The sequence below is a fragment of the Lagenorhynchus albirostris genome, chromosome 16 (genome assembly GCF_949774975.1).
Source record: "Lagenorhynchus albirostris chromosome 16, mLagAlb1.1, whole genome shotgun sequence".
Classification (NCBI taxonomy): Eukaryota; Metazoa; Chordata; class Mammalia; order Artiodactyla; family Delphinidae; genus Lagenorhynchus; species Lagenorhynchus albirostris.
In genome coordinates, this window is record NC_083110.1 from 53,698,825 (window position 1) to 53,981,244 (window position 282,420).

At 47.6% G+C, this 282,420-nt stretch overlaps 3 protein-coding genes across 6 annotated transcripts; all 3 read right to left on the reverse strand.

Moving 5' to 3' along the window:
• Positions 1–14,017: 14,017 nt before the first annotated feature.
• SLIT1 (slit guidance ligand 1) lies at positions 14,018–180,014 on the reverse strand. The gene is made up of 37 exons (XM_060125355.1): positions 179,803–180,014; positions 161,995–162,066; positions 159,698–159,769; positions 153,427–153,498; positions 69,747–69,818; positions 68,229–68,300; positions 67,535–67,606; positions 66,811–66,974; positions 64,290–64,437; positions 63,616–63,687; positions 63,029–63,100; positions 60,679–60,750; positions 59,813–59,956; positions 52,913–53,076; positions 52,216–52,239; positions 51,941–52,085; positions 51,250–51,324; positions 50,951–51,094; positions 48,350–48,493; positions 47,893–48,059; positions 45,391–45,523; positions 43,175–43,243; positions 40,106–40,177; positions 38,069–38,140; positions 37,187–37,258; positions 28,842–29,005; positions 27,034–27,158; positions 26,664–26,761; positions 23,325–23,464; positions 23,044–23,137; positions 20,349–20,486; positions 19,268–19,505; positions 17,570–17,700; positions 16,931–17,085; positions 15,522–15,810; positions 14,962–15,173; positions 14,018–14,269 (listed from the first exon to the last, which is right to left on the reverse strand). Exons 1-37 carry the CDS (start codon positions 179,997–179,999, stop codon positions 14,031–14,033), a joined length of 4,605 nt encoding a protein of 1,534 aa, XP_059981338.1. The 5' UTR covers positions 180,000–180,014; the 3' UTR covers positions 14,018–14,030.
• A 36,627-nt stretch (positions 180,015–216,641) lies between these two features.
• Positions 216,642–276,945, reverse strand: ARHGAP19 (Rho GTPase activating protein 19). Of its 4 annotated transcripts, none has more exons than XM_060125358.1 (13): positions 276,881–276,945; positions 255,693–255,958; positions 254,301–254,381; positions 252,298–252,507; positions 249,860–250,086; positions 248,059–248,145; positions 236,949–237,014; positions 235,499–235,690; positions 232,046–232,144; positions 227,904–228,014; positions 227,288–227,366; positions 226,219–226,237; positions 216,642–216,743 (listed from the first exon to the last, which is right to left on the reverse strand). In XM_060125358.1, the coding sequence occupies exons 1-12, from the start codon at positions 276,934–276,936 to the stop codon at positions 226,224–226,226; spliced, it is 1,488 nt and encodes a 495-aa protein (XP_059981341.1). In that variant the 5' UTR covers positions 276,937–276,945; the 3' UTR covers positions 216,642–216,743; positions 226,219–226,223. The 4 variants fall into 4 exon arrangements, with proteins under 4 accessions (XP_059981341.1, XP_059981339.1, XP_059981340.1 ...); XM_060125357.1 differs by lacking the exon at positions 216,642–216,743 and adding an exon at positions 222,929–223,064; XM_060125359.1 differs by lacking the exons at positions 216,642–216,743; positions 226,219–226,237 and adding an exon at positions 222,969–223,064.
• Positions 230,426–230,878, reverse strand: LOC132507186 (large ribosomal subunit protein eL33-like). The gene has a single exon (XM_060126291.1). The coding sequence runs from the start codon at positions 230,829–230,831 to the stop codon at positions 230,490–230,492; it is 342 nt and encodes a 113-aa protein (XP_059982274.1). The 5' UTR covers positions 230,832–230,878; the 3' UTR covers positions 230,426–230,489.
• Positions 276,946–282,420: the final 5,475 nt, after the last annotated feature.

The following is a 282,420-nucleotide window of genomic DNA, read 5'->3' on the forward strand; positions in this document are numbered from 1 at the left end:
CTCCCCAGAATAGGCTTGTATGAATAGCTGCTACTCTCTCCTTTTTATTAAAAATGTTTCCATTCATACTGCTTCAGATCTGTTTGGATTAACCCAGATGTACCTTTATTCATGCATTAGTTCATTCAAATCACGATAAAACAGGTTTTCTACCCATTCTGTTAAAGTTTTGCTGTATATAATGAAAACTTCTGATTGGATAGGACTGGAGAAAAGCATTTGATTCATGGGAAATTGAAAATTGTGTTGAATTTTATAGGTAGTGAAGTTTACTATCTTCCATGAAGCCTTGATTTTTTTTTCGTGGTGTCTCCTCTATCCCATGAGTCTTTTTTTTTCTTTTTAATATCTTTGACTTTGGCCATTCAGGAGCTACCTATATTAATGAAACTGCTGAGTGTGTATGTTGGCAACCTTTCTCAGCATTAAGTTGCACAGAAGCATTAACCTGTTTTAAGTAGGTTCGTTTAATCTATAAAAGTGATTTTAAAGTTTTTAAAAATCTTTTCATATAGTCGTCACTGGATATTGTTTTTGCGGTGACTTAAACGGTGGAGGTTTGCCCATGTCAGGTGTGCTGATCCCTGTACATACGTTCAAGGTGCCCCCTTAGCTGCATATAGACTACCTTGTAAGGGTGCTTGGATTAGGTTAGGGATGTGAGGCTGTAAGTGGGTGGTACTTTTCCAGTTGCTGATTTATAATTCATTCCATTACTTTTCTAAGTTCTTTTTCATTTTTAAAAGCTTACTTCAAGATAATAGCCTTCTCTCCCATTCTAGGCAGCATTTGAGATAAGGTATCAATGTTTATGTATTTATTTTATACACCTAACAATGCAATGGATCATCTTTAAAATCAACTTACACTTTATAGTAGACCACATTTAAATAGACTGGGATTCTACATAATTAAGACACTTAAAAGTTTAGAATTATTTTTATATTTGTTGAATCTCATTTTTGCTTATTCAGTTAACTTTACTAATAGAAGAAAGAAAAAAAGCAAACTTGAGGGCCGACTCTGGAAGCCCTTTTACACTTACAACAGATGCTGGCAAACCTGTCTCCCAGACACCTCCAAGCCTTGGTTTCATCTCGAGTCTCCCCTTGTTTTCCTTCTCTTGCAAAGATCTCCTTCCTATAGCCATTGTCACAGTGTGGCTTGCCACTCGATGCAAAGGCAGTCTGTCCCACCTTCTGGATTCCAAATTTGAAAGGAATTCTCCTCCTGGGCCTGTGCTCAGTGAAGTGACGTTGGAGCTGATGTTGATGACCAGAGAACATTGGTATTTCCTCTAAGCTTCTGGAGGAGCTGGAAGACGCCTGGGAAGCAATCACTGAAGCTCTACCATAGCTCCCCAGAGATGAGCCCTCTTCAGGAGACCCATTTCTAGCTCCCATTTTCTATCCCCTGAGGCTCCCTGGGTTTGGGAGGACAGCATGGAGACTGTACCCTCAGTTGGGGTCCAGAGCCTCACCCCTAGCACTTCCTCAGACGCGTAGCAATCTTGCAGCGCAGCAGGAAGGCCACGAACCTTTGTTGTGCTCTTGAGGCTTCTTATATACGAATGTTATTAATGTCTGTTAACCTGCAGTTGCTAGTCCCTTGGCTCCCTTAGGTAGGCCAATTCTGTTGTGTCTGTACTTCATTAAAGACTTCTACACCAGCCTTATTTAAAAAATAATCTTAGGCTGTGGGTTTCGTGCCTCATTGTTCCTGCATAGTATAGATAGGTGTTAGTCATCCTTTCACAAAGGTGGTGCTTTTAATAGGATCCTCTGCGCATCACATACTGTGCAGGTGAATTTCTCACTGTTCAGATAGGTTATCAGTAAAACATCTCTTCAAGACGGTCATTTTGAATTGAAGTTTGGACTCTTTTCTCCCTTGTGATGAATTCTGTAGTGATGACTGAAGCTGTCACCATCATTTGTGGGCAGTTTGCCTGTTGATCAATGGACCTAAGAGCCAAGTAGGAAAGGGCAACATGCTATGTGAGGCAAGCTGGAGATGCCGTAGTGTCACCCTCAGTGAGTCTGGGTCTTGTCACTGCCCCTGGGACGTGGCTGGAGTTTCCCAAGGTACTGGCCCAAGTTGCCACACCCACTCCTTTTGGTTTTAGGTCAGCCCATGCAGGGTCTCATTTGGCCGACAGATGATCTTTCACAGGTCTGCAAACTGTGGGCTGGTCATTCTTTTGTAAATAAAAGGTTTCTGGAACACAGCCACTCCCATTTGTTTATGTATTGTCTCTGGCTGCTTTCCAGCAGAGTTGGGCATCTGCAACAGAGACCACATGACCCACAAAAGCCTAAAATATTTACTACCTGGACCTTTAAGAAAAAGTTTGCTGACCCATGCCTGAGAAAAGAAGCTTTTTTTCGGGATAAAAAAGCTTCCCTGGTTTATCTTCTCCTTTCTTCTGCCTCTTCGCCTGTCTTCTTCTTTTCTTCTCCTTCCTCCTTATCTTACCTCAATTTTGTTCTTTTTACATGTCTTTATTTTTTCTTGCTACAAAAAAGACACATTATATTGCCACAGCACATCAGATACCATCTCCTGAAACCTTAGCTACCTTAGCCTCACATCCTGTTAGCATCACCCCTCACAGTGGCCAAATCGAGGCCACCTTAACCTCTGGAGTCAGAATCCATGAGCAGCTAGGAATGCAGAGTTCTAACATGATGTGGCCTGGGCCTCTCCTTTCATTCAGTTTTTATCATAGACCTGACTCTGGCTTCACTCTTGTCTATTACTAAAGTAAGCCAAATTTTGTTTCTTTCAAAATTAGTTGAGACAACTTTAGGTGGACGTTCAGTTTTCTGAACCTTACATTTAGATATGGAAAAGCCTTTTCACAGAGAGGAAACAAAGTCCAATCATAAACCCAAGGTATTGTTTATTATGTAATATTTTTGGCCAGCTTCTAGGAAAATAAAAAATATATTGGCACTGATAACATTTTTCAGTCACCTACTCTTCTTTCAAAATAATTTTATTAAAGGCACGCCAGCAACTGAAAGATAGAGGCTTGAAGTGCTTTAGAAAGACTGATAGAAAATTGGAGCCTATTAGAACCTGAGTGTGACTGAGAAGTTATGGATGATTAGATTAAATCCTGTCAACTGCCAAGGTTTTGTCTTCCCCCTCCCCCAAAACTCAAGGATCTGTGTCTCAGTGGCTCTAAAACAGTGACTGTTCCTTTTGTTTTGAAACATAATTATCATTTTGAATTCTTAACTATGAATTTTTATCTTCTTATGGCTCGGTATCCACTGAAATATTGGAAATTTTTCTGAGTATGAAATCATGTCTATGTAAGGCATCAGCAAGGCAATCCTCACATCCCAGCAGTAAATACTCTACCCCAGGCTTGCTCCCAAGTCCTTTTCAGGGAGAAGGAGAAAATAAAAAGATGATTGTATTTAATACGAGCAGAATTATGGGAAGCCTTTTGAGACAGCCTTCGATATAGTTCATGCCTTGAAATGTCAGAACAAACTGCTGTATTCTACAGTGGACAGATTGGAAGGCATGAAAGTCTGACCTCCTTCACTTAAAGATACTTTCATGCTCAGGCAGAAACCCAGAGCTCTCTGATGCTGCTTGCCATGCTATACTGGGGACCCAGGGAACCACCTGAGTCACCTTGCAGGCATCCTTGCTCATGCTTCTGCCCTTGGAATTGAGCCACAGCTGGCCAGTTCCTTGCATTACCTTCCCTTTGTCTGATCATTTTCCCAGGGCCCTGGTGGTTTATGTTAGTGCTCAGAGGGGCAGGTGTGCGGTTATGCTCGCCAGTGAGCAAAGTGACACAGAGGCTCTCTCGCCTGCCTAGGACCATTCCATTTAACATGAGGTGCCCAGTAGGCAGGCCACATGGAAGTAGATTGCTTATTAAAAAAAGAACCACTTGCCCATGGTTTTATAATATACCAGGATTGGAGGAGTGCATTGTACCTTGTTTTTTTAAGGGTTATGTTAAAAAAAAAAGAGTAAAGAGACCCCATGTGGCCCACACAGCCTAAAATATAAGCTATTTACTACCTGACCCTTTAAAGAAAAGGTTTACTGGCCCTTGCAATATGTCATTCAAGATCAGATTGTGTGGCCAGTTAAGCACAAACTTATTTTTTTATGTAGTGCAGCATTGCAACATCTCTTTCCTTTTAGATTTCACGGTTTCTGCCTGTTCGATCTTAGCACACAGCTGCTGTTCCACATTATTCCTGACTAATGCTTGTGTATTAGAGAAAAAAATGTATCTCCCTTTGTGGATTGAGTATTTGTTGAATCGTGGACATTCAATCTGATCTACTAGGATAACTAGTTAAAGCTAAAAGTACAAAGTCTTTTAAACTAAAAGTACTACAGTTGTCTTCATGTTTATGAGTCAGGGTGAACTTGACTCTCATGGAGAGATATTCCCCTACAGCAGTGCTCAACACAAACGGATTTCCTCATGAACTTAAAGCCTAGAATAGTGCCTCTCCCAGCAGGCAGAGAGCATGTTAGTTTCACCCCCAGAAGCTATACAGTATATTCATGTACAGTATATTTGCAAGTTTATCACTCCCCAAGCTTCGGTCATTACTTGTGAATATAAATGGCTGGTCTTTTTACCTGTCTGAACCTCTAATCCAGATTACCCATCCTCAGCTCTCTTAAAAATACCAGCATGTCAATGGCACCTTGTCAGCCCACCAGCAGCTTTAGACCGAAGTTCAGAGCTCTCTGGCCTGGCCAGTGAAGCCCGCTCCTGGTCAGGCCTAACTCACCTCATTTTGAGGACCCACCTTTGGCACCTTGCCTCTTCCCTCTTCTGCTTATGCCCCAAGCCCCCTTCCAGGAGGCCTCTGGGAAGTCTCCTACCTTTCAAGTGCTTCACTGAACATATATATGTTGTATTAGAAGCATTTCTTTTCATAACTATTTTTCTTCCCATAGTTAGCCATTGGGTCCAAATGTAGTCACCTTACCAACTTTCTCACTCAAATCGTTTTCTGTAATCTACACTTCATGTCGTCTTGTAGCTAAATCTGTAGAATTTGGGAGCTAGTTTGTGTAAGAGATGCTATACAAACAAGATTTTCATAATTTTGTATATTTATACCACAGGTAGGGATTAGTTTTAGAGCCACTATAGCTTAAGGTTATAAGTTTCACCAGTGATTTCTGCATTCTTAATAGTTCTAGGAGACTATGTGACTATGATTTCAAATACATATATATAATACGTATTTATACACACCACTGTGAAATTTATTTCACTGTGTAAATAGTGGTATTTTCCTGTTCAAATGCTTCTATAGAAAGTATTTATTTTAACAAACAAAAAAAATTAATGTCAAAAGGGCTTTCCAAAAAAGTTTTCTTTCTAGAGAACCCATCCTCCCCAGCTACGATGCTCGGCCACTGAACCCCCAAACAACATAGTGAAGGCAGAAGGGTGAGCCTTGAAGCCCTCGCTGTATTGGGGCAGATGCAACTGGATTGGGAACCTGAGCACAATCCCCACTGTCACCCCATCCCAGAACAAAGTGGGTCTCCCACAATCGGTGTGGCTGCACCAGGTATGGCATCGGGGCTTGCCTCTAGCAGCCCACTTTTTGCATACACAGTTGGTACATTCAGCTGTAGATTTCAACATCCTGTGCAGGGAGATGAGCCTTAGTTGTAACCCCAAGGAAATCCAAACCTATACCTGTGGGATATGGAGAAACCACTGGTTGCCTAAAGAAAGCATTAAGATGTATTTTAGTCTTTCTCACCTTCGTGAAAGACACCTGTTCCCACTCTCGTTAACCACGGGAGATAAGCACGTTTCCTCCTGCACCTTGACTGAGTACTGAGCGCCTCAGCTCGCTGCCTCCTCCCTCTCTCAGCATCTGTGCAGATATGGGCCAGCCCACCTATAACTGATGGTACACAGTGAGGTCATCTGCTCTAAGATGTGTGCAGCTTTACTTCTCAGGAGTCCTGGTCTGCAATTCAGCACCTGTAAATGTAACGGAACTAATGCTTTCCCATCAGGTTCCTCTTCCCTGTGCCCCGTTCCTGGGCACCCCTGTCTGAGTCACGATTCTCATTCTGCCCGGCTGGCTGGACTGAGAACTGCAGCTCCAGGACTGCGGTGAGCTTGGGACTGGACACACAGGGGTTTGTGTCATCCATTTGAACCATAATTAGCATATTTACTTATGGCCTCCCTTTGTCTTTTCTAAACAAATGAGGAAGACACTTGAACAGTAATGCTGGAGAATGTTTTTTTCAGATGCTATTTGTAAGCAAATCTGATTTTAAGATGAAATGTGAAAGGGTAACTAGGTGCCAGGGAATTTAGCACTGAACTAGACAGTCAGAACTTTTTTGACCTTTGCAGGAAGAAATAAACTTTGCTCTCATCTAAATATTCATGAGAAATAATGTTGTAAATAGTTTTAAAAAAATATTTATTACATGTGCTGTGTACAGATTCATGTTCTGAGTGATGTTGGTTTGCATTGTAGTATTGTAGAAGAATATATTTTGAGCAGTGGACTTCCTTTCATAACACAGTTCACACATGGAGAAAGAACAAAAACCAGCAGGTTGAGAGCTGTTTGGGGCATTTGATCTGTAATGTTACATCAAATCCAAGCTTTAATCGTTCCCTCTTCTCATCTGGTTATGTTATATATTGTATATTATATATATATATAATATATATATAATATATTTTATACACACACACACACACACACACACACACACACACACACGTATGATAAACCGGTCAGTGGTCAGCCCCCAGACCTGCAGAGCAGATTTCCAGGTTTTCTTTCTGATGTGTTGCCTGTAAGCAATAAGATTCTAGGTAATAGCATTTATTCCGGGCTCTGCGTTAGCCCTTGTCTCAGAGGATAGGGTGGGGGTAGAACAGCTCTTGCTAAGACCTCTTGCCTTTGCTGGAGAGGTTGCTGTACTTGAATTTTTGCTTCTGTTTGTCTGCACGCTCCTTCACATCATACGACACTAGCGATGGATGAGAAATCTGCCAGCACCAGACACATCAAAAATTGGGCATAGAGACTGAAAAATTATCAATTTTCCATGAATTTGTAGGGTTTACAGAATCTAGCTGAGGCAAAACGCATTTGGCTGTAGCGTAAGTGTAAGAACCTTTCACATTAAAAATGTAAATGGCCAATAAAAAGTCCTTTGACTGTATCTGAGCTACCTTTAAGAGCTAGCCCATTTCCTGTACTCCTCCTCTGTGCCTGAGTTTGAAATATCTGAAGCCCCCTCCGTGTCTGGGGTTAAATCATTTAGGTTCATGCAAAGAGGGCAGTTGCCTCTCCAAGCGTCCCAGCGTGTTCAGCCCAACAGATTTCTAAGCTGTTTAGCAGCCTCTCCTTGTGACCGTCCTGAACTTTATGAAAAATACCCCACACCCAGATAACCATTAATAGAATAATGTAGTTTTTTAGGCTTTTGGAATATGTCTTCTCTTTTGTATTTATGATGGTGTTTGGAATTTTTCACTAGTGTTTTTTTAGATTGAAGTGGGTGCATTAGGATAAAACTTTCCATTGCTGAGCCTGAAGCAAGCAAGGGGAAAGAAGCGGACCTATGTTGTGTCTTGGGGAAGGTGACTACTTCTTGTGGTGGGGGGAGGGCGGGGGTGCGTTATAGATTATGTGGGGTAAAATAGAATTCCGCCCTGAGGCTCCCGAGTCTTACGGCCTTGTAATAAAAATCCCTTTATTAGCCTCACGTAATCTCAATAGAAGCCTGCTGTTTACCCTCAGGGAACAAGTAGTTTTCAAAATTGAGCTCCTCCCAGGTCATTGGCCAGTGCCTGTGTGCAGGCACTGGTCATCTTTGTGAACTCATGGCATTATTTTCCCATACGTATTATGATATTAAGAAATTCAACCCCAACCTGTATGAAAAGCACAGCCCAGGGTCCTACTTTTAGGCTAGAGTTAATGCCTTTGAGAGGCCAGGGGGTCATAGGAGGCCCATGCAATTTAATTGAAGCTCAGGTGCCGTGTTGGGTTTTTATTGGTTTCAGGCCACAGCCTTCAGAATGAGTTTAGGGCAGGGCTGCTGATCCGGCTGTGGATCCAGGGAGCTCTAAGATGAATCTCTACCGTTCCTGTAAAGGTCTTTCTGGTTCTTCCCAGTGTTGTCATTGCCGAGGTCAATCTCGTAGTTGTTCAGACGTGCTCCTTTTTGCTGTCTTGTGAGTCTTAGCCAGCGATCCAGATGCCCAAGGACAGAGTCTTCAGAGGGCCTAGCTCCTTCCTGGTACCAAGTGTGTGATCCTGACCCGTGTGAAGGCGGTCTTGTCAAAAGTAGTGAAATGAGGATTTCTGCAAACGGTAATCCGGATGGTCAGCATGTATCCCTTGGGCCTGGACTTCCACTATGTTAGTGAGTGTAGGAAAATACTGTGTCTTTTATGGAAGAAAATTCAATGTATGCTGTGAATTTGTTGGTTTGAAACATTGAAAATTTTTCATTAGACAATGTTTACATACCTCACCTGAAGAACCTTTGAGAGTGTATATATGAGATTTAAAATATATTAAGTTGCTTTAAAACAATATGTATAGCTATAAAAGTTGGAGTTATTTTAACTTTGAATATGTACCAAGTCTCTTAAATATTGAAATCTTGTGGACTTTTTGTGCTTCTGTGTTTTACTTTCCTATTAGACCATGTAGGAAACTGTGTTCTTGTTATTGGTAAAAGGGCCCTCACTGAAATCCAAGCTTGGAAGGATTTCCTTTGTTGTTTCAGATTTTCTAGTTTGGTTTTGAGGGTTGGGTTATGGAGCTAGAGGATGTGTGGGTGGGATTTCTCTAACGTTGACATCTATTCCATGAGCTTTTCCTAGGCGCTTATTTTATTGCAGCGTATTAAACTTCTTTGATATTAAAGTGTGTTTGTGTAGTTACTGGAGAGGGTGCAGAACGCGTTGAAGCCCAGCATTCAACTTGTAGCCTACGGCAAAGTTGGTAAGTTGCCGGAAGGAACCGAAAAGCAATACTTCTTACTACTTTTGCCTCGGCCACTGGTGTTGGGACTTAAAGGAACATCGTTTGGTAGATCTGTGGCCATTTTGTGAGTTATGCCTGACTTCAGGGACTAGAAAACACAACGGATGATCCTTGGGAATTCCCACGGCAGAATTGGGAAGGTGCCGGTGCTTCATCCTGAGGTGCAAGGAGCAACTGGATCCGCGCTTCTGACCTCAGGTATGCCACTGCTAGATGAGGGGGGATGTGCACAGCACCCCAGCTTTCTGGAGCCCATGTTGGGGTATGGCAGGAAATCCTTCCACTTACTCGATCCATGACCCGTTTCGTTATATTCTTTCAACTCTCCTGGAGATGAGTCTATGTAGGGATCCAGTGAGCCAGTGATTCCTGTGGAATCGGCCACAATTTCATTAACAAGTTCATCTGACAGTGGCCATTGACATGCAGAACTCCACCCGATGGAAATAACCCTGCAGCTGGCAGTCAGGCCGCCCTTCTTAATTTGAATTTGGAGAACTGTCTTGTTCCAGATGAGGACTTTTCGTTGTTGAGATAGACCTCTTTTCCTCCAATATTCATCCTGTGGTAGAATAACTGGAATCTGACATGAGAGATGCAGACTGGCTTGGGGTGAGGGAACATCTCTAAAATGAACTCTCAGGGCTCAGGACAGAGGGGTGATAGAGATGCAGGGAAGTGTGGCAACTCTAGTTGGAAGCCTGGGCATCCCTTCGACTCCCTCCACGCCCCAGCCAAGCCCTGCTATGCCCATTCCCTTGGCTAGATATTTCCTTGTAACTGAAATGTGCCACTTACTTTACTGTAACTCAGGTTGCAGACTGGTGGCTGACAGTTGTGTTTTATTTAGCCAGTGTTTAAAAAACGATATTTTAAAACTGAGTGTTTACATAAAAATTGATTTCTAGCTTCTCTTTTAAAAAAAGATAATGAAGATCTGACAAAATTAGTGCGTGGTAAGAATCAGGTGAAGCTGGGTAGCTTGGAAAGCTCACCCTTCAGGTCATCACAGTCTGCCTCATTTACCATTTGTCCCTTGCTCTTTACAGTAGGGAACCAGGTCTCTGTCCCTGCTGCTTTATCAGAAGTGGCAGTACAAATGGTGGGCTGAAGGGCATGCGCCAACGTGATTCATTTAGGTAAGTAACCTACTGGCCTCTCCAGACTCTTGAGCTTACAACCCTATTTTAACCTGTTTTCTGTCCTCTACCTGGTTCATTACATTTGCTCCCAAATCCCTCATTGCTTTGAAGGCACTGCAGTTACCATCACTGCCCACTTTCAAGGTGACCATGTGCTGTTAAGGTGTGGCATATGTGACCGTCACCACGAGCGGGAAATCAGTTTATGGTCCTGCATCAGAGGAGGGCCAGCAGGGTCCCCTTGGTGTCAGGGGGCTTGCCCAGCCTCACTGCCAGGGCCTGGCCTCACCAAGACACTGAGGTCACTCATCCTACAAAGCTCAATTTGAGTGCAATTCTGTGGTCTGAAGTCATAGTAGAACCATGTTAAATATGGGCATGGCTCTGTACACAAACTTACAAAACATGGGTGTGACCCTTGGAGAGAAGTGAGGATGGACAGCCTCCCCAGATCCGTGTGTGCTGTGCCGTGTCAGGCTCTGTTCTCACACTGACATCCCCAGGGAGCTATGACTAAGCCACCCCCCCAGACCTCCCCTTCCTTCTTCAGGAGGAACAAGCCTCCTTTGCCACTTCAGGAAGGCTAGAGAGTTCCAAGGGCAGATACCCTACATGTGCTGTGTCTGGGCTCCATGCCTGGATTGTGGCTGGTTTATGGGCAGCGCAGAAACTCTCGCCCGTGCGAGGTTGTGTGTCAGCAGCCCTGGGCTCATCCTTGATGCAGAAAAAGAGATCAACAAAGGCAGAACCTGAGTGAATCAATTTCATGTTCACAGGGAGACAACAGACAATATCCAACATGTTCTAAAATAACACGTCTCAGGACAGGGCAGGTGTGGCTCCCCCAGGGGCTTGTTCTAAACCAGTCTCTTTAAAAGAGTGATCCAAACAAGACTACAGAACCCCCCCCACCCCAAACCAAACCAAATGTCACAACTACATAGCATCTGAAAAGCGAAGCAAGACACTGGATGTTGACTTTAACATATAAAAATACTATAACAAAATGAAATACAAATATATATTAGAATCTGTTAAGTATTCTGTGTAAAGAGATACTTTCATGGTTAGGCTAACAGCAGGCAAAGAAGAGACAAAGTCCAGGCTTTTCCGTTTCCTGACACCCGCACAGGGAGCCGGGGCCACTGTCGCCTGCAGTGCTGCCAAAGCAGCAGCAGCTTTGGGACTTGCCCTGCTTGTGTCTCTTCAGTAGAACCAGCCGAGGACGACGTCCAAGTGAGCTGGAGTCTTTACCAAAGGGGTGGCAAGGCTTGGAAATGGTTTCTCAGATGATTTCGCGGCAGCCTTCTTCTGGGACTCGGCAGGCCCAGACGTGAACAGGCAAGGTGTGTGGTGATCCAGTTCCTTAGCAACTTTCGGGTTGGTGGTTCAGTTGAGGAAAACTTGATCCTGGGGCGCATGGGTCTCTCGGCCCCTTGCTGCCCTCACCCTTGTGGTGTATCCCAGTCTTCTGGCTCGACCAAGGGTGAGTATGGAGCTGGGCTGGGGCGTGGGGTGCTGTGGAGGGGTGGACAGGGGTGGCAGCAAGCTCGCAGGGTGCTCCCTACAAACAAACACTCCATCCTCTGCCCTCCCAAACCCATGGCACTGGGAGTGCAGGACTCCTGGCAGCCAGTACCTGTCTGCAGGTGCCCGTTCCACTTCTGCAGAGTGAAGAGGTCCTGCCAGACATCGCCCCTCAAGCCCGGGGAACGGTTTCTGCAGGTCAGTGAGGAATGGTGGTGGCCAGGGGAAGGTATGTGTCTCAGGGTTGGTGGGTTCCGTGGAAGGGGCAGGCTAGCTACACTTGAGCTTTCCTTCCTACCCAGCCTGGTGCTGGCTGCTGTCCAGGGGCCCGCAGGGGCCCAGAAAGTCTAGGTAAGAGACGGGTGCTGTGCAGCCCTAGGAGAAGCCCCTCGAGGCCCAGGCTGCTGCCCATGAGTGTGAGGGGTGCTGTGGCCTTGCTCAGAGTTCCAAGAAAATAGAGCCTGGCCCCTGATGAGGGGCAGATCCAGCCTTCAAGACACCTCCCCAGGTGGACAGGGCAGGGTCCTCTTCCCGTTACAGGGGGCCCAGGACTCAAACTCACTGGCCTGAGTCCCAGGGTAGTGGAGCACACCAGGCGCGCTCAGTTGTAGGAGGCTCCAGGATACTTGGTATCAAGGGCTTCGCCTGCTGCCCCCAAGCACAAGGCCACCTCAGCCCCAACACAACACTCTCCCCTGACCCTGCCTTCTGTTTGCAGATGGAAGGAGCCAGGATAGGGACATGCTCACCCTCCTTGCCCCCCAGGATCCCCCAGGGGCACACACTCTTGGGGAGACACTGGGACAGGAGAGCGTGACCTATCTTCCTTCCAGCCAGCTCGCTATTTAGGCACAAAGGTCATCTTTCTGCGTTTTCATTCCGCATGGAAGAGAAGCATTTGTAGTCACACGGCCACATGTTCGATGACTCTTCAGACACTGAGTCCTTCCTTGCAAACACTTGGAGTGAGCGGCCCTGGCCTGGGCCGGTGTCTGTGGTTGGAGCCCTCACTCGCCTCAGATCCCTTCCCAGGCACCCTTCCCAGGCATCACAGGTCGCGCCTGTGATGTTCTGTAGTCAGTCCCATCTGTCCGTGAGGGGAGAACACCCGCGGTACCCAGCCCCGGTTAGGCACATGAATACTTGTTGACGTGATTAATGAAAGTAGATCTTCTAACTCTTCCAGCTTCCCTCCTGGAGCCACAGTGGGAGGGTCTACATTGCTCGCCCCCGTCATCTCCCCATTTGATAGCTGAGGAGACTGAGGCCCATGAGGAAGAAGTTTGCCCAGAGTGACAGAGCCAGCGGAGGTTTCCTGATGTCTGGACCACGGCTCCCTGCTGGTCTGCGGCATGAGGTGATCTGAACCCCGTCTACATGGGAGGAGACCCCTCCTTGGCCTAGCAGCCTAGCCCAAGCCCCCTACACCCCAAGTCCCCCTGCTAGCTAGAAGCTAATGGCTGGCTGATGGCTGGGGAAGCCCAGGACCAATGCCCCCTTGGTGGCTAGTGTCTGGAGGTGGTGATGTTTATTCAGTTGGAACCAGAAGCCCTCTGTCCTTTTTGCTGGTGGCGTCCCCCCGCTAAGCAGTCCCAGCGGTGGTTTCCTCCGCATGAGCACCCTCCTTGATATTACAATGCTCATCCCATAACTTTGGGATTCAGAGGTCTGGTCCTAAAACCACCTCCACCCCCTGGCCCGTTCCCAAGCAAGCAATGGCTGCAGCACTGCCAGGCAGCCCAGGGGGCAGGGCTTGGTCCCTTCCTGGCCAGCAGGAGGGGGCCCTTCCCCTTCGCAGCCTGGCCTACTGCCAGCAGACGCTGCAGCAGCAGAAGCTGAGAGCCAGGCCGGCTGCCCCAGCGCAGGCTGAGAGTACGTCAAGGTTATCTGCAGGGGGGCAAGGGGCTTCTGGGACCCGCACAGGCCACAGGTGAGAGGGCAAGGCTGGTTTGGGAAGGGGCAGTCCGATCTTCAGGCCCAGGTAGCAGGCAAGGAGGAGGTGTCACTATTCTGCATTTCTTGGCCTGACCTCACGCACACATTCATTCAACAAATATTTATTAAGCGCCTATTTGTGCAAGGCACTTCCGGAGAGGGGGGCTGCGGCCCGGGCCACGCCCACCCGCCCCGCCCCAAGCTGCGGCGCCGTTTGCTTTAGAAAGGTGGTTCTGGCCGCCCCCCCACGGGAGGGCCGGTAGCCCAGGCGTCGCCGTGGTGATGGCCCGCACCCCAGCCCAGCTGCCGGCCATTCGGTCTCCGCTGCGGCCGCGCCCCCTCGCCCGCCCTCTCCCCTCCCCATACACGCCGGGCGCTAAGCGCAGAAGGCACAGCCACACTTGGTGGGCTTCTCCACCTCCTCGGCAAAAGAGGTCCCGTCGCTGCACTCAAAGGTGAACTTCCTCCGCTTCAGCCGCAGGCCCTGGCAGCAGCCCTGGCCGGGGCATGAGCCCCGGCACTCCACCCACGACAGCGGGCGCGTGGTCTGGCAGATGGCATAGCCCCTCTGGACCTGGTGAAAGTCCCGGACAGGGTCCCCCCGGCACTCGGACTCTGGATGGGACAGACACCAAGAGAAAGCCTCAGGGCACACCCATGGGCCAGCGCTGCCCCTGGGGAGGCAGGAGGAGGAGAAAAAGGAGGAGGAGGAGGGTGGGGCAGCATCCTTGGACCCCACCTCCATCCCCACCTCCTCCCTGCCAGACATGCACATGCACACTCGTCCTCCTGGGCCCACAGTGAGGTCAGTGAAAGGGAAGAACTTTCTAGCTGCCAAGGCCCCCCAGGACAGATTGGGCTGTCAGGGTACAGTGGCCTCCAGAGGAGTGCAAGAGGTGGCTGGAAGCCTGGGAGGCGATGACATCAGAGAAGAAATTGAAGCCAGGAGGACCTGGGAAGGGTCCCCAACTCTCAGACTTCCTGCTGCTCTCCAGGTCCCTAAGTGATGTGGCCAAGATGCTGTTACTCTGGTGGTCTCTTCTGTAAGGAGAGACCCCAGCCAGAAGGGGCACTTAGCCCAGATAAAGGGGCTACAGGGCAAGCCGGGCCAGGGAGGGATGGGCATCTGTCCGGGGTTGGGGCTCAGAGCCCAGAGGATTGGGGGCGCTACAGCCCAATAGCAGCCCAAGGTGCAGGAGGGGACAGGGGGCACGGAGGGGTTGCTGAGGTTGGGAAAAAGAAAAGTCACTAAAGCACGTTGTGGGGAAGGACCCTGGAGAGGGCATGTCAGGAGGGGGGCCCCTGACCTTGCTCGCACAGCTCGCCCGAAAAGCCGGGGTGACACACACAGTGTGCCCCCTTGGTGGCTGAGGCCTGGCAGTGGCCGTGCAGGCAGCTCAGGCCCCCACAGGGGTCTGCAGGTGCCCCAGCCTGGTTGCACAGGGCCCCCGAGTACCCATCCTGGCACTGGCAGCTGTAGGAAAGAGCATCTAGAGGCATGCACTTCCCGTGGACACACCTGCAGGGGACAAAGAAAAGGCGCTGTGAGGACAGGCCACAGCCAATCCGAGCCCCCCCGAGGGCACCCACACCCCCAGCCTCGGGCTTCACAGGGTCTTATTCTGTTCCCAGAATTGAAACAAAGGGAGCAAAATGTGATTCTCTGTTTGTCCCTAGGGTCCTTTTCCTGTTAATAAAAACTGAAAGCCAGAAAAAATTAATAAAACTCTGTGTTAGGCCACATGTTCCAATTTTGGAGTTTAAAGACAGTCTTTCCTCACCATGGGGAAGTGGAACGTGCAGGGAAGGGAAGGGAACCTGCAGGTGGGCAGTGGGGGAGGGTTCCCTGAGCCCAGCCCAGGCTCACTTGTGGCCATGGCAGGGGCCGTCGGCTGGCTGGTCGCAGTGCAGGCCCTCCCAGCCGGCCTCGCAGTGGCACACAGGCCCTGGTGTGGCATTGGGCTGGCAGATACCATGCAGGCAGAAGAGCTTCCGGCAGGGCTCGCAGCCTGGCACCACCCCTGGCTTCATCCTCGTCTTGGTGAAGTCCTGCAACTCGTTGTTGATGTACAGGTTTCGGATGCAACCGTGGAAGCTCGTGCCATTGAGGATCTGCCACAGGCGGAAGGCGGCCGAATTCACGTCCACTGGCATCCCTGGAGTGGAGGGGAGGGGGCAGAGCTGGGCTGAGTTAGGCTCAAACCCTGCCTGGCACCCACCTCTGAGGTCCACTGGGCATCTCTACAGTGTTCCCTCTTGCCCTCGGCATCTGTCCTTCAGTCTCTGCAACTCTGGGCCAATGTCTTTTGCCACCTTGGAGGGTCCAGACTCCTTTCCCAGAAGAAACAGAAAAGCTGCTTCCTCTGTGATCAGAGCCTGGGGGTGCCAGGCCTGGCAGCAGCCAGCTGACAAGTGATGCTCTGGGTGCCTGAGTCTGGCCGCCCTCACCCAGGGCTCCTGCCCAGAACACCAGCTTTTACCTCCCAGAGACCCCAAAAGCAGCAAAGAACCTGGGCCCAGAACTCATGTGTACAGCATTTTGTCCCCCACTTTTGTGGTCATCCCTTCACAGCAGCCCTCTGACGTCGGAGTTGCTGAAACCCCTTCGATTTCAGTGCTCAGGGACCTGCGCAAAGTTGCACAACTAGTAAACAGCAGAGCTGGGGTTAGAATCCAGGGCTCCATCTCTCACACCCTCCTGGCCGAAGTCTCGGCAAGGCCCTCTGCGGCACTGAGGCGGCCCCGCTGCATCTAGAAACCTGTCTCATCGAGACCTAGAAATGTTCTCGGGTGCTGGATGGGGTCATCTAGCCACAAAGCCTGTAAGTCCAGCTGGGAGGTACCCAGTTGAAGCAGGGAGTCCGTGCCTGGGCCTCTGAGGGACCCGAGAATGGACCCTGAACAACTGACAAGCCCCTTCTGGCCCTAAGCCAAGAGGAAAGGTGCCTTCCGTGCAAAAGATGGCTGGGAAAGCCCAGGCCCCCTCCCAGCCAGGCCTCAAGCCCAACCCACATTCCCATCCTTCTTTGTCAGTCTGGGCTGGGCAGAGAGCAGTGCGGGCTCTAGGCAAGGTGGACAACCCGCCAGCAGCTTGGCCATTCACTAGCATCCTCCCCCACTGCCACCTTGGAATGTCCCCCACAGGGCAGTTCTCCTGAGCCTGGCAAGGCTCAGGCCAGAGAGCAACAGAGGCCCCACCTGGAATGTCTGTTGCTACCACCTGATGGAGTGGCCCGGGGAAGGCCAGCTGCAGCTCCACCCAGGCCAGGTCCTCACCTCCCACATAGAGGGGCGCCTCGCTGTTTAGCGTATAGTGTTTGCCGAAGTTGTCCATGGTCATGGGGCTGCCGCCATCGATGGAGAGATTCACCATCTGGTCAAAGGTGACCAGCTCAACGGTGTGGAACTGCCCATCATTGATCGTCTCGGCACTGGAAGAAGATGGGGTGCCCCCGCCCCAGGGAATGGCCTTCAGCTGGACCCATCCCCGCCTAGGCACTTCCCCAGAAAGGCCACTGGTCCAGCAGCTGATTCCCAAGAAACCAAATATCTAACAGAGGGGACTGTGGGGACTTGATGGCCTCTGACCTGGTCCCTCCTGCTCCCCTTTGGGCATTCTCTCAGGAAAGCCGAGAAGTTTGGGGCAGGGGTTTCCAACTAATCAGCCTCCCCTCCCCACTGAGGAGCTCCCTGTGTGGCGGCTGTGGGACGGGGAAGGATGGGGCCACTGCTCAGGCCCCAGGGAGCCTCGGACCCAGCATGGGGCTGGACTCGGTGGTCTGAATGCCCTTTCTGCTCGGGCAGCCCAGGTCTCTGGTAGTGCCGATAACCACCTGCTCTTGGCTCAGGAGACCCCTCCCTGGCAGCCCCCCAGCCCTTGAGGGCAGCTGGGGGGCCTGAAGAAGGCCTCCGTACCTGTAGATGGCAGAGCTGGGGTAGCTGCCCGGGTCACAGCTGACACGCACATGGCCCTGGTAGAGCTCCACCGCGATGTGGTCGCTGTCCCCATTGTACAGCAGGATCCCATTGTCCTCTGCTGTGGAGACCTATGGCAATGGCACTTTCTCTCCCACCCCGCCCCACGCAGCAGCAGCACAGGCTGGCGGGCGGGGCAGACGGAGGACCCACAATTAAAAGAGAAATGTGTGCAGAACAGTCCTCCCCTGCCTCCCCAAGGGAAACATCCTCCAGGGGGCGCTGTCCCAGGCTGGCAGCCCCACCCCACCCCACCCCCACCCCCACCCCACTCAAATTCCATCCACAGCCGGTCTGGCCAAGGCCAGGCAGGGGAGGGCAGATGGGCCAGCTGAGGCCTGGAAACTCCGTGCCAGGAGGTAAGACAGCTTGGGACCACCTGCCCAGAGAGGACGGTTAGACAGGATGTGGGGTATCCTGTTCTGTGGGCCTCAGGGAGCTGCCTTGGGGCCAGGACCGGACCTACAGAGGACAGATTCAGGAAGACTCTCCAACAGCCAGAGCCACCCAAACCTGGAAGGTAGCACCTGTCACTGGAGCCACGGGAGCAAAAGCTGGAGCTGTGCCTTGGGAGGGAGATGCCTCTATGCTGCTGTAGGAGCCATGACCTTCGTTTCCTGCCTTGTTCCTCTCCTGGTAGAGACCCTGACCCCCTGGTCTGTAGAGCTGGCACATGGCCCAGTCTGGACCACGGCACCCCATCTCCCTGGACTCGGTAGTTGGTCCAGGGATGGGCATGTGACCTGAGGCAGGCCAATCGGAGATCTTCTCCGATCCGAGCTTGTTGACTGTTGTCCAACTAGAGCTATCGGGAAGAGCCTGCGGTGGGGATAGTGGGATAAACTGAGCCTCTCCAAGGATGTGCCTGAGGCAATGGCTGGGCAGGGTTTTGGTGAGTTTTATTCTGTTGAGCAGTTAGGCTAGCTGTGGTCTTGCTGTGTGGACAGTGTAGTGGATAGAATTTATGAGAGGTGATCAAGGGAAGGAGAGCAGAGTGGGCATGTTTGAGAGGCTGAAAGGTTCTGAGAGAAAAGAAGGAGAAGAGGACAAATAAAGGAGAGAAGAAAGATGTGGCAGTTGGGATAAGGAATGGAATTTGGGGAACAGGGATGACTAAAGAGGAGTTTAATTTCTTTTCCTGTGAAGTGCAATGCAATCCGCTGTCCCTCCCCAAGAAACATTTAGCAAACAATGCTGCTGAAGTAGAACTTGCTTCTTTTTCCCTCAACATAACAATGTTCCCAGATGGAATTCAAGACATAAATGGAAAATAAGGGCTCCCAGCGCTAGCTGTGGCCGTGTTCCAGCTACATAGAGAAAGCCAGTCTGCAGCATTGGAGGCTGAAGCTGAGGGGAGTCTTTGAGACAAGGGATGGTGGGAGAGGATCCTGGTAAATTTGGTTTTCCGGATCCAGTCACCCATGAGACCACCTCCACCCCTGCCCTTCCCTGAGACTCGTTTTGTGACCCAATAACCTTTCCGACTGTGCTTAAACTAGCTCAAGCTGAGATCCTGATACCCACATCCAAAGAGTTTTGATTAACACAGGGTGCTCCCAGCTGTCCCGATACTCTGACCTGAGGCCAGGGTCCCCTGCTGCCGGACCACCCTCCGTGACACACACCCTGGGCACGCACCTGCAGTGTGATGTTGGCCCGTGGCCAGTTCTGCAGGTCGGTGAACTGTAGGTAAGTGTCCCGATCCACGAAGTTGACACTGAGCAACTTCTCACACTCGGGGCCGCCAAAGCCCGGGAGGCAGTGGCACACGGGCTGGCTGCCCTGGTCCACACAGTCGGCCCCGTTCTGGCACTCAGCCCCCTCACAGGGGCTCCTGGGGGCAGGCGGGCGGGGAGGGGTCTCGCAGAGCTGCCCACTGAGCGGGAAAAGACGCGGGTCAGAGAAGGCAGGGCCAAGGAGCAAGGGGTCATCTTCCTCTCCCACAGTCCTGGAGAGAAACTCACTAAACATCTTGGGACCACTGTTGCTTTACAGTAACAGAAGATGCTCCTAATGAACACTTTCCCTAAGAGAATTAAGAGCCAGAAAGATGCTGAGGAACAAGGTGAGAAACAAGTGTGGTCCCTGCACCAGCAGCACCAACATCACCTGAGCACTTGTCAGAAATGGAAAGCCTGGGCTTCCCCGGTGGTGCAGTGGTTGAGAGTCCGCCTGCCGATGCAGGGGACATGGGTTCATGCCCCGGTCCAGGAGGATCCCACATGCCGCGGAGCGGCTGGGCCCGTGAGCCATGGCCGCTGAGCCTGTGCGTCCGGAGCCTGTGCTCCGCAACGGGAGAGGCCACAACAGTGAGAGGCCCGCGTACCGCAAAAAAAAAAAAAAAAAAAAAAAAAAAAGACACAAGCAGAGCATGGGAGGTGGGTGACCGGAAGGAGGGCAGGTGCCCTCCCCTCACAGCCTCCCAGAGAGACCAAGATGCAAAAGTAAATGACCTTTAATGCAGGGCATGTCTTCAGGGGTTCACTGGGCAGGTAAGTGATGGGGTGCTGCCCAGTAATCTGTACTCACCTCCCGCTCCCTCCGCCAGTCAGGGTAGGGACCCTTTGCCTGTGCTCTGAGCTGCTGATGAACTTTCCCCAGACCACACATACGGTGACTGGCATAGCCACGGTGAAAGCTCCCAGGGTGGCCCCTGCCAGTCCCAGAGCTGACAGCTAAGAGGAGTCAGTCACTCATGGTGCCTCCCGGGGCCGCTCACCTGTAACCCTCAGCACAGAGGCAGGAGTAGCCATTGACTCCATCCACGCACTGGGCCCCATTCTGGCAGCGGTGGTCCTCGCAGTCATCCCGGTTCTCCGTGCAGTTGTCACCCACATAACCAGGTGCACACTCACACCTGGGGTGGGCGGGGGGCGGGGTTGGGTCAACAGCCCCACACACAGCCCAGAGCTCGGCCAGGAGCCTGTGCGGCCCCAGGGCTGTGTGTGTGGCAGAGAGCCTCATGGCCCTGGGGGTCTGTGGGGTCCCCCAGGAGGTCACACGGAGCCCTAGATGTCAAGATGCCCCCACCCGTCCTGAGACCGTCCAGGAAGAGAGTTTATGTGGGCTGCAGGCGGGGGAGGGGGCTGCTCTGGGCCGGGAAGGTGGACACCCAGGAGGAGGAGGAGACGGGCGCTTGTGGTGGAGGACCACCCTTAGCACCAACAGCACATCCAAGGTCAACCTTCAGCCCCTTCTCAACGTGCCCCGCTGCCCCCACCCCCCTCCCCAACCCCAGCCAATGCATGGCTCTGAGTCACATGGGGCTCACCCATCCCTCTTCCCCAGCCTCCCAGCTGCACCGGCCCAGCCTCCCAGACCTCAGACGCTAGTGCCCGCCTCTCCACAACGTCCTGACTCCAGGCCAGGTCCCAGCTTCCCGGCTCACACTGTGGCCCACTGCTCGCCTGAGTCAGTCCATTTCTGCCAATTATTTGCCCATCAAATAAAGAGCACACTCCTCCACCCCTGTTCAGTCGCAGCCCTGCCAGATGCTCCCTGTCCGGCTGCCCCCATAACAAGCCACCCCGTAGTCAGACCTGCTTCCACAGGCAGCAACCCGCACCTCGCTACACTTCTCTGCCTTCACACCTGTTGATTCTGGACTACCCTCTTCTCTCTCCCTGCCTCGGTCCAGCCAGGCCAGTACCTCATCTCCTCCAGGAAGCCTCCGGTGAACACCCCTTGCAGGAAACCCTTCCAGACTACAAACTGCCAACTCCACGGCTCAACCACACAACCTGGCAGGTAGGTGCTCCTGCCTGATTTTTTAACTCATTCCCAGTGTTTTTCAAGAGGTAAGAAATACCTTTGTACCCAGTAAACACACACACACACACACACACACACACAGCCCGCTGCAATCAGTTTCATGCCAAAATACTTATCCTTACTATATAAAAGGGCATGATGCTCTCTGATATTTTGTTTAATTTTTTTAACGTTAACCTTGACCCACCCAACTGATCACAATCTATTACTGGGTCTTCAGCTGCAGTCTGAAAAATGTTACAGTAGCTGAGCACCCACAGACTCGTTCACTGTCATTCCCTTATCCATTCATCCAGTGAGTGTGTACTGAATACTTGCTGGGTTCCAGGTACAACCCAGGCACAGCTGAGTGTCTGTCAGTTCAGTCCTTCCTCCAAGACAGGAAGTTGAGTGAAGGTGAACTATACACCCACCGAGTGCCCCTTCTCTGTGGTGTGAAGGACTATCTGAGCAGTATCCACCCGGACCATGTGCAGCCCTGCTTTATTCCACCCTCTGAGGTCCAGCCCCTCTAAGAAGCGTGCACGCCACTTGCTCTGCCACCGCTCCTTGGTCTGCTGTGCCCACCCCACCCGGCAGCTCAGCCAGCAGCGCGGCGTCTGTCCACCATTTGGATGGAGGCTCCTGTGCGGCCCCTTGACCTAGCATCTGGGCCTCAGTGTCCCCCGGCTCTCACTTCCTGCCCAGGAGGCTCTGGCAGCTCCTGCTGGACTGAGTCCCTGGGGGACTCCATCCCCTACCTCTGCCCGAGCAGCTGGGGTTGGGTCCCTCAGCCACAGACCTGAAGAAGACCTGACCATTGTGCTGCCCTGACTGCTGGAACAGGGTCCCAGAAATGAGACTATGTTTGCACAACTGCAGATGGGAGCAACATCTTAAAAACCCCGTGACCTTCACATCCCAGTCTTCCAGTGGCAAAGCACTTCCACATATGCCAGTAACAACGATGGTGACAACAGTCAAGGACCCCTTATCCAACCCTCCTGAAGCCAGACAGGTTTTGAAATTCAGAACTTTCTGGATTTGGGAAAGTAATACAACACCTATAACTGTACATTATGTAACGTGCCAGTTGGATCTGGGGCAGCGCCTTAACATGTTCACATTCTGCTGCAAAATCTACACATACTCCCACTACACGGGATGAATGGTGACTGTAAGTAGCTTCGTATCAGCGCAGGTCAGCTTTTAATACCAAATACATTGATCGGATCAGATTTTGCTAGCAGATGGCTTTTGGTTTTCAGAGTTTTGTGCATTTTGTAATTGGCAATGAGAAATTGTGGACCTGCAATAGTTCTTTATTGAGCACTTTTCAAATGTCAGACGTGGAAGTAAGTGCTTTTCACGCATTTGCTTATCTATTCCTTACAACCACCCCAGGAGGAAGCTACTGGTGCACCCAGTTTGCAGATGAGAAAACTGAGGCTCAGAGTGGTCAAGCCACCCATTCTGGGTCATGATGTAAACCCAGGTCTGTCCAACTAAAACTACCACCACCCTGCCCCTGACACTGACTGGCAGGAACTGAACAGCCAAGACCAAACCCACCTGACAGGTGAGGAAACAGGCTGGGGAGGGCAGAGGAAAGGTGACGTGGGGGCCCATGCCCTTCCCTGGCTTTAGAAATGGGCAACACTGACCTGGGCCCGTCTGGGGTGCCCACACACTGGGCCTCGTGCTGACACGGGTTCAAATCCGACGAGCAGAAGTCCACCAGCTGCTCACAGGCCGTTCCTGGGCGAAGAATGGGGGAGAGGCAGGAGAGAAGCTGCCCCCTGTGCTCCGCCAGGCAGCCGGCCCAGCAGAAACTTCCTGCAGACACTGAGGCAGGGTCCCAGCCCTTCCGCCCATGGGACAGGGGCTCAGGGCACGTGCACTGGCCTCCACCTCCCTGCAGACGCTCAAATCCCGCCACGCTTACCCGAGTACTGCAGGGGACACTGGCAGGTGTAGCTGCCCATGCCGTCCACACAGGTGCCCCCGTTGGCACATGAGTGTTCCACACAGTCGTCCGTGTTTACCCCACACGTCGGTCCTTCAAAGCCGGAGGGGCAGGAGCACCTGTAGGGAGCAGGGGAGGAGGAAGAGGCATGTGGGCCCACTGCCAGGGCAGCAGCCGTCCTGAGGCACTGATGGAGGCCTGTGGCCAACGGTCAATAGCATCATCCTGGAGTTTTGGTCCCTACTCTGGGTCAAGCCCTGTTAGATGCTGGGGGTTAGACGTGACCAAGACCAGCCCTGTGCTCCTGTGCTCATGAGATCACTCACAGTCTAGCGGGGGAGACGACGAGGAGACTGGCAACCAAAGGAGAGACAGTGAGTATCAGAACGGTGCACAACTGAGGCTGGGGAGGGTGGACAACGGGGCAGAGGACACCTAGCTCCCCCTTGGAGAGAGTGGTCAGGGCAGGCTTCCTGGAGGAGGTGATGAGTTAGCCAAGGACTCTGACAGGGGAGAAGAGGAAGGGGAGGGAAGACAGTGGGAGTAAAAGCCTGGGGGAGAGAGAGCCTTACAGTCCATCCTTCAGGAGGGTACCTGCTCATCTAAATAGTTCAGGGCTTGGGGAGCACATACTTCAGGAATGGGGTGAGAACAGGACTGGGGGTAAGCAGGAGTCAGGTCTCGGAGAGCCCTGGAGATCAGCGATCTTCAAACCGGGGTACACTTCCCTCTGGGACAACTGTGGTTTTCCAAGGGGTTTGTGGGTCAGAGAGGTCTGAGAAATTAATTTCCACATCTTCATGTTATGCATGGAATTCCCCCCTTAACTGACCTGCCCCAGAGCTCCAGAAAGGCTCATGCGCACCTCTTCCAGCACGAGGCCAAGGTGGGCTGTGCCTGGGGCCTAAGATCCTTGGGTGCCAAATGAAGGGACAATTAGGGATATTGATGTTTCCAAAGTGAATGAACAAACCCTTTTGCAAGTCACGAGATTTCCCATTCTGTGCATTAAAAAATAATTGAAGGAAGACCTCATGGAACTGTCAGCTGATAGAGCATTAAAAATAATTTTTGATGACAGATCACTTGGGATTTTTAGCATATAAACTTGACAGGGTTTCAAGTAATTGAGTGATGTGGCTATAATAAAACTCCTAATCTCATTGGTTTATTTATGTGAACAAACTTTCTCAGCATTTATAGCTACACATACATACACACACACACACACACACACACATTTTTTTTAAGGGAATAGATTGGCTGCTAAGCCCTCTCACATTCTATAATATTCACCTCTGGACACATAAACCAATTAGGAGAAGAAAAGAAAACACACACACACACACACACACACACAAACAAAAGCTCCATGTATCTCATTAAGAGATACAGTCTAATAAAATTTACCTTTTATGTGTAATAATTATCAAATTTTGGAATAGTTATGTTGTTCTGATCAATTGTATATTATTGATCACTGTAATGATAACTCAATGCAAAAGAAACTTTTAATCAGAGGTTTATGGTGACAAAAAATAGTAAAAAACTTTAAATTTAAACTTATATACCCATTTGGTGGTAGGAAAGTATGGCAGGGTGCTAAGAAAAGCCTCTAGTATGAAAACAGATTACATTAGAAGGAAAATGGGGGGCAGGTGATGGGAGTAAAACAAATACTAGTTTGAGTAGAAACGAGAATGATGCAAGATGTTGCAGCTGTTCAAGAGTTCCTTCACGTGATTTTAAAATGATTTTTCCCTGGAGGATAAAAGAGTGATTTAAAGAGTCATAGCTTTCATTTTAAATGTTAATAATATGTACAGCGTTCTGGAAATGACCTTCTTTGCAATGAAAAATTAAACTTACCATGAAGAGTTTTAGCTGTCACTTAAGAATGTGTCAGGCAGTTTGTAGTTTTAAAAATTCGTTTGCGGCGGGGTGGGGGTGTGAACAAGAAGGTGTGACGCCTGCTGTTGCAGGCTGTGTCCTGGAGTTTAATTCCCCCTGCAAGGTGGTGGCGGATCTCAGCTAAGTTCCTTCTGGCGGGGTTCGGGGAACAACTGCGGAGTCCCTTGTAAGCCTTAGGTTTGAGGGGTTACTCAGGGAGGCACCCCTTTCGACCAACAGGGTCCTTCCCACAGCGCCCCCGCCAATCTGCAGGCATGCCAAGTGTGAGGGGCTACTCCCAGCTGCACCCCTCCCGGCCCAGCAGGGAGAGCTCCTAGTTGCGTCCTCTCAGCAGCCCCCTCTCCGTAGACACGCCCCCTAGCAGTCTAGCCAATGAGGAGGGGGCTTTGATGGAGCTGCTGCGGAAGCCCAGAGGAGCACAGAGCCTATTATAAGGACGCCGTTTCCAAGGCGACACCTGCGGAGAGGCCGTTTAGTGTTTTCTTTTTACAGCTGGTAATCTGGGTTTGCAGAGACTGGTCTGGCCATTTCTGCCAGTAGATTCAACATCATTTTCTGAAGAGTCAATCTGCTCAGCTGGCAATTTTTCTTCAGCAGCTAAATACTATGTGCTCCTCAGAAAAGCTCTGGGTGCAGGAGAGCTCTGGGAAGCTGGGGGGCTCGCTGAGAGGCTCTGGGGGGAGCAGGGTGAGTGGGGGGTTTGAGCGGCGATGTCAGCACTGGGAGGACTTGCGAGATGTGGAGGACAGTGGGAAACCGATGCCCGGGGTGCGACCAGAGTGACCGATGAGCTGGTGGGGGAGGCCCACGGAGGGCGTGACCAGGACTTGCTCCACCTCCGGGCAGGACTCCCCTCCCCTCTCCTGGGGGCTCCGGGTGGACGCCTGATCCGGAGCAGCTGGCTGAGGGCCCTGCCTTCAGGCAACACTGGCCCAACAAGCAGGTGGATGGCTTCAATTGGAGGCCTTGGGGGTTAATGGCGATTACAGGAGTTGAAAACACCCCCAAGCTGCCTCTTGGCACTGCCGCTGCATATGCCCTAGGCTGTGGACTCCCAGTGCCCCAGAAAGACTCTCCTGGCACCTGGCAAGAGCAGGCGGAAGCCTGGAGCAGGGGCTCCAAGCCCCAGCCCCACTGCTGCCTGCTGTGTGACCTGGGCAGCCCCTAGTCTCTGTGCTTTCACTGCCTCTGGGCAGCGGAGGCGTGGCCTGGGTGGACACGGAGAGGCCTCTGGCTGCCATTTGGAGTGAGTGGCTATTCCCGCTGGGCCTGTCCCTCATCTCCCAGAGCTCAAAGGGCCTGGGCCATCCCATTCGGAGGAGGAAGGCTCCGAGGCTTGGGTGCCGGATCCCATTAGCACTCACCCACCACGTTCCAGCACCCACCGCCCCACTCCCAGCAACTCACGTGAAGCCGGCATCCTCGCCCTCCTGCGAGTGGCAGGTCCCGCCATTTCCACAGGGGCTGCTGGAACAGCTGTCCAGGGACACCTCGCAGTCTCGGCCCTGGCGAAGAAGTCAGCGATGGGGACCCCAGGGAGCCCCAGGGGCCAGTGAGCCAACAGGGACAGCCGGCCCCTCAGCAGCTCGGCCTGCCGGTCCCGGGGGTTCCTTGTTCTCTCATCCACATGTTAGGTCATGGATGAAATGCTCGCTTGGGCCCCCCCACTCTGAGCTCACCCTGGGCCCTGAGGGCTGAGTGGCCAACGAGACAGCCCCAGCCCTGCTCTACCGCGCCCTCGAGCAGCCCTCCGCCTCCAGCCACAGCCTGCACTCACCTTATAGCCGCTGGGGCAGGCACACCTGTATGCCCCAAGGGGGTCGTTATGGCAGGTGCCCCGGTTCTGGCATGGGCTGGACAAGCAGGGATCGCACTTGGCCTGGACAGCCAGGCTGGGCGGACCTGAGGCAAGGTGGGAGTGGTGTTAGTGCAGGGAGGGGGTTGGGGGACAGGACTGGGCATAGAGCCCCGTGGCCCCTGGCCCGGAATCCTGGCACTGCAGGGACGGGTTTACGAAACCCTCTCCCCAAGGAGATGTTTTCCCGCCCCCCCCCCCCACCGCCGGTATTCCCTCTGGATCGCGCTAACCCCGCCTTTCACAGTACACTTCTCCAGCCTCTGGACCCTCCTCTGTGAAATGGAGCTAAAAACAGCCCCTGCCTCATGGGGCTGGAAGGACTAAATGAGATAATCCGAAAAAGGGGCTTCAGGGGAGCCCCCATGTGGCGGTCAGGGCAGGACCATCGGTGTGACAGCACCATGGTCACCATTACTGAAACCGGCTGATGTTTTCTCCATCCCCTCACACCCTTCTGAGGCAACCACCCCCAGCCCTGTCACCTGCTGGCCTGGACAGCAAGGGTGGCCACCCCAGCAGGGAGGAGACTTGGCTCTGAGAGGAGGCCACGCTTAGGAGAAAAAAGGCCCATGGCCTTGAACTTGTTTCTCTCCAAGCCTGAGCAGGGAAGGACCCTTTCCCGTCACCTCTCTGGCTACAGGCATGACCTTCTCCAGCCCCTTCAGGACTCACTGGTGGCCCTTCCTTGAACTTGGAGGTGGGGGACGAGCTGGCAGCCAGGCTGCCTGGGGTGCTGCCTAGGAGGAGCATTAGGGCCTCACAGGAATAAAGAGTAACGCCAGCCAGTTCAATGTGTGAAAATTCAGCGAGCCATTCATTTACGATCTGTACTTTCCTGTTATGCATGTTATATTCCAATAAAAATTTTAAAAAACACACAGACAAAAACCTTTCACCAGTACCAATCCCACCCCAGTAAATAAATACTTAGCAAACGTTTCAACCTACATTGGCCTGCTCCCAGCAGCCAGCAGCCAAGCTACAGATCGGGCCCCTCTGAAGGGTCACTCCTGTGACAGCATCCTGCACACAGGGCAGCCTGGGGCCACCTCATTAACCCCTGGCTGTCAGCTTCATTTTCGCTGGTGGTCTGTGAGCTTGCAGAGGGCAGGAGTCGTGCCTCACGGCCTCCCGTGCCCTCCCACAGCTGCCCCCCTGCTGGGGGGGACACAAAGCTAGGCCTGGGCCCACCACTCGGCCGCCACCTCCTGCTCAGCAGGGGTCCCAGGGCTTGGGCTGTCAGTCAGTCAGTCAATCCCTGAACGACTATTTACAGATGCCCAGGGTGGGGCCTCCAATCACACTCAGGCCTTGCATTTCCGCAAATGTCAGGAGAGCGGCAGCTGGGTCCAGTGGCTCAGGCGTTTAAGCTAATTGCTGAGCACAATTCCGACCAAAGGGAGGCCTGAGTGCTTGTACTGCTGAGAGGCTTGGAGCTTCCAGAAACACTGCTATTTTTATTTTCCTTACATAACCCCAGGGAGGGATTAGAGCCCTTATGGCCTGAGATTTTCCGCCTGGCTTTCTTTTGTTCGTTGTGTGGCAGGACAAGAGGGCGGCAATGCTAACAAGCAGCAGGGGCCTCATTCCTGCCACCTGTTCCCCACCCAGCCGGTCACCTCGGGGACACAGGAGTGTCTGGAAGGCTCTGCCAGGGTTGCAGGGGGAAGCAGGAGGTGGGGGGAAGCAACCCGGTACCCACCATCCCCTCGTGCTCCTGGGCTCACCTAGGCATTCAAACTTCTTGGCAGGCGTGGTGAGGAGCAGCTTGCCCTCCATATCCGGGGGCCCGGCACAGCGGGCAATGCCAGGTTCCTTGTAGCCTGTCTTCACCCAGCTGGACAACCAGCGCAGGTGGCAGTCACAGTACAGGGGGTTGGCACCAATGGCCCTGGGTCAGAGAGTAGAGAGAAGTAGGCATTATGGCTTCATGGGGTCCTTCGCCCACTGGGTACCTAGGGTGCCAGGCATTATGCCAGGAGCTGGCACAACCCTAGCAGCCCCCATTAATGAGCACTTACTGTAGGCAGTAGAGTCTTAAGCACTCCTCATCTGTTATCTTGATTGGTCCTCATCACACCCTACTATCCCCATTTTACATGTTGAAACTGACACTCATAAAGGTGGAGGCACCTGCCCCAAATGCACAGAGAAAGTGGGGAAGTACGATCTGAACTCGTGCTGTTGAGGCCAGAGCCTCTGACTGCACTGCCTCCAGAGTGCACTGGGGAGAAAGCAACCGAGATTTACTGCTGTGGTGAACCAGCTGCTTCTCCCGCCAGTGCATCTAATCCTCTCATCAGCCCCACAGCGTAAGTTTTCTCTTCTCCATCTCAAAGATGTGGGAACTGAGCCTCATGTGGAATAAGTAATTTCCTGGGGTCACACAACCAGTGAAGGGAAGCCCCCAGATCCAGAACCCAGCTGAAGCCTATATTCTTTAATTTTTCTTTTCATTTTCAGTTAAACAAGAGACACATGAATGCATTCTCACTGTAAACCATTTTCAGACCCGGCACACAATAGTCTCCACCTTACACAACACTGTAAATGTACTCAATGCCACTGAAGTATACCCATTAAAATGGTTAATTTTATATTCCGTGAATGTCACCTCAATTTTTTTTTAAAGGCACATTCCTATGTTACTGATGGGAATGCAAGATGGTGTAACTCCTACGGAGGGGGATTTTATGATATCTATCTGAGCAATGCAGTTGCCTTTTGACCCAGCAGTTCTGTTTCTGGGAGTTTATCTCACAGATGTACCTGCACAAGTGTGTAAAGGCATCTGTGCAATGGTATTGATCGCAGCACTGTTTGTAACAGAAAGACTGGAAACCTCCCGTGCTCATCAGTGGGGGAGTGGTTAAGTAAACTACGGTCCATCCACATTACATGGAAGTCTACACCGCTGTCCCTGCGAACCACAGGACCCATGATCACATGGTCACCAGACTCAGTGCGTAGCCTTCCAATCCTTTCCCATATGTACACACACAGTTCTTCGTGAGGAAGAGATTACATCCCTCCAGTACACATCGTTTCTGGGCAGCCTGCTTCTTGTCACTAAACAGCACGTCTTAGAGACTTTTCCAGGTCAGCAATACGGATCCACCTCATTTTATCAAACTGCTTCATAGCATCCCAAAGAATGGACGCTTCATAGCTTTTGCTGCCAGACATTCTGGATGTTTCCAAGGTCAGTGAACACTCTGTTCATGCCTCTTTGTGAGGAGCGAGCATTTCTCTAGAACAGATGCCTAGAAGGAGGATTCGAGTCGCAGAGGAAGCGCATGTAAAATGTTAACAGCTGCCCTCCAAAAAAGGCTGTATGGACTTAACACTCGCCTGCGGTGTAAGGCTGCGCCTTCTCCCTCACATCCCCGCCCCACACTGACACTGTGCACCGCCAACCACTTAGGCTTTGACCAGTCCCGTGGGAAAGCTCATAATCTTCTCACTAAACCACAGTGAGAGATTCAGAGACGAACTAGGCATGGATTTGGGGGAACGAAGGGGCCAGCGGTCTCTGAGCCAGCAAACAGAAAAACCAGAGCCTCGTGCCTGAAGTTCACTTCTATCAACATTATGGTGAAAACAGAAGGCTGTATATTGCTCACGAGAAAGGGCACATTTATTAAGTACCAAATGGATGCGCTGCCATTTTCCACCTGTGTCTGGGCAATACAGAGGAAGTGGTTCCCCTGGAGACGCGTTGGGTCTGATGACAGCAGCAGCAACTCTGAGCAGGAATTCCCCCAGATAGCACAGCTGATGACGGCCGATCTTATAAAGCAGGCTCAACAATCTTGGACTCCGGCCCCCAGCGCAGCTGCTCACTGCCCGGGTGACCTTGAGCGGCTCACTTAACATCTCTGGGGCTCACTTTATGATTCGATAAAGAGCCTGCAATCTGGAAGGGGAAGAAAGACAAGCACATATAACCTGAAATGGGCGCCGAGGGAATAATGCAGCTTGGAAAAGAAAGCCGGTTCAACCTCCACGTGTATTTCATTTTTTCTGTCCTGATTTGCTGACAGCATCCATCCTGGTTAATGGGACAGGGAATACACCTTCCTCTTTTCCCTGAACATTACCAGGGCTTCTCAGAGGTAGAGGAAGCGCAGACGCTTTGATTTTTTGAAGATTCATTGTGTTAAAAAAAAAAACCAAAGACTTTAAAAAAATAACAGGAATACAAAACAGTGGTATGTTTAAAACGTCTACATTCACCAGACTAATATTTTTAACATAAAAAGTATGAGGTAATGTAATTATGTTATCCAAAAGATAAATACAGAATTTATTTGAAAGAAGGTTTTTGTAGCACACTGCAGGGGTGTGGTCTGCTAACGAGCCACAAGTTGAGAGTTTATCACGAAGGGTTTCTTCTCTCCATCTTGTAGCTCATTTAGAGAAAATGCCAAAAAGACTAAATCTGAAGCCACTGTGAACGTGGAGGCCCTTGACCGTTTTAGGATATCACAATTCCCAATTCCTGCATAAATTCCCCCCATAAATGGCAACAAAGTTGCACCTCAAATGTAAGTGTCCCTTTCTGACTCAATATAAAAAATAATAATAGAGAATAATAAAAACTACCAAAGTCACATACAAAGCTAATCAAAATTATGCCTTCTGGCTTGACCAACACACGCTTTACTTGTCGCTGTACAGAGCAGATGGCGAGCGACTCCTGAATTCAACATTTCAAGCTTTAATTTCTCCAAAGGCAGGGTTTTTGTGGCTACTTCATTAGTTCAAGTAGTTCACTTTCACCTGGAGTTCATTTTTCCCAACAAAAACCGCTGTGAACTCAGTGGGGAGTGGAGAGCCACAGGCCCTGCTGAGACCAGTGGTGAGGACAGCAGCCAGGCTGCTCATCAATCCAAAAGGACTGTGGAGTCAGGTTCATCCCCCAGCAAAAGTATAAATAACCCTGTGTTGTTGCTCTTTGGTATAACTTGGAAATAGTTGAAACAGTAGCTATTCGGTCTGTTCCTGCCAAGGACCGGCTGAGCTTCCTCTATTAACGTAACCAGGACAAAAATAGATCTCCTGTGGCTGTTTCAGAGGTGCCAACTAAACAGTTTAGCATACACTAAAACTTCAAAATCTCTTCACCTGAGCTATTCCTCCTCTACCCATCCTCCTCCCAGGCAATTTATTTGTGTGCATCACTGTCCTCTACTGGAATGAAGCTTCTTGAGAGCAGGAATCATGAATTCCCTCACTGTGCCTGACACCAGCAGGCGTCCTGATTTCTGAATGAATGCCTGCCTAAAAGCACGAGAAATGCACAAATCTCAGTATGAAAGCAAAAGAACTTCAAAAAGAAAAGAATCATCTATCATCCTATAAATGTAACTAATTTTCATTTATTCCCTTCTAGTTCTTGTGCTCATATATATACATCACTGAAATCAGAGTACACTGTCTTCTTTATTCTACGTTTTTTTTTTAAATTAATTTATTTATTTATTGGCTGCGTTGGGTCTTCGTTGCTGCGCGCGGGCTTTTTCTAGTTGCGGCGAGCGGGGGCTACTCTTCATTGCAGTGCCCGGGCTTCTCCTTGCGGTGGCTTCTCTTGTTGCAAAGCATGGGCTCTAGGCACGTGGGCTTCAATAGTTGTGGCTCGTGGGCTCTAGAGCACAGGGTCAGTAGTTGTGGCGCACGGACTTAGTTGCTCCGCGGGATGTGGGATCTTCCTGGACCAGGGCTTGAACCCGTGTCCCCTGCATCGGCAGGCGGATTCTTAACTACTGCACCACCAGGGAAGCCCCTATTCCACGTTTTCATCAAATAATAAAGTACAGTGGCATAACTATTATAATTAACTACTTGCTATTCTGTCATATGGGCATACCATGATTTACCTAATCATTCCATATTACTTTTCACACCGAATTCTTAATGATTTCAGAAATCTAGTTTTCCAACATGCAGCAGATTAGGGGCAACAAGATGTCAGATTATAGACATGAAGAATGATACTGGGGAGCCTTGGCACAGGACCTGGCACATAGTAAATATTTGCTGACGGATGGATGGATGGATGGATGAGTAGACAAATGGACGAAAGATGAGCTAACTGGAAAAGTAAATATTAAACAGCAGCAGAGATGTGCAGGGTATTGAAGCCCTAGGCAGTGACAAGTGCTCACAATCATTATGGCATGTTAGAACTACAGCAGACCTTAGAAATAACGTGTGTACAGGTGAGGAAAGAACCTAAAGAGATGAATGAATTGTCTGAGATCCCACTGCAAGTTGATGGCAGGACAAAGACTTAACGCCACATGTCCTGATTCCTAGTCTAAAGTTCAAGGGGTTTAAATACGGTGGACCTCACCCCCTCAGCACGCATGCTTGGCCCACCCCCCCCATCCTGTGTACTGCCGGTGAACAGGAGAGGCCCAGGTCAGAGTCACAGTAGGAAGAGAGGGCACCTCTGGGAGCCAGGAACACTGGATGCTAACTCTTGGGCAAACCCTGACTTGTTATACAGCCATGGGCGCCTACTTCCCTTCAGACTGCATGTGGCCTTTGTGAAGCCCAGAGTGAATGTGGTGAGTCTATGCTATCCTTGTCCCATTCCTTGACTCCTTGTAAGTGCTCACGGAATCCTTATGGAATAATTGCAACTCTTCATGCAGAGGAAATAATGGCTACATGTGTGCACATGCACACATATTCCATCAGTATTACATGTGCACACGCCTAAATACAAGCACATGTACATTTCCCAGGCTGCTGCCTAGTTCCATTTGAAACCCTGGGTATAAAGGGAAGAATGTATTCACGAGGTTGCTTCATAATAATGGAAGATTTCTTATACATAGATGCTATTTTATAGAGAAATAGGGCTTAGATGCGATTAACGAACACCTCTAATCAGTAATGCTGATGCCCTGTTTTGCACTTACCACTTAACTGATCTCTACTTATTGTTTTTTTCTTTTTTCTGACAAGTTGGATCTGGCTTCTGGCCTGATGTTACTGTTCTCCTAAAGAAAGTCTGAATTTATAGACAGACATGGGCTCAAAATCTGGTTTTGCAGCTTCAGGTTTTTGTTGACACAAAACATATGCTCACTTCCCATTTGAAAAGCAAAGCCTCTAGATGTTGAGCTAGAGACAAGATCAGAATGTCCTTGAGTCTTATTCAGTTTTCACAGGGAAGGAGAAAAGGTAAAGCCCAATGATAAGAGATACAATACACCAAGGGGGGCCCCAAAGGAGGGAAAGGTGGACCAGATGCTTGAAAAGGCCTTTCCTGGCAGTGGGGGAGCTGAAGCGGACACTTGGCACAGCCCAGGGGTAAGCAAAGGAGCTGAGAACAGTGTGGGCCCAGAGCAGCAGCAGACCCTGGCCCAGCAAAGACACGCACAAAACTCTCTGGAGAGAATTATCTCCACTACAGGTCCTCAAAATTCCCAGCATCAGCAAACAATGAGCTCACAACCGAAAATGACTAAACACAGATAGAAACAAGCCCCTGTGAATGGGAGTCACTGAAACAATGAACAATACCATCCTTGCCTGGCCTTTGTCCAGAGCCACAGTCTCCAGCCAGGCTCCCTCCTGCCTCATCCCATCCCATCCCAACCAGCCTCCACAGGTCACCACGGCTTTCCAGGAGTTTTCACAATTTAATTCTTCCACGATTCCCTTCTATCTACAGAACAAAGCCCAGTCTCCACAGCATGGCACAAAGGCCCTTCACAGTGGAATTCCAACGTCCCTTTCCAGGTTCCTCTCTTCCCACCCCACACTCCTCACCTAACCAAACCCCCTATATCCTATGCTGGACAACACAGCATCCCTGAATATGTCATTCACTTTCTTGCCTCCATGCCTTTGCACATGCTATTCCCTCTTCCTGGAACGTCCAAATGGCAAATTCCTAGTGCCTTTTCAACGGCAGCAAAGAGGCACCTCCTCTCTGAATGTCGTCAGACTTCCCCAGAGTTAGTCACTGCTGCCTTTGAGCTTGTTTTATAATATCCCAGATGGTCACAGAAGGCAGAAACCTTGTGTTAGTAAATTCTTCAGCATTTGACTCACTGTGGTTACTCAGGACATATTTATTGAGGCAATAAATAATAAATAAAGAGCTTTGGAATCAGACACACCTAAGTTCAAATCCTGTTTCTGTCATTTCCCAGCTTTATGACCTAGGGAATCTGCTTAACTGAACCTGGGACTGTAAAATGGATATAATAAATCCTGCCACCTAGGACAGAGCCCCCTTACCCATTCCACTCCCAAGCAGACATGACTAATCAATCACTGCACTCTGCCTGCTGAGTCCTGGAATCTTCAGTGTGGGCTCAAGACAGTCCCTGTCTTATTTGTGAAGCTGGCTCACAGCACAATAGCTACTTCCCATTTTGGTTATGGAGTAAACAAGACATCACAGATAGTAAAGTACTTGTCCCAGGCAAACCCTCAATGAGTGGCACTTATTACTATTTTAATTCCTCAAGTCTAAGATTGTTAGATGCCCACTAATTTCGCATGTTCTGGGAGGGGTGGAGAAATGTTACCTTATTAAGTACCTACAGATCATTTGTAAGATATCCTCTGATCTCAGAGATTAAAATGTGGAAAAGATGAGCCTTAGAGCTAAGAAAATCCAGTGAGATTGTTGAGTGAATGAACTTCAGGTAGAGATGCTGGGGACCCCAAAAGACTCCCTGATCTGGGTTTGCCTGTCCACTCGGGCCCTGGGCATTTGGCTGTGAGGCAGAGAGCAGGAGGACACGGTAACACCCCGGGTCCCGGCTGCAGTCCATCTGGCCTGAACATGACCTGGACCTACAGCTGAGATGCTAGGAGAGAACGTGTTCACTCTGTGCCTGGCCCCACCTCCAGAATTAGGATGACTCTGCCATGGCCCATTGCTTTTATATTCCTTCATTTTTTAAACTGTGGTAAAAAATATATATAATTTGCCATTTTGACCATTTTAAGTGTACAACTCAGTGGCATCGATTACATTCACAATGTCGTGCAACCATCACCACCACTATCTGGTTCCAAAGCTCTTTTTATCACCTTAAACAGAAACGCTGGACCCATTAAACAAAAGTCCCCCTTTCCTCCTCCTCCCAGCACCTGGCAACCACCCTTCTCCTTTCTGTAGGTGTGAATCTGACTATTCTGGGTACCTCATTTCAGTGGAATCGTACAATATTGTCCTTTTATGTCTGGGTTATTCCACTTAGCATGCTTTAAAGATTCGTTCATGTGGTAGCACGTGTCAGAACCTCATTCCTTTTTATGGCTGAACGATATCCCACTGTACCATATTTTGTTTATCCATTCATCTGTCAATGGACACTTGGGTTGTTTCTGCTTTATAGCTATTGTGTGAACCATGCTGCTATGAACATGGGTGTACAAGTATCTGTTTGAGTCCCTGCTTTCAATTCTTTGGGGTATATACTTAGGAGTGGAATTGCTGGGTCATATGGTAATTCTACATTCAGCCTTTTGAGGAATCGAGCATACTGCTTTTTAAGAATCCTCTTGGCGCTGCCAGGTAAACAGTTTTGGAAACAAGAGTACATCCAATTATGCCAATTATACTTCTTTTGCGTAGTAAATTTCTGGAGCTTATCCCCCACCATATGAAGTCAGAGGCACAGTACTGGCATCGTGCTTCAGAGCATGGGCTTTTGAGATGGAAGACTCTAGCCTCTACCGGCTACACAACTTTGGGTGAGCTTGTCACATTTTCTGGACCTGTTTCCTCATGTGGAAAATGGGAATAACAGTACCTATATTGTAGGAGAGCTGTGAGGATTGAATTAGCCGATGCACATGCAGTGCTTGGCAATCAATATATGGTCATTACTACTTTTATTACTGCTTGTGAAGAACTATTCTCAAAGTCCATTGCTGTGACTGATGGTACACTGAATGTGTAAGAGTCTGAAACGGGGAGCATTTGAAGTTCACAAGCTAAATTAAAAGTAATACTCTCAGGAGGAGGGGTCTTTCTTGGAATCCAAGTTCCATTTAAATCCAGAGAGGTGCCGAGAATTGGGCCAGAGTTACTTACAGGTGAGAAAGGGAGGTCACATCTGTGAAGATGCCCTCTTGGAGGGTGGAGACATCATTACCATGCAGGGACCTGAAGAGAGAAGAGGCTGTCAGGACTCATCCCAAGACAGAAAACTCAGGAACTGATGGAGGGACGCCCTCTGCTGAGAGGGGCGTGTCATGAGGGAGAGGGTCCCTGCATCAGAGACCCTGCGCTGCTGGCCACAGGCAAGGAGAGGGAGCCCCTAATTGTCACAGACCATGCTGCCCCTCAGCCCTTCCGGAAGACCCTGCTCGGGCCATCACAACCAACTCAACATACCATGTCTGCTCACAGGACAAATGGACGTGTGCAGGTATGCAGTGTGTGCCCTCCCTAGCTTGGCTAGGGAGCCTGAGGGGGCAGGCTTCTTCCTGGTAAGGAAGCTACTGGGTGAGCCCTAGGTTGGGGGTGAAGAATGTCTCCCTGCCCTAGGCGGGCTGCCAGAGGACTCAGTGCAAGGATATTCCAGAGGCCGTCATAACAGGCATGGCAGAGGGCTGTGAGCACAGGGCAAACCTCACAGTGGGAGTTCTTAGTGAAGGTGCTACATTCACCATTTGACAGGAGACTCACATGCAAACAAGGGGCCACCTTATCTTGGATGCCCCCGGACCCTGCCTCAGCACACACATGGCAAACACAACTTGGGGCAGACAGCAACCCCTTTTTCTCGGATGGTTTCCCATTCATTCCTTGGCCTCCGTTAGGCCTCCAATGAGAGTGGACTGGCCTCGCACTTTGGACACAGTTGGCCCTGCTGGGGCCCCGGACCTGGGGACATTCCTGCCCACCAGGTGGGTGAGAAGGGCCCTTGGTGGGGCAGATTTGCCTGGAGGAATGAAGAGCAGGAAGACTCACAGCAGGCGCAGGGAGCGGAGCCCCTGGAAGGCCAAAGGAGGGATGCACTGCAGGGCATTGTAGCTGAGGATCCTGCAGGAAGAAGAGAGAGGGTCGGAGGAAATGTGGGAGGGATTATTAAGGGGTACCACTTCCGGTGGTGATGCAGGTGGTCACCACCTTGATTGTGGTGGTGGTTTCATGGGCGTGAACATATATTAAAATGTATCAAATTTTACACATTAAGGATGTGCAGTTTATTATATATTAATTATACCTCACTAAAGCTATTTTTTAAATAATAACAAGAGAAATGAGACATTTTTTATCACAGGAAAAGGCTGTTTCCCCTTATAGCTCCCAGGATCACGTAGCCCAGGATTTCTCAGCCTCAGCACTATCGACAGTTCCTTGCTGGGGGCCTGTCCTGTCCCTTGTAGGATTCTGAGCAGCGTCCCTGGCCTCTGCCCACAGAGATGCAGTAGCTCCCCCTGCCCTCCTCCAGCTGCGACAACCAAAAATGTTTCAAACATTGCCAAATGTTTCCTGGAGAGCAGAATTGCCCCTGGTTGAGAACCGCTGCCCTAGACCATGGCAGCTTCACACACACGCTTGTAAAGAAAAAAATGTTGCCTGCCATTCCAGTTCTCCAAGGATCAAGCCATTAGCCACTTCAGTTGCCCACAGTGTGCCCTGAGGGGAACCCAGGATGGAGAAAGACAGGGTGCATTCTGTGCTTTGAATATACTAGCCTTTAGATAGCTTAGATGCATATCTAAGGAAAAATTTCAAATGACCCCAGACTCTTACATCTTCCCATACGTAGAAAAGCACTAAAATCATTAACTTGAGATATCTGTTCTTTGTGATTAACAGTAACCTTTTGATGCTTGACCACATGTTTTTCTCAGAAAAAAAAGTTCGTATGTATCCTGGCTCGTCCCTTCCCTCTTCAGAGCAGTTCCTCAGAGCTATCTGGGAGACTGTCTCCAGGCTATAGTCCTCTGGAAGGTCCCCGAATAAAACTTAACTCACAACTTGTGCATTTTTCTTTCAGTCAACAGGCTCATGAAGACTTTGAAATGGAAACCAGTTGACTAACACACCTGAGGCAGGTAAGTGCAGCACTTCGTGGCCTTGGGACCACATTCTGCTCCTGGGGGCCTGACTGAGTCAGGACCCTGTCTTTTAGGGTACTGGCTCTATTATTTGACCACAGTAGAACCAAACGGAAAGTTCTTAAGTCCTGGGCACATCATCTGTAAAGTGAGGTATTGGGAAGGTGAACGAAATACATTCTTAAGCTCCAGGCAAATATAAATGATGCTTGTTAATACTTTCCAATCAATTGCTTGGAATATAATTAAAGCAATCATTAAAATATCTTAGAATATGGGCACCAAAATGTTCAGAGGGTAACTGTTCACAATAGTCCAAACTGGAAACAGTGCAAATATCCATCAGTGGTAGAATGGATAACGAAAGTATGGTATATTCCTACAAAGGAATACTATACAGCAGTGAAAATGAAGAGACCACAGCTTCACACAAACATAATGGTAAATAAAAGAAGCCAGACATAAAAGACTACATCCTGTATGATTCAATTTATATAAGATTCAAAAGTGGGCAACATTAAACTTCATTGTGTAGAAATGCATATGTAGATGGTACTATAAAGACCAAAGAAGTGATCATTATAAAACTCCAGGTAGGGACTGCCTCGGGTGTGGGGGGAGAGAGGAAGAATGATCAGGAAGAGATGAGGGGACTTTTGGCGTGCTAGCTGTGTTCTATTTTTTGCCTTAGGTATTTACACATGTTCTAGCTTTATGATTATTTGTTAAATTGTACATTTATGTTTTTTGCACTTTTCCATATACACGCTGTGTTTCATAATAAAAAAAAAATTTTTTTTCAAGTCTTTTCAGTGGGCAGGCCCCGTCACCCTCCCTGGAGGGTAAGGGAGGCTACGTGGGGGTACCTGCCAGTGACCAAGGCCTGGGGAGGGTCTCAGTAGCCACAAGCCCTCCCTCCACCTCCCGCCACGGGACTCACAGAGTGGTCAGCTGGCTCATGTTGGTGAAGGAGGAGTTGCTTAAGGAACTGATCTTGTTGTTACTCAGGTCCCTGGAAAAGACAAAAGCATCATCATTTAGGAAGAAAGAACTCCTCCCCTCTCCCACTCTGGCCATGGCCATCCCTCAGCCAAGTTGTTCTGACCGGCACTCTGCGGGGTGGGAGGTGGTGGAGGGGCGCTTGGTTCACAATTATTTACAGCCCTCCGTTCTGCTGCCTGAACTCGCTCTGTGTCTCCAGGGTTTCAGGTCTCCATTTCCTCATCCCCCACCCCATGCAAGTATAGCCTGGCTCCCACCCTCCACCCACCATGGAAATGCTCCCACCAAGGGCATCAGCTGCCTCCCAACTGCCAGGTCTAGGGGGCTCTCTATCCTTTCTCTCTCGCTAGTACTTTACGTGGGTTTGTTCACTCACCCTCCCTATAATCCTATGAGGGAGATAGTAAACCCATTTTATAAAAGAAGGTGCAGGGTCTCAGAGCAATGAAGTGACCCACCCAGGGTCACACAGCTGGGAGGAAGTACAGATAGAGTCAAACCCCAGTCTGTTGGCCCCCAAGCCCCAGGTCACGGCAATGTGCTCTCCAAGTGACCCTGTGGCACTGGCCCAACTGACCACCCTCTTCTCAAATCTCCTCAGATCACTGTCTTCCCACATTCCCCCTACCTCTCTGGTGAATGCTTCTTTCTCACCCACCCCTTAGGAACGGGGATCACTAAGCCCTGTCCTCGCTCTTCCTCTTCCTTTAGTCCCTCAGTCCTCGGGGACGCTCCTGACTCCCGCACCGTCGTGCACAAATGGTGCTCTCCTCTGTGGCCCCAGCCAGACCTCTCTCACGAAGTCCCCTGCAGAGACCTGATGTCCCACAGACACTCCAATTCTTGTGCTTCCTCCCACCCGCGTGCCCCGTGCTGTGCTCTCCATCCCGGTCAGCAGCTCCAACCACCCAGAAACACTGCCCTACCCCCACGTCCTCCCTCCCAGACCCTCACCTAACTGGCTTGTGCCTCTGTTCCATCTGCCCCCTCCTCCCAAGTTTCTGCTACATCAAGACACCGTCATCTCTCTTCTGGTTCCTGCCTCATCTCTCACCCACAGCTTTGCCCCCTTTCGATCCATCTTCCACACGGTGGGCGCCACGCAATCTTTCTAAGACACAAATCTGATGAGGTCACTTCTCTACCAACAAACCCGCAGTGGCTCCCATTTACTTAAAGTGCAACCTCCAGACCCTTTAGCTTCACCACCTGCCAGGTACTCCAGGGCATGGCCCCCCTCCCTCACGGGTCCCCACATGACTTGCATGAATTTGTTACCCTTCTTGAAATTCTCTTGCCCCTGGAGATCCTGTTCCCTCTGCACCTGGTGAACTCTGACCTCTCCCAGCCCTTACCCGGAGCCCACCACTCCTTCTTTTGAGCCACAGCCCTAACATGTGCATTTACCTCTGTTGGAACACTCATCACTCCACACGACATACGTGCTCCTATTTCTCACCCTTGCATGCCCCCAGACCGTGACATTTAGGGGGAAGGCCCATGACTTAGATGGCTTCATATCTGCTCACTTCATGCAGTTCTTGACTCAGCAAATAAAACCATGTGCCCTGCCTTCATTTTCTTTTAGTAAATGTTCCTCTAATTAATTTCATTCAAAACCACTCCATTGTTCCTAGAGACACATTTAAATACATCACCAAACTTCAAGTACACTTTGTGGTGGTCCTTCCCCATGATAAGGAGGTGCTGGTATTTCAGCCCCCAACAGGCAGCTTCACAGTAAGAACTGCCTTCACATTAGTCCCCTCTCCCTCCCTTTCTCCTCAAGCATATCCGCACCACTAGTGGGGCTGCCTCAAATTAGACCAAAGAAAGGCTGTCTCTCTCTTTGTCACTCTATCACCAGCCACAAATCACTCTAACTACCACTCCTCACCTCCACCGTTGGAACAGTCAGTCAAAACACCATGGCTAGGTCATTAGCAAAGACAGATAAACTGGAGTTTCGAAATTCTGTAAGCCAGTGCTACTCAAAGTAGCTAGTCCTCAAACTGAATGTCCCCAAACAAGGGACTTGTGCCAAAATGTAATCACCTATGACACTAAACACACAACTTAGTTTAGCTAACATTTTTTCATAGCAATACTTTCCCAATGAAGGAAGAAGCAATGTGTTGATTAAAATTCTGGTGCGAGTTCCTTATCTAGTTTCAGGCACATTGCAAAGAGTTCTCAGGCTGCCATTGTCCCATAGACCGCACTTTGAGCAGCACTGCTCCAAGGCACTTCAGAAGAAATGTTCTCTGGACTGCTTTTTGGTGGGATCTGGCCAATAGGCAGATAAAGACAATTGAAGTGAGGTGTTAATTAAGCTGGAAGGCTAAGAGGAGCTGAACTTATTCTGAGGCTTACTTTGTATGTTTTCATGAAGCAGAAAGGTCAAAAGTGGAAATAACAGAAAAGTAGATGTTAGCCTAAAGAAAGAGTTAGTTACAGATGTGTATTTGAGGCTGCCATATTTCATATTTGGTTTAGGAGCCAAGGTTGGATCAAGAAGTTTTCCATAACTCTCTTCTTCTGCTCTGGCTCCTACCTTTGCAAGGATAACCCTCTTTAATAATAATTACCAGCCTAGAGGCTTGGGGAGACGGTGTGGGCAAAAGCACACAGGTTCCAACCCAAGAGAGCCCGGAACAATGCAATTCCCAAAATGGGCCACTAGATGGCAAAACAGTTCTGTGCACAGATGTTCTCAAAGGGATGGGGTGAAATTAAAAAACGGATCAGTACCATACAGGGAATATAGCCAATATTGTATAATAACTATAAATGGAGTATAACCTTTAAAAGTTGTGAGTCACTATATTGTACACTTGTAACTTATATAATATTGTTCAATTATACTGCAATTAAAAAACCAAACCAAACCAAAACCAAAAAATGGATCGGCCAGAGTGGCATCTGTAGGGAATTCCAGGAACGTTGGAGCCACAACGGCTAGATTCCAATGGCCCTCCTGCCCTCTGAGACAGGCCTGGATACTCACACAAGCTGCAGGTACTTGAAGGTGGACAGCTGTCTCGGAACCAGCGTGAACTGATTCCCATCCAGGTAGCTACAGGAGAGAACACAGCAGTTAGTGCAGCCGTCTCGGCCTTGGGCAGAGCCCGGTGCAGGGAGAACCTTCCCCTGCAGCCAGGGCCTTCTCACTCATTTCCTCTCCTACATGTACACTACACAGCTGGTCCTGAATCGCTAATTGGAGGAGAAAACACGGACATTTCTTAGGCCATTTGGGAAGATGCCACTGAAACACTTGGTAAAAGCCACTGAGACATGAAGCCTCCTGTGGCTTCCTTCCCGAGCCCCTGCCTGGCCCTCTCAGCACCCTCCCTGGCGGTGGGCACCACAGGCTCAATCCTGGACCCCCTGGTCTTCCCTCTCTTCTCTCCAGCCTTCTTGGCCAAATAGGTAATTTGTAATAGGCTCATACCCACCTGCCAGGCCCTCAGCAGCACCCAGGGCCCCCCTGTACCTGCTGGCAAGGTGCCTGAGGCTGGCCCCAAACCCAAACATGCCCAAACCTAAGCTCTGTGTTTTCACACCCACACAGGCTTCCCCTGACTGCATCAGCACTACACTCCATGTTCCCAACCACCCAGGCTCAGGACCCCGAAGGTGACTCTCCAACTCTCTCTGCAGTCAGTTCTGTGACCGACCCGGCTTCTCCCACCCACTGGTCTCTCATCATTCGCAGAGCTTGGGATTCCAAATGCTGTGACCTGCCCTCCCTCCCCCATGGCCACCAGCCATCCTACCTAAGCTGACGGGAGCACCGGGAGCTGCAGCCCCACTGAAGGCAGCCTTCAGGATGCCTTGTCCACCTCCCAGAGGTCCACAGAGCACAAATCAGGGCTTTACTCCCCCAACCCATCACCCTGCATCCTACAGAATGACTCCCGGCCCATCTCCTTCGATCCTCTCAGCCTCCATGTCAACAAACCCAGCAGCCACATTTTACAGCTGAGGAAACTGAGGCTTAAAGTCTCTGAACTTCAGCATCCTCAGTCAAGGGAGCCAGGCTGTCCTGCCTGTCCCATTACTCCCAGGGCTGCTAGGAGGCACCAAGGAGAGGACGGGACATAAGACGTTTACAGAAAGCTGGGTGGGGGACGCAGCAGGAGAGTCACAGGACAAGGACTGCAGTGGCTGGTGTGCTTGTGAAGAAATACCAGTCTTGCAGGTAATGAAAGAAATACAAATGAAAACCTCACGTGCTCCGCTCAGGGAAAAGAAAAGCTCAGGGCTTCCCTGGTGGCGCAGTGGTTGAGAGTCCGCCTGCTGAGGCAGGGGACATGGGTTCGTGCCCCGGTCCAGGAGGATCCCACATGTCGCGGAGCAGCTGGGCCCGTGAGCCCAGGCCTGCGCGTCTGGAGCCTGTGCTCCGCAACAGGAGAGGCCGCAACTATGAGAGGCCCGCGTACCACAAAAAAAAAAAAAAAAAAAAAAAGAGCTCGGCTACGGAGGCCTGAAGGGACCAATCCCAGGAGCAGGAAGAGTCAGGGCCTGAGCCAGGCCTTCCCTTTGGAGGGGTCTGTCAAAGAAGCCTGCTCTCCATCCCTCTGTCTGCCATACACATTTATACCCACGTCCCCACGTGGGCTCGGATACCAAATCCAGATCAACAAAGAGTTAGCACCACAACGCCAGTGTTGATGGGGCATGGGAGGGGGAGGGGGAGCAAGAAGGCTCTTTCCACACACGGCGGGCGGGAGTGCAGAGGAGACAGCTTTTCTGGAAGGTCGTCAAGAGTCCCAACAATGCACCGCTCTCCGACTAGCAGTTTCGCTGAAGGGATGCTCACCTCAGTGCTATTTATGAGAGTAAACAAATTGGAAGCTTAAATACCAGCAAAGGGGGATTTGTTGTATAGATCACAGTAGAGTCACGTGATGGAATATTATGTGGACAACAAAAACAACTTTTGTGAGCGTTCTCATGAAGGGAATGCTCATGAGATGATGTGAAGTGGGAAAAGCAATGTAATTTCTTATTTTAAAGGCAGAGCTTAGTTTAACGGGATGAAGCACTTGCCGCGGGGGACCCCTGCCGTCAGGTGACTGCAGAGTGGGGGGCGGTCACAGAGAAGCTCAAACCTCCTTGGAACCAGTGTCTCCTGCAAAGCCCTAACTCCAAGCGCCTGTCAGCGAACATCTGCTTTCGGTCGCCCTCTCTTCCTGTCACCAGACAGGGGTTACTCACAGCTCTGTGGCATTCTTGGGGATGCCCTTGGGCAAGGCCTGCAGGTGCTTGTTGCTGCATCGGACCACGGTGTCCAGGCAGGCGCACTCCTGGGGGCACTGCGGGCGGGGCAGGCAGCCCCCCTCCTCCTGGCCTGGGGAGGAAGGCGTGAAGCCACGTCAGCGAGGGGACAGGCCTCCTCAGGGCCTCCTGCAGCCAGGGCCCAGCTCCAGGGCACCTGCGGACAGTGGCCCCGCGCTGACACCACCTTGTGCACCAGTAAATCTCCTCTCAGCTGCACCCTTCCCCCACCAGGGGCAAAGCCCCTTGGACCTGTTTTGAGCTTAAAATAGGTCTTGGATCCATCTCTTCCACCTCAGCTCTGAGGCGGACCCAGGCACTGCAGAGGAGGAGGATGGCACCCACACCATTTCTTGAGCACCTACTATGTGCCGGACACTGTATCAAACGTAATCTCCTTAACGTATGTAAGGGGAGCAGCCATTACCCCTAGAGTGTGAGCATCATGGGGACAGAGACCTGCACCTCCTTCTCTGTTCAGTGAAGGAGCTCAGCACGGAGAGCAGGGCCTGGCACACAGCAGCCTCCAAATTAGGTCAGTTGAATGAAGAAATGAAGGAACTTCGGTCTTACTGAGATCTGGAGCGTTTAAACAGCTTGCTCGGGTCAGAAGGCTGATCAGAGGCAATTCAGGGTCTGTACCCAGGTCTGGCTGGCACGCAGTCTGAGCCCCTTCTGTCCCACCATCTTTCACAGATTCAATAAATAGTACTGAGCGCCCTCTGCGTGCCTTCCTTCCTTCTGATTGGGTGTAGGAGGGGCGATAAGGACACCACCGTCGGAGTTGCTAGGAAGCAGGTGACAGGGACTGTCGGTTACGGAAGGCGTCTGTGTGGAGGTGCCACGTGAGAAGGATGAACTCACCGAATCCTCACAACATCTCTCTGTGGATGTGCTACTATCAGCCCATTTTAGAGAAAAGGAAACTACGGACAGAGTGATGAAGTAACTTGCCCAAGGTCCGCCAGCCTGGAAGAGGTCCCGCAGCCTGGAATCCAAGCCAGCTGCCTCCAGAGCCTGTTCTCTTGACCACTACATCCTACTGCCTCTCGGCAGCAACACCTCAAAAATATTCCCATCCTTTCACTCCTAGGAAGTTATTCTAAGGGGGAAAACTGAGTATATGTACAGAGAGTTATCTATAAGGATGTTCCTGGCAGCACGAGGCATAACAACAGAAGTTTGGAAGCACGTAAATGCCACGCGATGCCTCCAGACAAGGGACTGTCATGTTGAGAAGGTACACGGGCAGTACTGCAAGACCCTACGTGTGTCATACGTGGGCACACGAACACTCAGCAAAGATCCAGGGGGCCACACACGGGGTGCTGACAGGAGTCATCTGGGGTGGGGAAGTAGAAAGAGGGACTCATCAATGAGCTTTTTATTCTCCTTCTGGATTGTCCGTTATTTGGGGTTTTGTTTTTAAGGAAATAAAGATGCCTCACTTTGTAAGAAGAAAAATAAAAAGAAACTGTTTCTTGGAAAAAAATAATGCTTTCAAAAAAAATACTTGATGGCATCAGAAAATGTCCAAAATACATAGTTCAGGTTTTTTTTTTTTAAAAAAGAAACTATGATATAAAATATATATGTGAGAAGTATGGAGTTTTGTTTTGTTTATTTTAGAAGTTCGAAGCCAAACTGCTCTTAGAGAATCCATTGATTTTGTTTAGAAAAATACCCTGTCATTCTTGGCGTGAAAGCTGAAGCTCCCCACCCAGCACCCCCCTCACTGGCTTGGACGGGCCAGCCTGAGAGCTGAACTGCCCCGTGGAAGCAGACTGCAGAGAGGACAGGAGGGGCTGAAGAAGGGGGGCCCGGGGCTGGGCAAGATGCAACCTTGTTCTGTCACTTTCGGTAAAAACCTGCTTCCCACAGCTGCCTGTGTGAATGATGCTCTGGGGGCTGGGGTGGAGAATGGAGGGACAGGCTAGATTCTGCATGGGTAGGGAAAGAAAGAAGTGGCCACAGGAGAGAGATGGAGGATTCAGGGGAAAGAGGACATTGGCACAAGAAGTGACCCGCGTGTGGAGGAAGGGGTGCCCCCTTGACAGTGTCCTGTTGCACATTACAGACAGGCTGAATCCACTGTCTGGAGTGCTTAGGAATAACCAGGAGGTAGGTCTCTGGGTTAAACGTACTTACATAAAGAAATTACACTAAAATGTTAACTGTGATTTTCTCTGAGTGATGGGCTAATAGGTAACGTTTATTCCTGTCTTTTATCCATATTTTCCCATTTTTTAAACAATAAGCACATTATTGCTCTTATAATCACATGAAGAAGACCCCACCAGGCAGAGGCAGGCACAGGACTGAGTAGGTCTCCCTGCTCCTCGCCCCTCCCCCTCCACAGAGCCTCCCCTCCCCAGGGGACCCCTCCTCTCTGGGGCATGACCTCTCCCCATCCCCCTGCCGCCCAGGGGGCCCATGAGTTACCTTCCTCACACCTGAAGTCGGGGACAGCCACGTCCTGCAGGGGAATCTGCCGCAAGAAATCCGGGTTCTGGCATCGCGGGTTCCCCGTCACGATCTTCCTCCGGCGCAGCCAGTCGCCCAGCCAAGCCAGCTGGCAGTTGCAGTTGAAAGGGTTGGCCAGAAGGTTTCTGGAAGAGGCGGGTGGTATGACCACGAAGACACCCACCAGACTCAGCTGTCCCAGCAAAGCCGGCTCCTGCTCACCACGTGCTGGCCACACGGCCACCCAACGCTCCCGGACAACCAACCCGCCAAGAGGCAACATTCTAACGTGCAAGGACCCAAACACCCTGAGTCTCTTAAAGTGACCGCCGGAGAAGGCCGTGTCCTAAGGTGGTGGATGGGCAGGGCTCCGGGGTTCAGTTCGGATGGCTAGTGCCCAAGCCCCAGGCCCGCCTGCCCTCTGGGGTGCACTTACAGCGTGGAGAGGGCCTGCAGGGTGTCGAAGGCCCCAGGGGAGATGGTGGCGATCTGGTTGTCATAGAGCGAGAGGAGGCGGACGCTGCGCAGCCCCGTGAAGCTGTCATTGTGGATGCAGCTGATGCGGTTGTTCCTCAGCATCCTGGGAGCCGGGAGAGGAGGGGAGAGCCCGTGCCGTGCCCTGCGGCCATCTGCCTGCCCTGTGCTTTGGCCGCCAGCGGCCAGTTCACAAGTTCTCCTCTGGGGGCACTGAGCCACGGAGAGGGGAGCCACAGCGCCAGGATTCTACACACCAGAGGCTTTCCCTGCCTCTGAATTGACGGCCTCTCCATCCTGCCCACACGGCCCCCATGCCGAAGACCATCACCCTCACCCCCTGGGTGCCCAGAGCCTCCCCAACCTCGGGCCACACTCCATATCAACACCTGAGACTTTCGTTAAACTTAAACCCGGCCATGTCGCTCTCCAGCCTAAAGCCCGTAGCAGCCTCTAAACTGTCCACAAAATCATGTTTAAACTCTTAACTGTGACATGTGAGCGCCTGCCCAACCCAGCCCCAGAGCAGCACCTGCCCGACTCCCCAGGGATGGACACACCCTCCACTCCTCTGTCCTTCAGGCCTGCTGCCCAGGCCTACATCCCCACACCTTTCCCCGGCTGGATCTCCTTCTAGAATGACCTTCTTCCTCATTTATAGCCACCAAAGTTTCTGTTCATCCTCAAACATCTGGCTCAATTCCTTTCCCCAAGCAAAAACGAAAACGAAGCCTGACACAGAATAGGCAATTCACAAAAGAAATTAAAATGAGTGAACTAGGTGAGGGAGATTAAAAGGTACAAACTTCCATTACAGGATAAATGAGTCAGCATGAGATGCACAGAAATAAATAAACAAATAGCTTATGAACATTCACTGAAAAATGTTCAAATCAAGGACATTTAAGTGATAGGGAATCTTTGCCTGCCAAATTACAAAATAATTAAAAATAAAATAATAACAGTAAAGCCCAGGGTTGGCAGGAGGGTGGGAGGACGGGCACTTTCATGCACAGCTGGCAGGAAAACGACTTGGGATCTGCCCAGAGTGCACCTGGTGAGATGTGCCAAAACCCCTGAAAGGGCCCTTCGTGCTTTGACCCCGCAGGTCTACCCTTAGGGATTTATCTGTAAGGTAATAACCCCAGATGAGCACAGAATTTCATAACAAAGATATTAATCACAGCATTGCTTGTAATAAAATTAGAAACAGCCTAAATCTCTAATAATTATCTAATATATAATCTTTCAAAATGATGTTGTAAAAGGAATCGTAAGGATACGTAAAGACACTCACATTCTGTTTAAAGAAAAAACAGATTACTAAATAAAATGTATTCTAGGATTCCATTAAAATATATCTGTGTGTTTGCATGCATGTGTGTGTGTGTGCGTGTGTGTGTGCGTGTGTGTGTAACTGGAAGGATAGTTGTCTATATCAACAATTAACTGTGGTCAGTGGAGGGGTTACAGGCATTCCTTTTCCTGTGTCCTCACCAGCCTTCACGTGCTCCTGCAGGCCCACGGCACCCTCTTTCAAAGAATACTAGGCATGTATAAAAAAGAATGAGGCAGCCCTCTATGAAGAACCGGCCACACTATCTTTACAAGTGAAAAAAAAGCAAGCTGCAAAACACAGTGCATAATAAATCCCCTTGTGTAAAACAGACAAACAAAAACCCACAGGGAATGCCTCCATGCATTCATTTCCCTTACACAAATGCCATGGCACGTGTTCAGAAAATACATCTATAGCCTTACTGCGGGCTGGGATTTAAATCCAGGCTGGTGGCTTCTAGAGGTGACGTCCACAGTGTAGCCACTAGCCACACGTGGCTGTTTATACTTAATTAAAATGAAACGAAATTCAAAAGTCAGTGCCTCTGTAGCACTGGCCACATTTCAAGTGCTCCATGGCCGCATGTGGCTACCAGATTGGTCAGTGAGGATGTGGGATGTTTCTGTCCCTGTGGTGAGTCTGACGGGACAGCACTGTCTATCGGATGCTCTAAAGGTCTACATGATCATCTGAAGAGCTAGTGCTGCCTGGACAGAGACAGGGGCTCCCTGCAGCGTTCACAGAGGGGTGGATGACCCCAGGATCCCACTCAGTCCTGACGTCTGGAGAGCTCTGCCTGGGCTCTGAGTCATGGGGTCTCAGAATCCCAGGGATGGTGGGAATCCCTCCTCCCCTGCCTACACCCACTTGAGTCACGTCTGCGAGGTCCCTGCCACTGTAGCACCAGCCACTCCTGAACTGAAAACACGTGCTATGCTCTTGCAGCCTGACCACGGGGCGATGAGAGGGGACCTCCGGAAGGGCCCACCTCCCCATCCCTTCACCCGCCATCGACCCCCCACCCTGGGGAACCAGAAGGCAGCCCTCGTCACAGTGACCAACATCTGATGACTGCCGCCAGGGTCCTCAGCCGCGGCCCCCTCAACTCCTGCAAGCTGGGGCCAGGGAAGGAGACTCCCACCCTCGCTCTTCCCTTCCCTTTAACGCAGATGCCCACGCTCTGGCTTGGCTTCTGCCCACCCTGCTCCCCGGCCACACACTCACAGCGTCCTCAGGCCGTCCAGGCCCCGGAACATGCCGCTCCGGATGGACTCCAGCTGGTTGGCGGTCAGGTGCAGCTCGCTCACTGAGGCTGCGCCCTCGAAGGCCCCGTCTTCAATCTCTGACACCTTGTTGTTGCTCAGATTGCTGGGAGAGGATTATGGAGCTCAGGACCCTTTTCCTGCACCCAGCTCCCATGCACGGGAGCCCTGTCCCCGACAGGAGCTACCCCACACCCAGAATTTCCCCTTCCCATCCTGACCGGCGTCCTGACTGCACCTTCCCGCCGACGGGGAACTCACATTTTCTTCAGATGGGTGAGTTTTTTAAACATCCCGGTGGCCTCCAGGATGGAAATCTCATTGTTGTTTAATCGTCTGTAAGAAGCAATGAAGGGAACTTTTACATCCATAAATGACAGACGTTGAAGTATCTTCCAAACTGAGACTATTTGGGACTCAAACAAAGGGGACTCCCAGAAGAATTTCTCTGGTAAGATGAATTGATCCTATTTCAGAAAAGGCTGGACCAAGAGCTGGGGGGTGACTGGGGATATTTTAACATGAAAAATGCCATGAACTTTACATACATAAATGACAGGCATGTGTAGGTATCTGTGCACATGCATATATATACGTGCACAAATTCATATTTTTAGAGAAAGAAGAAAAATAAAAGAATGGCTTAGGCTACAACTTTAGCTGATGGAATCAGGTCCCCACAAAGAAAGCAAAAGCATGATTGAGAGAATCCGCCCTGGTTCAGGCTGGCGACCTGCCCGCGGGCCAGAGACTGCCTCAGCAGGGCGTGTGGGACTGGGAGTGAGAAGCAGGGGGACCACTTCCTGCTGGACCCAGCAGCTGGCATGCTCCCGGGGTGGGGTCTCCAGTGGTCCCCAAATAGGGCTGCGACAGAGGAAAACACGGAGGAGGGGCGGGAGGGTCCGTGGGAGCTGGGGGCAGGTGAGGGTGTGGTGCGGCTGGGGGCTCTCACAGCTCGGCCGTGGCCTGGGGGATGCGCTCAGGGATCTTGGTGAGCTTCAGGCCGGAGCACTCCACCATGCTGGCCTCGCAGCGGCACTTGTGGGGACAGACCACGTCGCTGTTGCACTCACTGTTCAGCTGGTAATCCTCTGTGCCTGTGGTGAGAGGGTGGGGGCCAGGGGCGGAGGAGTTCCAAGCAGCCCTGCCCAGCCCAGGGTCTCCCGGGCCCCCCTGGCCTCCCACTGCCACCGTCCCACCCAGGCCGGCCTTGGTCCCCCCTCTTACCTGGAATGAAGTACTGTTCTTTGGCTGAGGAGAGAAGCAGAAACACTACAATGCTGGGATTGTCCAGACCATGCAGGAACAGCCCAGGCCTCGGCCCCGCTGCCCAGCGGAAGCCGCCCCAGGAACCAGGCTCGGGTCACAAACCAGGGCCCCGGCGCCCACCCACCCAGCCCCCGTGTGAAGGTCTTGCTACGAACACAGATATTCCTTGCCCAGGCTGATGCCGGGGACAGCACCACACCCAAGGAAACCTCCTCCAGGGAGCACCAAAACCACGGGAACGTTCACACACAACGGCACAGGTGAGGATGGACCAGGAGCCGGGCTCAGAAGCCGACCCACACTCTCCCCAGCCAGTTGCCGCTTCTGCTGCCCCAGAGCCTGGAGGAGGCAACCATCTCTCTGAGGAGGGTTCCCAGGCCTCCTGAGTGTCTTAAAAAGCTTGAGAGAGAACTGTCCTGGGAGGAGAGGGACCTGGGTCCTTGCCCGTCCTCTCCGGGGTATCTTCGGCAAGCTCTACCACCTTCCCAGGCCTCAGTAAAACAAGGGGTGGGAAACTGTAGATGCAAGTCTACACTGGGGGCCCGCACCCTCCAGCGTGGGTCCCGAGTGGTCCAGCGCACGCTTGTTGGGACCATCCAGGAACATCACAGCGTCCCTGAGCAGACTGAAGGCGGGCGGGCAGGCGGGCAGCTACCTGAGCACCGGAACTTCTTGCTCTTGATCTGCCCGATGCGCTTGTTGGCGAGGCGCCGGGGGCTGGCGCAGCGGGCCCCGCTGGTCTCGATGGGGTTGGTGCGCAGGAAGTCTGCCAGCCACTTGAGGTTGCAGTCGCAGATGAAAGGGTTCTGGGCCAGATGCCTGTCCAAAGGGGGCGGATGGGAGATCAGAGACAAAGCTGCACCGTTGTGCTCACCACCACCTGGACGGGGCCTCACTGCTTGCTCGAGGCCAGAGCCCACCGGGCCCTGGGGAGAAATGCGCCACCTGGGGACAGCACCTGGGGGTGCCCACCACCTGTGGAGAAGTCTTACCAGAGCCTGGCAGTGGGGATGGAACTCCACAGCCTGGAGCTTCCAGCTGTCCCTTCAAGCCTCACTCTGTCCCGTCTCCTTCTACTCACCTGTCCCTCCCTCTGCCCTGTGACAAACAGGAATGGAGGCAGAAGCAACCCAGAGACCGGCCAGGGCACCCCCGTCCTTCCAAGGGCGAGGTGATGGAATGGACATTAGAGCCCAAGACCTCAGCATCCAGCGGCCCTTGGCCCCGCCGGTGCCATAAGTCCTGGACTGTCCCCTCCCTGTGGCTTTGGGAGGCAGCAGCCTCTTTCCCACGGCCTCTGTCACGAAGGGGCTGGGGCCAGGGTGGCAAGGCTGGGCCTGCAGCTGGGGTAGGAGGTCTCAAAGTGCCTGCTGCAGCCCCTCAGCTTTCCATGGCATCTCCGTTCCTACCCCAGGCCATAGGGGCTGCCCCCTCTTGCCATTTTACAGGCCGTCTCTTGACACAGGGAAACTCAGAAAGCATTACTGATTAGCTGCTTATCGGGGAACCACTCATATCTTCTTGCTGGCTCCCTGTGTTACCCGCAGGGTAAGTGTGGGGCAGGGGCAGCTGACAGGTGATACTAGCTGAGGGAACCCGGGTCACTGTAAGTGACCACAGGGCTGTCTTTCCCATTGGCCCTGACTGCCCTGCAGGCTCAGACCAGCCACATCTGAACCACCTAGCAGCCGGCTTGCCCACCTGTGTCTGGGCCAATGCGGCACTGAGTGCCCTGCTTTCTACACCGAGAGCGCCAGGGAAAAGAATCCAGCACCTGTCCTGACTACTGTTCCCAAAAGCCAGTGCTTCTGCATGGGGCCAGCTCAGAGGACTCGCCACGCCACGGCTACTCTTCCTCCATCTAATGCCATTAATTCAAGTCATCTACATATTGGCCGCAGCCCAGGCTCCTGCTAGGGCCACACGGCTCTCTCCAAGCAGAGGCACGAGCCCTTGCCCAGAGTCTGTGCTCAGCTCAGCTCAGACCTTGGCCACTCTCTCTCCATCCATCCCCTCCTGGGCTCCGCCCTCTGGCCACTGGTCAGTATGCTTGGTGACAGCTTTCCCTGCCCAGCTGTCCTTGCCACTCCCCTTTGCAGCGCCCGCCCCACTTTCCTGCCTGAGTCCTGGCTCCTCTCAGCTCCACCAGGTGGGCCAGGCCCCTCCCACCCCTTCTGCATCCCGTTGGATGGTTTGTTTCCCCGATTTAAACTGCCAATTTGCACAGCGACGATGTGCGTGCTGACTCCCCAGGGCAGAGTTCGTAGCTAATCTAAAGTAACCCAGGATTCACGGATTGCTCTGGGATCCTTCCACCCGCCCCATCCACATCTATTTGTGCCTTAGGACACAGCCTCTGCCTGAACGAAGTGCTTCCCTCTATCACAATCTTCGCAGAAAACTCTGTTTAAAATCAACTCAATTATGTTGTTAAGGCACGTATTAAAATGTCCAAGGGGTGCAGAGTAGAATACATCCTTTTTAAGAACAGGCTATTTTTGTCAAAAGCAACCTACAAAACTTGAATCACCCACCGAGGCAACTGGCTTCTGTATAAACTTAAGTATCTGACATAAAGTAGAATTTTTAGAAGGTGTAAAGAGTAGGGAACTGGGGAGAGAAAATGTTCAGGAGGAAGAAAAAAATCTGCTTGGGAAAAGATAATTATGTTAAAGGCACACCCAGAAAGAGGCTGCACACGTGGCCAGACAATTATCTCCATGCACATTTCTGATAGTGGAAGGTAGAAGGGGAGACCGATTCCCAGTCTCTTTCTTGGATTAAGCATTAAGAAGTCACAACTAAAAATCTTTTGGGCAGATACTCAACATCATTAGTCAAATTAAACCCACAATGAGCTACCACTTCAAACCCACTAGGATGGCTGTAATCATAAAGAAAACCGATACCAAGTGTGGGCAAGGACGTAGAGAAATTGGAACCTTCATAACATTGCTGGCGGGGATGTAAAATGTAGAGCCACTTTGGAAAACAGTGGCGGTTTCTTAAAAGGTTAAACATAAATTTCCCTTGTGCCCCAGAAATTCCAAGAGAAATGAAACCCTTTGTCCTCACAAAGATGTGTAAGAAAATGTTCACAGCAGCATTATTCATAATGGTCCCAAAGTGGGAATGATCCAAATGTCCAACAGTGAGGAGGGATAAACAAAATGTGCATGCAATGGAAAACTGTTTGGCAATAAAAAGGAACAAATACTGTTATTGGGTTGGCCAAAAAGTGCCTTCGGTTTTTAAGTAAAAATAAAAGACACATTTTTCATTTTCACCAAGAACTTTATTAAACAATGTATTCACCCTTTTGTTCCACTACCTCCTGCCATTTTTCAGGCAACTTCATAATTCCATCTTCCCAAAAGTTTTTATCTTTTTGAGCAAAAAACTGTTCCAGGTGCTTTTTACAATCTTCCAGGGAATTGAAATTTTCTCCATTAAGAGAATTTTGTAAAGACTGAAATAAATGAAAATCCAAAGGCGGATGAATCAGAACTACCCAGCCAAGCTGTAATAGTTTTTGCCTGGTCATCAAAGAAACATGCGTTCTTGTGTTATCCTGATGAAAGACTATGCGTTTTCTGTTGACTAATTCTGGACGCTTTTTGTCGAGTACCACTTTCACTTGGTCTAAGTGGGAGCAGTACTTGTTGGAATTAATCGTTTGGTTTTCCGGAAGGAGCTCATAATAGAGGACTCCCTTCCAATCCCACCATATACACAACATCACCTTCTTTGGATGAAGACCAGCCTTTGGTGTGGTAGGTGGTGGTTCATTTCGCTTGCCCCATGATATCTTCTGTTCCATATTGTTGTACGGTATCCACTTTTCATTGCCCGTCACAATTTGTTTTAAAAACAGAACGTTTTCATTACGTTTCAGTAGAGAATCGCATGCGGAAATATGGTCAAGAAGTTTTTTTTCTCTTAACTTATGTGGAACCCAAACATCAAAGCAATTAACATAACCAAGCTGGTGCAAATGATTTTCAACGCTTGATTTGGACATTTTGAGTATGTTGGCTATCTTCCTAGCGGTATAACGTTGATTGTTCTCAATTATTGTTTCAATTTGATCGCTATAAACTTCAACCGGTCTACCCAACCGTGGAGCATTGTCCAGCAAGAAATCTCCAGCACAAAATTCCGCAAACCACTTTTGACACATTCGATCAGTCACAGCACCTTCTCCATACACTGCACAAATCTTTTTGTGCGTTTCAGTTGCTTTTTTTACTTTCTTGAAATAATGAAGCACAGTATGCCAAAAATGTTGTTTTTGTTCTTCCATCTTCAATATTGCAATGGCTACACAAAAATTCACCAATTTTGATAAGTTTTTTAAAAAATGCACGCTGATATGACAGCTGTCACAATACAGTCTAACAAAATTGTTTCGAATGAAGTTAAAGACAACTAAGTGCTACTAGAGCCATCTTACGGAAAACACCGAACGCACCTTTCGGTCAACCCAATACATACTTGCAATATGAAGGAATCTCGAGAACATTATGCTAAGCAAAAGAAGTCAGTCACAAAAGATATATCACGTAAGTCCATTTTTATGGAATATCTAGAAAAGGCAAATCTATAGAGACAGAAATTAGATTAGTGCTTGCCTGGGGTTAGGCTGGAAATAGGAACTGATTGCAAATGGGCACAAGGGATTTTGGGGGGTAATGGAAAACGTTCTAAAATTGAATTGTAGTGATAGTTGAACAACTGTAAATTTACTAAAAATCACTGAATTGTACACTCAGAACAGGTGAATTTTATGGTATGTAAGTTATACCTCATTCAAGCTTTAAAAAAAAATTTTTTTTAATCTCTTGGGGCAAGTAAAACTACAAAATCAATACTGTGACACACGGCACTCAGCCACAGATCTTGGAGCTATAAACAAATCAAGCAAGATTTTGTAAGTTGAAATCCGCTTGGTTCTGACATAAGACTCGGCCAAGGGTTTAACTATCTGAGGCTGTAATAACAATGTCTGATTGTACCTTGGATTTGCTTTTTTTTTTTTTTTTGCGGTACGTGGGCCTCTCACTGTTGTGGCCTCTCCCGTTGCAGAGCACAGGCTCTGGACACGCAGGCTCAGCAGCCATGGCTCATGGGCCCAGCCGCTCCACGGCATGTGGGATCTTCCCGGACCGGGGCACGAAACCATGTCCCCTGCATCGGCAGGCGGACTCTCAACCACTGCGCTACCAGGGAAGCCCGGATTTGCATTTTTTAAAATTCTTGTTCTAAATTGTACTTCAGTTGTCAATATGTAAGAGTTGTTCACGAAGTTCAGTTTTGCTTTACAGCCTTAACAATGAGGTCAATTCTTAGGGTAAAAGCACAATTTAGGGGCAAGTTAACTAATTTCTCAGCGCCAGTGAAGAGAGGCCTGAGACCAAATCCCTGCTCTACTAGATGTTATGTGACCTAGGGCGAGTCTGCCTCTGCCTCAGTTTCCTTATAAGTAAGGCAAGGATGAGAGAACCTTCATTCATAGGTCATTGTAAGTATTAAGTAAGATAATACACGCAAAGAACAGTGTCCTGGCCTTCAGTAATAAACAGCGGTGACTATCGCTATTATCAGTATTACTACTATTACCATCTCTCCTATGGGAAACCTTCCTGTTCTAACACTCTGCTCCAGCTTTGTGCCCTACTATTGCCTTGGTGGAAGTGGCCAAGATCTCAGGGATGGTACCTAGGAGGGCAGAAGCACTCCTGAAATCCAGCCAGGTAAATGGACACAGACAGAGGCCGCCCCTGGTGAGCACAACCCATTTGATGTACTAGCTCCCCTTCCACCCTGAAAGCAAGACAGCTCCTCACATGAGACGCTCAGCCCCATTCCCCATCCCCAAGGCTTTCCTGCGTGTGTGTCCCCGGCCCTGAAATCTCCTTAGTGCATTTCTCTCAGATGTTCTGCCAGCTTCGTGAAATAATCCACCTTTCCAAAGTCTCCCTGTGACATCTCATTTCACATACTTGGCAAGATCTCCCCGTGGTGCTCCCTCCCCCTCTCCCTGGCTATAAGTAAATTAATTAGCAGTAGTGGGCTGCCGGCGGGTATGTGGGCTCTAATGAGTTTGTCTTCATGGCTGACATCCCTGCTGACGTGCAGGGTCCCAAGGGAGCAGGAGCTGTGCCTTCTACTCGATCTGTTTCACACTCATCCCAGCACTCGTGCAGATCTTAGCTGACAGAGGGCACTGCACAGTGGGTAAACAGTGGCAGGGCTGGCAACGACAACAATGGCCACGGTAATATTAATAATAAATGCCCATCAGGCACGCACCACAGGACCCACGGGTCAGCACGCTGAGTCAAACTGCAGGCTCAGAACTAAAGATGTGGAATGTAGTGCCTGAGTTTAACCAAATAGTAGAAGAGAAGTTTCCCTATACAGAAGCCTTCCAGCTAAAAAATAAGGACTCCTTTAAAGAGTAACCGTAACAGCATTATCAAATGACGAAGGAATGTTAGAATTCACGTATCACCATTTCAGGATCCCTAATGAACAAGTGGGTCTAGGCATTGAAATCAATGACTGTGTTATTACAAAAAAAAAAACAACAACAGGTATCTTGAGCCTCCTGTTGAAAGTACACAATACTATGAAGTCATCTTGCCAGAAAAAGAAAAAATACCTGAACCTGACCCAAGCTCCTAGATGAAATTTTCTATCTGCAGGACCTAGAGAGAACAGAGGAACATGTGAAACTACACCACAGGGGATGCAATAAGCAAATCCAGACTGTGGGGAGCTCTATGGATCCAGTAAAGCAGTGTCTTCAACAAATAACGTGCAAGGAAAATGGAAATGGAGACCACACCCACAGACTAAAAACTTAAGTAACACATCAACCAGTATCTGCCAATTGTACTGCATAGGCATTTACTTATTTCTTCGTTTATCTATCTATTTATTTATGAGGGAGGGGATTTTAAAATGCTTTTAATTTTTTAAAAAATTTTAATGCACAGAAATCTCTTGCATTCCTATACACTAACGATGAAAAGTCTGAAAGAGAAATTAAGGAAACAATCCCATTTACCATTGCAACAGAAAGAATAAAATGCCTAGGAATAAACCTTCCTGGAATTGTTGCTCTTCTAATTTTTAATTTATAATCAGCATTGCTGTCACTGTATTTCATTTAAGACATTATCAACTGCCAGATGCACTATTATTTTATGTATTATCAAGAAAGAACAACATGCTGCCCATTAAACATGCCATCAATTGTCATATGTATCCCAGTTCCAGATTCCTATGAAGAAGATGATATCCACATTTTATGAATGAGTAAACTGAGCCCCAGAGAAGCTAATTAACTTGCCCAGGGCCACACAGCCAATAAGGAGCATAGCTGGAATCTGAACCCAGGTTTGTCTAACCCAGAATCTGTCCTCTACCAGAGGCCATACCTGGTGAGCCAAAGGCACAGGCCAAGACCGCTGCCTGTACCTGGAGGCTGTTACCTCCCCTAGGTCCACCTGCTGGGGTGGGCGGAGGGGGAGGGCAAGAGGGCACTCACAAGGTCTGGATGGCCCGCAGGGAGGTGAAGGTGCCCTTGGCGAGACTCTGGATCTTGTTGTCATACAGGGAGAGCAGGGAGAGGTTCTGCAGGTCCTGGAAGGTGTTGGGCCGGATGCAGTTGATCTTGTTGGCATTCAGGAGCCTGTGGGCAGAGCCAGGGCCAGGTGGTGAGGGGAGAGGCACAGAATTGGACTCATCATGTCCTGGGCACCTTCCTAGGTGCCAAGCACGCGTTATGTCAGGGAGGAGTCCATGGAAGCAGGTGCAGGGGATCTGGCCCTCTGGGTGTCCACTCCACGCAGAGGAGCTCCGGCTGCCTTCTCTGTGCACAGGGACCATTTAGTCCCCCATGCTTCCCTCTTTCAAGGAACTGCTAGAGGTGCCCAATGGGATTCTGAGACAGCAGAGAGCACAGTGGTCAAGTCACCTCCCAAAGGCATTTGGGGGTATCCTCCTCCCCTTCTGCTGGGTTTCCCAGGAGCTGAGAGGGAGCATTTGGCTTCTGTGCTTCTTGGGTCCTGGGAGAGAATCCTTGCCTGAACGCTCAGCGCTCAAGGAGGCTGACCTGGGCCTGGGTGTCCTCCTGCAGGAGACAGCTCTGTCCCCAACCACACCGAGCTCAGCAGGAACACAGTTCGCATCTCAGCGGCCTCTCAGCTCGGGCGTCCTGCAATCAGCTCTGCATCCACCTCTGCCTCCCTCTCTGGCCTCTGCAGAGCCCCCTAGACCCTCACAGCCTTGCCAAACCTGCCATCCCCCAAGGTCCTTGCCTCCCACACCCCCAAGAGGCCGAAAGAGAGGCCGGAGGAATACTGCCCCCCCTCCATGGGTGCCCCCCAAGGTCACTCGCATTTGGGTCCTTACAGGAGCTGTAGGGTGAACAGGCCTCCAAACACTCCCCGGGGGAGGTCTGTGATCTTGTTCCCATAGAGGACCCTGGAGAGAAGGCAGCAGAAAGGAGAGTTAGAGGACAGCCCGGCAGGCCGGGGCACAGCTCTGCAAGTCCTGCCCACACAATGGTGCCACCCCTATGCCTTTCACACGCCAGGTCCCAGCAGTGTAGGCTTGTTATAACAGTGGCCAGCAGATGGCAGTAAAGTGCGACAGGAAGGCGTCGCCGGTCCCTACTCTGCACAAAGGTACCCTGTGGGCTAGAGGCAGCATGATCCCCATCACTGCGGGAGCACCCCTCCCTCACTCTGCCCTCACACACGGATCCCACAGAAGCCTGCAAGGGCCCCTCCGGGGAACCTCATGGGAAATTAACCTGGTTGGGGATCCAAAAGGAGATTGTTCAAAGAGAAGAAAATCCCTAGGGCAGGAAAAATTAACATATTTTCAGGGAATTACAAGCAAAAACTGGAATGCCAGAAGGCACGTGCGGTATGAGCTCCAGCACGTCAAGCGAGTCTTTCCAGCACAGACAAAACACCAGAAGGAAACAGACCAAAGTGTTAGCTGCGCTGAGATCTGGCGGCAGGACTGCGAGCGGGTTGTTTCATGCTTTAGAATTTTCAAAGTTTTCTACATGGAGCATGAATTCCATATATAATCAGAAAAAATGCAAAGGTTCAAAAAAGACAGGCAGGCAGAAATGGGTTCAGACAGATGGTGAAAGCATCATGGGGCCTGGGGAGGGGGGTGCATTACGTTCCAATCTCACAAGCGGCGCCCCCAGCCACCCCCGGAAACATTCTGTCTGAGTAAAAGCAGAGTGTGCCATCTCTGAGATGGTTCTTGGAGGACGGCGTAGCAGGAGCTAAGTAGGATCCGGGCTGGCCCATGTGGAGAGCTCCAGTGTGGCTCAAGTGGAGGAGACAAATGGGACCGTAGCTTGGATTTTACGCAGCCAGCACCAGGAAGCCTGAGACATCATCAGACTCCCACTGGAAAGATCCCCCTGTCTGCTGTGTGGAGTAATGCAGGGGGCAGGAATTGAGGCAGGGGTACCAGGTCAGGGCCTGACCAGGCGGACACTGTCAATGTCCACTTTTTGCATGACCTCGGCATGAAAGTTCCTATATGGTGAGGGGGCGGCTGCGACCAGATACCCATGAGCAACAGGAACCCATTTAGATGGGCTACTGTCATGTTCCAATTTAGGAGGAGATTCACTCACTTTTCAGAGGAAGACCCTGCATTTTGGCAGCCACCTTCAGGATCTCTCAGCCAAGGACAGTGACCCATCCCAGCCTGTCGTGTACAGCTGTGTAGGTTGCACACTGCACAGTTTTAGGGGTGCCATTCCCAACGGCCCCACGCACTACCCTGCACTCTAGTCCAAGAGAAGAGGGTGCACACAGAAGACACTGAGCTAGCTGCCTCCTGCACTGCCCCAGGGGGAGTTCCATTCTGTTCCACTTCCTAGGCCCCGAATCAACGCCCAGCCCATGTCCAGCGCTGCCGAGGGACGGGTGAAAATACTCATTCCTAAGACAAATGAATGGCCTCCATCAACAGGGAGCCAGCCTGACTATAGGACACCCTGAGTTCACTCTGTATGGAGACAAAGTACCATGGGACCTCAGAGAGTGAGGGGCTTAGTGACCCTGGGAGAGCGAGCAAGGGTTCTTGGAAAAAGGGATGAAGTAACATTTCCGAGATTCATTTTCAATGACGCACAACGTTTTGTAGATTGATGGATCCCCAGCAAACTGTTGAGGGAAAGGAAATACTGGACAGGGTGGGGGAGGCAGGGGAGGCAGGAAACACTCTTCACAATCACTCATTACAACTTGAGATCAGAGCACATTTGGGACAAAAGATGTAAGCTGTGGCAGATTTCACAACTGGAGCTGGTGGTTGCCACCATTATAGGACCCAGGCAAGGCTCAGGAGAACGGAGCGCTGGGCCTCTGTGGGGAGGCGGGGCCAACATGAAGGCTGGGCTGAGTCAGATGACTGCCACAAAGAAGGCTGGGAAAATCCCCACCGCAGAAGGGAGAGCATCACAGTCGTCAGGGGCAACAGCTCTGCCTAGCTTTTCCATGCACTCAGCCCTTGACTCCCTCCTCCCCCTCCCAGCTGCAGAGGGTCCACAAAGAGGAAGGGAAAGCTGGGTACAGCCACCCTGGTCACTGCAGCCAGAGGGAGACCCACTGAGGCTGTCTGTGCTCCTTCTCTAGCGCCCACCAGAGGGGCCCTGAGCCCTGGGCCCTGCCAGCCTCCTTGGGGGTGCCCTGGACCACTACAGAGCCTTGGCACTGCTACTCACAGCGAGTTCAGAGACCGGAGGCCCTGGAAGGCGTCGGGTGCAATCTCCGAGATCTGGTTGTTGCTCAAGTCTCTGCAAGGTGAGCAGAGGAGGGACGGTGGCTGAATCTCTCAGTGGCCACCAAGTCCTGCCTGTCCCCCCTACCTCCCAGACACCACAGGAGGGCAGGGGTTTCTTTGAAATTAGGAAAGAGAAGGGCCAGTTCCCCATCCACCCGAAAAACCCACGACTGGCCACTACTTCCCTGTGCAATCCAAGGGTCATGCACGGGTGGGTACCCTAGCTTTCCCCTACACACACCCCTCACAGCCTCAACTGCTTCTGTGGGTGCCCAAGCTGAAATGGTCAGCTCTGGTCACGTGCCAGACTCGGACTCAGCATCCTGTTTAGGCCGCAAGACAGCCCTTCGAGGAGGTCGCACCACCGCCATCCCCAGGTCACAGGTGAGCCTGGTAGGAAGGCCAGATGATGGCTTTGCCGGGGGCTCAGCCACGGCAGGCAGAGTCAGGACCTGCCCCGGGGCTGTGGCCTGCCTGCTCCAGGCTCAGCCCCATGCTGACCCCCAGGAAACAGCAGGAGGCACTCACATCCTCCGAAGCTTTCTGTAGGGAGAGAAGGCTCCGGGGGGGATGGACTTGATCCCATTGAGCTCCAGGCGGCTGCAGAGAGAGAACACAGAGGAAGGACAAGGGCACGTCACCCCACCCCCACCGTTGCCCAAACCAGGCCCTTTGCCCGCCAGCCCCTGCTCCCACCCTCCATCTGGAGGTAGGGGGTCTGTTACAGGTAGAGAAAAGGGACAGGTTTTCGAGCTCCATTATCCCAGGCTGCCATGGCTGAAAGGGGCTCACCAATGATGCTAATACTAAGAAACCAATTCTTTTTATTTTTTTTGGCCGCACCACGGGGCTTGCAGGATCTTAGTTCCCCGACCAGGGATCGAACCCGTGCCCCCTGCAGTGGAAGCAAGGCGTCTTAACCACTGGACCGCCAGGGAAGTCCCTAAGAAACCAATTCTAGCAGACTCACCCAGCTGGGCTGGACAGATGGACCACAGAGGGATATGCCTCTCCAACCCTCCAGAGTTGCCAGCCTTGGGCAGACAACTCGGCCCAGCTGAGGCAAAGCATGTCTTCTCCGTTTGCACTGAGGGGCCTCAGGGCAAGCCTTGGGGTAGCGCCTGCACTGGCTCTTCACTGGCCCACCACAGCCTGGCCTGGCCGGAGGGGTGCATCCCAGCGCCTGCCCTGCCTGTACTCACATCTCCGTCATGGTCTCGGGCAGGTTGGCGGGGATGGCGGTGAGGCCTTTGCCACGACAATCCACAATGCCGTTGCTACAGGTGCACATGGCTGGGCAGGAGCCGGAGGAGAGGGTGCAGGAGGGCACGTGCCCCGCCTCCCCCTGGCCTGTGGAAACAGTGGGCTGTGACCTCAGGGAGCCCTGGGCCAGGACCTCCCTTCCCAGATACGGACTGATGGATGGGGACAAGGTGCTTCTCTAAATGAGGATGAACCAGAGGAGATCACCAAGGACCATGATGTAACTCTGCACGTGCCTGGTACATAGCAGGTACTTGTTTGCTGAACTTGAATCCGAACATAACTGTGCTACATGAGCATGTGATTTGCACGCTAGGAAATCCTACCCTCAGTTCTGAGGCTCCAGGCTCTAGTCCAAGTCACTCAACACTTCTGGCCTGAGTATGACAAGGACCATGTTTATTGAGCGCTTACTCTGTGCCACATGCCATAATAAGAGTCGTACATGCAGTATCTCATTGAATCCTACTGCAAAGAGCATGACATCATTGTGGCCACTTCACAGGTGAGAAAACTGAGTCCTCAACATTAATTAATTAGCACATGAAATTCACACATCCTCCACGTTAATTAATAGCACATGGAATCTCACCACATAGGTGGTGAGATCAGGGTGAAGCCCAGTGTCTGATGTTAAGGACCCACACTTTTTAAAACCGAGGTATCATCGGTTATAACAAGTGCACCATCGTAAGTGTATAGCTGGCTGCATTTCCACATGTGGGTACGGCCACAGAACCGCCCCCCCCGACATGGAATATTTCTATCACCCAAGAAGGTTCCCTCACGCTCCTTCCCTGAGGTAGCCGCTATTCTGAGACCTGTCACCAAAGATCTGCTCTGCTCGTCTGTGGGCTGCACATAAAGGAAAGCAGACGGCAGGCTCTCTTGCATCTGGCCTCTTGCACTCAACGTAAAATCTCCGAGATTTGCCCATGTTGCTGTGTAGTTTGTTCTTTTCTATTGCTGACTCATAGTCTATTGTACGGATATGCCATCATTGGCTAATCCAGTCTCCTGTTGGTGGACATTTGGGCAATCTCCAAGCCTGGGATATTATGAAAAACACTGCTTGGATGTTCTTGGACATGTGTTTGGCAGAACATGTGCACGTACCTAGCAGTGGAGCTGCAGAATCACGTCTCACACACGCCGCAGCCCTGAGCACGGCGGTGTTTGAGCGCAGTCTCGGGGGGCTGCCGGTGCTGAGGAGGAGGGGACAGCCCCCCCACCCCCGAGCCTCACCCTGAGGAGAGGAGGCCGAGCTCCTCACCCTGAGGAGAGGAGGCCGAGCTGGCGGGCTCAGATCCACAGGCTTGGGAGGAGCGGGCAGCCCCTAATCCTCTGTCACGGATCTGTGAGCCGGTCATTCACTCAGCAAACATCCCTTGAGCATCTATCTCTCTGTGTCAAGTGTGAGCACAGTACTAAGAAATGGCCAGAGAACACAGCACACGTACCCATGTTTTCATGGACTTTGCGATCAGTCTATGCGGGACTCCCTCTGGGGCCAGGGAAGGCTCCCTGGGCCCTGCAGGTTGAGAAGGGAGCAGCAAGGCGGGGAGGATGTAACCAGCAGGGAAACAGCCTGCCAGGAGGCCAGGGTGGGAGGCACCTGCTCCCGGGAGGGGCAGAGGCAGGCACGACTGAGATGCAACAGTGAGGAAGCCACTAGGCAGAGGAGGCACAGATGACCTCGTCCAGCCTCGCAGAGCTGGAGGGCAGTTTGGACTCTCCTAGGAGCACTGAAAGACCAGGTAAGGACAAAGCAACAGTGAGCAGCCCAAACCTGTGGCTCTCTTTAGGTCTTTCTGGCTGCAGTATGCAGATTGGAGGGGCCAGAAAGGAAGTGGGGCGGCCAGGCAGGAGGCTCTCCCAGGACCCCAGGTGGAAGATGGAGGTGCAGACTCTGGGGTCCATTTCACTTCGAACCAAGGCTAGAAGGCCCAGTTTAATGACTTTTCAAGATAGCAGGGGTGAGACAATGGGGGATGGGAGAGGGGGTAATAGGAGGGGGCAAGGAGGGGGTGGAGTGAGGGATGGGAGGCGAGGGCAGGAGTGCTGGGTAGAAGCAAAGAAGCAAAAGGGAGACATTGGGTAGAAGGGATGGGACAGAAGGGGACAATGGGTGGGGACAGGAAAGAAGTGATGGGTAGGAGACAGGAGGGGAAATGCAGTGGAGGCAAGAGGTGATGTGGAGACAAAGGTGATGGGTGAGACAACGGATGGGGAAGGAGAAGGAGAGCAGTGAGGACAGGACACAATGAGTAGGGACAGGAGAGAACACGAGCGAGGGTAGGAGACGGTGAGATGTCCTCACCCCATCCATGGATGAGGACCGGAGGTCATGGGTGGGCCAGATGTTAATGCGTGCTGACAGGAGGTTAGTGGGCGGGAACAGGAGGCGGGGCGGGGGGCAGGCGAAGGGCAGCCGAGAGCCCCGGCAGGGCCTGCACCCACCTGGGCAGCTGAACTCACTCTTCTGGACCTCGGCCACGTTGAGGCCGCGCAGGCTGGCAGGGCCCGAGCACTGGGTGAAGAGCCCGATGGTTGGCCGCTGCCTCAGCCACTGGGAGAGCCAGGCCAGGTGGCAGTCGCAGAACAGGTGGTTGGAGTGCAGGCGGCTGCGGGGGGGGGGGGGGGTGAGGGAGGAGACAGGGTGGCTCACGACCCACCTGGGCCCCCAGCCCCTGGCCGCACAGTGGGAGCCCCTTCGCCCACGGGGCAGGGGGCTGAGCCCCTGGCGCTCCACTGGGTCGGGCCCGGCCTACACCCTGTCAGCTTCGCGGCTCAGCCCCGACTTCGGGATTATCTGCAGCAGCGGGAAACTTCCCGGCAGCTGCCCCTTCCCTCCCAGCGGGCTCGGCGGGTGCGAGGGGCACCCCTTCGGCTGGAGTGTGCCCAGTGAAGATGCATCTCACTGAGCTCACGTAGACCCACTGCCCAAATCACCTGACTCATCTTCAAACACAAAAACAAATCATTGGTTGTCCAACGAAAACATCAACTATAAATGACATTCGACGTCCTTCAGTTGTAGATCACCTCCCCCTCCCCCAACTCCACTCAGCCCCCGCCCTGAGGTGGCCTCCGGGGGCGCAGAGGAGGCTGAGCTCCTTCCCCTCTGCCCCCCAGCACCTCCCCTGCTCGGCACTGTGCTCCCGGCCGCCCCAGACTGACTCACAAGGTCCGCAGCTTGGGCATGTGGTTGAAGCTGGACACGGGGATGGTGGTGATGCTGTTGTTGTTCAGAGTCCTGAAAGAGGGAAGCCAGAGTCACTGAGCGTCCGCCCAGCAGTAAGCCGCGTGGGAAGGACGGACACAGCTTCTCCCTCACACTGTGCCTCACAGTCTGCCCTCGAGGTGACCAGCCCTGGCCTGGACCCGGGGGCTATGCCGGAGAGCCACCCTCAGGGAGACCCCTGAGCTGGGACAGTGATGAAGAGGCAGCTGCACCACAGACCCCAGGCTGGTAGGATGGGGGTGGGGGGGGGCCACAGAAGGTGAGGATGGGTGCAGGCTCGGGCTGGCCTGGAAGAAAGCGTGGGGTTTGGACAGACGGAGGGAGAAAGGTGAGGCACTGCAGCCTTGAGTGTTAGAGACTCCAGAGAGACACAGCCACTTGCCCTGGGCTTCATCACGAGCAATTTAAGCCTGGGTCACACTGCCACAGGCATGACCCCAGGAGTACACGCCCTTCCGTCCTTGGCAACAAGTCTAGGAGAGCAGAGAGCAGGCCTCTGCCCTGGGCCTGGCACCCACCTCCCAGGCCTCCCGCCTCCTGTGGGGCTTCCCAGCCCAAACGCCAGCTGCTTGGGCCTCAGCGCCCGTGAGAGCCAGCTCTCCTGCCTCTGTTTCCCTTCCTATGTTTCACTCACAGCACTTCCAGCCCCCGCAGAGCCCGGAAAGCTCCTTCCTCAATGCAGCTGATCTGGTTCTTGTCCAGCTGTCTGTGGAACAAAGGAAGGTTATAGAGAGGATGGCTTGTTGCCTACTGCGGGGATGTCCAGACATTCTGAGCAACCACTCCATTAGTTTAAAAAAAAAAAAAGACCTGACCCCAATCATTTGTCCAGTACATACGTGTTGATCCAAATAGTAAATGTTAATAAAAGCTTAAATTCTTTCTCATTTTTAGTTAAAACAGTAAGTATAAATAAGTTATATTATACTCCTCTCCCCAACCTTGCATATTTCCTGGGGAGCAGGCACCGCCCCCACTTTGAAGACCACCTAGAGGGTGCTTGCTGGTGGCTGTACAATCAGAGTCTGTCACAGGAGCCATGGCAGCCACAGCTGGCAAACAGAGTTCAGCCTGAGTGCCAAGTGAGACCGACTCACAGTGGCTACCTGGACTGCTGCTCCCAGAATAAACTGAAGCTGTGATCGCGCTCCTTGGGAAAGAATGCGGTGATCAATTACCAATGTCTACTACAGGCACGAGGGTCAGGGAGTGACAAGCGTGCCAGGCATTTGCCAGCACCATGGCAGTCAGACCTGGGTTGGGGTGGAGTGTAAGCCTGGACCAGAATAAATTTGAGTCATAGAAATAAACCATTATATTTAAATAGCATTCGGCTTCCCTGGTGGCACAGTGGTTAAGAGTCTGCCTGCCAATGCAGGGTACATGGGTTCAAGCCCTGGTCTGGGAAGATCCCACATGCTTAGCTGCGGTCAACTAAGCCCGTGCGCCACAACTACTGAGCCTGCGCTCTAGAGCCTGTAAGCCACAACTACCGAGCCCATGTGCCACAACTACTGAAGCCTGTACGCCTAGAGCCTGTGTTCCGCAACAACAGAAGCCACCGCAGCAAGAGGCCCGCGCACCACAACGAAGAGTAGCCCCTGGTCACCGCGACTAGAGAAAAGCCCGCGTGCAGTAACAAAGACCCAACGCAGCCAAAAATAAAATAAAATAAATAAATTTTAAAAAATAGCATTCAACAAAGTGTATTTATTTCCATATCTCATTTAAACCTCAGAGCAAGCTTGTGAGATAAATATGATGTCCCCATTTTGCAAAACAATATATAGAGGCTCAGTGAAGTTAACTGACTTGCAGCAGCTTATACAATATGGACCTGCAAGAAAACATTCAGACCCAGCTCTCCCCACCCACTGGAGGGTAAGGGCACAGAGACTGTCCATTGCAGTGGAACAAGGACATCACCCAAGCACCCCACAGTTCATGACACTCCCTTCCACCTGGCCCCCAAAGGATGCCTGTTTCCTCCAGCCCCAGACTGTTCCAGAAGACCATGCTGGCACGAGCCATCTCAGAGCCCAGACCAGCTCCTCGGCTGCCTGGACCACAGGGCCTGGGGAGACCCATAAGGATGCTGACAGGGGTGGCCCGACAGTCCCCAAGCCCCTCTCCCTCCCAGGCCCATACTCACAAATTTTTGAGGTCTGTGGCTCCACGAAAAGCCTTTCTGGGGATGGCCTGGATGGCGTTCTCACTCAGGTCCCTGCGAGGACAAAGCCAGAGGGAGAACACTGTCAGAAAAGATTTCTCCAGAGTGCCCTGATGAGTCAGGGAGGTCAAGCAGGCCAGACAGTGCCCAGACCAGACACAGCTGTATCCCAGCACCTGGGACAGTGCTTGGCATGCAAAGATCACTGGGTAAACATTTGTCGCACGAATGAATGAGTGAACAAATGAACTGGAACTCGGGCCCCAGCCACCTCCCCTTCTCTGGGCAGAGGGGTTGCAGCTGAGGGGTGCAGCATGGGGCAGCAGGGATCAGCTCTGCCAGCCCCCAAGCCTGCCCACCAGACCCACCAGGGTCAGCTCAGCCCCCAAGGCATCGTCCAGGGCTGCAAAGGAGCAAGCAAAGAAGGAGCTTTTCGACGGGGCCCACAGCTGCCCTGAGACCTATGGCGGGTCTACCTACCGTTCCTGATCTGTTTTACTGACCAGGAATGGAGGCTTCAGAAGAAGGCACAGCTGGACCCCAGATAACCCAGCCAGTAGGTGGCCCACCAGGTTGTGAACTCCAGGCTGGGTCTGACTGCAGACCCCACGGTCTCAGGGACTGCAGGGGGCAGGGCTGCCACTAAGCCTGGATCCACACGGGGCACTGGGCGTGCTGGCCTAGAGACTGCCGTGCTGCATCCCTGCCCTGGGGCTTGGAGGGCAGGGACCTCTGAGGACTCCATCACCTCCCCATTATTAAAGTCCTGAAGTGAGGGAGGAGGCGTTGCAGGGACTCAGCAACTCAGCTTCCGCTCCCCAGCAGGATTGGGCCTCAGGCACCTGTCCACCTGCCTCTCCTCCCTCTCTCAATCCTCATTGCGGAACGCCCCTTTGCTTCCCACCGTGCTGATAACAACCGCCCCCCAACGCCTGCACCGCCAGGCATGTCACAAGCGTGAGTGCGCCTGAGCCTCGCACTGACCGTGGGGCAGATACTACTGCCATCCCCCTTTCGCAAGGACCAGAGGGAGCTCAGGGAAGTTACACGGCTCTTTGAGGGAGCACTGGCGGGTTGGCGGGTGGCGGCTCCAGAGTCTGAAACAGGCAGTCGGGTTGCAGAGCCTCCCCTCGCACAGCAGCCCTGGGAGGAACTGCGACCTCAGACAGTCAGGGCTGCCTGTCCCCACGTGGGACGGGCAGTTCTGCAGACCCCGGACCCTCCTCCTGGGCCAGGCCCGTGGGGCTTTGACCGTCTCCATCCCTTCAACCACTCACCCCACGGGCCTCAGGGTTCACCTCAAACCTGAGAACACAGCCCACGGGGCCACTCAGTGCACTGTCCCCTGAGCTGCGGGAACCGCTCCCCTCTGCCTGGGTTTTTCTGCCGAGACAACAAAACAGAAGCATCGCAGCAGAGCGCGTGGGGCCCTGACCTCAGAAAGGCAGTTTCGAATCCCGGTTCCCCACCTCCTGTGCATCTGCGGCTCAGCCTTCCCCTCCTGAGCCCCAGTTTCCTTGTGTGCAAAGTGGGGGAATACAAGCCTTGCAAGGCCTGCCCCACAAACCGCCCAAAACCCTGCCCCCTGCACAGAGTGTGAGCTAACCTCTGCGAGCTCCCTCCCCTCCAAACCCCGACCCCTCCTGTCCCCCAGCTGCCTAACCGGCCCCAAGCACCTGTTGTCCAAAAGGGCTCTGTCACCATCACACCCCCTGTTCCCTGCTCGGTCTCTCCTTGAAGGAAGGCGTCTCAAGCCTGCCTCTCCTCTCTCTCCTCCAAAACTACATTCCCGCTGAGTCTGGCTTCACTATAACAGGCCTGTGCCTGTCCCTTAATGTGACAGCAGCTTCTCTCCCCTCTCCCCCCGGCCTCCCAGGTTTCAGAAAGATGGAGGGTGCCCAGGAGTGGGGACCTCTGGTAGCACCCTCATCTCAGCCCTAGCTAGCAGTTCACCCTTCAGCCAAGCTTGGGGGGAAACTCTGGGCTGACAGCTCGCAACCATTATTCCGTTTAATCCTCACTACAATCCTGCAAGAAGGTTTCTCCCTTGTATCGACTAGTCTATTGATTTAGGCCAACCTTGTTCCAGAAAGGCTTTAAGGTGACTTACAGGGATTTATAAAACAGCAAGAGATCAGGAGTAAAAAGCAGGGCAAAGAAAAGACAAATCAATATCGGACAGCAAGCATGCAGCACCACGTGATCCACACAGCTGCCTGGTCGGGGCAGGGGGTAGGTTCTAAGCTTTCTGAGAGCTGATGTGAAAAGGGAAAACCGGTCAGTTAACTGCATCCCCGATATATGTATAAATTCAAAAGAACCAGTTTCTCGGGAGTAGAGGTGTTTTGGGCACTAAGATGAGACAAGAATTTCTCCAGGGGTCTTTATAAAAAATGACTGTGTGTCCTAATCAATAACACTAGATCCTTATAATAAATGGGTTTCAAGTGTCTGTTTCTTATAATAACATCACATCAAAGTATGATTCAGGCAGAGCAATTCTCTAAGGATACACACCGGGAGCTAAGTGGGGAAGGGAGGGGCAGGAACGGTCTGTCAAAGGCAGGACGCATCGAGCCTGGCATGATCCAGGAGTAGCTGAGAGCAGGAGGTGCTGGGAAGAGAGTGTTGGCAGGAAAAAGCCTTGCAGACCAGAGAAGGCGACAGGTTAGACCAGAGAGGAGTGTGATCTGATAGCCTTTTAGACATGGCTCTGGGTCACCAAAGCTAATAGAGAAAAGACGCTGCCCCCAGTGGACACCAAGTGCCAATTATTGAGGTGAGGGTCCAGGGGTGGGTGTGGATCCACCAGGGCCAGGCCACAGTAGTGAGCCGGTGCTCACACTGTTAAAATGAGTAAAGGAAACTGAATTTGAGACCTTAAAGAGGCCAGCCTCTAGACCAGAGGGAAACAGGCGAGCCTTGAAAGGCGGAGGAAAATGCAAAGTGCTGACAGCAGAGAGGGTGGTGGAGAGAACCCGAACTCTGCAACGGAAGGATCTAAGTTCAGTTCCTGCTTCTGCCATTTACATTAGAAGTTACATGCCCGAGAGCTTCAATTTCCATATTTGTAATATGGGGATTAAAATATCTACCACGCAGGACTTTGAAGAAGATTAAGAGAGTTCATGTAAATATTTATGCTTCTGTTCTAGTACCTCCATTTGGCAATATTTAAGAAATGCTGGGGACTTCTTTGGTGGTCCAATGGTTAAGACTTTGCCTTCAAATGCAGCGGGTGCAGGTTCGATCCCTGGTCGGGGGGGCTAAGATCCCACATGACTCGGGGCCAAAACATAAAACAGAAGCAGTATTGTAACAAATTCAATAAAGGCTTTAAAAATGGCCCACATTTTAAAAACTCTTAAAATAAATAAATAAATAAAACTCTTAAGGAAAAAAAAAAAAGAAAGAAAAAAGAGAAATGTGGGCTTTTGACCAGCCTTAATTAAGCACAGTCCGCCTATCCCTTCGCTAAGGTTCTGACTGTTGTCTCCAGTTATCTCACTAGGGGGCGCCAGAAGCCTTCCCCAGACTTGGATGCTTGCTCAGCCATTTGGCAAACCCAAACAAAGCTATTCTTTTTTTTGCCCCGTTGATCCCCTACCTGGTGAACAACCGTTTTGTCTTTCCCAAACCTCTTTGAAATAAAGTTTCTTATATCCATTTTCACCAGGTTGGCATGCAAACTTCAAATGTACCACCTACAACTTTTCTCATCATATTTTCCCAGGCCCTGAGCCTCCTTTTTCTCCCTGAAACTTGATCAACGTTGCCCTATTCTTCTCCCTCGGTGACCTTGTCAGAGACCCTGAAGTGAGGTGCGTGGCCTGGGGTATGTCGGGGCAGAATGAGATACACTGAGAGAGGCCATCCTGGGAGAGGGTGGGCTGTGGAGCTGGAAGGACAAACCAAAACCCGGAGCAGCTGGTGGCCCGATCCTGGCCAGGGGGAAGCACAGGGCACAGAGCCACAGGGCGGACAGCAGTTCAGAAGGACACCTCAGGCAGGACAGCGAGAAGCAGATTCAAGAGCAAGGATGCAGCAACCAGACAAGGGACTGGCTGGGGACAGATTCTACGGGAAAGGATAAGGTCCTAGATTTCTGACAAGCTCCCAGGGGATACAGAGGCTGCTGGTCCAGGAAGCACACACTGAGAGGCCAGGGCATAGAGGAGAATGCCCACAGCTGAGTGTCACCCTGGAGATTTGGGTTCAACGAGCCCTATCTCAGCCACTTAAATCATGTGGTCTTGGGTGAGTCACTAACCTCTCTGGCCTCAGTTTTCTCATCTGCAAAATGGGGGTGAGAAGTGGTACCTACCTTGCAGACTCTGATGTGGTAGGCACTGGGTGCTCTCACCCCTGCCCATGACTCCACATGTGCTGCCGTTCCTTCATTGCCTCGAATCCCTCCTGCCACAGGACCTCTGCACTTCTGTTCCCTCTGCCAAGACTATGCTTCCTCCACTCTTGTGGAGGAATGGTAACTTCTACTCATCCTTCACATCTCAGTCTACAGACACCTCCTCTGACAGCTCCCTCTGCTGCAGGCTCCCAGGGCCCCGACGCCTTCTCTTATCAGCACTAATCCAGGTTTATAATGAAATATTTGTGCACTGGATATAATAAAATACTGATTTTTGGTTAACACCCCTCTCTGCCTCCAGACAGTCCCTGGACACCTGGTGCGTTGCAGAGGCTCAGTAATTTTTAGCTGAACTGAACTGAAGTGGATCCTTCCATGATTCTCTTGCTCCAATCCCTCTGCATTTTCCGGATTAAAGCAAAGAGTTAGGACAGGCCATGTGACTGAGAGGGAAAAGCAGGGGCTTGGGGCAGGATGGCTGGTTCTGTATGAACTTTGTGAGAACAGACCTCTTCCCCGTGCACTGGGTATGGTTGTACTTGCTCTGTCTAACACTCACCCAACGAGTGAGGGCTCTACAGGGGGCTGGGGGAAGAAGCGCTTGTTGCCAACGGTGTTATAATCAACCCTGCCCTTCCCTTCACCCATCTTTATGGAACTTCAATAATCACCCTCCATGGCTCTGAGGTGGTCCAGCAGCATGAGCAGAGAGGTGGGGGAGCCTCTGAGGAAGGTAAGTGACTCTCCCAGGACCCACAGGAGGACAGGGAGCTGGAGCCCCTGGGGTCCACCCGGGGGACTCGAGGTAAGGGTGCTGCAGGCAAAGATCCCCCTGCCTGAATCCCACCACCCAAGATCAAGGGCCCTGAGACACAAGCTGCTGCCAGTACCTCCACCCCCGGGGTCTGGGACATCCCCAATGACCCCAGCTGGGTCCCCCTTCCCTGAAGAGAAGGGGGTAGCAAGCCCACAGCCTGGCTTGGGCACCGCCCCTCCTCCTGCACACTGCCAATCCCTCCAGCCTCTGCCAGGGCCGGGAGGGGCAGGGGCTAGAAAGCCGAGGTCAGGACCCCATGTTCTCTCTGCTAATCCCCCTTCACGCTCTAACCAGATTGGGTCCTGCTGGCAGACCGGCCTGAGGGGATCAGCACAGGAGGCGTTTCCAGCCAGAGAGCTGGGCAATAGCCAGAGCCACCTCCCTGCCGGCCCTACTGCAGAGCTGGGGGCCTGCTCTGTCTGCCTTTCAAGCCACACGGAGGCTCTGGGCAACCTGGCCTGTTCCCTCGCCCGCTGGTTACCCTGTGCTCGCCCAGTATGGGGATGGAGGAAACCAGGGCAGCCCGGCTGTTCCAGGCCACCTCCCCCAGGGCTCCCTTAGCGGATTAAGGACTTGGGCCTTGGGCCTTGAAGCCGGCCATGTACCTCCCCACCGAGGGACCTCCTGGCAGTTTCCTAACGCCTTGAGCCTCAGTCTCCTCCTCAGTAAAGTGGGAATGACTGTGGGGTCATGGGGCCTAACTGAGGCTGTGTGCGGTGCTCTTGGCCGGGACTGGCAGAGTCAGCTGCCACTGCTAATCGTCTTCATGGGCCTCAGGGCTGGGGGGCCAGGGAGGGTCAGGGTTGAAAAATCCAGGTCTTGCTAGAGTCTGTCATACAGAGTGAAGTAAGTCAGAAAGAGAAAAACAAATACTGTATGCTAACACATATATATGGAATTTAAGAAAAAAAAAATGTCATGAAGAACCTAGGGGTAAGACAGGAATAAAGACGCAGACCTACTAGAGAATGGACTTGAGGATATGGGGAGGGGGAAGGGGAAGCTGTGACAAAGCGAGAGAGAGGCATGGACATATATACACTACCAAACATAAGGTAGATAGCTAGTGGGAAGCAGCCGCATAGCACAGGGAGATCAGCTCGGTGCTTTGTGACCGCCTGGAGGGGTGGGATAGGGAGGGTAGGAGGGAGGGAGACGCAAGAGGGAAGAGATATGGGAACATATGTATGTGTATAGCTGATTCACTTTGTTACAAATCAGAAACTAATATACCATTGTAAAGCAATTATACTCTAATAAAGATGTAAAAAAAAAGAAAAACTCCAGGTCTTGGAATCAGGGGGATGAGGCTGGAGGCTGGCTCTGCCACCAGTCCACTGTGTGATCTCGGGCAAGACCAGCAGTTAGTTCCTAGCCCCTGGGTCTCCCCTTCCAACAGCACTACCTCCCAGTGAGGTCGGGAGGATTAAATCACACACGGGTGAGCCCAGCTCCGGGCAGCCTCCCTCATGCTGCTGCGGCTGCTAAGTGCCGCCCAAGGACCCTCAGCTGGTGACTCAGCACCCACATCTCTGGCACCTGAACCAGCAGCAGCGGAGCCACCTGGGAGTTTTAGAAATATGAACTTTCTAGCCCCGCCTACTGAATCAGAATCTGCATTTTAGTAAGATCCCCCCAGGTGATTCATATGCATATTAAAGTCTGAAAAGTGCTGGGACTTCCCTGGTGGCGCAGTGGTTAAGAAACCGCCTGTCAATGCAGGGGACACAGGTTCGAGCCCTGGTCCAGGAAGATCCCACATGCCACGGAGCAACTAAGCCCGTGCGCCACAACTACTGAGCCTGCGCTCTAGAGCCCGCGAGCCACAACTACTGAGCCCGTGTGCCACAACTACTGAAGCCTGCGCGCCTAGAGCCCATGCTCCGCAACAAGAGAAGCCACCGCAAAGAAAAGCCCACGCACCGCAACGAAGATTAGCCCCCGCTTGCCGCAACTAGAGAAAAGCCCGCGCGCAGTAAAACAAATAAATAAAATTTTTTTTTAAAAAGAACAGTGCTGCATCTGACAGAGGGAAGCTTAAAACTCTTCCTGTCCTCAGCTAGGGCTAAAGCAAAGGGGTTGTTGCCCCTGTACCCGCCAGCTTTTCAAAGCCAGGGGCAGGGGAGACAACTCCCACTCCTTAGGGGGCGGGATGGGAAGAGACTTGGACACAGACACCCCCACTGAGTGGAGAGAGGGAAGAGCAGCCTCTGACCTGTCACCTGTAGCATGCCACTGCCCACCTTCATGGGGAACAGAGGAGGTGCTCACCAGAGGCAGGGCAGTGACAGCCACGACATTAGTACCACCGCCCTCCCTACATTCCTGCTGGGGTTGGGGCAGGGGGACGCTGCCTGAGAGGCACTCAGCTCCTCCATGCCAACAGGAACCACTGCTCCAGCTCAGGGCCCCAGCCAGGGGCTGGAAGACAGAGCCCCAGAGGGCTGCTCTGTACCCCAGGTCCCTGCTGCAGGATGCACCCCAGGGCTGGGATGCCAGGTGCACACCCGCATCTAAGGTGCTCCTGGGATCTGGCAGGACCATCCCTCCTTTGTCTCTGCTTATCCTTCGAGCCTCCCCTCAAATCCTACCCTTTCTACCCAGGAGGGAAATTAGTTCTGCAATTACCCCTCCCCGCCCAGGCTCCCCAGCCCACGGACAATATTCAGGGGCCCCAGATCTACCCTCCGTGGATACGTGGCATGTGCGTGCACCTGTCTCCAAGTGACCTTCAAGGCGGGTTCCTGAGAGACATTTGGTGATAAGGACCTGAACCCTTTCTGCCTGGGCTCCAACCTCAAGGTAACGACTGGGACTTTGTCATTCATAAATCTCAGGTGCTCCCAGGAGAGCAAACTGAAAGCTTATCAGGGGCTGACTCTCAGTGTGGATGAGTTTGTTTCATCAACTCCAGAAGTCAAGTTTGGGTCGGGGGAAGGGAGAGAGTGCAGAAGAGACCAGGGAGTAGTATCAAAGGACAGGCTGGTGGTGGGGTGAAGGGGGAACTGGTCCCACCATCCACAGCCTAGTTTCCTTTGATCTTGGGCCCCGCTCCCCTGCTGTTGTCAAAACAAAGGAAAGACACCCGCACCCCACCTGGGAGCTGCCTCTGTCTTCTCCTAAGGCTGCACTAAGTAGCCAGTTCCCCTTGCTAATCCTTGGACTCCCCGATCCCCTCTCCTCTCCTCCCGAGGACCAGAGTCAGGCCAGCTAGGATAAATGGCGGGGGCCATCAGATAAGCCTGTGTCCCCCAAAGGAGCCTCAGTGAGGGGAGGGTGAGGCGCTGGCCAGGCAGTAGCTGGTCTGGGAGGGGAGTCAGGCCACCTGGGTTCAAAAGCAAGCTCAGAATCAACTGGCTGCCTCTTTGCACCTCAGTTTCCTCATCTGTAACAAGCTTATGAGGGGCAAACAGACAAAGGTATGTGAATGTATCCCAAAGACTGTCTGGCACACAGTAGGTGGCAATCATGTTGCCGCCAAGGCTTTAAACCACCCCTACTAATTGCTGAGTGGTCCAGGTCTGACCCCCCTCCTTCTCCACCCCTCTCCTCCTAAGGTGGTTACGATATTCATGGAATTAAAGCTCACGCATGCTCTGTGAGGCCTTGAGATTTTAAAAAGTGTTAAACACACAATATTTTCCCAAGGAACTCCTGACGTCCAAATTCCCGTAGGTAATTTTGGAGGCTCACACCATAGATGGTGGGGTTGGAGCTTTGCAGGAAAAATGGGCTGCTCCAAGCTACCAGTGCACGCCAGGCACCGTCAGCAGGAGAGATGGCCTTCCTCTCCTGTCCACCACACCACCCCGAAGCCACACACCCTCCTGTGGCCAGCCCCCCCTCCCTCTAGACCCACGGAGTTAATGTTGCAGAAACCTCATTAGGAAGAGACATTAAGCAGCCCTGGATCGCGGCGCCATAAAACCAGCCTGGGTAACATTTCCGTGAATTGGGCTGCTTGTCATGCAGCTACCGATCACTGCAATCAATTCCCACAATAGAGATATCAGAGGAGATGCACGTACCCCACAAAGCAACCACAGAGCCCTGCCAAGGAAAGCTGCTCAGAGGCTGGAGTCCCATTCAGGAGTGAGTGGCTCAAGGACAAACAGGAAACAGACCAGAAGGCACAGGTCCCAGCCACCATGGCAAGAACATGATAACGGCAATTGGGCAAATGAAGGAGGCGGGGGAATGCAAGCCCCTCTTAATGTGAGTGCCGGGTAAGGCCTTCCCTGTAATCAACCACCATGCACTGAGCCCCCAAGAAGCTCCAGGCATTCTGCTGAGTCCTGAGCAGGGATGCACTGGGGGAGACAAGGCTCTTGTCCCAGACACATTTGAGTCGTTAGGACCAATAACTTCAGAGATTCCCAGCCCAGGCACACAGTGGGGAAGGGGCAGGGGGGTTCAGCAGGAGAAAGAATCAAGATACAGAGGAAAGAACATGAGCTTTGGAGCCAAACAACCCTGGCTTTGATTCCAAGCTCCACCATTTACTGCCTGTGTGACCTTGGGAAGTTACTCAACCTCTCTGAATCTGGTTGCTCACGTGTAAAGGAGAGTTCACCACAGCTCCCTCTTGCTGGGTTATATAGTGAGGATTAGATACCACATGTGCCACTTAAATAAAGCACAAAGATAGGCAAAAGGCATCTATGCTGTTAGGAATCAGGACCGTGGTTACTGGTGTGAGGGGATTAATGACTGGAAGGAGGAACAAGAGGCTTCTGGGTGCTCGTGATGTTTTCATTCTTGATCTCTTGCTGGTTATATGGGTGTGATCACTTTGTGAAAATTCAGCGAGTTATATATACGAAAATACATAACACATGTACAGAAATTTGCACTTTCCTGAATATATGTTATACTTCAATGAAAAGTTTTTAAAAACGACATATAAAGCACTGATTCCAGCGCGTGGTGCTTTGAAGGCATTCAACAAATGCTAATGTCCTGCCTCCCTGATCCTCCCCAGAGGAGACAAAGGTGGAAAAAATCTTTGAGGTGACCAACACCCAAAGAATTGGGGCTCACAATTCTAAGCAGTGGGGAAATCCCCAGGCTGAGAGGACACCGCACAGAGGGCGGCAGAAACAGTGCCCACCCCAAAGTGATGAAGGACTGGGAATCAACATTAAAGAGACAAGGAGGCGGGAAAGCAAGCCCTGTGGGCACGTGAGCATTTTGACTGTGCCGGGTGAGATGCTGTATCCCAGGGTAGGACGGCATCTGTCTCCGTTGCAGCAGTTCACGTCTGCTTACACATCTCCCTGAAGAGCAGGTACAGTGCCCTGCTCCAGGATGAGACCTCAGGGTCCAGTGGGATGGGCTGAGATGCTGATGTTGGAGGAGCGAGGACCTTGGGGCCCCGCAGGGCAGGCCTGGGGCCTAGGCCAACAGAACAGCCTTCAGAGCTGGTCTGGATTCCTTCTTTGCCTGGTTTCAGGAAGGAATTAAGGCAGTTTTAGGGATACATTATAAAATGGAGTAAGATAACAGGAACCAGAGGAAGAGTTAAAAAAAAAAAGAAGACAAAAATGAGTAGACATATCAAACAAGAGGGAGAAGTACACCCTACAAAAGCCTCTGCATCTGCTACATGTGGGCCTGGGCTTCTCCCAGCCTAGGAGGACGTGGAGACTGCTGTGCATACAACTCACCAAGTCCACAGATGAAAACAAGCTTGGGGGAGAGACATGGCCTTTCCTGGTTCTAAAACCAAGCACGGGGGACTTCCCTGGTGGCGCAGTGGCTAAGAATCCACCTGCCAATGCAGGGACACGGGTTCGAGCCCTGGTCCAGGAGGATCCCACATGCCGTGGAGCAGCTAAGCCCATGCGCCACAACTACTGAAGCCCGCGTGCCTAGAGCCCACGCTCCGCAACAAGAGAAGCCACCGCAATGAGAAGCCCGCGCACCGTAACAAGGAGTAGCCCCTGCTTGCCGCAACTAGAGAAAGCCCGCATGCAGCAACGAAGACCCAACGTAGCCAATAAATAAATAAATAAACTTTTAAAATAAATAAAACCAAGCATGGAGGCTTCGTACGGGTCCCATAAAGAGGCAGCAGCAGAACAGGAAAGCAGGACATTTACCAGCATCCCCAAAGGAGGCTCAAGGATATTAGGTTTCCTGTTTCTGAGTCACTTCCCCAGAAGCCAAGTCACAGACCAGCCAGTTCTCCAAAGGGCCCATTTGCTAAATTTCTTTTCTTTCCTTTACCAGTTTGGTTTTAGTTGGGTTTTTTCCCATTTGTCTTCATAAAGGCCTTTTAGGGGCTGTTGGGTTTCCCTGCCCCAGCTCCTTGTGGTCACAGGGAGAGACTGGGGCTGGGCTCATCATGGTTCAAACACCAGGAGCGGGGCCAGAGACAAATGGACCAGTCCTGAAAATACTATCATAAAGGCGAAACGCAAACCAGTTGACTCACACAAAGTAGTTACAGAAAGTAAGTCAGGTTTCCCTGGTGGCGCAGCGGTTGAGAGTCTGCCTGCCGATGCAGGGGACACGGGTTCGTGCCCCAGTCTGGGAGGATCCCACGTGCCGCGGAGCAGCTGGGCCCATGAGCCGTGGCCGCTGGGCCTGTGCGTGTAGAGCCTGTGCTCCGCAACGGGAGAGGCCACAACAGTGAGAGGCCCGCGTACCGCAAAAAAAAAAAAAAAAGAAAGTAAGTCAATTTGATGAATTGGTCATTTGACAAACCGGCCATTCAGTGAATTGACTTTTGGCAAATTGGCTTTTAGCAAAATGACATTTGGTAAATTGGTCTGCTTCTGACACAGCAGTGTGTTTCACAGGGCAATTACTTATACACTGCCAGTCCAGGCTAATGGCCTGGGATCAGAGCTCAGGAGAAGTCGTTCTGCAGACAAGTCAACCTCACCCCATGCGCTGCTCTCCACTGGCCTGCCTTGAGCCAAGGTGGATTTTAGAATATTTTGAGGGATGCATGCACGCAGACCATCCTTCATTCGTATCATTTTTCTCAGTTAAGTTTATCTAGCTCTGAGGGCAGACTCTGGGTTGTCCCTCATAAGGACCTGGGAGTGGTATGGGCAGGATTCAATGTGGTTTGGGAAGAGAAAGACCCAGGCACAGGGGCAACAGGACTGGGCAAGTAGAATCCAAGCTGTGCGCGGGGAGGGGGCTCCACTCAGGACAAGTGACCAAGTTGTTAGTTTGAGTTTCCCCAGGGAGAACTTGGGGGCCCTGGCCGATGCGGCATGGCACCTAACGCCAGAACAGACGTCTGACTGAAGCCCATGGCAGGAGTGGTCCACCAAGGAGGCCAACAGAGGATCACTGAGCCCCTGAGGCATTCCCAATCCTCTCCTCCCTGGCCCGTAAGGGGAAAATGGGGTCCATTTCTTTTACCAAAGACCTCGCCCACTGTCCCCCCATCCCCTTCAGAGCAGTCCAGGCCCTGTCTGAGTCTTGGCCTTAGGAGTTTCTCAGAAGAAAAGGGGAGCTTGGGGGACTGGAATGGCACGAGGTCAGCCTCCCCAGAATATTTGCAGCCCCTCACGTCCCCTCCATATACACTCACAGGGATGCCTAAAGGGTATAAGACCCTTAAGTACCTCCCAGACAGGCAGAAAGACAGAGCCTTGTCATGTTACAAGGTAAGGAAGGTGTCTAGTTGGCTGAGTGTGTTCTGCAGGTGGCAACAGCAGCAAGAAAGCCCAGAAAAGCCGGGCAGAGGGCTGGGCGCGGAGCTGTCCGTGGTGCTGAAGCCTCTCAGCAGCTCTTCTTCTGGTCAAGGCTAAAGACCAGAATCCAAAGACCTTGGGTTCTAGCCACCTTCCACCTTACCCAGGTGGCCCACACGCCAAACCTTGTATCACCAGCTTTTTTTTTTTTATAAGCCCACAGAGAGTCTGGCTCACAGTATATACACAGAGGGTCAGGAGAGCCCCACATGAGCATCAAGGGACCCATTCGTAGACTCAGGAGGGGCATGTGCTGAGCACAATCCACGTCACTAAGCTACTTGTAGACAGAGGTGAAGCTCGATACCGCCCCATTTCTCCAGACATAGAGCAAAGCACAGAGAAGTGCTCAGAAATCACCTGGCCACGTCAGATCCTTGCACAAAAGCCGCTCATTTCAATCCTTAGGACCTTAATGATCATCACTGATGCTTGTATAACACACAGTTACTATTATTGATGATGATAGCTACATATATTAAGGATTTATTATGAGCCTGGCACTGTGCTAGGTATTTTATATGTTTTAGATGCATTATCTCATTTAATCCTTAAAACAGCTTTCTGAAATAAATTACTCCCACCTCTCTGGTGTGGATGTTGACAGTGGGAGAGGTTAGGGCATGGGGCGGGGGTGGGTAGAGAGTATATTGGAACAGTCCATGCTTTCCACTCAATTTTGCCCTGAACCTAAAACTGCTCTAAAAAATAAAGTCTATTAAAAAAAAAACCTCTCACCATACCTGTTTTCCAGGTAGCATAACTGAGGTGTCGTAACTTTCCCAGGCTGTCTGACTGCAGAGCCCACAAGCTAACCCACTATGCTACATTGGCTAAGCACATTAGAACCATCAAAGCGATGGACAGGTGGGTGGGGAGGCGTCTAGAAGCGTACACATGTCAGCAGTGACATCTGATAGATGAACTGGGAGGGAGGAGGTGAAAGTCTAGAAAGCAGAGTATGATAACGAACATTGGCAATGTCAACAGCGAGTCATCAAGAAAAGGTTAAACTATGTGCAGGACCCTCTGTTTTAGAACTTAGATAATAGTGTAATAAATTTCAGATGCATCTCATCAAAAATGGTGGGAGGTTAGCATGTTTTCCCTGAGCAGCCAGGCCATGGGGAGAGCAGAATGCCAGCCCCTGCTGGGGTGTGCACTGCCCATGGACTTCTCCTTGCACCTGGATTCCTACAAGTATCTCAGAAACTGTCACTTCTTTCAAACCCCCGTAGGTTTGAAAGACAGAGGCAAGCTTTGGAATCCTGTGGCGAGGGGCTTCAATCAAAAGTCAGTACAGACAGGCAGCATCCCCTGGGCCTCTGAGAATGCAGGGGTTCTGGTGCAGGGGAGCACCTGCCACCTGAAGGGGAGGATCCAAGGCCACCAGCCACTGGCTTCTCACAGAGTCTCTGGCGCACCCTCTGGGCCACCACCCAAGAGCCCCCAGCAAAATAAATGATCACCAGGGCTCCTGTCCCCAGTCTCACACAAAGTAGTTAAAGAAAGTAAGTCGGGCTTCCCTGGAGGCGCATCTAGGTGTAGCAATGAGGCTAACCCTGCACAATCTGGAACACAGAGGGCACCCAGACCTCCTGGTGTGGTGGTGGTGACCAGCTTCCGGGAGAGACAGACAGAGGGCTGGGGCGGGGGGGCTCTGACCACCAATGTGAACACCAAAAACTGATGTTCGGACTCAGGAAATTTCATCTCAGCATCCCAGTTTGCCCAATTCCCGATTCTCTAGGAGGGATGCAAACACCTCCAACTTCTAGGAGGCCAGGTCCAGCAGCCCTGCCCTCCCCCAGGGAATGGTTGGTGCAGTCAGGTACCCTGCTGTCCTGCCTCATCTCCTTCACAGCCAGACCAGGAGTCCCCACCTGTGGGGCTACAGAGTCTCAAGGACCATGCAGTTGTTGCAAAATCTGGGCATCCTCACGCAGCCCTAGCAACACCTGCAGACTGAATGAGAGTTACGTAGGACCTTGGGCTCCACCTCTCTGAGCCTTATTTTCCGTGTCAAAATGGGGACAGTGAGAGTCCTTATCTCAGAGAAGTTCCATGAGGATTTGGTAGGTGGGTTCGCAGCTTAAAACCAATAAATGGGAGCTATTGTTATTGCTCTTCTTATTCTTCTCACATGGGTTGTGATAAATAAGATATAGATTCAATTAAAAGCACTACTGGAAAAAAAAAAAAAGCACTACTGGATTCATAAGGTCCTCTTCAAAGACATGATGTGTTTTCTCAGTCATCATGGGAACCTCATATGGGTACCTCATAACTGTACCCATGCTTTTTTCTTCTTAGCACTTACCATAGTTTTAATCAATTGATTATTCATGGTATGATTTAGTTAATGTTTATCTCCTCAATTAAATTATGCATTCCATGAGGCAAGGGCCATGTCTGTTTACTGCATGTCTAGCAAAGAGGTGGCATTCAGTAAATAATCTGATGAGGATTTTGGCTATTCAAAATGTCAGATTAGCATTTGGGAGGAGGTCTATGGTGTTTTGACATTAAAAACAGGTCCCCTCCAGGACTAACAGGATAAGGGCATAAGGCCCCCTGCTGTGATCCCACACATGGCTGTTGTTCCTTTGAGGGGCCTGTTGTCCAGCAAAGGGCAAAGGCTCTGAACTGGATCCACACTGACTCTGTGATAGTTTCCGGCAGGAAGGGCCACAGCCCCCAGGGAGAAAAGCTAAACAGCCTCTCCAGCCCCGCCCTGCTTCTGGTCCACCTCTCTGTTCTGTCCTCCACCATCTACTCACTCCTCCGTGTCTCATAACACCCTCCGCTGTTTCCATCATTGCAACTGTCACATTTCATGTCTGTCACATTTCATGTCTGCGAGTCTCTCACATCCTGATAATAATAATGACAGCACAGATGTCGAGAAGGATACATCTGCCCTTTGCCTGCCTGCTGGAGGAAAGCTCGCTCACTAATGCAAGGGGACAGGCTATCATCTGGGCCACATCTACAGCCACACCACGACAGAGTAGGTGCACAGAGGCACCCCCCTCGCTCCCCGCACGCCTGCCTGAGTTCACTGCTTACTGCTTTCACCTCCTGCACCAAGGGTCCAGCTGGAAGGGGGTGACATTCCAGGTCTGATTCCAGCTTGGGGAGCCCAAGGCCTCGGGTCTAACCTTGTGCTCCAGCTCAGGATTACCAGAGCTCTGCACTGGGGTGGCGGGGTGCGTGTTAGTCAACCTGGCCAATATTTCCCACTTTTCATCTTTCATTGAGAACAAAGCCAGTTTGGAGAAAGAACAGGGGAAACTAGAGCCTTGCTTTTCAAAGTGTGATCAGAAGAGGTGCAGGATGGGCATTGATAGAAATACAGAACCTCAGGCCCCAACCCCTACCTGCGGAAAAAGATCCTACAGTTAATAAGGTGATTTGTTTGCACGTTCAAGTTGCAAAGCACTGGATAGAGTAGTGGTTCTCAAACTTGGCTGCACACCAGAACCACCTGGGGAGGTTTACAAAATACTGATGCCTGGGCTCCACCCCAGAGATTCTGATTTCATTAGTTGGGGGCAGAGCCTGGGCATTGGGATTTTACAAAGCTCCCTAGGAGATTCTTAGGTGCGGCCAAGATGGAGAATCCTTTCTACACATGTGGCCACCCCTCAGGCCCCTCACCTTGTCCTCCCCCACCTAGGACCCCCCTTACAGTGCTACGTCCTTCTCCAATCCTTTCTCTCTCAGTATTTCCAATCCCACTGGATGACTGGTGCTAATCAATGTTGAGGAAAGTGAGCCTGGAAGAGTAGTTCATGCTAGGTGGTAAATGACTGACAGCCCCAACTTCCATGAAGTATGTGCATTTTAAAAAGAGGATTCCTGGGCTTCCCTGGTGGTGCAGTGGTTAAGAATCCGCCTGCCAATGCAGGGGACACGTGTTCAAGCCCTGGTCCCAGAAGAACCCACATGCCGCGGAGCAACTAAGCCCGTGTGCCACAACTACTGAGCCTGAGCTCTAGAGCTTGCGAGCCACAACTACTGAAGCCCGTGCACCTAGAGCCTGTGCTCCACAACAAGAGAAGCCACCACAATAAGGGGCCCACGCACCTCAATGAAGAGTAGCCCCTGCTCGCCGCAACTAGAGGAAACCCATGCACAGCAACAAAGATCCAATGCAGCCTAAAATAAATAAATTTTAAAAAAAAAACAACGGATTCTTGACTCAGCCTTCATCAGTGGTGACATCCTATCGGTTTAAGGAACGTAAAGGAAACACGGAGCAGAGAGGACCTTCCTGGTCACCCTAAAATTAGCCTTTTCTATTCAGCCAAAGTTACTATTCAGAAAAAGAGCTATTTATAGCCTGGATGAAAGTTCGCTACTTAAGTCAGATGGCTGAGGAAAGATACCTGCGTATTTATCTGTGTGTGTAGGCCCAATTTTCTATCTCTTACTGATGCTGGACTGTCCATCATCATTCTGGGGTTGGAAGAAGAAAGAAGAAAAGCAGGGAGAAGAAGAGGGCACCTTAGAAGCCAGGAGCACGTGCTGGGGGCAATGCTGGGGGTGGGAGCACCCGAAGGTGACCACCTCCATGAAAGGAAGGAAGCACCACATCTCACACCAGAGGTGGCTCTGGCTTAATGTCCCTGCACAAATGCACTCCCCGCATCCTCATGGGTGGCCCTGGGAAGGGTCCAGAGACCAAGGGAGGGAAAGGCTGGACCAAGTTTATTTATCAGATGAGCAGTAGAGGCCAGACTAGAAGCTGGAACCCCACAGGCTCCCAGCCTGCCAGCGCATCTTGGGCTGTACTCTGGAGGGAGAAAGTGCAGGAAAGCAATGGGCTGTGGTCCTGGGAAGGCAGCAGCCAACTCCCAGGCTCAGGTTACATGGCAAAGCCATCTGTGGAAAAGCAAGGGAACCAGAGACAGAGGGGTGGAGACGAGAGTTCAATAGAGAGAAATGGGCAAGAAGAGAGAAGCTAGATGAGAGAAAAAGACAAAGAAAGAGAGAGGCCAAGACCCCCATGATTGGGGACGAGGCTCTGAGGCGGGAGACGCACGGGGTGCTCGGCTTTTCACAGCAGCGAGAGGTGGCACTGAGTCCAGGCTATGCCTGACAACCAGCTAAGGTGCAAATGAAAAGAGCTCAGCGTGAGAGCTGCTGGGGCTCCTCTCGGGTGCTGGACTCTGCCACCCCGGCCTCTCTCAGGCAGACTGGCGGCCAGGGGATAATTGGCCCATGGCTGGAGGTATCAGGATTGGATGATGAGTGTGAAGCCTGCAGGTGACCTGCCCATGGAGACACGTCCTATGTCACTAATCACCAGGCAGAGGTGAGAATGGAGCTCTGGCCACTGCAAGCCCTTCCTGGTAGAATCAGATCTTGGGTGGGGTAAGGGCTGTCCTTACTCGTAGCTGGGAAGGGAAGGGTTTTGGAGTGAGAAGGACCTTCAGCTTGGATGGCTGCGGGCTAGGGGACAAGACATAGTAGGCACAGGCTGCCATCATGGAGGCACAGGGTCACAGGGAATGGTGGCGTGCAGGGTGCATGGTTCACGTTCTCTCGTGCACACCGCAAATCCAACAAACTCTACATGTGAGTTAAGAGAAGAAACTCTGCAGCCAGACTGTCTGGGTTTGAATCCTGGCTCTGCCTCTTACTAGCTGGGTGACTCTGAGCTTGCTACCGAACCCCTCTGTGCCTCGCTTTCTTCTTCTGTGGAGCAGAATAATAAATAATAATTCTAGCTAGCTCATAGGCTGTTGTGAGGATTCGACGAGTGAGTATGTGTAAAGTGTCTGATCAGTCCCTGCTGGCACGTGGTAAGTGCCGGGTGAGTTGGCATCATCCTCGCCGCTGAGGCTCAGGCAGCCTCCGTGGATGCTGGGCACTGGGCACGGGTCTCAGGCCACAGCGACCAAGACAAAAGAGGTCCATGTTCCCGTGGGTTTCCATGCTGGTGGGGGAGAGAGAGACAATGAGTAGTACAACCCCAAACCCCCCAAGCTGATTTCAGAGATGGACGAGTGCTTTGAAGGAAACAGAACAAGGCATCACGCTGGAGAGTGACTGGGAAGGGAGGGGGCGTCTGTGGCCAGGGTGGTCGGCGGGGGCTGCCCTGTCTGTCCAAGGAGAAGCCAAATGGTGAGAAGGAGGGAGCCATGCAGAGTGCTGGGGAAGAGCATTCCAGGCAGAGGAAGCAGAAGGGGAAAGACTGTCCCTGTGGGCAGGGGTGCGTCAGGGAACAGAAGCAAGGCCAGCACGGCCAGCGTGCCCAGCAGGAGGGAGGAGACGTGGCTGGGAACGAACGTAGGCAGGGACCAGCGAGGAGGGCTTCGTGGGCGTGGCTGGGCAGTGGGCTGGACTCTGCATGAGGTAGAGGGTGTTAAACAGCTGCTAGGCAAGATCTGATTAGTATTTTTCTAAGAGAACTGGCTGCTGGGAGGTGACTGAATTACAGAGGAGCTGGCGGAGGCAGTGAAAGCAAGCACTGAGCCCTCCTGACAACCTGGGAGGTAGAATTTTTACGATGAGGAAACTGAGGCTGAAACAGCTGTTGCAGGATAAAAGGGGCACAAAGAGGGACCAGAGCAGCAGCTACTATTTATTGAGCACTTGCATCTCCCAGGCTCTGTGCCTTGGTACTTTCCCCTGTTGCCATTTACAGAAGAGGTTAAACTGGGAACCCGAGGCCACCCAGATGGTAACAGAGCAGAGTTAGGCCCTCAGGTCAGGCTGACACCAAAGCCCATGCCCTTGACCAGTGAGGCCGCCCTCTTCTGGTGTTGGGGGATGGGAGAAGACCTCTGAGGGGGCCTCTGGTTCAGAACATATCTGCGGGGCTCTGTCCTGCTCCAATCCTAGGACACCTACCTACTTCACAGATGGAAACTCCCCACTGTGAGAGGAGGAGGGTCATCATTCAATCTCAGAGGTGGGGCTGGAGGCAGAAAACCTTTATAATGTGTTTGAGATCATTTACCTAAGTCGAGAAAATACCTATTTGTCCTACCAAATTTTGTTCCTACCGAAAGGTCACTCTGGTTTGATATAATTCTATCACCAAGCCCCAGAGCTCAGAATCTGTCTCTTGCAGAAGGCAAGCACTATAGATTCAAAGCACAATTTATTTTGATTTTTTTCTACTTAACACTAACTTTGCAGCTGCATCAGAAAACCCATCACTGTAGACCTGTTCAGACACGTTCCCTGCATCATTTCTATCATCTTCTACCTGGAAGGGAGCCTCTCCTGATGTCTCTCCATGAAGTTGGCCAGGTTCCTTAGAAAATTTACCTTGGTTTGTGGCACTACTACTGATTAGGGCCTATACACTGTGAAGCTACCTGTGAACTTGTAAACTTGTGTGTTTTAGAGTAGCAAATTATTGCTGTCTGGTAGAAAAGATAACTTCAAGGGTTAGTTATTGCCTGTAGGGCATTAACTAGCTTTATATCTAACTTTTAAATTTTATTTCAATGTTCTCTGTCTTTCGTTGATTATAAGCTCTCAGCACCTCAAATTCTCCTTGGAACAACTTTACTCTCCTTCTGGTTTTCTCATCAATGAGTTAAATAAACACAATCACCTTATATTTGTATGACAGTCAGGTTTCTAACTTTTTTACAATCATGCTTTGGCAGTCGTTTTATCTCCGTCTTGCAGATGAGACCACTGGGGCTAAGAGAAGCCCGTGAACTAGCTGGATGCACACGGCCAGCAGGTGTGGAGGCAGAATTTCGGTCTGATGACAAAGCCCCTGCAGGTCTCACAGGTCATCTGAGTTGACAGGGGCCTTAGAATGATATGATCAAACCCCTATACTTTACAGGAGACCCTGAGACCAAGAGGAGAAAGAAGGCTTGCTCACAATCACACACTACTAAGCACAAAGGGCATCTTCAGCTGAAAAGATGTTTCTCCTTTTTTAACGACTGCCTCATCTTGCGTTTGCTCAATCCTTGCCACCCACAGGGAATAAGAAAGAGTGCCTGCCACACAGTGGACTCACCTGCCTGCAGGACCAGTGAGGCACCTCCAGAACAGAGTCACTCCTCAGAGTGCCAGGCAGGGCTCTGACCCGAGTCCATGGAGGCCCTGAGGCCCAAAGAGGGGCTGCCAAAGTCTGTGCATCCCTGGAATTTTGTACAAATTTTGCCTATGTGCACAGGGCATAAGATTCTCAAAGGGACAGGACTCCAAAAAGATTATGCATCCTGCTTTGAGACTGTCTGTAGAAGGGCCCTGTTAGAAGAAAAGGAGCTGAGGCTTCCCTGGTGGCGTGGTGGTTAAGAATCTGCCTGCTAATGCAGGGGACACGGGTTCAAGACCTGGTCCGGGAAGATCCCACATGCCGTGGAGCAACTGGGCCCGTGCGCCACAACTACTGAAGTCCGCGTGCCTAGAGCCCATGCTCCGCAACAAGAGAAGCCACCGCAATGAGAAGCCTGCGCACCGTAACAAAGAGTAGCCCCCGCTCGCCACAACTAGAGAAAGCCCGCATGCAGCAACGAAGACCCAACGTAGCCACAAAATAAAATAAAAATTTGTAATAACTAAAATTTAAAAAAGAAGAAGTAAAGGAGCTGCCCGAGAAGGAAAACACATTAGTGTCTAAGCACATGCATAGTGAGCCTGCTGAAACGGGTCTGGTGGCCATGAGAACAATGCAATTCTAAAGTCATTTTCGAATTGGGGCATTTCATTGGTCAAGCATCTAAAAGGCTCAGAATCTCTAAGATTGTATGTGAGAGTCTCAGGCCTAGAGACACATGAATGCCACTTCTGGTGGCACAAGAGCAGCCAAGGGCCAGAGGGTCTCACCCAGCCCAATGAGACATCAGATCCCTGAGATAGGGATTCTGGTCTGTTTTGTTGGCCAATTATCCTGGCATCAAGAAGAGAGGACTTCCCTGGTGGCGCAGTGGTTAAGAATCCGCCTGTCAATGCAGGGGACACGGGTTCGAGCCCTGGTCCGGGAAGATCCCACATGCCGGAGAGCAACTGAACCCGTGCACCACAACTACTGAGCCTGCGCTCTAGAGCCCGTGAGCCACAGCTACTGAGCCTGCGTGCCACAACTACTGAATCCCATGCGCCTAGAGCCCATGCTCCGCAACAAGAGAAGCCACCACAATGAGAAGCCCGTGCACCTCAACGAAGAGCAGCCCTTGCTTGCCACAACTAGAAAAAGCCCGTGCGCAGCAACGAAGACCCAACGCAGCCAAAAATAAATTAATTAATTAAAAAAAAAAAAGAAAAGAAAAGAAAAGAGCCTTGTATATTGTGGATGCTCAATACATATTTGCTGACTGAATGAGAATTGTCCAGGAGGAAGGAGACATGGCACTGACTGATGATGCCTATAAAAGTCAGGCCAAGTGCAAGACCCCAAAATAAGATTAAGAGCAACTAACACTTACTGAGCCCTTTACTATATGCCAGGCTTTACCTGCCCCCCTCATTCATTCCTCACAATGACTCCCCAAGGACATCGTCCTATTGGGAGCTCCATTTCACATATGAGGAACGTGAGGTTCAAAGAGGTTCAGTGGTTTGCCCAAGGCCACATAACTGGGGAGCCCAATCCACAACCTGGACCAGGTCTGTCTTAATCCAGATCTTAACCCACAAACACTGCCCTTCCTGGGTTCATGGGAGAAGTGGTGAAGGAAAGAGCCAGAGCAGAGAGAAAGAAAACTGTTAGGTGGAGTGAGGAGAGGGCAGTGCAGTGGTCAGAAGACATGACCTATGTTGCAAAGCTCTGCTGGGAGTGTCTACAAGACCCTGGAAGGGTAGCAGTAGAAAGGGAAAGGGGAGAAGCAGTAAGATGTGGCAGAGGCTGCCATTGTCCCCAGCCAAAATCCATTCTCCCCCCTTTTTCTTCTGTTAAAACTGTTTTTTTTGGGGGGGGTTGGCATCAATGGGACAAGAATAAAATATACATTTCCTGCTTCCCTTGCAGGCAGGGGTGGCCAAGAAGAGGTAAGCAGAAGTTGCTTATTGAAAAAGTTTCCATAAAAATCTCTGTAAAGAAGGCTGACTCAGTTGGTAGAGGTGCCTTTTTAGGGGACTTCCCGGGCAGTCCAGTGGTTAAGACTCTGCCTTTCAATGCAGGGGGTGCGGGTTCTATCCCTGGTCGGGGAGCTAAGATCCCACATGCCTCAGGGCCCAAAAACCAAAAAACATAAAACAGAAGCAATATTGTAACAAATTCAATAAAGACTCTTAAAATGGTGCACATCAAAAAAGAAGAGGTACCTTTTTATATTTCCCTCCCCTCTTTCCTCCTTTTCCCTGCCTAAAACCCATAAGAGATGACTGGAGCTCCAGCAGCCATCTTGAACCATGAGGTGGCCTTAAGGATGGAAGACGAAGCCCAAGAATGTTGGAGCAAAAGATAGAAGGATCCTAGGACCTTGATTCCTAACTGACTCTGTGCAGATATACTTTTTTTTTTTTTTTTGTGGTACGCGGGCCTCTCACTGTTGTGGCCTCTCCCATTGCGGAGCACAGGCTCCGGACACACAGGCTCAGCGGCCATGGCTCACGGGCGCAGCCACTCCGCAGCATGTGGGATCTTCCCACACTGGGGTGCGAACCCGTGTCGCCTGCATCGGCAGGCAGACTCTCAACCACTGCGCCACTAGGGAAGCCCTGTGCAGACACACTTTTATGTGAGAAACTCCTATATCTAATTTAATCCATTTTTTCTTTTCTTTCTCTTTTGTTTCTTTTCTTTTTTTTTTTTTTTAAATTTTTCTGTTCTGATGAGCCAAACCCAATCCTTCCAACTGGCACAGAAATCCACTTTGAGGAGAAGACCAGCAGAGTTGTGCAATACCCAGCACTACATCTGCAGAAACATCAGATGGAGGATCTGCAGAGATGACCACAGTAGAGAAGCAGAGTCCTGAGATGAGAGGGAGATGCCTCCTTCCCACCCCAGACTCTCTCTTAGGCAGGAAACAAGGGAGGGTGGGAGGACACAAAAAAAAGGTGATGTTAAAACGAGAGTGAATGCCAGACACTGCAAAGATGAAGATTTTCAGGTGAGAAAAACCACCTGGGAGAAGACTGTTCCAGAGCTGAGACTGTCGGTCACTTGCTTCTGCACAAGTGGCAGCTGGGGTACAATGCCCCAGAGGGTCCTCTTCACCCCAGCTAAAAGAAAGACCAAGGCCCCAAAGCACATTGATCCGTGGGAATATTTCTAGGCAGCAAGTTCCAGGGCTAGTGCTGGAGCCAGGCCATAGGGGACCCTTATGGGAATTAGAAAAAGATGCCCCTTCTTCAAGACACTTCCATTTACTTGGAAATTGTCAAAATAAATATACAAATTTACATCTATGATGTGAATGTGTCGCTTAGAGATGGTGCCCTTGGACAATGCACAGGCTGCACAACTGTACACAATGACCGTACATACATATCTATCTGGTCCCACCACACCTGTATCAACCGGCTGAATGTCATGCCTAAGGATGTCCCAGCCTTATTGAGTGGTGATTACATAAGGCCATGTTAAGAAGGCAGGAGAGACTTCCACCCTACAAAAAGACATAATGCCAAGTCTGGGCACCTGTGTTAAATGCCATTCATAAGAAAAATGCAGCTATGTGGAGCAGGTAACAGCTACGCTAAGATCAGACGTCACCATATTTCTTGTCCGTGATTGTGATAAAGACCAAGCACAGTGCCTAGGCAGAAATCATAGTCTAATAAGAATTTGTGGGCTGCATCAATGTATTATAAAATTGAATAGGTGCGTGAATATCTCAGAATTTTATTATAATTAATTAAAGCTACTTTGTGTCATCTTATTGGTTTATTTTTTCCCTTGGACGGAAGGAAGAACTTTTACAATTTATGGAAATATTTTACATAAATAAATGTAAATGAGTATATCTCAATAAATAAATTATTTGAATCTTAATTCCCTGCCCCAACTGCCAAAAAAAAAAATCCTAGTTAAACTGCAACCGTGCTTTCCAGCCAGGATCCAGCTGCTGACGTCACCACATTTTACCGCTGTTCTCACACAACCACAATTTCCCACGGAATGTCCCTCTGCTTGAGCCCCCTTGTTCCTCCATACCCCGATGTCCCAGTCATCTCATATCTTTGGATGCCAACTCTGGGACCAGAGAGGGGAAGTCACCATGTCCCAGATGAAGGAGGGGTGGGACTGAATCAAGTGTCACTGAGATTCTTAATGAGCAGCAGAGTTCCCCTAACCAGTGGCAATCGGCTCCTGACACGGGCACCCAGGGCAGAGGCAAGCCACCGCCCTGTGGCAGGAAGAGAAGTCACAGCCGTACTTGTTGAACTTGCATTTGTTCCACGCACTATACTGGACATGAAGTGGACAGGGAAGAATGCCCTGGACCCTGATTTGGAGGCCTTTGTTAATGCAGAGGCCCACATTAGCTGTGTGACCTTGGGTGAGTCCCTCTGCCACTCTGGACCTCAGTGTCCCCACCTGCAAAATGAGGGTCCTGACTAACATCTCTAGGCAGTGCTTCTCCAGCTGTAATGTGCACACACAGAGTCTTGTGCACATGCAGATTCTGACCCGGTGGGTCTGGGGTGGGCCTGAGAGTCTGCATTCATGACACGCTCAGAGGTCTCTCCTGGACCTGGCCTGGTGCTTTGCCTCATTCCCAGGGGCCAAGCTAAGAATCCCTCACCCTGAATGAGGCTGGCAGCTGAGCCCTCTCCTTCCTCTACCCCGGTGCCCATTAGATTTCAGCCCAGCAGACAAAACAGCCAGCTGTGGACAGAGCCCAGGGACCCGGCCAGCTGTCTTCTGCTTTTCCCTTTCCAAACAAAATTTGATCTGTCAGTTTTTTTAAATCACAGAACAGCTGAGAAAGAGAAGCATCTCCTCCATACCCATCTCTGCTTCCCACCCCCACTCACCACTTGCCAGAAACGAGCCTTGATGTTTTCCTGTCATCTTCCCCCAGGCCCCGCACATGTCAACCGAGGCTGACAGGGTCCCCCCAACTCCCCCTGCCCTCCCCACCGCTCTCTGAGCTCACCTCTGGCGGAGCCAGCTTGCCAGGCTTATTTTTAACAGCTCTGATTGAAGCTGGGATCCCGCTGTCATTTACACTCCCTCATCATTATCAGCTCGAAGCTTCCAGCAGCCAAGCTAAAAAGGCTTCGCAGAGCGTGGAGCTGGGGTGGGGGTGGGGGGGCGGCTCGGCACTGCTGCCTCTTGTGGAGCTGTCCCTCCACCTGCCCCCAGCACGGCCCACCCTCCCCAGCTTGACCGGGAGGTGGGAAAGGTGAATAGCCCCCGCCCCTCACCAGCCTGGCACTGAGACTAGGGGTCTCTTGTTCTGGTGATCACATATTCGCTCGCAAGAATCAGGACACGTGGTGAGACTTAGACATGCAGGGAGGTGAAAAGATGCATAGAGGCAGAAAAATTAAATCCCGTTTAGTTGTGTATTTAATGAGAGCCATCAACAAGCTGGGTGGTTTCATCCGCATTCAGACAAATGCTGAACTTAGAGCCTCTCTGGTACTCTCTTGAGTTCTGGAATACCCAGAGCTCTGTTTTCTCATCTCTGAAAGGGGATAATCATCCCTGCTCACAGGGTTCCTGGGAGGATTAAATGAGAAGAGGCAGGTGCCCACGTGGTGCCCACAGCCAGGCTCCACAGCAGCAGCCTGCCGTCCACAGCCAGTCCTCCCGCAGGAGCCTCCCTCATCCTACACATCAGACATCAAACACTACAACCACATCTCATCCCTCAAGCTACTAAACTACTGAGCCTCAGAAAGAAGAGACATGAGAGTGAGGAGCACCTTGACGCTCCCATCTCTGAAGAAATTCATGGTCGTGTTTTAGTCTGCTCAGCAAGGTCAGAGTTCACGGGAATGTGTCTGACTCACCACTAAATAATTTACTCAAGGGTCATAGAGGCAATAATTTTTACAGAGAAAGCATTTCCAAATCAATGCACTAAAATGTCAGTTCATTAAGATGGTGGGGGTGGGGTGGGGTTAGGAGGTGAGAACCAGGATCATGGCAATGCTTTTGTTGGGAGGAGAAGTTAGCTGTTAAAGCACCGAAAGGACACACATCAGTTAGATTTCTTTTTTGTTTGTCAATGATGTCTTGCCTCTATGGATACTAATAAAAAAGCAAACAACCTAAAGGTTTTGATACTGGCTATCTTAAAAAATTACAACAAAAAAAATCTCTGTCCATCTCCAGGAGCCCCCTCCAGGAAGTCTTCCCGGGTTTACCCGACTCTGGGCGTTCAAGATTACTTTGCAATCTTGCAGCACTTTGCTGTATGGTCTGGTCTGCAGTCCACTGCACCTCAAGCAAAACATTAAATTTCTCATTGTTTCTAGTATTCAAGGAGGGCCTTCCCCAGCCATTCATTGTCCATGGGCAGCCACGGGCCTTGTCCCTCTCCGCCATTCCCTTGAAGAGAGCTGGCAGGCTGTATTTGGCTTGTTCAGAGCACTGCCTTCCATCCACTTCCACACACACAGCTGTGATCACCAGCCTAACGATTTTGTTAAATTGTCATTTTGATATTACCATTTCAAGAGAATCAGGAAGCCCAGTTTATAGTTCAATTTGCAAAAGTCTGATCACACTGCCAGCTATCAAGTCTCTGGCAAAGACAAGAGCCCTGAACAGTCACAGCTGGAACAACTATTCCCAGAGTGCCTTCCACATCAAAAACAGTAGCCCGATTGTGTAAGGGGGGCAAACACGCATGAGAGCACAGGCCTTGTCCTCACGAGCTCACATCCAGCACCAAGAAAACGGTGATGATCCCGATACCTAGGAACGCCGGGATGCTCCCTGCGTGCTGTACACCATCACATCACATCCTCACAGAAGCCTTACATTTCAGTGCTAGGACTGTCCCCGGTTCAGAGCTGAGGAAAGAGAGGCTGAGGGAGGTGTTAACTTGAACAGAGCACACCGCCAGGAGGCAGAGTCACAGAGCAGAAACCCCTGGACTGGAATGGCTGGGACAGAGTCAGGAAGTAAGGTGAAGGCTCCCGGGGGACAGCAAGGAAGCGGAGACGGAGGATGAGCTGCAACCCCAGTGCTGAGCGTGTGCTGGGGACACAGCTGAAAGCCTGGCCGCCCCAGTGGTGTGTGAGGAGAAGCAAGCCTGGTGCCAAGGGGCCGTCAAATGCCAGCGTGAGGAAGATGGACTTGAGCCAACAGCAGTGAGGACCACTGAAGATTTCTGAATATAAGAGCAATCAGATGGGAGTGATGCCTTAGGAAGGTGATGCCTGGCGCCCGAAAGGAAGGCTCAGGGTGGGGGTGGGGGTGGGGGTGGGGGTGGGGGTGGGAGGGGGGGCTAGAACCACTCGGGAAGCCACAATAGTCCTTAAAGCATGAGTGATGGGAATCCCAGCGTGGAGGATCTGGCTTCTCCCGGATGTGAAAACTGTCTGGGAGACAGATCAACACGGCCATGAGCTCTGCAACTGGCCTCACTGAGTGGCCCTGGGCAGGACACCTGGCCGCTCGTGTCCACAGTTTCATGAGCATTGAAACAGGTATAATTGCTAGATCCCCACACGGGGCTGCCGAAGGACTGTATAAGCTTGTGTGTGTGCAGTGCTGAGCCCAGCTCCTGGCTCGCAGTGCCACTGGCTCATCAGCTGTTAGAACACATGTTAACAGAAACACAGAGGCTGGCAGGTGGTCCCGTGTGTGGCACAGTGACTGCCTCTCCACTAAGCAGTAGGGCGTGTGAAACTGAACTAAGCAGAAGAGTCAGGGTGAGCAGTCTTGATTTGGGGGTTCCCCGGGGAAGGGAAAAGCTGATGTCACGGGAGGCCGTGAGCTCTCCTGACGAGACTTCCAGAGGGAAGCACAGCGCGCGTACCACCGCAAATGAGTTACGTATTTGGGGAGAGCGCTCCCAGCCTTGTCTTTCACTTTTTCCTTTTCAAGCAAATTTTAACAGTCCTTGGGCTGCTGCCCTGACTCAGGAGCAGGGAAGGCAGTCTCAGAAGGAGAGGGGAACTCTGGCAACCTTTTTAAAAAAAATTTATTTATTTATTTATTTTTTAAGTTTGGCTGCGTTGGGTCTTCGTTGCTGCACATGGACTTTCTCTAGTTGCGGCGAGCGGGGGCTGCTCTTTGTTGCAGTGTGCAGGCTTCTCATTGCAGTGGCTTCTCTTGTTGTGGAGCACGGGCTCTAGGCAGGTGGGCTTCAGTAGCTGTGATGCCCGGGCTCAGTAGCTGTGGCGCATGGGCTTAGCTGCTCCGCGGCATGTGGGATCTTCCCGGACCAGGGCTTGAACCCGTGTCCCCTGCATTGGCAGGTGGATTGTTAACCACTGTGCCACCAGGGAAGTCGCTCTGGCAACCTCTTGCCTGGAGGAAGCAGTAGACCCTGGGCAGTTGCCCTGCAGCATCCGGTTGCCATGAAATGGAATTTATACATGAAAATCAGGAGAGGAGCGGCCCGGGGCACCCCAGTCATGGCTCTGACAGAACTGACAGCTAATTAGAAAGCTCCATTTGAGCCTCACGTTGAAAAGCCATTTAATAATTAAATGTCTTATCTGTATTTAAATTCCTCTGACAATGTATACTTAGAGTGTGGCCAGAGAACCAATTTTCTCACTTCCATCACCCTACAAGACACAATATTTGAATCCAGGCATCTCCCCCATTGACAGTAAGTGACATTATGTCACTCGATTTGTATTAGGAGTGTTCTAACATCAGGGGGACTCTTCCTCCGGGCTCTTGGATTTGATGCAGCACAGAGAAACCTGACTCAGAACCAAGCTGGCATGAATGTGCCCCTTCACAAGTCACTGAGCTGGAATGGGGTGGGCAGGGAGTGGGAGAGGAGGCCCTCAGCCGAGTGGGGTCTGGGCAGGGGCAGTGGGATCAGCTCACCTGAGTGTGGCTAAAAGGGATTCGTGGTCTGCAGAGCAAGAATAAAATTTTTTAAATAATAAAGTATTTATTTAAATAATAATAATAAAAGCAGGGTTTCCCTGGTGGTGCAGTGGTTGAGAATCTGCCCGCTAATGCAGGGGACACGGGTTCGAGCCCTGGTCTGGGAAGATCCCACATGCCGCAGAGCAACTAGGCCCGTGAGCCACAACTACTGAGCCTGTGTGTCTGGAGCCTGTGCTCCACGACACGAGAGGCCATGATAGTGACAGGCCCGCGCTCCGCGATGAAGAGTGGCCCCCGCTTGCCACAACTAGAGAAAGCCCTCGCACAGAAACGAAGACCCAACACAGCAAAAATAAATAAATTAATTAATTAACTCCTGCCCCCAACATCTAAAAAAATAATAATAATAATAAAAGCAAAAATGAAAGTTGGTCTGCTTTTCATTACCTCCATGCACAAGCAATTCTAAAGAATGTCAGCGATAACATACTGCTCCCCGCTAAGAAGGAGGCTCCCGCTGCAACCCCCTTGGCCTGCCGCTGCCTCGGCCTTAGTGACTGTGAGCACAAATGGCCTGGAAGCCACAGGGCTCCCGGGCCTGATCAGGGAGGGGAGAGGAGACCACGAGTCTCAAGGGAGAAAAGGAACTGTGCTGCTGCATGTTTAAAGGGTGGACAGACACAGGCTGGGTTTGGCCCCGTGAGTGTGCTCTGCCCGCCCTGCAGGAGTAGGGAACTGTAAGGGAGGCGACCTCTGCAGAGTCCAACAAAGCTGTGCCCCATTCTGCTGGCAGCAGGGGCTGTAATGTCACCAGGGTCCCCAAGTGGCCTGGGGGGGCCATGCAGAGCTATGGGGGGAGGGTAAACCCCAAAGGAACACACAGAAGCCTCCGCAGGGAGACCAGATTCAGGTGGGAGGGAGTCATGGACAGCCCCTTTTGGGTCACAGATGGAGCATCTGGAGAAAATAACAGAGAGAGAGGCTTCCCAGGTCCTCCCGCTGTTTGCTTAGAGCTATCCTCCCACGACAACCCAAAACGCTTCTCCCTTGGCCCCAGGATAGCCTCTCAGAGAGCAAAAGACTGTGCTTCTGTCTCCCCTTCTGGAAGTTTCTCTTTCCATCCAAAGGAGCCAATGAAACTCACAGACAGAGAGTGCACATCCAAAGGAATAAGACCTGGAAGGGAATTTAAACATGACCTAGTTCAACTCTCTCTTCTGACAGATGTAAAAAGCCCAGAGAGGTCAAGGAACTTGTCCAGAGTCACCCAGCTGGTTAGCTGGTGCTCTTCCCATCCCCAGACCCACCATGCTGCTTGGAAGCATTACGATATTACAGCATTATGGTATTTGCAGTCAGCGAGTTGTGGGTCTAGATCCTGCTCTCCCCTTACAGCTGTGTGGGATACACCACACGTGCTTCTGGTCCCCAGACAGCAGCCTGGACTGGCGGCTGGACAAATTGAAACAGCACCCCAGCACCAGGCAACGCCAGTCCTGCTTTGGGGTGGATGTGACTTTGCATTTCTGGGATGCTTGAATCATGACAACCCCTCGAGTCACAGCCAACAAGACAAGGTATCTCTCTGGGACACAGGCAGTCTGATGACCAGTGGAACTGGCCCAGACAATCATCAAATTCAAGAATATCAAGGGCCTTGGATAACATTAACTGCACCTGGCAATGCTGTGATCCTGCCCTCAAGGTGTTCTCTGTTCTCTTGGGTTTACCTGTTGATTTACTGTGGTTCAACTGTTGCTTCTCAAAGTGTGGTCCTCGGACCAGTAGGGTTCTCATTATCTGGGAGTTTGTTGAAGAAGTGACTTCAAGCCCGCCCCCCTGTAGCTGCTGGATCAGGATCTGAATTGATGCAAGACCCCCAGGTGACTCGGGTGTGCGTTAAAGTTTGGGAGGCACTGGTCTAGGGAATGGTGGGGACACCCAAAGGTGATGACCTTGGAGAATGCCAACACTCTGCACACCATCAGAGACCGTCACACTGTCCATCCCAGGGCATGTGTGACACGGTGCTGCCATTGCTGTGCTCTTGCCCAGGGGAAGATGAGAGGTTCTGAGTTTCAGAGGATGGCAAGCACAGCGTACTCCAGGATGAAAAGTCTTGATGCAGCCAGCCCTCAGGTTAGGAAATGTGCTTTGCACAGTGTCCAGGGAGACACGGGTCTGCGTGCCTGCTTTTCACCAGCTCTGGGACTGCCACAAGCCTGTTAAGGTCTACGGGACCGGGTTCCACATCTCCCCTGTAAAGTAAGGATGCGAGGAGATTCCGGATATAAAAAACTGACACTGGCCTGTCCCTGAGAGGGGCTCTTGAGTAGTAACAGCTATGGTTATGATCTGGGGGGAGCAGGGAGACTGGATACTTCTCCAAACAGCGGAAGGGGACAGACCTGGGCTAGTGAGCCGTGGTTGCAAGTCCCAGGACAGCGTGTTGGGGTTAGTACATGGAAGATCCGTGGGCAGTGAGCTCGCCAACAGCAAATGCTCAGCGAGGGCAAGGAGGCTGTGGGGAGTTCAGGAGGGGTGGAGCGGCAAGTGAGGCCCTCTCCTCTCCTCATTTCTGCTGCTCTGAGTAGGGCACCAGCCACTCCAGGATCCAAGTGGGATCTCCCCTTTCTGTCTCCTTGCAGCGGAACAGACAAGGACAAAGCAGCACTGGAGTGGACGCCACACACCTGTCGACAGCCCCCAACACTCTCTTCCCAGCAGGAGCTTCAAGCAAGTCCCACCAGGTAACCAAAAAGGAAGGCACCACTGGTCTCCTCAGTAACCATGTTCAAGGCCCCTCAGTAATCATTTTAACAAGCTTCCAGCTCTCCCCCCAAATGGCTTAACGTCTACAATCACACTCTTCCTTTCTCCTCTGAACATTCATTTTAGCGCATCTGACCAGAACAGTGTGACCTCTAAACCAAGTCAGCCAGTGATTTCTTCACAAAGTGCAACGCCCTCGATTAATGAACCCTCTGGGAACGAAGATCCTTTTAACAAAGACACCATTAAAAACAAAGCTGAGAAAACCACACACGGCCCCTAAGTGTTTGAATCCGTCATAACCTACGAGGGGGTGTGCACAGTGGGGGTGACGTGGACGGCTCAGAAGCGGGCAGGCTCCAGCCACTTTTGGCTGCTGAAGGAAGGAAAGGAGCAAGCCATGTGTGAACCTGGAAGAAAAAGTATTCTAGGCAAAGGCAACAGCCAGTGCAAGGGTCCTGAGGCAGGAGCATGCGTGGTGGTGTTCAAGGAAAAACGAGGAGGTGAGGGTGGCCGGAGTGGGAAACGGGGAGAGTGGTAGGAGGGTAGAGACTCTGGCTATCAGGCTAAAGGAAGCAGGAAGCCGTCAGAGGGTTCTGGACCGAAAAGCAACTTAGATTTAGAAGGTGATGCACTTAAGGCCCTAGCAACAGTACCTCGTACAGAGCAAGTGTTCAATGAACATGAGCTCTTATTATACATCACTCCCTAAATTTCTACCTGGTCTCCCCACATCTGCAAACACACACCCCTCTCAAAGCCCTTCAATATTGCCCCTCTGTCTACTGAGGTGTCCCAGATCCTTCTGTCTGGGACTCAAGCCCCTCAGTAAGGCTCAATGCCCACACTAGCCACCACCCCAACACACCTGCCCAGCTACAGACTTGCTCCCCCTAGACCTGCACACCTTCCCTCTTCTTTGCTTTCACCTTCCTATGCAATTCCCTTCCTCTTGAAGGCCCTCTCCTCTCAGCATCTCCTAACATCCTCCCCAATGTCACTTCCATCGCAAAGGCCACCTCCTCCATGAAGGCTTCCTGCATGCATCCGCAGATGAATGTCACTTCTCCAGCATTAGCCAAGCACACCGCGCCACTCATGGACCTTCTCATCTTTAGTGCTGGTCTCAACCCCGCACCAAACCCTGCCTCCAGACCCTGCCACCACCCATGAGAAAGTTACCTACCAAGCTCTCCGAAGGGCTCAGCCAAGGCACTGAATGCACCATTACTAAAGTCAGCAGGGTGACGCAACAGATGCACGGCCCCTATTTGCCCTCATCCTCTTGACAGAGGCGTGGCCAAGACTCAGGTAAGCTGTGAAGGGAGCGCAGTTGGCCTCTCCCAGACTGTCCAAGGGGGTGTGATTACAAATGGAAAACCGGGGTTGGGGGGCATTCCTCTTCCTTAACACACAAATGCTCAACAGACAAAACGAACTTGACAACTGCTCAGTTCTGTTCACCAGGCAAGCCTGAAGGCTTTGGCCCCTCTATGACCACAGACGCGGGTATTTCACAAGATAAAAACAGCCATGATAAGGAGGAGGAGGAGATCAAAAACCCTGCCCAACACCACACACGCACAAAAGAAGCTTAGCATGGCGGCGCGGCCACGTTCAAGCTCTTGCATCTGGAGAAAGGGCATCCGTCACATCCAGGAGGTCGCGGAGCAGGCCAGAACCTACAGCTGTCCTTGCAAGGTCAGCAGCGGGAGCGCTTTGGTCACATCGCAGAGGCCTCCAGTGACCAAGGTGTACGAGGGTGGGGAACATAACTTGTCGCCCCAGTCTTTACAGAAGAGTTACTAAAGAGCCCTGAACCCCCACGGGGTTTGCTGAAGCAGGCAGGAGAGATGCCAGATCAAACAGGGGTCAGAATCTTCTAGATGACTGCTTAACCAGAGGCAGATGCATCACAGGACCACAAAGCAGCCTCCAGAGGGTCTGAATTAAGGAACTCAAGGTGAAAATGGGGTCAAGATTCATGAACTCTTGTCACCCAGGCCTCTCTGGGAGGCTCCCACTCCTCTCTCTCAGGCCATTTCACCAGCTTAGTTCCTGCCCAGGACCAGGAACCCAACAGACAACCAGCCAGAGAGGCAAGCAGCGCCCAGACTCTGACCGCAAGACCTCTGCCAAGGGCACACCCAGCTGGCTCCAGGCCCCGTAACTGGCACCTGTAATGGACATCCAATGGTTTCTGTTCTGTTCTGGTTTTGTCTGCAGCATCGGTTCACCCTATTTCCCAGTGATAACCCCAATTTTTTTGTCTGGGGATCCACCCCTCCCCTATTCTGCTCTCTTGGTCAGATGGAGACGACTCCACTCCCAACTCCAGGGCGGCCCCATCATTTCTCTGACCAGGGTGGCTGGTTTGAGATGACTACAGAACCCATCAAAGCCAAGATGACAGATTGTATGAGACTTCCGGGACGGAGGCTGTCATTCCTTCCTGGTGGGTTGGAAATAAAGGCTGGACCTTCCGTAGCCACCTTGGAACACGAATGGAGGAAGTGTTGAGACTGGGGCCCATGTGGACGAGATTAGGGAGGGAGGAAGAAAGACAAAGAGCGAATGAAGGGATGAATGAAGGAAGGAATGAACTTGGGTCCTGGTATTATTATTTGAGTCCCTAATCAGGCTTCATCTGATTCAAACTTAGGTCTCCCTGACTCCAAAGGAGGGGAGGAATTTAAAAGGTATTGAGTGTTTACTGCTGGGCAGAGTGCAAATTTTATTGCATTTAATCTCCACAATAACCCTGTGAGGTAGGCCTTATTTCCCCCTTATGTTTATTTGTAAACAGGTGAACTTGTAAAGAGGTTTTTAAACTGGCTGAGGTCAGCCAATTCACAAGAAGCAAAACCACAACCAGGGGGCACCCGACCCCCACCCAAGCTTTGTGCGCTGGGCGCCGCCCCTGGGCAAACAGGCCAGAGCTCAGAGAGGGCTACAGCCCCACGGGAGTTCACATTTTGATAACGGAGCCAGAGGAGGGCTGCCAGTGGAACATCTGCTCTGCTCCCGGCGCTAATGGGAATAATGTTCTCTGGGAGAGAAATGCCACGTCTGCTGGGAAAGCGCTCTCAGGGCTGCGGAAACCCGCAGAAGAGCAGCTGATAAATGTCAGCGCACACAGTCATCCTGGGGAAACCAGGCAGAGTGGGCAAGAACCTAAACTTTTCGAACAGTAGCTACTCTGAGCCATCAATTATCATGCAAGGGGGAGCCCTGAGAGTCCTCCAGGGTGACTGCCAAGGACACAGGCCCAAAGCCAGAAAAGGCACAAGTTGGTCATCGGGAAGGTGACAGAAACAAAAGACACAGCATGTTATGTTGAGGAGAAAGTATCCCACAGCCCCGGGAGATGTGCGCACCTGCCCTGGAGGCTGGCACTGCCACTGTGAGGCTGAATGACGCGCTCCGGCAATGCTGTCCAGAAAGAATAACCTGTCATAAAATGGGAAGCGGCGGCAGCATGTTAACTCTATGCCTAGTTTGTGTGACTCGGTCTCCTTTGTTAAAATGAAACCCTGGGCTTTCCCCAGGGAGGGCAGGGCAGCTTGTCAAGGACGCCACCTCTACTCCCTGGCTCTCCCTTCTCTCGGGTGCCTCACATCCTGACTGCATCAAGAACACCCCCAAGGTCTACCAATTCCCCCGGCCGTTCCAGTCCGTTCGGTCAGGCACCAGTTCCTGTCCTCCGAGACATCGCTCTTCACAGCCCAGAGAGGAATATTTGAAGACAGCAGGAAATACTAAAGAAGAAAACAAAGAAAATAGCCAGGGAACGCACAGGCAGCCTCCTCCAAGGTCTGGTTGGGAAAGCTCAGGCCCCCACCCTGCTGAGGCCCCCCACAGTGGGCTGGAAGACCCTGCCCCACCTCATGTGATGACCCCAGCTAAGAGTGGATGGACTGGTGGAGGACACGGAGCCCACTGGGGGCAGGGAGGTGCCAGCCCACTGCAGAGGGGGCCTGTGACCCCCCGCCAACTGGCCTATTTCACCCAGGGAAGAGGAGGAGAGTCGCTAACATGAGGGTAGGGCCAGACGCCACTATGTAAGGAGAGATAAAAGGGCGAGGCTGTGGCCTGGGCAAAAACAAGAGGCCTAACTGAGGCACCCACGCATGTACCCCCGGACCTTCCTGCCTCAGGTACTGCGCTCCTCCCCCATCGGCCCAGGAGACTCCTCCTTCGGGAAGTCCTCCAGGACTCCTACCCTCCTCCTCTCTGCTCCCACCCCACCCCTCCACAAACAGAGATGGGCATGCCCTCCTCTGGGGCTAATCAGCACCCTGTAGGTACCTGAAAAAAGCACTTTCTGGAAGGTAAGAAGTGGAGGGAGTGGAGTTAAGAGGGTGGGTCTCAGTAGCTGCCTGGGTTTACATCCTGGCTCTGCCACTCTGTCACTTTAACCAAGTCACTTAACCTCCCTGTACCTCAGTTTCCTCATCTGTAAAATGGGGAGAAGAACAGTGTTGAGGGTTAAATAAACTAATTCTTGGGAAGTATCTGGCCCGGCCAGCACCTGGCTCGTGCAATAAACGTGAGTCTTCACGTTTCTAACTTGTCCTTTTCCTCCATGGAATCGAGAGCTCCTCAGAGGCCCAGACTCTGTGTCACCCTCGTCTATGTCCCCAGCACACATTCAAATTCACCGCCTCAGTGGCAGCACGGACAGCCACACCCCGGGGTCATCACGGAAGGTTTGAAATGGAGTGAGGGATGCAGGTGAAGGCTGAGAGCTGTGCTCTGGACTCGGCAGTCCTAGGTTCAAGTATGGGTCCGGGGTCGGGGTGCGGTGACTAAGGACAGGCCCCTTTATTTCTCTGAGCCTCAGTTTCCTCATCTGTAAACCCAAGATAAAAATGACTCCTTATTGTAAGGAGTAAATGAGAAGATATTTCTAAAGAGCTTAGGACAGCACCTGGCACACATTAAGCCTCAATAAATGTAATGGGTTCTGTCGTTTTTCGTAATAATAATGCTGGCGTTACTATCAATAGTGAACAGTGAGTACCCTGAGGCCGTCTGCAGCCATGGCTACTCTCTCGAGAGATGCTTAAAGGAAGAAAGCAGAATAGAAGGCGGACTGCCTCCGAGATGCTGGGGGAGGAGAAGAGCCTTCCCACTCAGGGCCCTGATCAGAAGGTTCTGGAAACCTCTGGGCAGGGACCCTTCCCAGTGAGAAGCTGTGGGCCCCTGCTGCTCTCTGCACCTCTCCTCTCTCCAGCTCTGCTGGCTCCCTCCTCACACTGTTAGCCTTTTCACACAGAGAGGAAGGCATGAAAGGATGGAGTCTGGAAATTAGCATTTCAAAGTCAGTGTTGGACGAGCTTCCCAAGTGGTCTGTTCCCGCACAGAGGAGGGTGGGGAGCGGGTCGGGGGCCTGTGATCCCCACAGCTTCTGCACCCTATCAGTCATCTCGAATTCTCCTTCTGTGGCACATTAAAGAGACACATCGCCAAGCAACCTGCCCCGGCCACGCTGAGCCAGCGTCAAACACAGACAGCCCTGCGTTCTCTGCTCAGGCAGAGAAGCTTTGCCTCCTCTCCTCCGGCCAGAATCTGAGGGGAGGGAACACTGGATTCAGTCCAGTTTACTCAGACACCCATGTAAGCAGCGATTAGGTCAGACAGCTACTGACCTCCCAGACCGGCCCAGACGAAGCATAGAAAAGCACCAGTCACTTACCACTGATCCACCATCCATCCAACAACTGCTGGAATTAGATTTTACCTGTGAAGTGTTTTCTAGCTCATTCTCCGCCTGTCAGGGAATCAGGCCTGGTGGGAAGTCAGGGGTGGGGACACACAGAGACAGCCTCACGGCCCAGAAACACACGAAGGTACCAGCAGCCCCTCGCTCGGCGCACGGTAGAAACAGTCATGGTGACAGACTCTCCCGAGAGCCTTGAGAATGATGCCGGGGAAACCGGTACAACATTTCGTGAAACAGTTTGCTAAGAGCCAGTAAAGTTGATGACGCACATGCCCATGACCTACAATCCCATCCCCAGGTATTCATTCACCTAAGAAACGCTCCCAAATGTGGAGCCTGCGTAAGGATGTTCTCAGTAGCACTGTTTGAAGCTGAAAAACCTAGAAAAAGTCCAAACACACAGGCAAGAAAATGGATACACTGTGGGAATTCCACACAATAGTGAAAACGCACGAGCCAACACCACCCACATCATCGTGGACAAGTTTCAGAAACCTAATGCTGAGTTAAAAAAAATTTTGCAGAAGAATGTTTGGTTCTTTTTATAAAAAGTTGAAGAATAAGCAAAACTTTAATGCTTACATACACATATACACGTAGTAATACTACAAGAAAACCAAGGAAATTACAAACACAAAAATCAGTGCAGTCGGTTTCCTCTCGGGCTGGGGGCTGGGGGCTGGGGGCCTTCCAACAGCAAGGCTTTGGGCTTAAATGAAAAACAGTGACCCTTATTTACAATAGCCAGGACATGGAAGCAACCTGAATGTCCATCGACAGACAAGTGGATAAAGAAGATGTGGCACATATATACAATGGAATATTACTCAGCCATAAAAAGGAACAAAATTGAGTTATTTGTAGTGAGGTGGATGGACCTAGAGTCTGTCATACAGAGTGAAGTAAGTCAGAAAGAGAAAAACAAATACCGTATGCTAATGCATATATATGGAATCTAAAAAAATGGTACTGATGAACCTAGTAGCAGGACCGGAATAAAGACGCAGACGTTGAGAACGGACCTGAGGATCTGGCGGGGAAGGGGAAGCTGGGACGAAATAAGAGAGTAGCATGGACATACATACACTACCAAATGTAAAATAGCTAGTGGGAAGCAGCCGCATAGCACAGGGAGATCAGCTCGGTGCTTTGTGACCACCTAGAGGGGTGGGATAGGGAGGGTGGGAGGGAGATGCAAGAGGGAGTGCATATATGGAGATATATGGATACATATAGCTGATTCACTTTGTTATACAGCAGAAACCAACACAACGCTGTAAAGCAGTTATACTCAAATAAAGGTGTAAAAAAGTATATATAGTGACTCCACGGATGCTCCTTTTATTATTATGCTTTGCCACTAACATATACATTATTTATAACATATTATAGATATTCTTCTGTATCATCAAAAATTCACTTAAAAATATTTTCAAAAAGAGGGCTGGCAATAATATTGGTAGGACACCTGAGGCAAAAAGTGTCTGGAACTCTGAAGAATGCTAAAGCCGAACCAGACAACCACGAATGTCCTGCCATCTAAGAGTTTAGGTTATTAAAAACCAGAGAGACCAGTGAAGAATAATAAAAGCTGCTTTCACTGAGTGCCCAACATGCCATCGGCACATGCGAGACTCTAGACACAGATTATCCTAATTCTCAACTGTGCAAGATGGATGTCATTACAGCCACGGAAAGTACGGCTCTGAGTGGTGAAGGGACAAGGCCAGGGTCACCACGCTGGTCTTGCTGCCGAGAAAGAAACCAAACACAGCCCGTCTGTCTGCGCCTGCAAAGACTGTGCCTTTCCACGATGCCAAGCAGCCTCTCAAATATTTATAGACATAAATGGTGAATGAACCAAAGCGCAATTCAATCCAACACATATTTATAAATATTTATAACCAAATGTTTTGCTTTGATAAGGCCTATTCTCTGAAGTGCCTGGCGTCAGACAAACAGGCCTTTTTCTGTTGGAGCAGTCTGCGGCTCACCTGGGAATGTTCGCTCGTTTCCATGAACACACACTTACGTCTGCGCTCACATCCGCACCCAGATGGCCCACGGCCCCATTACTCATTGTCATCAATTTACCACACTGTGAAAATAAGACTCGGCACTCAGGGACCACAGGATGCTATGTTTGTGAGGGAATTCGTGCCTCCCTGCTGCCCAAAATCTGCCAGAGGCTCCCCACCGCTTTCAGGATGAAATCCAAACCCCTCGGCAGAACGACACGTCCTGGCCAAACCCTCCCAAACTCACATCTGCCCTCTCACAGCTCACAGCCACACCCTGACCAGCAGGCTGGGCTCCAGGGCAGGTTCTCGAATGCTCGGTGCTCCCCGTCGCTGCCTGCCCTGCACAGGCTCTCAGGCTGTCCCCTCTGCCAGTCCCCTCTTCACGCCCCTCCTGGCCTGGCTGATGCCCACTAGACGCTCAGAGCCCAGCGGCGGTGCCTCCTCCTCCAGAGAGCTTGGCCGAGCCTCCTTGCTGGGCTCCCATCACTCCCACACAAACCGCTCCCCACAGCCATCTCTGGACCAACTCTCCGTTTACTTTTCTGGTCTATCCTCCCCAGGACCCTAAGCTCCTCATTCTGCATCTCCAGCCTGTAGGCTGGGGAGACATGAATTCAGAGCTCACTCTACATAAATGCATGCTGTCGCCTGCACCTCCTATCCCAGGTCCACATAAAACAACAATGGGTGGGACAGACGGTCCACGTTAATGTGCACGTGTCAGCCTGTGCTAAGCCTTACCCGACTTAATCCTCATAACCACACCGTGAGGCACTCCTAGCCCTATTGCATAGGTGAGGAAACTGAGCTTTAGAAAGCCCAGTGACCAGAACAAAGTCATGCAGCCAGTCACCCGGGCCTGTCAGACCCCAAAGCCCACGATCTGTGATTAATTTTTTGAATAAACAATTGAATGCCCTCAGAATCTGGAAATCAGAGGACGGTAGACCTGAAAATCATCTTGGGAAGCAATAACAACTTTCAGTGGTCATTTCTGTGTCCCTGAGAGATTTTTATTTTTTAATCACCTGCAAAGATGCACTAATGACAACACCTTAGATTTTGTACTGCACGTTGCAATTTCAAAGGATTTTCCATCTGCATCAGCTTTTCTAAAATTTTTCCTTTGAGGACTTTCAAGGTGGGTTTCATGGGTGGTCCCAAGGGTATCCTGACCTGGTGATAAAGACCTGCGCACAGACATGTGATGAGTCTCACTAGCCTCCCAGGCAGGGCAGAGGAGTGGGAGCCGCCACTCCACCCAGCCTGGAGGCCCTCAGCACTGCCCGAGGCCACTGCCACCTCTCACTGGGGTCTTCCTAGCAAGGCGGGAGGCGAGGATGAGTGATGCAGCAAAGAAGCACCGCCTGCCCAGCTCCTGACCACTTCTCCACAGTGTGACTGTCTATGGCGGCAGCATTATAAGCCAGGGGACCAATGGGACAGGTGAGAACAACAATTTACCTCAATCCTCGGGGCCAACGTGGGGGCAGCCAAGAGGCCTCGAGTCCCCCCCAGAATGAATGGGGCTTGGCACAGGGTGCATTATGGCCCAGGAAGTGATGGGGTGTCTGGGGCCTGCCCAAGGGGGGCCACCTGGCCTAAAGGAGGCCCAAGTGAGCCCAGAAACAGAGAAGGAATCATTACTGCACACTCCCAAATCTTTCCAACGAGGACTTCGAAGGCCCCGGGAGTGCTATAGCTGGAGTCACGCCGCAGCTCAGGCAGGGTCCCAAGGAGGCTCGTCTTCCCAGACTCCTCCCAGCCCTCATCAGCTACGGGTCTTACATAAACCCTTGGCTACTCTGAGCCTCAGTTTTCTCCTCTATAAAATGGAGATGATAATAATTCCAACCTCACAGCGTTGTTGAGAGGATTAAATAAGACAAGGCACATAAATCCTTTAGCATACAGGCGGCACCTGCTAAATGGCATCTCCTACTGTTCAATGGTTCTGCTGTTACACGTAAGATTCTTAGTTACATGGGAACAGGGGACTGCGTCTATCTTGTCACCATCAGAGCCTACACAGAGCAGACGCTCAGCAAACAGCAGCCCACTGAGCTAACCACCCGGGCACCAGAGGCCATTCGGGCTGGGAGGAAAGGGATGAATCACAGAGTGTGAGGGCTGGCCCAGCTCAGGAGCCCCCTCCTGGCTTCCCTGCAAGTCTGGTTTAGGGGCTGCCCACCCAGGCTCTGCTTGAACATGCCTGGGGCCAGAGCACTCCCCACTGCTGGCAGCCCAGCATCCACCCTCACTCTTCTTTAGAAACGACCTAAACCCACCTGCCCACGCTGATCCCACTTCCGCAGAACGTGGAATAAGCACTCCCCCCATGCTGGCACCCACTCCTGCTCTCGGTGGCTCTGGGGACACCTGTCCCCCAGCCTCCTCTTCGTTGGCCGAAACCTCTCCGGTTCCTTCACTGACCCTCACAGGCCGATGCTGGGTGCTCACGGGTTTGGCAAACTTTCTCTCAAGGCGAGGAGTGTGGAGCCTGGCACCGTGTTCCCGGGAAGGTTTCCTCAGCAGCCCTCAGCTCCCCTGCTGGCCCCCGGAACCCCAGTCCCAGACCGGGAAGACCTTGGGAATCCTGACCCGAGTCTCTCCCATCCTTCTGTGAATGTGGAGGTCACTGCTGAGGGGAGGGCCAATAAACGAGCCCCATCACTGGGTGCCTGGGTGTGCTTTTCCCCCCAGAAATCCAACCCCGCCTCTCATGGTGCTGTGGAAACAGCATTTCACTGCCCTTCCTTCTAAGGAGCCAAGGCTCAGAGAGGCAGCCTGTGTCAGATTCCAAGTCTTTTGAAAACTAAGGAAACATATACTCCTCCCACTCCTCTGACCTTGTGAGGCAGAATACAAGAGGCATTGGCTATGTCAATTTGCCTGCTGTGTGACCTTGGGCAAGTTGCCTGACGTCTCTGAGCTTTAATGTGAAAGCAGAATCAACAAAACATACCTCACAGGACTGCTGAAAGAATACAATGAAATAATGTATAGAGAATCATTGGGTGGCCTGGGTCAGGGCAGGTACTAAGTAATAGTGTTCAATGATGATAATGTTGATGAACTAGAAGGGGGCGGGGGAGGGAGAAATAATAATTCATCACCACACCACACCACCTCTTCCCCCCTCCCCCCACCACCAGAGGGGACCACCTTCCTGAACTACTGAAAACCCACTACAAGCTTCCAGGTTCCTCCTTCCTATGAGGGGTCCTGAGGCCTGGGGTCAACACCCTTTTCCCACCTTACAGAGCCTGGGAGAGAGGAGACCATGGACAACGGGGCACCCACAGCCCACAAGCCTGGCCTGGCCTCCTGGACCCTCTCCCCAGTACCGCTGACCAGAAGCCTGTCCTCGTTCCCTTACGCTTGGTGGCAATGACGTCTCTCTCCCTGGCCTAGCTCATTTCTGGAGACAATGGGGCCAGGGGCTGGGCGCACCACTCAATTAACACTCTCAAGAATGCCAGCGGAGCAGCTGCGGTGGCAGCCGGACTCCCCAGGGAGAGGGGCCCAGGTGTTCCTGCCTCCTCTCCGGTGCAGGCTGGGTTGGGGGGAGAGCTGGGAGCTGCAAAAAGAGGGGGAGGCAGGTGTCTGCCTGCCAAGGGCCCACCACCAGGCCCAAGCCCCGCCCCAGGGCATCTGGGCCTTCTCTGTAGCGGAAAGGTAGGGGGAGCATCTGGCAGTCCATGGCCCCTCTGTGACCTAAGCCAAGAGGATGGTGGCCTCTGGAACCAGAGATCTGGGACTCACTGCTCGCCCCAGTTTATTACCTGCCTGTAAAATGACAACACACTCTGCCCCGCATTGTCACAAGGTAACATGACAGCACATGGCTTGGAACTTGGGCCACAGTCAGAACCCAATAACGTGCTGCTCTTCTCTCTCGCCCTCCCATCCCTATTTAGAGTGGGTAGCAAAAATATGCCAATACCTTGCTTTACAGACAAGATGAAGATGGAATCAGAAACACACACATAAAAGCAATTTTATCTCTGTGCTTCTGAGAGACAGACTTGAAACAAAGACGCCTGATGTGAAGCAAAGCTAAAGAGGCTCTGGCATCGAGGAACCATACTCTGGAAGACCTGAGAATAAAGCACATGAGTGGGGTGTGCAAAAAATTAAGCAGGTAAAATAAAAAAGCACCAAATACTGGGAGAAAAGAACCTAGGGACAATATCTACTTAAAAATCATAAGGAGGGCTTCCCTTGTGGCGCAGTGGTTGAGAGTCCGCCTGCCGATGCAGGGGACACGGGTTCATGCCCCGGTCCGGGAAGATCCCACATGCCGCGGAGCAGCTGGGCCCGTGAGCCATGGCTGCTGAGCCTGCGCGTCCGGAGCCTGTGCTCCGCAACGGGAGAGGCCACAACAGTGAGAGGCCCGTGTACCACAATTAAAAAAATAAATAAATAAATAAAAATAAGGAAAAACAATTTATTGCTTCTAATAATTTATTTGCTTATAAAATTTGCTCCGAACATACTTTCCACTTCAATTTTGAGTGATGTTTGCTTGCATTTTAGCTAGTTTAATAAAACTATTTATCTTTGTGTTCAAAAAAAAAAAAGATTGTGACTAGTCAAGGTATAAATCCATGAGACTGTGGATTTCCAGTAACTTAACCCTCAAGGGTCCACAGCACCCTCCTGCCACCTCATTACAGGGCACCTAAATTGGAGGGATAGAACTTGAGAAGTATATAAACCTCCTATGTTGCTGAATCTGAAAAAGGCCATGCGTCTTTGGCCATATCACGCACATGCAGATCACCCCTCAGTTAACAGCAACTATTTAAAAAAATCAGAGTACGGGACTTCTCTGGCGGTCCAGTGGTTGAGACGCCGCACTTCCAATGGAGGGGGCACGGGTTCGATCCCTGGTTGGGGGACTAAGATACCCATGCCATGCAGCACGGCCAAAAAAAAAAAAAAGAATGGAGGTCCCTTCTCAGCCCTCCTTGAAGGCAACTCATTTCCAAGCTGCAACCTAACCTTCTCCTTCTCTATAAAATGAAGGTAGGGAGCCTAAAAGTTCTCTGAGGTCACTGCTGGCGCTGACATTTGAAAGTTCTATGAATATATTTCAGAACCCCCAGGCGTGTCTGTCGAAGTGCAGATTTCTGGTTCCAGCCTCCGATTCTCAACTAGAATGTCTGGGGAAGGGCTCTGAAATCCACATTTTTAACAAGCAGGTTTCCGTCTCTAATTTGAAAATGGCTATCTCAAGCCCTTGCATGTAATATTTAAAGCTGCTGCTTTATTACATCTAGAAGTTTTGAGGTATCTGGGCCCATGTGGTAATCTAACACTTCCTGAGGACCTGCATATCACACAGTACCCAATGCAGCTTCACAAGTCCCCATGGTGTAAGAAGGTTTAAGGCTCATTTTGCTGATGGGGAAATGGAGGCTCAAAGAGGCGACATAAACAGTCCAAGATCACAGGCTGAGTGAGATGGGTCTGAACCTTCATTTTTGGAATGTCCATCAGCTTCCCAAAGACCCCGGAGCCTTCCTGACTCCAAGCAAGCTCCCAGCTCTCAAGGGCTTTCTTCAGCCTGTGGGACACACTTCAAACTCCAGCCCAAGCTAACAAAAGATCAGCGTTCATGTCATCCATCAACGTGCTCCTCTGGCTCCAAAATGGTCATTGTGGGTTTTGACACTCAACCAAGAAAGGTAAGGATGTAACCACAACCTGTGCTCATCCTGTCTGCCCAGGATAACATACGTTTCTTAAGGAAGAAGAAAAGCTGGCTAGTCTTTCCTACAACTTTAACAGACAAGAAGCAACGTGCTTAATGATTCAAACCCCAGCTCTGTTGCACACTAGCTGTGTAACCTTGACAAGTTACTTAACACTTCTGAGCCAGTTTCCTCATCGGAAAAATGGGGATTGAAAAAATTCTTACCTCATAGGGTTGCTGTGAGGATTAAATGAGATAATACAGGTAAGGTGTTACCATGGTGACTGGGATATAGTAAGTGCTCAATAAATGATGGCTTAAAAAAAAAAGTATTCACACACACTGACAGCATATGACTTAGAGAGAAATGAAAATAAGTCTCTGCTCTGACCTGCCTGTTTCACCCAGACAGGCACAGGACCACCCAGAGGCTGGAGGGGTCCACACACACAACAGCAGTACTCACTGAGGACCGTTCTGGGCAGGCACTGTGCTAGACTCACATTTGTTCTCCTAGAGGGCCAGTTTCCTAAGCTAGCAAAGGGTTTCTGGCTAAAGCTAAAATTAAAAAGCATTTCCCTTCCCTGCTGCCTCTCCCACCTTGTAAACCCTCAGGAAACTTCTCTGGGGAACCCCACCTTCAACGTGAAGGTCGGGGTGTCAGCTCATCACCATCTTTATTACTACACAAGACGGCAGGCAAATCCCCTTTCCATGATCCTTTGAGGTGGAGTTGGGGGAGGGTGTCTATTTATCTTCTAATGGAAACGGGAGGGGGGAAAGTGAGCCTTCCTGGACAACTTAACTACTGCCTCTGTGTTCTTCAATTACTGGTACAAAATGATTTGATGAGAGGAACCAAGCCGACATCTGGGTTTCAGTTAGCATCTGACACGGGGCCTCGCTAATTAATCTGGAAACATGAATTGACAAAGGCTCAAATCCGAGCGCAGTCAGGGAGAAAGCCGGCTGACGGGCCGTGAACAGAAGGTGGTGCGTGGTGGGCGGCACAGAGGTCACCAGCAGTGTCCGGGAGGACTTGGAGACGGCGCCTCGGGTTCACCCCTCCTTCCCGGCTTTGTCATCTGACCCCCAGAGGACAGGCGGGAGGTGGCCCAGCGGCAGCTGGGAGGGGTATGGCTGACACCGGCTCTGTGCTGGCAGCCAGACAGAAGGACAAAGGGACCCAAACATTTCAGCCCCATCAGTCAGATCCGTCGTGTGTTCCCACCTGGCCCAGAGCTGGCAAACTGTTACATCTTCTTGGCTTCAAACCTTCCTCATACAGTCTTAAAAGTAAAAAAACATTTCTTAATTATATATATACAGAAGTACATATACATTTAACAATCATTTAGCAGTTGATCGCTTACTAGGCACCATGCATGAAGCTCAGAGCTTTACACATCATGACATTTAATACCTACACCAACCTGGTGAACCTTTATCTCCACTTTACAACTGCGCAGAACGAGGCCCAGAGAGTTTCAGCTGGCTGCCGAGGATTGCACAGCGAGCAATTACAAAGCCAGACCCCAGCCTAGGGTTAGGCAAGTGAGGACAGTGTGCCAGGCCCCCTGCTAGCACATACAGCTCCCCATACCCTCCTCTCTCCCCTCCCCCTCCCTACAATCGTCAATGTGACCTTTTGGGGGAGGGAGTGTTGGAGTCACAGAATCGCTGATGATTAGAGCTGAGGAAGCCCTAGATGGTCAGTGGCAGTCCAGGTGTACCCCACACGGCTTTGAAGGCAGGCCTGAGTCCAAGAAGCACTGAGCAAGTGGATGGGGCCCGCTACCCTCCCCACAAGAGCCTTTTTATATCACAGAGTTTCATGTGAGATTTATTTTTAATAAACAAGCTGTTGCCTGTAAAATTTGTGGCCTGCTGATTCAAATCCACTACCTACATTTTATAGTGAAAGAAAAATGAAAACCTGAGCGGGTGCAGGGACTGGAGCCAAAACCCAGGCTTCCTGACCCCAACGCTTTGTGCTTCACACTGGGTCCAGTGGGCAGCTCTGAATGGAGGTACGGTCCTTCCCTGGTACTGAGTTTTCCCAGGCTTTGCATCCTGCTAAGAGCATGGGGCAAGCGCCTCCTGCCTGGGGAGTTTGTGATTCTACGGCGGCAACACCTAGAGAGTGCTTGGCGCACAGCAAGTGCTCCATAAATATGAACTAGTATCACTGTTTTGCTTCGTTGCTCCATGATGCTAAGATAAAGGCTCCCATCAGCCACTGGATGCTGGTCCTCCCTCCCCACCTCCCATCTCCACCCAGTGTGGGGAGTTGCCCATCCGAAACGAGAGCTGATCCGGACAAAATGCTTAACACCATCCCTGGCTTGTAGAAGGGCTCCATCAAAGTTGGCCAATATTATAGTAACTATGATTGTATTACCTGTAAGTCTTCTCCCTCCATGACTACAAGACATCAAGATCCGTCTCACTGGCCTGGGAGTGCCAGCATCTCACACCTTTCTCCCGACTGACAGTTGGCCCTACTCTGCATTCTCTCCTTCTGTAGACCTGTTCATCACTCCCCGGTCTCCTCTGGCTTTAGAAAATTAATTATCAGTGATTTGTTAAGTTCATTAGCTCTGCCTCTCAACGGTATGGAAGGCCTGCCACCTGGACCCATATTTTCATTTTTATGCGACCTGTTCCATAATTACACAGTAAGCGGTATCACCCTGCACAGCCATGCAGAACGCACTCAGCGTACCCCTCCTTTCTCCAGACTTACACAATCTCTCCCGAGGACAAGCAGATCTGTCCGCCCTGCTCTTGGGGCCGCCATTCCTTCAAACGTGTGCGGGGCCCCCGGCATTTTTCTCTTCCTAAACATTTACTGAGCCCACACTATGGGCCCAGATCTAGTGTAGGTGCTGTTTGAGGTTACCATCATTAACCCATTTGCAGATGAGGAAACTAAGGCTCAGACAGATGAAGCAACTTGCTCAAAATAATGCATAATTTTGAAGTAGTCCAGCCAAGATTTGAAGCCAAATCCTAAACCCACACCAGAAAAACCTCAGGCTGACTGTAGCATGATCCTGCAAGCCCCACCCTCTACCTTTTTGCTAAATCCAACTTCCCTCCTGCTTTCCACTACAGGACCTGTCAAATGTGTAGCCCTCCTAGACTTCCAGTTCGTCCACCCATTCTTGCCTTATCAGCTGCAGTCCAGCTCAGCTCCACGGCTTTACAGATGCCAGATTCTTGACAGGGCAGACGCACGTGAAACAATATGAAGAATGGATTCTGTTTATTGAGCACTCACTACATGATAATGTTAAGTGCCTGGATTACCTCATTTAACCCACTCAAGAATCTTAGAGGCAGGTAACTACAGGAGTTATCATGCCCGTTAGACAGAAGATAGATGGAGGTATAGAGAGATAAAGCCAGTACCCTTGGCTGCCCAGTTAGTAACGTGTAGAACCGAGATTTGAACCGAGGCACTCCGACCTCAGAGTCCACCATGCTATCCTCCCGCACGAGGAGAGAGCCAACCACATGTCTGAGAGGCTGCACCCATGGAAGGACGCTCACCATAAGGAAGACAGTCTGGCATATCATAAGGCGAGTGCAGACAGACTCCCACAACTCCATTTTAGGCAAGTCAAACCTCATTTTCAAGTAAACAATAATCGGTAGGGAAGGTGATCCTTAGAACTTCATTGAACAAACATTTACTGAACACCCGCAAGATAGCAAGGGCCATGTCAGGCGCTGAGGACACTGAGAACACAACAGATGTGCACCCCGTCCTCTAGGGATCCCAGACCCTGAACAGATAATTACAATGTCCAAGGGCCTGATGCATGTTACACAGAGGTGAAGTCAAGGGCATCGAGGGTGCACATGGCAGACGAACCCCATCCAGCCAACAAGGGTGATGAGAGAACCTTTGCTGAGGAAGCAGCGTCCCAGCTGAGACCCAGAGGATGACAGAAATCGTCCCGACGATGTGTACGTGACTTCACAGTGTGTATGTGTGCACACACATGTATGCACACATGTGCACCTCTCCAGGGAGGTGCGTGTTCCAGGTCAAGAGAACAGCAAGTGTGCGCCCAGAGTTAAGCATGGGAATGGCACATCTGAGGAACGCAGAGAGGCTGCTACCACCTGGAAAGCAGCAGGTGAGTCATTCCTTCAACAAATGTTTACTGCCAGCCAGTGGTGCTCCCTGGGATTCCCTTGTCTGGCAGCTGCTTTGCTGGGCCAGCTTTGGAAGTCAGCCCTTCCAAAAGGAGCTGCCTCATTTTCTCGGTTTCTTGGCAGTCTCTTAGTCTGTGCCTCACCTGCTCATCAGCTCTCCCTAAAATCTCCCGAAAGTCAAGCAGCTTCTCCCTAAAAACCTAGCATCTTTTACCAGCATGCCACATTTCAGCAAAACAGATTCCTTCAAAAGTTCCATGAAATATAAAAGTGTGAGTTGGGCTTCCCTGGTGGCGCAGGGGTTGAGAGTCCGCCTGCCGATGCAGGGGACACGGCTTCGTGCCCCGGTCCGGGAAGATCCCACATGCCGCGGAGCGGCTGGGCCCGTGAGCCATGGCCGCTGAGCCAGCGTGTCCGGAGCCTGTGCTCTGCAACGGCAGAGGCCACAACAGTGAGAGGCCCGCGTACCACAAAAAGAAAAAGTGTGAGCCACCAGCAGAGGGGAAGGGGAATGACTGCCTTTCATTTTCAAAGGCAAATGACTACCCGTCATGTGGAGACCGGACAATTGGATTTCTCTGCAACATCTGGACTGTCCCCGGACAATCCAGAAAAAGTACCCACTATGTGCCAGGCCCAGTTCCAGGCATGTGTGGAGACAGAGGGGAAATCCAGTGCAGGCCCTGTTCACGAGGTGCTAACAGCTAGCAACGGAAACGCAAGACATACTTAAGTGCCAAAGCAAAGCCCTAAAGCCGGGTTCTCAGCCTGAGCTTTGCCAACCCTCAGGCAGCAAGCACAGGATGTATTATTCCAAGGAGACCTCAGAATCCTCCATCAGACATTGCTGCCTGAATAAACAGTACGCCTCTCACATGTATAGACTCAGGGGGATGAGTAAAAAACAAACTCACTCAAAAGCATGACAGCAAGGGAAGCCTCAGGGGTGAGGCCTCACAGGATTTCGCTTTCTATGTGATATGGTTCCAGGGTATTTGAATTTGTATAACAAATATGTATAACCTTTATAAAATTTAAAATAATCTTAAAAAATGGGACTTCCCTGGTGGTCCAGTGGTTAAGAATTCACCTTCCAATGCAGGGGCTGCGGGTTTAATCCCTGGTTGGGAGCTAAGATCCCACATGCCTCACGGCCAAAAAATCAAAACATAAAAAACAGAAGCAATACTGTAACAAATTCAATGAAGACTTTAAAAATGGTCCACATCAAAAAAAATCTTTAAAAAAAATTTAATTAATTAAAAAATGGTATTACACTCATGGTAGCTGTGTCCCTGTATATTTTCTGAAATGATACCTGTTCAAAAGTCCAATTATGACCTGGCAGGGCAGTGGAGGGAGGTCTATGATGTCTTTTGACATTCAGAAGGGACCGTTGGCCTTGGGAAGGTTGGGCCCCAGGGATGGGGGCCTTTCAGCCCTGCCCCCCCTCACATGGTACTGCCCTCCCTCTAGCCCTGTTATTCCAAGGCTGAGGCCATATCATGCCTTATCAATAATTCATGGGTACAAACAATAATCCTGGCTGGGTAGCCTCTGTGGGTGGAGGAGGGGCCTCTGAGGAGGCTGGTGGGATAAGGCTCTAACCCTCTAGAAGCAAACATTCACCCAATCAAGTTTCAGCCTGAGAGGGCTTAGCTTTGGAAACACTCTCAAAGGCCCCCCACATTCCTCTCACAGCCAATGGGATTCCCAGGAGTACCCAGCATGATGTCCATTTACCTTCCAGGAGCACTAGGCATGGCCAGTCCAGCCCTTGTTCAGGGAGGTAGCATGGGCACTAGAAGGACCACTAGACCAGGAATCAGAAGGGTGGATTCTAGTCCCAGTTCTGCCATGTGCCTGCTGTGTGACCTAAGATAAGTGGCTTAACCTCTCTGTGCTTCAGCATACTCCTATACAAAATGGAGATGGAACAGGAAAATGGGCAAAGGACTCTATCAGGCAGTTTAGCAAAACTGGAACACAAACAACCTTAAAAACTTTAAAAAGGGGTGCTCAAGCACACTCATAATTAAAGAAATACAAATTTGACCTATTATACTTCAAAAACAAATAAACAAACCCAAGGAAAAAGAGGTCAATTTGTGTACCAGAAGTGGGGGTGGAGGGGGTTGGTGGGGGACGGGGGATTGGATGAAGGCAGACAAAATGTACAAACTTCCAGTTAAGGTAAATAAATACTAAAGATGTAATGATAATATATACACAATAAATATAATCAACACTGTTGTATGTTACGTAGGAAAGTTGTTAAGAAAGTAAATTCTAAGAGTTCTCATCACAAGAAATTTTTTTCTTTTTTTAAAAATTATCCAAAATTTATTTTCAATTACAACAAAACAAACACTTGATATAGGCACCTAGATTTTTCCTCCTCAGGATTTTTTTTTTTTTATACAGCAGGTTCTTATTAGTCATCAATTTCATACACATCAGTGTATACATGTCAATTCCAATCGCCAATTTTTTTTTCTTTCTTTCATTTTGTATCTATATGAGATGACGGATGTCCACTAAACTTACTGTGATAATCACTTCATGATGTATATAAATCAAATCATTATGCTGTATACCTTAAACTTATACAGTGCTGTATTTTAATTATATCTCAATAAAACTGGAAGGGGGCTTCCCTGGTGGCGCAGTGGTTGAGAGTCTGCCTGCTAATGCAGGGGACACGGGTTCGAGCCCTGGTCTGGGAAGATCCCACATGCCGCGGAGCAACTAGGCCCGTGAGCCACAACTACTGAGCCTGCGCGTCTGGAGCCTGTGCTCCGCAACAAGAGAGGCCACGATAGTGAGAGGCCCGCACACCACGATGAAGAGTGGCTCCCGCTTGCCACAACTAGAGAAAGCCCTCGCACAGAAATGAAGACCCAACACAGCCAAAAATAAATAAATAAATAAAAACCAAAAAAAACTGAAGGGAAAAAGAAAAAAGATGAATTTGAAAGAAGTTTTAAAAAAGAAATACAAGTTAAAACCAGATGCTTTTTTTAGCCCATCAAATTGGCAAAAATGAAAAACATTAACATTGCCCAATACTGAAAAAGGCGTGAAAAACAGATTTTCATATCTTGTAAGGAGGGTACAGCCTTTCTGGACAGCAATTTGGCAAAAGCCATCATAAAATAAAATGCATTTTGACTTAGCACATCCACTTCTAAAAGTTTGCCCTATAGACCTACTGATGTAAGTGCAAGAGTCAGATGTACAAGGATATTTCTTTGTAGCAGTGTTTTTAAGAGCAAAAAGACTAAAAACAATTTAATGACCTTCAGTGAAACATACAATGAGAGCCTGGGGCTAAGACAAGGAATGGGCAGCTCTAAATGTGCTGATATGGAGTGAAAAGAACAGGACACGCTCCCAGTTACGGGGAGAGAGAGAGAGACAGGGGTGGGAGGAGAAACAGAGAGGATAGTCTGTGATTTACATGCAGAGAATATTTCTGGAAGTCTGGAACACATGAAGCTGTTTTAGTAACTGCATCTGGCAAAGGGACCAGGAGATCTGGAGTGGATGGAGATTTCTTTTCATTTTATATGCTTTTGTTCTAATTATTTTTCAAATCAGGTATTAAATTTTCAATAACTTTAAGACACTAGGATTTTGTTTTGCTTAGATGGGCAACATCCTGCCTGTGTGAAAATTAAGTGCCGTGGATGTGAGAGCGTTTTGTAAACTGTAGGGGACCACACATGTACAAAGTGCTATTAGTTTGCACACACGTACAAATTCCCACAGGCAACGTGGGTGTTTGGGGTTTTTTTAATATATAAATTTATTTTTTTATTTTTATTTTTGTTTGCGTTGGGTCTTTGTTGCTGCATGCGGGCTTTCTCTAGTTGCAGTGAGCAGGGGCCACTCTTCGTTGCAGTGCACGGGCTTCTCATTCCTGTGGCTACTCTTGTTGCTGAGCATGGGTTCTAGGCGTGCGAGCTTCAGTAGTTGTGGTACGCGGGCTCTAGAGTGCAAGGTCAGTAGTTGTGGTGCACGGGCTCAGTTGTTCCGTGGCATGTGGGATCTTGCCGGACCAGGGCTCAAACCCGTGTCCCCTGCACTGGCAGGCAGATTCCTAACCACTGCGCCACCAGGGAAGTCCCAATGTGGGTGTTTCTTAAAGAAAAAAAAACCACTTGTAGGTCTAGGGGGAGCAATGAATTGGGATGGAGTACTCACTGCTTCCTAGAGTTCACACCACATTCATCCTCAGAGGTGTTTCCAGAGCCACTGGCCTTTACCTAAGAGGTTCGGGGTGGGGTGGGGTGGGGACAAACACCTCTTTGTGGATCTACTGCATCTGATGCACCCACTTCAAGGCCAGAGGCTGGCACTTACAGAGCAGGGCTAAGGGATGCCTGAAGACTTTGTCTGCTGTCTGACAGATGCCAACACCAGGCTGTCTGTGAGCGCCACCTGACAGCTGGAGCAGACCTTGTTCCCCAGTCTCCCTAAGAGCCAGCTCAGGGCCATGCACACGGGACCCACTCGGGAAACATTTGCAGAGTGGACGAATGCGTGGCCGTGAATGGGCCACCTGCTAGGAGCCCACAGACTGTCAGATCTGGAAGGACTTTCTGGAAACCTGCAAGCCCCCTGCACAGATGGGACTTGCCCAAGACCCACGGCAAGAAGGGACGGAGGCAAACCCAAGACCTGTGACCTTGCCTGGCACTTCCTGCCCTGCCCTGAGCGTGTACGGAAGTCACACTGCTCTGGGACCAACAGGCTGCCAAACACTCCTTCCATCAGCACCATTCTCAGGCTTGAAAGGTTTTTGAAGTTGGTCTTCAGTCTGACGTTTTTGTAAAGTATTCAGACCCACCAGAGCCATCAACCCAGCCTTGTAATTCGAAACAGGAAAGGAAAGGAAAGGCCCATCCCTGCCACGTGCTGCACAGTCTATACTGTCCCTACAAGATGCCAGGAGGGTGCAGCTCACTGTTCGCTTAGAAGAGGGACTCAAGGTCTCTCCCCAGTAGGGTCAGATCATTCCAGATGTACAGAAGCAACCCTGCAAGGGCCTCATCAGAAACCATGTTCTCTGGGTGCAAAGATGAGCCCAACAGGGTCTATGCACTCGCTTGTCTCTATTCGAGCTCCACTTTACAAAGAACCATGCGCTGAAGGGGAACCGGGGGCCAGAGAGTGGCTCCTGGCTCTGCTCCCACCCAGCTGGGCGGGGAACTCCTGCCACCTCTCTGGGCCTCAGTTTCCTCCTCTATAAAGTCGGGACATGTTTTAGCGCCTCTCTCAGCTTCTTTCCAGTTCATATGAGACTAAAGTGATGATTCCTCGGGGATGAGAGGAGGAAAGACCCCAAGACAAAGATTTTCAAAGAACTGACAAGCAACAGCGCTGGACAGACCAGCTCCCCCGCCAGCCTCCTAGACAAGCCAGACCAAGATGCCCTGGGAACCCACCACGCGGTGTCAGGAAGAGCCATCCGCCCTGGACCCCCTGCACTTCCATCCCACCACCTCGCGTGATTAAAGCCGGCCTCAGCCCTGGCCCTTCTTTCAATCCTCAGGCCACGCTGCCCTCTCTCAGCAGATCACTGCGGTCTCAGGGCTCCGCCCTTCCCCTTCCATGCAAAGCCTGAGCCAGAGTCCCGGGGGCTCTTCATTGCATTTGACAAACAAGTCTTTTGAACAAACATGTATAATCGTAAAGATGAGCCCAGCAGGATAAGCAGGAATGTTCATCTCTCACCTGGCACAATGCCTGCCTCAGGCAGCCCAGGCCCACTGTGGCTACACACACACACACACACAAACACACACACACACACACTCCCCAATCCTGCTTCCCTTCAGCAGCTCACCTCACCGAAACCTCTTCCCCCTAACTTCCCAGGTTAACACGCCCCCTCCTCCCTGATGCCCACAACCTGCACTGTGTGTGTAGGAGCCACACAAAGTATTGCAGCAAAGAAAGGCACGCCTGGAGCCCAGAGCCCAAAGCCTGGGGATGATGGCGGTTGCTAAGAGACTGAGGATACCCAGCTGGAACTGTGACTGAGGTTTCTTGTTTGTGCAAGAGCAAGATGAAGACGGAAGGAGAGGACGTGTTTGCTGTGATGAATTTCAGCCTCTACCAGATCCCGCCGGACGGAAAAAAGATCTCACTTAGGATGATACCCAATGATGTTCTGTCTCTCCAGGCTTCTGGCAGCAGAAAATGCTACAAGCCCCATTCCTTAAATATATGCACTGAAAAACTAAGCCTATATATATGTATTCAGATATACACACATACACATCCTAGGAGAGGATATAAAAGTGAGCCATTCTAGTTTGTAAGGTGCAGTGCTGTAAAGGAGTAGTTTAACTTCAGTCTGTGGACTCAGCCAGTCTCCATTCAATCCAAGTTTCCCTGCTGTGCGTCTTTGGGCAAATCGCTTAACCCATCTGTGCCTCAGTTTTCACATAAGTAAAACGGAGTTGATATAAGTTCCTCATAATGTCTGGTGAGGATTAAATCCAGTAACCCATGTAAAGTACTTAGCACAGCTCCTGGCTCTCAGTCTGGACCCAAAGATGTTCACAACTTACTAAATGTGGATTGTCAGAGCTAGATCATCCATGGCTCCTTATTCTAAGAGGAAAAATATGAACTGCAGAACGGTCACACCAGGAGTCCTGTGACCGCCTCAGATCAGAGAGGGAAGAGACGGTCATTTCCATGCCACTCCACCATCCCTTCTCTCCTCTCCCCTGGGAGAGGCAGCAGCCCATCCCCCCCAGCCTCCCAAGAAGGTAACCCTGAGCCACTGTCACCGCAACCCACTGCCTCATCAGGCACGCAGGTCCTGAGTGCCTCTACCCAACTGGCACCCTGTCAGGCCCTGGACACAGTGTGAGAGCAATGTGACACAGCCCTGCTCTCCATCAGATGCAGACTCAGCCCCTTCCATTCCCCCTTCCAGACCCCTGACTAGGACGGAGGCCCCTTCTCTCCTCAAAGCCCCGTTACCTCTTCTCCTCACCCAGGCCCCGTGGTGGATCCACACGCCTTGCCTGGCCCTGGCATGGCCCCTAGATCCCAAAGAGGGTGAAGACAACAGAAGAGGAAAAACAAATTCTCCAGTGGGGCAGGAGGCAGGTCCAGGGAAAGGGGACTCGGGGAAAAACAGAGAGGCTTTGGACAGCACCCCCAGTGGGCAGATGAATAAAGCTTCTCGATCCTAGATCAGAAATGTGCTCTGATGCGTGGATTTATTTGTGTAAAAATATGGTGTTTCCTCAGAAACATTAAACACAGAATTACCATTTGATCCAACAACCCCACTTCTGGGTATACGTACAAAAGAACTGAAATCAGGGACTCAAGCCGATGTTTGTGCACTCATGTTCAGAGCAGCAACCTTCACAATGGCCAAGAGGTGGAATGGAATGGAGTATTACTCAGCCTTAAAAAGAAAGGAAATCCTGTCACACGTTACAACACAGATGAACCTTAACGACACTAGGCTAAGTGAAGGAAGGCAGATACAAAAAGATACATACTGTATCATTCCCTTTATAGGAGGCAGTCAAATTCACGGAGACAGAAAAGAGAATTCTGATTGCCAGGAGCTAGGGGTCGGGGGAACCAGAGAGTTGTCATTGGATGGGTACAGAGTTTCTATTTGAAAGATGAAAAAGTCCTGGAGATGGATGGTGGTGACAGCTGTGCAACAATGTGAATGTACTTAGTGCCACTAAACTGTACACTTAGATGACTAAAATGGTCAGTTTTATGTCATACGTAGTCACTGCCCCCCACAGACACATACACACACAAAGCCTGGCAGGGGTTTCCAACATAATCACATTTAGCTGCACACTTAGCACAGACCCTCCTTGAAAAGACTACATTAACAGGACATTTGGGAGTGGACAGAAAATCTAAGAGGGTGAGTTGTCACCTGTGAAATGGAGACTTCCAGGAAACAGCATTTGAATGCAGCTCACAAAGTGCCAATCCCAAGCCCCACATCCCCCAGAGTGGCTGGAGCCAGGGCACACGCATCCTTGGCCGGTGGTGGGTGAGACAAGGAAGCAGGGGGAGATTACAGATCATTTGCAGGGCACAGGTACCAGGAGGTCCAATGCAGACTCCGAATGTCCCGCAGAAGGAACCAGTGCCGGGGTTCAAATCCCACCTAGCCGGTGACGTCACAGATCAGCTACCCTGTGGGCTTAGTGTTCTCATTAGAAAAACCTGGGATAATGATCCCAATTCTACAGAAGTGTTAAGAAGATTAAAGAGATAATGGGAGAAAACATAATGTAGTGGTGAAAAGCATGAACTCTGGAGCCAGACTGCCTGGGTTCAAATCCTGGCTCTTCTACTTTCTAGCTGTATGACCTTGGGCAAGTTGCTTAACCTCTCTGTGCCTCAGTTTCCCCACCTGGGAAATAAGGATAACTGCACTCGCTTTGGAGGGTGACCGGGAGGATTAAGTGAGTTGATACAAGTCAAGCATTTGGAACAACTGTTGCACGTGGAAGCAGCACCTCAGCACTGCTGTTACGACTGGTGGTGATGGTGGTGTGGTGGCCATTCTGTCCAGAGTCAGGATGTCTGTCTTCCTTTCTTCTTCCTTGGATTTGCTCAGGGAACACGCACTGTGGTCTGGACCCCCAAGGAGCCCGAGTTCCCTGAGTGGGTGGGACCTGGGCCACGTGGACAAATCTTATTCTCAAATCGTGTGTGGCCAGGACGTTGAATGGAGACTGTGGAGCCCAGGCAGACCCTGGGGGGTAAGGAAGGCAGCATGCATCAGGCTAAGCGAGGTCATGGTGGACGACCGTGGCCTTCCCCATCGGTCAGCACCAAAGCCCAGTACTTCCTTCTGCTCCGAGGGCCGCCCAGCCAGAAACAGCCTTTCACTCTCTGTGCAGCTGTCCGTCCAGGGCCCATGGGGCGCCTCCTCATGCCCTTTTCAAATCCTGCCAACCTCTCTCACCACACACGCTCTCGTCACAAACAGGCCCACTCAAGCAGCTAATTCAAACAAATTCCGCCTGGGCGCTGGCTGCACGGAAGACCTCTCTTTGGGCCGCGGCCACCAGCCCCAGGCTGGGCAGCAGGGGTGGGCAGCAGCTCTGGGCACACAGGCCCAGGCCAGTCTGCCGGGCACTGGCCAACGACGCAGTCACTACCTCCAACAAGCATGGACGGCGACCGCACAAGGGGCCAGGCACTGGGGACCCCCACCAACAACAGAGGCGAGTCCTGCCTCTGTGACATTTCCCAAAGGGCTCCACCAAAGTGCCCTAAAAGCGGAGGACAGCGGCCCAAGCACTGGACTTCTTGGAGGTCTCTTCTTTTATCTGAAACATTCCGGTCCATTCTGCATTCTCCTTGAAGTCCCTGTTTTACCAACAGTCATGATAATAACAGCCACTAATATATGTTCAGAACTGCCTTGTTTCAGGCACTGTTCCAAGCCCTTTATATTTATCACTTCATTTGCTGTAACAAGCCTATGAAGTAGGTCCCATTAGTACCTAAACTGGGGCAGGGAGAGGTCAAACAACATGCCCAAGGTTCCACATCCTGTAAATGGCAGAGCTGGGATCAGGAACCCAGCCTGGGCCTCCGGTGCTCTCCATTAACCATTATCTAAATGTAATACATAAAATTGTTTTTAAACACTTAACTGCCCATGCCCCCAAACGTTTTAAGTAAATCTGAAACTCCAGGACTTCTGCCCGATTTAGCCCTGTGGCTGCAGGCCCAGACTGGCTCACTGACTTGGCTGGCACCCGGGGCACCCAAACTCCTCAAAGTTCAGGTTCTAGGTGCTGGAAACTGAGGTCCTCCTCTGACAACCACATCCCCCTCCTCTGGCTTCCTAGACCCTAACCTCTGCAGGCTCAAGTAATCCCAGTTCCCAGACTGAGCTGACCTGAGGCACTCCTGCAGTGTCCGTGCCTCCACTCCCCATCGTGGTGAAAGGAGTCCCCAAGCTGACCCTTACATTCCCCAGGATGCCCCAGACCAGTCCAGACCCCTAGGAGTCCCCTTGGTTCCCTGAGCCTCAGGCCACCTCCAGAGCTGTCCCCGTATAAGGTCTTGGCCACAGTTCCACAGCCAGGACCTTGGACCTGAATTCTGTCTATCTGAACTCCACCTTGGCTCCCACCTCAGGCTACAAACCCAGGCCATTCCCCCCTCCCCTGTCCAAGTTCTGAGTGCTAGCTTTAAACTCCAAACTACAATAGGACAGACCTTAAAATGTCACATGCCCCCTCACCGTGTTTCCAAGGGCCCCACACCCCAAGTTTTCACCGTGCACTCCCCTACCTAATGGGAGCCCAGCTGCCACTGGGCTCTCCAGAACCCGCCAGAACGTGCTGGAGAGTTCTGCACCTCTGAGATGCTGTGCCTCGTTGACCTGCCTGCATCCCCAGCATCGGCTGGGCCAGTGCTTCTGGCTCCCAGCCCACCCCTTCCCTGCCTGAATTAAGACCTCTTCATGAGAGAGAACGGCCACGTTGTCAAGCAGCAGGAAACAACCAAAGATGAGCATCTGTGATGGGTGTGAAATGAATCACTAACAGTCTCACTTCTGGGAGGCCTTAAGCGTTTGGATAAGGAGCAAGAAAAACAGTCACCAGCTCATGTCTGCAGGTCATAAAGGAAATCAGAGTAGGGAGAGGCATGTTCATAGTAACATTATTCACAATAGCCAAAAGGTGGAAACAACCCACTGATGGATGAATGGATAAACAAAATGTTGTGTACTCACACAATGAAACATTATTCCACCTTAAAAAGGAAGGAAATTCTGACACATGCTACTACAACATGGATGAACCCCGAGGACATTATGCTTAGTGAAAGAAGCCAGTCACAAAAGAACAAATACTGTATGATTCCACTTATATGAGGTACACAGAGTAGTCAGACTCATAAAGACAGACAGTAGAGTGGTAGTTGCCAGGGGCTGGGGGAGGAGAGAATGGAGAGTTGTTTAATGGGTACAGAGTTTCAGTTTTGTGAGATGAAAAAGTTCTGGATATGGGTTGCAAAATAATGTGGCTACACTTAATACTACTAAACTGTACGCTTAAAAATGGTTGAGATGGTAACTTTCATCTTATGTATATTGTACCACAATTGAAAATCTAAAAACTACAATAGGGACTTCCCTGGTGGTGCAGTGGTTAAGACTCTGCACTCCCAATGCAGGGGGCCCGGATTCAATCCCTGCTCAGGGAACTAGATCCCACAGGCAGGCTGCAACTAAGAGTTCGCATGCCACAGCTAAGGAGCCCACGTGCCTCAACTAAGACCTGGTGCAACCAAATAAATAAAAAACAAGAAGAAGAAGAAGAAAATAAAAGTGGGAGAGGCCTATTCTGCAAGTATATTACACATAGTCTATCTCCTCTCAATTCACTCTAAATCATATTTATGAGAACTGCTTCAGGGTTCGGAGAGGGAAAGATCTGGATACGTCCTGAACCTGCTATAGTGACACCCCTACTCTGCCCTCGAGTTTCCTGCCCTGCCCCCCCGCTGCTGGGTCCCCTGGGTCACTCTGACTTGCCACCATTTTTGGACAGCCTAGTGTCCTCGCTATGTTCTATGCAGACAGTCTCTTTGCTCTGACTGTGCCCTCACGCTATCTGGCCTGGGAGCAGACGTCCCACCAAGCTGTTGAGCATTTCCTGGAGCATAACTCCATCAAGCCTGGCGGGCCCCCAGCTCCCAGCAGGCAGTCCTGAGCCTTGGTCAGGCCCTTCACGGGCCTTCTAAAGCCCCCGAGAGGCTGGGGCGGCCTCACTTCCTCTCCCTAAAGGGGCGTTTTGGCTCTGCTCTGGTAGGGGGACCATTAGCCTGCCCCATCACATGCCCCTCGCCCCCTCCTGGCCACCCACCTCCTCCCCAAGCCCCCGTGTCTCCACTGTCATTGGGAACCACAGTTGCGTGACAAATGATGAGGAGGTCCTGGGGATGCCATTTCATTCTGCAGGCGTCATTGTGCCTGACCTAAACCCAAATACCCAGGCCCTAGTCTCCCGGGTGACACCTGAAGGCCTCAGTTTCCTGGCAACCAGGAACAATGGCCCCTGGGAAAAGCACACACAGTTTGGGAAAGGGCAGCCTTTTTTCTCTGCGCCCCTGGGTACGACAGGGAGCTCTCCTCCACTGCAGGCAGTGTCTGGAGGGAAATTCAAGCCATGAGGACGTCAGGGCTTCCCGTGCCCAGCTCCCCACCCTAACCCTAAGTTGCAGGAAGTCTCCCAGTGCCCGGAGCTCCCCTACCTGGGACGCTATGAGCCACCTCTTAATGGGACAAAAGCCCCTTTGAGCAGCCTCGCTGCCCCTCCTTCCCCTCGGAAGCCCTTCATTCCAAGTTCCCCGAGCTGACTCAGGTGTTCAGACTTCTGCTCTGGTGGCCCCCAGTGTTACCTTTGCAAGCAAAAGTGACATTCTCTTTTCCCTTTGAGCACCCTCAATGTACACTGGGAGAATTAGCAAGAGCTCATGTGTACGGCCGGGGCTCAATACAGCAGCTGTTATCAAGACCACTTTCTGGCTTGTGGGGCATCACCTATTTCCCAGCAGAAGCTGAGAAGCACAGTGACCAGAAAGAGACTGAGCAGGTCCCTGGGCTGACCTGTGCCCTTCACCATACGCCCCTGAAACAACAGACATCCAGGAGGGTTGAACTTCCTCGGTGCAGAATCACAGCCCCCAGGTTCCCCACAGACACAACGGGCTCCCAGGAGGATCTCAGAAACCTCCTCTCAAAACCAGGAACTGGGCTTCCCTGGTGGCACAGTGGTTGAGAGTCCGCCTGCCAATGCAGGGGACACGGGTTCGTGCCCCGGTCCGGGAGGACCCCACATGCCGCGGAGCGGCTGGGCCCGTGAGCCATGGCCGCTGAGCCTGCGCGTCCGGAGCCTGTGCTCCGCAACGGGAGAGGCCACAACAGTGAGAGCCCCGCGTACCGCAAAAAACAAACAAACAAACCAGGAACTCTCTAGTGAATTCTCATGTGTTGCAAAGGTTGCTTCTGTGAGATAACTCTTGCCTACGTGCTAGGGAAAGGAGATGACCTTTTTTTAAATTCATTCAAGTCCTGCTCATTTAAAAAAATTCCTTCTGATTGAAACCACAAGGCAACTTCTGCAACATCAAGTAAGTGAATTTTGAAGAAATTGTTCTTCTTCTCCAGCCTTTTTGCTTTAGCTCTTGGGACTCTGTGCTGTCTCCCGTCCCCAAGAGGACAGGAAGGGAGGAAGGGTGTGACTCCTATTTGAAAGATGGGGTATTGGGGTACAGGAGACTCAAGGCCACAGCATCAGCAAGGGGTGATGTCACAGCTGGGGCCCGGAAGCAGCCATGCACACAGAGCTGGGCCATCTTGTTGGCCCATCCTGTGCCAGGAGCAGAGGCAGGAGCCCAGAGCACAGGTTAGAGGGGGCAGAGGGCGCCTGGTCCAGAGGAGCAAGCCTCTCTCCAAACCACGGACACAGGAAAAAGAGGGGAGCAACAAAACCGCGCTAGTCAGAAGATGCTATGGCCAAGAATATAGCGAAGCAGGAGGGCCGTGGGCTACCTGAGGTGCTGGTGAAGGTGGGGGACAGGGCCTCAGGCATCACAGATCTGACCTCCTGAGGCTGGACGCGCACAGAGTCAGGCAGAGCAGCTCCAGTGAGCAGGAGGGCAGGGGGCTGGGCTCAAGCATCCCTGCGTCAGTCCCCACCCTCCCTCCAGCCCTGCCCCACCAGGCGCCAGCGCCTCTGTGGGAGTTCCCGGAGCCCACGTCCTTCCCTTCCTAGCACTCACCGCTGTCTCGTCACTGTTTAGAGTGCTGAGCTGACTGCCCTCTGTGACACAGTTAAGTCCTGCACCATCGGCCACCTGACGTTTTGGACAAGACTCTAACTCATGTTGACTCCCATCCCCAGCAGGATCTACCAGCTCGGGAAAGTAGAGCCCATATCCTTTTTCTCTCACCGCTGCACCCCACAGAAACTGGAATGAGGCAGGCACAGAAATATTTGCTGAGTGTGTTACAAATGAACGATTCAAGATCTGAGCCAAGAAAAGCCAGAGGCTGACAGCCAGCCTGAGGCACGCCCTGTGCCCTCGGACTCGCAGGCATGAACTTCATGAATGGTACCCATTCAGCACAGCAAAGCATGTTGTCCAAGCAACTCACTCAAGATTCTGGTCCCCATCTCATCCCTCGAGTGCGTGCCTATGTCTTCATCTGATGGGAACCCGTCAGCACTTAACATGTGGTTCCGAAACACTGAGGCCCAGTGGCCACGCACCGTATCACCCCATCAGCCTCTCCCTGGGGGAGGTGGAAGGGACCTCTCGAGTCCATCCTCCTCCCTCGAAGGGAAGCCCCTTAAAGAGCAGTGGACCCGAAGAGCCAGGACAACAGGACAGCCCCCACTAAATAGAGCTGACACCAGCAGAGACGCAGACACTGCCAAGTCTGCCTCTGCACTGCCAGCGCTTCACCCCGCCACGGAGGTCCATAATCGTCCCCACTTACAGGTGAGGAGACAGGCTCAGGGGCTTACGCCGCGGGGCCACCGTCCTGTGGCTGGAAGTGGCCACCGCAGAACTTGACAGTGAAACTGAGCGGGGCCCTGTGGGGCTCCCAGGCACAGAGGCCCTTTTGTCCCCCGTTTCTTGGAGGCAAAACTCCAGCCTCCATGAGCTTGCCTGAGTTCCAAAGGGCGGATGTGAACACTTGCTAATCAAGGGAGGAACAGCCGAGAAACCACCTGAGGCCATATTAAAGGGAGCAGAGATGCTCCTCGAGATTAGGAGACCACTGAGGCTAAGGGGGGCAAGCCCTGCTCACACCCTGATCTTGTCAGAGACCTCACCTTTGAACCCCTGTTATAAAGCCCCTCAACAAATCCTCAAAACTATGTTGGGACACATAGTTTTTCGAGGGAGAAGCCCACTGTGCCCCCCTTTGCCTGGCAAAGTAACGAAGCTCTCCCTTTCTACTTCACCCAAAACTCTGTCTCCGAGATTTGGTTCGGCACCGGTGTACAGAGAGCCTGAGCTTTCGGTAACAACCCCAAAGCCCCCTCTCACAACCCCAGTGCCCTGGGCTTAAACGTAGGATTCTCTGAGGAGGTGGAGACTGAGAAGCGGAGAGCCCATGGCACACTGGAATCAGCAGCGGGGGGGGGTTGGGGGTGAGGTTGATGCCTCAGGAACTGGAGCAACAGTGAGGATGCCCCGGTGGCAGTGGCTTCTTGCTGGGCAGCAGTGAGGCCTTGGGAGGCAAAGGCCCCAAACCTGAAACCTGAGCAGAGGTAAGTCCAGGTGGGATGCAATTAGTACCTTAGCTCAGGAGGGCCTCCAGCCTCTCGGCAGCTCTCGCTGGGCGCTGTGCTCCAGGCCTCACACTGACAGGCTCTCTCCCCACAGCAGCTGCTTGTGCAAGCAGAGGGAGGGCTGCAGAAGCGCAGTTAAACACCACTCATGTGTCCAGCCTCCTGTTTCTGAAAATGGCAATGAGGGGGACCAGGTTGGGGGGGCAGGTCTTCAGCTAAAACTGTTTCCCTTAGGCATCACTAGACACAATCCTGTTTTGCCTGCCCTTAAGAAAAACAACCGTGAGCTGACACATCATGCCCTGGGGAGAGGCAAGAAGCGATGGTGGCTGCTGGCAAGGCCCTCCAGACACCTGGGTGGGCTCCTGAATTTCTGGGGTTCTTTGGGTGATCACGGAATTTAATATTGGAAGGGGACTCTAGGGCTGGCTAGCCTCACGTGTCAGCATCTGCACTTGGCATTGGTGGTAAAGAATGTAGACACACCAATAAAACAATATTCTGAATAAAAAACCCTTCTCCCTAAATGGAAACGAGAACCATTTTCACCAGGCCTTTTTACAGAGCGCTGGCGGGCATGATTTGTTCACCCTGAAGGGCTGCAAAAACTTCGAAAAGAACAGAAAGGAGTGATGCTTCCATGTTAACAAAGCCCCAATTTGAGAGCATGAAAGATCTAGAGGCACATTCTTGCGGCGGGGGGGGCAATGGCTACATCATTAGGAGGCGTCTCACCCCTTCCCTTCTGGGTGTGAGCTGATACTCACAATAGGGAATCAGAACAGATTGAACAGGGCCAAGTCCTCCCTGTTAGAGTCAAAACAGATGACTATCAATACCTACACCTTAACAAAGCCGGATGCTCTCAGAGTTAAATGAGCTGTGAATACCAGCATCGTTCTAGCCTGGACCAAGTGGATGTCCAGCGAAGTCAAATAAGAGACAAAGGAACCTTTTCGCTGATTAAGCTCCAGTCCCTTGGTCAGCACTAAAAACAGCTGCGTTTTTATTTCTTTAAAAGTAATGTTTTCCTTCTCCTGAATAATAAAGGGAATTCCTCACAGCACCTGTCCATCAAGAAACAGTAGGTGTTAACGGATGCACTTTGGAGAGAGGCACTGTCTTCATGACTCATTTCTTTCTTGTTGGAAAGAGAATTTCCAGAATCTCAGACATAATTTTCAGAATGTCAACGACATTTGGTTGCCCAATTATCTTTGTTTGAAACAAACAAAAAAATCAAACTACAAATCATCAAAAAACACCTTTGGAAAATTTTGCTCTAATATATTCTAAGTATAGAATGAGGATAAGATGCTGGTTGATGGGTAATGGAAATGTAACTGTTTTCTTTTGTTCCCTGCATTTCCTACTGTTAAAAAGACTACAATTTGTCTATCAAGATAAATACAGGCTTAATATTTCTTGCTGGTTTACCATGTGAAAATGTGGACCAAAATCCCAGCAGGCCCTGTCACTGGCATCATTTTATTTTATCCCTGCTCAACAATCTTGGATAGGTCTTTATTATGCCCTCTTTCCAGATGAGAAAACCGAGTCTAAGCAAGATTAAGCGACTTGCCCAGGTCAACTAGGTAGTAAGCAGCAGAGCTGTTGGATTCCAGAGTCCAAACTCTTAACTTCCGTGTTATGTCTAATCCCCAACTCCCAGTTATTTTGGCAGCAGCAGAGAATACGTAGAAAATCCGAACGTTAAGTGTCCCATGGCTTCCCCAAGTCAGGGCCTCAGGGACACCTGCACCTTCAGAAATGCACAACCGGCACCTGCATGCACCTTCTAACACCAACAGATGGCGCTTATCAGCAAGGGACGCACTCCTGCAGGGAGCCCAGGGGACAGAGCCATTTGCAGTCTGTAGTCAATGTTCAAATAACCAGTTGTCCATAGCCTTCCCTTAGGGACAACTGAGGTCTCATGCCATCTCCAGCTGGCTGTGAAAGATGTTATTAAAAATCATCGAGAAATGAGTGCCACCCTTTGCTCACACAGTTTACTGCAAGGACCTGCCAAAAATGATTTCTTGTTCTCTGTTTCCTACCAACGGAGCTGATAACTTGTAGGAAACTGGTTTGTTTTTTCTAGTTGCCTTTAGAAGAATAAGACATTCAGATAACCAGGTGAAGTGACCACATTTCAATATATCTGACACAGAAGCATGGGGAAGTTTATGTTTGAACACTGTAATTGCCATATGTGCGTTTGCCCCTGTGAAATGCAACTGTTCATGTCTATTAGTTGTGTTTTTTTTCATATTCCCTTTTTTTTTTTTCATTTCACGAGCAGTGGGAGGGAAAAGGCCAGGCTACCCACCAGCCGTCAGATTCTCATAGCTTACACCCACCTCCCACTTGTAAAATCAGTGACCACACAAGCACCCGTCAACACTCCAGACAAGCCCTAGACCATATCTCACTGATCCGATACTTCCCATGCCTGACCAATCATGGCAGGCTTGTAATAAGTTGGGTGGATGAATCCATCCATCCATCCAGAGAGGAAGCCAGGCCCGCCAAGCTGGGAAGGAGGGGTGCCTCTCAGCCAGGCAGCAAGGCGAGAGGCCGTCTCCAGAACTCCCACGTCCCTCAGGAGGGACACTCACCATGGGAAACTGCAACGACTCAGGAGTCTAAGACTGGCTGCTGCTCTGCAAACATCGACCAGGAATCACCCTAAGGATTCTCGCCTGCAGCAGACGCCTAGTAGAGGCTCCCAGTGTGTCCCCACCTGACATTGCACCCTTTAATAATGCTCTAGACCCATCCCTGGGAACAGATATGCCTCCTTTCTCTTCTTTACTAAATGATTCCTAAAGATTATGAAGAGGAGAGCTGGTCACACACACACAAATAGATAAAAAGTCATTTTGGTGTTTTGTTCTGTTTTCCAAGAAAAGAGTATTGACGTGGTCAAAAATGGTTGGTCTGTGACAGAAAACTAAAATCACCACCCACGAGCCACTGTTCTGGACTCCGGGATGCCCTGGTTGTTTGGGGAACCTCATGGAAACCATATAAGTCCAGATACAAACTGCTAAATGGCTTCCTCCAAAAGGCCCCAGGTAATAAACACTGTCTCCTTTGAGAACTGACATGTCCAAAGGATTCTCTGAGAAATGGCGGGCAGATTTCCTGCTGGAATGGTGAGTTGGCCTCTGTGTGCTTACGGGGCATCGGGCCCTTCGCTCCCTCTGGTCGGCTGGGGACTCTCAAGAGTCAGCCTGGGTGCAAAACCTCTCACAAGTGAGGGCCCCAGGGTACCAACCACGGGTCTCAGCACTGGGCACACCATCCCTCCACTACGCATGCAGCAGGTGGCAGTGATGGAAACCTTCTCTACGCTCGCTCCTGGCACTCAGCCTGGGGCTCTGGCTTCTGCAGAGAACAGCTCTCCTCTTCCTCTCCATCCTTTCCAGGGCCCTGCGGGGCAACAGAACCCCAGTGTGGCTTTTTCCCCTTCCACCCATCCCTTATCCCTGGGAGCGGGAACATCTCTGGCGGTGGCTTTGGAGAGGTGATGGAGTGGCCGCTGTCTCCCTGCCAAGGGGAATGTCACGCCACCAGAATTTATGTGCCAGCTTTCCTTGTACCAGCTTTTCCCAGGTTACCTCCCCAGCCATTACTACCCCATTAGTTGCCATGTGTTTTCCCCTAACTGTCACCAGCCCACACTGCCTCTTTGTTACCCCTCAGCTCTGGGGCCAGCCCCTTCCCAAGCAAGGGGTTGAGCTTAAACTCCACATTGTGAAATATTTCCTCCCTCTCTCTTGTCCCTCTTCGCCGGCCTCCCCCGGGCCCCAGAGCCTTTAGTAAAACAAACCCGCCAAAAGGCATTCTCTGCTCTGTTTGCACAGCACGAGTGGGCCCCCAAGTTGCCTGGCGCCCCTCATCTTCCACCAACACACTTCCCCTCCTTATTAGTATTCAGTCAATACCTTCCTTTCCTGACCCTTCCCTGCTTGGCCTCTGAAATCTGCCGACAGAAGGGCCTTTGTTGAAGGAGCAGAGGGGTGCAAACACCAGGGCTCTCAAGACACCGTGTGGACTCCAAAGGGGAAATGAGTCGTTGCTCAATGGGGGCCCGGAGACAGCGGTTCCTCTGAGCACCTCCAGAACCAGACTCTTCCTGAGGACAAACCTTCCGTGTCTTTTTACAGATCCGACACCATTTCCAGAGCTATTCGTTGATTTTTATTGTTCCAAAATTGATTCCAAAATGTGGACCAGAATCTGGGGTCTGGTAAATACTTTGTTACACAATTCGCTGGAAGCACTTAGGTATGAAGCATGGCTTCCAACACTGGGGCTTAGGTGAGGGGCCTCCCAGGCTCCCACCGTCTGCCAGTTTCATGTGTCTGCAAGCAGATGAACGGTCCCAAACACCATTTGGACCGGGCCTGTCCCCTGCTTACAAGTCCTGTTTGTGTCCCTGGTTAGACCACTCTGCATCTAAAAGCACCCCAAGGCCGTCAAAACCAGGCTCCCCCAGCATCTCGGGCATGCGATCCCGGCAGATGTGGAGTCAGCCCCTCCTTGAACTCTTCCAGGGATGAAGCACCGGGCAGAGCAGCCCACCCCTCAGCAGCCCACTCTTCAGGAAGCCTGCCTGATACAGAACAAAGTCCACTTCCCCTTATCTTCTGCCCGCTTCTGGAAGTCATGCTTCTGGAACAAATCGGTCCCTTGTCCTCATGACAGCCCTTCACATAGATTTTTAAATTACTCTCAGAGTTCCTCTGTATTTGTTTTCACCACACCAAACAGCCCAGGCCCCTGGACTCCATCTCACATGAAACAGTTTCCAGACAGCTTCTGAGGTTAGCCACCCTCCTCCAGAACATGTTTCATGTTCTCCCCGCAGCCTCCCACAATAAAACACAAATAAATAAAATACATAATTTTACACAATAAAACACAAATCCTAGTACTGAACACTGTTCTCTGGATGTGCTCAAATCAGCAGAGACTAGAACAGGCCTATCCCTTCCCCTGGAGAGGACACTTTGCCTCTATTACTTTAACCTAAGACTGCATTCACTCTTTTAGCCACCTTACTCCTGAGTCATCCTCAACTTGAAGTCACAGGCTCTTTTCATAACAAGTGCTGCTAAACCAGGTCCCCCCGCCCCTCTTCAACGCTTTCACAGTCAGCATTTCATTTCACCTCATTGATTCCCACCTAGCTCATGGAGATCTTTTTCAGTCTTACTTCTATCATCGTGAGTATAACGGCTATCCCTTTGCAGCTTTGTGCCACTTGCAAATCTGTTGAGCATCCCTTCTGTATGCTCATCCAATTCATTAATAAGAATGATAGAGCAGAGTCCAGAGAAACTAATGACTTGTCTCAGGTGTCAAAGCCAGATAGGGACAGAACCAGATCTAGAACACAAGCACCCTGGCTCCCAGTCCAGTACTCATTTCTATCACACTCTGCCAAAAAGTCTCCAGGACCCCTCAGATGGCTCTCTCTCCAGCCATCTATCATACCTACCTCCTTATTGGTCCATCCCGAGAGGCCCTGACTATAGACAGGAAAGTATGGTCAGGGCTGGATTCCTGGGAGGAAGATGGGGAAACTGCCTCCTGGCTGAAGGATCCTACTTCGTTAAATCATACCAGCTTCTTGCAGCTATAGCTCTGTGCTTCTCCAGGGAAGCCTCTGGAGTAGCCCACCCAATAGATCAGGCCAAGCAGAGCTGGAAGCGGCAAGGAGATCTAGAGGTATTCCTTCACAAGAATGCCTGGGATAAATGGAATAGAACAAGGGGGACCACAGAGATTCTGGGGATAGATCTGAACCTTGAAAGAATCTGTACAATGGGCAGTCACTTACAGATAGCTTCAGCCCTCTTACAAACAATTCTCACAGATCTGTCCTAGAAACATGAATGCTCCCTTGAAGAATCTGCCAAAGATAATGGCCAGTTAAAGGGCTGACCCTTGGCCCACATCCTTGCTCTAAGTATAACTCTAGAGAGCATACCAAGATCACTGGGCAAACGTGTCAGGAAAACAGGTCAAGATCACTACAAGGATTCCTAATGATCCGAACTGCTCACCAACAAGACTAGCTGTCCCCTCATTGAAGGCCTGGTGTCTAACTCCAACCCTATTACTCCCCATCACCAATGTGCTTAAGTGAAGGCTGGAGTATATTACTTCCATCCCACTTGAATCCAAAGATCTAAGCTCCCATACCCTCTTTTCTGCCGTGACAGGTCCCTTGTGATTCCAAATAAAAAGCCATCACTGGGCCCAAACAGCCAAAACAATTTTGAAAAAGAAGAGCAAAGTTGGAGGACTCACACTTCCTGATTTCAAAACATATTTAAAAGAGACAGTAATCAAAACACTGTGGTACTAGCATAAAGACAGACAAAAAGACCCATGGAATAGAATAGAAGGCCAGGAATAAACCCTTTCCTATGTGGTCAAATGATCTTTGACAAGGGTGCCAAGACCATCCAAAGGTGAAAGGACAGTCTCTTCAACAACTGGTGTTCAGAAAACTGGATATCCACATGCAAAAGAATGAAGGTGGGCTCTCATCTCACACCATATTTTAAAATGAGCTCAAAATAGATCAAAGACCTAAACGTAAGACCCAAAACTATAAAACTCCTAGAAGAAAACATATGGGAAAGGTTTCATGAGATGGGACTTGGCAATGATTTCTTGGGTATGACATAGGCAACAAAAGCACAGACAACAAAAGCAAAAATAGACAAATGGGACTACACCAAATTTTAAAACTTCTAAGCATCAAAGGACACAATCAGTAGAATGAAAAGGCAAACTGTGGAATGGGAGAAAATATTTGCAAATCATGTATCTGATAAAGAGTTAATGCCCAGAATGTTTAAAGAACTCCTACAACTAAATAACCAAAAAAAAAAAAAAAAAAAATCAAATAACCTGATTTAAAAATGGACAAAGAACCTGCCGAAAAACTCTGGGCATTTTTCCAAAGATGATATACAAATGGCCAACAAGCATTTGAAAAGATGCCCAACATCACTGATCATCAGAACACAATCAAAATCGCAATGACATGTTACCTCACACCCATTAGGATGACTACTATCAAAAACCCAGAAAATAGCAAGTGTTGGTGAAATGGTGCAACCACTGTGGAAAAGAGTATGATGATTCCTCACAAAATTACAACTAGAACGACTATATGATCCAGTAATCCCACTTCTGGTGATATATCCAAAATTGTACACTTACATACGGTTAAAATGATAAGTATTAGGTTATGTATATTTTACCACAATTAAAAAAAAGTTATAGAGGAAAAAAACAAAAAGAAGGTATTAAAGAGGCAACAGTCAGTTTTGCCAGGGGTGGGAGGAACTGAGGAACTGTGACAGGGAGGTAACATTTCAAACAAGCTAAGGGAGAGATGTGGGCCCATCTGTCCCTCCTGCTCAGGTGCAGACAGTGGGAGGAAGGGGAGGAGAACCCTCTGTGGCCCCCTGGCTATCACTCATTCCAGACTCCTCATTCTAGAAGACAGAGCCCGTCTACACCTCCTTCCAGGCCGAGATCCACACAACACTCTGTAATTGTGGGGTCCCTGCTCATGGGGCAACTGCACCCTCTCCATCTACCTGTGTCTCCCACACCCTTCAACACCTGACTTTAAACCTACCTTCCCAGAAGACTCCTGAGCAATCTCTTTCTTCTTCCTGTTTCTCTATTTTCTAAAATTTTCTATAACGAAAGGCAGTACAGCATGCTGGGTAAGAGCATGCCGTGCATTCAAAGCCTAGTTCTGCCGACAACTAGCTATGTGATCCATTTACTTAACCCCTCCATGCCTCAATTCTCCCAACTGTAAAATGGGGATAACAACGGCCTAGGACTGTAACAATTAAAATGAGAAAATGCATGGAAATTGTTCGGCACATAAGTGCTTAACAGTTGTATTAAACCCTCTTTTTAAAAAATACTGGAATGATCGCTCAAGCATTTTTTAAATGCCTTATTTAACTTAAAAAAAAAAGAAACCTCTTCTCTTTCTTTGCTTTTCTCTATTTTCCAAATGTTCAATATCATAGCAAAATTATTTATGTAATGTTTGAGATGGTTTTTAAAAATCCTCACTCCCCTAGAAGTTATTCACAGCAGCCCCCTCCTGATCCCCGCTCTGTTCAGAATCTTCTCCATGCTTATGAATTGTTTATTCCGTAACGATTTTATCAGGCTGTAAGAGAGAACTGGCGGCTTTTCATTCCTTTGAGCCCTTGTAAAAGGTCCCCAGCAGGACACGATCCCCTGCGGATGACCCATCCACAGCTCTTGCCCCCAGCCCTCCCCCAGGCCCTGGTTTCCAACTGGCTGTCCTTATTTGCGAAGGCTCACAAAAGTGTGGTTGTGAGGCAGTGGGGGGCAGAGCCGCGGCCGGGGCTGTGCTCAGGACACCCATCCATGCTGGGCAAAGCCAGCCACTCTGGCACATGGTCCGTCAGTCTCAGGCTGGCTGCCCTCTTCCGCAGAGGCTCCTGGGCCGACCCAGTAGGACGCGTGCATCTTCACTAGAGCTTTGACAGCAGGCACAGATTTAATGATCGGAAAGCACTTTGAGAGCCCAGAGTGCTCCATAATTGCCCACTCATAATCCCCAAATCGCTCTCTGCACGGCAGCAAGAGGTGAAGCGTCTGCCCTGGGGAGGGCTTTGTTCCTGTGGCTCTCACACCAGAACCAAGTTGGGCAGAGACAGACAGGGGCTCTGCCCGAAGAGGGGTCCCCACCTAAGACTCAGCAAGCATGCTGGGGAGCAAGGCTTCTCAAAGTGTGAACCAGATGGGGCTTGACAATAATGCGTATCCTTGGGCCCTTCCACACCTGTTAACTCAGGGTCTCTGAAGATAGTGCCTGGGGATCTGCATTTTAAAATCCTCTAAGTAACTCCCACACTAATTTGAGTACTGATGGTTTAGAGGTAGGTGCATGGGTCTGGGGTCAGGGGGACCTGAGTTCAAGTCTCAGCTCTGATCCTTATTGCCTGAGGCCTCAGCAAGTCTGACACTAGACCTACAAGATCTAGGTATTCCCTAAAAATAAAATTTTCAAGACTTTCACAGTCATATCAATTTGGCAACACCCTACATGTCCCCTGGGGGCTTTATAGTGAGCACAAGTGGATTAAAGGGGCTGAAAGTAACTCCACAGAGAAACTTGTTTGACTTCAAACTTCCCCAAAGCTTCTAACCAAGGAAGCTTCTTTCTATCATTAATGCCAGAAACACCTCACAGACTTAATATCTCACAGACAAAACTCCTGAAATTCCTTTCTTGGAAAAGGGAAGTCCAGGGAGTGAGGGATGGCATCTTAAGGCAGTTGTGGCAGGAAGAAGCCCCATTCCTCACACTTGGGGTCCTCGGCGGGTGGCAAGGACGGTTCAGTTCCACAGATCTGTTGCCTGGAGTGGACGTGTCACAAAAGCAAGGTCGCCTTCCTGCTTCGGGTAATTTCCCTCAGAGGCAAGACAGATCCATTTTTAACAGCTCTTTATTTCAGCAGAGAATGCCCCCTGCCTCTGATGGGGGCTGGGGACCAGGATGGGACGGGAGGCTTTGTTCTTCTGACCAGTGCTGACAGTTTAATTAAACCCAGCTCGAGACAAGGTCGGTGGGGTCAGGCATTCTTCAACAGGGCTCCAGCAGAATATCACACCCCCGCCTCTCCAGCCACCGAGGCCGGTAATGAATTATCCTGGTCCTTACAGCAGGGATATAAATAAGGGGGAATCAATGCCCTCGGCTGCCCTTAATCACCCACCCCCACCCCTTCCAGGCCCAGCAGAGACACAAAAGGTCAATCTTGTCAGGGCACATATTGGTTTCAAGGCTAAAAAGAAACCCAGAGGAACTGGGTTTCCAGAAGCGGCTTCTGGACTAGGGAAGGGAATGCAACCAGCAAGAGGCGGGATTGCAAGGCAGCGGGAGAGACTCCTCCCCAAATCTGGGAGGACAGTGCACAGGCGGCTGATGCTCACGGTCTCCCCACCCAAATGTGGGTGAAGCCTCGGTTTTGCTGCTATAAGAGAAGGAGGCAGGTTCAAATTTGTCCCTCTAACCCTAGCCACAACCCCTATGTGCATCTGCAAAACAACATCTCCACACCCTCTCATGGGTGGCTATCAGGTGATGAAGCTGATCTTCAACCCAGGTCACCTGCCACCGGGATATAACCACCCCAGGCAGGAGATACGGGTCCAGCCAGGCAATCATTTCCCCCACACACACTCCAAACTGTTGGTAGGTCAGAGGATACAGACTGCTTTCAAAGAGCACTAGTGATAAACCCTCACCTCCTGCAGAGACAGCGCCGCACCTAGCCGTCTTACACAGCTGTCAAGTGTTCTCAGCACCGACCACAGTGCCTGGCTCATAGGAGGCCCTCTGTAAATGTTGGGTGAGTGGGTGCGTGGGTGGATGGGCAGGCAGATATGGAAGGTGAGAGGGGAGTTGGCTGTGGTGAGGGGAGGAGAAGGGAGGGTGGGTGAGGCATGGGGGGATAGATGGGTGTATGGTAGGTTTATTGGGTATGTTGGTAGATGCCTAAGTGGGGGGTGAATGGGTGGGCTTGGTGGGCAAATGAGTAAAAGACTGGAGGGGCAGGCAGATGGATAGGTGGGTAGGAGGGTGTTAGATGGGAGGACCAGTGGCAGGAGATGGAGGATGGAGGGATGGGCGGATTAATTGATGGGTTGGTAGATGGGTAAATGGGAGCACAGATGAGAGGGAGGCTGGCTGGGTGGTGGGTAGATGATAGGTAGATGGGTGTAGGAGGTGGGCAGAGGGCGGACGGCTGGGAGGGGGTGGATGATATGGAAGGATGAGCTTTAGCATCAGACAGACCAGGGTTCAAATCTGCCTCAACCCCTTGAGCAGGTCACAAATCCTCTGAGCTTGAATTTCTTCATCTGTAAAAGGGAAAATTCACTGATTTCCTGAGCATCTACTATGTGCTACCGAGCTTACACCTGACCTGAGAGGGAGTTACACCTCTCTTGAATCCCCATGAAAGGCTGTGAGGCAGACATTATTATCTTTATCTGATAGAAGAACAAACGGGCTCACCGGGGTTCAAGGAAGTGGCCCAACATCATTTATCTAGTGTTCACTTTAACTCAGACAACAGAGGTTTTCCAGTGCATATAAAAACTGTGAGGTCTCCTACCATAAAAATATTATACTCTTTTTATCCAACACCTGGGAAATATAAAAAAGAAAAAGCCACCCAGAGATAACCCCTGTTGGCATTTTGTAGTCATTTTCCTGTGCATGCTTTAGAGTGATTTGTTTAGTGACCATATTGTCAAAACAATTTTGCATCCTGGCTTTGGTATCACAAACATTTATCTGTGTTACTTTGTCTTTCATAAAGGCTGTTTTTGATGATGATATAAATTTTCCATCAAGTGTATGTACCAACATTTACTTAACCATTCCCCCAAGGTGGGGCATTTCAGTTGTTCTATATAGTTTTCAATATTCCATATTTCAACATTCTGAGTTATGCTGCAATGAACATGTTTGTGGTCATATTTTATTGACTTTAGGGTCAATCCCCAAACATGAGATTTCTAGGTCAAGGTTTAAGCCCATTTTCAGACTTCTTATGGTCCCTTGAAGGCCTGGTGTCTAACTCCAACCCTATTACCAAACTGCTCTGTGGTCCAGGACAAATCGCCTCTCTGGGCCGCACGTCCCAAATGTGGAAAGAAATGGACTAACCCAACACGTGGAGAAACATTGGTGAGGAATAACCAGCAAGAGGATTTCAACTGCCAAAGCTACACAGACAAAATCAGTTGAAACGTGGGCCACACCACCTGATGTGCTTTGTGACCACACCTTACCCTGCACATTTGGTCTCCCTCAAACTTGTTTTCATGCTGATTTAACATACGGCCTCTGGTGAAAAAAAAAAAAAAAAAAAAAAAAAAAAATCCATGATTTCCTCCAGGTGGAAAGTATTAGTAACGGATTCCCTCAAAGCAGAAGAAAGGTCAACAGATGAGAGGCCAGAAACGCCAAGCCCTGCATCATCTCTTACCCTCCTCCTGAGAGTAGGCCCCAGAGTGTGACTACACCAGGAGGTCCCATAGCCGCCAGCACAGCTCCTTGGCCCAGAAGTGAACTCCTGACCAAGCATGGGCCAACCAGAATCCTTCCCCAGAAATCTGGGCTGGGACTGGAAACTCAAGGAGATCTGAGCTCCAAGGTCACAGCAAGTAGGAGGGGAGTAAGCACGGTGGCCAACCAAAGTCATGGTGGAACTGAGATGCTGCTGGTAAACCCAAGACACTGGTTTGCAGGGAGGAGTGGGACAACAAGATAGACAATCAGAAAGAACTAGAAACATCCCTCACACCCTTAGTCCCAGCTGTGCCTCACTTCCTGTCATGGGAGCCCGTGAGTCTGCTGCTTGTGCCTTTATACTACCCCGCCCACCCCAACTCACCAGCCTGCAGGGGTCCTGTTTCTGGAACCAGGAGTGCCCGAGTGCTCCTCAGCCAGACCACTGGGAGAGTTACGAGAGATGTTTTGGAATGCCAGATGCTCAGGTCGATGGATTGGGGGTGGAGGGAAGGTAAAGAATATTAGCGGGGCTTCCCTGGTGGCGCAGTGGTTGAGAGTCCGCCTGCCGATGCAGGGGACACGGGTTTGTGCCCTGGTCTGGGAAGATCCCACATGCCGCGAAGCAGCTAGGCCCGTGAGCCATGGCCACTGAGCCTGCGCATCCGGAGCCTGTGCTCTGCAACGGGAGAGGCCACAACAGTGAGAGGCCCGCGTACCGCAAAAAAAAAAAAAAAAAAAAAAAAAGAATATTAGCAAATAAGTCTTTAAGCACTTGCTCCTGTACCCTTCCCTATAACCATCACCAAGGTGAAAAATTCAGGGCCCAGACAACAGGGACAAACAACCAGATCAATAAAAAGGTTTATTTAATCATTTCCCCCCAGAATGTGCCCTTTTTGAGATGACCTGAACTGGAGAGGCATCAGGAAGTACTGCCCCCGGTCATGAATTCAAGTTCTAGGCTGCTATAAGCGGGGCATGCTGCACAGGAGTCCTCCCCAAAGTCCCATCAGCTTGCACTCCTATGCTTAGAGGTGGGCTTAAGAAATAACAAGAGGAAACAAAAAGACAACCTATGGACTGGGAGAAAATATTTGCAAACGATGCTACTGAAAGAGATTAATTTCCAAAATATACAAACAGTTCATACAGCTTAATATCAAAAAAAAAACACCCGATCAAAAAATGGGCAGAAGACCTAAATAGACATTTCTCCAAAGAAGACATACAGATGGCCAACAGGCACATGAAAAGATGCTCAATATTGCTAATATTAGAGAAATGCAAATCAAAACTACAACAAAGTATCACTTCACACCAGTTAGAACAGCCGTCATTAAAAAGTCTACAAATAATAAATGCTGGAGACGGTGTGGAGAAAAAGGAACCTTCCTACACTGTTGGTGGGAATATAAATTGGTGCAGTCACTATGGAGAACAGTATGGAGGTTCCTTAAAAAACTAGAAATAGAGCTAGCATATGATCCAGCAATCCCACTCCTCGGCATATATCCAGAGAAAGCTCTAATTCCAAAAGATACATGCACCCCAATGTTCATAGCAGCACTATTTACAATAGCCAAGACATGGAAGCAACCTAAATGTCCATCAACAGATGAATGGATAAAGATGTGGTATACACACACACACACACACACACACACACACACACACAATGGAATATTACTCAGCCATAAAAAGAATGAAATAATGCCATTTGCAACAACATGGATGGACCTAGAGATTATCATATTAAGTGAAGTCAGACAAAGAAAGACAAATATCCTATCATATCACTTACATGTGGAATCTAAAAAAAATGATATAAATGAACTTATTTACAAAACAGAAATAGACTCACAGACAAATAGAGAACAAACTTATGGTTACCAAAGGGGAGAGCAAGGGGTAGGAGGAGAGATAAACAAGGATTTGGGGATTAACATATGCACACTACTATATATAAAATAGATAAACAACAGGACCTTCTATATTCAATATCCTGTGATAAACCATAATGGAAAAGAACATGAAAAGGAATGTGTGTGTATATATATATAGATATAGATACAGATATAGATAGATGGGTATAGATAGATGGATAACTGAATCGCTTTGCTATACAGTAGAAATTAACACATTGTAAATCAACTATATTGATACTTCAATTTTCTTTAATCGTTAAATAAAAAAAAAAAGAGGAGAGCTAAAGAAAATAGTCTCCCTATACCCAGACCCAGCTATGCTCCTGGATAAGGAAAGGCTTAGAGTTAGGGGCCAGATGCCTGGGAAGAAAAGGCAATAAGTGTTAGAGAAAGATTCTGGCTATAGAGCCTAGAAATACTCCTTTGCCCTTGGAGCCAAAGGGCAACCAAGCCTTCCATCGGGGGCCGGGGGGTCCTTCCTCTAGAAGTCCCTCTGATGACTGCCGACTGGCCCTGTCCCCAAGGCAGCCAGCCCTAGGCCACCGGGGTGAAAACATCCAACGTTTCTGGAGGCTACTGCCTGCCCTGGATCCCAGCCCCGTAGGGTGCCAGGAGTAGGAGTCAGGCAGACTCCTGTCCCCTTCAATCGCTCTTCTACTCCTTGAATAGAGCTCCTTGTGCCAGCCTTTGGCTGTAGAATCTGGGTATTTAAAATTCATTAAAGTGCAGAAGTCCTTTTCTCCAGGACTCCTCTTAAAATATAAAGCCATGAAGAGCACTGGGCAGGGTGTCCAAAAGGGCTTCATTACTGGCCCTGTGGAGGTCGTTTCACCTCTCCAACCTTGACGTTTGTCAGCAGTAAAACCAGAGACACTGTCTGCCCTGCAGGGTCACAGGAGTCAGACAAGACAGCGTGCACAGGAGGACCAGCTCCACCGCAGGGCCCTTCACTCACCCACACGTCAGGGACACAAGGAACGTCTGCTGCAGGCTGTCCTGGATACTGTACGTGCTCAATCTCAGTTCAGCCTCAGGAGAGCCTAACAGTGCACAGGTAAGAACAACTCCACCTGAGTTACACCATGAAAAACCCAGGACTATATGACACTTGACTTCCTACTCCCCTGCGCTACCTCCCATTCCACTAGGGATCCTGGTTCCCCAGACACCGGCCAAGAAGGCAGCCACACTGGCCACACGGTATCACCACTCTCAGGAGGGGGCCCAGGGACATGGAGGGCGTTGATGCCCCTGATGAAAGGTAGACTCAAGTGCTGGAGGGAGAGAGAGAGACCCCTGCAGAGTTGTCCTCTCCCCTTCAGCCCTACGAGCTGGTGGAGGTTATGGCGAAAGATGCTGGCCCCTCAAACTGTGAATAGAGCTGGAGGTGACTGCAAGCAAAAGCCGGGAGGTTTGTGGATTTAGATTCACACGATAGGGTCTTGGATATTTTTAAATAAATGAGGGATAGATGGAAACAACTTATGTGTCCATCAGCAGAAGAATGGATAAAGAAGATGTGAAATATATATATATATAATATATTATATATATTATATATTTATGTATAATATATATTTATATATTGTATATAATATATATTATATAAAAATATATTATATAAATATATATATAAAATATACAGTGGAATATAATTCAGCCATGAGAAAGAAGGAAATCCTGCCATTTGTGATAACATGGGTGGACCCTGAAGGTTTATGTTAAGTGAAATAAGCCAAAGACAAATACTGCATGGTATCACTTATATGAGGAATCTAAAAAAAGTCAAACTCATAGAAACAGCAGAAAAGTGGTTGCCAGAGGCTGTGGGATGGGGAAATAGAGAGGTTGGTAACAGAGTATAATCTAACATATAACATGATGACTATTGTTGATAACACATTCTTAATACAATTGAAATTTGCTAAGAGAGTAGAACTTAAATGTGCTCAAAAAAAAGAAGATAAATATGCGAGGTGATGGATATGTTAGTGAACGTGGCAGGGGATCCTTTCACAATGTGTATGTATATCAAATCATCAGTGTACACTTTAAGTATATTTCAATTTTATTTGTCAATTATACCTTAGTAAAGCTGAAATTTAAAAACAAATTTAAAATTTTTTTAAAATAAAATAAATGAAGGAGGATCAAAGCAGTGCCCAGAGCTTAACAGCAACTAGGCACATGTTCCAAACCCTGGACGGTGAAGGGCATCAATGTGCTGAAGGGAAGGGAACCCAAGCAGGCAAATAATGCTGGGAGAGTGGGGGCCAAAGCTTGAAAGGCTAAGGGGGCTTAAGAGAAGGAAAAAGAAAAGTACAGAAGGAGATCAAGAGAAAAAATGTTCAGGATGAATTTTTGCAGAGAGGCAGAGCTGTGATAACTGCTGCAAGAGCCAGCTCCGAGAAAAGACAGGGCGGAGAAAACAGGAGCTGCTGGGGCCAAGTCAGGACAAAGCCAGCTGCCAGCACGGGACCAGTAACAGCATGGACCTTGTGGACCAGCCCTGGCCCACAGGTTAAAGGGATGTTAGGGTGGCTGCACCTGCTAGGAAGGGTCTTGTGCCTTCAGCAATCAAGGAAGAAAAGTAAGGCACTCACTGTGTGTGCCTGGCACCAAAGGACCAGCCTACCAGTTGTAGGAGGACTGACAGAGAAGCCCCAGTATGAGCCCAAGGGTAGCAAAGACCAGCAGAAGGGATCATCACTGAGGGATCATCTCCATTTCTAGGGAGAGGCCTCCAGGCCAGGAGGAGGAAACAGGAAAAGACTGGAGAGACCGTTTGGACAAACTGAAAATTAGAGCTCCGCCCTAAGGACAAAAACTGGGAGGCAGGATCAATGAGAAATTCTGGAGCTGCCTGCAGACCACTGGGTTTATCAAGAGGTGGCAATCATGACAGAGGTGGAAGGAACTAGCCATGTTTAATCAGAGGGGAGGAGATCAAGCTCCAGACCCCACAGGCACGCCTCTCAGCACTCAGGTAGCCCCATGGTGCTGACTCCCACCCAGCCCCCACCCTTCAGTCCTACCTGCACCACCCACTGCACCTCCGGACTCACCTGCACCTCCACCTAGGAGGTGTCCTATACTCTTCTTTAGGGGAGAACCGGCAGCCTCAGCATCTCACACCGTGCTTTGCTGGGCATGCAGAAGGTCCCAACCAATGTTTTTTCAGGTTGTTAATGACGACTAAACCTCCCAACTCAAAATTCAAAAACCTGACAGCCCTTCAAAAATTGAACAAGAGTACTATACATGGTTGTTCTAGGTACTTACAGAAAGCAAAGCTAGAGAAATCATAAATTATTAGAAAGCAGATTTAGGGCTCAAAGTTAAGAAAATGTTTCTTTTATGCAGATCTGTCCAACAATGGAATTGGTTGCCCAAGGAGGTGGTGAACTCCCCAGCACGAGAAGTAGCCAAGCAAAGATTAAAAGACCATACATACGCTAAGGAGCTGCAGAAGAGAGTCCTCAGGTAATCTCTAAGGTCCTGTCCTGCCCAAGATCCCACAAAATGAAATGTACAGGAGAACAATTACAGACATATCTCGTAAATCATGGAGCAGCAGAATTGGCCACTACCTTTTAAACTTGAAAGAAGTACATTTACAGCAAATACAAGTATGACTTTATGCCACGGTTAATAAGCTCACAGACCTCATTACTCTGAGTTGAAAACAGAAACAGATCCAAGAAGGGCTTATGTGAATGAATATTCCACCCAAGGCAGCCAAAGGCAGCAAGAGATGCATGAGTACAGTCCTCCCCATAAAGTCTGCCATCATGGCTGACAAGCTTGCCCACTCCGAGGACATTCCCATACCACACTGTCAGGGGCAGCACACAGAATTGGATAGACTGCCAATTTTGTCAAGTGCTTGCCAGGAAGAAAGGCCCCGCAAAGCACCTTCCTACAGTAAGCCGGCCTTTGATGCCCTGAACGATGCCTGCCAGGTGAGGAGCACAGGTGTCATGGTCATGGAGAGTCCAGGGCCCACTGACCACACACTGCCCCCTCAACCGGGTGAGAGATAAGACCACAGAGAGAGCTTTCTTCCATGAAGCGTTACTCACAGCCTCGACAGAGCCTGGTTATTCTGGAACAGCAGTTCTGGTAATGCGTACAGCTGGTTCCGGTTGAGTCGTCTAAAAAAGAGAAGAGAGGAGGAGTTGGAGCTGGCCGGGGAATCCAAGGGGCTTTTCAGAAAGCACTGGATTCAGAGTCAGAGGGCCCAGGGCTCAAATCCTAACATGTCACTGTATAACCCCAGAGAATCCCCTTCTCGGAGCCTCCGTTTCTTCATCTATATAAAGTGGGAATTCCGCCATCCAACCCTTGGGGAGGACAAGAATAGAACATCTCTGAAAGCCCCTCAACCAAGGACCTGACATGTAGTGGGCAGTCAGTAAACAGAGCCTCTTTCCTTCCGTTACGCCCTCCCACACCCATCATCATCACTTTACATTTGCAAGGCCCCGTGTAATTAATCAGGCACTGATTCAAATATTATCTCAGTTTGTGAGCTGGACACCTGACTACCCTTGAAAAGTGAGACACACCCTAATGGGATAGGACTGGCCACAGGGTTCTGATTCTTTATTGCTTTCATCCACATTTGGCTCAGTGGTGACTCAACTTTTTTATTGTCTGCTTTAGGTCTTTTTTCAGAATGAAAATACCTTTATTGATTTTTTTATTTATGAAAATGCATGCTTAATATTTTTAAAAGCCTCAAATAATAGAAGAAAAAGCATTCGGCCACCTGCATTTTCCTCACACAACAATTTGTGGATGTCTTTCCATGCCAAACAACAGAGGATGACACTTTTAATCATTTTATTTTTAGTATGTCCATCATTTTTTTTAATTTTTAAAAAATTTTTATTGGAGTATAATTGCTTTACAATGTTGTGTTAGTTTCTGCGGTACAATGAAGGGAATCAGCTATATGTATACCTATATCTCCTCCCTTTTGGACCTCACTGCCCCCCACATCCCACCCCTCTAGGTCGTCACAGAGCACTGAGCTGAGTTCCCTGTGCTATACCACAGGTTCCCACTAGCTATCTATTTTACACCAGATGGTGTATTTATGTCAAACCTAATCTCCCAATTCATGCCACCCTCCCAATTCCTCTATTGGTGGACAGACAACTATTCAGTATTATAGACACAGGCAGGAGTGAGAAGTCTGGTTCTGGAATGTGGCCTGAAAAGACAACGCAGAAAGGATTCAGACTTATCCCAGGAAGGCAGTGAAGTTTAACCAGACTCATCTTGTCACCTTAGGCAACCAATTCTCTGACACTGAAGTGTAGCACTCCAGCCCAACTGGGGTGGGGGGCAGTGACACCTATCAAGTGTGGAACCTTGGTAATCACACTGTGTCTACGGACCACCTGCAGGAACATCACCAGGGAGGTGGTAAGAGCTGCACTATCCCAGGCTACCCCAGAGCTGTTGACTCAGGATCTGCATCTCAACCAGGTCCCCAAGTGATCTGGGTGCACGTCAAGGCTGGAGAAGCACTAGTGTAAAATGCAGCCCCTGCCCTCCAGTCTACCGTATACATTTTTTTTTTATTTTTATTTATTTTATTTTTGGCTGTGTTGGGTCTTCATTGCTGTGCGCGGGCTTCTCATTGTGGTGGCTTCTCTTGTTGTGGAGCATGGGCTCTAAGCACGCAGGCTTCAGTAGTTGTGACACATGGGCTCAGTAGTTGTGGCTTGTGGGCTCTAGAACGTAGGCTCAGTAGTTGTGGTGCACGGGCTTAGCTGCTCCGCGGCATGTGGGATCTTCCTGGACCAGGGCTCGAAACCGTGTCCCCTGCATTGGCAGGCAGATTCTTAACCACTGTGCCACCAGGGAAGTCCCTCTGGTCCACTCTTGTGTCACAGAGCCCACCACAGTGCCTAGCACATAGTAGGCGTGCAATACATTTATTTGCCAAATGAATACATGACATTAGCTGAGCTCAGCTAGAGGCACAAGAGAGGTTTGGGTAAAGCTTTGGGGGGTCCAAGAAGATGTCCCCACATACGGGGGCTGTCAGAGGGCTACCTTTTTTTTTTAAAATAAGCTGATCTTTAGATATGTCACCAATTTTCTTTCTTTTTTAAAATATTTTATTTATTTATTTATTTGCTTACTTATTTTGGCTGTGCCAGGTCTTAATTGCAGCATGCGGGATCTTTAGTTGCAGCATTCGGACTCCTCAGCTGTGGCATGCAAACTCTTAGTTGCGGCATGCATGCAGGATCTAGTTCCCCAACCAGGGATTGAACCTAGGCCACCTGCATTGGGAGCGTGGAGTCTTACCCACTGGGCCACCAGGGAAGTCACCATCAGAGGGCTATCTTTGATGAGAAGGTGAGGTTTTGAAAGTAAAACTGGCAAAGTAGATTGGGAGCAGATCCTGTCTGGCCTTGAGGGCCAGGCTAAGGGGTCTGAATTTTTTTTAAAACTTTATTCTATAAATTTATTTATTTATTTATGGCTACGTTGGGTCTTCACTGCTGTGCACAGGCTTTCTCTAGTTGTGGTGAATGGGGGCTACTCTTTGCTGTAGTGTGTGGGCTTCTCATCGCGGTGGCTTCTCTTGCTGTGGAGCACAGGCTCTAGGCACACGGGCTTCAGTAGTTGTGGCACACGGGCTTAGCTGCTCCGCGGCATGTGGGATCTTCCTGGACCAGGGCTCGAATTCGTGTCCCCTGCACTGGCAGGCGGATTCCTAACCACTGTGCCACCAGGGAAGCCCTACCGTATACTTTGAATTTCTCACGACCATCTCCTTTAACAGTTCTAGAGGATGATAAACCAACTGGAAAAAAGCTTTCTTTTGCTGGGAGGAAGGAAGAAATATAATTCGATGTAGCCAGTAGTAACTGGTCTGTGGTTACCTCCTAGGAGGTCACTTTTCATCTGATATGTGAGAAAGGTACCATTTTCTAACACGGTACAATTAGGGTTGCAATTTTAGACAAGCTGTGAGAAGTTTACTCTAAAGGGCAGGCTCCTAGGGAAACACATCACTGCCTCGGAAAAAAAGGGACCACCAATGTAATCTTAAAGCAACAGGAGTAGACATCAGATCGCTCCAAGTTCCTTAACCTCGTCTAATAAATTAATCCTGTATTTACACTGCCTGGAAATCACTGGGTTTTGTTTTGTTTTGTTTTCCCCCAAGACCTCCTCATTTTTCTGGCTTTAATTTCTGAAAAACACTTAAGAGGAAAAGGCTAGTTTAAATAGCTAGTTTAAAGTAGAAAATCAAAGGAGGGACCCAGTGTGGTGAGGGACCTACAGGAAGCTAAGAATAACAACAATAGTAGTGAGTCCCAACTAGCCTTACCTTACTCTGTGCCAGGCACCAGAATAAACGCGTTATAGGCATTACCTCACCATCAGAGGGAAAGCAGAATGAAAAGGTGCGTTTCTCTCTCTTGAGTACAAAGCATCACGGTCATGCACATACCCTCCCATCTCCTCCCAGAAACAACCCCAGGGGGACGGTTTGACCACCACCATCTCACCACGTGGCTGGGCTCTCAGTTCTCAGAATATGTTTGTAGACTTCGTTGAGCTGTCTCTTTGATAGCTGAGGGGACTGGGATGCCCAGAGATGAGTGGCTCACCCAAGTCACCACCGAGTGGGAGAGGTGGGTTCTGAAGCCTGCCTTTCCCCGTCTCCCACCTCGGCAGCCTCCACGTTACACGGTCACCCTCAGCCGGCCCAGGGTGACCGAGCGCCCCGCCCCCCAACATCAGACAACCAATGCCTGTGACCCACCAATCCTCACGGCCGGCAGCACCGCACACTTCTGCTTCTGCGCTCGAGTCTGTAACTGCTCACAAGAACCAATCATGTCTGTTCCCAAGCTGTTTATGCCAGAGGTACTTATAATTATATAACTGAACTGACAATTACCTAAATGAACGAAATATCAATACTAGCATGAAAAGAGAGAGTCATCTCTACAAAAACTGGTTGAATGCCTTGGTAAGAGTCAATAAAAGGAAAGTTGTTAATTAAAGAGTTGTGGAATTAAGTAAAAGACTGAGCGGCAGGGGGCGAGCAGGGGAGTCATAAAAGAAATTCAGAATTCTCCTGCCAGATTGCTTGCAAGGGCCTTCCAAGAATCTCATTCCACCTTAAAGAAACCAAAACCAAAAATCGTAAGCAGGGTATATGTGTGTGGTTTAGGCGAGGAAAATAATACAGAACTCCAATCAGCATCTCACACTAAAAAGTAAGACCTTGGCCAAAAAAAAAATAAACAAAAACGGGGGCGGGGAGGGTCAGTAAATGCACATTATATATTTTAACATAAAATGAAATGTTTAGAGTATGTATGGGTTTTATGACTCCCCACTTTATCCAACTTTTATGATTAACTGATCCACCATTGGTCTCTGACAAGTCAGAGGAGAGGGCCATCCACGGCCAGCACTGGACGTCCCCAGGGACAGAGCAATCACACACCCCAGTAACTGCCCACCACGCAGTTGCTGGTGACCCACCCCGGAAGAAAGGAACTGGAAAAGGACAGAAGGGACAAAGTCTGCAGTGACACATTATGACTCAAAAAGAAGCACCATGCCCAGCCTTGGGTGGCAGCAGCAGATGTGACATGGGCCACCAGTCATGTCTAGACTCCTTCCCCCCTCTCCTCCTTCCCCAGGGCATGGCGGCCCCGGAGCTGGAGCCGGAATGGGTTAGGACCAAATCAGCCCCTCATAACCAGGTCATGAACACGTATTTTGTTCTGAGCATTTTAAAGAAAACTAACACAGGATGAATTATCTGTTCTAGCTTTGGGCTCCTTACGGCTCCATTTTAGGCCTGGATGAGGAAAAGTTCAACTTGGTTTTTCTCCAGGCAGCAGGAAGGCAACCATATTCTTTCCAGTTATTTAATACCTTATTTATTTAATACCTTATTTTCTTTGAAGTAAAAGAGAAAAGTAAGGTATTAGGTTACAGCCATTAAGAGCTCGGGTTCTGGAGGCAAAATGATCCGGGTTCTAACCCCTGTTTCTGCACTTAACCATTTAATAATCATCTCATAAGGCAAGTGCCTTAACTTCTGTGCACCTCCGCTTCTCTGTGGTATCTGTAAGATACCACTGACCACAGTGTTGTTTTAAGGATTAAATGAGATATTAGAGGACAAAGCACTTATCTTGGTGCCTGGCATAGAGTAAGGCAATCAATAATAGCTATAATTATCATCATAAACTCATTGGAAAAAAATCCACAAAAAAAGAAAAGCATAAAGAATAAAGTTAACTGTTATCCCACCACTCCAGGTGATGAGAGTTAATAGTCTCATTTATTCTCTTCCTCCTGTATTCTGTACATATACAAGTTGATTTTATTTACACAAATGTAAATGTGTAAATAAAATCCTGCCTTTCATTTATTAAAATCCTGCCTAGTATAAAGGTACTTCCTGTCTTTTCCACTTAATGTGATATTGTAGACACATTCCTATGGCCTTAATAGTTCTTCAGAAATGTGATTTTATATCTTATATCTCCACCAGAATGGGTGTTTCCAATTTTTTTGTTGTAGTTAAACAATGTGCAATGAAGATCCTGATATATAAATTTTTAGCCATGTCTCTGATTATTTCCTTAAAATCAAATGGACTTTCTGGTTCAAAAGGCAGGAACTTTAGAACTCTGGACACCTACAGCCAAACCAAAGCAGAAAAATGAGGCCGGTGACCACGATGAATGTGAGTGCCCATCACCCACCTCACCCATACTGCCTTCTTTTTTTTTTCATTATTGCCAATCTGAAATCTGGCAAAAACTGATCAAGACCTATTAACTCAAAAGCCCCCTAAGGAACAAATGATGCAAATCAGAAAACAAGGCTTGTGTTGTGGCCTTGAGGCTTGTGTTGTGGCCTCAAGCACCCAAGACACTGCTCCTAAGGGCTTCCCTGCGGTTGGTGCCCCCGGCACACTAGTGCTTCCTTTAAAGCCACACAAATCAATAACAGTGGTTAAGCCTGGAGTATAAGATTATAGGAATAAATTTCACTTCCTCTGTACTGTGTGGATTTTGTGCCATGATGCGTTCTCAGGGAAAAACAAGGATAGCCTGTGTTTAGAATATGCAGTGAGGACACCTCCAGCTGTCTCTGCCATCATCTCACAATGACGCTGCGACCCCTTCCACGGCTACAGCTGCCCCTGGCCCCCATTAGCAGGCGGGAGGCAGGCTGGGCGTGCAGTCCTGTCCCTGAGCACCCTCTCCTGCCACCAGGCTCAGCCTCTCGAGTCCACGCGGCCCCAGTCCCCACGGCCCTCCTGAGCTTGTGCCCACAGATACTCACAGCCGCTCCAGTTCCTTCATGTCGTCGAAAGCCCCGCGTTCCACCACTCCAATCTGGTTCTCCATCAGCTGCCTGGGGAAGGAAAGAGACAAGAACAGCTCCGGGACAGTGGACGAGGACTCCTAGAGACAGCTGGCACGAGGGACTGAAACAGGAGCAATGCCCGAGACGCACACAATCTGAGCCCTGGCCTGAGCCAACAAAACTTCCTCACAGCTTTGCAAGTTCCCGACACAGGCTCTTCAACACACCCAGCTCCAGCAGCCAGATGTGCTTCCGGCCCTACCCCATGCTAACCCTCTGAAGCTGCCTGCACGGCAGAAGGCCACGGGCCACCAGAGCACCAGGCCATCGCTCCAAAGGCATGCTCGGGGAAGCCCGCACCCAGGCAGTGGGGGCTGGCTCTGTGCTGCTGGCGCACGTGCCCTTCTCCGGCCCAGAGCGTGCATGTCCCGGGGGGCAGAGCAGGGGAGATCAGCCAGTAGCGGGGGGAGCGGAGCATGTACCAACTGGGCCCAGCCCACACGTGCGGCAAACACACTCTGCAGTTGGCAGACAACACCCCCGCTGCCTGCTCCCCCGCTCCGCCTGGCCACATCTGCTGCCTACTGAACCACCTGGCTCTGGGGGACTCTGCCCCTCCTTACCACCAACGCGCCCTGAAACCCAGAACCTCCAGCTGGCAGGGCAGCACTCTTCACCGGCAGATCACTTGCTGCGTGGTAATTTTTGAGCTCATCAAGTATGTCTTTCTCCCGTGTTTTCCCCTCCCTACTCTCAAGCAGGTGGCTTATGTGCTCCCGCAAGGGCCTCAAATGAAGTTTGGGGCTGGGCAGGGGGCAGAAGCTGCCACCAGACACCTCTCTTCCTCTGCTTTGTTTCCAAAAACGCTGTGCTGTTGAGGAGCTTATGCTGGGTGGTGTGCGGGGAGGTGGGGGGAAGGGTAACACCAGGCAGGAGGGAGGGCTTCCCCAGACTCCGAAGAGATTCCTCAGCCTGGGAAGGGTTCCGAAGTCAGTGGTTCTGGAGACGCAGAGACCCCTTCCCCAGCGCCTGACAGTTACAATCCCAGAAAGGATCGACCACAGGGTCACCAGCTCCTCCAAAGACCTTCCGAGCTGCAAAGTCCATAGTTCTGAAAGAACTGAGGGCCCAGGACCCCTGCATTACCCTGGGAGTAGGGAATGAGGGACCCTATGACTGTCTGCTAATGAATTTCCTGCCAGCCAGGTGGGATGTGGGCTCAAAGTCGAAACTGATGCAGAGAAAATTTTAAAATGCCTTCTTCCCTGCACACCTGAGTTGGTGGGCTGAGACACCCTCACATCAGAATGCACGCATGTAGGGGTGTCTCTGCACCCCAAGATCAACAGAGCAGGAGCGGGTGAAGGGATCCACCCCTTCCCCTTGCTCCTCAGCCCTGCACAGCCTGACAAGGCAGGTGCCTTCGCTGGTTGGTGGCCACCCCAACAAAGTCATGCCTGCCACCTCCAATGTCGGCCACTATCAGGCACCTGAGGGGGGTCACCTCTGTCCTCAACGGCTCCCAGTCACGTCCTCCTCAACTCAGGGGGTCTGTGGCCTTGCTGGGAAGTCTTTCTGGGGCACAAGTTCAAAAGAGCTGCGGAGACTGTTATAGACTGAATTGGGTCATCCCCCCCCGCCCCAAAATTCATACACTGAAGTTCTTACCCTCAATGTGACTGTGTTTGGAGATAAGGTACGTAATTAAGGCTAAATGAGGTCGTAAGGATGGGGCCCTCATCTGATAGGACTGGTGTCCCGGTAAGAAGAAGAGACAGCAGAGATCTCTCTGTGTGCACACAGAGGAAAGGCCACGTGAGGATGCAGCGAGAAGGTGCCCGGAACAGAGGCCTCCCACAGACCAACCCTTACGGCACCTCGATCTTAGACTCCCAGCCTCCGGAACTGGGAGAAAATTAATTTCTGTTGTTTCAGCCACCCAGTCGCTGGTCTTTTGTTACGGCAGCCTGAGCAGGCCTGGTCTTCCTTCACCCCAGGAGCCAGCCAATGGACAAGGCAGCCCCATCTTCCCAGGTCCTGCCAGGAAGTGACTACTGGTGCCCACTCCACGCCCAATTTTCTCAGCCATATGGGAGACAGTGGCCACTCTGGGTCAGGACTTGGCACACCTCCACCCACCCGCTCACGGCATCCCAAGACTGACCGCGCAGGGGAGGGGCCCAGCTGGCCTACAACCCTACGACCCACAACCAGGGCTCTGAGGGGAGGGGGCAGGAGAAAGGTTATAAGCGGCAGCAGCATGCCATACTCACAGCACCCGCAGCTGCTTGAGTCCCGCAAAGTCATTCTTATGGATCCGAGTGATTTTGTTGCCGTTGAGTTCCCTGGGGGAGGAAAGGAGAGAAGGAGATGGTGAGCTGCCCAGGGTGCCCCCAGGCCAGGGCTCCGCTCCGGGCTCCCTCTCCACGTGGCTTAAGTCAACCATCTCACCAACGGGGCTGGGTGCTTCCCAGCCAAGCCCTGGGACCCCCAAGTCTGTGTCGTCCTAGCAAGCCGGGACCTCTTTGCAGCAGATGTTTGACCAACAGGAACGCACAGGGCACGGACTCACTGCTGGGAGTGCTGTGGAACCCCAAAACGTAGCTTTTGCCCTGAAAGGGCTCAGTCTCGTTGGAGAGACAAGACATTCACACAGGAAAGAATTTAGAAACTAGCCAATTAGAGAGGCTCTTCAGGTCACCACCTGGTAAAGGACAGAGCAGGGATCTGGACCCGTAGCCGTCTGATCCTAGGGCCCAGGCTTCTTCCACCAGGACAGGCTCTCTCCCCAAGTTGACAAGCTGATAATTTATTCAACTCATCACTCTCTCTGTCCTTCCCCTGGGCCTGGCTCCTGATCCTTTGGAGCAGCTGGAAAAACTCATTCCCTGTTCCTCAGCTCTTTTCTAACAGGATCTCTCTGAGGGGTTTGAGGCCTCTCCAAGGTAACGGGGCCATTGGTGAGAGCACCAGACTGAGCCCCTTCCCACCCTAAATGCTGGGAGGATGTCTTCTCCACGTGAGATGGGCTCTTTTCAATGTAAAGGCCTTTTTCGTTGAATGAAATATTCTTCCCCGAAACGGCCACCTCTGAGCCTCTCTTTGCTGCTCCCCCTGCCACACGACCTCACTTCAAACAAGGAGAATGTCATCTCAAAGCTCTGAAGACTGGTTCCCTCCACAAGCAGGCAGTTCCCTCTGGGCTATCCTGCTCAAACTTTCATCCCTGAACCCAAAACCACAAGGAATTTGGGGTGTTTTTATGGGGTTTTTAAAAAAGATTTATTATTTATTTATTTGTTAATTTTATTCATTTTTGGCTGTGTCAGGTCTTAGTTGCGGCAGGCGGGATCTTTCGTCGCAGTGTACAGGCTTCTCTCGAGTTGTGGCGTGGGGGTTTTCTCTTCTCTAGTTGTGGCCCGCAGGTTGCAGAGCACATGGGCTCTGTAGTTTGCGGCACGTGGCTCTCTCGTTGAGGTGCGTGAGCTCAGTAGGGGTGGCACGCCAGCTCAGTTGCCCCGTGGCACGTGGGATCCTAGTTCCCCAACAAGGGATCGAATCCGCATCCCCTGCACTGGAAGGCAGATTCTTAACCACTGGACCACCAGGGAAGTCCCGGTTTTATGTTTTTGATTATAATATATGTCATCATTGATTATAAAAGCAAAAATATTAAACTTAAGTGGACGTCGACAGAGCCATGGTTAGCTAAATTTCAGTACATCTGTGAAACTGAATGCCATGCAGCCCTTTAAAACAGTACAGATCCCTTTGTATTGACAAGGGAAGATGTCCCTGATACAGCCCCTGGGAAAAGGGTTTCAAGACAGCTTGTATGCCCCGAGCCCACTTATGTAAAAACTCACAGGCATATCAGTAGAGGTATATGCATAGAACCAGTTCGCTGGGGGCTGTTCGCTGCATGTGAGTGCCTGTAACCACTGAGTGCTGGGCCTTAAGGGGACTTCAGCTTCCTTTTCATACTTTTCTGCATTGTTTGAAATTTTTTAAGAGACATCTCTATTTTTAAAGTCAACAAAATAGGCAAGTTATTGTGCTGAAAAACATGAGTAATATATATACATTATTGAATTTTTTCAATTACCTTAAGAATAAAGAAAAATCACACATTAGCTCATCACCCAGAAAGAATGCCTTGTTAATATTCTGGAATATTTTCTCTCAAACCTGTTACCTTTGGATATAAGTTTTATCGAGTGGAGATAATATGACAAATATTTACTGAAGGCTTGCTATTTGCAAAGCATTTTGCAAGGTTCTGAAGATACAAGAGTGAATGAGACATAAATGGTGTGCACGCCTTCTGCAATGTCATTCCCTGCTCGTTCTCCATTTACAATTTTGATTGGCATAAAGGATCCCTTCCGTTGGATATATCAAGTTACTGGGCATGCCCTGATTCTCTGTCACTGGAACATCTGAGCTGTTTTGGTATTGTTCGATTATAAATAATACCGCATAAAGCTTGGTGGGCATTTGGGAAGAATACGTTCCTAGAAACAGAATTAGTCAAAGGTCATGAGAAATCTTGAATTTTATAATCATTCACTCACTCCTTCTCATGGCAACCATGGTTCATCAGGCAATTGACTACAGTAATTATTCAATTCACAGACGGCAAAACTGAGGCAAAGACAGACGTCAAGACTTGTCTGAACAAGGCAGGGCCCAAATGGAACTCAGGAATCCCTGAGGATGGAATTCCCATAAGGTGGGCAGGGTGGGGTGGGAAGTTCGCAGGGACTACTGATGACATGCTCATCTACCTGCCTCTCTTCTCACCTTTGGCACCAGGCTCCACTGGGCAGACTCTGGGGCGCATTCCTTAGCCATCAGTGGATTCCAACCCCTCCCCCTCACCTCCTGCACCCCACTCCACCTCCACTCAAGAAAAGACCTGGGACAGGCAGGCACAGGAGGACAATGGTACAGACAGCAGAGCAAACACAGCCCCTCTCTCGGGAGGCCCTGCTGGTGGCTTCCAGGCAAGAATGTCGATGGAAGCCCAAGCCCCCCCAGCCCCCAGCCTCCCCCATCAGCTTCGGTCTGTAACCTGGAGCTAAGCTAAGCGCCTCCTCTCAGGGGACAGCCCTCGAGAAGGCAGCCTGTGAAGCAGAGGCAGCTCTCATCGGGTTCGCAGGTCTGGGGCTGCAGCTTAAGGAGTCATTAGCGCCACTTAGGCTGAGAGAATGGCCTCCACGGTCCCCTCCCTCTCCCCTCAGCCGGGCAGCCCAACAGGATCGAGTTTCCAACCTCGAGGTGGCCCGGCCACCTCCCCTGGAACCCTCAGCACAGGCTGCTGGAATGAGGCGAGGAGGTCATTTTTCTCCGGTGCCTGATTCCTCCAACAGGTGCTCCTTGAGTGTCGCCATGGAGACCCCTCCCCAGCAAGCCGCCTGGGAAAACCAGAGAAGCTGCTGTGACCTTCAGACCTGTGCAGCCAGAGCAGGCAAGTGGGGTGGGCCCTCTGGGGCAATTCCCGGCCTCGCTTCTCAGGAAGAAGCCAGGATCCAGAGCTACCCTGGGGTCCCTGAGGTTCTTGCCACCAGGGCCCACATCCACCACTTCTCTTTATTGGGCGCCTGTGTGTGCAGGCTCTGAGCCCAACTCCAAGCATGTTTCATCTCATTTCACCTGCACAGTAGCCTACGAGATGAGTCAAGTTCTCTCCATCTTGCTGATGAGGAAACTGAGGCAGAGACTGGTGAAGCAATTTGCCCAGTGCCACCCAGCTCCTAAGTGGTGGGGCCAGGAGCAAATCCCACTCAGGCCAGCGTGAATCCAGGTTCCTTCCCCTTCATCATGAAGCCTCGTGTTGCTGGATTCTGTCGAGGCCACCCCTCACCCTGAGCAATCATGCCTTGGACAGAGCCGAGGAACAACTCAGACAGACATCCTGGGGCCCTCTAATAAGACCGTGTGCTCTGCCCAAACAACAACATCAGGGCAGCTTCCCAGCCAGCCGAGCTTGGGCTTTAGAGCCAGACTATCCGGCTTCAAATGCCTACTCTACGATCACTAGCTGTGTGACCCTGGGCACAAAGTTTAACTTCTCTGCACCTCAGTTTCCCCATTTGTAAAATGAAGATAATGATAACACCCACCTCTTAGAGATGTGGTGAGGTTTAAATGACTTAACTATTTCTAAAGCACCAAGAGCAGTGCCTGGCATACATAAATGCTCTCTATATCAATATTCCCTGCTGCAATTATTTTTACTACTACTATTGTTGCTGTTGTTTTGTTTCCCTCAAGGACCATAGCACCACTAGAAGGGTGGTGCCCCAGGCTCAGCTCAGGCTGGTGCTGGGCTGGCTGTGCTATGCTGAGCAGGGAGGAGCTGGCTGCTCCTGCCCTGCAGGCCCCAGGATGCTGAGGCCCAGGGAAGATGCCCTGAGACGGTTCTCTCTCTTCCGAAAGTGATGGCTCTGCATCCATCCTTCTCCCCAGGAGGAAATACACTCCAGTGGCAAATGGCCCTGACTCCCATCCGTTCCTATGTGGTCCTAACCTGGAAAAAAAAACCTCGGTGGTGAAAGATTTGGGAGAAAATCCTCTGAAGCAAAATTACTGAGGGAAAAACAAAAACACACCAGGATTTCTCGAATCCTCTCGGGAAACAAGAATCTAATCCCCGCATCTGGGTGTTTGTGATAAACCGACAGAAACCACTGGATGTCCTAAAGCTGTAGGAATAGACACCCTGGGCCCCTCTTGGGGCGCTCTGGGGGCTGCACGCCCTTCACAAGCATTTCTCACGGTTGGGTGGGAAGGCAACCGCTCCTGGTGCTGGCTCCTCCCCAAGGGCCCAAACCTGCAATGGTGATGGGGAGGCTCAGCTGCCCTCTAAATTCCCTTCCTGCCAGGTCTCCAAAACATAAACACGCACGCTCTGACTGTGAAGGAGACTGGCCTCCGAGCTGAGGAACTGTATTCCTCAGCGCTGTCCTTTGAAATCTTACCCTGGCCAAATCCACAGCACTCAGTGTCTGCAAAGTCAGACAGGAGAACCAAGGGAATGAAGAATGTCCCTACCCAGCTGCCGCCCGACAGAGGTAGACGGGCCCACACCCCAACCTGCAGGTGGACTGGCTGCATGGAGCGCCCAGAGCCACCTAACCGGGCTCCCCACCTTCCCTCTGGCTCCCCTCCAATCTGTTCTCCAGGCCACAGCCAGAGTGATCTTTTCAAGATGCAAATCTGATCGTGTCACTCCCCACTTAAGCCCTTCAATGAACCCCCATCACTCTTGGAATCAAGACAAAACTCTCCTTAACACCGACCACAAACCCCATGTGGCCTGCCCCACTCTCCCTGTTCTGATTTGCTCCCTCTGGTGGCAGGGCCTTTGGACTTGCCATTCCCTCTGCCTGCACTGCTCCCTCCTTCCACTTTGCCTAACTCACTCCAACTTTTCCTTCCAATTGGTCCAACCTCCCTATCACAGGCCCACAGGGCACTCTAACCCTCTCCTCTGCAGCACAAATCAGGGGCAATTTTATATGGATTTGGGACCTTCCTTGACTGATATCTCTACCCCTCCCCATGTATAAGCTCCTTGAGGACACGGACTGTGCCAGGTTTTCTCATTATTGTATCTCCAGGGCCTAACGTAGTACCTGGCACCTGTTACCTGATAGATGTTTTAGTAAGTATTTCTTGAATGCAAGAATAAATTTGCATTCAAACTGACATATTCTAAATAGCACTGGGTTGGGTGAGTTTTCCATGTTTCCCTGCTCCCTGACTCAAAAAAAAAAACCCACACTCATTAAGAAATGCTCTCCCCAAATGGACATCAGCCAAGGAAAGCTTCACACAGAGAGGACGCTGCTGTTTTACCAACAACCATTCCATAGCCCACAGGTTAAAAGACTGATTTTTCCTCAGTTCCCTTGTTAGGAAAATACCAGCCCCTAGGGCTTCAGCCACCCTGCTCCTCCACTTTACACAACCAGCTCTTCTGCCTCAGGGCCTTTGCCAGGGCTGGCTGGGCTCTGATCCAGAGCCCACAGAGTAACCCACAGCTGGCTTACTCCCAACATCCTTCAGGCCTCAGTTTAAATGTCCCCTCCTCTAAACCACCCTCCCCACAGGTGTTCACTCAGCTCCTCCTCCAGAGCTGGCATTTTGATTTGTGCATTTAATATGAGGTCCTTTGGGGACTTCCCTGGTGGCGCAGTGGTTAAGAATCCGCCTGCCAATGCAGGGAACACGGGTTTGAGCTCTGGTCCAGGAAGATCCCACATGTCCCAGAGCAACTAAGCCCGTGCTCCCCAAAATGGGAAATCCATGCACCACAACAAAGAGTAGCCCCCGCTCACCACAACTAGAGGAAGCCCATGGGCAGCAACGAAGACCCAATGCAGCCAAAAATAAATAAATAAATAAATTTTTTAAAAAATTACAAAATAAAAAAGTATATATGACTGGCCTTAAAAGCCAGTCTCCCCTGCCAGGCTGTGAGAGGCAGAGGCCACATCTGTAAGCCAGCACCTGTGGGGGGGTGCCTGGCACACAGTAGGTGTCTGATGAATGAATGAATGAAGCCAAGCCTTATTAAGATGTGTGGAGTGGTAGTCAAATTTAAAAATTAAACACAGGGCTTCCCTGGTGGCACAGTGCTTAAGAATCCACCTGCCAGTTCAGGGGACATGGGTTCAAGCCCTGGTCCGGGAAGAACCCACATGCCGCGGAACAACTAAGCCCCTGTGCCACAACTACTGAGCCTGCGCTCTAGAGACCGCAAGCCTCAACTACTGAAGCCCGCGTGCCTAGAGCCCATGCTCCACAACAAGAGAAGCCACCGCAATGAGAAGCCCGCGCACTGCAACGAACAGTAGCCCCCGCTCGCCGCAGCTAGAGAAAGCCCGCGTGCAGCAACGAAGACCCAACACAGCCAAAAATAATAAATAAATAAATTTATATAAAAAAAAATTTTAACAGAAGCACATCTCAAAGCCTCGAGACTCAGAGCATCACTTACCAGCTGACTGTTTAACCCAGGGCAGACGATTCCACCTCTCTTATCTTCTCCTCATCTACAAAGCAGGGATAAGTGCAGTAGACTCTTATCCCCCTTATCTGGGGGTTCCACCGCCACAGATTCAACCAACCGTAGATCGAAAATATTCCACACACAAAAAACAAATTCCAGAAAGTTCCAAAAAGCAAAACTTGAATTTGCTCTGCTCTGGTAACTATTTGCATATCATTTACACTGTATTTACAACTATTTATGTAGTATTTACCTCTTATTAGGTATTATAAGTAATCTAGAGAGTATTTAAAGTATAGGAGAGGATGTGAGTAGGTTATACGCAAATAGTACGCCATTTTACATAAGGGACTTGAGCATCGGGAATTTTGGAATCTTATTTGGTGCTGGGTGGGTGGATCTCCAGGAACCAGTCCCTCAGGGACCTGTAATGCCTTCCTCCCAGGACTGTTATGAGGAGTGAAAGAGTGGACGTGGGTAAAGCACCTGGCTCGGAGCCTGGGCACAAAGTAAGGGTTCTGAATGGTGACCACCAACACGATCACAACTCCCTCCTCGATGCTCTCCATCTCTGCTCTTTGACCTGTCATAGGTCCTCCCCTCCCCAACCCACCCAGAGCTCTGGCTCCTCTTTTCCACAGTCGCCTCCCACCCCCTCTCCCCCGAGTGGGACTCCAGTCCACCTGCTCCTCTGCAAACAATCTCTGAGCGGCTCCCCTTGGAGCTCCCGTGCTTGTTCTCTCCTCCCGCCAACTTCCTCACCACCTACTCGCTCCCGACCATCTGCTTCCGCCTTCCACTTCTCCCAGGAAACCGTTCTGCCCAGCTTTGCCAGTGACCCCCCAGTCGCAGTTCCAGAAGCGTTCCTTGGCCCTCATCCTCAAACAGACTGGCTGCTCTCCACACTGTTAACCCTCCCCCCACCATCTCCAGACGCCTTCTTTGGCTTTAGCAGTAACTGCATCGCCCAGGTTGGAATCCACAAACGTCAGGCCAAGGCTCCCCTGTGGACGGGAGCTCCTCCTGCCCCTCCCCCAGCTGCTGCCCCTCCCCCAGCTCCTCCCTGGTGGCCCTCCCTTCCTGCTGCCCTCTTAATGTGGGTGGAAGCCAAAGGCAGTCCTCCTGCGTCTTCAAAGGACGTACTTTCTTCACCAGGAAACCCCAGCACCAAGCAGTGTTCCTCGGATGGTGTCCTGGGCACCTCCCACATCTGAATCACCTGAATGGCCTTTGCCAAAGACCTGCTGCCTCAGCTACTCTGGAAGGGGCCTGGGGATCTGCATTTTATACCAGCTTCCCGGGAGATTTTTATTCCCAGTGACGTCTCTGTCTCACTGCCCTCGTGGGTCCCATTACTTCCCCAGGACACCCTCCCAACTGTCTCTCCAGCCTGAACACTCAACAGAGTGACCATCCCCTATTCCTGCCTCTAGGGTCATTTCTTCACATGGCTGTGTATCGGTAATTCAAACAAAAGAGGCAGAAGCTAACTTCATGGCTTCTCTCCAGGATCAGCCACCCTCCCAACTTTACTCTGCAAAATCCTCCTCCCAGCCTCGGGCCATAGGGTCCCCTGTGACGTTCCCATTTGCTCTGACGTTCCCATTTGCTCTTTCTGCACCCTCTGCCTCCGTCCAGGCCTGCTTCCTCTCATGCCTTGGCCTCTGCTGTACCCTCCAAACTCTGTGAGGACTGTAACAGTTGCCTGCTGCTGTTATAACACATTACCACATACTTAGTGGCTTAAAACAACACAAATTATCTTACGGTTCTGGAGATCGGAAGTCTGAAATCAGTCTTGCTAGGTTAAAGTGAAGACATTCCCAGGGCTGCATTCCTTTCTGGAGGCTCTAGGGGAGGATCCATCTCCTTGCCTCTTTCATCGAGAGGCCGCCTGCATTCTGTGGCTCATGGCCCCTTCTTGGCATCACTCCAATCTCTTGCTTCTGTCGTCATATTTCTCCTACTACTGACTCTGACCCTCCTGCCTCTCTCTCTCTAGGGACCCTTGTGATTATGTTGAGCCCACCCATATAATCCAAAATCATCTCCCGTCTCAAGATCCTTAACTTAATCACATCTGCGAAGTCCCTTTGGCCCTGTAAGGTAACATATTCATAAGTTCCAGGGATTAGGATGTGGACATCTTTGAGGACCATTATTCAGCCTATCACAATGATCATATTTTCTAAAGCAAGGATCAGAATCATGAAATGTCTTACCACAGGTTTAAAAAAAAAAAACTCATTGAACACACATTTTTTTTGAGCACCTACCATGTACGTGGCGATGGAAACACAAAGATACATGAGACACAGTCCCTGCCCTCAGGAAACCCAAAACCCAATGTACCCAACCAACAAACCACCTTCTTAAAAAGAAATAAGATTTTCTTCCCTACAGAAGAATTCCAATTAATAAATGTAGAACCAATGAGGGAAATAGAAAAGAAAAATTGGATAATAATGGTTGCAGGCAAGATCCGTTAATGGATGCTAAAATTAGTAGGTGAGAATTTGAGGGCAAAAAGGATATTACATACTCTCAAAGTATCTCCCCCCGCAAATATTTATTAATTGAAAATGGAAAGATAACGTTATAGTGGAGAAACCTGGCAGACACCATCTTTTTTTTTTTTTTTTTTTTTGCAGTGTGCAGGCCTCTCACTGTTGTGGCCTCTCCCGTTGCGGAGCACAGGCTCCAGACGCGCAGGCTCAGCGGCCATGGCTCACGGGCCCAGCCACTCTGCAACATGTGGGATCTTCCCAGACCAGGGCACGAACCCATGTCCCCTGCATCGGCAAGCGGACTCTCAACCACTGTGCCACCAGGGAAGCCCTGGCAGACACCATCTTAACCAAGAGATCAAGGTTAACATCATCAGCAATGACACATATCAATGTCATCTACCCTCTGATAGGATGCTCTGGGAAGGGCACATCACCTCTGTGGCATTCTTGCCAAAAATGCACAACCTCAATCCAATCATGAAAAAACACCAGAGAAACACAAACCAAAGAGCAGTCTACAAAATAACTAACCAGTACTTTTTACAAATGTCAAGGTCACAAAGAACAAGTAAAGACTAAGGAACTGTCACAGGCTGAAGAAGACTAAGGAGAAATGACAATTAAATGCAATGTGGGATCCTGGATTGGGTCCTGTAATAGAAAAAGGACATTGGTGGAAGAAAACTAGTGAAATACAAATGAAGTCTATAGCTTAGCTAACAGTATTGTACCAATGTTTATTTCTAGGTTTTGATCATCGTGCTATGATTAAGAAAGATGTTAACATTAGGGGAAGCTGGGTGAAGGGTGTATGGGAATTCTCTCTGTACTACTTTGGCAACTTTTCTGTAAGTCTAAAATTGTTTTAAAATAAAAGTTTTAAAAAAAATTTTTTTAAAGAACAAAAATACAGCAGTGATAGAAAAACTGCTGTCAGAAATCACAGTCACCATAACCAACTGGTCTCCCCACCACCAACCAGTTGGTCTCTCCCTCCATTTATTGTCCATACCAAAGCCAGGAAACAGAATATATTAAAACACCATTTTGCACTTGTTACTCTCCACTCAAAACCCCTGGAGGCAAGTGCTTAAAGGGTCTTGTCAACGGGACACGGGAGCACCTTGAAGGGGTCCCACTGGCCAAATGTGGGACACTCTGAACATCAAAATAATGTAGTAACATTATTACAAATTATTACCCAATGAATAAAATAATAATCCACAAGTCCATGCTGTTACAAACAATCTTTCTTACAGTAGAATGCCAACTAATAAATAGAGAAGAAATGGTGGAGTTACAAATTTCTCATCAGTGGAACCAAAACTAGTGAATGAAAGTTTGATGCGTAGGATATTTACATGGCCTGGAAGTATCTCCCTGCAAGTCAATTATTAATAACAAAGGGGAAAATAGTAACTTTTCAGCAGAGAAGCCTGGCTGACACCAAATTACCAAGTAATCAGAGCTAAAATCACCAACATTGGGACAAACTGACATCACGTGTCTTCTGACGTGACCCACTGAGAAGGGCACAACGTTGCTCATTTAGCATTCCTGCCAAAAATGCATAACCTGAACGCAATCATGAGAAAAAAGCAGATGAAGCCAAATTGAGGGACATTCTACAAAATAACTGGCCAGTATTCTTCAAAAATGTTAAGGTCAAGAAAAACAAAGAAAGGCTAAGGAACTGGTCCAAATTAACAGAGAATAAAGAGCCACGACAAGTAGATGCCATGTGTGATCCTGGACAGAATTCTGAACCTGAACAAAACAATAGCTACAAAAGACATTATTGGCACAATTGATATAATTCTAAAATGAACCACGGAGTAGATAATAGTATTGTATTGACATTAAATTTTCTGATTTTCATAGCCTTATTGTCCTTAGAAAAATACACACCGAAGCTCTTAGAGGAAAAAAGTTATGCCTCCAATCTATTCTTAAATGGTTCAAGGAAAAAAGGTGTGTATGCGTGTGTGTGTGTATAATATATGATAAAGCAAAGGGGGCAAAATATAAACAATTGAGTCTGGATAAGGGATATACTTTTGTTGCAACTTTTCTGTAAGTTTGAAATTATAACAAAATTTAAAATTACAGTGAACACAAGGAATCTTTTGGGGTGATGAAAATATTCTAAAATTGGACTGTGGTGATGTTTGCACAACTAGATTTGTTAAACATCGCTGAATAGTAAAAAAAAAAAAATTATTATAAAATTTTACACACACACACACACACACACACACACACACACACCCTCGGATGGCTCCCCATTCCCCAGCCACATGGCCTGAGCCTACCCATTACTTTAATCTTCTCTCTCAGAACTCACCAGCACAAACGTTCACCCCACCAGCTGGATCTCCTTCCCAAACGTACAGCACTCACCTCTGGATGCCCCCAGATTCCCTTGCCCTGGCTTCACCGCTCACTCACCTAATTCCTGCCCAACCTTCAAGGCCCAGTTCAAATCCCACCTCCCCATCACTCTAGGGATACAACTCCTCCTCCATGTCTCACTCCCATCTCCTCATCTCTAACATTGATGGAGTACTTTCTACGTGCCAACGTTATTCTAACCACGCCTACATGGACAATTTCATTTGAACTCACAGCCCTACAAGGTAAATGCTACGTTGCTCCCATTTTACAGATGAGGAAATTGAGTCACTCGTGAGTCAGCCAAGATCTCTCAGGTGGTAGGTGATGAAGGCGAGATTCAAACCGGGCCATTCTCACAGCAAAGGCTGCGCTGGTAGCCGCTGTGCTCTATGTCCCTATGGGCATCCTTACACATTTGTTCTTTCGCAGACAGACCTTTCTCCCCACCAGGCCGCAAGCTCCCAGAGGAGCGAGTCCATATCCTGGACCTCTGCAGACACTCTGCACAGGGCAGGTGCCCAACAGCTGTTTGTCCACGGCAGGCTGGGATCCAGAGAGAAGGGGAGGGAGTCTCGAGCTCAAAAAGAGGAGCCAATTCTCCACCCCGAGCACAGCCCAGCTCCCTGGCTACTGCCCAAGGCCCGGCCGTCATCTGCTCTGGGTAATAAGTATTTGTATGGCGATAATTACAGCATTTGGGAAGAAAATCCCATTAAGCAAGAGCCCTGCCGAGCTGCTAATGCCGGCACAGAACTGAGACAGCAGCTCAGCCAAGCTCCCGTCTGCTCCCAATAACGCGGGGGCTGCCTGTCCCCGCCGCCCTTCAGCCGGCCCCCAAAGAGCACAGCCGCCCCTGCTGGCAGCAGCGGGCAGCCTGGGCCACCGCAGCCAGCCCCCTGCCTCCGAGAGGGGGCACCGTGAAAGGGGCAGCTCGGTCTCCGTGTGCCCCAAGGTTCCCCGGGGATCCAGAGCGCCCAGTGGCTGCCTGATGAGGGAATAGAGAGCAGGGCCGTGCTGGGATCCGGCCTTGAGTGGCACCCAAGTTCCTTTCACAGCCCTGCAATTCTCTGTCACCTTAATAACAATAATAATACTACCACTTACTGGGCACTTGCTGTGTGCCAGGCCCAGTGCAAAGTGCTTCTCCCAGCATCACCACATTTAAGCCTTAGGACCACCCTCTGAAGCAGGTCCTGTCATCATCCCCATTTTATGGGCAAGGAAATGGGGGCCTGAGAAGTCACACTTTCCTCCAGAGCACTTATCCCAGTTTGCAATTACATGATTCTCCTCCTATTGTGTCATTCATCTCCATCTCTCCTGCTGGACTAAAACTCGGAGAGAGAGGCGCGGTTTCCATTTCTGTCCGGGACTATTCATTCGGCACCATGCAGACCTTCAAGAGACAGCTATCTGTTGAATAAGTGAATTAAACCCCATACCTTGCCCAAGGTCCCCCCAGCTGCTGAATGGCAGAGAGGGACTAAAAAGCCAAGCAGTCTGGCTCCAGAGCCATCCACCCTGCAGAGACTCCCCGCATGACACTGACCCGCACCTTGTCTCCAAACCCTAAGGGACGCGGGACAGTCCAGGGAAGGAGCGTTCTGAGAGCCAGACCCCAGCTTGCAGTCCGGCCAACACTCAAATGCTTGCCCCCCACCGCCCTCTCTCCTGCCCCACCTGAACCCTCAAGCCTTTAGCTTGAGCTTCTCAAATAGTAAAACTAAGAGTCACAAAGCATTTTCACACACATAGAATGAGTGAGTCCTGGCAAAAACCCTATGAGGTGGTAGGTATCACTCTCCCCGGAGGCAGAACACACACCATGTGCCAAACACGCCTGCAGGCCCTCTACACGCATGCACTCACTTAGTCCTCACCATCAACCTGCAACCGTCATCCCCTTTTACAGATGGGGAAACTGGGTCTCAGGTCACACGGAGTGGCAGCACCGGGCCGTACCACCAGTCACTCAGAGCCCAGCAATAAGCCCAGTGCACCTGCTACTAGAGACACGAGCTTCACCAGGAGGCAACTCCCCCTGCACCACGTGTGTCTCTACTGCCAGAGCCCATCGAGTCCTGCTCAGAGAGCCCAGGCCGGCCAGGCCCTGGTGGCAGACGTGGCTTCTGTCTGGCCCTCTGACCCCTCTCACCGCAGCCACCATCCAATCAATGTTTGGAATTCCAACCAGGCTCCCAGACAATCAGCCTGGGGGTGCCCTGGGCAGCCTTCCTTGGTCAAAACCACCCACCCCCATTGAACAGGGCCTCCAGACCCGGGGCTAAGCTGGGAGAAGGCATGGGCTTCCCAGGCCTCAGCAGCGGGCAGGGAGCTAGGGCAGTGGACAAACTGGCCAGGAGGCAAGGGGACATACCAAGGAAGGCAGGAGTGTAGGCCCCCATGGCCCAAAGAGCAGCAGAAAGTGCTGGACCTGGAGGCAAACAGAAGCCAGCAGGCCTCCCAGGGCCCTCTCTCCATCCTCAGGCCTCTCTCCTCTCTGCATCCTACACCCACAAGGGGCATCCGCGGCAAGCCTGGAATACAAGTGTCCAGGGTGGAGGGGAGAAGTGGTGTCCACACATATTGCACTCTCTCATCACACTCTCCTAAACACTCTAGTCCAAAAGATTTTTTAAGTTAGAAAAAAAAAAAAATCCAACTGAAAGGTCCTTGAGTAGAAGAAAAAACGATAGTGGCCATGGCTGGGCCCCTCTGAGTCTGGGCCCTGCAAAGAGACAAGCCCCCAGGCCTCCTCTACCACACTCCCAACCTTGCACTGGACTTCAGTTGTTCCACTGCAGTGAATTATTCAGCATCCCTTCCCCACCCGCCCAACAGCCCCACAGTCCCTCTGGCTGAACCAATTTCCTCAACAGCTCTGGAGTCTGCACAGCGTCTTCCCAGAAGGCCCTGCAGCAAACCAGTGACAATTTCTTCCCACTTGGGGAGACGGGCTGGACCCAGAGTTATGGAATATATGATCATAAAGTTGCTGGGCCTCACAGGCTGCCGGGGAAACTGCCCAGAAGACAAAAGGCGAACGAATGCACAGATGCAGTCTATAAAAATTTCACAGCCTCGGAAGAAGCCACTGTTTCAGGCTCTGATACTGCACGACACCCATATTGATTAGAGAGAGCATATGCCACAGTTATTTTGAGCCTGCTCAAGGCCTCTTTTCAGGATGTTCTTTTCCTCTTCAAATGGCTCTTTCGCGGCCTGCCTGTTGAAAAGGCAGGCTCCCTCTGCTTTCTCCAGCCTTTCCCAATCCAAGAAGTTTTGCACACAGCAAAGGTCAGACCTGATGACTTACCCCTGGATCTGAACCCTGAAGTCTCTAAAGGAAAAATCCAGATAGAGAAAGGCCTTCCTGACCCTTCCCAATCTTCCCAGTCTCAAATCCCGTCACATTCCACTCCACAGCATGTTTCAGCCCCAGGGCAAAGCTGGTCCGTTCTCCCAGCAGGCCGGCCACACTCCCATCTTCAAGCTTTTTGCTCCTGCATGCCCTGTCTGGGCTGCCTGCCCTCTCTACTTGGCAAAATCCGACCCAAACCACTGTTGAGTCCCAAAGTACCTTCATAAAATGGTCCATCCTCTGGAAGCTCCTTCACCCCAGAAAAGGGCTTCTAATCCCAAAGCTTCCTCCCCACAGCCCCATTACACTGCCAGAGCTTACAGTTAGGTGCACCTGCCCGGTCCTCTCAACTGTACATCCCTTCAGGGCAGGGACTTGCTCACTCCCAGCTGGAGCCTCAGCACCCAGGGCAGTTACGGGCTCCACAAACACTTGCTGAATTAAGTAACAAGACTCTTCTCCTGATCCTATTATAATAATGGCTCTCAGCAAGCATCATAATGTACCAAGAACTTCCCATACATTACCTTCAGTCCTCACAAGAACCAGAGACCTTACGTATCAGCAGCCTCATTTTCCTGATAGAAAGCAACTAAGGCTCAGAGAAGTTAAGTCACTTGCCCAAGGTCACACAGCAAATAACTGACTTTATACCAGGAAATTTCACTTCCATCTCACTCTGATTGCAAAAGAGCTAAAGAGTTCATCAAAGTCAAAACAGACACTACCCTCAAAACTAAAGGTGGAGGGAGAGCAAGAAATGAAATGACTTCAAAATTCAGATCCAAAAGCAAAGGAGAGGGGCTAAAATTCTCAGACCTAGGCCGCTACCAGCGTAACAGCTGCAGGAGAAATGCCCCGAGGACAAGGCAAAGGAACAGAGATGAGGTCCAGAGGGAACATGGAGGGTGACCCTGCAGCCTCAGGGGTCCTTTAGACAGATTTCTGACCCTCCGTCCCTCTCCAGGGCCACACAGGATCCCCAAGGAATCTCTGTTTGTTCCAACTTCTCTCCATGCAGTGCCACAACACACACACACACACACACAAGGGAATTTTTCAGTGTCAGCCAAGAAGAGTCTGGGGCAAACGTGCTAATTGCTGACCTTTGTACAGAGTTTGATCCAGGAGACAGTTCTTCCCAGGGCCAGATTTCTGCCTCTGACCAGCCGAGAGTCATGAAAATGTGCTCAAAAGTTCGCAAAATCTGTACGCCTTTCCTGAGAGCCACTGCAGGGACCCAGGAGTGTGAGAAGAAGGAGAAGGCAGATTTCAAAGGGGCCAGCAGCCTCCTCCGAAGTCCAGCTCAAAAATCCCCCAAGGCAGCCACCTCCGCAAGCGGCACAAAGGCCCTTCATGAGGGACTTCCCAAGCGGCGCAGTGGTTAAGAATCCGCCTGCCAATGCAGGGGACACGGGTTCAAGCCCTGGTCCGGGAAGATCCCACGTGCCGCAGAGCAACTGAGCCCATGAGCCACAACTACCGAGCCTGCGCTCTAGAGCCTGTGAGCCACAACTAGTGAAGCCCATGGGCCTAGAGCCCATGCTCCCCAACAAGAGAAGCCACCACCATGAGAAGCCCTGCACCACAACAAGAGTAGCCCCCGCTCGCCGTAACTAGAGAAAGCCCGCACGAAGCAACGAAGACCCAACGCAGCCAAAAAATAAATTAATAAATAATAAAAAATTTTTAATAAAAAAATAAAAGGCCCTGCATGAGACCAAAAATCTGCACACACAGCCCATGTACATGGGCTCTCCCAGGTTCACACTACTGAGGTGACACCACAGATACCAGGAATTCATGCAGATACACATTCTGCAAGAGAATCTGGGAAAACAAATTATATATGTCTATAAACACACACACGCTAATCCCACCCACCCACCCACCCACACACACACACACACACATTCTACAAAATTTGGTGAGTCTAGAAAGGGCCAAGTTTTCTCAAGAATTTAGAAGGGAGTGACAACAGCGTAAGAGAAATGATGGTTTTTATGACTTATCATGGGCAATATCTTTAACCTCGTATCTCCCACTCCAAGTTCCCGACCTCTCAGCATTATTTACGGACTCCTTGTCCAGGCCATATCTACCCCTCTCTGTGTGCTGAATGTAACATACCCCAAGGCTCAAACCCAAATCCCTCAGGTCCACTGTCTGCCTGGGTTGGGGATGGCTGGATGTGTAGTAGGGGACAAATGCCTCACATCTGGAAGGAAAAAATTCTAAGACTCTGAGGCAAACAATGGGGAGAAAGGGGGAGACTAGGACCTTCAACTCCATCCCATCCTGCTGCCCATCACCAGCCTACAAGCCCTCAGAGCCCACATGCACACCTCCCACTCAGAACACAGCCCAAGCCTCATGTGCCCAAACGGAGACATGGTGCCTGGTGCGTGTGAGCTTCCCTCCTGGGTGCCAGGAAGGCTTTCTGGCACCAATTCCCAGACACCCTGGAGAAATAAAGTGCTGGCGCAGTGGGAAGGCCTGCCGTGCTGAGCGCAGGGTGCAGGTGTGAGGCTGGGAGCTGGCAGCCCCGCGAGGGCCCAGGTGTGAGGATGGGAGCTGGCAGCCCCGCGAGGGCCCTCTGAATCCCGAGAAAGGGGAACATTGGCGCTCCTGGCTCCTGGCTTCTGGCTCGGGAAGGACCCTGGCAAGCACTGACTCATTTATTGGCTGCAGAGCCCAGGCCCCTACGGTCCTGCCCCCACCTTTAGCCCTGAATTGCATCGGGGTGGGAGGGCAACCTCGAGGCTCCCCGCGGGCTGCGGATGAGGGCCATACTCACAGGCGCTCCGTGTTCCGTGGAATGTTCTTGGGGACGGCCTGCAGCCCCGTGCCGTGGCAGTCCACCGTGGTGCCGGTGCAGGTGCAGAGGGCGGGGCACGCCGTGGCGCCCAGGCGCCACGCGGTTGCCCACAGCAGCAGCCAGAGCTCGGGCCGGACAAGCCCCGCCGAGGGCCCCCTCCAGGTCGTCAGCGCCATGGTGCCCGCACCGCGTCCCGCTTGCTTGCCAGACGGCAGCAGCCGCTTACCATCCCCGTCCGGGGTGGCCTCCAGGTGCAGTCCCGGGGCAGAGCCACCGAAGAGACCGCGGGTTTGTACGCTGCGGCCTTGCGGGCTGGGTGGCACCTTGCTCCTCCAAGCGACGGCGCCTGTGCGCGGACGAAGGGAGGGCGCCTCGGGCGGAGGGCGCTCGGCTCCTCTCCGGTTTCTCGCGGGCTGCGTCTCCCTCCCTCTCTCCAGCTCCCAACTGACTACTGCGAGGAGGAAAATGGGCAGGCCCCGCGCGCGCACGCACCCCGCGCGCACACACACACACACACACACACACACTCACACTCACACTCACACCCGCACGCTCGCTCCCACCCAGCAGTCATCCATCAATCGAAAAGCACACAACCAGAGCCAGACTCCTCCTCCCCTCCCCGCCCCCGCCTCCCGACGACCACTCGGCTGCCGCTGCTAGCAGCTTACACTTTCAAAGGTGGAACCTCCGAGAGTGGGCAGGGGCTGCGGGGGGAGGGGAGCACACAGTTGGACCCGTCAGGTCGCGACCCTCTCCAGCTCTCTCTACACACACACACACACACACACACACACACACACACACACGCACACACACAGAGCGAGGATGCGCACACTTAGACGCACGCACCCGGCTCCCGCAGTCCCAGCTGCTGGTCCAGAGAGGGGGGAGGGGATCTTATTTTGCTGCCTGGACCCCTTCCCCAGGCCACAGACACGCTCTCCCCGACGGCTGAAACGGTTCTCGGGCCCCACCAGACTTGCTTTTTCAATTCTTGGTGAAAGGAAGCCCCGAGCCCCAGGTGACCTCTCCAAGCCACCTACTTCACTTAGCCTGGGACCTTGAGGGTGGAAAAAGAGCACTGGGCGGAGGGGGCTGGGGGGTGGGCGGTGCACCAAAGCCCTCGGCCCAGCAAGCCTCCTCCCTTCCCTCAACGCAGTCTCTGATGAGATGGCAGCAACCCCACTTCTCCAAGGGGACTCCCCCCAGAGTGATAGTGACCCTGATTTGAACAGTTGCACAGCCGGGAGATGTTATTTCTGCCCATCGGGCTACCTGGCTTCCCAGAATATCAGTGGGGTTTGGAAATCCAGCAGATACCCTAGTGTGCTCACACCAGGGTTCCTCCATTTGTGACAGGTGAAAACAGATGAAAACGAATATTCAGTCCTGTCATGAAAGGACCACTGAGAAGGCCAGGAAAGGGCTTGAAGAGAAGCACCACAGGCCACCCACATCAGACCCTGGGCTTTCACAGTCCTCTAGGCAGGCACTTCGCTCACTGTAAGACCGATATGGTCATGGGTGTGAACAGGAAATCCAGGTGGAGAGAGGATTGACCTCAACCCAAAAAAGATAAGGACCTCTGCCAAATCAAGGAGAGCTGTGGTTTGTTGGTACCATAGGACCCATACATTGTTTGTCCATCAGTTGGGCCCCCTGTCAAGGCTGCTTAGAGCCCAGCAAGAAGAGTAGTTGAACAGGTCAAGAAGCACTTCGAAGTCAGAAAAACAAATACCGTATGCTAACGCATATATGGAAACTAAAAAAGCGGTACTGATGAGCCTAGTGGCAGGGCAGGAATAAAGACGCAGATGTAGAGAACAGACTTGAGGACACGGAGAGGGGGAAGGGTAAGCTGGGATGAAGTGAGAGAGTAGCGTGGACATATACACACTACCAAATGTGAAATGGATGGCTAGTGGAAGCTGCTGCATAGTACAGGGAGATCAGCTCGATCTCTTCTTTGTGACGACCTAGAGGGGTGGGATAGGGAGGGTGGGAGGGAAGCTCAAGAGGGAGGGGATATGGGGATATATGTATACATATGGCTCTTCACTTTGTTGTACAGTAGAAACTGACACAACATTGTGAAGCAATTATACTCCAATAAAGATGTGAAAAATATAAAATAAAAACTTTTGGGAAGATGGAAAAAAAAAAGAAGAACTTCCCCTCACAGGTGGTGGCTACCTGGGTTTCTCCTTGGGAAAAAAAACAGAAGGAAAAGGTGGCTGGTCCAGGAGGTGCCAGGGGTAAGCACAGCACAGTACAGTCTGTCAGAGCTGGTGATGTGGTACCGAAAGACCCCACAAGATTAAAGCTTCCTCATCCACCAGGTACCAAAAGCCTCAGAGGTTTTCTTCATTTTTCTTTTCCATCTTGATGAAAAATTTGCAGTATCTCTACTGTCATAAACAGATAGAACCGGGGCCAGTACGTCATAACTAATGTGGCTGATTTTATGGGCTTCTGACAGTTCTTTTGAAAGTTTTCACAGTTTTATCTATGACCTCTAACTAGGGCCATGGGTCCTGGAGCACCAATTCAATGACAGTTCAGGGGGAGGGGGCTTTCTCAGGGGTCCCTGTGCGGTGTGATCTTAGGGAACCCTTCCACAAGTCAAGCCAGGGCTGCCTGCCGTCTGCAAGGGCCTCCTCTCCGCTCTCCTTCACAAATTCCTTCTTCCCCGCCACTCCACAGGGCGCTCAGCCCCTTTCCTCTCCCTGGCCCTCCCCAGCTGCCTCAGGCGGAGTTAAGTCCCCCAGCCTGCTGCTCTGTTTATCCCCTCTTAGCTGGAGCTCTGTTTGCACATGTGGCTCCTTCCCTGACCTTCCTCCTGGGGCAAAGACTTCCCCCACTCCCCACCCCTCACGGCTTCCTCATCTCCTCACTTTGGCACTTAACCCAGCACCTGGCATTTAGTAGGCCTGTCACAGCCGGCACTCAGACCGTCGAAGGCATCTGGTCTCCAACCTTTGGCTCCAGCGGTGCCTCCCTGGCCCCATGACCTCAGAGGGCTCCTTGGAAGCCAGGACCCATGTGGGGAGGACGAGAGTGTTGATTAATGGGCAACATGCCTTGGGGGCTTCAGACTGGCAGGGTGGAGGAGAGGCAAGAGGGGTGGGAGCAGACGGGGGGGGGGGGCTGGAAGATTAGCTCTGCCAGTAACTCCTGAGAGCCAGCCGCTGCCCTAGAAGCTTCCAGACTAGGATGGACAGTGAGTCCCAAGCAGGCCTTGAGCCAAATTGTCACCGCCTGGCAAGGCCTGGCCTTTCCTTTAAAGGGGAGAAGGAAGGAGGGCTCCTCAGAGCCAGGACAAAGACTCCCCCTGCCAGCCCATCATGGGAGGCCCTGCCCCAGCAGCCGGGCAGCTCCCCAACTTGGCTCCCGTCCCCAGTTCCTCCACCCAAGAACCTGGCCGGCTCCCCGACTGGGGAAGCAGATCACCGTGAATGAACGCAGCTCATTAACGTTCCCAGCACATTTCCTCCTTAAACAGCCACCTGACCAGCAACACCCCTGCCATCCCACCCCCCTTGCTTTTTCAGCTTCCTCTCGCATGCCCCTCCCTCTGTTGGATCTCCCTACCCCCTGCCTACAGCCGGGCCACCTGCTCCCTCTGCACGGGTGGGGAAGAGGCAGGCCTGTCACACTGCTTCTGCCAGGAAGGCCCCTCCAAGCCCCGCTCTGCCCACTGGCCACCAGCAGGGCGACCCCCCAGGGGAAACTTGGGGCTGGGTCTCTCCAACCCAGGGGTGTGAGCCTCCTCTGCATCCCCTCAGTGTCACATGCTCAGGACTTGAGGGGCCCCTCCTGCCTGTCACTCAGGGAGAAAATGCCCTCCTTCCAGCCTTCTGCACCACCAGCCCCTCTGGAGCGCAAGAAGGTGGAGAGCCTGGGTGAGGCTCACCTTGGTTTGGATTTCCAAACTATACAAGGCAAGAATGAGACAGAATGCCTGCTATTTGAGCATTCATTGAACACCATTTATTGACTATCTATGTACTATGTACATTGTACTGGGACTCAGCAATTCAACAGGGAATACGAATGGCCCTGGCCCACAGTGAGCTGACGGTCCAGCAGGGGAACAGAAAGAAAACCCCACTCAGCGTGATAAGTTTGGTAACAGGGAATGTGGAAGTGCAGAGAAGCCAGAGTGTAGGACACGGGGTAAGGCTGGAAGACTTCCTGGAAGAAGAGGCAGTTGAGCTTAGTCTTGAAGGATAAATAGGCATTGGCGGGCAACAAAGAGGAAGAAAGGCTTTCTGGCCAAAGAGAACTGCAAGAGGTAAGGCACACAAACAGCAGTAGCATCCTCAGTGGCTGAGTTGCAGCAAGTTCTGTAAGGCTGGTGCACGGCAGGGGGTTCAGGTGGGGAGTGATGGCAAGAGGTCAGAGAGCTGATGCGGGCACAGCCCAGAGGCCCTGGTGCAGCCATTCTCTGGTTTATTGGGCTTTCAGAATCTCCTGGCCTGTCCCTGTGCCCAAGCACATGCCTATATATGTGTGTGCTTGGAATGCACTATCCCTCAAATGAGAGACAGTGGCTTCCAGGGAGGGGACTGGGTAGTGGTAGGGGGATAGTTTCAGCACATGTCATTGTTGTTGTTGTTTTCCTACTGTTTGGATTTGTTTACCTGTGTAGTATGACCTAACCCCCCATTACCACCTATACATTGTTTTAATCCCCAGGGATGCTTATTATAAATGCCTATTCCTAGGACCCACCCAAGACTTTAATCAGAATCTTCACTGTTAGCAAGCTGGAGGGTGAGGCAGTATGATGCTGATGCAGGTGGTTCCAGAAACCATGCTCTAAGAATCAAGGCCTAGTGTGCTGAGTTAATGAGTTTGAACTTGGACCTGAAAACTCTGGGGAGCCACTGAAAGAAGGGGCCTGGCAGGAACAAAGGGTCTGAGGCCTGCCTGCCTCCCTCCTCCTCTCCAGCTTCCACACGCTTTTAGTGAGGATGAGACACATCAAAGAGGAAGATAGCCACAGGGGAATGGAGAGGGACAACTGGAGCCAGGTGACACTGGTTACACTAGCTTCAATCGCAAGATGCCAGAGCTGGAAAGAGATTAATAAATGATCAAATCCAAACACCACTGACCAGCTGGTGGCCCAGAGGCAACCAGCCTAACCTCACAAAGGAGTTGCAGGGGTGAGCCGTGAATGAGGCTGGATCTTGCTCTGCTAGGCCCACACCTGGGTAGAACCCGGCATCCACTCCATCCTGGACTCTCCTCCTGACCCTGTCACTCTCACAGGGACTGAGGAAGCAGGAGTCCCTGGAAGGTCATAGCAGCAGAACTCAGGATATATTAGCTTTCATCTCTAACCCCCTTGAGGTACTCAAGTTTGAAGGAGGCTGGACCACTTGAGGCCGTCAATGACAAAACCTGAAGCTGGGACACACTCCTAGACTTAAGATCAGTGGCCTTTATAGAAGCCACCATATGCATCCAGGACAGCTCTGGCAGATGAGAAGCACCGGGGGCAAGAGAGAAGCAAAGCGGGGAGGGGAAGAGAGAAGAGGAGAGGAAAGGGAGAGAGCAGGGTGAGAGTCTGTGCAGGCAGCAGTTTGCTCACTCACCCATCAAACATTGATCGCTTGCCAACTGTGAGCCAGGCTTCGGGAATATAAGAGATTTTCCCTTGGGGTTCATCGGACTTCTTGTATCTGGTTCATAGTTTTTATCAAATGTGAAAAGTTTTTAGCCATTGTTTCTTCAAAAGTTTTTATGTTCCCCTCCTCTCTTTTCTCTCCCTTGGGGACCCCACTGACACACATATTAGGCCATTTGAGGTTGTCCAATAGCTCACTGATGCTATGGTCATTTTTTTTTCTTTTTTGTTTTTTGCGTTACGCGGGCCTCTCACTGCCGTGGCCTCTCCTGCTGCGGAGCACAGACTCCGGACGCGCAGGCTCAGCGGCCATGGCTCACGGGCCCAGCCGCTCTGCGGCATGTGGGATCTTCCCGGACCGGGGCACAAACCCGTGTCCCCTGCATCGGCAGGCGGACTCTCAACCACTGCACCACCAGGGAAGCCCTCTGGTCATTTTTTTTTTAGCCTCATTTTTCTCTGTGTTTCATCTTGGTGAGTTTCCTTTGCTGTGCTTTCACGTTCGTTACCTTTTCTTTGGCGCTGACTAACCTGCTGTTACTCCCATCTAGTACAATTTTTATCCATGACATTGTGGTCTTCATATCTAGAAGATCTATTTGCGTCTTTCTTTTATCATCCATGTATCTTCTCACGTTTCCCTCTACCTTCTCGAGCATATGGAATACAGTCATAATAGCTCTATCTGTGAATTCTATTATCGGTATCATTTCTGGGTAAGTTTTGATTGATTGCTTTTTCTCTTCATTTTGGGCCATATTTTCCTACTACTGTGTATCCTGGAATTGTAGACTGAATGCCAGACATTGTGGATTTTACCTTGTAGGGTGCTGGATAGTCTTGTATTTTTAAAAAATAGTGTTGGGCTTTTTTCCAGAACAGAGTCAAGTTACTTGGGAACAATCTGATCTTTTGAGGCTTGCTTTGAAGCTTCTGAAGGCAAGGCCAGAGCAGTCTTTAGTCTAGGGCTGATTTCCCCACTACTGAGGCAACACTCTCTGAATACTCTACCCAATGCCCTGTGAATTTGGCGGCTTTCTGCTCTGGCTGGCGTGAACACCAACTCTGTGGGAGCTCCAAGGATGGTTCTGCACTGGGGGTGGGATGGGGCACCACAGGGAGGAACCATCTGGAAATCCCTGGTCGCTCTCTCTCTCTCTCTCTCTCTCTCTCTCTGTGCAGCCATTTCCTCCCCCATCTCCCCTAAGAACTCTAGCCCCCTTGGCCTCCCGAACTCTCACCTTCGACTTTGCCAGGTTCCACCTGGGTGCCCCTCTTGCTCTGTGGCCTGGAAATCCTCTCCGGGCTGTAAGCTAGGGGACAATTACAGTGCTCACCACACTCGTTTTCCCTCTTAAAGGAATCATCATCCCATAAGACCAGTTGTCCAATATCCAAAAACGGTTGTTTCATATATTTTTGTCTGGCTCTTTAGTTGTTTAAGGTGAGATGGTAAGTTTGGCCCATTGCTCCCTCTCGACCAGAAACAGAAGTTTGTGAGAGACTTTTAGCAATCCTCTGTACCCTCCAAACACTTCCAGTGTGATGTGGAGAGAGAAGCAAACAATCACATGATTCTGACGAGTGCCCTGAACTGGCCAGAGAGGAAGTGGCCTCAGCCTCGAGGGGCTTCTTTCAGTTGAAGAAGCACCTCCCACCCTCTGTGCGTGACAGTCCCTACGCTGGATGCCCTTCCTGTCATTCTCAGCCTGACTGGGTCCTCCTCATGCTAAGCAGCACCTCCTCAGGGAAGCCCTCCCTGAGCCGGTTAGGGGTTAGGTCAACCCCTGCCCTGTCGTGTGATCTCCTGGCTCCCTGCACCTCCCCTCAGAGCACGAAACTGTCATTTGTAATTACTTGTTTATCTATCTCTCCTCCCGCCTAGGCTGAAGCGACAGGTTTGCATCTATCTTGTTCCCTAATGCCTGTTCAGGGCCTGTCACATGGAAAATGTGGGGAATAAGTATTTTTTACTAAAGTGTAGGGGTGTCATTCTGGAGAGGGGGGATCTTGAGAATAAAGGTGCAGAAAAGGCAGGCCCCCAAAGTCGGAGCAATGAAGAGGCACATTTGTTCCTCGGGGCGGCACAAGATGGGGTGGTGGGGAAACAGTAGGATGCTGAGGGACGGGAGGCCAGGCTGAGACCCTGGGATGTTATCCTGAGGGCATTCATGAGCCAGTGGACGGCTGCAAATGGTCAGTACATGACACAGGTTGGGTTCCCTGGGAAGAGCCTCTGGGTTGGAGAGGAGCTTGCAGAGTATTTATTAGGGAATGCTCTCAGGGTCACTGACGTGGGAGGGAGGGGAAAGGGCATGGTCGGGCAGAGGGCAATGCTGAGCTGTGATGCTGTTTCAATGGCAGCTTTACAGGAAGTACTGAAGATGAGATGAACCTCTGGAGCTGTTCCAAATGTGGCAAGAGTGCTGGGCCTTTATCCAATGGCATTGACCAGACACTGGACGAGGGCTGCCCCTGGAAGGAGGTGTAACCTTGGGTAAGGCAGTATTCTTCAGCTAAGGGCGAGGGCTGACAGCTGATGGCCATGCTTGGGCAACTCCTCCAGCAGCTGGGGGATAAGTTCTTCATTTCCGGAGGCAGATCCAGGCACTGCATTGCAGCATCCACCACTCCACCTGTACCAGTAGCATTTATGGGGCAGTAGGGGCCCGAGGGGAGCCCACAAGAGGGACAGCTAACTTAAGAGACCAAGGAAGACTTCCAGTACTGATTAAAGCAAAGATCTAAAGGATGACTAGGAATTAGCCAGGCCAGCAGAAGTGAGGGAAAAGTGTTCCAGACAGAGGGAAAAGAGTAGGAGACGGCCCAGAGGCAAGAACAGGCATAGGGCGTTTTGGCATGATTGGAAGAAGATTTTTCAAGAGGGAGACGAGACTGGGGTGGTAGTCTAGCAGAGGCAGATCCTAAAGGGCTGAGTAAATCTGTTAAGGAATTGGGCTGAATCCTGAGGGGACTTGGAAGCCACCTGGGGGCGTTAAACAGAGGAGTGAGATATGATTGCTTTTCTCTCCTCTGCTTGTCCTCTGATTCAGCCACTTCTGCCTCCTGTGGCATATGGGAGAGAGAAGGCCCTGTTTGGAAGCACATCGTAAACCCCAAACACCCACGTGAGAAGGAGGAGGCAGCCTTCTCTACTGGAGCCAGGCTGCAGTCCTCCAAAGTCCAAGAAAATGACAAAAATTGGCATCTGGGAGCTCATTAATCCCCTCGTGTCTTGGAGGCCTCATCTGTAAAGAATAATCCTAACAGCTAACACTTCCATTGTGCCTATAAATTCTAAGGGCTTATATTTCAAGAGCTTTGCATACTAAATCATTTAATCCTCCCAACAAACTTATGAGGTAGGTACTATTTTTACAAATGAGGATGTCAAAAGCACAGAGAGGTTTAGAGACTTACCCAAGGTCACATAGCACATGGGTGGCAGAGGTGCAATGTAAAATGGGGATAAGATCCACCTCCTAAAGAGGGTGTGGGAATTAATAGAAAGTACATACAAAAGTGTCGTATGCTGTCCTGGCATGTGGAAAGTGTGTTCTTTTCAAAAACACCCAAAACTCGTAAGAGTTTTAGGTTAGGGAAAAGGTCTGTCTAGAGAAAATTCCTTCGACAAACACTATATAATTAATTTTGTAGGACTGCCTTCTCTCCTTTTTCCTCAGCTCCTTCTGCAAATGATGCTTTCTGGGTCTGCCTAGCAATGTAACCAACATAAAGTCCAGATATTCTTCGAGCTTTCCTTGTCTTCATAGACCATGGGTGGGGTCTTCTAATCTCAAATGTAGTAATCCTTCTCAAACTGAACAAAAACCTAAGTTCAGCAGCTCAGAGCCTAAAAACATTAAATGCATTTCATTGTAAATCTAATTTCTTTTTTAAAAAACACCAAAATGGTAACATCATTAGAATTATAGGTGATTTTTAACCTCTTCCTTTATACTCTTCTCTATTTCCCACATTTTCTACAATAAACAGCCTGTAAGCAAAAAATTTAAACATTATTTTATAAATAAAAATGTAATTACTGGGCTTCCCTGGTGGCGCAGTGGTTGAGAGTCTGCCTGCTGATGCAGGGGACATGGGCTCGTGCCCCGGTCCGGGAAGATCCCACATGCCACGGAGCGGCTGGGCCCGTGAGCCATGGCCGCTGAGCCTGCACGTCCGGAGCCTGTGCTCCACAGCGGGAGAGGCCGCAACAGTGAGAGGCCCGCGTACGGCAAAAAAAAAAAAAAAAAAAAATGTAATTACTAAATCTGTAATTATTGCCTGAATAAAATTACCATTAAGTTTAATATACCAAGTCTAATGATTTTATGAGCAAATAAATGCTAAATAACACATTTTACGTTCCTGCACTGACAGAGCTGCTATAGATCTGCAGAGGGTGCTTAAAAAATAAGTGATGTCTTGTATGAAATATCTAGAACAGGCAAATTCATAGAAACAGACAGCAGACTAGAGGTTACCAGGGGCCAGAGGGAGAGGGGACGGGAAGTTACTGCTTACTGGGCAGTTTCCGTTTGGAGGGATGAAAAGTTTTAGAAATAGTGGTGATAGTTGTGCAGCATTATGGGTATAATTAATACCACTGAATTGTACACTTTAAAAAATGGTTAAAATGGCATTTTAAACAATTTTTATATATTTACCACAACAAAAAATAAGTTATGGCTCAGTTAAGGGAGAAGATGTGGCCCAGAATGCCCTGTCCTCCCGCTGGTCCTTGTCTCCTGCTGCCCAGGATGGGCCCAATAACTGATAAAAACAATAGTGATCACTAACAGGGACTGCCACCCAGAGATTAAATAACTTACTCACCATAGATCACCCACAGGGTAGGGGATTTGGACTTGAACGCAGGCAATCTGACTCCAGATGTCACACCTTTAACCACTTCTCTGCACTCCACCTGACAGCACTATCTGCTGTAGGTTTCCCACATGACATGAATCATCGGCAGGTAACCCTGCAAGGGAGGTGCTGTTATCCCTACGTACAGACAGAATCCGAGGCTTAGAGCGAGCTGCTTGCTGGGTTACCCAGCTGGGTGCGGGAGCGGGAGCAAGGCTGCATTCTCAGCCCCCGACCGGTGGGTGGGCTCGTGTCTGCAACGGCCAGACGACGGTATAAAGGACCCATTGCGAGTGGAAACAACCTGCGCGGTATTTAAACTGTGAGGGACTAGGGGAGGGGGAGTAGGAGAGGCTTGAAGGGGTTTTCAGGGAGGGCAGGACAATTTTTTAAACTGATTGTTAGGCTGCTTTGCGCTTCTGCCAAGCCAGTTTGTGTCCTTGGAGGGTCTCTCAGCGTCTTCAGTGAACATTCTTCAGCTGGCCTGGGCTGGCCGGGGCGGTGGCCTGGCACCTAGGGTCCTGGGAGGGCTCAGAGACACTTGCCCCCTTTGGGCTCTGCCTGGCGGGAAGCGCATGGGGCGCTGCCGTGGGTTCCCAGGGCAGAGAGAAGGGCAACGGAGGCGGGACGTGCAAGGGCGGGGTGGGGCCGTCTGGACCGGCGCCTGAGGGTGGGGACGTCTGCTAAGCGGGTCTCGGAGCAAAGCGAAACCAACGGCTTTTGTTGGATCCAGCAGAACAGCGCCTCTGGACGAACGGGGGTGGGAGCGGGCGGTACAGAGCCCCTCTGGGAGATTTGAGGCACCATCTGGGTGAGACTGAGGGCACACTTGCACCCAGGCAAGCTCCGGGTTGGTCCAGCTCTATGAATAAGTCTAGCAGCCCAGCCACTCTGTCCTGTTTCCCTCGGTGGGGACAGATGCATAGCACTGCAGCACAGCACAGTATAACACTTCTCCAGAGATAAGCATTGCAATGCCCCCATTTTACAGGTAAGGAAGTAGAGCCCTAGAGGAGAAGTAAGGGACCCAGGTCACGAGCTGATGGGGCTGATGGGGACAGGGGAGAAATGCCCTCTCCTTACCTCACCACAATTTGTATATTGAGAGTGTGTCTGCCTTCCCGCCTATCTAATCAGCTTTCGTGCCATTCATGTTTACAGTCTAGCACCCACCCCAGTACCTGGAACTTGGTAAATGCTCAATAAATGTTTGTGAAATTAAGATGAACTGGGATAAGAAACTCAGGTCCTCAGTCTTTGAGGAAAGACAAAATTTAGAAATCCAGGAATAATAACAGTTGTTCCCAGCCAGAGCAGCTAGAGTCTGGATAAATAGACCCGACCCAGCTGTCTGGAGAGGGTCACCCAGGCAGCTCCACTCCTTTTTGCAGTGAAAATAAGTTCTGCTGCCTCCAGCTGCCCACCCCCAGGGGCTTCGGGTGAGAAAATCACCTGAGGGCTTTGCCTTAAAACCTTAGAGTTGGAAGGAAACTTCCATAGCCTCTATTTCAGTCTATGTAATGTTTTCTTAAATTATTTTCATTAAGTTCATTCAATTCATATTTATGTGCATCCACCATGAACAAGGCCCTGTATTACTGAAACAAGAAGTGTAATCCTTGTTAAAATTAGAAGCAAGTTTATAAGTCAGGAGTTTTCTATAGCCAGAAGTATTTAGTCAGCAAACACAAGCCTTCAATACAAACTGTACATACAGCAGCAATTATTTCAAAAAAAACAAAGAGCTAAGGTTAAAGATGTCATTTTTTTTTAGAGAAATTATTTGTTTCTGAATGGGAAAAAACAATTTCTAGGCATAGAGAAATGATCAGTGGAGTAGGGAGGTATCTCAAGCCTTTTTCTTACAGATATAGACAAGGTCAGCTCTAGGACAACTAACCGGGAGCTGAAGATTTGACATGTGGCAAAACAAGCCTAGACAAATCCCTGAAAAATCAGGAAAGAATTAGAGGGAATTCAAGAATTATGCAAGCCTGCAGAAAACCAAAGCTCAATTAAGTAATTGAAAATAGGAAATATTGCAAAAATATGAAAATAGTGAAAGGTTAGAGGATGAGCTGCCTGGTTGAATGGGTGTTTGCTTTTCTTTAAGTCTTGCTCCTGATATCATACCTCAGAGTCAGAGTCTGAGTTCAACAGCTCCCTGAGGGAGACTGTTCATATTTGATGCAATTCAGTGCTTTGTGAGTAGAAATCCAGCTAAACATTCATGTACCCTATGATCCAGTAAGTTCTCTCCTGGAGATATAGATATAGATATCGATTACTGTCTTAGCTTTGGTAGCTATAACAAAATACAGTAGACTGGATAGACTGGGTGGCTTGAACAAGGCATTTTTTTCTCACAGTTCTGGAGGCTGGGAAGTCCAAGTGCAAGTGGTAGAAGGGCAGGTCCCTCTTCCTGGCTGCCTTCCTGCAGTATCTTCACATGGCCAATAAGAAGGTCTGGTGTCTCTTCCACTTCTTGTGAGGACACTAACCCCATCTTGGGGGCTCCACCCTTATGACCTCATCTAAACCTAATTGCCTTCCAAAGTCTCCACCTCCTAATACCATCACATTAGGGGTTAGATCTTCAACACACGAATTTGGGGGGACACAAATGTTCAGTCCATAACAATACCTAACAAAAATGAAGGGTGTAGTCCACCAAACAATGTATACAAGAATATTTATAGCAGCCTCATTCATAATAGCCCAAGCTTGGAAATGACTCAAACATTCAGCAACAGAATGGATAAACATTGTGGTGGATCCACACAATGGAATAATGAGCAAGAACAAACCACACGGAAACATGAATGACTCACACAGGCATTATGCTGAGTGAATGAAGCTAGATACATGAATACATAATGTTTAACTCAATTTACATGAAGCAAAACACAAGCAAAACTAATCAATGGTGATAGAAATCAAAATAATGGTTGTGTTTGAGAGAACAGTGACGAAAAGGGGCATAACAGAGACTCTGGGCTTCTAGAAATATTCTGTATTTTGATCTAAGTGGTGGTAGTGTGCGTGTGCGTGTGTGTGTGTGTAAAAATACACCAAGTTGGGACTTCCCTAGTGGCACAGTGGTTAAGAATCCGCCTGCCAATGCAGGGGACACGGGTTCAAGCCCTGGTCTGGGAAGATTCCACATGCTGCAGAACAACTAAGCCCGTGTGCCACAACTACTGAAGCCTGCGCACCTAGAGCCCATACTCCACAACAAGAGAAACCACTGCAATGAGAGGTCTGAACACCACAACGAAGGGTAGCCCCCACTCGCCACAACTAGAGAAAGTCCATGCACAGCAACGAAGACCCAGCGCAGCTATAAATAAATAAACTTAAAAAAAAAAAGAACACCAAATTATACACTTAAAATTGTGCTCTTTCTGAAGGTTATACCCTAATAAAAAAATCATTTCTATCAGGGATGACAAGTACATGGTGGGCTTGCCCATTAATATTAATTAACCACCATACTCCATTTCGTTGAGCTCAGCACCGGAACCATTCTCAATTCAGCACTCCAGCCAGTCTGCTTTGAGACAAAAACAATTGATGTTCCTTCATGTATACACAAGTATCTTAATTAAGAGAGAAAGTTTGATGCTATCATCTTCAATTTGCTTCTCCACACTTTGGGGAAGCCTGGTGGCAGGCTCCCTAAATTCCAGGCTCAGATCCCAAGAGAAAGTGGCTTTGGAAGAGCAGATTTGGAAGCTGGAGAATGAGGGTGTGAGGGGCACACAACTGGGAGGAAGCCCCCTGACTGAGGGCTGGGGGATTAACTCAGTACCACAGGTTAACAGTGGGGCCCAGCCAAGGCGAGAATTTGACTGAGGCCCACTTTCTACCACATAGAACAAACTGGTCTTTCTCTACTAGCAGAGAATGAAGGAAGAGGAGGGAGGGAAAGGCTGGACTGCAGGAAATAACACCCTCTTGATTTATCCAAGGTCCTCTGGCAGCTGGAAACGTAGCCGCCACGTCAGCAGTCACCCCAGCTCATCTATGTATTTTCAGGGATGCTAACTCTTCCTGTTCACTCTTCACAGCTTACAAAATCTTCTGCATCCTCTATCACACAACCACGTGATCCGGACAAAGTGGAAATACCTCCCCTCCCCCCGGCATTTGAGGTTTTAAAACTGAGGTTCAAAATGCTGGAGAGGGTGTGGAGAAAAGGGAACCCTCCTACACTGCTTGTGGGAATGTAAATTGGTGCAGCCACTATGGAAAACAGTGTGGAAGTCTCTTAAAAAACTAAAAATAGCACCTGTCACATGCAGCACGTTCGTGGGGAACCTGGTGCAAAACCATTTGTAGATGATCTGCTTCTGGGTCCGGGTTTCATACGTAGCAGAGCAGCTCCCTTGCTGTGAGCTATTGAAAGTCATCCCTCAATACAGGGTTTGTTAAAAAAAGGGAGGGGGGGGTATTTTTTAAAAACTAAAAGTAGAGTTACCATATGATCCAGCAGTCCCACTTCTGGGCATATATTCAGAGAAAACTATAATTCGAAAAGATACATGCAACCCAATGTTCATAGCAGCACTTGGAAACAACCTAAATGTCCATCGACAGATAAATGGATAAAGATTATATGGTATATATATATATATAATGGAATATTACTCAGCCATAAAAAAGAATGAAATAATGCCACTTTCAGCAACATGGATGGACCTAGAGATTATCATACTAAGTGAATTAAGTCAGAAAGAGAAAGATAAATGTCATATGATATCACTTATATGTGGAATCTAAAATACAACACAAATAAATTTATTTATGAAACAGAAACAGACTCACAGACATAGAAAACAAAGGGGAAAGGGGGTGGGGAGAGATAAATTAGGAGTTTGGGATTAGCAGATACAAACTACTATATATAAAATTAATAAACAACAAGGTCTTACTGTATAGCACAGGGAACTATAATAAACCAGAATGGAAAAGAATATGAAAAAGAAAATGCATATATAACTGAATCGCTTTGCTGTACACCAGAAACTAACACAACATTGTAAATCAACTATACTTCAATTTTAAAAACTTAATTAATTAACTAAAAGAACAATGATAAAGACAAAAAAAACCAAACCCTGAGGTTCAGAGATATTATGTAACTCATAGACACCCTGCTAACCAAGTTACAGATTCAAGATTGAAACCCAGGCCGGCCTTACCCCCAACCCAGGCTCCTTCAGTTTGAGTTTTTATTTTTCATCAAAGCTATACATGCACAAAAATGGTCGTATTCGGGGAATTCCCTGGTGGCGCAGTGGTTAAGAATCCGCCTGCCAATGCAGGGCACACGGGTTCGAGCCATGGTCCAGGAAGATCCCACATGCTGCAGAGCAACTAAGCCTGTGTGCCACAACTACTGAGCCTGCGCTCTAGAGCCCATGAGCCACAACTACTGAGCCCATGTGCCACAACTACTGAGCCCACACGCCTAGAGCCCTTGCTCTGAAACAAGAGAAGCCACCGCAATGAGAAGCCCTCACACCACAACAGAGTAGCTCCCACTCACCGCAACTAAAGAAAAGCCCACGTGCAGCAACGAAGACCCAACCCAGCCAAAAAATAAATAAAAAATAAATAAATGTATTTTTTAAAAAAGGTGGAATGCTTCTGGAAGATTTGTTATGAAAATAGCAGGTCCCGCACCTCCCGCCCCGTTTGCCTTCCTTGGAGCCAACAACCTTGACCTCTTCAAGCTGATTGATTTGGAATTTATGTCCACAATGTATGGAAAATAGGTTCACACCATGATGAATCACTGTGGGGTTTCAGCACACTGAGAGCACAGAGAAGATCCTACAAGCTTCCAGAAAGAGTAGACATAATGTTACCTACAAAGAGCTGGAAATTTGAATGGCCTTGATCCTTTCAATGGCAACACTGACGCACAGAAGGCAGTGAAAAATACCTTCAAAATTCTCAATGAAAATGATCCTCAACTTAGAATTCTAGACACAGCCAAACTATCAATCAAATGTGAGGGTAAAATAAAGACATTTTCAGATATTAAAGGTCTCAAAATATTGACTTTTCCTGTACCTGTTCCCAAGAAGCTTGTAGAGAATACCCAATCCCTTACAACTCACCTTGCATTTTACTGTTAGTCCTTTTCTGTTTTCCCTACTCTTATAGGTCTTAACACCTTTAAAAAATCCTTTTTCTGTCAGTTTAATAGGATTTTAAGAGAGAAAAATCAGGCGGACTCAATCAATTACCATTACCCAGAAGTTCTCTGCTCTTATTCATTTTCATAAGCAATAAACACTTTTTCAAACAAAATCTTATGCAAAAGACAAATATCTAAGACACATGAAAGCCATACATATTGCACTGGTTATAGCATTGTTTCTCTCCATTGGCTAACTGTTAAGAAAGTTGCTGCAGCTAATTAATGGAAAAGAAATGATCGAATTAGAACAACACTATTTTGTACCCATAAATTAATTAATGGATCTAGGCATTGTGTATCAGCTGCTGTTAACATCACCCCTACAGCACACACACAAAATGATAATGAGACATTGTGTGTCTTTTGATGAGAGAACATGCCACCACCTAGAGTTGCCAAAAAAGCAAAACCTGAATTCATCAAGCCTCTGGATCCAGCTATCAATTTACTAGAAACACAGAGGACAGAAGGACACACTGAACTGCATCATCAGTGTGCAGTCCGCAAAATCCAGACTGGGCAACATCGACTGTTCGAATGCCCTGGGTTCCTCAACATGTAAATTAAAAGAGGGAAAAAAGGGATGGAGGAAGAATCTTTGGATTAAAAGAGATTTAAAAGATATATCAAAAAAGAAAGTGGGTAAGTGCACACCCATGTTCATAGCAGCACTATTCACAATAGCCAAGAGGTGGCAACCACTCAAATGTCCATCGACGGACGAATGAATAAACAAAATGCTGCACAGACGTATAATGGAATGATATTCAGCCTTAAAAAGGAAAGAAATTTTGACACACACTACAACATGGATGAACCTTGAGGACACTATACTAAATGAAATAAGCCAGTCACAAAAGGACAAACACTATGATTCCTCTTGTATGAGGTACCCAGAGCAGTCAAATTCAGAGAAAGAAGGTAGAATGGAAGTTACCGGGGTGGGGGGGGGGGAGAAACTTGTTGTTAAGCGGGTACAGGGTTTCAGTTTTGCAAGATGAAGAATTCTAGAGATTTGTTGCACAACAATGTGAATATACTTAACACTGGTGAACTGTATACCTAAAGATGGTTAAGATGGTGAATTTTATGTTGTTTTTTACTACAATTAAATTTTTTAATTTAGTTTCCAAAAATTTTGAAATCTTTTGGGCTTCCCTGGTGGCGCAGTGGTTAAGAATCCGCCTGCCAATGCAGGGGACATGGGTTCAAGCCCTGGTCTGGGAAGATCCCACATGCCGCAGAGCAACTAAGCCCCTGTGCCACAACTACTGAGCCTGTGCTCTAGAGCCTGTGAGCCACAACTACTGAAGCCTGCGTGCCTAGAGCCCATGCTCTGCAACAAGAGAAGTCACCACAATGAGAAGCCAGTGCACCGCAATGATGAGTAGCTCCCGCTCACCACAACTAGAGAAAGCCCAGGCGCAGCAGCAAAGACCCAATGCAGCCAAAAATAAATTTTAAAAAAAAGAAGTTTTTTAAATTTTTTACTACAATTAAATTTTTAAACTTAATTTTCCTTAATCTGCCATTTAACTTTAATGGCAGATTAAAGAAGGTGCCTATGGTTGATTACATTATATAGAAATGCAAGGAAGTAATTACCATAAAAGTTGGGATGAGAGCTATTGAGGGGAGAGGAAAGGAGTTGCATACTGGGACAGGACATGAAGAGGCTTCTGGAGCCCTTGACCTAGGTGCTAATTGACCAGAGTGGTCACCTGATAATATTTCATTATGCTATATATACATTTGTCTCCTGCAGCTTTCTGTATCTGTTTCGAATACAATTAAAAAGCAAGACAAAAACACTGAAACGAAAGAAAGCTGCTGCCGTCCTGACTGTCAGCATATTCTGGTCAAGCAACCCTTTCATCTGAATTAACAGAGGAGAGTTCGGAAGTGAGGTGGCCGGAAGCTGGGCCTGCCTCACCTCTCCCTCTTGGAGTCCTTTTGCAAAGCCCCGTGCTGCCACGTGTCTCCTCCCTGCCTTTGAAGCCCAGGTTCTGCACACAGCCCGCCCACAGGGACATGCTCACAGAGCTACAACAGCTGAGCTCTGCCTGGGGTCACAGAGGGAAACAGGACTGGGCAACATGACAGCCAGGTTCCCACTCACATGAGTGCAGAAAATAAGCCTTTGTTGTCAGCTGTCAAATTTCATCTTCTGGTTCCCAAATTCTCTAATGTGAATTCTGCTAAAATCCTTGTGCCACCGTAATGTGCCATCACAGGGTCAGGATGGCAACAGCTTTCTGTCAGTCTACGCAATGGGTGTCCCAGCGCAGAGTCCCTGCCAAGCAACAGTGTGCCCGGGAGGCTGCTTGGGGGTTGTGGTTAAGAGTACAGCTCTGGTTCAGGCTGCCTGGCTTCAAAGCTGGGCTCTGCCCCCTGACCTGGGGTAACAGCTGATGGTCTCGGGGTCTCTGTCTCCCCACATGTAAAGTGAGGATTGTAAGTATTTATTTCCTAGGGTTATTATGGGGCCTCAAGCTGAAATTTGTCAAGTCTTCAAAAAGAAAGCCTGCCTCAGGGTAAGGAATCGGTACTCATTATTATTATTGTTATTATTCCATTTAAAGGATGCAGCCCCAGGTTCACAATACCAGAGAGGGAAAACAGAGAGGAGAGAAAGAATTCACCACCCTGGATCTGCCCTGCCCCTGGTTTTCTTGTGGATTGCAGTGATAAAGGCCCTCATTGTTATGATTTGTTTTTTGAGGTATAATTAGCATATAGCATTATATTAGTTTCAGGAGAACAACGTAACGATTCAGTATTTGTATACACTGTGAAATGATCATAATAAGTCTAGTCAACATCTGTCATCTATACAGTTACAAAATTTTTTTCTTCTGATAAGAACTTTTTATTTTTAATTTATTTATTTTTGGCTGTGTTGGGTCTTCGTTTCTGTGCAAGGGCCTTCACCAGTTGTGGTGAGCGGGGGCCACTCTTCATCGCGGTGCACGGGCCTCTCACTATCGCGGCCTCTCTTGTTGCGGAGCACAGGCTCCAGACGCACAGGCTCAGTAGTTGTGGCTCACGGGCCCAGGTGCTCCGCGGCATGTGGGATCTTCCCAGACCAGGGCTCGAACCCGTGTCCCCTGCATTGGCAGGCAGATTCTCAACCACTGCGCCACCAGGGGAGCCCTGATGAGAACTTTTAAGATTTACTTTCTTGGGCTTCCCTGGTGGCGCAGTGGTTGAGAGTCCGCCTGCCGATGCAGGGGACCCGGGTTCGTGCCCCGATCTGGGAAGATCCCACATGCCGCAGAGCGGCTGGGCCGGTGAGCCATGGCCGCTGAGCCTGCGTGTCCGGAGCCTTTGTACCCTTTGACCTCCTTCACCATTTCAACCTACCCCTACCAGTCCCCCTTCCCCATCTCTGGCAACCACCAATCTGTTCTCTGTATCTATGAGATTGAAGTCTTGGGGTTTTTTTAGATTCCACATATAAGAGATCATACGGTATTTGTATTTCTCTGTCTTATTTCACTTAGCATAATGCCCTCAAAGTCCATGCATGTGGTCACAAATGGCAAGTTTTCATTCTATTTTATAGCTGAATAATATTCCATTGTATATACATACCACATCTTCTTTGTCCATTCATCCTTTGATGGACACAGGTTGTTTCCATATCTTGGCTATTTTAAATAATGCTGCAAGGAATATGGGGGTGCATTTATCTTTTCGAGTTAGTGTTTTCGTTTTCTTCAGATAAATATCCAAATATGGAATTGCAGAATCATGCAGTAGTTCTATTTTATTTTTTTTTGAGGAAACTCCATACTGTTTTCCATAGTGGGCGTACTATAAGCCCTCATTGTTTAAGCTGATCCTGGATGAGTTTTCTGTTACATGTAGCCAAAAGCCACCTACAAGGGTGAGGCAGGCAGTTAACACTTCCAAGCAATTGCCGGATACCAGGCACCAAATCCCAAACCTTAAGTCTTTCTCAGGACCCCCACTTCCATCCTACGAGTTGGAAATGATTATGCCTATTTTACAGCTGAGGAAGCTGAGACCTAGAGATGATGAGGAAATTCTCTGTCATACACTGAGTGACTGGTAGAGTTGGAACCAAAACCCAAGTAGTCTTCAGCTCTCTTTCCACTACACCGACAGTGGGGATGGGTCTGAGCATCACGTTCATAAGAGCTCTCCATCACAAGGACAAGGGATGTGAGCCAGGCCAGCCTAAGCTTCAGAGCACATGTACTGGTTTTCATCTCTCTCTATCTCATCTTTGCTTCTCTCTGACACCATACCCTCAGACCAGCTGCATCACTAGGCTAGAATCACAGCCATCAGCAGCCTTAGTCTCATATCCCAACAGTCAAGGGCCAAAAAGGACAAGGGTCACATTTTCCCCAGCCTGAGTTTCATTGGCCAAACTTGGGCCACATGCCCCCGCTTGGGCTACTCACTGTGTAAGTCTGAACGCTGGTGCCACCTCCTGGTTCTGTGGCTTGGATGACCCAACCTCTCTATGCCTCAGTTTGCCCATCCTGAAATGAGGAAAATAATAGTACTTGCTTCACTGGGCTGCTGTGAGGATCATTCATCCATCCAAAAAATACTTAATGCATGCCAACTACATGCCAGGCAGTGTGTTAGGTGCCGGAGCCACAGGAGGGGACAAAGAGACCCCTCCCTGCCCTCATGAAGTGTATAGTCTAGCAGGAAAGACAGATATGAAACAAACAAACGTGTGAATGAATACCTCTATTACGATGTGAAGTCTTGTATAAGAATAGACAAGAATAGAGCTCTGTGGGAGAGAAAGAAAGGGGACCTAGCTCCAATGAAACGAGGAACATTTACAGAGCCGGGCACTGGGCATGGTGTGGAGTAACCATTCAGTCCACACTGAATATAGGAACATATATATATACACGTGTGTGTGTGTGTGTGTGTGTGTGTGTGTGTGTGTATGGCTTTGTTTTTGTTTTTTTTTTTTTGGTTGTGTCAGGTCTTAGTTGCGACACGTAGCATCTTCGTTGAGGCATGAGGGATCTTTTTCGTTGCGGCACCCGGGCTTCTCTCTAGTTGTGGAGCACAGGCTCCAGGGCGCGTGGGCTCTGCAGTTTGCGGCACGCAGCCTCTCTAGTTGAGGTGCACGAGCTCAGCAGTTGCCCTGCGACATGTGGGATCTTAGTTCCCTGACCAGGGATCAAACCCATGTCCCCTGCATTGTAAGGCAGATAGATTCTTTACCACTGGACCACCAGGGAAGTCCCCGGTGATGTTATATAGGTTTTTGCTCGGCAAAACCTCCCCACAGCGACTTCCCACGAGGAGAAGAGCTGGTGACTTGCTGCCCTGCTCTCCATCTCTGTGACCAATTATGAGCCTCCTGTGGGACAGAGAGAAAGTATGACACACGTGCTGGGACAGCAGAAGTGCGGCAGGTCCCAGGGCAACCCGTTCCTGATGGGCAACACAAACCCAGCTCTCGCCATCTCTGCTCATCGAGAATGGCAGCCTCTTCTGGCTCCAGCTGAGGTCCCAACCAGGAGGCCTGCAGAGGCCCAAGTGGCTTCTCAGGCTCCAGGGTCTCCCAAGCTCCTTCCACTGGCCCCAAGTCAAGCCCTAAATGAAGGAGTGCTGCAGAGAGATTTCCTGCGTAACAAGGCAACTTTCCACTCACCATGGCCAGGCCCTGCTATCTCCACAGCTCCTGGCCAGAGGGATGAGGGCCCTGCCCTGCCCCAAGCCACGGGGCTGTATCATCGTTTCCTGGTGACCGCCTCTGGAGGGACCATTTGCAAAACTCTTAGTGATCCAAGATGTGTCTGTGGAACACACTGTATCGCCACCAGGCCCCTCTGGGGCTCTCTTCCCATCCCTCCTGTACAGATGTGCTGTTTCTTTAGGGAAGAAGGGCTGAGAGCTGCTGGGTTGGATTAATTGCCGCAAACACTGACTCTGTTCCTGCACCCCCATTGCCACCACCCTGATCTCAGCTCAAGGCCTCATGATCCCATTCAGGACCCCAGTGTTAGCCCATCCAGTCTGCCGGCCCCCTGGCTCTCCTTTCCCACCATGGACGGCCAAAGGGGCTGCCTGGAGCACACGTCACTCCTCCACTTGCCACCTTCGATGGCGCCTGGATCTGAACAATCCAAACCAGTCCCCTTGATGTAGCCGGCAGGCCCCTGTGCTCTGGCCCCCACCTTACATTTCCAGCTGTGCCTTCTCAGCAAGCCAAATGTAACATGCAGGCTTTGCCCAGAATGTCATACACTCTTTTCATCCAAGATTTTCCCAATATGTGCCCTCCTTGTGCATTAATTTATTCATTAAATAATGAACGCCTACTATGTGCCAGCCCCTGTGCTTGGCTCTGGGATGTGATGGTGAGCCACACAGCCACTCCCCAGGAGTTCATGGTCCAGTGAGGGAGGCAGACATCACTGAAAAACCAAGAATCACCAGAGTTTATAATAATCACCCAGAGTAGTGAGAGCTGTGAAGGAACCATGTGGATGCTGAGGGATTAACAGAGAAGTGTGACGCTGCTGGGAGTCCAAGAAGGTGTCCCTGAGACGACGCTCACCCTGACACTGGATAAAGAGCAGCTGCCATGCGGACAAGGGCTTGGGGGAGGGGAGAGCTTCCAGACAAAGGCCCTGAGGCCAGAGGGACCTGCAGGCTCTGGGATCTGAGAGCCTAGGTGTCAGGTGGGCAGAGAGCGCCGAGATGGGCTGGAGAAAGAAGTGGTTACAGCCAGCCAGCCAAGAGATTGCCCTTGACCCAGAGGGCCTGGGGGAGCCCTGAGGGCTTCAAGGAACTCAAACAAGGCTCAAGCCCTCTGGACCAGGAGGGGTAAGAATGAAAACAGAAAAGCCCGGTGAGATATGATACAGGCTGGACTGACATCGCCACAGCAGAAATGCTGGGTCAAAGGGGACTTTATTTTTTAACTTTGTATTATGGAAAAATTTTCTAATATATAAATGTGGAGATAACAGTATAATGAACTGCCCTGAACCCCTCATCCAGCCGCTTCAGCAATAATCAACCCAAGCTTGCTTCAGCTACACCCACCCACGCCGCTCACCCCCACTGGATTATACTGAAGCAAAACCCAGATGCCGTATATTTCACCCATAAATATTTCAGTATGTATCTCTACAAAAAAAGGACTCTTTTAAATCATAACCACATCATCACATCTAAAAAAAATTAATGATAATACAAAGGGAAAATGTTAAGGCTTGATACTTATTGCCAAACTACCATTCAGAAAAAAAGTCATCCCCCCCATCTCCTTGCACCTTTGCCAGCACTGGGTGTTAGAAGAAAGCGATTTCCACACGTGGTTCATCCTAAAACCTGAGAGCTAAACCTCCAGATTCATTTCATGAAAGGAGGAAGCTACATTAACAAGTCTGTGGAAATCTAATGCACACAGCCAGCTGATAGCCACGTGTGGACAGCAAGCAGGGGTTCTCAGGACAGGAGGTGGTTCATCCCCATGGCCCCTGCTGGCTTCCCAGGGCAGGCCTGGTGCACAGCCTTCCTCTCCCACATTTGCCAAAGTGGTCCAATGCAGCAGATTGAGAAAGGGCTTCCTTAGAAGTGAGAGGGACTTCCCTGGTGGCGCACTGGTTGAGAATCTGCCTGCCAATGCAGGGGACAAGGGTTCGAGCCCTGGTCCGGGAAGATCCCACATGCTGCGGAGCAACTAAGCCCGTGCGCCACAACTACTGAGCCTGCGCTCTAGAGCCCACGAGCCACAACTACTGAGCCCACGTGCCACAACTACTGAGCCCATGCACCACAACTACTGAAGCCTGCGTGCCTAGAGCCTGTGCTCCACAACAAGAGAAGCCACCGCAATAAGCCCGTGCACTGCAACGAAGAGTAGCCCCCGCTCGCCACAACTAGAGAAAGCCTGCGCGCAGCAACGAAGACCCAACACAGCCAAAAAAAAAAAAAAAGAAGTAAGAGATTCCAGAAATGGTCAGGTCTGCCCACCGACACCTCCACCCAAGGTTTTCCTATTTGAGCTGAAACCCAGGGACTCCCTGTCTCGCCCGTCCTCAGGTTTGTTCTCCCCCCTCACAGTGAATCATTGGCCTCACATTCACTCAAATATACAAAATATACAACCTGCACAGATGGATTTCCAGGTTCAGGGAATGGTTCTATCTTCTGCAGTGCAATGGCAGCATGCACAATTCCAGAACTCTCTGCCTAGTTCCCTGAGCTGCCTGAGCCCTGGCGTTATCCAGTCAGGGTGGACCTCCTAGTACAGCCATCTATCCTCAGCCCCCGATAGAGGCAGCTTTCCTTCTTCCATGCTCTCCATTTATTTACTGAGCCCTGCTATGTTCCAGGCATTGCGCCAAGCCTGGGAGATGCAAAGGTGAATTAGACCCAGGCCCTTCGCAGGAGGGGCTCACCATCTCCGAGAGAGACAGTCATATAAACACGGTGCAATTTGATCAGAGAGAGAGATGCATTCAAGGTGCTGTGGGAGTTCAGCCGTGGAGCAAAGAGCTCTGTCTGTGAGAGGAAGGCTTCTTGGGGAACGTATCTTTTAAGCTGGGTCTTGAATGACACTGGGGAAAGTCAAGGTAGGGGAACTTGCCCCATGGATCCAAAGCGAATTAATGCTCTTTGGACACGAGCAGCAGAACTAAATTACGAACGCAGAACACTGTATTTCTTTGATCCTGCAATTCCACTTCTATAATTTACCTAATAGATTTACTCACTCACATGTGAAATGACATATGTTCAAGGCAACTTAATACAGCATTGTTTGCAAAGCAAAAGATTAGAAATAATCTAAATATCCATCAGTATGAAGATTCATTTCCTATAGCTGCTGTAACAAAATCTACAAACTTGGTGGCTTAACTCAACAGAAATTTATTCTCCCATAGTTCTGGAGGCCAGAAGTCTGAAATTAATATCGCTGGACTGAAATCAACGCAATGGCAGGATTGTGATCCCTCCAGAGACTCTAAGAGAGAATTCTTTCCTCTCCTCTTCCAACATCTGGTGGGGTTGCTGCTGGCGTCCCTTGGTTTGTGGCCACATCACTCTGCCTCTGTGATCACCTGCCTCCTCTTCTTGGTGTCAAATCTTCAATCTCCCTCTTTACAAGGACACATGTGATCGCATTTAGGGTCCACACAGATAAGCCAGGACACTCTCCCCATCCAAGAGCCTTAATTTAATCACATCGGCAAAGTTCTTTTTTGCCATAAAAGTAATATTCACAGGTTCCAGGGCTTAGGATGTGGCTACCTTCTTGGGGGCCATTATTCAGCCAACCACCAGATGCACCCACACAATGGAATATTGTGCAGACACTAAGAAGAACGAGGTATCTCTCTGTGTACTAATGTGAAATGGACTCCAAGGTATATTTAAAAAAATTAAAATTTATATAATTTAAACATATAAAGTTTAAATAATTTTTTAAAAATTAAGTGAGAAAAGCAATGAATTCAAGGATTGTGAGTAGCTCAAAGAATCAAGAAAAGAAAAGCAAGTACAGAATAGTTTGTATGGTGCACTACCAACCTATATAAAAACTACGCTATGTGTGTGTGTGTTTGTGTATCATCTCCAGAAGCACACACAATACATTGATAATAATGGATACTGCTGCGGGAGGGAATGGGGAAGTGGGGGAACAAATGCAGGGCGAAGATTTTTCTCTGAATATCTTTTTTTTTTAAAACCAGCCTTATTTATTTTTTTTTTTTTTTTTTTTTGCGGTACGCGGGCCTCTCACTCTTGTGGCCTCTCCCCCGTTGCGGAGCACAGGCTCCGGACGCGCAGGCTCAGCGGCCATGGCTCACGGGCCCAGCCGCTCCGTGGCATGTGGGATCTTCCCGGACCGGGGCTCGAACCCATGTCCCCTGCATCTGCAGGCGGACTCTCAACCACTGTGCCACCAGGGAAGCCCATAAACCAGCCTTATTGAGATATAATATACGTACCATACAATCCACCCATTTAAAGTGTACAATTCAGTGGCTTTTTAGTATATTTGCAGAATTGCACAACCATTACCACACTCAATTTTAGAACATTTTCATCACCCCAGAAAGAAACCCCTGACTCATCAGCACTCACTGCCCATTTCCCCCAACGCCCTGCCTCCAGCCCTAGGAAACACTAATCTACTTTCTGTGGATTCTCTTGATTATAGATTTACCTCTTCTAGACCTTTATATAAGTTGAATCATATAGACAAAGTCCCAAGAGTCACTGTATCCATGTCCGGCCAACAGTCACAGTTTCCATCCCTGAAAGGGTTAGACTACTTCTCAAATTCAATGCCAGTCCCCCTTGAGTACATTTGTAAAGTGAACTTACAATAATATCCATATATAAAATAAGAAGAAAAGAGGAGAACAAAGAAATTAGTTAATACACTAACAAACACACAGAGCAAGTAAAGGAAAAAAATGTGCATGGCTGCTACATAGAGTCCCCAGTCTGCAGCTGGTCGCAAGCCCATAGTTGATATTCATAAATTCCTTCTTCCTTTACTCATTCATTTAGGTTCCCTTCGCTGCCTACCAATACCTCAGCTGTCAGGGTCCTTTACTTGGCGGAGTGACCCAAACCTTCATTGCTGAAAGATCTGAATCCTCAGTGGCCCCATCTTTTGTTGGTTGCTATAGTTTTCCATTAACTTCTACAATTTATGTGGAAGTACTAAGAGGTGCCCCAAAGTTGCAGATATAGTTGTTCTGCCCTGTTGCATAGCAGCACCCAATTTTTCCAATTTTTTGGTTTGAGGAGCCCAAAATGGCCAAGTGGCAGACTCAGTTCAATGGAATCATTGTGGTGTCCCCTGACGGAAGCATTCTGCCATCAGAACTAAGGCCTTCAAACCAGCAGAACTCAAAGTTACACAGACAGGGGAAAACAATTCTGCAGGTAAGTTATTAGATGTAACAGTGAGAGGAGACCCTCCCATTTCCACCCCTTGACTACTGCGGAGAAACAGCCACAGATTCAAAGCACATAGTGCATCCCGTAAGACAGAACCCCAACTTTTCAGGCCAACTGGTACATAACCGAGTCTTCAGTAGGCCATCCCATAGTTCCATCAGGCCAACTGCTTCTGGGTTGGCATGTGGTGGGACTAGTGAATTCTTATGTGTATGAATCTGTTGCTGCACTTACATTGCTCTGAAATGTGTTCCCTGGTCAGAAGCAATACTATGTAGAAAGAATACCAGGACAGTGAATGAAGTTTGCTGTGAGCACACAGATGGTTGGGTTGGCAGACGCATTTCAGGAAGAGGTAGCAAATCCATATCCAGAATAAGTGTCTATTCCAATGAGGACCAAATTGATGCCCCGCCATGATGGAAGAGGTCCAGTATAATCAATCTGCCACCAGACGGCTGGCTGACTGATTCCCTCACCTCCAGGAATGGTAAGCTTCTAAAATGTCTGGAGGGCATTTCTTTCCTTTTTTTCCTCATTCACTCAACAATTTTCTGAGCCCCCCTGGGCCCAGCCTGGAAGTGGCACTGCAGGGGCTGGGCTCTTGGCCACTGTGTCAAGCTCAGGTTTTTTTTTTCTCATGTACAAAGGGATATGAGAAACAGTATGGCTGCAACTGCCACGTCTCAAACAGCAAAAAGAGCACTGAACAGGGAGTCCAGAGCACCTGACTTCTAGTTCTAGGTCGGCCATCAACACCCATGGGATGTGAATTGCAGCAAGTTGCCTCACTATGCTCAGTTTCCCCATACTTGAAACAACAAAAGCCCCAGGATAGCAGGTACCACTGGTAGACCAAGGGTGTGATGGTTGGACCAGCTCCCCTTGGATGCAGGCCACAAGGGAGTCAGTTGTCCACAGAAGATTTTTTAAATTGTCAACTATGGGGAAGGGGGAAGGGTAAGCTGGGCCGAAGTGAGAGAGTGGCATGGACATATATACACTACCAAATGTAAAATAGATGGCTAGTGGGAAGCAGCTGCATCACACAGGGAGATCAGCTCTGTGCTTTGTGACCACCTAGAGGGGTGGGATAGGGAGGGTGAGAGGGAGGGGAGATGCAAGAGGGAGGGGATATGGGGATATATGTATACATATAGCTGATTCACTTTGTTATACAGCAGAAACTAACACAACAATGTAAAGCAATTATACTCCAATAAAGATGTTTTAAAAAATTATCAACTAATAGTTGATCTGCTTTTTATTATCACCATATACCTGCAGTTCTAAAGAATGTCAATGAGAAAATACTCACCAAAAATGCCTTTCGTTTGCCTAAGTTCTAAACAATTGCTACCATTACTATTGTTTTACTAACATATGTATAAGCTTTATATTAGCATGCTTTTACTACTTATCCTTTAATAAACATATTTTACATGGATATTAACTTGGAGAACTCCCAATTATTCAATTGCCCCAGACACACATGGACCCAGCTACATGTGTTTATTTCTAGAGTAAGTTTATAATGGAATCTTTTCAGCTTACTTCTGGCTAAAATTTAAACAAATAAATTAAAGACGGAGATTGAAGACTGGTTCCCACCCACCTGATCGCTAACTCCTAAGGCATTAACTGGGGGGAAGGTCACCTGCGCCATCTGGTGGCCGAAATGGTGATTACAGGCACATGTACCTGGACGGTCTTATCCCCGAAGGCAGCTCAGGGGAGTAGTGTAGTGAGATGTGGTGGCTATTGAGCTCTTGAAATGTGGCTTATCAAAATTGAGATGTGCTGTAGGTGTACATAACATACTAGATCTTGAAGACTGAATGCAAAAACACGTAAAATATTTCACAATTGTTTATAATGATTAAATATTGGTTTTATATTTATTGCATGTTGAAATGATAGTATTGGCGCAGGGAAAGCAGCAGGGAGGTTTAATTAGACAAGCCAGGCCCAGGGCTGATTGCATCCCAGGTCTGTCTAGACAACAATGAGCATGTCCCTTCACTTCCCAGGGCCTTATCACATTTAATCATCAAAATCATGGGATTTTGATGATTAAATGTGATAAGGCATATAAAACTCCTCAGGTGCAGTGGGTGCTCAATAGAAGTTGGTTTCCTTCCTCTCAGAGCTGATCAAAGTGCCGGGAAAACTAGAGGAGGTGGCCTCCCCTGAGCACCAACAGAGGCTCTTGATTTGCTTCTCTTTTCCCACATTATTGCTAAGTTGCAGGTGCCTTAGCTGAGTAATCAGGCTCCCTAACTGTGGAGGACCAGCTCCAGCTGTGGCTCTCCTGGGCAGCCCCCAACCCTTGGCACCAACTAGGCACTCTGCACCCTTCCAGGCAAGACCGAGTCTGCCTTTCGGCCTAGGTGTCTCGCACTCCACACACCTACTCCTCCCCTTCCCGCAGTGAGCTGCCCCTCCCCTCCAGCCCCTGCATTCCACACCCACGACTGGTGGGTCACAAAGTGCTCACTCACTGCCACCTCTACATCAGCGGTTCTCAGTGTTGTCCCTGGTCCGGCAGCATCAGCATCACCTGGGAACTTGTTAGAAATGTAAACAGACCAACTGAATCAGAAACTCCAGGGGAAAAGCCAGCAATGCTGCAACACATCCTCCAAGTGATTCTGATGGTCAAGTTCAGAGCCACTGCTCTACAAAACCCCGCTCAGCCACCAGGCCTGTTCTCAGCTCCTATGTCAGGTCTCACCTTCTCCCCTGCCACCCACTCCATCCTGTGACCCCCATTCTATTGTGGAGAAATTCTCCCGATACTTGAAACTACCCTATTCTCTTCCCCTTCACCACCTTGCCCACAGTAATGCTGACCAAACCTCAGTCATAGCAAACCTCTGCATTTCTGTCACATAGGCAGGCCACTTTTCTATTTCTTACTCAACAGTTTTAAATTTGACACTAGTTCAAATATACACTTTAGGGACTTCTCTGGTGGTGCAGTGGATGGGACTCAGTGCTCCCAATGCAGGGGGCCCAGGTTCAATCCCTGGTCAGGGAACTAGATCCCACATGCATGCCATAACTAAGAGTTCACAGGCCACAACTAAGGAGCCCTGGAGCCACAACTAAGGAGCCTTCCTGTGGCAGCTAAGACCCGGCACAACCAAAAGTAAATAAATAAACAAATATACAGTTTAGCCTGGCCCTAAAGAATCTATAAATTCAGACAGAATACAAGTTATATTTTTCTGTTGCACATTAAAATAAACACTATAAAATTTGGAGAGTTCATCCAAAGTACCACCTAAAAGTCGTTTTGGGGAAATAGTGCCTTAAGTGTGGCCTGGCTCTCCCAAAACACACTCTACCCACCCTGCCCATCCCCCAGAGCCTCAATTTCTCCTTTGCCTCTCATCTAACTCCACACTTCCATCAGTACTACCTTCCTGGACCACTTAGTCCCACCCTTTCATCCACCCACCCATGACTCTGACATCCCTGAGGACTCCCCATGAAACATCACCAGCCCAATAAATACATACGGGATGACTGAACTCTGGGCCACCAAGATGTCCACGTCTGCTCCACAGCACCCCAGACCCCCATCCTTACATACTCTGCTCTATGCAGTACCTCCAGGAAGTGTCCCTGGGCCTCCCTGCCCCAGTCTTTTCACCTTCTCTCTAAGAGCTAAACCCTTAAATCATTAGTACACAGTTAAAAATAATTTCCTTCATGCCCCTCAAAATCTAGTCCAGGCTGATCTGGACTAGACACACGCACACACACAGATTTTCTATTAGGGTATAATATACATCGAGGAAAGCACACATAAGTGTACAGTTCAATGAATTTTCACAAACTGAACACACCTCTGTAACCAGCACCTGAGAACTTCCTCTTTCCCACTTGCCATTAATTACTGCCCACCGTCCACTCCCACCCGAGAGTGAGCACTCTATCTTCTAGTAGCATAGATTCATTTTGCTCATTTTTGTACTTATATATATGAAATCATATGGTATGCACTTTTATGTCTGGTCTTCAGCCATATTGTTATACGTAATTATAGATCATTTGTTCTCATGGCTGTGTAGTATTCAAAATTCCACTGTATTACTTTCCTATTCCTGCTGTAGCAAATTACCACAAATTTAGTGGCTTAAAACAACACAGACTTATTATCTTACGGTTCTGGTGGTCAGAGGTCAGAAATGGGTCTCCTTGGGCTAAAGTCAAGGTGTCGGCAGGGCTACATTCTTTCTGGAGGCTTGAGGGAAGAATCTATTTCCTTGCCTTTTCCAGCTTCTAGAGGCCACCCATATTCCTTGGCTCATGGCCCCTTCCATCTTCAAAGCCAGCAATGACTGGTTGACTCTTTCTCATATCACATCACCCCAACTCTGATCCTTCTGCCTCCCTTTTCCACATTTTAGGAATCTTATGACACTTGGCCCACCCTAGTAATCCAGGATAATCTCTTTAAGGTCAGCTGATTAAGCCCTTAATCCATCTGCAACCTTAATTCCGCCTTGCTATGTAGGATAACATATTCACAGGATGTGAACATCTGGGCGGTGGCCTTATTCCACCTGTCACATCCACCACGCATCCATCCATTGTACTGTTGATGAGCATTTGGGTCCTTCCAGTACGAGACTGTTGGTGAGCATATTTCTGTTGGGTTTAGACATATCAGTGGAATAACTTACTTACAGGCTAGGTGGCCAGCTTTAGCAGACACTGCCGATTTTTCCCAAAGTGGTTGAACAAATATAACACTCCCACCAGCTACATATGCATTCTACTTGTGCTCTGTGTTGCAACACTTGCTATTTTCCATGGCTCTCACAGACACCAGATGCTTCCTTGCCCCTCTGCCTTTCTTCGTGTCTGCAGGGCCCAAAATGTTTCACCTCCAACCATCCATGCATTTCCATTGCTGTTTCCAGGAAGCAAAACATTGTTGGAGAAAATCAGGCCATCTTCTGACCCAAATTACAAATTTGTGTGGCTACCTGTGGGCACTTATGGCCATTCAACAAGCCTATTACTTATAGAATCTTATGATGACAGCAACTTCAGGGGCCACGTATACTCCATCCTCTCACTCAGAGCAGTTATATCACATGCACCATGATTGGTCTCTCATGTGCCCTCCAGAAAAGCTTCCCCAAATCTCTCAGCTGGACTCTGTGCCCCGCTCTCTGCTTCGACAGCACTCAGCTCTACCTTGCCACCTCCCACATCACATTAGAATCCACTGTCTCTCCCAGTGCACTGTGTCACAGGGGCAGAACCCAGATGATTGGACACAGCTCCTGCCCTTGCATCTATCGCTCAAGGCAGGAAAGCTCAAGTTCTCCTGTGTTCCTTAGTGACAGGCACCACCAGTCTCAGCACATTTTCATGCAGGAAGGAACCAAACAGCTTCTCCAACAGATGATCTTTCTATTATTGGACAGGTCTGATCCAGTTCAGTACATTTACTAAGAGCCTCCACTGTGCCAGGTGTTGTATGAGGCATTGTAGAAACAATATGAAGAACAGCTCCTGCCTTCAAGGAACTCAGGTCTCCAAAAGCCTCACTCTTCTCATTTCCTGCCATGGGCCCCAGAAACAAGGGTCCTCCCTCCTCCACCTCAAAAGAGATACAGTCAGCCAGGGAGTGAAAGGAGGCAGAGCCAATACACTAACTACAATTTAGGAGATGGGATTAGTGACAAAAATAATCTCCAGTGATAGAAATGAGACGGCAGCCTGGGGCAGGCACAGGGTGACTGACTGTAAAGTGGAACAAGAGAACTATCTGGAGTGATGGGGATGTCATACCTCTTAATTGGGGCGTGAGCTACAGGGATGTATACATCTGTCAAAACTTATCAAACAGTACGCTTAGTAGAGTTGATTTTAAAAGAGAGATGGTTTCAAGTCTCCGCACTGCCTCTCACTGCCACTCACTGGATGGATCATCTCAGCCCCAAGTCACCATCTTTCCAAATCTCTGTTTCTGTCTGTAAAACGTCATTTGTGAGCTAGTTCAATGATTTTCAGGACTGATTTTTAAAAATCTTACTCTAAGCCAGAGACAAGGGAGCTCCCTGGCTGAAGCGGGCGTGGGGAACCTAGTGTCCTCAGACCCCCTTCCCTCCTCACAAGGACCCTGAGGGGGCACCATTACTGCTAAGTCCCAAACAGATCTGACTGGCTCTGATTCTATGTCTGTCTCTGCTTCAGACTAAATATATCCCCTTTTCCTTCAAACCAGATGGTTTCCAGATTCCTCTGGAAAGAGCAGACTTGGGAGAGGGAAGCAGAGACCAAGAAGAGGACTATCCTCTCCTCTCCACTCTCCTCCTCTTTCCTGGTTCATTCAACGCAATACACACAGCAAGTGTTCAAGAAGTGGCTGCAGTACAAGACCCCTCATTAATGGTCAATTTCAGCCACAGTCAAGGACTTCATAAAGCCTGGATTACTGGGGCATGAGGTTTCCACTAAATCCCAGGGGCTTTTCATCAGGGAGAGGCAGAAGGCCCTGGCCCTGGGCCTCCCAAGCTGAACAGAATGACTAATGGGTCCTTATGCCCAGGACAGTGGGTCATGGAGGAGGGAGGTTACATTTTTAATGTTTTCTCTCCTTTTCTGATTAGCACAGCTTCCCTTTGTGCTTTCAGTAGTTCTCTGCATCTAGGAATAGAAAAAGCCTTTTTTTTCTTTTCATTAGACCTTGTCAGTTTTATTCCAGTGGGTTTTTTAAAAAATGAAATAACAACTTTACTGAGATATAATTCATATACCATACAATTAACCCATTAAAAATGTACAATTAGGGCTTCCCTGGTGGCGCAGTGGTTGAGAGTCCACCTGCCAATGCAGGGGACACGGGTTCGTGCCCCGGTCCGGGAAGATCCCACATGCCGTGGAGCGGCTGGGCCCGTGAGCCATGGCCGCTGAGCCTGCACGCCTGGAGCCTGTACTCCGCAATGGGAGAGGTCACAACAGTGAGAGGCCCGCATACCGCAAAAAAAAAAAAAAAAAAAAAAGTACAATTAAATTTTTTTAATATATTCAGAGTTGTGCAACCATCACCACGATTGATTTTAGAACATTTCATCATGCGCAAACGAGACTCCATGCTCATTAGCAGTTATTCCTCATTTCCTCTCAACCACCCCAGCCCTTGGCAACCAATCACGAATCCACTTTCTGTCTCAATGGATATGCCTATTTTGGATATTTCGTAACAATGGAATCATACAATATGTGATCTTTTGTGTCTGGTTTCTTTCACTTAGCATGTCTTCAAGATTCATCCATGTCATACAGTATATTAGTACTTTATTCCTTTCCATTGCTGAATAATAGTCCATTGCATGGCTATACCACATTTTGTTTATTCATTTGTTGATGGACATTTGGGTTGGATCCACTTTTTGGCTACGATGCATAATGCTGCTTTGAAGGTTCGTGCACAGTTTTTGTGTAGACATGTTTTCATTTCTCTGGGGTATATATCTAGGAGTGGGGTTGATGCATTATATGGTAGCCTTATATTTAACCTTTTTTTTTAAAAAAAAGCCTTCTTAATACCCACAAATTTCAGTTTCCACACTTCATAGCTAGATTTTCATCCATATGAAAATACAGGACACACACACCACCTACAGTGAATTCATTAACTTAAAAAATATTTTGATGGATCACAACATGAACAACACTAAACGGCAGCACCCCTCTGGGAGAGAGGCAATGCTTGGCATACACCCTGACAAAGTCCCCTTGCAGGAAACCCACTGCCCGCAGGGCGGCAGCCCACTGGTACACACCTGTGAGCTGGATCACACTGAGGATTCCCAAAGCCAGCCATGAATGGCAGGAGCCAATCCCAGAGAAGCCAAAGGATAAACCTGTCACTGCTTTTCCTCTGTCCTCCCCTCTCCTCTCCAGGGCAGTCTCAGGACTAAAAGAAAAGAGAAGATGTGGCCACAGAAGTTGATGGAGTTGAGGAATAGGTTCTGGGGGAGAAAGGACAGACTAGGATTAGAGCCCCAGGGGGTGTGGAAAATAGTAATAAAAGTCATACATGTAATTTAATATTTTCTAGCAGCCACATTAAAAAGATAAAAAGAGATAAAATTAATTTTAATGGTATAATTTTATTAACCCAATATATCCAAAATGTGAAGAAGTAATCAATATAAAAATTGAGACATTTTTATATTTTCCTTTTCTTAGGAAGTCTTTGAAATCTGAGTGCATTTCACACTGAGAGAACATCTCAGTTTAGAATGGCCACATTTCAAGTGCTCAAAATCCACATGTGGCCAGAGGCTACCATATTGGGCAGTGCATATGGGAGAGCAAAGAAATGAGGAGACTCTCCCTGAGTAGTGCCCAGCAGTCGGGGGGTGCCGGGAAGTGTGTTTCAGTGGACGCCCACCCTCCTGTGTCTGGACACCATTCCTGGAAGGCACACAGCTGCTGTCATCCCCGAACCAGCACTGAGCAGCTCTGGAGAACGTCCTGTGCAGAACTGGGACCCAGCCAGAAGCAGCACAGCAGTGTGCAGATGCCACGTGGGGCTCATGGGCCAGATCCCAACCATGGAGGACTTGTGTTTGGCTCCCATGTGTTTTTAAATCTCTTGAGTGGTTGTCGTTTTCATGACTTTACATTTCCTTCCTGGCTCCTGTAGACATTGGGGTATGTAACCCCTGCATACGGTTCCTGAAGTCGGGCAGCCCTGCATGTTAACTTTGACTCTACCACTTTTTAGTTGACAACAGATACATTAAACTCTTCATATGTGTCTTTTACTATAAAATTGGAGGTATGAATACTTCAGAGATGTATGATTTTAATGAGACAAGGAATTAATTGGCTAGTACAAAGCTTGGTGCATAATAAGCACTCAATAAATTGTGGCATTCATTTCTCATTCACAGACATGAATTCCTTAGAGTCCATACTATATTCCTCTTCCAGTACTGGAAAACTGGGAAGTACATGCACAGGAGGAGTTCTTAAAAGCAGCCCCCACTTCTATACATTGACATTGAGGAATGGCTTCTGTGCTCACAATTTTAAGGCAGTCTGTTTCCCTTCTCTGTTGCCCACCAGTATGGCTCTATTGAATTAAGCATTCCTCAGTACCGAGGCATTGAAAAGACTGATTTCCAGGAATAAAAGGGGAAAGCTAACGATGACACCAAGGGCCCCTCCTGCTAACCTCCATGCTGGTTCCAAGGTCGAAGTCTCTGGGGATCTGGGCATTGGATGCTGCAGATAAAGGATAAGATATTAATGAACAACTTGGCCATTGTTCAACCCTAATTTTTGCTTTCTGTTTTTGCTTTTTATGGGGAAATTAAGAGGCTGGGACTTAAAAGAAGCATCTAAACAAGCTTGATGGTCCCATCATGACCCTCTAGCCTGGGGCTCAGGCTTCTTCACCATTCCTACCCGCCCCATGCAGTGTGCTTCTAATTCAGGAATGTAAGTGGGAGCAAAAGTGGGCAGCCCGCCACAGGGCACAAAAGCCCTGGAAGGGGGGAAACTAAGGAAGATTCTTTCTCCCCAGTTCTCTCTTTTCCCATCACCCCTTCCCACTGTTTTTTTGTTTTTGTTTTTTTGCCACACCGCGTGGCACGTGCGATCTTAGTTGCTCAACGAGGGATCAAACCCACGCCCCCTGCGTTGGAATGGCAGAGTCTTAACCACTGTACTGCCAGGGAAGTGTCCCACTTCCCGCTGTTTAATGCACATCTGCTTCTTCATTCCTTTCTGTGATTCATTATTAATGATTATGTGCTCAGCACTGTACCAGGCATTTTGATCCTCTTCCTGTTTTCCAGAATAACTCCTGTCCCTCCACCCCTTTTTCTTTTGCATTACTCTTGTTTCCCATGTACTATCTCTAAGAGTCACTCCACATTTCACTCTAAAAGAACAGAACTGGCTCCTTCTTCTATAGTAAATAATACAAGTTGGTCCTTAGCGGATGAGGAGAAAAGGGACAGTTTGAGCAGCACCTAGGGAGCGAACACAGCTCAAGAGGAGCACATGGGCAGGTAACGGAGCAAAGACAGCAGCAGAGTTCTTATTTCTATTCCGAATTTAAGTAATTCCTTTGTTATCAAAAATAACTATGTCAGCATCAATAAGCTGCTGATTATAAAATGTATCCTTGGCAGAGAGAGAAAGAATTAACATTGAATGGATACTTGCCATCTGCCAGGCACTGTGTAAGGCTAGTGGTTCTCAGTATTTAGTGGTCAAGGACTCCTCTGGGATTCTTGTGGAAGCTCTGAAATCTCTCCCTTAGAAAAATTCAAACATACACAAAATTTTACATAGAATTACAGGAGCAAAAGATTCCTGAAGCACAATCACAGACTCCAGATTAAAACCTTTTACGCTAAGTCCTTACCTCTGAGAGTATGGCATCATTGAGACGACATTGTTATCCCCACCTTACAGAGGAGGGAACATGCCCAAGCCCATATACATAAGTGGCAGAAACAACATTTCAACCAGAGTTGTCTAAACACTACAACTTGCTGGCCTAGATGAAAATGTCACTTGGTTTTTACTGTTACTATAAATATCACTCCTTATTTTTAAACGAGGAAATAAAGATTATGTGTGAAACTAAAATCTGTGCAAAGCATTCTAGACTCAGCCAAGGGAAATCAGGAAGCTCAAAATTCCCGGAGGTTCCAATCCCATTTCCTATCAGCCAAAAGCCCTACTGCCCCTGAACCCACCCACCCAGCTGGAAAACAAACCAAAGATGCACTTTTCTTAGATTTCATATTCCTCAGAACAAGAGGCAACCTCTATCATAATAGCTCAATTAAACTCAAAAAAAAATTTTTAAGAGGCAACCTCTCTTTAAAATAATCCATCAAGGACTTCCCTGGTGGCTCAGTGGTTAAGAATCCGCCTGCCAAGGCAGGGGACACGGGTTTGAGCCCTGGTCCCGGAAGATCCCACATGCCGCGGAACAACTAAGCCTGTGTGCCACAACTACTGAGCCTGCGTTCTAGAGCCCACGAGCCACAAGTACTGAAGCCTGCGCACCTAGAGCCCATGCTCCACAACAAGAGAAGCCACCGCAATGAGATGCCCACGCATTGCAACGTAGAGTAGCCCCCGCTCGCCACAGCTAGAAAAGCCCACACGCAGCAACAAAGACCGAACGCAGCCAAAACTAAATAAAATAAAATAACTTTATTAAAAAATAATAATAATCCATCAGTCAAATGTGAATTAAGAGACCAGTCAAAGCCTATAGATATGAAACAAAAGAAATTTAATTTCAGAATATTACATGAATATAAAAGAAAAACAACGCATATGTTTCTTTACAGTTACATATATATATAAATATATATATATGATATAGTTGAATAAGAATGAAAAATAAAAAATGGTTAGACAGTTAAGAAACCTTGTTTCTCTTGTTGAGCAAGCTTGGGGATAGCGAAAAGGCAATCCTTGCTATGAAGAAAGGACCCTGGGGCAGGAGTGTTTTCCCCAACCAGTTCTGCTGGTCCCCAAACATGTCCCGGGGAGTGCTCAATGGCTCTTTAGCACCTGCTGTGGCCACGCACACTCCAGTTTCCATGGTAACCCAAGCACTCAGGCTATTAAGTACTTACTCCACCTCCTTGCTAGCCCACGCATCCACTCTCCACCTGCGGAAGGAGTTCAGCATTACCTGTCTAGGAAAGCCAGCTCTCCTATAGTGTGTTTTAGATTGGATTAATTACTACTGGTCTGAAAAGCTTGTGCATCTTAGAAACCCAAATCTTCCCCAAATTCTAGAGCAATCCTGCCAATTGCTAGTATCCAGTTTGGATCAAGGTCCTGTCTTCAGTACCAAGGCTTCCAGATGCAGGAGGGCAGGGATGAGGCTCTCTCCTGGGGAAAGGAGTTCTACTTAGAAAAGACTTCAGAATGAGAGCCATCAGTTTCAAGCATCTGTGCGAGGCCCTGTATGAAGGAAGCAGACAAAGTCCAGAGAAGTCATTCCCAAGATGGCTTCCCCAGTTATGCATGGCCACACAGCTAGTCACTCTGGGACCATAGGTTCTCCTAGAAGGCAGTATTTTAAACCGTATCCTAACACAGGTTTCTGTGAGAAAAGCTGAACAGAAACACTGCTGTTCCAGAGGAGAGAATGGCCCTGCTCTGACACTCTGGAACCACTGGCTTTCTTACAAGCCAGCAAAACAGCCACCTCTGGAACACCCAGTGGTCAACAGTTAACCCTATACTACTCCATTTCCCAAGGGTACCCCCTCGTCATTCCTAACTCTGGAAAGACATTCAGGGTAACGAGCTTGTGGAGGATCAACTGCGGTTTCAGTTATGATCAGATACCACCTCCTTTAATATGTTTTGGCACTCAGGTACAATCAGTATCACCTAATCCTCTATTCACTGCTGCAATGGAGTCTTTCAAACCAGATTCATTGGTCCCAGTGCAAAAGTCAACCATTGTAAAAGGTTAGAAACTCCAGTGCCCATGGTTTTCACTGATTCAACCAGTATAGCTCGCCCAGTACAGATGTGAATCAAGGAAGTGGTCTGCATTTTTTATGCTTGAGCCCTCTGGCATAAATACACTGCCCCATAGCGATATCACATCAAAACCCATTGCAACTGACCCCAGAAAGAAATGAAATTTTAAAAGCAACAAGAGGCATTTCCAAAGAGATTGTTCCAACACAAAAAATAAACATAGAAAACAGAGTTTTAAAATATTATAGATTTTAAAAATTGTTAAATACTGGCTCAAAAATATCTGCCCACCAAGTCAGAAGGGCAACAGTACCCTTCCGTAGCAAATGCTAAAGGGTTTTTGTTTTTGCAAAGATTCCGCAGGATTAAAATAGTTACATATTATAAGGCAGAAGGTTACTCTGTTTATTTCTCAAATTTGGATTCCAACTAGTTCACAGCTTCTGTTAAAAAAGAAAAAAGAAGGAAAAGACCTATCATACCCTTACAGCAAGGGAAATCATATTTAATAAATACTTTAATGAAACACACATACCCAAATACCCAAATAAACTGCCCAAGGGGGCAAGCTATATAAAAGCATGTGACAGACATCTCTCACCACCCCAGCCCTGGAACACGAACCTGGATTACCAGTTGCATTCAACCAAAGAAAGTCTCCTAAATCTCAGCTACCTCCCTTAAACAGAACCACAGAACAAACTCAATGACAAGGAGGTATCAGGTCACTGCTCTGCTCTCTCCACCTATGCCAGACCATGTTTAACAGACCACACCACTACGGAATGAGACACTTAGACAAATAAAGAAAGCAAGTATCAAGTTAAGGGAGAACACACTTTAGCCTAGGGGCTTCCCTGGTGGCGCAGTGGTTGAGAGTCCGCCTGCCGATGCAGGGGACACGGGTTTGTGCCCCGGTCGGGGAAGATCGCACATGCCACAGAGAGGCTGGGCCCGTGAGCCATGGCCGCTGAGCCTGCGCGTCCGGAGCCTGTGCTCCGCAACAGGAGAGGCCACAACAGTGAGAGGCCCGCGTACCGCAAAAAAAAAAGGAAGAAGAACCCTACACAAATGAACTTGCTAATAAGTATTTTTAAGAATTATATAAAACTGCTCTAGAGAAAGGGGCTTCTGAGCAGTTTTATACTCCTAACCATCTATTGTTCACAATCTATCAAGTTGGACAGCCAAATTTTACATTTTTCTCTACTACTGCTGTTACAGCAGCAGAAGAAACAGAAAATACGGAAGCCAGGACTGACATTCGGATGCAAAACCAAACTGTGCTCCCCAGACTCATCTTTTGCTTCAGCAACAACACAGCATTCCAACTGTTTAAAAATAGGTCAGCAAGTCATGGTTTGCTGGGCCACTGCCCCCCACTGAGGCCTGACTCAGTTCTGGCACACAGGGTGAGAAAGGTTACACACCGACCAGAGCAGCCACAGACTAACGTTCCCACCTGCCCTGCTGCTCTCTGGGCGGTGAGTTCTCACACTAGATCAGAGCCATGCCACTGCTCACCTCAAACACATGTGAACATCCCAACACGGTCAAAGCTCCAGCCCATCTCCACACTACTCCCTATGCCCATCTTGACAAGGAGACGGGTGGGCCAGCAGCCACCCTTGAACATGGGTGATAAACCACAACTGCTCCCAAATAAGAGCATTGTCTACTTTAAATCTCTCAGCCCTGTGGAGACTGATGCTCACTTCCTCCCTCTGACTCCAGCTGGCTCTCAGGAGACAGTCCAGCCTGCACACCTGATCCCTTAGAAGGATGCAATATAATCCCACCCATCAAGAGTTGTCCTGGCCATAAAGCCAGCCCCATCCTAGTCCCCCTCCAGAGCTTCCACTACATACAGGAGTTTCAGCAAGTCTCAAGCAAGCTGTTGGTGATATTCCTTGAGTCCCAGTGATTTGTCACAGAAGTACTGGCACCACACTGGCACCAGAGCTGTTTTAGGCGAGAGGAAACTGAATGAAGGAAAGGAGTTCAGCAACCACACAACTATTTTTTTTGCGGTACGCGGGCCTCTCACTGTCATGGCCTCTCCCGTTGCGGAGCACAGGCTCTGGACGCGCAGGCTCAGCGGCCATGGCTCACGGGACCAGCCACTCTGCGGCATGTGGGATCTTCCTGGACCGGGGCACGAACCCGCGTCCCCTGCATCGGCAGGTGGACTCTCAACCACTGCGCCACCAGGGAAGCCCCACACAACTATTTTGACATCACTGAGGAAAGGGGAAGAGGGGAAAGGACAGAGAATGGAGGGAGGGAAGAAGGGCCACAGTTTAATATTATTTGTTTAAATATTGTATCATTCTGAATTCTCCTTTTTTGATACTGCAGGCCAAATACCTACAATCTCAGGCCCAAGAAATAATAAAAGAATTTCCAGGAAAGCTATAAATTCTTTGGACAAAAATAGGTATTGAGGAGTAAAGCCTCATAAGTTAAAGAGCTTTCGCAAAGCTTAAGGTGAAAAAGAGAGGAAAGACATCTGGCTTAGAGCCCATTTCGATTTTTTACCTTTTAAAATACACAAACAACAAATAAACAAGAAACAATAACCAAAACATCTCCCAAAACTATCAAAATAGAGAAAAGCCCAAGCTATCAGTTAAAAATAACATCAATCCACCAGGATTGACAGCACTTTTTAAAAAAATCACTGGCAGTTGAGCACAGATTTCAAATATTTTAAAAATAGAATCTGCCTAAACAAATACATGGAATGAGCACAGGAGTCTGCCTGGTTCTACTCATTTACTGTGCTGTCTACGCCGACTTGGCTGGTTAGTGGTTTCCCCATAACGTTTTTTTTAAAGAGAGAGAGAGAGTCGCTAGCACTGGTTCAGCAGGCAGAGTCTGTAGATGTCACCCACTGAGTGGGGCTAGAGGCGTCAGTCAAGTCACAGGATTAGTTGGCTTTCACAATTCAACATGCAGCAAGCAAGCTGCAAGTCCAAGCTTCTCTGTGAGTGGTAATGGCACCTGGCCCACAAAAGAGAAAATTCTGGGTGGACAACAGGAAACCTCTGGATCCTTCAGAGGAATCCTAGGCTGAAAGAGAAAAAGGAGCATTAAACACATTTATAAATATTTATTTCTGCAAACATTCCACCCAAAAGCTAGAGAAATCTATACTTATTATTTTCTAAACTGAGGGAGCATTGTTTACTCTCTACCAAGTACACATCACTTTGTCCTCCTGCTCTAATCTCAGTTCATTAAATCATCTTAATGGCAGTAACAGCTACCTGTACTAAGTGCATATTTTGTGCTAGGTGTTGCTCTGAGTTCTTTATGTATATTGCCTCATTTACCCTCACAACAACCTGTGCATGAGGTAATGCTCTTGCTATTTTACAGGTGAAGAATGTGAAGCCTACACAAATAAACTTGCCCTAAGATATACAGCTATTAAGGCTGGGAACTGAGGTTAAGAATCTACCTGCCAGTGCAGGGGACACGGGTTCGAGCCGTGGTCTGGTAAGATCCCACATACCGCGGAGCAACTAAGCCTGTGCACCACAACTACTAAGCCTGCGCTCTAGAGCCCACAAGTCACAACTACTGAGCCCACGTGCCACAAGTACTGAAGCCCGCGGGCCTAGAGCCCGTGCTCTGCAACAAGAGAAGCCACTATGATGAGAAGCCCGTGCACTGCAATGAAGAATAGCCCTGGCTCACCACTAGAGAAAGCCCGCGCACAGCAACGAAGACCCAACACAGCCAAAAATAAAAACAAATAAATTAATTAATTTAAAAAAATTTTTTTTAATTAAAAAAAAGGCTAGGAACTGAATCCAAGCTTAACTGAATGCAAAGCTCATGTTCTTACCACCACTACACCTCTCACCAGCGAATGTTTACTAAATGCCTACTAGATGCAAGGCAGTCATTACTGGGGGGAAGAGAAGAAGACAGGGGCCACGAATATATTAAGTCTGGCCTTTGTCTTCCAGAAGAGAAACTAGCTACAGCGATAAGACAATACATGTGAAGCAAATATCTATGATAAATCACATTAAATGTCAACATTTTAGTAATGTCAATAAGAGTTCAAAGGAAAAGCTATATCTGTCTGGGTTAGCCAAAGAAGGTTTTGAAGACGAGGTAGGGTTTAGGCTGGGCTTTGAACAATGGGTAAGATTCTGACTGCTGAAAATAATGCCCATTAATAAGTAGGTGCTGAATCAGCAGTTCTCATCAGGGAGTGATTTTGCCCCCTCCCATGAAGGGGACATTTGGAAATGTCTGGAGGCATTTTTGGTTGTCACAATTGGGGGAAGGGTGCTACTGGCATCTAGTGGGTAGAGACCAGGGATGCTAAATATCATACAATGCACAGGACAGCTCCCCACAACAAAGAATTATCTGACCTAAAATGTCGATAGTGCCAGTTGAGAAACCCCATGCGAAATAAATGTCTTTGGGAGTACACTATTGATGATAATAAAATTGCATTATCTTCTTCAAAAAATACTTGTTCCTGGGCTTTCCTGGTGGCGCAGTGGTTGAGAATCCGCCTGCCAATGCAGGGGACACGGGTTCGAGCCCTGGTCCAGGAAGATCCCACATGCCGCGGAGCAACTAAGCCCGTGCACCACAACTACTGAGCCTGCGCTCTAGAGCCCGTGATCCACAACTACTGAGCCCACGTACTGCAACTACTGAAGCCTATGTGCCTAGAGCCCATGCTCTGCAACAAGAGAAGCCACCACAATGAGAAGCCCACGCACCACAACGAAGAGTAGACCCCGCTTGCCGCAATTAAAGAAAGCCTGTGCACAGCAAGGAAGACCCAACACAGCCAAAAATAAATAAATAAAATAAATAATTTTTTTTAAAAAATACTTGCTCTTTTTATAAAATCACCATCAAAAAAATCGTAAAACAAATAGATGGCAGGCACTTGGATCTGGGGGCTTGGAGACTGAACAGAGTTCAGATCTGGAGGTGCAGGCTTGGGAGCAGATATCAAACAGAGAACAGAACTGAGCTGCAGAAGGAGATCAAACTGCTAAGAGGGGGACAAGCAAGAGCAGGAACAAGCAGAGAATTTAAGACAGAGCACTGAAAAACATGAAGAGGTGGAGGGGGAGGCAGACAATAGTAAAGCACTGCAGAGATGAAAAAAATTAAAGAGGAAGGAGGAGAAGGAGAATAGTGTGAAGTCATGACAGCCACAGGTGTTCCTAGTTAGAGTAAGTGAGCAGGGAGAGGGTAATGTGAAAATGCCACTGCTTAATCCAGTGGGAGGTCATTCATTATCTGTGGGCCTCCACTTTTCTGAATCACTAACATTTTTAAGAATCTTATAAAAACTATATAATCTCTCCTCCAGAAAAATGTACATATGCACCTACACATAAAATTCCATCAACAATACCAGGAACTTTATTAGAGCCCTTAGGAAGTCCACAGTTAACAGGAAGAATCCTGCTCTGAAACGTCTTGGTAAAATATTAAACTGACTTTTTTTTTTTTTTTTTTTGGCTGCGTTGGGTCTTTGTTGCTGCGCGCGGGCTTTCTCTAGTTGCAAGCAAGCAGTGGCTACTCTTCGTTGCAGTGCGCAGGCTTCTCATTGTGGTGGTTTGTTGCAGAGCATGGGCTCTAGGCACGCGGGCTCAGTAGTTGTGGCACACAGGCTCAGTAGTTGTGGCACACGGTCTTAGTTGCTCTGCGGTATGTGGGATCTTCCCAGACCAGGGCTCAAACCTGTGTTCCCTGCATTGGCAGGCGGATTCTCAACCACTGCACCACCAGGGAAGTCCTGACTTATTTTTTTAATGCATTTCTTTCTTCCAAAAGTAGAGCTGTTGACATAGAAAGACATTTCTTGATTATCTTCAAAAATGAAAGCAAGAAAAGGTGTAATTGATACAATGTATCCTTCAAAAATAACTTATGCTGGGACTTCCCTGGTGGTTCAGTGGTTAAGAATCCTCCTGCCAATGCAGGAGACACAGATTTGAGCCCTGGTCCGGGAAGATCCCACATGCCGCAGAGCAGCTAAGCCTGTGCGCCACAACTACTGAGCCTGCGTGCCTAAAGCCCCTGCTCCGCAACAAGAGAAGCCACTGCAGTGAGAAGCCTGCGCACCGCAACCAACACCCAACACAGCCAAAAATAAAAATTACTTATGCTTGGTTTTGACTTATGAAGATACAGGTAGAAATATTTAGACACAGAATCCAAACGCCAAACTTACCTCAATCAGACAGCCCAGCCTAGAAGCCAGAGGCAACAAGGAAAGAAAAGAGAGTTCAGATAATTCATTCAAGGATAAGTAAGAAGACCATACTGAAATCTAACTTCCTAGAAAAGAATAAAGATTTATCTATAAGGATTGGGCTTGTGTTCTCTTTCTATTGCTGATGTCTCAAATAGTAATTATGCTCATATCTCTGGTAAAATGAGCATATCAGACCAGAGATCGCTTCATCTGCAACACAAGCCTTATAAACCTCACCCAGTTTTCTTCAGTAACAATTACTACTACTTGTTAATGCTTTAACAATCACAATGTGCTTCCAAAACATAATTTCAATTGAGCCTCATAAGAAATCTGGGAAGTAGATATAACTATTATCCCCATTTGCAGAGGAAGAAGTAGGCTGAGAATGAGTGGTTTTCCCAGGCCAGAGGAATGATGCCTCAAATTAGGTCTAACTACAAATCCCCTGGCCTTTCCAGTTAGCCACATGGCTTCCTCAGAGGAAAGCACAGCAGCCACTGCACTTCACCAACTGAGCCTCCGACAATCAGCAGTCCCAGCACTAAATAATCCTTTTTACCCTAAATATCCTCAAAAACATGTTGTATGATATGATTTCCAGGGTCCTTCAGCATGAGCTGTTTATCTGGAAAGCTTTATTGAATAAACAAAGCTAAAGTCTGCGCAGAAAACGAACATAACTATTCCATGTTTACTGAACATCTTCTCAGCACTCCTGTACTTGGTTTCACAAGTTAGTTTACACTTGCTTTTAATTTGCTTAACAAGTATTCTTAAGATATTTTTCACATGTCCCATCTGTCCAAGAATGCAGGGACTGTGTGGGTCTGTGTTCACAGCTCTGCCCCTCAGCACCTGGAACAGTGCTGAGTAGTTGCTCAATCACCATCTGCTAAATGAACTCAAGGGCAGGACCCAGCCTTATAATTTTTACATCTCTTCTGACTACAACCATACCACACTGGGAATTCAAAATATGCTACTGACTAGAGACAGAAAGGAACTACATTAATAAGACACACAGAATAAGTACAATTAGTACCTTTTTTCCCCTCTTTCTTCCCCTCAGACCATTTCAGTCTTGTTGGTGTCATCATGACAGCTGGAGAGCCAGAAAATAACTGTGACAAGAAAATTTTATAGTGGCTTAAATGTCCTAATGTCATTTCTATCGACAGACTTTACTAACAGAGGAATTATTTACTTTTTCAATTTCAATATGAAGAGTTTTACCAACGTATTTAGATCTCATTAATCTTAACTGTTTTATTTCTGGCTTAATGAAGTAACCATTCTTGGGATAACCTGAAGGACCACTCCACACGTACTGCAGTGCCGAGCAGGCCTGGCTCAAATGTTACCCACCCTGTGGAGTCTCCCAGTAAGAACTGCTCCCTCCAGCACTTTGTGTGTGGAGCTATTTCACTGCATTTGTCATTTCTGCTTATGACTGGCTATATCTTCCTTGAACTCAAAATGTTTGTTGAGTGAATCAATGAAAACCTACAGAAAGAAGTCAGCATAAATGAAAAGACTGGGAAAAGGCATAGTTGAATATGGCCCAAAGAAACACAGTAAAACAGACGACAGTATATTAATTTTCTTCCTTTCTATAAATGAACACATACAAAGAGAAAGTACAAAGAATAGTATCTTACTAAATTTATATTTTCTTTGCTGGCTCTCTTCAATTCATCAATGGCTACAGATTCTGGAGTAGGGTACTTGTTTTTCTTTTCTGACATCATCTGATTTCCCAGGACCTTCCGCTGATTTAGGAAGAGAAAATATTTGATTTATAAACATCTACAATATCTATATTATAATTACACTGGTCTTCAAAACTATAGTTTCTTAGGTTAAAAAAAATCTCAGCTCTTTGATAAATTCCCCCAGGCATCTTATACAAGAGAGGTCAAAGCATGTTACTAAAAAACCTGAGATCACTGCCTTTCTTTAGGTGATCACTATTCCTCTTTAAACAAATTAAAGGGCTGAAATGCTAAAAGCAACTTTATAGTTGATTTAAAACAACTAATACAGGCCAATTACAGTGCTCCTGAGGCCATAAAAGAAACACCAGTTACCTACCAGTATAATTTTTTCCCTAAAGACATATTGTCTCTGGCACCTTTTAAGAGTCCCCTCCTCCCCCTCCCCACTAAAAGACACTTACACTGGGTCCACTCAAAGATTCTGCTTCCCTGTCATGTCCTCCTCACACAGGACTGGAAAATTTGGAGAAATTCTCTAAGAGTTTCTAGTACAGCCATAAAAGGGTACGGGCCTTCTTAAAAGGGTCACATGACTATACTGATATTCAGAGCAAGACTAAAAGCCCTTTCATCTCTGAACAGCTTAAAAGCTAATGTAACCTACTGTATCAGTTGACAGTGACAATTCTACCATCTTTGAAGAAATCTTTCTTTTTTCCCCTTAGAGAATAAATTTGAATTCCAAAAAAAGGAACATATCAAAACTAGAACATTAAACTTTAAAATATAAATATTAGTAGGAATATTCTGTAATAAATCATTTACATGAGACGAATTTTGGAGGAAAAAAAGTCTAGCCAAAAACAAAGTATCAAAGCAGGATAGAAATCAAACAGCTAAAACACAGAAGTGCTAGAAAAATAAGGCCAGTACATCTTCCTTTCACAAGTCAGATATCACCTCAGAGTAAGCTGAACTGGGGATACCAGGAGCCACAGGACTAGCTATAAAAGCTAAAATTCAGCTTCCAGTGAATTTTTTAACAGAAATTTCATTACTCCTTTGCTATCGAGCAGAAACCTGCATCTATTATTAGCTTGAAAGTCTCTTCATTTATAATGAAAACAGTTTACCCTTCTGTCCTATAAAACTTGCTAACATTGTGTTTAAAATTATTTTTCTAAAATGTTTTCTCCTGATACAATTATAAACTCTTTTATAACTCTAAAGTTCTAAATGCTCTGAAGAGGGCAGCTGCCAAGAAGGATACTATATTTTTACATTTCAAGCAATAATTAGCAACACTTCTAGAACAAACTGCAGGAGAAGAGCTCACTATGAAGAGAAAACCATACCCATCTAACTTCAGTTAAAGAAACATGCTTGACTAACACACAGAGAAACACTTATTGGACTGTAACTTTTCTTGTTACCAATCATCTCTATGACAGGAAGTCAGAGGGAATGACAGACTTCCAAGTAAAATGAACCAAGGATGCTCATTTTACTTGCCACGTCTAAGCAGGTGAATACACTTTTGGGGTTCTAGCAAAGGGAATTTTTTAAAATTATGGTAAAATATACATAACATAAAATTAATCATTTTAACCATTTTCAGGTGTACAGTTCAGTAGTGTAAAGTACAGTCATATTGTTGTGCAACCATCACCACATCCCAGAAGTTTTTCATCTTCCCAAATAGAAACTCTGTACCCATTAAACAATAATCCCAATTCCCCCCAGACCCTTAGTCCCTGACAACCACCATTCTACTTTCTGTTTCTATGGATTTGACTACTGTAGGTACCTCATATAAGTGGAATAATACAATATTTGTTCTTTTGTGACTGGCTTATTTCACTTAGCATGATGTTCTCAAGCTTAATCTATGTTGTAGCATGTGTCGGAACTTTCTTCTTTTTTAAGGCTGAGTACTGTTCCATTGTTCATATATACCACATTTTGTTTATCCATTCATCCATCAACGAACACTTGAGTGGCTTTTGCCTTTTGATTGTAAATAATGCCACTGCAAACATGTATACAAATATCTGTTCATATCCTTACTTGGAATTGCTTGATTATATGGTAGTTCTATTTTTAGTTTTTGAGGAACTGCCATACTGTTTTCCATAGTGGTTGCACCATTTAACATTCCCACCAACAGTACACAAGGGTTCCAATTTCTCCACATCCTTACCTTGCTATTTTCTGTTTTGTTGATAATAGCCATCCTAGTGAGTGTGAATTGTTATCTCATTGTGGTTTTCATTTGCAGTTCCTTAATGATAAGGGATATTGAGCGTTTTTTTAATCTTCTTCAGAAAAATGCCTATTTAAATCCTTTGCCTTTTTTTTTTTTTCTTTTGGGCCATGCTGTGCAGCATGTGGGATCTCAGTTCCCTGACCAGAGATCAAACCCATGTCCCCTGTAGTGGAAGCATGGAGTCTTAACCACTGGACCACCAGGGCAGTCCCTGCACATTTTTTTTTTAATCCACACTTTTATTTATTTACTTTTCAGTAAGTTTAAATCCTTGAAGGGTACAGCATCACATGGATTCTGTGTCCAATGGCCTTAGCAGGAAGGTTGCTTTGGAATTTGGCACAAACCATGCCACTGTTTCCATGAGCACGAGTTATCTTTTCCCAGATTACTCTGGTTTTGTTAGGTTTTCCACCAGGATTTACTGTGTTGTTCTTTGCTTTGTACACGTAAGCACATCTCTTGACTAGATAGAATTCAGTTTCATCTCGAGCATATACACCTTCCATTTTCAGAAGAGCTGTGTGCTCCCTCTGGTTCCATAGATCCCGCTTATAGCCAGCAAAAATGGCCTTGGACCACAGCCTTCCAGACATATTTGTCATTTTAGAAGTCCTGTTCCCAGCAGGCCTCCACAGGGTCCAAGATGGCTGAAAAAGGCCCTGCGCATTTTTTAATATGGATTGATTTTCTTTGCTGTTGTTGTAAGAGTTCTTTTTATATTCTGGATATTAACCGCTCATAAGATATATATTCTGTAAATATTTCCTCTCATTCTGTGAGTTGCCTTTTCACTCTGTTTGATGTCAAGCAAACCTAATGTCCCAAGGCTACTGGCCCCAGTGGATAGGATTGAGTGAATTCTAAACTGCTATTAATGATAATAACTACAACCAAAATTAGAGTAAGATGAAGTTGCAACTGCTAACAACTACAGTTTAAAAAATACACACACACACATATATATACATATATATATGTATATATATACATATATATATTACAAGGTATTTTTTTTAAGAGCACAACTTTTAAGCAAAGATCTCCTTAATGTTGCTGGATTTATAAATTTTAATAATGTTAAACAATTTTAAAAAGAAAACCTGTAGAACACAGAACAGTGCTAATCTCTCTCCAAGTTAACTAGTTAGAACCTTGCCTTTGTTTATGCCTGGAAATTTGAACCCCATAATCAGCTATCTACTGCCACCTGCTGGCAATATTCCTTAACTACAAGTTCAGATCATCAATGAAGACTCAAATAAATTGAACCTACAGACAGCGATGGTAGCAACACCACAGGAGTACATATTGCATTTGTTTTAAAAACAAGATTTTTAAAGAATTTGAGACAAAGGAAGAGAACAAAACAACTGATCAAAATATTAAGCTCACAAAAATCTGAGTTACCTAAAACTCATTAGCCTATTAGAAAATCCATTTCCAGTCTCTGTCAACTTTCTCACTTTTCCATAACTTTAGCAAATTGCACAATGAAGTATGTAGCACAAAGCAGGTCATGAACCAAAAGAGATTCTCTACTCAGGGATGAGGACTCTGTCCTCAGCCCCAGAAGAGACAAAAGGACCTTTATTTCCTTTATCCCTTACTTCTCCAATCATAGAGCCTCTTCTCTGATTTGAAACACAGAAAAATGCTTTGAAAAATAAAAGCTTTTCCAAATTCTATTCTTTTCCCCTTACAAGTGAAGCCTTCATAGAATCCCAAAGAACAGAATAAAACTGTTTATGCATAAGAAGAGTCAGACTGTTAAATTTTCTCACGATCAATGCTGAAAATGACAGCACAGTGTACCTACCTTAATAAGGCCACTGAAGGACCGTGAACGGGCCCTCTTCTGCACCCGGAGGGTAGAAGGTTCTCGTCCTGGTGTTTGGGTCTCAGAATGCTTATTAAACTAGAAGAAAACATAAAGAACATTTTGTTAGTAGTCTCCCATCAAGAGATAGCATTCTGTGACAATCAATAGCTAAGTGGAAATACCCAGAAAAGCCCAGGAATAAGTGAATCTGTACATACATTTAGTAGGTTGGCAAGCAAATCACAAAGGCAAAAATTATGCCACCAAGAAGAAGTCAAAATGTATTAAATTAGCCTGAAGGTAAATTAAATTAAATAAAATAATACACACCCCAAAACAATCAAATTGGAATCAGATCAAGCTTCTAGAATTAGATCTAACTACCAGTTTATAGCAAATACAGAGGACTAAGAAACATCTTAAGTAATACCACAGGGATGCAATCAGCAAAATCCAGACTGTGGGAGACAAAGAATCTGGTTTCTTTCACAAACAAAGTGCAAAGAGAGAGAGAGGATGGTTTATGTGTGTTTAAATGCAATGTGCTATCTGTATTGGATCCTAGAACAGAAAAAGGATATTAGTGTTAAAACTGGTAAAATCTAAACAAAGTCTGTAATGTTACTAGTAATGTACTAATGTTAATTTATTAGTTTTGACAACGTTAGCATTAGGAGGAACTAGGTGAAGGATATGTGGGAATTCTGTACTTTCTTTGCAATTTTTCTCCCAACCTAAATTATTTCAAATTGAAAAGGTTATTCAAACAAACTTCAGCAATTTTTAGGGAGGAGAAAAATAGGAGGGGAAAGAAGGATGGACCTATATATTAAAAGAAACCTAGTAGCTGTAACAGCTCCAGAAAACGCATACCCTTTGGTCATGCCACTTCTAGAAAATAATCTGCAATGAGAATACTTATGAACAAATATGTATAAACTAAAAAATGACCTAATTTCTTTTTTTTTTAATTTATTTATTTTTGGCTGTGTTGGGTCTTCGCAGCAGCGCACGGCCTTCTCATTGCAGTGGCTTCTCTTGTTGCAGAGCACGGGCTCTAGGTGTGCGGACTTCAGTAGTTGTGGGGCACGGGCTTAGTTGCTCCACGGCATGTGGAATCTTCCCAGACCAGGGATTGAACCCAAAATGAACCCAAAATGAACCCAAAATTGAACCCTGCATTGGTAGGCGGATTCTTAACCACTGTGCGACCAGGGAAGTCCCCAAAATGACCTAATTTCCCCTAATATGTCCAGTAGAGGACAAACTGTATATATATATCAGGTTATATATAATAAAATATATGCAACCATTAAAAATGTTTACAGTCTTTTAATGACATGGAAAATGCTCTGATATAATGTTATATGAAAAGGGCAGGATAGGGCTTCCCTAGTGGCGCAGTGGTTGAGAGTCCGCCTGCCAATGCAGGAGACACGGGTTTGTGCCCCAGTCCGGGAAGATCCCACATGCCGCGGAGCGGCTGCGCCCGTGAGCCATGGCCGCTGAGCCTGCGCGTCCGGAGCCTGTGCTCTGCAACGGGAGACGCCACAGCAGTGAGAGGCCCGCGTACCGCAAAAAAAAAAAGGGTAGGATATTTTAAAAACTGCATATGTATTATGATCTCAATAAACAAAAAAAATATGAAATACATATTCATGGAAAGAAATACAAGAAGGAAATACTCCAAGATGTTATCAGTGGTTATCCTGGATGATAACAGGTGATTTTTAATTTCTTCTTGACACTCTTCTGGAGGTTTCAATGTTTCTGTAGTGAGTACTCATTATTTTTATAATCATGGAGAATAAATTATGTATAATCATCAAGAACAATAAAAGTATAGTTTCTTCGAAAATAAATGGCAATATTTTAAATGTATGTGAGGAGTTTGTAAGCATGTATGAGAAAATGCTTAGGCTGTAATGTTTAATGAAAAAGGGAGAAATAAAAGAAAGTATATGGTATGATCATAACTACGTCAAAATAGTGCCTTGGCCAAAAAGTTCGTTCAGGTTTTTCCGTATGGAAAAACAAATTTTTCCATATTCCAAAATATTGCGTTGGCCAACTAACTTTTTTGTCCAACCCAATATATCCACAGGAAAAAGACTGAAAGAAATACCCAATATGTAAACACTGGTAGGATGAGTGATTTATTTTCTTTTAATCCTTCTCTATAATTTCCTATTTTTCTAAAAAGAGCAAAACTAATGTTTTTTCCTTTGTATAATCTTTAACCCTCAGTGTTCTTGATGAGGGAAGTCATTTACACCTGTCCTACCTGAATTACTGGCTTAGTTTCTACCAAGAATTAAATCACTACACTGCTTTAAATCTGTAATACTACTTGGCCAACACCCTCTAAAATTCCAGTCATAGCACAGTTTGCTAGATCTCAAAATAACTTTAAAGAGAGTGACAAAGGGAATTCCCTGGTGGTCCAGTGGGTAAGACTCCGTGCTCCCAATGCAGGGGGCCCAGGTTCAATCCCTGGTCGGGGAACTAGATCCCACATGCATGCCGCAACTAAGAAGCCCACATGCTGCAACTAAGACCCAGTGCAGCCTAAATAAATAAATATTAAAAAAACAAAACAAAGAGAGTGACAGAAAATTTCTCTTAAAGGACTTTGTCAATTGTTAAGAATAGCTCAGTTCAACATTTCTAAGCACTTGTTTCTGTCTGGCCCCATGCTTGAGGTTAGATATAAAAAAATAAATAAAAACACAGACATCCCTCAAGAAGTTTCCAGTCGAATAAGAAGTAAAGAGGCTGACTTTGCCTGTTTAGCTAAAATTCAAGAGGGGCTGAGACAAAATAATTTTCCTGAGAAAGAAACTAACCAAGTCATCAATATTTACTCAAGCTATACTTTGAGTCTCAAGATAGCAAATGAGAGACCTAATTTTGCTCCCATAGCTCCAAAAAAAACAAACTCAGCCACTAGAATTCCTATTTCTAGTATCACACTAGGCCCTTGATTTAGTGTTTTCTAACTGCAAACAATGTCACTAGTAAGAACTACCACTTTTTCTCTGCTATGGCAGCCACTTTACATAGATTCTTTCTAATCTTTACAACCATGAAACATGGGCATTCCAATTACCATTTTACAAACAAGAAAATTGAAATTCAGCAAGATTAAGTTCTTTGCCAAGAAAATATGAAGGGTATAAATGTCATACATGACCAAATTAGAGAAACTAACCACATTGGATCCTTCTGCTTACTCTAGAAATCTAAGAGCCTCCACCCCTTTCTCTAGTGGGGCAATAGTACAGAGATCACCACTGAGGTTCCATAGACAAGTTCGCTTTCTTGGCTAAACCAAAGCTTGGACCAGTAAGAGACAAAAATTAAATGAAATTCTTAATAATATTCCCTAGTGATTCTACAAGCAAAAATCACATTCCTAAAGCCCCGTCACTGTCTCCCTGCCTTCGGCACCTGTCTGATAAGCTGTTTCTTCTTTGCCGACTCTGGCATATTGTGAACATGTTGGAACAATTCTCTTAGTGCCTCTCCCGTACGCTGCTGGGTCTCCTCCTGATGAAGGCAGGAATCTCGCTGGTTCCATTTCTGAGATCTTGTCACTTGGAAGGAGCTGGTATGACACGAAGCTATCAGATCAAGATCATCCTATGGAAAATTTAAAAGAAAAGTGAATTAATATATCCTGCCAGGTTTGTTTCCAGATTCCCACCACACTGGAACAAAAAAAGGGGAGATGTGGGAAACATGGTATACTCTTACATGTAGGAACGAGAAAAATCTAAACACTATCATCAGATAAAGAGAAACCTACAATTATAGACTATATCAACAGCCCACTTCCATGACCTGCCCAGAAAACCTAAATTCATTTAGAATATTGTCACCAAAAATTATATTTATATAATAGGCCAGTTTTCAGAGCATCCTTTAATCTCACATAATTTTCATTGGTATCCTATGAGTTAAGCAGTGAAAGTATATTACTCCCATTTCATTGAAGAAGAAATTGAAGTTAAGCTATAAGTTTAAAACCATCTAAAAAATCATCTAGATACTAACATGACAGACCCATCTTAGAGACCAAGTACACTGGTTCTTGGCTGGTGCTCAAATGACAATATGTGATAACTACACAGCAGTGGTAGAGGAACAAAAACAACTCTCTAAGAAAAACCATACTCCAGTTAAACTAGCTGAAATAAAATCCTGTTTTCTTGGTCACACCAAATATTTGCTGAATGAGAGGTAGAAACCAACAGGAGCAGAAAAAAAAGCATAAGATGACAGCTTAAGTTTCTAATCAAGACAGACTAAAAAAACAATCATCAAAAAGTGCTTGTGATGTTTTTTTAAACTTCTCACTTTTAAAACTCAATAATCATGTAATCTTGTTAATAAGCATCACACATTTGCTTTCTAAAGCTCATAAGGTCTCAAGTCTTCTAGACATTTCAGAGTGTTACCTTACCACCAAACTTGAAAGAATGTATTACATAAAACTGTAATTTCATAACTAAAAATATTTAATACATTTGCTATTTACAGACTGTTTTTTTCAACTATAACACATTTTATTTTCTTATGTCTTTACTTTGATTTCATACTTTGTTTTAAAACTCCACTAATTTGGGCTTCCCTGGTGGCGCAGTGGTTGAGAGTCCGCCTGCCGATGCAGGGGACATGGGTTAGTGCCCCAATCCGGGAAGATCCCACATGCCACGGAGCAGCTAGGCCCATGAGCCATGGCCTCTGAGCCTGCACGTCCGGAGCCTGTGCTCCACAACAGGAGAGGCCACAACAGTGAGAGGCCCGCGTACCGCAAAAAAAAAAAAAAAAAAAAAAACTCCACTAATCTTAACTAGCTCTCTCCTTGTTTGGGCTAAGAGCAATTTCCTATTCTTACCTTTGATGCTTGCGTTCTAGAACCCAAATAGTTCAATCTGGCACATTCCCGAATATAAGCAGGAGCCTGGGCAGGATATAAAAGAAAAACAAGAACAAATGGTTAGCAGAATCTAAAATTCTTTCAGGTCATAAGGACAGGGGTTCTTAAAATGATCTGACTGGCAGATTACTCTGGAAAAACAAAAGATCCTCAAAATACCCTATTTCATAGTTTCCTTTTTCTTGCCACCAAAAAGATAGCTCAACAAATCCAACAGGAAAACTGTGACAAGACACTACTGTAGTTTTAAAAATCATATATGGCATATGTGTGTGTATATATATGATTTTTTCAAATAAGCCACAACAGACATTTGTAGTAATGTTTATATTTGACAGAAACTACCCCCAAATCCTCACAAATTTCAAGTGGTCCCTAAATCACATTTTAGAATCACTGTATAGAAAATACCATTTAGAATTACTATGGAGTAACAACAGACAAGGAGGAATTTAGCTTATTGGTATATTACCCGGAATCCTGTGATAAGCATCCTGACACAGTCCTAGTAGAAGTGTAAATAATGCAACCACTATGAAAGAGAATTTGGCAGCATCTAAAAAAATTACATTTTCATTTACCCTTTAAACCAGAAATTTCACTTCTGAAAATCTATCCTGAAGATATTACTCCAGAAATACAAAACATACTTGCATAAAGATTAATCAAAATATTAGACACAACCGAAATGTCTATTAATAGGAGGATGGTTAAATAAACTTTTATACATCCATACAACACAGTACTATGCAGTTATTAAAAATGAGAGAAGGGAGGGAGGGAAGAAACACTTTACGAACTGATATGAGTGATTTCCAGGATCTGCTGTTGAGTGAGAAAAGTTACAGAGCCGTGTATAAAGCACTTGTGTAAGGAAGAAGAGGAAATAAAAATATACACACATATACACAATAATTTGTTTTTACAAAAAGAAACACAAAGAAAACACTAAGAGAATAAATCAGAAAACAATGAAAATGGTTAGGGAAAGGACTGAAATTTCTCTAAATATACCTTTTTGTGTAGTTTTGACTTTTTAACCATATAAATATACCAGAGGTTCAAAAAATAAAATTAAATCCAAAAGGAAAAGAAGCAAACACTAAACCTGTACAACAACAACAAAAAAAATATATCTGTGTATCAAATTGAAAAAAAAAAAAAAGGGACTTCCCTGGTGGTCCAGTGGCTAAGACGCCATGCTCCCAATGCAGGGGGCCAGGTTCAATCCCTGGTCAGCAAACTAGATCCCACATGCCGAAACTAAGAGTTCGCATGCCGCAATTAAAGATCTCGCATGCTGCAACTAAAGATCCCGCATGTCATAACTAAGATCTGGCACAGCCAAATAAGTAAATAAATATGTTTTTTTAAATGATAACATAAGCACAGAGAAAGGAATTATTCCACCTAACTTTTGAAAACTGTATTCTGACTATACAACCTTAGTGAGATATATTCAAGGGAAAAGGAACTGTAAGGAAATCCTAAACTTCCATCAACAGATTTACAGAAGTTTATTGTTAGTAGTAATAGTTCTATTATTTTGAAATTAATTTATTATATTGTAGGATAAAGCAACTAACATATATAAATGCTATTAAAATCTGGAATTTACAATGTAAAAATTTACATTTATACAAATATAAAGTAAAAAAAGTCAAGAAAAAGCTCTGTAGTGTTAAATTATACTCCAATAAACATGTAAAAAAAAAATCCTCTGAACAACTATTTTAATCCTCTATTTTACTTTGAGGAAGATATGAAATTATTTTTTAGGATGTCTCAAATAGAGGGAAAAAAAGAAACCCTGATAAAGATTGAAGATGTATCTAAAACTACTGTCTCCATCAACAAAATCCATGTAAATACCTAAAATTCAGTGGAATAGCCAGTACATACCTAATTCACAGCCTGGAACTTCTGAATAGATCTGACCAATATATTTTTTTAAAAAACCTTCAAAACTATGTCAACAAATCCTGTTAATGTCTTGAAAATCAGAGTCCTGCTGTCAAGTCTCTTAAGCTATCCCTTATCTCTTTCCACTCAGCCTAGTGTCAAATATAGATGAGAGAAACACAGTCATTGCTACTAGCCTAAGCACATGTACTTTCTCTTCACAAATGGTATGTAATTATTTTGAGCTTAAAATAAATGAATAACAATATTATTTTAAAAATTTTAAAAAAAATCTGAATTGGAAATACTAATATGAACTAATGATTTCTTTTTAAAAAAATTTTAATTCTATTCCTTGCCCTCAAAGAGCCTAGAAGCAATGACACCCAAGAAACAATCAGTACGTATACCCAGTGTCAGTGGAAGAAATTAGGGCTCCCTGAAGAAAATAATTGATTCCAGGCCCAGGGCAGAGCAAGTATAAAGTAAGGTGGGGACATTTATGCCAGGATGGAAACACTCAAAGACTAATGGAGTCCTGTCAAAAAGACACAGCAGGAAGCAGCTTACAAGGGCTATCACAGGCCAAATTTGGTACAATTTGAAAATCAAAATTAACAACTGAAATTGACTAACACTTTGAATAACTAAAAATCCATGGGTCTACAGAGACTCATAATAAAAGAGACCAAGAGAGAGAAGGAAAGCTCTTCTCCAAAGAAGAAAGTCAGCTAATAAAGATTAATATAATTAGAAAATCACTGTTTTGTGATACACAATATAGTTATACTGTCCAGCAGGATTATCAGTGGATGCTAAACCATTATATTAGTTAATTGCCCTGCAGGTTACTTACTACTTGCAAAGGGGAAAATGTACCTTTATAATTGAGAGATGTGGCAAGTAGCAAAATTAGCATTACTGAGAGTAAGACAATCTACATTCTGTGCCTCCTAATGTGATGCAGTATGATGTATACAAACATCACCTATGAATCTTTGCCAAAAATGCTTAACCTGAATCTAATCAAGCCTCTAAACCTAACTTGTAGTTTATAGGAACTACATAGAAAGGGATGAAGGAACAGGTTAAATAACCTTGAAAAAACAGTAAGACAAATTTAAAATGTGGAATATTCTACAATAGGCCTGAATGCTTCAACAAATCAATGACATGAAGATAAAGGGTAGTAATTATTCCAGATTAAAAGTGATATAACAATCGAAAGCAACACATAAGCCTTGATCAGTTTATGTTTTGTTTTGGTTTTTTACATCTTTATTGGAACATAATTGCTTCACAATGGTGTGTTAGTTTCTGTTGTACAACAAAGTAAATCAGCTATATGTACCCATATATCCCCATATCTCCTCCCTCTTGCATCTCCCTCCCACCCTCCCTATCCCACCCCTCTAGGTAGTCACAAGGCACCGAGCTGATCTCCCTGGGCTATGCGGCTGCGTCCCACTAGCTATCTATTTTACATTTGGTAGTGTATATATGTCAAGTTTATGTTTTTTATATATTTTTAAATAAATTTATTTATTTATTTTGGCTGCATTGGGTCTTTGTTGCTGTGCACAGGCTTTCTCTAGTTGCGGCGTGTGGGCTTTCTCTAGTTGCGGCGAGTGGCGGCTACTTTTTGTTGCAGTGAGCCGGCTTCTCAATGCTATGGCTTCTCTTGTTGCAGAGCACGGGCTCTAGGCACGCGGGCTTCAGTAATTGTGGCACACAGGCTCAGCAGTTATGGCTCGCAGGCTCTAGAGTGCAGACTCAGTAGTTGTGGCGCACGGGCTTAGTTACTCTGCAGCGTGTGGGATCTTACTGGACCAGGGCTCAAACCCGTGTCCCCTGCATTGGCGGGTGGATTCTTAACCACTGCGCCACCAGGGAAGTCCAAGTTTACGTTTTTTAAAAAAGCAGCTATGAAATACATTCTTAGGACAACTGGGGAATTTAAATATGAACTGAATATTAGCTGATATGAAATTCTTGTAAATCTTCTTAGATGTGATAACAATACTGTGACTATTAGGAGAATATTCGTATTCTTAGGAGATGCATGCTTAAGTATTAAAGGACAAAATATCATGATATCAGTGGTTCAGGCAAAAAAAAAAAAAAAAAAGCATGAATATATAGAGGACTTCCCTGGTGGTGCAGTGGTTAAGAATCCGCCTGCTGACGCAGGGGCACGTGTTTGAGCCCTGGCCCGGGAGGATCCCACATGCCACGGAGCAACTAAGCCTGTGCGCCACAACTACTGAACCTACACTCTAGAGCCTGTGAGCAGCAACTACTGAGCCTGCGTGCCTGGAGCCCATGTTCCGCAACAAGAGAAGCCACTGCAATGAGGAGCCCACGCACAGCAATGAGAAGCAGTCCCCGCTCGCCGCAGCTAAAGAAAGCCTGCACGTAGCAACGAAGACCCAACGCAGCCAAAAATCAATCAATCAATTAATTAATTAATTTTAAAATATATATATATATATATATAGAGAGAGAGAGAGAGAGATAAAGCAAATATGGCAAATGGTGACATTTGTTGAATCTGAGAGTTATCTGTTTCACTCTTTCAACTTTTCTCTATATTTGAAAAACTTCACAAAGAAGTTTTCAAAAAAGAGTCTCATGACAAAGACATTATGCTATCTATAGTTTAATTTTTACCTTGGTAAATTATAAAGCAGAGCCAAAGGAAATTTCCTCCAAACAAGAATATGACAGCCCACATCACCTATTCTATAACTTCATTTAAAAACAAACAGAAAAAAAAACCTCTGCCCCAAAAAGATACTATGAGCTGAAGGGATACTCAGAAAGGGAGCCAGAAGCAGACAGGTTTAAATGAAAATCTGAGGGTCCAAGGTATTTTACAGTTCATAGGACTTCCCAGATAAAATGGGAATTGGCCTCAACTATATATACGTCATAATTCCCTAGGAAAAGATGTGGTGACTCCTATTGAAAAGAGAGAAAACCAGACTAGGTCAGATGGACTGATAACAGTAGAGGATAGAACTATAAATAGTTAGGAATAATTTTAGAGAAAAAAACAGAATGAGGCAACATAGAATCTGAGGATTAGGAGGTAAACCGTCCACCCAAGGAAACCTGAGAACAAGAAAAAGACAACAAAGGGACTTCCCTGGTGGTCCAGTGGGTAAGACTCCACGCTCCCAATGCAGGGGGCCCAGGTTGGATCCCTGGTCAGGGAACTAGATCCTGCATGCATGCCGCAACTAAGAGTCCGCATGCTACAACTAAGAAGCCCACACACCACAACTAAGAAGCCCGCATGCCGCAACTAAAAGATCCCACACGCGGCAATGAAGATCCTGAGTGCCGTAACTAAGACCCGGCGCAGCCTAAGTAAATAAATGAATAATTTTTTTTTAATTTATTAAAATAAAAAGGAAGACAACAAAGCACAAGAAGAACAAATCTGGGGTAAAGTAGGACCTCAGAATAAGTATAGAGCACACAGAACAATCAACCATTTTTCATCCAGGAACAGCTCAGGGAAGAACCTACTCAGCCAAAGTGGTGAAGCAGATGCCCACAAGGACAATGGTTCTCACTCAAATCCAAAGAGAAAAGTCCTGAGACTAAAATAAATCTCAAAAAAAAAAAAAAAGACATTCTTTGTCTCCTTTAGAGATAAACAGAGGCTCAAAGAGTGCTCACACTAGCCTGGAAACAAAGGTAAATAGCAAATAAGAATCAAAACCCCAAGGATGAGGAGCTAAAAGAGGGATCTATGGAAGAGAAAGGAAGAGTAAAAATAGAGAATGTCTAAAAGAATCTAATAATTAGAACTTGTACCAAGCCAAATTACATCTAGGAGACTGTACTCATGTTTTATCTCTAAGGTTTGTACAATCTGTATTCTCAAGATCCTCCACAGTGATATGTTATCTGACATAGTAAAAGGGACTTTGCTGGTGTGATTAAGTTAAAGACCTTGCAATGGGGAGAGTATCCTAGGCTATCCAGGCAGGTCCACTATAATCACATGGGTCCTTACAAGCAGAGAACCTTTCCCAGCTGTGGTTAGAAGGAAACATCACTATGGAAGAAGGATCAGAAAGACACAACATTGCTAGCCTTGAAGATGGAGGTAGGGGACTAGGATCCAAGGGGACTAAGATCCAAGGACTATGATCCAACTTCTAGATCAACCTCTAGAAGTTGGAAAAGGCAAGTAAACGGATTTTCCCCTAGAACATCCAGAAAGGATTGCATCCCTGCCAACGCCTTAATTTTAGCCCAGTGAGACTCATGTCAGACTTCTGACCTACAGAACTGTAAGATAACAAATTTGTGTTGTTTTAAGTCACTTTAAAAAAATCCTTCACAGTGAAGTACAACTTCATTGCATATTTGAATTGTACTGGACAATGAGCAAGAGAGAATGGGCTTTACAGGTAAAGAGATCAGAAGGTGGAAAAGTTAGAAACCATGAGACTCAATGAGATCTCTGAGAACCCACCTCTCTTTCAACTTGTGAGTGGTGGGCTATGAAAAGTTAATCTCATATCAGTGGTAACAAGAGAACGCAACAGAAGGAGAGTTCTATTAGGAACTGCACCTAGAAATTCCCCATCTTGATTCACAACTACTGTCAGTTAATTGCACTCTCCGTACACACAACTCCTCTCAACTTATTCCTATAAATCCATGCTTTGGAACTAGCTCTTCCCCTAAATGAGAAGTATATAAAGAACTGGCTTGAAAGATCTTTGTTCATCATTAAAAACCATTCTTTCTCCTGTTGTCCTATGTCTACTGCTCTAATTCACTTACCTAGATCTTGACTTCTAATTGACCATAATCTTTGACTTCGGCACCTAAGCCCTGACCCTTTGTTTTACAGCCTACTAAATCAAAGATTCTGATCTGTCATTTCTAAACTCTGGACTTTGGATCACTTGCCATCCTGTAGTGGGTAAATCCTATGGTGGCCTCCATGTTCACATTCTGCATAATTCCCTCTTCCTGAGTGTGAATGGACTTGTGACTTGTTTCTAACCAACAGAATATTGGTGACTGAATGTTGCTCCTGTGATGATCAGGTTATATAATATGCTAAAGTGATGGGATGGCATAACTGTGATTAAATTATGATATATACATTTATAATACATTACATATATAAAATATGTATTATATATAAGATATATATAAAATATATCTTCATCTGAATCTTGTTAGCACATACTAGAGAGACTCTCCTGTTGGCCTTGCAGAATCAAGCTACTATAAAGTAAGAAGAGAGACAAATTGAAGGAAAAACTATGTTAAACAAAAAGGAACCAAAACTAGCCAGAACACCTAGGCAAGAAAAAGAAATAAAAGAGAGCCAAATTGGAAAGGAGTAACATTATCTCTGTTCATAGATGATATGATCTTATATATAGAAAACTCTAAAGATTTCAAAGAAAAATTGTTAGAACTGATAAACAAATTCAGCAAAGTAGCAGGATACAAAGTCAACACACAAAAATCAGTTGTATTTCTATACACTAACAATGAACAATACAAAAAGGAAATTAAGAAAACAATTACATTTACAATAGCATCAAAAAGAATAAAATACTTAGGAATTAACTTAACCAAGGAGATGAAAGATTTGTACAATGAAAACTACAAAACATTAACGAAAAAAATTAAAGTCAACATAAATAAATGGAAAGACATCCCCTGTTCATGGATTGGAAGACTTAACACTGTTAAAATGTCAATACTACCCAAAATAATCTACTGCAATCCCTATCAAAATCCCAACGATAGTTTTTGTAGAAATAGAAAAATCGGGACATCCCTGGTGGCGCAATAGTTAAGAATCCGCCTGCCAATGCAGGGGACACAGGTTTGAGCCCTGGTCCCGGAAGATCCCACATGCTGTGGAGCAACTAAGACCATGCACCAAAACTACTGAGCCTGCGCTCTAGAGCCCGCAAGCCACAACTATGGAGCCCACATGTCACAACTACTGAAGCCCGAGCACCTAGAGCCTGTGCTCCGCAACAAGAGAAGCCACCGCAATGAGAAGCCCACGCACTGCAACCAAGAGTAGCCCCCGCTTGCTGCAACTAGAGAAAGCCCACGCACAGCAACAAAGACCCAACGCAGCCAAAAATAAATAAATATATAAATAAATTTATATATTAAAAAAAAAGGAAATAGAAAAATCCATCCTAAAATTCATATGAAATTTCAAGGGACCCCCAATAGCTAAAACAATTTTGAAAAAGAACAATGCTAGAGGACTCACATTTCCTTATTTCAAAACTTACTACAAAGCTACAGTAATCAAAACAGTATGGTACTGGCATAAAGATAAACATATAGACCAACTGAATAGAATAGAGTCCAGAGATAAACCCTCAAATATACGAATTTTCAACAAGAGTGGCAAGACTATTCAATGGGGAAAGGACAGTTTTTTCAACAAATGATGTTGGTAAAACTGGATATCCACATGCAAAAGGATGAAGTTGGACCACTACCTAATACCATATACAAAAATTACCCAGAATAGATAAATGTAAGATGTAAAACAATAAAACTCTTAAAAGAAAGTAAAGGGCAAAGCCTTCACAGCATTGGATTTGGCAATGATTTCTTGCATATGACACCAAAAGCACAGGCAACAAAAGTAAAAAATAGACAAATGGGACTTCATAAAAATTTTTAAATTTTGTGCAGCAAGACACTATCAACAGAGTAAAAGGCAATCCACAGAATGGGAGGAAATACTTGCACATCATAAATCTGATAAGGGATTAATATCTAGAATATATAAAGAACACCTGCAACTCAATAACAAAAAAGCAAACAACCCAATTCAAACATGGGTGGGAATTCCCTGCTGGTCCAGTGGTTAGGACTTGGTGCTTTCACTGCTGTGGCCTGGGTTCAATCCCTGGTCAGGAAACTAAGATCCCACAAGCCGCATGGTGCAGCCAAAAAAAAAAAAAAAAAAAAAAATGGGCAAAGGACTTGAATAGACATTTCTCCAAAGAAGATACGCAGATAAGCAACAAGCACATGAAAAGATGTTCAACATCACATCACTAATCATTAGGAAAATGCAAATTGAAACTACAATGAGTTACCACCTCACAACCATTAACACAGCTATAATCAAAAAAAATTCCCAAAACAAAGTAACAAGTGTTGGTGAGGATGCAAAGTAATGGGAACCCTTGTGCCTTGTTGGTGAGACGGTAAAATGTAAGCATTATAGCAACTATGGAAAACAGTATGGCAGTTCTGTTAGAATTACCATATGATCCAGCAATTCCACTTCTGGGTATAGAGTCATACCTCAGGATCCAAGGTTACTGGTTCCAGGATTTCCCCATGGATACCAAAATCCACAGATACTCAAGTCCCTTATATAAAATGGCACAGTATCTGCATATAACCTATACACATCTTCCTGTATACTTTAAATCATATGTAGATTACTTATAATACCTAATACAATGTAAATGCTATGTAAATAGTTGTAAATACAATGTAAGTGATATATAAATAGTTGCTGGTGTGCAGCAAATTCAAGTTTTGCTTTTTGGAACTTTCTAGAATTTTTTTTCCAAATATTTTTAATCTGCCATTGGTTGAATCTGTGGATGGGGAACCCACAGATACAGAGAGCCAACTATATACCCAAAAGAATTAAAAACAGAGTCTAGAAGACATATTGTATGTCCATGTTCAGAGAAGCATTATTCACAAGCACTAAATGTGAAGGGAACCCAAGTGTCCTCAACAGATGAATGGATAAGCAAAATGTGGTATATACAGTGAATGAAATGTCAGCCTTAAAAAGGAAGGAAATCCTGACAAATGCTACAACATAGATGAACCTTGAAGACATTATGCTAAAGGAAATAAGCCAATCACTAAAATTGATTGATTCCACTTTTATGACATACTTAAAGTGGTCAAAATCGTACAGACAGAAAGTAGAATGGTGGTTGCCAGGGCCAAGGGGGAGGCATGAATGGGGAGTTATGTGGTATAGCGTTTCACTTTTGCAAGATGAAAAGAGTTCTGGCGATGGATGGTGGTGATGGTTTACATAATAATATGAATGTAATTAATGCCACTGGCCTGTACACATATAGTAAATGTTGTCATATGTATTTTACCACATTTTTCTTTTTTTTAATTGAAGAAAGACAAAAAAAGAACCAGAACTGAGTGGTCTTAAAAATTCTCAGCCTTGGGCTTCCCTGGTGGCGCAGTGGTTGAGTGTCTGCCTGCCGATGCAGGGGACATGGGTTCGTGCCCCGGTACGGGAAGATCCCACATGCCGCGGAGCGGCTAGGCCCGTGAGCCATGGCTGCTGAGCCTATGCGTCCGGAGCCTGTGCTCTGCAACGGGAGAGGCCACAACAGTGAAAGGCCCACATACCGCAAAAAAAAAAAAAAAAAAAAAAAATTCTCAGCCTTTCCAGATGGCAAAAGATGCTAAAATTAAGAAATTCACCATCAGGAAAGTATACTCTAAAGAAAAGGCCAAGGATGTGACTATGCAACTTTTTGCTAAAAATCTTAGAAACATTAAAAGGTCAGAATATTCAGTTACACAAAGGGCCCTTTCAAAGAGTAAAAGGTATGCCTACCAGATACTCTCAATCCAACCAGAGGGCCTCCAGGAAGCTTAAAGGTATTGTCCCTCAGCCTTCTCAGCAAGAGTCCAAGAAAGAGATGGGTTTATCTTTAAATTTATCTTCTGAGTGAATCCCACTAAAATCCACAGAGACCCACTAAATTATTGAGAAAATCATGTTGACAGACACACTGCTAGTTTGCATTAAAAAGGACAATAAATACAAGATGAAAGGAGGCTGTCAAAATTCTACTGGCTGGAAGCAGACAGGATAAAAGTACTCTGCTTCCAACATCTGCTGTCTTTCATGAAAAAGGAAGGATGACTCGGGCATGGAGCCAATTGCCCAGGGGGCAGAGCCCTACTCAGCTTCTAGGTACCTCCATATTCTTCCCCACCTTAGTTGTTCCCTCTGAGTTTTACCACTGTCCGATCTGGTTTCCAGTTCCAGTCAGGGCCTTTCTTATCTAGTCATCTTAATAGCCCTCTCAGGATCCCACCGTGTTCCATCCTCCTTGTCCAAATCCCATTCATTACCTACCTTAAAAAGTTTCTGAGAGTGTTTAATCATAAAAGTCATCCCATTGTTTAACTTTGTGATATTCTCTTGAAGGTCATTTGCAGTGACCTATTCAGAGCAAAAGAAACCAAAAAAGGGAGATGAAAAGCTGGGAGGTAGAAGGCAGATACTCCCATTTACTTATCAGTAAGCTAATTCTTTCAAACATACAATAGTTTCTATCTCCAAGAAAGCTGACTCTAATACAACATTTAATTCTGGAAAGGTTTTTTGGTTCAGCAGGTTTCCACTAGAGATGATATAATCTAGGAAGAACCACGTGTCCCTGAAGTGATCAGGAAATCCTTGAGAACCAATCTTCATTTCCTAATTCTGCCTGATAATCAGACATACATGCAGAGTTACTAAAGAAGATCTACCCTGGGAAAAGGGGAAAGAAGAATAGAATCTGTAACAATCACCAAGGACATTGCTCTCTAGAGAAACTACAGTTTCTCCAAAGACGAAAGAGAACTGTCACTACTAATTGATACCAGAGGTGACATCTGTTTCTTAAAAACACAGTCACATGGTCACTGATTACCTTCTCTTGTTTCCTCTGCCTTTTTTTTAAGCACTTCAGCATATCTACTATACCAAAGCCCGCATCCTCAGCATGTATCTTTGTTACTTAATGTTTGCTTATACTAAGACCTCTTTCACAGGCTTCTCTTTACAGTCAATGCTTTCCTTTACAGTCACAGATCACTTACTCCTTTTCAGTCTCAGTGAGCTCGTTCTAAAATTCTTTCACTACGAGGCTTTATCTCCTTAACATGGACAAATGTTGGTGTGTCTTTTTCTTCTCACACACCTCCCCTTCATCAACCTTTCTCTGGGCAGAAGCTCTTCCTGGCCCAGAGCTTTATATTATTTTTTCACTAGTTGCCTGTTAGGCAAAACATCTTACACAACCTCTCTCCTTTACCTTCCTTTTCTCATCCTATAATCCCCAAAATCTTTTATAAGTCACTATATCCCATCTATTTCTATTATCTTCCCAACAATCCTGTCAAGTAAGTGGAAAAGGTGCTATTATGCCCAGCTTACAGAGGAGGAGCCTACGCATAGAAAGAGGAAAGGACACAGTTAACAGGGGTTTGCAGCTTCCAACCCAGTTATCCTGACTCTAATTCCATCATACAGTAAAACCTATTTTATGAATGGACAGGAATATGAAGCTACGTGCTTCCAGGCCAAGAATTAGTTCAAAAGCCTTAAGATAATGCACTTCTCGTGTAAGTCACTAAGAAGGGCATGGTCTCAGTAATAAGAAGCATATTCAGCTTTATTTAAGGAGAGTACATCTATAGGATATAGAAAAGCTACAACAAGGCAGGATTGCTCTCTGTGTCATCTTATCTAAAAGCTCAGTGACACTATCCTGTAAGATCATACAGCTCTATTCTAAATTTATACCATTCAATCTTCAGAAATCAATTTGATTTCCCAAGAAGGCTTTCATGTTAAGAAGGAATTTACATTGACCAGCCAAAATCAGTATTCTAGTTTATTTAGTAGTTATATTTTCCTCTAAGAATTTCCACTAATAAATTGCTAATCAGGTTTGTCAAGAGATTGACTTATAATTTATAAGCAAGATTAACAAGAATTGGCCCCCTCAGGTTTAATAACTCTTAAATGAACTAATAAAGGAAGTTCCTAGCCTTGTAAAGCTGAAGACTAGACCTTGGGCCCTTGATAACCTCACCAAGGTACAGCCATAGGACGAGGGCCAGCCCAAGAAAACCAAGCAGTCTTTCCTTTTTCCCTCAACACTTACATTTTTTGGCCACAAGACATGGGGCGCAAACATAAGGGCAAGGTTATAGGCAGACATCTTATTCTTGTCTTGTTTCTTTGCTGTCTGGTACAGGAGATCAAGCAATAACTTCAGCAAGTTACGATTGGGTGGAGGGAGAATGAGGAATAGCAACTGAAGAGCCTCAATTTGCCGCTCTTTATCTGGTACATTGGTCTTGTTTCCTTTATCATCAAACTGCATCAAATCTTGAGGACAAAAGAGGTGATTGCAAAGGAGGGAGAAAATACAAGCAAGAAAAAAAATCAATGCTCCTACTATTTATTATAATCAAAGAAAGAAGAAAAAGAATCAAGCATAAATAGAGATTATAACAAAATATAATAACAAAATAATGTCAATACAACTCAATAATTAAAAGAGAAAAACCCCATCAAAAATGGGCAAAAGACTTAAATAAACATTCCTCCAAAGAAGACATACAAGTGGCCAGTAAGCATTTGTATACTCAGTATCATTAGCTATCAGAGAAACGTAAATCAAAACCAAAATGAGATACTGCTTCATAACCAGAGGTGTGGCTATAGTCAAAAAGACTGACAATAACAAGTGTTGCCAAGAATGCTGAGAAAATTAAACTCTCCTACACTGCTGGTGGGAATGTAAAATGGTGTGATCACTTTGGAAAACTGTTTGGCAGTTCCTCAAAAAGTTAAACATAGAGTTACCATATGACTTAGCAATCCCATTCCTAGGTATATACTCAAGAGAAATGAAAACATGTCCACACATATCTTTAATAATGCCACCCCTTCACATTTCCTCACCAAGATATTTTACTGCTAAAAAAATATGAGAGTGAATTATGCCCTGATAACAGGATGATCCAGGCAGCTCCTTATGGAGTCAGAATCATTGTTTCTCCCCTAACAAACTACACAGGTTATCAATAAAAACAGTCCCCTAGATAATCAGAATTTCAAAAGACACTGAAAACCATTTGGGTATAATTCATATAGACCTGAAAATGATAACAACGTGTTGTTGAAACTGTTTAACTTCAAAAATAATTCCAGGTGTAGGAAAGGCAGATAATATTTCTAGAAACTGTCCCCTGTTAATATGAAATTGAAAACAAAAATCCCTCCCAGTTATCAGCAAGGGGTACCAAACGATACACCTGTGCCACACCTCAGTATGATATCAAAGAACAGTGAATCATGGGGTGGTGGAGGGGCGGTTTCAGATACTGCACTAAATAAACTCAACAGGAAAGCAAACAGAACAAGCATTCTTCATGTTAACCCTTATAAAAAGAACTTATCAATATTTCCCATATCTTTTTCAAATATCCAACAACTTTATTTCTCCCCCAAAATAACTGTAAAGTTATGTAACACTCTAGTAATATTTTCTCATTTGTATCATCTAAACTGTTCCTGAAAGTGCTAAAAAAAAAATCTAATCTTATTAGATTTTAGAAATTCAAAACTCGGTTTTTATTTTAAGTAGTAAAAATTATTCAAAAGAAAAAAATTTTCTATTTATTTTCTTAAAATTAGAAGCAAGAGTAAAAGACTCAAGGGTAGAAAACTAAGTAAATATAGTATGGATGTGGATGCTGTGTGCGCTTAGAGCCTATTGCAGCATAACAGCTGTGCAATTTAAGAATGAATAACACAAGCACAAAGGAGAAAGAGGAAACTATTTATGAGCTGAAAATGGAACATTCTCCAAAACACAGTAAATGAAAAAAGCAAACCACAGAACCATGTGTATAACACCCTACCATTACATAAAAAGAAAGAAAAAGAATATATGTAGGTGTTTGTAAGTGTCTAAAATATCTCTGTAAGGATACATTAGAAATCAATAGCATTGGTTCCCTCTCGGAAGAAAAACTGAGTGCTGGGAACAGGGGTGGGAAAGAGGCTTTTCACTGTATACTCTTTGAACCTTTTGAATTTTAATTCATGTGAATGTATTGCCTATTTAGAAAACAAGTAAAATTATTTATAAGAAGCAAATTTCCAAGAGTAGAGATGATCTCAACTGAGGCATATTAATACTTAGCAAAAGCCTCAAACTAAGGCAAATATACAAAACTGTGACTACTGATTTGGGTAATTGATTTGGGTGTGTCAATCAATCCGGTGAAAAGCATACATAAATTAAGCAACTAAAATGTTCACAGCACAATGCTAGGATCCATCAGGAATACAAAAATAGGTAAAACCCAGACTTTATCTTCAAAGAAGTTTATTCCACAAAAAAAAATTTTGACAAAATCAACCATAACTAGCCAATGCTTATGAGTATTCAGAGAGCCCAGAAATATCATGAAGTCAAACAATATTAACAGAAGCACTGCTGTGGGTTACAAACAACAGAATATTCCAGATGACTTTACTAAATTGAAAGAAATGTATTCACATCTCTTTCTCACCTCCTATACTCACCAGCAATTTTGAGGTGTGCATGAAAATGTTTATGTGTCAGCAGGGGCTCAGGTAACTCTCCTAGAAACATCTTCAGCAAGGTAGCAACATCATTTGAGTGAAACTCCCCTGATTCCAAGTCGATATCAGTTCCATTATTGAGAGCATCCCTTAAAATCTGCTGTCGGACACTATTCCCTGGTACTCTAAACAAACCCTCTACTCTCAAGTCTGTTCAGCATGGAAGAGAAACAGAGGACATGAAAAAGGAAATAAAAAGAGGAATTATGATTAAAATAAGTCATCTAAAAGACCACTTTATACTTGAAAGACCCTTTACAAAGAACTTGAAGGACGTTTTTGTCTTTCTTCCCAGATTAGTTTAGAACCTACTGGCCCCTGAGGAAACATATCTGAACATCCCTGAGCACCCAGAGATCTCCCAGACTGAGACGTGGTCCACCCAGGAGTCACTGAACCTCCTGAGGCACACCTGGAAACTGAATTTAACCTTTTTTTTTTTTAATTTTCTGTTGAAATATAGTTGATTTACAGTGTTGTGTTAGTTTTAGGTGTACAGCAAAGTAAGATATATATATATATATATATATATATATATTCTTTTTTAGATTCTTTCCATTATAGGTTATTACAAGATATTGGGTATAGTTCCCTGTGCTATACAGTAGGTCCTTGTTGGTTATCTATTTTATATATAGTAGTGCGTATATTGTTAATCCCAAACTCCTAATTTATCCCTCCTCACTCCCTGAATTTAACCTTAATAGTCAGAATGGGCTTGAAAAATAAGTTGGAAGAAAGCCAAATCTCCCTGAAGGCCCCTTCCAGTGGGTCATCTCAGACTTTGCTGGAGGGGCCAAGTTCATCTGTGGGGGTTCATTGCTCCTGTAAAACAGTTTCCCAGCCTAAAATGAATCTAGAGTCTCTGTGCTCCCCAGGAATTAAAACTCTAACCTATCAGATCACCTTTCAGTCTAAGAGATTCCCAGAAGCTCAGGGTCATCCCAACTAAACGATTCTTCCCTCCCACCTATATTTTAAGCTAATCTAAGGGGATAAAAAAGATGAGACATATTGTTTTGGTTTGACCTGGAAGAAGCACGAGAGTTATGTTTTCAGCTTAGGTCCATATTTCTTTGTATAACCCCCTAATTCAGGGGTCCAAGTTCAAATGCCTACAACGCCAGGCTGGTAACAGTAAATGAATGAACAGGAACCCTAGCAAACTGAGGAGCACCTACCTGTGCTCCAGCTGACTGTGTCCAAGTGGCAACAGGGCCCAAGGATGCTAGATCTTCCTATTATTTCCTATTATCCAAAGAAGTTGAAAACCTGGACTGTTTCCATTTTAAAAGACTGATAACTTATTTTATTTTTAATTTAATCCTTTGCCAAACAAACAAAATATGAATATAGATGACTTAAACTCTTAGGCTGTCAGTTTGCAACCTCTGCTCTAGCTCCTAGCACAATGTCCCATATAGAATAAGACATAAATAAGTGTTAGTGTCAAATTTATCAAGACATCACATAAAGCCACACATTTCATATACACTCAGCTCTGCCAAACACTTAGAGCAATGACATAACCAGTATGACTACTAAAAAAATGAAAAAGGAATTAAGTGAAGAGTGTATTTTAATCAGAGAATTCTAGAGATGAAAAGTATCTTTGGCAATAAATTATGCTCCCTGGAGTAAATGTTATAAAGGAGCAACGTATTTTTACAGAAGAAATGTCTCTTTCAGTCAAGGGGAAATTGTGATTTCATTGACACTATCTAATGTATATATACCTTTGAGAGTATAAAACAAATCAATATATGAGATGAAATTTAAAAGGAAATATATTTAGAAACATACCACCTGAAATTATCATTGATTAGTGTCTTTGTTGATGGTTAATTGTCACCTAACAATTGCTAACTCAAGGATGTTAGCTCCCAGTAGAAAACTGACAATTCTTCATTAACAAAGAATGACAAAATTTCAAGTAGTCTTACTTTTGTGTAGATATTCAATCAGTTGGTATATACGGGCAATGCCTTCCTCTGTCAGTGGGGATCCAAATATTACTCCTTTTTCTGAAAAAAACCATACAATAGAACAAGGCTATATTTTCCACAAATAGTACAAAATCAGCATACTTAAAAGCAACATACCCCTCAAGTATATTATGTTACAGTTTAGCAAGTATTTTCACAGGGTCAGTAAACAAAAACCTTAAAGTTGGAAGTGTACCAGAAAATGTAATCAGAAAACTCTCAATCAACTCTCTGCGAGTTTAATCTTAGATGGTAGGTTCCTTGAAGGCAAAGACCATCTTCTTATTTAAGTAGCAATACCTAGAATATTGATATGTAATTTAAAAACAAACAAAAAATAGAACTTAGACCCATGATTGTCAGAGCATGATAGATTATCCACTAGAGTTGGTATAGGGTCTGATCTGTTATAATGTTTAAACTTTTTTTGCTGCCCTCAGGATTTCCTAATATTTAAAAAAACAGGGGCTTCCTTGGTGGTTCAGTGGTTAAGAATCTGCCTGCCAATGCAAGGGACATGGGTTCGAGCCCTGGTCCGGGAAGATCCCACATGCCGTGGAGCAACTAAGCCCGTGTGCCACAACTACTAAGCCTGAGCTCTAGAGCCCGCAAGCCACAACTACTGAGCCCACGTGCCACAACTACTGAAGCCTGCGCGCTTAGAGCCCGTGCTCCGCAACAAGAAAAGCCACCGCAATGAGAAGCCTGCGCACCGCAACAAAGAGTAGCCCCCGGTCACCACAACTAGAGAAAGCCAGCGCACAGCAACGAAGACCCAACACAGCCAAAAATAAAAAATAAATTTATTTTAAAAAATAAATTAATTTAAAACAATTAAAAAACAAAATAGTACCTCTTTAACATCTTATCAAAAGCAGTGTTAATAGTCATAATTTATTATATATATCACTAATAACTTATTTCTGAGAAGGCTTTTTTTGGGTGATTCACAGGTATTTGCCTTATCAAAGCATTCCATGGAATGAAAACATTTGAGAACTACTGCAATAAAAAAATGTTCAAACTTTCTTTACTGTACTCACCAGCTGTGAAACTTTGTATCTTTAATATTATTTTAGTATAGTATTAATAGGGCATGAAAATCAAGGTGCCCCTGATAACTACCTAAACTAATCATGTTATGTCTTGGGGACTGATATATATGCTTTAATTTATCTAGACAGTTTTTATAATTTTTATTAATATTACTTAAGGTTTTACTACTCATGTAAATGAAAAATGACAAAAAGTGCTTTATAATAATAGAAACTCCTCCATGAACATGCAGATGTTCAGAATGAAGCCCAGGGAGCAGCTGAGACCTGTCCCCTTCACAGATACATCTCCTACCCTTTCGCTTGAGAGACATTAGAGACCGGAAGAATCCTGATGCCGGGCCGGCCCCACCAGGCAACTTAAGGTCCACTTCTCCCATCAGCTGAGCCAACTCAGTTCCAGGCAAGTCGATGAGCCTTGTGATATTGCTGACCACCAACTCGGTGAACACCTCAGGTTTCTCATGTCGGAGTTTCTCCACAAAAAAGTCAGGATTGAAGATAATGGGCTGACTTCGAAGGGAAGAGTCATTGCAGATAACAAAATTGCAGATGGCATCTCTGAAAACATGAAACAGAAGAATCTTTGGGGGGATCATTTTTAATATGGGTTTCGCATTCCCTCTCGACCATACAATTATTCATTCTTTCTGTGGGCATATATATAACCTACAGACTGGTCTTTTGAAAACCTAATCCCCAATCTGCTGACTGCATAAAAGAAGACAATTTGGGCTTGTTGCTGTTTAGGTTATATCCACCTTAGAATTTTAGTTTAAAGAAAAGACACCAAACAGCCTCTATGATATGACCTGAATTTGCCTCTTAATTTTAGGCATTCACTGCAAGAAGATAGAGATCCTTACAGCCTCCTGAGTCTAAGAGTATATTAGAACTGGCAGTCACATAGACCACTTTCCTTATTAAAACAGTCAAACCCTAAACTATTACCATTAAATTCTTGTAAAACATCAGAACTGCAGCTGTTCCCCCTAACACAGCAATGGGTAATCATTAAATTAAGGCCTTCCTGGGAGTATAGCCAGCACTGTATGGTATTTTCCATCCAGTGATTAACTGCTGACAGTAACACAGGCTAGTCGCAAATGCCACAGAAACCATGTGACAGTGAGCATGAGACTACTGAAGAGCTAAAACTATATCTAAACAGTATAGTAGACATTTTGAAAACATTTACTCTACCCTTAGGGTTCTTTGGTTCCTGAGTCCCTACACAGGCAGGTGTTTCCTTATAATCAGTCCCCTTCAACTGAGCCAGGCGCTTTGGATTCTGTTCCTCATAACCAAAAAGCCTTCACTAGAATGGAAGGCACTTACAGGTACATAAAATAGATATTAATTCAGCCTTGCCAAGGTTCAGAAATGGGTTTTATTTTAAAATCCTTCATTCTGGATGGCTTTGGCCCATCGTCTAAGTCCAAACTTTGCTCAGACAGGTTCTTCCTCTCTAAGGCACTTTAAAAAATTCTGTATTTTGCTTCTAATTTTACTCTTCTATCACTGAGTAATACTCAGCAGATATGTTCTGTTGGCCCTTGATCATAGCTGGTTTTCCACTCCTAAATTATTTGGGCTATACTTCTAGCAAAGCTCCTCTGACTCTCAGAAATATTTTCTTCCCTATTGTTTTCTAATTTTAACATGTTACATATAAGAACTGTATTATTCCATCTCTTGTAGCAGACACATCACCACTTGTTTGTATCCATTATCAATCATCTCTAATGGCTTATTCTAATTTTCATTATATAAACAGCCATCTATTATACAACCAATGAGTAAATGTAACACAAGCCAGAAAGGACAAGTCATCACATCTGTCAGACAAAGCTGAAATCCACCTGACTCAATCAAACATTCCCACAATAAAAACAATCACAACTTAAAAGTTTCCACAACACCCTAGGTACCAAAGCACTGTTCCAGGAAAAATGATATCTCTAAACATTAAATATAACTAATCTTTAACACACTTTGCCAATACTACATGGAACTTCTTTTTTTCTGGCCACACCACATGGCATGTGGGATCTTAGCTCCCCTGCAGTGGAAGCACAGAGTCTTAACCACTGCACCGCCAGGGAAGTCCTACATGGATCACTTTTAACATGGTATAATGAAAACAAGGCATGGGTAAATTTCAAAGTTCATCTCTACTTCCCTGAAAAGTTATTACATAATTTTATTCAACAGCCCAAATCTTCAGTTGGTGGCTACTAAATTTCTTTTCTCTAAAATGATAACATAAGAATTTACATAAAAATTATGAATGTGTATTTTCAAGCCAAAAAGTCATTAAAGAAAGAGAACTTAAAAAGCTGTTTCCTCAACCTTTTTATACACTAAGGTTATTTTTCCTGTATAAATTCCTGTATAATTTTCCCTGTATAATCATTGGCAAATGATTATAATACAAGCCAAATAAAATCAAAAGCAATTTCATCCTAAGCATTGACAAAGCCTTTTTTTTTAATGTCAGCTTATTTCAGTCAAGAAATGAGTCAATAGACAACTATTACTTATAATCACTGCCAATGAGAAATTACTACTCTACTGAGAGAGCCAGAAAATCATGAAATGGGTTAGCACCGAAAAGAGTCTTAAAATTTATCAGATCTAAGCTTTTATGGATGTCACATCCCTTTTAATTCTGAAAAACAGAATCCAGATCAAATTAATTCTAACATATAAATGTACATGAATAGCATCCATTATATTCTTAAAGTAGAAACACATACATACATATAACCTCCAGATCTTTAGTTTATTAATATCCAGAGTAAGACTCAGTTGAGATTCCAAAACTTATATCACAGTTGACCTTCAGGCACTAAACTGGATCAAATAGACAAGTAGAAAGGAGCCGAAGGCACAAAACCCTACTACATCGTTTCTCAACAGAATCCTTTCTACCTTGCGGTCTGCTCCCTCTGAAATAGGTAGAATAGGTAGGAGAATAAATAAGTTCAAGGCTGCCCCTACCTATTCACAAGGAATACAAGAAAGAGACACCTTAGGAGTCCTAATACACAAGTAACAAACAAGCAATCTCAGTTTCTTTTCCCCTTCTGCTTTTTCTCCCCTTCCTTCCCATAATCATTCACTTTTGTTTTGTCTCACTTTAACTTCTTTAACCTAGTTCTTTTTTTTTCCTCTCCTTCACTTTTTCTGAGTGGAGCATGTGGTAAGACAAAAAGTAAGGGAGAGAAGTGGTTAAAAAAAAGGAAGTAAAATGGAAGATAAGAGATGGAAAAGACAGATATAGTAGGTTATGTTTTTAAATTATCCCCATATCACAAAGTCCGCTAATCTCTTTCCATGGAATACATAGTACCACAATATAAAGCTGAGAATATCACAGAACATGGTCAAGAACTTAAGAGAAGGGCTAAAGAAAAATACTATTTTTAAGCAAAAACAACTTCCTCCTCTACAGCATCTAATTTTAAAACAAACTCTAAGTTTGCTCAAGTTTAAGAAAAAAATTAATTTCTTACATAAATGCTGAAAGCTTCTGATGAGGCATTGGTAAATCGAAGAGACAGGAAAAAAGCTTTCTCCTTGTTCGTTGTAACAAAGAAACCCTCCTTTCCCTGCCCCATCACAGCCTACACAAATTCCAGACATGTTAGAGGACACAAGGGCACATTATGGGGCCTGAAAGGCAGTACTTATTAGGACTCTAAGCACTCATCTGCAAGTAGGAACAAAACAGAAATTAAAAACTGGACCAAGTGAATTGTATTTGCCAACACATAGATGAAACGCAAGAGTAGTCTCCCATCACACTGAAAGTTGTATTAGACAAAACAATCACACAATATAAACAGTATAAGGACAAGCAGTTTTATAATATAAAAGGAAGGGTGATCCCTACCTCACGTCATACACAAAAAATAAATTCCAGACAGAATAAAGATCCAAATATGAAAAGCCAATTTTTTTTATTTTTATTGGAATATAGTTGCTTTACAATGTTGTGTTAGTTTCTACTGTACAGCAAAGTGAACCAGTTATACATGTACATATATACATTCTTGTTTAGATTCCCTTCCAAAAAAGTCAAACTTTAAAAAGAATAAATTAATGAGGCAGAAAAAAGACTTCTTAAACATGACATAAAATGCACAATCCACAAAGAAAAGATTGAAACATTTAACTACATTAAAATTTTAAATGTCTGTTCAACAAATAACATTATAAACAAAGTTCTCAAAAAATGAAGTCGCAGTGCCTCTGGAGAGAGGAACTGGATGAAAGAACAGGAGTGGGAGAGAAACTTTTCACTGTATGCTTTTTTGTATTTTCTGGATTTTTGACTCGTGAACATACTACCCATTCATAATAAATAAATAAATAACAAATAAATGTAAAACTTTAAAAGTAATAATAAAAGACAAGCCATAAACTGAAAAAAAAATTTGTCAAAAGATATAACCAAGTAATTCATAGAAGAGGGGTCTAAATGACTAATAAACATGAACAGAATCTTAACTTTAGAAGTTATCAGGGTAAAGAAAATTGAAAAATGGTATTTTTCCCCACCCATCATTTTGGCATAAACTATCAGATTCAGGTGATATCTTCTTATTCTTAGTTTGCTAAGGGTTATTTATTTATTATCATGAGTCTGTGCTTAATTTCATCAAAATTTTTTGACAATCATATAATTTTTCTCCTTTATTTTGTTTATGTAGTGAATGAATGATTAATGTTAAACCAGCTGGGCATTTCTAGAATAAACCCAATATTATAATAATGTATTATCATTTTTATATATTACCGAATTTGGTTTGCTAATAGTTTGTTTAGGTTTCTCCATTTATGTTCATAAGTGAGATTATCGTGGAATTGTTCTTTCTTATATTGTCTTCATTAGGTTTTGTATCAAGGTTGTGCTGGCCTTACAAAGTGAGTTGGGGAGTGTGTCCTATTTTTCTGTTTTCTGAAAAAGTTTGTGTCATTTCTTCTTTAAATGTTTGATGGAATTGGCTGATGAAGCCATCTGGACTTAGAGTTTTCTTTGTAAGGTTTTTAATTATATATACTCAATTTATTTTGTGTTACAGAACTATTAAAATTTTCTATTTCTTCTTGTATTAATTTTGGTAAGCCAGATATGTCTAGGGTTTTGTCTATTTCACATAAATATTCAAACTTTACTGGCATAAACTTGTTCATAATATCCTCTTAGGAGCTTTTTGATGTGTCCAGGTTCTGTAGTGATGTCCTCCTCCTTGTTCCCGATATTGGTAATTTATGTTTTCTCTCTCTTTTAATTTATGAATCTTATTAGAGATTTAGCAATTTTTTTTTTTTTTTTTTTTTTTTTTGCGGTACGCGGGCCTCTCACCGCTGCGGCCCCTCCCGCTACGGAGCACAGGCTCCAGACGCGCAGGCCCAGCGGCCATGGCCCACGGGCCCAGCCGCTCCGCGGCATGCGGGATCCCCCCGGACCGGGGCACGAACCCGCGTCCCCTGCATCGGCAGGCGGACCCTCAACCACTGCGCCACCAGGGAGGCCCGAGATTTAGCAATTTTTATTAGCTTTGTCAAGGTTCCAGCTTTTGGTTTTACTGAACTCCTCTATTACATGTTTGTTGTTTATTTCACTAATTTCTGCTCTTATATTTATTACTTCCTTTCTTCTTTACTGGATTCAGGATAAGGTGGCACTGCAAATCAATGGGGAATGAATGACTTTTTCACGAAATGGTGCCAGGACACGTGGACATCTATAGGGGAAAAAATGAAAATTGACACCTATGTCACTATACACAAGGTCAATTCCAGGTGAATTATAGATCTAAAGGTGAACAACAAAACAATAAGCCTACTAGAAGGTAATATAGAAGAATATATTATTGAACTCAGGGTGGGGAAATAATTTTTAAATAACACATAAAAAATATTAAAGAAAAAGATCAATACAATTGACTTCATTAAAATGAGAACTTGTGTTTATCAAAAGACACCATCAAGAAAGTGAAAATGACAGGCACAGAGTGGGAAAATATATCTACAATACATACAGCAAAAAATGGCTCATATCTTGAATATATGTAGACTTCGTATTAATCAATAAGAAAAAATAAATAGCCTAATAGAAAAACAAGCATGAGATTTCCATAAAATCTCATTTAAAAAGCTACTCAATATCATTAGACACCAAGGAACTGCAAATTAAAAAACAATGACAGGGCTTCCCTGGTGGCGCAGTGGCTAAGAATCCTCCTGCCAATGCAGGGGACACGGGTTCGAGCCCTGGTCCGGGAAGATCCCACATGCAGTGGAGTAACTAAGCTCGTGGGCCACACCTACTGAAGCCTGCACACCTAGAGCCCATGCTCCGCAACAAGAGAAACCACCGCAATGAGAAGCACCGCAACGAAGAGTAGCTCCCACTCGCCACAACTAGAGAAAAGCCCGCACGCAGCAACGAGGACCCAACGCAGCCAAAAATAAATAAATAAATTATTTTTTAAAAAGACAAAAAATAGGGCTTCCCTGGTGCGCAGTGGTTGAGAGTCCGCCTGCCGATGCAGAGGACACGGGTTTGTGCCCCGGTTTGGGAAGATCCCACATGCCGCGGAGCGGCTAGGCCCGTGAGCCATGGCCAATGAGCCTGCGTGTCCGGAGTCTGTGCTCCGCAACGGGAGAGGCCACGACCGTGAGAGGCCCGCTTACCGCAAAAAAAAAAAAAAAAAAAAAGACAAAAAATACAGTGTTTAGAGATACAGTCTCCAACTTACAATGGTTCAACTTACGATTTTTCAACTTTATGATGGTGTGAAAGCAATATGCATTCAGTAGAAACCGTACTTCAATTTTGAATTTTGATCTTTTCCCAGGCTAGCAATATGTAGTAGAATACTCTTTCGTGATGCTGGACAGCAACCATCCTGTACCCATACAACCATTGTTTTTTCACTTTCAGTAGAGTAGTCAATAAACTACATGAGATATTCAACGCTTTATTACAAAATAGGCTTTGTGTTAAATGATTCTGACCAATTATAGGCTAATGTAAGTGGTCTGAGCATGTTTAAGGTAGGCTAGGCTAAGCTATCATGTTCAGTAGGTTAGGTGTACTAAATGCATTTTCGACTCCATCATAAATCAAGGAAGATCTGTATTTGCTTAAGTAGCAAAATTGTAAAGAGAAGCAAAGATGTATTTACCATTCAGGATAATGGTTACCTTTGGGGGTTTGTGATTATGAGGAGGCCAGAGGGCATAAGGGGAGTTTCTAGGGTGTTAGCACTGTTTTTGTGATAAAGTATTCAGCTGGGGGAAAGGGGAGTGGTTCATTTGAGGTAAATCTGGAAAATGTTAACATTTGTTGAAGCTGGGTGTTAGAAAGAGTACTGATTATATTATTACTTGTATATATAACCAACATCCTTGATGACAAATTTTTTTAAGAAACCAAGTAGTTTTGACCTAAGTCTTGCTACAACTTGATGTAAATATCACAGAAAATCTAAGTACAGTATATACTAAAGGTTAATTTCCTCATCATAAAGGTTTCTGCATAAATGTCTAGAACCAGGAGAATTAGTAGTTAAGTGTACAGGCATACAGAAATAGCAAGGACTCCAGTATTTAAATGCATATACTAGGCAACTATCCCAAAGAGTAATAGAGGTAAGACCTACCCCTCAAACAGGATATTTTTTATTACCTATAGTCTGCAATGATTACTTTTACCACTAGATGGATCTCTACATGTAAGGTGATATGCTTAGTGAAAGGACAGGAAACAAAATTCACAGCTGAAAAATCAATTACATAAAAATGAAATGCAGGTGCTTTTGAGGCATGTTGAACCCATGAATCTGCAAAATTCAAGGCAGTGGGAGAAAAAAAAAAAAAACCTGTATCCTGCAGATGTATCTTTTGGCTGACTACTACCAAAACTCCATACCCACAAAACTAAATGTTTCCTCCCTAGTGAATTGCTTAACTTGATTTGTTCTCCAAGAACCACAATCTTGGCAACATCTATCAAAATATGAGCTATATTTAAAGTTGTCTAAACCTGACTTACCACCCTGAGAGAAGTATGCACTCTCTTACTACTTTTTCAATCTCTGGCTCTGAAACATGGCTTTAAATGTGTCACTTTATTGGAAAGCTGTTAGATATGAATACAAGTATTAAAGAAGAGGCTATTATTCTTCCCTTTTTCTACATGCCAAAGTTAAACTGGTATTATGAAAGTTGTACATAAAAAGAAAGGATAAAAGTAGGTCCCGTGTGTCCAAGCTGGCAGGGTTTTTATAACAGAAACAGTTTAAAGTTGATAAGTAGTACCACAGTTTTTCAGGAAATAATATAAAATTTCTTAAACAAAAATTTTGAAACACTTACATCCCAAGATCTGCCCTTAAAAGTAGCTATCCAAGGTTTTGTAATATGGACCTCTTATCACTAATTTAGACTCCACTCATCTACAAAAATATATTTGGGGCTTCCCTGGCAGCACAGTGGTTAAGAATCTGCCTGCCAATGCAGGGGACACGGGTTCGAGCCCTGGCTCAGGAAGATCCCACATGCCGAGGAGCAACTAAGCCCGTGCACCACAACTACTGAGCCTGCACTCTAGAGCCCACGAGCCACAACTACTGAGCCCGTGTGCCACAACTACTGAAGCCTGCGCGCCTAGAGCCCGTGCTCCGCAATGAGAAGCCATGACAATGAGGAGCCCCAGGCACTGCAACAAAGAGTAGCCCCCGCTCCCCGCAACTAGAGAAAGCCCGCGTACAGCAACGAAGACCCAACACAGACAAAAATAAAAATAAATAAATAAAAATATATATATATTTGGCCCCTATATTTACTTGATCCCAACTTGAACTAATTTCAGACTACTAGAGCAACTTGATCTGAATTAAAGTGGCAGATGAAGGAATTCCTGATTGCTTACCCTCTTAACCTAAACATTCTGGAAATGTGATCAAGATTTTGCCCTATGAAATGACGATGAAAACTTCTCAGTCAAGAAGGCTAATTATTCTTCCTACGAGCACCAATAACACAAGTTTATTAACATATATTTAACTTGTCAATTTTTATCCCTTTGGGTGTCACAAGAATTAGTATTAATTCTGTTGCTGCCACCTCCCTTACTTTTTCTCCCCCTGGCTGGTGTACAATTGGAAGAAAGTTTACTTGTATTAGAAAAGTAACAGCAAAATTCCCTATTCATTTGGAGAAAGTTCTATAGGATGCTTCACTGACAGCACAGTGTCTCTCGTATCATTATCTTAAAGCTGTTTACCCCTCAAAAAAGTATAGTCAAAGCTGCAGGAGACTATCTTTTCCTACAGACTTTAAATGCCATGAGCCTCAAGCAATTAAAACCAAAGTATTTCTACCTAGGGTCAGATTAGGTTCCAAAAGACTACTTCTAAATCCACTTGTTCCAAAGTCCAGAGTGATATTAATACTATCCAAGAGACAGCTAATGCTTTTGCTCTGGAATATGACTTGTTCATATCTATATAACTTCACATATTGAAAATTCTTAAGAGCTTTAATCTCTTAGTCAGTATTCTACGAAACTAATCGTAAGTCTCTTCATCAACCATCATAAGAAGGTGAATTGCTTTTCTGAGGCACATGTTAGCCAAACAAGAAATCACAGCCACTCACATGTCATTTAAATTCAAACTAACCGTGATCTACTGAGTGCTTTATAATTTTAAGAAATTGTAAGGTACAGGAACAAGAAACTAAACTAAGTCTCTGGCATCCAGAAGCTTAAAATTCACTGAACACTACAAGATACTATTTTTTTTCCACTATGTCTGTTTTCAAAAATACAAGTGGTCAATTACAGGTGCAATTAGCACATGGGCACCCAGAAGACCCCATGAGATGACTTTAAAAATTGGGTTGCGGGGCTTCCCTGGTGGCACAGTGGTTGAGAGTCCGCCTGCCGATGCAGGGGACACGGGTTCGTGCCCTGGTCTGGGAAGATTCCACATGCTGCGGAGCGGCTAGGCCCATGAGCCATGGCTGCTGAGCCTGCGTGTCCGGAGCCTGTGCTCTGCAACAGGAAGAGGCCACAACAGTGAGAGGCCCGCGTACCGCAAAAAAAAAAAAAAAAAATTGGGTTGCGAACAATTTTTCTTTTATTGCATTTGCACATAAATGTTAGTCTTTTAAGTGTCATTATTTTAAAGAGATCTTAGGCATTCTGCTAAAACTCCTTTGAAACTGGAAGCAATTATGAGATTTTTTTCACTGTAGTAAATCTTAAGCAACCACCACTTTGGGGAAACACAATACAATACGCTTTCCCACTCAGAACTGTGAGTGACACCGACTGTTGAGATGATGAGATATTGAAAAGACAGATTCTAATGTATGAGATTTTACGGTGCATGAAGTATATTAATACTTTTGAAATGAAATTTTTACAATTTAAATATTCCAATTTCTTTTCAACACTTTTATTTCTTAACACCTAAAAAGAACCTATTGTGTCAGTTAAAATATTTATGCTTTAATAAATTTAGGCTTTATCCTCTGTACAATCTTTTTTTTTTTTTTTTTTTGCTGAGTGCAGGCTTTCACTAGTTGTGGTGCACAGGCCTCTCATTGTGGTGGCTTCCCTTGTTGCAGAGCACAGGCTCTAGGTGCACAGGCTTCAGTAGTTGTGGCTTACGGGTTCCAAAGTGCAGGCTCAGTAGTTGTGGTGCACGGGCTTAGTTGCTCCACAGCATTGGGATCTTCCTGGACCAGGGATCGAACCCATCTCCCCTGCATTGGCAGCCAGATTCCTAACCACTGCGCCACCAGGGAAGCCCCTCTGTACAATCTTTTTTTTTTATTTATTTATTTTTGTCTGTGTTGGGTCTTTGTTGCTGTGTGCGGTCTTTCTCTAGTTGCAGCGAGTGGGGGCTACTCTTCGTTGCAGTGCGCAGGCTTCTCATTGCGGTGGCTTCTCTTGTTGCAGAGCACAGGCTCTAGGCACGTGGGCTTCAGTAGTTGTGGCACACGGGCTCAGTAGTTGTGGCTCACGGGTTCCAGAACGCAGGCTCAGTAGTTGTGGCACACGGGCTTAGTTGCTCTGCAGCATGTGGGATCTTCCCGGACCAGGGCTCGAATTCATGTACCCTGCATTGGCAGGTGGATTCTTAACCACTGTGCCACCAGGGAAGCCCCCCTCTGTACAATCTTAATATACATACCCTGGGTTCAAATTTTCAATGAAAGTTTAACACAATGACATAACTGTATGTTTCACATTGGTGTACTTATTTTTAATATTTAAAAGCCAGTTTATTCGATGAAAAACATGGATTGAAAGATGACTGATCTCTTGCTTAGGGTCATCCTAACAAATGAAGCAGATTGAATGGCAGATCTAATTAAGGAGAGCTTGGTCACAAGGACAGCAGCCACAAAATGACCTGACCAAAAGAAAAAAATAATGTAGACCTTGTTACTTGAGTGAAGAAACTATTAGTGCAACCAATGCAGGGATTGTAGGGATTCCAAAATTCAGAAAACTTTAAAATGCTAAATAGACTTAAAAATACAAAAGCTAGCCACATTTCAAAGGGCTTATTATAGTGCATGTAGTGTTCTCTGATTAAAGTTTGACTTTCTTAGAGAGCAGAAAGTATTTGATGATAACATCAAGAATGTTACTAGGGCTTCCCTGGTGGCGCTAGTGGTTGAGAGTCCGCCTGCCGATGCAGGGGACACGGTTCGTGCCCTGGTCCGGGAAGATCCCACATGCTGCGGAGCGGCTGAGCCCGTGAGCCATGGCCGCTGAGCCTGCGCGTCCAGAGCCTGTGCTCCGCAACGGGAGAGGCCACAGCAGTGAGAGGCCCGCGTACCGCAAAAAAAAAAAAAAAAAAAAAAAGAATGTTACTAAATGATATTCCTGCACACTTTCTTGGTTTCTCATCTTCCCCTAATTGTTAGTTTCCTGTTATTTGGTGAGTTTTTCTTTGGTGTCATTGTTTTTACTTACTTGGTTTTATCCTTGTAATTGTGTTCAGCATAAAAATAAAACAAGTGGGACTTCCCTGGTGGCACAGTGGTTGGGAATCCACCTACCAATTCCCGGGACATGGGTTCGGGCCTTGGGCCGGGAAGATCCCACATGCCGCGGAGCAGCTACGCCCATGCGCCACAGCTACTAAGTCTGCGCTCTGGAGCCCATGAGACACAACTGCTGAAGCCCACGTGCCGCAACCACTGAAGCCCAGGTGCCTAGAGCCCGTGCTCCACAGCAAGGGAAGCCATCGCAATGAGAAGCCCGCGCACCGCAACGAAGAGTGGCCCCCGCTCGCCGCAACTAGAGAAAGCCTGCACGCAGCAACAAAGACCCAAAGCAGCCAAAAATAAATAAATAGATTTTAAAAAATAAAAAATAATAAAACAAGTGAAGAACTTCATTATGTAATCCCAATGTCATTCTTTAGTTACAATTCCTAAATTAATGAGGTTCCCCCCTCCCCAAAGGTACAATTAAAACACATGTAGCAATTGTAGCTGTCATAGGGCATGCAATTACAAATTTAATATTAAGAACCATGTGATTTCTATATTTCATTCATGAATTTTTTTTCTCTTTTCATTGATACTGATAGAACCCAACTGAGACATCTTTATCTCTAAACGGATAACATTATTTTAAAGCATGTCAAATAATGTCTTACTTCTTTATTGTAACACATTTCAGAAACTTGGACAAAGATCAACCAAATCATTTTAATTTTCTATGGTGAAAAATGAATGGAGCAAAAAAAGAAAATTAGGATCATATAATCAGGAACATTTTTGAAACAGATGTAGCTTTACATGGTATGTTGGACAATATTTTCTGTTGAAGTGGGGAAAGTTTATCTGTTATAGCTTGGCTCAGATCATTATCGTACTTTGTAATCTTACTGAGTCCCAAGAAATTTGTTTTATGCTATGTAATATACCCTGGTCAGTAAGCAAAAGAAATAAGGCCCAAACTTAATTAAACTTATATGCCTAATCTATATAGCTTTAAAGGAAGCATCTCATTTTCATACTTTTGAGTATACACAATATTTTAATTACATATTAATTTTTCTAAAACTTAAGGTTAATAAATACTACAGCATAATAAAACTCAGCTGGCAGGAGACTGAATTTTTCTGTGATTCTAACTGTTTCATTCTTGCAATAACAAAAAACTGGTGTCTAGCTTTCACGTAATAGTTCAGCTTGACAAATTATCTGTATTTAATTTCATAACTGATATCATTGTTTATGTTTTCATCTGATTATCTTAAAAGCTATGGCTTTATACAGTGTTACAGTTTGATACTAACACATTTCCCATTATAAATGTACTGTCATTAACGCACTCCATATTTAAATAATTATTTATAAGGTAAATCACAAAACTTGTAAGCTTCTGACAAACTCACTCTTTTTTTACCCATCACTATAGTTTTATACTTAACTACAGAAAAGAACAATGGTTTTCCTACAAGATTTTAAGTAGTGGCTAAAGACTGTAACACGAAAGATGATACAAGATCATTAACTGCCAAATGCATGGTACAGTCAATGAAAGCTCTAAGAATTCAGAGTTAGGAGAGAATCTTTCACCCTTATACAAGAGTTGAAATTTGAGGTAGGTCTTAAAGATGAGAAGGGTTTGACAGTGGAGGAAAAAAAAAAAGATAAGTAGTACTTAATTAAAGGACTTTTTTGTTTGGTTTTTTATTTGGTAGGTTTTTAGGAAACATAAAATGCTTTCTCCACACATTAGTGGCAAGCCCTTTTCAAAACGTAACTTGAAGCAAAGGAGGGTGCACAGGGGAGTTATGAAGATGGGTGTAGTGGACAACTGCCGTTCAAGCTTCCCACATCTGTTTCCCCTTGAGCAACAACCTCTTCCGATCCTTTAATTTATGTAGTTTGGTGGGCTGACCCTACTCCCTGGCCACCAGTGTGAGCATATGACCCAAGCTCACCTCATCGAAACATTTTATCCTCCTCACTGATTCAGACAAAGGCCCGCAAGTCAAACCAGGACAAAAAGACTCAATTCCAAGACTCTTGCTAGATGCTAAGATTGCTAACCAGATGGAAGACTGAAGCTGTTGGTGGTCCATTTCTGCCACCTTTTTGTGAAGAACCTGCCCTTTTATAAAGCAAATACAGAGATCGGATCTAAGAGAGTAAAAAGCAGATGCCTGGGACATTGAGATTTGAGATCTTCAATATAGATTGAGCTGTGCTTGATCTACGCCCTGGACTTTTGTTTCCTGAGCTAAGCAGTGTCTCTGTGCTTAAGCTAGTCTGTTTCTGTCACGTATGCCTGAAAGAGCCCTAACACACAGAGATGTGTAAGAGTGTCTGCCCACAGTACAAGCCCTCCTTTCCGTGCCTCCACCTCCAGAGGACAGAGCGGGCTTCTTGAGTACTCTGCCTCCCTCCTCCTCCTCTGGAGCCTCGGTTCTCCAAGATCAGTCTTGCAGGCTTCATCACCGCTGCCTCCAAAGCCTGCCCCTGCGGCCGTGGCTGGCAGCCTCTACTATTAAGTCACCCTCTCTTCTTCATATTTTCCTTTTTTAATTTTTGTCTTTTCCCTTGCTCTTCTCCCTTCCACACCATTTCTCCTAGTTTTTCACAATGCTTCCTAGTTTTTCACAAGCCAGTCCTGTTTTTTCGTACAAATTGGAACTTCTTTTCAGCCAAATCACAGCACATAGCATGCAGCCTTTGGTTCTTCAACTGAACTCATTTCAGCTATTTTCACTGTTCCACGTTACTCAGATTCTTTAAAAAAAAAAACAAAAAAAACCATAAAACTTCCAAACTTAATGCTGTTATGCCAAATTTAGAGCTAAATTCTGGAAAAGAGGGTATTATTCCAACTGATAATTATAACTGGAAGCTACTCTGGTGCAAAAGATCCATGTGCAATACCCAATCCTAGAACTAGACCAAAAAAACATTACTGTACGTTAGACCTTGGCAGAAATGTAGTAACCCTTTTAAAATTATATATATTTCCCATCATTACAAACACAAATTTCTAAAACCTCATATAACTACATGCCAGTAACCCCAAGTAAAAAGATATGAAAAGTTAAAGTAGCTTGCTCAAAGGCACGTACTGCTTTAACTGAGGGAAAAGTATCAATAAACAACGCACCTGCTGGGATCTTTGCATGTTTGAAATTACAAAGACCAATAAGGTAATACTATATATCTTAGACATCAGCCTGACTCAAAAAAATAAAATCAGATAAATTATATTTAACCTAATAACTATTGTTTAACAGTCTTGCTTCAGGCTCTTTATTCCAGAAAACTGTCATTCCATTTGGAATGCATATAGACCTTTACAAGCTTACACACATAGTTTGTCCGAGCAAATTTAAGCACCAATCACCTTCTTGTCCTCTGACTTGTTTCTGTCCCTCCTCATTCATTCAGATCCTACACACCACCTCATACTTTTCTATAGAATAGACTTACGTAGTGCTGAAGCAAAGGGAAGCTAGGAACTTGGAGATAAGATGATTCTCCATGTGCCAGTTATCAATTTATTGCCTCTCACCCATCATTGCCTACTCTGCAAAAATGCAGCCAGAGACTTTTAAGCGTATTTCCTTTTCCAGCTGGCACAACGTTAAGCATTATGAATAAAGAACACTGCAGAGACAGTGCAGGAGGCAGGGCCTTTCCCTTTCCGGTTCCAGGCTGCTCGTCCAGGCAAGCTCCTGCAGCATGCACAGCTTCTCCACTGACAGACTCCAGTTTACAGCAGCCAGCAGCACCCACAAGCCAGTTGCTTCCCCCCATGACACCTCCCTATTAACAGCTTTCCCCAGTGTCCTAAAGTGTTCTGGCAGGTTCCATAAGGTGAATTTCCAACAACTTCCACCACAGCAACTTCTCTGCCATTCTGTGAGCCACAGCCATGCCTTCTCCAATAAGGTGGGATCTCTGCCCTAGGGTGCCTCTTCTTAGTACATTCTATCTCAGCCCTGTGTATAACAGTGGATTCTTTTCTTTTTTTCAGCTTTATCAAGCTATAACTGGCAGACAAAGTTATAAGATATTTAAAGTGTACAACATGACGACTTGGTATACACAGCTGATTCTGATTTCTCCCATTTGTATATTGTTTAGAGATCTCTTTAGTTCTTATTAGCCAATCCCTTGTTACTCCAATCCCGTTATAATCAATAATTCTTTATACTAAACTTTCTTTATTCAAATTACTGTATAGTTTCTGTGTCCTAGCTGAACCGTGACTGATATAGCAGGTAAAAACTAGCAAAACATCAGCACAAAATAGATGGGCTCTGGCATTTCTAGAAACAGCCCATTCTAAAAGATGTTTAATAAAACGTAATTAAAAGGGTTCACTCCAGGTAGCCAGACGGTATCTTCAGGAAGAAAGTACTGATAAGTGCTGATTTGAAAAAAAAAAAAAGGGAGGGACTTCCCTGATGGCTCAGTGGTTAAGAATCCACCTGCCAATGCAGGGGACACGGGTAAGAGTACTAGTCTGGGAAAATCCCACATGCCACGAAGCAACGAAGCCCGTGCGCCACAACTACTGAGCCTGCACTCTAGAGCCCGTGAGCCACAACTGCTGAAGCTCGTGCACCACAACTACTGAGCCCACGTGCCACAACTACTGTGCACCTAGACCCCGTACTCCACAACAAGAGAAGCCACTGCAATGAGAAGCCCATGCACCACAATGAAGCGTAGCCCCCGCTCGCTGCAACTAGAGAAAGCCCGTGCACAGCAACGAAGACCAATGCAGCCAAAAATAAAATTTAAAAAAAAAGGAGAAAGCAATAATCTAATCAATCAGCTGTAATGTGTCTCTTTCAAGGATGAAATGGGAAAACCTGACATACATATCAGGTATATTCTTTTTTTTTTATTGAAGTATACTTGATTTACAATGTTTCAGGTGTACAGCAAAGTGATTTAGCCATATATATACATATATATATGTATATATACTCTTTTTCAGATTCTTTTCCATTATAGGTTATTAGAAGATATTGAAGATAGTTCCCTGTGCTATACAGTAGGTCCTTGTTGGTTATCTATTTTATATATAGTAGTGTGTATCTGTTAATCCCGAACTCCTAATTTATCCCTCTCCCCCATCCTTGCCTTTCCCCTTTGGTAACCATAAGTTTGTTTTCTATGTCTATAAGTCTATTTCTGTTTTGTAAATAAGTTCATTTATATTCTTCATGCAAATTACCTAAATTGCCTTTATCGAATGGCTTGTAAGCCTGGATAGAGTCAGTCCCCAAACCCATCTAATGGATAAAATAGTTTCTGGACTTGCAATAACAAAAAAGACTGCCACTCTCTGAGGACTTCCACACAACCACCCAGCAACCTCCCTCTTTTGCACTGTTTAATCTCACAAACTCTACAGCTAAAGGTTAGAGGGAAAGAAAGGTAGGCCACTGACCAGTTTATACAGATTAACTTTAAAATTCTATTTTCTTCTTCCCCCCTCCTTCTACCAAGACTGGCCTTGTCTATAAATATAATGGTCAAACTCTCTAAGCCAGATAACTGATAAAAATGTAAAATAAAAAGATTCAGATTCAAGAAAGACCCCTGAAGAATCTATTCCTCATTACCGTTCATAGAATTTGACAGTACAAATAAAACACTGGATTCAGGGAGTTCCCTGGTGGTCCAGTGGTTAGTTAGGACTTGGCACTCTCACGGCCATGGCGCCAGGTTCAATCCCTGGTCAAGGAACTAAGATCCTGCAAGCCTCCAGGGTCGGCCAAAAAAAACCACAACAAATTGGATTCAGACATTTAAACCATGTTTTCCGCTTGTACAAGTGAGAACAGACAATTTTTCCTAAGATCAATAGGTTCCATCTACCACTTTTCTCAAAGGACCACACTGCTGTCTTATAAGAGAAAGAACAATATAACAAAAAAGACTTCAGGAAATCTACGGGGTAGGTAAATCAGCAGGATACAGGACACTTTCCCCATCTTCAGGCACCTTCCTTATCCTCCAAAAACATTTCCAAAATGGGATGTAAGTATCCCAAAGTCTGTTCCAAAGCTCCCTAAGTTCCATGGGCAGGCTTGGGCTCCAAAACTTAGACGCTGCCGGCATATTAACTGTCTCCAGCTTTTCACAAGTGCTATCACTTCCGCGGCTTGCTCTGCCTCCGTCCACCCCTATATGTTCCCGTTTGCTTTTTCTGGTTCACAGTGGGTTTCTTTTTTTCCAGTGAATATTGAGGTTAGAAAGCCTGTGACTCTTTGTTATCAATTTCCCCTCTTCATCTAATAATAGTTAGTACTTTCTTTTTATGTTGTTTTTCAACTCAAAAAGTACTGAGCTATATTTCCCTACTGCCGATTGCGTGGGGAGGTGGCTATATTTCTTTTCCTGCTTTAGCTTTTTCTTTTTCTCTCTTTGGCCCTTAAGAGTCTCTATTATTTTTATACCACTACTGGTAGAGTGGACACCTTCTATTTGTGGATTCTCCTTATTATTAGGTGCAGGCTTAAAATAATAACGAAGAAATAGAAATAGAAAGCTAGACAGTTCTGAACAGATGATCATATATTCTCCAACATGCAAATATGTGTTGATCTGTGCAAATCAGACTCTTTCCTCTTCTTTATGGAATACAAGGGGACACACCACCAACAGAACATTAGAAAGGTTAATATCTGCAGAACATAAAATAATTTGCATGGCATTTATCACCACAAGGTAATATTTTATATCTTAAAAATGACAAAAACTATTATTCATTCATTATTGACCACCTAGACAAAGCTAACTGTTGGGAATACGTAATAAAAATATACGTGTCTCCCCCTAAAAAGTTTTAGAAAACTCAACTTCTCTTTTACAATATGAACAGTTTCAGGTTCAGATAAGATTCTGGGAATATCTACTGATCATGTAACTAATACTATAGCCCAAAATTTAAATTCAAACAGCAACTTCCTTTAAAGAAATTCAAACAGTTCCCACTACAGAAAGGTATTTTGTCTTCAGATTTTCATCACAATTCAAGATTTTAGAGCAGGCTGAAGGATGATCTAATCAAATTTATCAACCCCCTCTATGGTTTCTGGGCAAAAAAAAACGATCAACCATTTATAGGCAGCTCCAAGAGGGAAAACCTCTTCCCTATAAAATAGTTAATAACATATTCAACCACTCCCATCTCTGCTAAGGAGGGATTCCAGTGCCCACTCACAAACCCAGCTTTCCAAGATTTGGAATCTCCTATTCAGTATAAACAGCACCAACAGACACAAAGCCAAAGCACCAGGGCAATGTAAATAAGCTCACTCTACTGAGTTCTAATATACACCTACTCAATTAAGACAACTGAGGTCTCAAAGCTGGGGTAAGACCACCTGGAAATTCTTTCTAGGAAAAGCTAAATTTCAGTGTTCCTGCTTAGGAGAAAACACTCTAAAAATAAAGTAATGATTTCCTAAACTGCAGATCCCTCTGATCTGGTCTTTAGTTGTTCTACTAGGAGAAAGAAAACGTATTACGTATGGAGTGGTTATTATCTACTAGGCTCAACGCTAAGAGCTTTAAAAGGATTGTCTGATTTAATTCTGACATTCTCTGGAATAGACATCATTATGTCCATTTACAGATGAAGAAACTGAAGCTGAGATAAGTTTAAAAATTGGCCCAGGGCTTCCCTGGTGGCGCAGTAGTTGAGAGTCCGCCTGCCGATGCAGGGGACACAGGTTCGTGCCCTGGTCCGGGAAGATCCCACATGCCGCAGAGCGGCTGGGCCTGGTAGCCATGGCCGCTGAGCCTGCGCGTCCGGAGCCTGTGCTCCGCAACGGGAGAGGCCACAACAGTGAGAGGCCCGCATACCGGGGGGAAAAAAAAAATTGGTCTAAGTATTTTATTCTTTTTGGTGCTACTGTAAATATGATTCTTTTCCTAATATCCTTTACAGATAGTTCATTCTATCTGTATAGAAACACAACTGATTTTTGTAGGTTGATTTTGTATCCTGCAACTTAAACTTGTTTATTTCTAACAGTTTTTTTGTTAGTGTCTTACGGGTTTTCTCTATATAAAATCATGTTGGGACTTCCCTGGTGGTCCAGTGGTTAAGAATCCGCCTTCCAATGCAGGGGACGCGGGTTCAATCCCTGGTTGGGGAACTAAGATCCCACACACTACGGGGCAACTAAGCCCACGTGCGGCAACTACTGAGCCCGCGCGCCACACCTAGAGCACCCGCATGCCGCAATAAAAACAAGAACAAAAGACAAGTGTTGGTGAGGATGGGGAGAAATTGGAACATTTGTACACTGTTGGTAGGAAAGCAAAATAGGGCAGTGGTATAGCAAATAGTATGGAGGTTCCTCAAAAAAATTAAAACTAGAATTACCATATGATCCAGCAATCTCACTTCTGTGTATTTATCCAAAATCGCTGAAATCAAGATCTCAAAGAATTATTAGCACTCTCACGTTCACTGAGGCATGATTAACAACAGCCAAGATGTGGAAACAACCTAAATGTCCATGAACATACAAACAGACAAGCAAAATGTAGTATACACATAGAATGGAATATTACTCGCCTTTAAAAAAGAAAATTCTGCAATATGTGACAACATGGATGAACCCTGAGGACATTATGCTAACTGAAATACGACAGTTGCAGAAAGACAAGTGATTCCACTTATATGAGGTATTCACTTACATGAAGTATCTAAAATAATCAAATTCACAGAACTAAAGAGTGGAATGGGGGTTGCCAGCAGCTGGAAGAGGAGGAATGTGGAGTTACTAATTAACAGGCATAAAGTTCCAGTTAAGCAAAATGAACAAGCTCTTGAAATCTGGTGTACAACACTGTACCTATAGTCAACAGTACTTATTGTACTCTTAAAATTGTACCAGCAGGGTAGATCTCACGTTAAGTGTTTTTACTACAATAAAATTTTTAAAATGTTTAACTGGCCCAAGGACTCAAACCCATTTCCAACTGACACTCAAATCTGTGCTCCGACTTAAACCACACAAACTGCCTCGGAAGAGATTAAAAAGTACTGACTGACAGCGTTCTCTCTCTGCGCTGTTAGACGTTAGGAAATTCGCTTAACAGCTCTGGGCTTGAGCTTCCTCACCATCAACATGAGTCTCAGGGCAAAGGCAGGCAGCGCTGCCACCACCAACTGGTCGGTTTGCAGCCAACGCCGCTGGTGGTCCCCCAACGGGCATCAGCAGGACCAAGCGGGGGCCCAGCTGTAGCCCAGCGTCGCGGCCGGACCACCGCGCCTCAGCTCCCGCAGGCGCGAAGATGAGAAACGCCGCGGGAGAAAGGAACAAAGCCCGGCCCCGCTGGGTCACCGTGACCCGAGGGAAGGGCATCAGTACGACCAGCCCACGGCCTCGTTTCCAAGGCAGCTGGACCAAGAGCTTGTCTCACCTCCGGCCAGATTCGCCGGCTGGCACCTCCCCTTCACTCCGCGCCACAGTCGCCATCTTAGTCAGTAAACTTCTTTCACCACCCCCAACCCCGACCCCGCCCCCTGCCTTTGGATTGGCTAAGGTGTTTCCCCATCTTTTACACGATTGGATGACTTGACCGGCCCTCCTCAACTTAAACAGCTTCATGATATTATAGGTCTATTCAAATAACTAACCGTCCTTGGTCGCCCCCAGTCTTGGCGGAAAAGAAAGGAGGGGGGAACCCAGCCCCGAGGCCTGCCGGGAGTTGTAGTTTCTCATTTTGATTAACCCTTCGGATTCCACCGACTTTTAGGTTCAAGTCAGAAATACCAAGCCAATGCTCAAACTTTGTCCTGATGTATAAAACTCAGAATTACAGATCTGTTGAACTTGAAAGTGACTTTAAGAGTCGCTCTCTAAAATGCAAGATTCGTTTTCTGTCCTGATACAGATTGATATACCCAGAATTGTAGGTACAGAGTGGGAGCCAAGAAGTACCTATTAAATTTAGTTCACAGCCTGCTTTCTTTAGACAGCATACCGGGGGGATCACTTCTTCATTCCACCTACTCCCTTCCAGCTTCCCAAAGAACCCACAGAGTTTGCCTCTCTGATCTGAATCATGGAGATAAAACCTGTATAATTTTGTCCCTGGCTGAGCTTTAATCCTCAGTGGGAGAAATAACCATAATTATGCTTGCCCTCCCTTGCCTCACGGGCTTCTGGTGAGGATTAACTGAGGCAACAGATGCGAGAACATTGTAAACTTAAAGCATTAATTTTTTCTCTGTATTATCTTTCTCTGCTGGATTTTTCTAGGAATATTTTTCCTGTTGTTCCTTCTGCATCCTTTCACCTGAAGATCTCCCAGCACTCTCCTTCTCTTTTACTAAGCTCTATCCACATATATTTTAGTTTCTCAAAAGCCTTTGCTCTGTTGTTTTTCTGGCTGGCCTGCTTTATTATATTTCACATCTCAGTTTAAAAGTCACTGGTTCAGGGAATTCCCTGGTGGTCCTGTGGTTAGGACTCCGCACATCCACTGCCAGGGCCTGAGTTTGATCCTTGGTAGGTGATCTAAGATCCCGAGAGCCGTGTGGTGCAGCAAAAAAAAATAATAATAAATCAAAAAATAAATAAAAGGCACTGGTTCAGATGCCTTCCATGCCCCCCCCGAATAAATCAGTTCCCCTACTAAACTTTCACATAGCACTTATACTCTTCCTCATAGTTCTTATCACAACTTATATAGTTTGTGTGACCATTTGTTTCACGGGAGTGTTCCCAACTAGACTTCCTGCCACATGTGGGTGGAGGCTACATCTATTTTGCTCCCTGTGGCATGTGGCACATAGTGGCCTTCAAAAAATATTTTTTCAGCAAATGAATAAGTAAATCCTCAGGCTCTATTATCCAAATCAAAAATTGAATCAAGTATTCTAATAGATTATTTCAATTGATGAATTTATAAGTTTGGTAAAAGTGTCTAAATAAAATTGCATTTAGTTTTATGTTTAATAAATTGTCCTTATTGTACAAATGCATGGAAAGAAATGCAAAATTCAACAAATACATATCAGTGAAATTTTTCACTGAACCCCAGGCAGCCTTGGAAAATCCAGGTTGCATAACTGCTGTATATACAAAGCAGGGAACCCAAGACTCAAATTCTGCCCTTTCCTTGAAGTGTGAACAGGTTTCCCTCCCCCCCGCTGGCCCCATGACACCCAGGACATCAATTAATCGACTGACTGAATTAAACTGATGCTTTCGCACAGAAGAAATATTCAAAACTTTAAACTATTACCACTACAACTAGGAAGAACACCATATTTCTGGTTCATCTGTTTTGCTGACATTTTTTACACAAAGTCCTTCATGTTTGGGGAACTACACACCGTAGTTAAAGAGCATGGGCTCTGGAGTTAGTGAGCCTAGGCTCGAATCTGGCTCCATCACTTCTAGCTGTGTGACCCCAGACAAGTTACTTAACTTTCTGATTCTATTTCCTTTTCTGTAAAGTGAGGACAATGGTAATTCTCAGAGGCGTATTGTGAAGATTAAATGAGATAACCTCTGAGGAGCTGCTTCACAGCAGAGTGTCTGGCACACACTAAGTCTAGATAAATGTTCAAGGTGAGATGAATATTAAGAATGCTAAACTCGGGGCTTCCCTGGTGGCGCAGTGGTTGAGAGTCCGCCTGCCGATGCAGGGGACACAGGTTCGTGCCCCGGTCCGGGAAGATCCCACATGCCGCGGAGCAGCTGGGCCTGTGAGCCATGGGGCCACTGAGCCTGCGCGTCTGGAGCCTGTGCTCCGCAATGGGAGAGGCCACAACAGTGAGAGGCCCGCGTACCGCAAAAAAAAAAAAAGAATGCTAAACTCCACGGGAATTCCCTGGTGGTCCAGTGGTTAGAACTCTGAGCTTACACTTCAGGGGACACGGGTTCGATCCCTGGTCAGGGAACTAAGATTCTGCATGCTCCGCAGGTGAGGCCCAAAAAAAAGAATGCCAAACTCCCTTCTCAGATAACACTTCTATCTCCATTGCTGTGTGATAAGGACCATACATTACACTTGAGGTTACAGTTTAATCGGTTAGCCTGGAGAGGGGAGTGTCCCTCCTCAAAACCAGCTGTCCTGTCGTGACTTCTGATTACAAGAAAGTATCACTGCTGAGTGCTCTAAAAGTATCCCCCGGCCGACAAGCCCACACACCCTGTTTCTGCGAGGATGTCACGGCTCCCCTGAGATCATCTTCCTTACCCGGTCTAGTTATTGATTGTTAGAGCGACGATAAGTACAGCTGTACAGCAGGCATTCTTGAAAGTTCAGAAAGTCCTCTTGTTTCCAACAGCCTGGCTGAACAAAAGGTCACAGAAAAGTGGCCCCAGCCCTCAAGGAGTTTACAGTGAACTCAGGGAGACAAAATGGACACAAGTAAGTCACATACAACAAAAGACAGTTTAGAATTATGAAAGACTAAATACCAAAGTAGAGAACAGACTCACAAGAATTCAGAAGTGTGGAGAAGGGAAGAAGGCCAGGGCTCTAAAGGATGGTTGAAGAGCAGAGGCATGGACGTGAGTCTGCCACAAATGTGACTGCAAATCCATCCACCTACCCCAACAGACCTGGAGCTTTGGGCAGATGTGGTATTCGAATCTTCTTTTTGTTTCCAGGCCCTGGCCTCAACGGGGGCGGGGGGGTGGGGGGGGAAGGAGGAGGAAATATAGGAGGAAAGCAAAAGAAGGAACAAGATGGAAAAGAAAGGAAAGAAGGATCTGCCCATGACCCCAGCCCCAGCATCATCCTCTCCCCTCCCCACCTCTAACCCCACCCTCCAACAATGCAAGTGACTTGGAGTCCCCAGATGCATCTGTTTGCCACTTTTATTCTTGCTGTTCCCTCGGCTTGAATTAAAGCAGGACATTTTGATGCCCACACCAAAATATAAAAATATCATGTGTACAATAAGCATTTCTGAGCCTTACATCAGTAATGAGCCTAGGTAGGGATAGGATGAGGGTGCTTATTGAACATTAAAAAGAGAAAAAAGTCTAAAAAATGTAATGATTTCTTCTCTTGTCAAAAAGGCCAACAGTCCCACCAAAATATCATGTACTCACCTGTAATATCCCTTTCTTTCTTTCCCCCTTTCCTTTGCCAGAAAACTTGTATTTGTTATGATAAAGTCTTTGGAATCATTATTTTAATGTCTTTTTCATCATCTGTTAATATCTAGCTCTTTTCTTTTTATATTGTTTAATTACACAAGTAATACATGAAGACATTTTCCTTGTAAAAAGTAATTCAAATAATACAGGTAAAATCTCCTTTGTTGACCTCCCCCCACATTCTAGTCCCTCCTCTAAGAAACCACTATTTTCTGTTTGTGTCTGTTCAGATATTTTTCTATACAATACATTTATTCAACAAATATCTATTGAATGCCTACTACGTGCCAGGCACTGTTCTAGGCCTGGAGATACAGGCATAACAAAACGTCACTCTCTCATGGTGTCTCATTCTAATGGTAATACATACATACATAGAGAAATGCATAATTTTAATTTTTGGATAAATGGTGAAATGCTGTACATATTATCCTTATACATGCATCTTAGAGATTTTTCCGTGTCGTACACCTAAATCTGCCATTACTCTTCCTTTTTTCTTTTTTTGGCCACGCCGCCCAGCTTGTGGGATTCTAGTTCCTTGAACAGGGAGAGTCCTAACCACTGGACCGCCAGGGAATTCCCTGCCCTTACTCTTTGAACTGCTGTGTAGTATTCCACATTATAGATGCTCCCTGGTTTATTTTAACCATCCCCTCCAGGTGTACATTTAGATTTATGTCAATCTGGGTGGCAAGCACTGGAAACTGACTTTGGCTACCATAACAGAAACTGGATTTGTTGGAAGGATACTAGGTTGAAGAGCTGGCAGGAAAGAAGGGGACTAGGGAGCTGGAAACCCAGCCAAGGTCAGTCCATTCAGTGCCACTTGACTCTAAGCATAGTCACCCCTCTGCTGATTTCCCACCTGTTCGTGGGTCCCCACGTCACCCCCTGGAGAGGCAGAGTCATCAGGGAGAACATCTGATTGACTTGGCCTAGGTCGCTTGCCTCTACCCTTCTGCCTGGGGGAAGCTCTGTCTCCCAACAAAGCTCTCCCAGTGGGGAATTACCTACAAAAATGGGGAAAAAATTAAAGGACAAATGTGTGCTACAAATCATTCCCAATTTTTTACTTCCTGGGGCACCTGATTATTCTGGGCTGGGGCAGAGCTTAACCCTTCAGTCTCCTTCAGACACACTAAAGACTAACATCTACATTATTCCACATGTTGAAAAAAGAAAACTGTCCAGCTCTGCTACAGAATCCTCTTCAAGATTGGCCACAGGGCCGGAGAGCGGGGGAGGGAACTCAATGAGGTGAAGGAAAGAGGAGCCAGTTCTGTGCAGCTAAAAATGACCGAGCTCGGGGCTGGAACCTCAGAGTAAACGTTCTGGGGGTCATTTTCCCCAGCCAGGACAACAAGCTGGGAAACAGCCAGGTCAGTGGCCAGAGTCTGGCCGAGGAGGACTGGAAGCGTGCGCAGCCCCGGGGCATTTCTGATTGGGAGTCACCATCTATCAGGCACTGGGCTCAGCGCTGGGGCTACAGAGTTGAATGAGCCATGAATCCTACCTTCCAAAAGCTCAGACTGTAGTTGGAGGGCAAGGGAGCCAGGCTCTCTGGGCCACAGCAGAGGCAAGGACCAAATTCTCTGAAAGCCTGAAGCTGCCTGGCCTGACGTGGGGCGGAGTCTGAGGGAGGCAGCAGTGGTCCTGAGTCTTACAGGGTGAGTTGGAAGATCCGCAAACCGACCAAATCATTTTGAATTGGAATCTCTCTGGTGCTCTAATCAAAAACCCCAAACCTCAGGTGAGGAGGCCCCATGTGCTGATGGTAAGTTTCAAAGCAGTAACATACATGTGATGTTCAGGAATGGGCCAGTACATTATGAACTC

Bases quoted from the DNA above. Each gene is read 5' to 3' on its own strand.
- SLIT1 (XM_060125355.1), bottom strand. From the start codon at position 179,999: ATGGCGCTGACGACCTGGAGGGGGCCCTCGGCGGGGCTTGTCCGGCCC. The intron at 53,077-59,812 runs GTGAGTGCCCTC...CCCTTTGGACAG, and splicing joins CTGCGGGCCATCCAGACCTT to GCATCTGGCCCAGAACCCTT. The intron at 23,465-26,663 runs GTGAGTTGCTGG...TGCTCCCTACAG, and splicing joins GGCGAGGATGCCGGCTTCAC to GTGCTCCTGCCCCTCCGGCT.
- ARHGAP19 (XM_060125356.1), bottom strand. From the start codon at position 276,936: ATGGCGACTGTGGCGCGGAGTGAAGGGGAGGTGCCAGCCGGCGAATCT. The intron at 237,015-248,058 runs GTAGGTAATGAA...TATCCTGCCCAG, and splicing joins ACTCTCAGAAACTTTTTAAG to GCTCCTGCTTATATTCGGGA. The intron at 232,145-235,498 runs GTGCCGAAGGCA...GTTTTCTTCTAG, and splicing joins AGAAACAGCTTATCAGACAG to TTTAATAAGCATTCTGAGAC.
- LOC132507186 (XM_060126291.1), bottom strand. From the start codon at position 230,831: ATGACAAATATGTCTGGAAGGCTGTGGTCCAAGGCCATTTTTGCTGGC.